Raw genomic sequence first — 288,358 nt, 5'->3', positions numbered from 1 at the left:
AAGTGGAGGTGGAGGAGGAGTATAAATACCTCGGTGTTCACCTGGACAACAGACTAGAGTGGAGATGCAACTGTGAAGCCATCTACAAGAAGGGACAGAGCAGACTGTACTTCTTGAGGAAGCTTAGGTCCTTTGGTGTTTGCAGCAAGATGCTGCAGATCTTCTATAAGTCTGTTGTGGAGAGGGTGATCTCTTCTACCATCATCTGCTGGGGAAGCAACATCAGAACCAGGGACTTAAAAAAGCTCAACAAGATGATAAAAAAGGCTGGTTCTGTTCTGGGGACTCCTCTGGAGATCATTGTGGAAAGACGGATTGTTCATAAAATGAAGAACATTATAGAGAACCCTGAGCATCCTCTTCATGAGACTGTCCTACAACAACAGAGTGTCTTCAGTCAGAGGCTTCTTCAGATCTGCTGTAAGACGGAGGCTACAGGAGATCCTTCCTGCCCACAGCCATCAGCATCTACAACGGCTCTTTGAGGAAACCTTCATAAGATGAGCTACAACAACATTTAATTTCCCTTTGGGATTAATAAAGTATTTTTGAATTGAATTGAAGTTGCAAGAATTTGTTAAACAGAAGATGCAACTGGTTAACTAGAGCAGGCATTAGAGGAGACTGCAGAATGAAAACTACTTTTGGACAAAGTATATTTTTATATAAAGCTGCTTGTACCAGGAAGTCAAGACAAAATGAAATGGGAACTTCTAAGTCAGTCAAATAAATTAAATGCATGATCAAGTAGTTATTCTGAGCTGTGATTACGATTATATTGAATAAGAAGATAAATCCCATGTTTTTGTTCACTTTTAATGGAATGAAACATCTTCTGTTTTGTCCTTTAAAACTACCCATCAGTGGACATGGAAATGCAAAAACACCTATTCAGCACGTCCCCCCCCCACTTTAACACAGGTTGAGTTAACAGACTTTTGTATTTTGAATTAGAGGAGAAACACTTTGGTGCCACACTGACATTGCAGCTGACTGTTGTTGAACTATTTTATAAAAACACATTTCTGTCACAAATGACTAAAGCATCAGAACATGTAAAGATAAAGTAGATGCAGTTTGACATGCATTGGCACCTACACTGCAGGTACCAATGCATGTCAGCTGAGTCCAACCATTAACTGGATTTGTTCTGTACTGGGAAACTGTTTTCAGCTACATTCAGAACATTTAACACTGTGAGGACGTCCTTTATTTGTCCAGCCTGAAACATTTGAGTAAAACATTACAACGTTCATCTCTCTTGAGCTGTTTTAGAACATAAGAGCTTCTCTGGAGTCTGAGTCAGTGTGCCATTAAGCTCTCATCTGTGAGGTTTTGAATAATAATAATAATAATAATAATAATAATAGGGAGCTGTAATGAACTCTATTCAATGTACATTTCAGATTAATGACTGCAAACAGGAAAAGACTATAATGCAAGGTTTGTTTTGCATAGATGCTTTTCATGCAATCATAGATCAAAAAATGAGGTTAATCAGTGGTTATAAGCTCTAACAGATCATCTGAGCTCATTTGTCATTCATATGAAGAGAATAAGGATGCTGCTCTGCTTGTTCACTGGTAGCGGTGGCTGCAGACTCACTCTGAGCGTGTGGTGGAGGCAGCTTCAGCAGCCTTTTGTGTCATCTTTGAACTCAGTCTCTCACTCCTTCGAATATTGGGTCTGGAATGTTGTTGGCCATTTCTGGATTTTGAACCAATTGGGTTCCTGTAACAGACAGCCATAATTAAAAACCCAAGAATAAAAATATATATATACTTATTTTAAAAGGTTTGTCTGTAATTTGGAATTTACTAGGAAAGCATAATTTCAGCTGTTTACTTACTCTTTTGGTTTCTTTAATGGAGGAGCAGCTGAACTACAGGTCATCTCTTTACGTTTTGAAACCCTAAAATATAAAATCCATTTGTACAAGGCATATTTATTACAGATCACAGTTTAAGACTTTACTATGAAATGTAACACACGCCATACCTGCGAGGCTGTGCAGAGTGTCCATCAACAGGCCTTCTCTTTGGCTGGACTGATTTCTCGCCACCCCAGGAGGTGACAATGTTCGACGGGGGATTTTTGGTTTGGCTTTGACCTAAAACAAAGTGATCAGTCCAGATACATTTTCGTTCAGTCTAATACAGAGATGATCATTTATTCCCAAATGGTAGAATTGTAATCTTGTATACAATAACATAGAAGCACTGACCAGATTCCACATCTTTTTCAACTTGATTCCCATAAGATCCTGAATAATCGGCCTGCAGGGACAGCTGCTCTGGTCTTGCAGGAGTGACAAGGTTAGGATCTACTCCCTCAGTGCGTTTTTCTGTTCATGACAGTCAACAAAAAGAATGACTTCTGTGCTGTGGAGTAATTATTTGCAAAAACAAAAAAATCTTCTTTTACTTTGGCGTAAAGGATACTGCTACACCTAGAGAAATAGGAACAAATGATCTCTCTGTGACAATGTTGGTTGGACATGATTCTTTGCCAAGTTGTCTGTTCAGTATGGAAGCAGTTTATGACTGAAGGATCAAAGAGTAAGTGACTGAACAAATGAATCCTCTGAAGATGGTCTCCTACTCTCATGAAGCAGAGTGAAAAAATAAATAAATACAAAGTCCTTCAGGAAAACTATTGTTAAAACCCTTTTTAATTACTGCTTGTAAGAAAACCCAGCTCTGCCTTTTAACAACCCACCCTCCCCCCTCGACTGCTCTAAGGCCACAACTTCACATTCCTAAAGTAGCAGCAAAAGACATCTGAAATGATCAGAAAATCTCGTTTCTTCATATCATTAGGACAAAGTAGGGCAATTTCTGGTGATGGGGAGATCTGCCAGCTTCAGTTACAGCCTATAGTATCTTCTACAGTACGACTGAGTCAGCCTGCTATGAGTTTTAAATGATTATTTGTCTATGAATTTTGAATTATCTTTTCAAATTCCTTTGAATCCATCCTACTATCTTGCAAACGTGTGTTTAACATGTTTAAGACAATGCAGACAGTGTGTTTTTAAAAACCTTCCCACTGCAACTCAGCTGCTGCTTAAAAAAAACTTGTAAACTATTTTAGAGAGGTGGATGAAGTTTGATTGAAACGTTTAGCAAACCCGCAGTCTATCTGGACTCAAACAGGAAGTGACACAATTTTAGAAACAAAGCAACAAGAAAGTGTATCCAGAGTAAACAGTCAAAGATCAACTAAAGCCAGGGTTGGATTCAGCCATTAGGAAGACACTTACCAAACCACTGATCGTCTGTTTCTGCATCTAAAAGCTCCTTGAAGTCAACAACATGGGACGGGGCGTCGAATTCGTAGCGCCCAGAAGGATCCCCAGAGTCAGTGTCGGCCATGATCACGTCTCAGCTTCAGCAGCTTGTCTAAAATATATACATTCAACTCAATACTTAGCTATTAACCGCAGTGGAAAATAAATCAATTTAGAATGGGTTAATAACAACAACAGCTCTATATGTACAGCCCTCCCTCGTTTACTAAAAGAACGTTAGCAAAGAACTTAACAAGTCTCGAATATCCAAAAGTGACAAAATGCCACTCAGATTACCGCCTAATTCTAACTCGATCGTTTAGAAAAGCGTCAAATTCATAAGAATACACTAAAAACGGTTAAAAATGTAACCAGCTTTGATTTCTAATCAGAACAAACCAGAATCAGACCATAAGACTCACCGTGTTGTTCTGCTAGCCAATATCAGAATAAAACATAACCGTTGCTCAGAGCTCTAAGTTAACGTTTAAAAAGACCAGTCCCTTTCGAACCAGCCAATGGCTGTCCGCGCAGTCCTCAACTCAACGCTAATTGGTTTATACAAAAACGTGATACGTAGCGAAGCCTACGCGCAAGACCAAACAAAACGTAGTCAGTTTTTTAATGTAACTATGAACATATCTGTAAATATATCTGAAGAATTTTTTTATTTTGTTAAATTTAAAAATCTAATCTATTTATGCAGCACAAAGAACAACTCTCGTTGGCCAAAGTGCTGCATACAAAACGACAAAATATAATAGTTAAAATCAAAAACATGTCAAGCTTAAGTCAACTCTCATGCTGTATTAAAAGTCAGTGAGTACCCTGTCTGATATGAGGGGGAGCTGGTTCCCCAGTTTAGGAGCTACAGCTGAAAAGGCCAGATCCCCTCTGTGGACCAGCCTGGGCCTCAGGACAACTAGAAGCAAATGATCAAGTCTATGAGATCTAGAGAGGAGGTCAGACAGGCATACAGTCAGCGTCTTATAGGTAATCAATAAAACTTTCAAATAAATTCTAAAACAAACAGGAAGCCAGAGAATGGAAGTGAGATGTATATCCATGCTTTTTGTTGGTGTTAAGAGACAAGCTGCCGCTGGGTGTTATTGTTCTGAACTAACTGCAGTCATGAGAGGCCGATCTTGCTAACACCAACATACAGAGAGTTACAGTAATCCAGTTGGGAGCTAACGAAAGCACATTGTCTGCAGGTACAGATAACTCATAATTTTCATCTTTTTCCTTAGCTCACGTTCATATTTCAACAACTTCCCCCAATCTTTTTGAAATTGTCCTTCTTTCAGTCTAATTTTGTAAGTTCGTTTCTCCATGTCTTGTATTTCTTCTTTCATTTTCCTCCATTTGTCTTATGTTGGTATATGTGCTTTACGCCATTGTCTAGTGATAGCTTTTTTTGGCTGTTGCAAAGAGGATTTTGATGAAACATTGGTCTCCTTTGTAGCCTGGATGCATCACTTGTCCTGTTAATTGGATCATGTATCCCAAGGCCTTACAGAGAACCAAACAGATTCCATTCAGTTCCAGAACGGCCACATATTCCTGCATTCCAGAATATGATCTGAGTTCATGTGATATATGCCCCATTTCCGCTGCCTTGTCTTAGCCAGGGTGGTTTTGTGTGAAAGTCTGTTCCTTTACAAAGATCTGTTCCACCTGTGTTGGGAGCATGCAGCAAGAGAGGCTTCTGATAATATGGTAATTATGTCAAGATTGTTACTTTAATTTTTAATCTACAGCTATAGACAGAGGGGGAGCAGATCTTCACAGAGGAACAGAATTTCATGAAAGACTGGTTCCTACCATTGCCCCTGCATTATTAATGTGTGTTTAAATAAAATGATTATAATTTACAATCCAAACAATAACAAAAAAATCCGACCCAATACATGATTGACTTCTGCGTTCTCCGACTGTGAGTTTGGTAACAATGGACCATTCTGTTTCTTCACAGAAAACATCCAGGAAATGGAAGAAGGAAGAATAAGTCAAGGAAAATGATTCATAGGATGAGGGATGATTTATGGTTGTTATTACAGTACAGTGCACAGGGACGATTTAAGAGTTATAGAAACAGTTTTTTACATAAATTATGGGTAAAGTGACCCACATTGCCAGCAAAAGTGTACATGGCTGAGAAAATGTAGACGTATATTTATTTTTCCTACATCAAAATATTAAAGGTATCTCCCCCTCCCACAAATCTCACCATTTGAGATGTTAGAATACAGTATATACTACATATCAGCAGAATGTGCTTGCCTTGTATCCAAATTTAGGCATAGCTCTAAGACTGCTACTTAACCTCCCTGGGACTGTAGCTTCAGGTGAAAGAAGCTTCTCAGCGCTTAAACAACTTAAAACTTAACTGAGATCCAGGAGAGGGCAGGCTTTGGAGGCTGAAGCACTGTCACAAGATGACGCTGCTGCTCTCATTAGTTTTCACTGAGTTTTTATTGTTCCAGAAAAGAAGAACCTGGTACATAAATTTCACAATCCTTGTATATTTGAACAATAAGGACAGAATACCAACAAGGGAGCGTAGGCTACATGAGCAATAAATCAAAATAGTAAAAAGGGGAAATGTCGTCATATATCCTTACAGAAATTTCTGACACTTGAGTGAAATGAAGTATTGTTTAAAGTCAATGATAAACCTAGTGAATGATGCTAATGGCATTTGCTACAGTGTATATGATATTTCCCTTAGAAGCTTTTGAATCCTTCCCTGAATTGTAATCATGAAAAAGAATAGAAATAAATTTTGAATTAATTACCTTATTTTCAAACTTACTATCAAATAAATTACAATTATCTATTTTTAAATTAAATAGTGCTGGTTTGACAACTGAAACTAGCATAGTGTTGTATATTAACTGCTTTAAAGCCAATGGAATAGCCTTATAGATAGCCAATATTCTTTTTGTGGACAATCTAGATTATATTTCTGTAAAAAGGACATACAATCTAGCAAATTACCATCTGAGTCTAGCAATTCAGATACAAATAGAATACCACACTCAAACCACTTTCTTATAAAATATCAACTTTCTATTAACCGTTATCACTCTATTGTTCCATAAGGTTGACATATGGTGAGAAACATTCTGATTAAATAACATCTTCCAGAAGGAAATAATTTGTTTGTGGAATCTAGTTCATTTCATTGGAATTTTACTAATCTCAAAGTCACATTTAATACAAAACGAATTCCTCCTAGCTCTTTAAATATAGATCTGGGTATATGAAACCACATGGAATTAGATTCTGTTAAGCACGCTTTGAGCCAATTAATCTTAAAAGTTCCTACAAGTGATTCAAAAGCCACTGCTTTAATGCCACCTTTATTAAAATCGCTAACAAGCTGAGATCTTTTAATATAATGGGTTTTATTTTTCCACAGGAATTGGAATATAGAATTGGCTTTCTTGATATTTTGAGGAGGAATGTACAGAGAATGGCATGGGTAAATTAATTTGAAAGACCTTCAGCTTTGGAAAGAATAACTCTATCAAATATAGTTATGTCTCTTGTTAACCAATGGCTAAGAGATCTTTTCATGTCAGAGATACAATCAGAAATATTAGAGTCGTCTCTTCTGATCATGTTCTTGGATATAACTATTTCTTAAAATTTCACTTCTGGGTTTACACTTACTGAAACTATAACAGAATCAGAACATGGGTGAATAGGTCATATTTCACATTTATCAATATTCAGATAGGTCCTGAAGCCTGGGAAAGTAATGAGATAATATAAAGGGCTTTGGCTATCATAGATCTATCCTTAAAAAACAGGGCTGTATCATCTGCAAATTGGCTGATTTTGAACTCTTTATCAAACATGGTTATACCTTGTAAACTGGGGTCATTTAGGATCATTAGGGCCAGTAATTGAGTGGTCAATATGAACAACTTTGGAGAAATTGGGCATCCCTGTCGATACCTCGCCTCACTTCAAACCTGCTGGTTATTCCAAGATTGAGGGAGAAAGAACTACAGGTATTTGTGTGAAACATTTCGATTACATTGCAAAAGTTTTTCCCCAAACCCAAGTGATGTAAGGTTTTAAGCAATGATGTTCCACTGTACCAAAAGCTTTTTAAAAATCTGAAAATAAAATTAAGCTTTCAGTCTTATTTAGCTCACGATAATCAAGCAAGTAAAGAATTAATTGAGTATTATGTATATTTCTGCCTTTTATAAAAGCCGACTGACACTCATCCACTAAAAGACATAAACATTAATTTAACCGGTTTGCATAAACATGAGCCAATAATTTATAATCATTGTTAATCAATTTTGTTTTTCACCTGTAACATGCTCTATACAGGTCCTTCTCAAAATATTAGCATATTGTGATAAAGTTCATTATTTTCCATAATGTCATGATGAAAATTTAACATTCATATATTTTAGATTCATTGCACACTAACTGAAATATTTCAGGTCTTTTATTGTCTTAATATGAATGATTTTGGCATACAGCTCATGAAAACCCAAAATTCCTATCTCACAAAATTAGCATATCATTAAAAGGGTCTCTAAACAAGCTATGAACCTAATCATCTGAATCAACGAGTTAACTCTAAACACCTGCAAAAGATTCCTGAGGCCTTTAAAACTCCCAGCCTGGTTCATCACTCAAAACCCCAATCATGGGTAAGACTGCCGACCTGACTGCTGTCCAGAAGGCCATTATTGACACCCTCGGTAAGACACAGAAATAAATTTCTGAACGCATAGACTGTTCCCAGAGTGCTGTATCAAGGCACCTCAGTGGGAAGTCTGTGGGGAGGAAAAAGTGTGGAAGAAAACGCTGCACAACGAGAAGAGGTGACCGGACCCTGAGGAAGATTGTGGAGAAGGGACGATTCCAGACCTTGGGGGACCTGCGGAAGCAGTGGACTGAGTCTGGAGTAGAAACATCCAGAGCCACCGTGCACAGGCGTGTGCAGGAAATGGGCTACAGGTGCCGCATTCCCCAGGTCAAGCCACTTTTGAACCAGAAACAGCGGCAGAAGCGCCTGACCTGGGCTACAGAGAAGCAGCACTGGACTGTTGCTCAGTGGTCCAAAGTCCTTTTTTCGGATGAAAGCAAATTCTGCATGTCATTCAGAAATCAAGGTACCAGAGTCTGGAGGAAGACTGGGGAGAAGGAAATGCCAAAATGCCAGAAGTCCAGTGTCAAGTACCCACAGTCAGTGATGGTCTGGGGTGCCGTGTCAGCTGCTGGTGTTGGTCCACTGTGTTTTATCAAGGGCAGGGTCAATGCAGCTAGCTATCAGGAGATTTTGGAGCACTTCATGCTTCCATCTGCTGAAAAGCTTTATGGAGATGAAGATTTCATTTTTCAGCACGACCTGGCACCTGCTCACAGTGCCAAAACCACTGGTAAATGGTTTACTGACCATGGTATCACTGTGCTCAATTGGCCTGCCAACTCTCCTGACCTGAACCCCATAGAGAATCTGTGGGATATTGTGAAGAGAACGTTGAGAGACTCAAGATCCAACACTCTGGATGAGCTAAAGGCCGCTATCGAAGCATCCTGGGCCTCCATAAGACCTCAGCAGTGCCACAGGCTGATTGCCTCCATGCCACGCCGCACTGAAGCAGTCATTTCTGCCAAAGGATTCCCGACCAAGTATTGAGTGCATAACTGTACATGATTATTTGAAGGTTGACGTTTTTTGTATTAAAAACACTTTTCTTTTATTGGTCGGATGAAATATGCTAATTTTGTGAGATAAGAATTTTGGGTTTTCATGAGCTGTATGCCAAAATCATCCGTATTAAGACAATAAAAGACATGAAATATTTCAGTTAGTGTGCAATGAATCTAAAATATATGAATGTTAAATTTTCATCATGACATTATGGAAAATAATGAACTTTATCACAATATGCTAATAATTTGAGAAGGACCTGTATATACACCTTCTGTCATAGTTCTGACTGCCGACTTGACCCACATGCAGAGAACACTCAGAAACCAAGAACGTTTTAGTTATTTTATTTAAAGACTGGAACGAGGGTCCGGTGACAAGGAAGCCAGACTGAACTGTGATGGGGAGGAACAAGGCTAAGTAATAGATAATGGAAACAAAACGTAGTTTGCAGATATGCTTACTGATGGGGCGTCGGTATCGGCCAGGGAGAGAACGGGTCGGGACTGAGTGCTGATCCAGAGCGAGGTGCCGACAGGAGCCAGGGAGGAAATCCTTCGAGGAGGGTGGACAAGGTTCACAACTGAAACGGTACTCTGATCCGGTTGGGCTGCCAGCCAAGGTAAGAGGTCCGGTGAGGTTCACGGTCCGTGGGACTTTCCAAAGATTCTTTGAAACCAAGGTAACGATGCATAGAGCAAGACCTGTGTGGAAGGAGTAGAGTTACTAAGGAGCTTAGCTTTGACAAAACACTTGAAAACACAAGATTCGAAGAGAGCTGGGTGTAATACCAAAGGGGTAAAACAGTCAGCTGCTGAAGTGCTGGCAGTCCTCCTTCTTATAGCACCGTGGCTGATGACCAGATAGGCTGCACCTGTCAGCCTCCAGATTCCAGGATTCCTGCGACACCTAGTGAGGAAACTGATTACTGACATGATCAACAGTTCAGACCCTGACACTACCTCCCCCTCAGCGGCCACCACCTGCCGGCCGATGCTGAGCACGGTGGGAGGAAAGGAAGTCCCGGATGAGGGTAGGATCCAATATAAAAGAACCGGGCACCCAAGAGCGCTCCTCCGGACCGTACCCCTCCCAGTCAACGAGGTACTGCCACCCATGGCCCCGTTGACAAGAGGCCAGGATCCAACGGACCGAATACGCGGGGTGGCCTTGGACGTCCCTGGCGGGTGGAGGGGGCTCGGCCGGAGGGCAGAGCGTACTGGCATGGACAGGCTTAATAAGAGAAACATGAAAAACAGGGTGAATACGGAGACTGGATGGAAGGCGGAGACGAACAGTGGAAGGACTGATAACGGACTGGATGACTTAAGGGCCTATAAACCCGAGAGAAAGTTTCTTAGACATGGACCTGAGTGGGACATCACGTGTGAAGAACCAAACCTTCTGACCCAGGCGATAAGCGGGGACCGGCGTCTGTCGCCCGTCGCCGGTCAGCATAGTGCTTATTGACGGAGGCAGATCTCTGGAGTACCCTGGTGGTGGAGGACCACATAGGTTTGCATCTGCGGATGTGGTGCTGGACTGAAGGCACGGTAGCTTTGTCATTGTCGGCTGGAAGCAAGGGCGGCTGGTACCCCAGGGAAGCCTCAAAAGGGGTACAGCCCGTAGCAGCCGAGATGTGAGAGTTGTGGGAATACTCCACCCAGGGTAGGAAGGTGCTCCACTTGGCGGGGTCTGATGACGTGACGCACCTTAAGGCCAACTCCAGTTCCTGGTTCAAATGCTCCACCTGACCATTAGACTGAGGATGATAACCGGAGGTCAGCGATACTTTAGCCCCAAGGGACGCACAGAACTCCTTCTAAAAACACGTGCTTAATCAGCAGTTTTGCCGTCTGAAGAGCAGAAGGCAGTTTCTTTAGTGGGATGAGGTGACAGGCCTTCGAGAAGCGATCAATAACTGTGAGGATGGTGGTCATGCCACCGGAACATGGTAGACCTGTCACAAAGTCTATGGCGATGTGGGACCAGGGTCGTGAAGGTGTACTGAGCGGCTGTAAGAGACCAGCTGGAGGTCGGTTTGAGCTCTTATTCCTGGCGCAGGGCGCACAAGCAGCAATGTAGTCCTTCACGTCTCGATGCAAGGTGGGCCACCAGTACCTCCTGGAGATCGAGGCTATAGTTCGGCTGGCCCCGGGATGGGTAGCAAATCTGGCTGAGTGGTGCTGTCCAATCAGACGAGGTCGTATGGCAGCAGGAACGTAGAGGCGGCCCACTGGTCCATTACCGGGCCCTGGGTCTTTAGGTAGGGCTCGCCGCACGATCTCCTCTATCTCCCAGGTTAATGCACCGACAGTACAGGAGGGAGGTAAAATAGGAACCGTTTCTTTCTCTGAATCGTCATGGCCACACTGACGTGAGATGGTGTCAGGCTTGGTGTTCTTAGTTCCGGGCCTAAAAGAAATGGATAAATTAAAACGAGAGAAAAACAACAACCAACGTGACAGATGTGGATTAAGGCGATTGGCAGACTGAATGTAAGATAGGTTTTTGTGGTCTGTCCATACCAGTACGAGATATTCGGCCCCCTCCAGCCAGTGACGCCATTCCTCCAGCGCCAGCTTGATGGCCAGTAACTCCCTGTTGCCCACGTCATAGTTCTGCCCGGCCAGAGACAGGTGAAAAAGGCACAGGGGTGGAGTCTCCCATCCAGGTCTGAGCACTGGGAGAGTACAGCCCATGCTCCTGTGTCCGAAGCATCCACCTCCAAGATGAACTGCTTGCTGGGGTCCGGGTGGAGGAGCACGGGGGCCTGGGAGAATTGACTCTTGAGTCTGGAGAAGGCTGTGTCGGCTTCAGTGGTCCAGACATACAGCACCTTAGACGAGGTTAGAGGTCTGGCCACCTGGCTGTAGTTCCGTATGAATCGTCTGCAGAAGTTCGAGAATCCAAGAAACCGCTGTAGTTGTTTTCTGTAATCGGGTTGAGGCCAGTCCAGAACAGCTTTATCTTCTCTGGATCAGTGCGAACCTGCCCACCCTCGAGAATAAGGCCCGAGAAGCTGATGTATGACCTGTGGAATTCACACTTCTCAGCCTTCACGAAAAGTTGGTTTTCCAGGAGGCATTGAAGAACCAGGCAGACATGTCGGCGATGATCGGTCAGGTTCCTGGAGTAAACTAAACTGTCATCTAAATAAACAAAAACAAAGGTGTTTCAATAGTCTCTCAAAACGTCATTCACCAGGGCCTGGAAAACCGCTGGAGCATTGCATAAGCAGAAAGGTAACACCAAGTATTCAAAGAGTCCCACAGGCGTCTTGAAGGCGGTCTTCCATTCGTCTCCCTGGCGGATACGTACTAAATGATAGGTGTTTCTGAGATCTAATTTGGTGAAAATGGTGGTGTCCTGTACCAGTTCAAAGGCTGAAGAGAGTAAGCGTAATGGATATTTGTTTTTAACTGTAATGGCATTTAGTCCTCTATAGTCTATACATGGCCGGAGACTACCGTCCTTTTACCCACAAAGAAGAATCCTTCTCCTAGGGGAGAAGACGAGGGGCGGATGATGCCAGCAGCTAAGGAGTCAGCTAAGTATTTCTCCATAACCAGACGTTAAGTCTGAGAGATCTTAAATAAGCGGCTAGTGGGTAATGGAGCCCTGGGCAGAAGCTCGATAGCACAGTCGTAGGGGCGGTGGCTGGGCAATGATAATGCACGGGCCTTACTAAAAACTTGTAGAAGGTCATGGTATTCGGGGGGAACCCTGGCTAAATCTGCTGCTTCGGTCACTTCGGTCTGAGTTCTAGGGGTAACAGCTGACCTTAAACAGGTCGACAGGCAACGGTCGGACCAGGCGTCTACCCTGAGTTCAACCCAGTTTAAGTGGGGGTTGTGGTCCCGTAACCAGGGGAAACCAAGAACCAAATCGCTCTGCGAAACCGGAAAAACATGTAGGGAGATGAGCTCTCTATGGTTCCCTGATAACACTAATTCTAAAGGTCTGGTGCAGTGAGCGATGCTGTGCAATGCCTGTCCGTCCAGAGCCAAGACCATGCGTGGAGTGGGCAGCTGCTCTAACTCTAAGTTAGGCTGGGTCACTAAGGTCTGATCTATCAGGTTCAGCTCACATCCCGAGTCTAACAGAGCCGTTAAAGGCACAGAGTTCTGATTTAATATCATCATGGCAGGTAAAGTAAATCTAGGGGCCTTAAGATTTAAGTCACGGCCGGCCGGTTGCCGCCCTATAACCGGTGGCCTCTCTCTTTTGGCCGAGCAGGACAAACTGACAATAGGTGAGCGGAAGAGCCACAGTAAAAACACTGGTGAGCCTCAAGGCGGCGTTGCCGCTCGTCTGGAGACTGGCGCGCTCTACCCAACTGCATGGGTTCAGGGTCAGGAAAATTAATGGCTGTGGAAGGAGCGGAGGAGCGTGGAGGGGATGATTGTATGGACCTCTGAGCGCCTCATTCTACACGAGTGCGTCTCCTTTCCCTCATCCCGGCGTCCAAACGGACCGCCAGGGCAATATACTTGTTAAGCTCCTCCGGTTCATCAACTAGGGCCAACTCATCTTTTAGAGCCTCATCTAGAGCATGAAAAAAGGCTGTCTTTAGTGCAGTAGTATTCCAGCCTGAAACGGCTGCTGCAGTACGAAAATCTATGGTGAAGTCAGCCAGGGGCCGGTTACGTTGTTTCATGGTCCATAATTAGCGGGCAAAAGCGGTCTGATCCACTGCTACCTCAAAAACTTGCTTAAACTCTGACACAAATTGATCAAACGTGCAGTCAAAACGTGTGGGGTTGGTGAAACGCGACTCCGCCCAGTGCTCTACCAGTCAAAAGCCTTAAAATAAACGAAATCCTAGCATCGTCATGAGGGAAAGCATGAGGGGATCGGTTAAACACCAAAGCACACTGTAAAAGAAAGCCACCACAATTTCCTAGCTCACCAGAAAATGTTTTTGGGTTAGGGGAAGTGACATCATGCTCCTAAGGAAGAGGTTGGGCGGCCGATGTCTCGGCAGCGCCTTCGGTGGCGGTGGAGAATGTGGGGTTCAGAACACGCTGTAACATAGCAGCCATCTGATCTATTTGCTGACTAGCCTGCTGCTGTTGCTCGAGAAGTGACTGGAGGGTCGCAAGACCTGTGTGGAAGGAGTAGAGTTACTAAGGGGCTTAGCTTTGACAAAACACTTGAAAACACAAGATTCGAAGAGAGCTGGGTGTAATACCACAGGGGGCAAAACAGTCAGCCGCTGAAGTGCTGGCAGTCCTCCTTCTTATAGCATCGTGGCTGATGACCAGATAGGCTGCACCTGTCAGCCTCCAGATTCCAAGACTCCTGCGACACCTAGTGAGGAAACTGATTACTGACATGATCAGCAGTTCAGACCCTGACACCTTCATTCTGTTCGTTTCTCGCTGAAATATCATGAATTACTTCACTTTGCTATTATCTTGATTCATGTTAAGTTTATGCCAAGCCTGTCTTGCCTGTTTTTGCAACCACCTGCTGAAGTGAATTTCAGTTATTAAATCTTTTGTTCTACCTCACTACTATGGTTCCTGCTCGTCTGCATTCTGGGGTCCTCCGCTACAGTAAAATTCTAGTTTACCCATCAATACCTGCCGACTTATCCCTTGGCATTATTTCATTGCTTTGTCCAACTCATCCATTCTAAATTCACCCTGGGTAAGGTCCTTCAAATTCTTATCCAATTGTCTAATATAACCTTTAATTTTCTCAAGAAACAAATATCCATTCCCCTCCAAATAGTGTGCCTCAAATAAGTTACTGTAGAACTTAAACATTTCCTCATTCACTTTATCTAGATCATCAGTTAAAACAACACATATAGACAGTTTTGAAATGTTATTTTTGGTTTGTCCCTGTTTTTCTAAATCGAAGAAGTAGGAAGAGTTTTTCTACCCCTCTTCCGTCCACCGAGCTCTACAACGAACAAAGGGACCATTAGCTTTCTCTAAAAACAGTTTGTCCAATTGAGATTTTAAATTGTTGAGTTGTATTGGTTCCTCCATTGCTAAAATCTGTTTACATCATATTTTATTTATAACCTCAATAATATTATGTTGTTCATATCTTTTCTGTTTAGTGGAGGATTTGCTTATTTGAATTGCCACTTGTTTAACTTTGAATTTGAACCATTCCCATTTGCTTAAGCTTGTCATTTTCAGCTGGTCAATTTCTCCAAGGTAGAGTTTTACTGCATTACAAAAAATGTCATTTTGTAAAAGATAATTGTTGAATTTCCAGATTAAGGTTCAAGGCCCCTCCTTGGTTAAGAAAATAGACAAGAATATGGCACAGTGATCAGAGGAGATGCTGAGATATCACACTTCGCAATATCATTAATTACATTATTAGAAATTAACCAGTAGTCTATTCTTGAACATTGACCATTCCTGGAAGAATTAAACCATTTGAGTTACAGTGAGATTTCAGAGTCTCCAATAATCACACAGATTAATTTTGGTGACCAAATTAAGGATATTTGTCATATTGTGTTTAAAGGATTTGACCCACATGCAGAAAGCAATTCAGGAGACGGTATTGTTCGGTAAAGTGTTTATTTACAACTGGGTGAATAATGCAGGGAACTGGAACCAGGATGCAAACTGTAGAAATAAACAAGAAGGTAAGCAGGGATAACTCTGGGGCTGAACTCATGAAAATAATAAATCTGTCTTACAAAGAATGGTGGAGGGATCCGCCAGAGGGGGAGTGGAGAAACCAAATGGTTGTTTGCCGGTGAGACTGAAGTTGGTGGATATGGTAAGCCAGGAGAGTTTGTAATCCACAAGGTGCGATGGAGGGAGGAAGGTGGACAGGGTTCGCAGATGGAGGTCCGAGGTACGCAGGAATCAGGAGGCTGCTGGCCGGCGTGATCCAACGAAGTTATGAGAGACTTGAGTCTTTGTTCATGGAACTGGATTGCTTCCTTCCAGAAGACGGTTTATCCAGGCAGGATTCAATGCATGGCAAAATCAGGTTCAGGAAACCTGCAGGATACAAAGACAAAGTTACTTGGTGTTCAAGGCAAGGTCAAAGGTTACATGGCTGAGTAGTACCACTAAGGGCAACACTCTGGCAGTGAGTTGCTGGCAGCCTCCTCCTTAAATAGTCCTCTGCAGAATAATCAGGGGAATAGCGAACACCTGTCACCTCTCCTCCAGATTCCCTGCCATCTAGGGGCTGAGCACAGTAAAAGCACCAACAGACACACAAAGCACAGATCCTGACTATATTATTGTCAAAGATATGATATGAAGTCGTAGAATGAAAACAGTCTTGAAAACAGTCAGGAACTATGTAAAAATCACCACCCATAATAATCTTGTCAGTTGAATAGCTAAGCTTCCATTGCTCCATTTTTTTTACATAGAAAAGTTAGAAGTTTTCTGTTTTGAGTTCTATTATTATAACCATACAAACATAGCAGAATATAATTTGAACCATTATTTTCCACTACAACCATTATGCACTGACCATCAGAATCATTTTTATAGTCTGTGAAAATACCAGGAAACCTATTAAATAAAATCATTACTCCTGCAGAATGAGATGAACCATGGCTAAATAAAACAATCTCCCCACTGTATTTTCCAGAATTTTGTTATCATCCTCTATTGAATGAGTTTTTTGTAGAAAAACGCATGTAGCCTTTTGCTCCTTACAGAAAAGAAAAATTGCTTTACGTTTTTACGTAGTTTTTTAGCCCCCTAGCATTTAAGGAAATAAAGGATAATATAATATGCTGGGGTTTTTTGTTAGTTTGTTTTTCCATAGATTAAAGGAAATTACAAATACATGCAGGAAGGAGCAGCTGTGTCTGAATAAAAACACGTAGTACAATAACCCCTAACAATCAGGGAACATAAGTTAAGACAGATTTTATACCAAGAGAATTGAAATCAGTCATCCCTTATTATCAATCCGAATCCACTCTTTGGTTGTCAATCAAAGCATAGCCTCTCTTCCCTTTCTTTCTGGCTTCTTGGACCAGCGGCCACAGTTTGACTTGAGCCTCCTGATCTTCTCTGGAGAAGTCTTCTTTGAAACGGATGTTCATCTCCTTGCAAACTCTCGCATCTTTCGATTTCTTCCAAACTTCACCCCGGGTCGTTCTCATGCCGATGATTATGGCTCTCTGGGTCATGTTGGATGCAACGTTCCCCTTCTTTCCCAGCCGATGCACAGTGTCAACAGAATTTTTCAGCCGATCCACAGAAATAGGCACAACTCTGGTGAGTATCCCGATGACCGTCTCTCTTATATTTTCCTCGTTTTTTCTGGAAGACCGGTCAGTCTCAGATTACACTCATTGCGAGCATGAGCCTCAGAAAGGCTGCACAGCAATTTATTTTCTTTTTGCACCTGAACAATCTTCTCCTGGAGCTCAGCTAATCCTTCTTTATTTTTCCTTATCTCTGCAGTATGGGTATCAATGCGCTTATCCAACTTTCGTGTCTGTTCGTCCATTTTGTGAACTTTTTGTCTGTCCGTCTATTTTTTGTTTTGAGAAGTTGACTGCTTTCAGGATAGCAGCAGCGGTGTTCATCCCACGTGTTCTGGCCTAATGTCCCTCAGTTTTTTTTCTTGGGGTTTGGATTTTTTGTGGGTGCGTGAGCCCAGTTAATTTTTATTTCTTTAGAGCACATTTGAGCGGCTTCCAAGTCCTCATTGCCCTTCTCTTCACATGCCTTTTTTAGTGCTTACAAGTTGTAGTCGTGATCCATCATATTCACAGTAAAGTTTTGGGGAAAAAAACAAAGAACGACAAAAGTGGGATAACATTAATTAGCTGGTTTCTTGGTTGCATTATTGGTTTGGTGTGTATATTCTGGGTTATTATTTAAAAAGGCTTGCATTTTCAGAACTAAAAACTACAAAAAAAGAGAAAAATAAAAAAAATCAGGAGCCTTCTAAAGGGTTGCTGCTTATTCCGCCATCTTCGTTGCCCTGTATCCGGCTTGACTATCTTGGAACCAGGGCGAAATGAGATGTTGAAGTTAAATTGGGAGAAAAACAGGGACCAACGGGACTGAGGATTCAGGTGTTTGGCCGATTGACAAGTTCTTATGATTGGTTCAGATGAGATCAGGGTGTTCGGCTCGCTTCAACCAACGACTCCATTCTTCATTACTAAAAATTCAAAATATCCCAAGGGTGTTCTAAAGGCAGTTTTCCATTCGCCTCCCCGACAAATGCGGAGAAAGATAATAGGCATTCCTCAACTCGAGCTTGGTGAAGATGGTGGATCCCTGAACTGGTTCAAAAGTTGAAGTGATGAGAGGTTAAGGATACTTTTTTTAAGATGATCTGGTTTAAGATCTCTGTAGTCAATACTTGGGTGTAATGAGGCATCTATTTTTGAAACGAAGAAAAATTCTACACCAAAAGTGGAGGAGGAGTGGCGTGTAAGCCCAGCAGCCAGCAATTCATTAATATATATATATCCTCCATAGATTATCTTGCATGTCTGGAATGATCATACAGTCTCTGTTGGTAGGTAGAGGTGCTTCTGGTGGATGATCAATGGCGCAGTGATAAGATCGTTGAGGAGGGAGAGATAGGGCCTTACATTTACTGAAGACCTGTTTTAGGTCATGATATTCAGCTGGAACCTCGGAGACATCTGGGAGATCAACCTCCTTTCCATCCTCTGATGAAAGACACGGCGGACTGTGGGCAGGAAGACAAACAGTTAGTTGTCCAGGCATCCACTCTGGAATCAGTCCAGTTTATATGTGGATTACATAGTTTTAACCAGTTGAAATAAAGGACAATGGGGCTGTCAGAGCAGAGAAAACAAAGAAGGAAACCTTCTCACAGTGGTTACCTGAAAGTAACCACTACATAGGAGTGGCTGGGTGAGTGAATTGAGGACGTTGATTTCCATTAAGGGCGATGACATGGATGTGCGTAGGAAGGGCAACTACCTTAATACCGTACTTAGTGGTCAGAGAAGAATCCATTATGTTTTGCTCACAGTCGGATTCAATGAGGCCATTTAAAGAAATAAACTCGTTTATAATGAATGGGGCGGGAAGTGTGAGTCGGGGTGACTTGGTATGGTCTGCCAGCTTCTCCGAACTCACTGAAGAATCCAGCCTTTTGGCCGCACGGGACAAGCTGCTTTAAAATCCAGGTTCACAATAGGCATGCATTAGCTTCGAATCTCCGCTGGTGCGAAACTCGATAAAGAAATCAGCAACTCTGTCATCCTGGTTTTAACTTCCATAACCTTCGGGAAAGTTCAGTATCACTGGGGGAGTAGTCAAAGGTTTCCTTAAATTCCTGAATAAATTCCTGTAATAAGCATTCAAATCTGGGGTAATTTTTGAACCTGTCTTCAGTCCACTTTAATGCCTTTTCACGAAACACTCCAATTATGTAAGAAATATTTGTTTCATCAGTGGGAAAGGAGTGAGGGCAGCAATTAAATACCAGGGGTGCATTGGAGAAGGAAACCCCAGCAGCTACTAACTTCACCAATTAACAGTTCGGGTGTGGATGAACTGACGTCATGGAAGGTGGCTGGAACGGACTGCACCTGTGAGAGACCATTGTGAGAATTAACGAGGGAAGGGGGAGATGAATTTTTTTGAATGGTCAGCAGAGAGGAAGACAATTGTTCCAAAAATTGATTTGTAGTAGTCTGTTGTTGCACCAAGGTTCTCAGAACGGATTCATGAGTGTAAATCTGTCTGGTTTGATTTTCCAGACGTTCCCTGAGATCTCCTGCTGGGTCTGATTGGCCTAAGTAGTATGTCATAATATAAGGTATGCTTCTGACCCACATGCAGGGAATCACAGGGAGACTTAAACAGTTTTAAGAATTTACTGAAACTGAATGATCACGTCCAGGGAAGTTCCAGGGTTCAGGTAAGAGACTCACTGTGAGGAGAGGGGAGATCAGGTGAGTGGAGCAAAGTCTTAAAGGAGAGTAAAGGTAGACTAAAGAATGAGGTTAACTCATTCCTCAACAACACCGTGTCAGCTGTGGACCACTTCAGGTTCCTAGGAACCACCATCTCTGAGGACCTGAGATGGTCCTCACACATAGACACTGTTCGGAAGAAGGCCCAGCAGAGACTGTACTTCCTGAGGCAACTCAAGAAGTTCAACCTTCCACAGGAGTTGTTGGTCATCTTCTACACTGCCATCATTCGGTCTGTCCTGTCTTCATCCATCTCAGTGTGGTTTGGATCATCCACAAAACAGGACAGGTCCAGACTGCAACGACTAATCAGGACTGCAGAGAGAATAATCAGAGCTGACCTTCCCTCCATCCAGGACTTATACAGGTTAAGGGTCAGGAAAATAGCTGCTAAAATCTCTGCAGACCTCACACACCCTGCACACAAACTGTTCAGAGTTTTACCTTCAGGCCGTCGCTACAGAGCACTGTTCACTAAAACCAGCCGCCACAGAGACAGTTTCTTCCCCCAGACTGTTTCTCTGATGAACATTTAATAGAGTACCAAGCAACTGCATACTGAAGTTGCAAATGTACTTTTGTATGTATGTATGTATATTTAAGGACATAAAGATATATGCATAAATATATTTAAAATATATTTAAAAACCCAGAGAGCAAATTCCTTGTTTGTATGTATGAACTTGGCAATAAAGCTGATTCTCATTCTGATTCTAACTGGTGCAGGAACAGCATCCTGTATAGGAGAAAGGTCTTTCAGTTGGTTCTGTGAGCGTTAACAGGCGATCTTACTTTGGAGGGCAGACATAGTTTGTTCTTAAGTGAGCCAGAGGAAACTAGTCCTTTGTTCTGATCAGTGTGAGAGAGGTCATTGAATTCAGAAGGCGTCTTAGAAAACTAACCAGGCAGGAGCATGGAGGTACCTTCGAGGAATAGACAACAACAGGAAGTTAACTAGGAAACTCGTAAACAAGATTCTGAACCAACGTTTGAGCATGGAGGCTAGAGGTACCACAAATGATGAAACTCAGGCGCCATCTGATCAGCAACCAGCTCCTCTTACGCTCCTGAGCTCAGATGGAATACAGCTGTGCTGCATGAGGTACTCAGCCCCACCCTCATGAAAACCTGCAGCTTCAGAAAAACAGAAAAACACAACACGGAACCACAGAGCAGATCTCTGACATTCATAGGTTGTGTAAATAAAATTGTAAATGGGAAGGGATAAATTACAAGTTTAATAGCTAACACAACTTTGTATTGTTGTTGCTTAAGTATTTTTTTTATCATAATAATAAAACAAAGGTTGTTCCTAAAATATTTTAATGAGTGGTTGAGTCTTATTAAAGTAGGAAACATATTTTCTGTTTGGTTCACAGTATTGCAGTATAAAAATTGTGGTAGCCCTACAGAATCTTTGTTATGATGTGATTCATTGAGGCAAGTTAAATATGCTACTTCTTAGTGGAGTATAGTTGATTATCAGGCACTCATTATTAGTTGCTCCACCTCCTTAGTAACAGCTAATTTCCTTTAAAGTGTCTAAATAGTTACGTTTATTGTTTATGTGTTAAATCTCCCAGCTTAAAACGAATGTTTCATTTTCTTTATTAAATGTAAGGGCCTAATCAGTGAAAAGCTATTTTTCTTTATTGTAAAGGGCAAAAATCCAGTTGCATTTTTCTTTAAGATACTGACAAGTTAGATGAAAGGTTCTGGTCTCAGCAATGGGGAAACAATATTATCTATAGTGACGGGTCGAATCGATCTGCAGGTAATTCTATATGTTTTAATCACTGTCAGGCAGAAATATTAACGGATGCTGATGGACATTGAGTAGCATGTAATATTAAAACTGAGGATGTTCCTCTGATATGAATCAGTACTTATGGGTATAACTGTCAGGGACCATGCAGGAGGCACAAGGACAAAGGTATAAAAAATATTCTCTGTTTAATATTTCCCCAAAAATAGCCCATGGAAAATTAAATAGTTCAAGAATCCAGAAAAAGGGCCCAAAGTGAAATGTCAACTAAGACAAACAAAAAATAACTAAAGGCAACAAACAAAGACTCTCTTAATTGGAATTTATACACCAAGGCTAGGCTCTGAAAAAAACAGTAGATATATCTAGGGAACTTATTCAAGCCAACAAATTATAACTACAAGACAACTGTTAAAACTACAAAAAAGAACAAACACAAAATGTTTTAGAGACCTTTGGCAGCTTCAAATTCAGCTACAAATTCAAGGCCCCTGCTTCCACCAGCCTGATGAATTCCTCCACTTCCTGGTGTTGCATTATCAAATGTCCTCTCCTCCAGACAATTCTGGAAAACTGAGCAAAAATTAATAGACAATTAATAATCCACATATATAATGATAACAGTTATTTACCAAATCTGTGCACCCATATTAGCAAACAAACGGTTTTAAAGTAATATTACAAATAAAGTGAAATCATAATCAGATGTGCTGGTGCGAATAAAATTACAGATAAATTAATACTAAGCAGCACGATGGTGCAGTTGCCTTGCAGCAAGAAGGTCCTGGTTTCGACTCCCAGCCAGGGGTCTTTCTGCATGTTTCTGCAGTTTGCATGTTCTCCCCCATCCATACATGGGTTCTCACCGGGTGGTTCAGCATCCTCCTACAGTCCAAAAACATTACTGTTAGGTTAATTGGTCTCTCTAAATTGCCCTTAGGTCTGAATGAGTGTGTGCATGGTTGTTTGTCCTGCATCTCTCTGTGTCGCCCTGCGATGGATTGGCAACCTGTCCATGGTGTACCCTGCCTCTTACCCGTAGACTGCTGGAGACAGGCATCAGCTCCCCCGTGACCCACTATGGAATAAGCAGTATAGAAGATGAATGAATGAATGAATGAATTCATTCATTCATACTAACACTGAAAAATAGCTGGAGGAACCTCCACAATAACAATGAACAAAAAAATAAGAATCTTCTATCTCTTATTACGAACGTCAAGGAATTTGAAATCAAATACTCAACAAATCACACCAGAATCAGAATCAGAAAAGCTTTATTGCCAAGTACGGTTTTGGACATACAAGGAATTTGTTTTGGCATAGTCGGTGCAATATAATACAAATTAAACAGTATAAACATATCTACAATATAATATAAATATATGTGCACAGTTTTAAGTGAGTGAGAGTAAATATAGAGCAGTATAAGATGCAAGAGCAATACAACAGTGCAGGTGATCATTGTGCAAGTAAGCAGGACTCCAAGCTGAGCGTTAATGTAACGCATAGAGTTACAGGTTACAGGTGTCCTGTCAGCAAAAACAGGGGGGGGTGTGGGTGAAAGGGAGAGTGTCAGGGTGGTTTCCGGGCTTTGTTAACCAGGCTGGTGGCAGATGGGAAAAAACTGTTCTTGTGGCGTGAGGTTTTGGTCCGGATGGACCGCAGCCTCCTGCCAGAGGGGAGAGTCTCAAAGAGTCTGTGACCGGGGTGGGAGGGATCAGCCAGAATCTTCCCTGCCCGCTTCAGGGTCCTGGAGGTGTACAGTTCCTGGAGCGACAGTAGACTGCAGCCAATCACCTTCTCAGCAGACCGAATGACACGCTGCAGCCTGCCCTTATCCTTGGCTGTAGCAGCGGCGTACCAGATGGTGATGGAGGAGGTGAGGATGGACTCAATGATGGCTGTGTAGAAGTGCACCATCATAGTCTTTGGCAGGTTGAATTTCTTCAGCTGCCGCAGGAAGAACATCCTCTGCTGGGCTTTCTTGATGAGGGAGCTGATGTTTGGCTCCCACTTGAGATCCTGGGAGATGATGGTTCCCAGGAAGCAGAAAGATTCCACAGTGTCAATTGTGGAGTCACAGAGGGTGATGGGGGCAGGTGGGGCTGGGTTCTGCCTGAAGTCCACAACCATCTCTACTGTCTTTAGAGCGTTGAGCTCAAGGTTGTTCTGGCTGCACCAGTCCAACAGATGGTCCACCTCCCATCTGTACGCAGACTCGTCACCATCAGAGATGAGTCCGATCAGGGTGGTGTCGTCCGCAAACTTCAGAAGCTTGACAGACTGGTGACTGGAGGTGCAGCTGTTGGTGTACAGGGAGAAGAGCAGAGGAGAGAGAACACAGCCTTGGGGGGAACCGGTGCTGATGGTCAGGGAGTCAGAGATGTGCTTCCCCAGCCTCACGCGCTGCTTCCTGTCAGACAGGAAGTCAGTGATCCACCTACAGGTGGAGTCGGGCACACTCAGCTGGGAGAGCTTCTCCTGTAGCAGAACTGGGACGATGGTGTTGAAGGCAGAGCTGAAATCCACAAACAGGATCCTGGCGTAGGTTCCTGTGGAGTCCAGGTGCCGGAAGATGAAGTGAAGGGCTAGGTTGACTGCATCATCTACAGACCTGTTGGCTCTGTAGGCAAACTGCAGGGGGTCCAGGAGGGGGTCGGTGATGTCTTTTAGGTGTGAGAGCACAAGGCGCTCAAAGGACTTCATCACCACAGAGGTCAGGGCGACGGGTCTGAAGTCATTAAGCCCTGTGGTCCTTGGCTTCTTGGGAACAGGGACGATGGTGGAGGACTTGAAGCAGGCTGGCACATGACATGTCTCCAGTGAGGTGTTAAAAATGTCTGTGAAGACTGGAGACAGCTGATCAGCGCAGTGCTTCAGGCTGGCTGGTGAGACAGAATCCGGACCAGCAGCTTTCGTTGACGTCCCTCTCCTGGATGGAAAGAGCCGTCCTCGGTGTGGGTAGGGGGCTGGTGGGGGGGGAACTTCAGGGTGGGGGTTGGAGGTGCCAAGGCCCCTCTTGAGGTTGGGGAGGTGGGGGTGGTGGATTGTGGCTGCAGCTGTTGGGGGGCGTCGTGGGGGATGGTTGCAGGACTGTCTAATGGAAGGTGATTTTAACTTAACTTCAGATGAACGATTAGATAGATGGCCTACTAGACACAATCATAGTCATCCAAATCAGATAATAGTAGAGTTTATGAAACAAAACATGCTCATTGATATCCGGAGAGAACAAAACAAGGATCAAAAACAATTTAGACAAACAAAATCAACAATGGTTTTTTGTTCTCAGAAAGCTGAAATGGACTGGTGTCTCTACTCATCTGCACACACACTTTTGCAGGGCTACAATTGAAAGCAACCTGTGCCTCAGTATGACAGTATGGTATAAGAGCTGCAAGGCACAGGAGACAAATGACTTAGCACGGGTGGTGAGGACAGCATAGGGGATTATGGGATGTCGTCTACAAGTTCTGGACTCGATTTATGCTGCACGAGTCCAGAAAAGGGCCAGACACATTGCTACAGACCACACCCACCCGGGCAATGCACTGTTTGCCCCACTTCTGACAAGAAAACAATTTAGGAATATCACATCAAAAACAAATAGACTCAGAAACAATTTCTTTCCCACAGCAGTGAAGGCAACTGTCCCCCTTCAGGCAGACTCTAAACATCCCTGCTGACAATCAAACAAACCACCAGCCCATCTCAGACTGTTTCAGCACAAGCTGCACTTTATGTAAATACTAAATACGACATGCCACATTCCATGCACTTATGTTCACTTTTTCTATACGTGTTTCATAATTTTGTAAGTGTCTATAACCTACATGTGTATCTTTTGAGCCGGGTCTCTAAATTTCATTATGGTGACATAATGACAATATAGTCTCTGGAATCTTGATTAGATTACTGATTAATATCAATAGCAAAATACGACCGTAGTGCTCAGATTTCCAGTAGCCCTCTAACGTATCACTGTATCATAAATTGAAAGAATAATATATGTAAAGTAAAAAAAAAAAAACTTAAAAATAAGGATACGTTTTGGGAAATGTATGTAAAAAAATCATAGTGAATATAAAAGATAATGACCTGACTACAACTTCAGTGCAAAAATTGGAATTTCTGAAATCTTCTATTAGAAAACATTTAATATTTTTTTGTAAAAGACTAACAAGGGAAAAACAATAAAAAGGAATCTAATCTAATTAAGACTTTTCCATTACTATAATGAAATAAACAGGTGTGGAGAAGACATACAAAACATTATAAAAACACATGCACCACATACTCAGGATCGGTACTGATTTTAAAAGTATCTCCTGAAGTCTGAATGCTTGCGGTTGAAGGAAAACCAATATTGCTCTGACGAGGAACAGGAACAGGAGTTACACAAGGCCTGAGATCAACCCTATGAATCCTCTTAACTGGCCCCTCTTCTGCTGGTACGACACTATAAGTTGTTCTCTGTATGTCGACAATCCTGTGATTAACAGGCCCTGTGGTCTATGTCGAAGGTACACTAACTGACCCACATTTACTGAAGGACAATATACCTTGCAATCCTCAAGTGCAAGTTTGTCTGCTGATTTCTGCTCTGTGTGTTCTATAGCACGAGAATGAGCTTCACAAAGGCGTTCCTGGTGCACATCCAACCAATCACCTTTTGTTTCTCGCAACTTATCTGTACATAGTAAAACATCAATGGGGAGTCTCTGATGTACCCCAAAAATTAGATTATATGGAGAATAACCAGTAGTGGCATGGGTAGTTATGTTGTAAGTATAGACCAGCTCTGGCAGGTGTTCAGGCTAGCGCGCTTCCTCTGTGGTGGCAGAGAGCGCAGGAGGTCATGGAGCATCCTGTTGAATCTTTCACACTGTGCATTCCCCTGGGAATGATGGGGAGAAGTGCGAGATTTCTTTACTCCATTCATCTTACACAGTTCCGAAATTACAGTACCTTACTCTCCATGTTTCTGCCCTGGTCAGAATGCAGCCTCTCTGGCACCACATATTTCACAAACTATTCTCTTAGGAGGATTTTTGCAGTAGTCTCAGCCTTTTAATCACGTGTAGGAAATGCTTGAGTGAATTTGGTAAACACATCTGTTACTATCAGAACATTCTCTCGGCCCCTTCCTGTTGCTGGTAAAGGACTGCACCTAGTGCTAAACTACTGGCATCCGTCTTTAAGACAAAAGGCAAAGAGAAATTAGCATAGCCCAGCAATATAGAACTGGTGAGTCTACCTTTTAGCAATTCAAATGCTTCTTGACACTCCTCTGTCCACAATTGCTCAATCTGCTGTTTCTAGGCAGAGGTACTGGAGTGTTTAAGGCATGCATTTACCACGTCATGTAGTGGGCCTGCTATCTGAGAACATCCTTCAGATGCTGCAGTACCAGCTCAAGTCTTTCCAGATGGCCCTGAAAGGACTGTGAGTACACAAAAATATCATCCAAGTACACCAACATGATTTCCATAATCATGTCACTCATGGTCACTTGCATTAGCCTCTGAAATGTAGTGGGACCGTTGAACACACCAAAGGGTAATTGGGAATAATCATACAACCCAAATGGTGTGGTAAATGCCGTTTTGTGTCTGTGTTTCCCGTCCACAGCAACTTGATGGTAACCACTAGTAAGGTCTACAGTAGAAAAAACTTTGCAACATGCAGGGCATCAAAACTCTCTTCAATGCAAGGGGGCAGTAAAGCATCCCAGCGAGTCTTTGCATTTAACTTTCTGTAATGAACACAGTCGTAGGCTACAATCGGTTTTCCTGACCAAAACCACAGGAGAAGCATAGGCACTTGCGTTTCATGAATAACTTCCTTCTTCAGAAGCTTAGCAATGTGCTCTTCAACTTCACTGTATAGTATAGGAGGCATTCAATGGAATAGTTGGGCTACAGGTGTATCATCAGATAAGTGAATTTCATGCTTAACTTTGTCAGTGTAACCCAAGTCCTCACCCTGGAAAGCAAACACATCACTGTACTTCACCAAAAGTTCAGCCAACTTTGAAGTCTCCTCCTCAGTACCACCTTGTATGTGAAGGTGACTCCTAGTCTGTATTTTTTTGTCTGTCTATCTAACATGGAGACACAATATCAAGCCTCGTTTTAGGACACATCCACACATCTTACTGTGAGAAGTTTACCACCTGGACTGGAAACAAAGCCTTGCTGGATTCCACTAAAGTGGGCAACAGAACCAGACCACTAGGTAAATGTGTCTGCGCTGGCTCCAACGATAAAGATGTGTTGGTGTCCGAGCTTGTCTTAACTCTTTTGGCAAAAACTGTTGCTACTAACCAGGCAGGTACCTAGACTACACCTTTAGTCGAAATTCTGGCTGTGCTTGTTCTGTCTGTTAACTCACATGTCACTGCTCTTTGAAATGCTTCTCTCCAATGTGGATCAAGCTGTCCATTCAATGTGGCATGAATGTTTCAACTCTGCACCTCTAGAATATGATCCCTCTGAAACAGGGTCTTTGACTATCAAAAATCCACAATTAGAAATTATTTAACCCATAGTTTTTACCTCCAACTCTAGATATATGTAGGGAATTGGCAAATAGTTTGCTCCAGTCAGCTTCAGCCAACAGGCAGCAGAAACTACATCTTCTTCCTTACCTAATAAATTTTCTCGGGCATCTATACCGGATGCCTCCTGGACGCCTTCCTCAAGAGGTGTTCCAGGAGGTGTCCCACCGGGAGGAGGCCCAGGGGACGGCCCAGGACACGCTGGAGGGACTATGTCTCTCGGCTGGCCTGGGAACGCCTTGGGCTCCACCCGGAGGAGCTGGAAGAGGTGTCTGGGGAGAGGGATGTCTGGGCGTCTCTGCTGAGTCTGCTGCCCCCGCGACCCGGTCCCGGATAAGCTGAAGACGATGAGTACGAGTACGAGAGACCAGTAAAACATGAAACTAAAGCATAACCACTTCCAAAAACCAAACTTGACAAAACATGAACAAGACAAAAACTAAAACATGCCCGGAAAAATAACAGAAACATGATTCAAAACTTCAGCTGTGAAATAAGCCCAACAAAAACCCAAAAACACTCACATATCAACACGTACATCTAGCAGAGTGGACTGAGGCTTGTCTCTAATCATCTTACACAACAGCCTTCTAAGTGATGGATCTCTTATACCCTCAACAAACTGGACTCTGGTTACAGTTTTGGCATCACCTAAAAGATATGGTTGTTGCTTTAATGCTAACCGCAGGATCTGAGGGAGTGCATGTGAATATTCTTGAAACCCGTCTCCCTCCCTTTAATGGCAACTGTAAATGGCCTGTTAGAGCTGACTAACAGTATGTTTCTCTGCGAATGCCTCTCTTAGCAAAGCAAACACCTCCCTAGACTCTTTTGGTTCTTCGTCCATAAACAACCTGACTTATTGTAGTGCAGGTCTTTTTAGAAGAGACAAAATAAAATCCACATTATCCTCTGGAGTCTAATATCTTGCCCTCATAACACGTTCTACCTTCTCGATGAACTCATCGACCGAGCGACCATCTTTTTCCGGGTCACCACTGAAGGGCAAGATCTGATGCTCTCTCGGCACATATACATATGACTGATTGGTCATGGCATCTATTGTGTCCATAGCTTTGTCACGTTTCTTATTTAATTCACAAAGCTTAGCTTGCAACAGCTCAACTGTATCCATTCCTTTGCTTGACCTAGTCCCATGTTCACTATCTGACATGGTGAGGTGTTTTTGTGTAGACTTGGCTTGAGTGATATAAAACAGTCAACCTTTGAATCTGGAGAATCTGGATGCTCCGATGTTCCTCACAACAGGATGGTCTCCCTCTGTACCAAAGTGTGGTCAGAACTGTAGTCTTAGGGTCCTACACTCACAGCAGCCTCACCAAGCATGCAGCTCCACTGTAGATTCTCTACAGCTCAGATCCACACTTCACCATCACAGTTGTTTATGCTCTTTGATGACTTCTAACTGTGCAACTCCAAATATGAGACCCCACTCCTGGGACCAAAATGTGAACTGGTAAAATTAGGGAAAGACCAGACAAAGAATATACTTTGGGATCTTTATTCCCAGGCTGCTACACAACCATGAAACAACGTTTAATAAAACTTGGAGTGCATACAGTAAGGTTTTAAATCGAAATAAATATTAAGTGGTAGCAACCGCTCAACATTTAGATAAAACAAAATGGGTGACACAAACATTCCAAGCAGGCAAGCCCAAAGTCTATGAACTACACATGTATAAACTTCTCTGCTTAGAAATGCATTAACTAAAGTGCATAAACAAAAGTATAAAATATAAAGAGCATAAAAAAACTGCAGTGGCCCCTGTATGCAAACACATAAGCAAAATTAATAAACCACATAGTTGAGCTTACATGTGATATTCAATGCTCAAGACTAAATATGTTATATATATATATATATATATATATATATATATATATATATATAGGTATATAGATATATATATATATACTATATTAGTTTAATAATTTTGTATCCACACTTCATTCCAGTTTGTGGCAGTAATTCACCTTACCATTGCTTGCCGCCCGTGATTAATCAAGAACAAGTAGAAAAAGAACACGTGTGAATCAGATAGGTCTTTTTAGAGCTTTTCTGCAAACAGGGGAGATAATTCATCTATTTGATTCAGGTGTGTTCTTGTTGCCATACCTCTATCTATAAACAGATTCTGCAATGAAGAGATGGTGGCGAGTGTCCAGATTATACTAAAGTAAGAGTTGGATTACTAAAATATCTTTTACTGAAGAAGAATAAAATGTAGTGTTCCAAAACATTAATCAAGTAAAGAAAAGTATTTGGTGAAAAGGCTCCTCAAGTACTGAATAACTTTTGATCATAACATCTGTTTCATTTGTACAATATAATATTATCAGACAGACAAAATTATAAAGTTAGGTGTAAATTCTGATATTTAAAAAAAACAAAATAAAGAATGAGTTAAAATACATATTGTTTCAAAATGACAAATTCAAGCAAAAGAAAAACACGTCCAAATCTATTTATTCCCAACATAAAGCTTTTGAAATCAATACTTACAGTATTACAAACTACATCCAGTGCCAGTATATACTGTTCACTGTATATTCACTTGACCTAAAAGCACAGCACCCTCAGCCAATAGAGAACAACATTAGAGAAATGAAGGCTGTGTACATACAAGAAGTCTCACTTTAACGTCAACTGTCTCTTCTGCATTTATGGTTTAAACATAATTCATTCAGTGAAGTAACTGGAGGTGAGTAGATTAGCCAGGTACTCGAGTGAGACAAGCATTACTTCAAAATATTATTACTCCATTAGAAGAAAAAAGTATGATGCAGTTATTTAACCTCACGGTGTAAAGCAACCTGTTGTTATTATTGCTTCCAGTTGGTGGCGGTACTACACTAAAACTGTTAAAGGAAAGAAGAAGAAGACACCTCCAGAAGCGTCAACAGTCGGACTCCAACATTACGTCAGGTGATTTATTTGCGGGTTGAAAAACAAATATAACTAAATCATTTTGGACGCGATATCTTGATAACATTAATGCGGAGTTGGCGAAGAATCAGCGTTAAAACGATGCGGCAAACAAATATTCCACACAGTTGTTTTCCAGCGCTAGCTACTTAGCTAAGCTATCCTTCCTGGTGGAGCCTGACAACTAAACTGAATGGAACACATTCTGCTTTCTTTCAGCAGAGGAAACTGACCATTACAGTGAATTCAGAACTTTAGATGCATCTCTGCTTGTTGGAACTTCACAACTGAACTTGGGCCATAAACACCATAAATGTAGCTTCACTTCCTGAAGTGAATGCAAGACTTTAAAGTGACCCGTAAGTACCCTGGGTGTCGTGTTGACACGCAGAATCGCATTTGGGCTTCCGTTATTTCAACATACAATGTGGCTGCAGCAGAGACTGAAGGGGCTCCCAGGCTTGTTGTCAAGCAGTTGGGCACGGAGGGTCCTCATCGGGCTTCTCCTCTTCCTCATCTTCTACTGGTACCTGAGGGCAGAGCGCAGGTGGAGGTTCCTGGGCGGTTCGGCTGTTCCCGGAGGCGCGGCAGGGGAGTGTCTCCAGAGTGAGATCCACAGGTGGAGGTCTATAGTGGAGCGAGGAGAGGGGATCTACAGCACACCAGAGGAGCCGCTAGACACGCCTTTCGTCTCGGGGAATGGCCATATTCTCATCGATATAGACGCGAACAAGTTGTGGGTGTCGTCATCTCTAGAGCCCGGCTCAGCTCCGGTACATCAGGCCGACCACTCACCAAGGGTCAGCGTTCATCTGGTGGGGGAGCGGGCCGAGGCTCGGGCTAACATGCTGTGGTTCCGGAAGGGAGCCGTGCTCTCCGTCCGGTGCGCCTCGCCGGTCGCGGCGCAGTCAACCCGTGACTGCGTCTCCATCCGGGAGGAGTTCATCGCACACCGTAGCCGACCCAACGTGTACATGCAACGGATCCACATCAAGAACCCGTTAGACCGAGCCGCAACCGTGGACATATCATCCAGCAGCCCAGGTTCGAGGAGCAGGTTCTCCTCCAGTGTGGACAAACTTGACGACAGAGAGGTGGAGCTCTCCTCCGGAACGGTGCAAGTGGAGAGCAATCGGGTAGTTCTGGTAGTGGTGGTCACCAGAAAGCTGAAGAGCAGGATCCAGGTCCCTGCTAAATCTGACTACTCGGACAACATTCTGTCTGTTGTGTGGACCTCAGAGCCCATTGAGTCCTCGAAGCTGGAGGCGACCTTTAGCAGTCTCAGAGATGGTGCCAAGAAGGAGATGGAAGAGCTTCTCAGGGCTGATGTGAAGGACCTAGTTCTGGATCACCAGCAGGCCTGGATGAACCTTTTTATCTCAGGTGAGCTTACTGGCTCTGTGTTTTACTGATCTGAGCCAAACATATAACCGACCATGAGACAGATTTATGTAAAAGCCTCAGTTCATTCTTTTATACTTTCCTTCCAAGTTGCCTCATATTAGGAATCTTTCTCAAGGTTTTTTTTTCATCCTTTCTATCAATGTTGGAAGTTTTTTCTCCCGTTTCCAGAACAATGTTTTGTTTGTTCTGACTCTTAGCTCTTTCCTATAAATAATTTGGACTGGTAAAAAAAAGAGAGGGATGAATCAGTGTTGGGTAGACATATTGGAGACAACTTGGTGTAGAACCAGTATAAACTGTAATGTTTATGGTTTTTGTTATCAGTAAAAATGAGTGAAAAGAAAATCATGTGCTGAAGAGACAGGTTGACAGAACGCCACAAAGCTGGCAAACCGTTGCTTCTGTTAATTAAAGAGATAACAACAAGGTCCGTCTGCTTGGAATGAAACATGAAGAGAAGACGAATGGCTTGAGGCTTGCAAAGCAGCTTACCTACATTTCATTTGATCAAGTGAAATCATTATTTAAAACCCCTGCTAACAATCTGTTTATGTGCCCATGAGGCACACATTCAGCATATGTGAATGAGAGACATCTACCATAGTATCAGTCCGTCCTATTTAAACCTCTTCATCGCCATGAACAATTATTGAAATAATTGTCAACTAATTTTAGTCATCGCATAATCATTAAGTGGAGTATACAGGCTCTAAAACATGCCCTTTGCTGACCGAACATCCCACTCAGAGCTGTAATTAGGCCAAAATAGTACATAAAATAAATACATTTTGCATTTAAGATGAAAAACCTTCTTTGTCTCCAAATATGTCCTATCCAGACCTCCTCAAGTGGCATAGATTTATCTTCACCTAGTTCAAATTCTGTAAGAAATCTATTAAGCACCTTTTGCTATGTGATTATTATTTGGAAAAACTAGTCAACAGAATAATCGGTTAGTTGCAGCACTAAATAACAGACCATTTTAAAACTCAGATGGAGTTCATAAGTCATCTGTCCATCACTGATTCAGAAACCCTGACAGATAAATGCAGACCTTCTAGCTGATAGTTGCTCTGTAAAACCAAACAGATGTTAACAACAACATAACACAATGTACAGAGACGTTTCATGTAAGCAGCACAAAGTCTTCATTTCTACAGCTCAAAGACTGTTTTAGGGGAAAGAACTCCTGGTTTCTTGCTTCCTGATTGCTGACGTGATCCAGCTCCAACTGTTATAGCCAACGTTCACATGTACAAATTCACAGTCCTTTACTTGGCTTAACTGGTTTATTACCAGCTTCAAAGTGCTGCTAAGCAGTTTTAATACTTGGGGTTAGTAAAGGAGCTCTGGTGAGGACCACGTCATTTTTTAAACTTCTGATTTGTAAAACATAAACCTGGTGACTGAAACTAACTAATCACTGACTAGATAAAACTCTGTGTTTGTTGAATGAAGGTGTTGAAATGAGAAAGATCACAGACTCCCATACACCATCTGGTCGTACCGTGAACAACACCCTCTACTACATCCTGTCCTCCTCCATGGCCCCTCTGCTCGACCAACGGCTGAGTGGCGAAGACCGGGCACGCCTCGAGTCCAGCCTCAACTATGCTGACCATTGTTTCAGTGGCCATGCCACCATGCATGCTGAGAACCTGTGGCCTGAGAGGGTGAGCAGCACCGCTCAGATCCTTCAGCTGGTCACACTGTGGACTCTGACCCTGCAGAAGAGAGGCTGCAAAGTACTGGTGGCTGCTGGTGCCCACGGGGTCATGCAGGGCATGGTGCTCAGCTTTGGTGGTCTTCAGTTCACAGAGAACCACCTTCAGTTCCAGGCTGATCCAGATGTGCTGCACAACAGCTACGCTCTGCGAGGAATCCACTACAACCAGGACCTGATCAACCTGGCTGTGCTGCTGGATGTGGAGGGGAAGCCCTTCATGCACGTGTTGGTGAAGCAGCAGGAGACGCCAGTGAAGCTGTACGCCTGCGAGGCTGGCTGCCTCAATGAGCCTGTGGAGCTGACATCTGAAGTCAAAGGCCACACGTTCCCTGTCATGGTGACCCAGCCCATCACACCGCTGCTCTACATCTCCACTGACCTGCGTCACTTGCAGGACCTGCGCCACACCTTGCACCTCAAGGCCATTCTGGCCCACGAGGAGCACATGGCAAACAGGTACCCCGGTCTGCCCTTCCTCTTCTGGTTCAGTGTGGCATCACTCATCACCCTCTTCCACCTCTTCCTATTTAAACTCATCTACAACGAGTACTGTGGCCCCGGCGCCAAGCCGCTCTTCAGGAGCAAGGTATAAACAAGGATGATGAAAAGAGCTTCACTCTGATCTGATTTGCTCTGCTCTGTTTGTGTCAAACGTGTCTTCTCTCTGTTTGACCTTTCTGTGGGGCTCTGAGTTTGAAATGTTTTTCTGAGTGAACTCGAGTTCCTGTTTCAAATTGGAGTGGGTCGTCCGTAGCCTTAAACACTCTTTTCCCTCTGTTGAAAGATGATTGTACAGCGTTCACTCTGTTTAAGAACTTCATTAAGGTGGTTTACTGCAGCTGCAACAATGAAACAATCTAAGCTGAAACCTTTTCACAAGATCAGCAACAACTTACTGTTTGGCTTACTTCACGTCCATCGTGGATTGTAAAGAAATGTTGATCGCAGCAGAAGGAAAACTAGTAGAAGTGTCTCTTTTCCTATTTTCATTGTTTTTGCATATCCATTGATCTCTGTTTGTTAAGTCTGTTTAAAGAGGTGTTACATAACCATGGTCATCGTTGGCTGGTGGATTTTCAAAGAAAATAAGAACATCCATAAGTCCTGATCACTTCTCATTTTTGTATACTTTCCCTCCCAGCAGTCAGACCTTCTTGAAATCTTCCAAAGAGCTCCTCATCTATAGTTCTTCAGACATTCTGAAAGTCTTTCAGTTTTTCTGTGGCCTTAACTGCTTTGTTGCTCATTTTCAGACCAGCATCTTAACATTTAAGATGACAGCTTTCTTTTTCTTAGTACAACTAACTCTGACTTATGAATCATTCAGGCAGAAAACCCCCCTGATCTCTACGATATTCATGCATCTCATCACCAAAAGCTGGTCACCAACAAAATGTCATCCTGGTTCAAGAACTGGACTGAAAATGGTGGAAAACACCAGCAAAGTTTAAAAAAATCTTTGGAAGACCTTCAGAAAGACCTTTAGAACTATCTAGACCAGTTTAAAATATTACAAGAACGTTTAACTGCTTGGATGGACTGGATCAGGGCAATCATAGAAAGCTGCAGCCAAGTATTAAATGCTCATTAGGTTTTGTCCACTTATGAATAAATGCTGTAATGTGGTCAGCAGGAGGCGCTATAGGCCAGATTACACATGGTTGTAAGAAATCCATTGGCAGTTGCTAAATGACACAAAACCTAGGTATAGAAAAAAACTGCTGATCTGTCATGTAATCAGGTATGTTACTAACATCAGAACTTAGTGAATCTGGTCCAACTCAGCATCTGCTATACTTTGAATGAAGTTAAAACCAAGTAACATCTTTCTCTGCCAACCAAAACCCTTGTTGGAAACATAACATCTGAAAACTATTATTATTACAGGGAAATATGTTTTAAAGAGGTTTATCGATTCAACATTAGTCAGATATTCTGTGTGTTTTATAGAGGAAAAACTTAATGTAGACATAAATAACACACACACCTTTAATACTTATTCTGATCCATGAGCTAATAGAGCAGAGGTCTCCAACTCTAGTCCTGGAGAGCAACTGTCCTGCAACTTTTAGATGCACCCTGCTCCAACACACCTGAATCAAATGAATGGCTCATTTTGTGGCATGTTGAAGAGGAAACTCAATCGTTTGATTCAGGTGTGTTGGAGCAGGGATGCATCTAAAAGTTGCAGGACAGTTGCTCTCCAGGACTAGAGTTGGAGATCCCAGTATTAGAGGCATCCACTGACTCTCTGAAGGGAAGAGAGAATTGATGTGACAATTTTAAAGCTGAAATACAACTGATCCTTATTGGCTGGATTACTTTGTGGGTTAAAGCTGTGATCAAAAGGAAAGTGATGTAGAACCTATCTGTAACAAGAACGTTGTGCACAGCAGGTTATCTAGAGGAATATTCTTAAAGATGATGTTTAAATGATGAGATGCAGTTGGAAGCATGTTGAGGTTATATGATGGAACCATTTCACAACTTTTGTTTTTCCAACCCAAACTAGAATCCATTTCATTCCTTTAAGAGAGTTTAGAACTGTACAGATACAAGTTGGTGTAGATGTAGGTTGTTGATTACAGCTGCGGTACCAAACAGGCGAGTGGACCAGCCGGACTCCCAGAGACAGTGCAGGCTGTATGCATGGACTGTGCTGTCTGTTTGCCTAGACTCTCTCTGCTCTTTTTCCTGCCTTTTTCATGATCTTTTATATTGAGTCACATGATTAAATTAACAAGACACCAATGGCTTTGGCTCTTTACTGCTTACCTGCCCTCCTCCTCTGCATATCTCTGTCTGTGTCTAATGTAGGGGCAGGATGAAGGGGTTGTTCTGTGGATGGGGAGGGTGCAACCAGTTTCCTCCATGCGTTACCTGTTCTAACCTTCCGCTCTGACTCCACCAGGTCTCCAACAAAAGGGAAGACGATGACCATGACTCCTTGGATGTTGCTTAAACATAGCTTCAGCGCATGTTTGCTGTTGTCATGGACACATGTACATGGGGGGTGAGGTGGATGGGTTGTTTCCTGTTGGTGCTGAATCTCAAATCTCTGTTATGCAACTCAGCTGCTTAGTTTTATAGGAAATAACATCCAGCATGGTGGAATACCCCCCAAAATCTGCTGATATTTCTCTTGGAACCAAACCACAGGGCTGTAATTATCAATATCATTTCTAAAAATGTGAATTTGTTTTACTCTGCATGTAGACCAGATCTACACATACTGGAAAAGTCCTAAAAAAACAAAGTGATATATTCATATATTGTGTGGCCCTGGTGGTGAAATCATGCCCAACGTAAAAAAGAATCACAAGAAACAACACAGTGAGCTCTGAATGGATGGTCACTGTAGCTACAGTACTGTGCAAATGTTTTAGGCAGGTGTGAAAAAATGCTGTAAACAAAGAATGCTTTCAGAAATATAAATGATTGTTAATTTTCATCAATTTACAAAATGCTGAGTGAACCCAAACATACAACCAACGTCATTAAGAACTATGTTCAGCGTAAAGAAGAACAAGACTTACTGGAAGTGATGGTCTGGCCCCACAGAGCCCTGATCTCAACATCATGGAGTGTGTCTAGGATTACATGAAGAGACAGAAGGATGTGAGAAAGCCTACATCCATAGAAGATCTGTGGTTGGTTCTCCAAGATGTTTGGAACAATCTACCTCCCTAGTACCTTCAAAACCTGTGTGCAAATGGACCTAGAAGAACTGATGCTGTTTTGAAGGCAAAGGGTGGATTTTATTTGATTGAATTTCTCTTGTGTTCATTCACTGCATTTTGTTGATTGATGAAAATAAGGGATTAACACTTCCATTTTTGAAAGCATTAATTTACATTTTTCCACACCTGCCTAAACCTTTTGCACAGTACTGTATGTGAGGACGTCCAGAGTCCGAAAAGAAACATGGCATCTAAAAACCACTAATGTGGCACATAACATCAGGCAGGGCTCAGTGATTTCTAGGAATCCCTGGCAGACTGTTAGTGTTTCCGTTCACGATTTTCTCTTCAGTTGATTGGCAGTCATTGTGTTTAGCTTCTTCTACTCAGAAGGCCACTTCAGAGCTGTACCTGCACCTGGTCTGACCTCACCACAGATCCCCAGCCTGTTCCTTAATTTAGAGACCATCAGCTGTTGCTTCTGAAGGGTCTTTAAGCGTCTTTTTATTTGATGCTATTTCCCCCCCATCATTTGACTGATTTCTGCTGTTCACCAACTTCTCATTTTCAGTATTTTTTATCGCATCTAAATAATGACAGCTTTGACAAGTAAAGTTGTGCCTGCTTTTCAAGCTTTAATTCAACTCTGGAGGTTTCTCTGGAAATATCTGTCAGGCTTCCCTGTTAAATTGACCACAGTCTGGGATTTAAACCAAGACATCATGAGATGAGAAACAATTACCCTGATGGAAAGTTTCCATTGAGCGCAGTTAGAATTCAGGGTGTGTAGAGATGAAACACTCACAGATTATCTGAATTAGTTACAGCTTTAATGTTTGTTATAATTCATGTATTAAATATTTGTTGGACATTTTTCTTTCCAGACAGAACATTAAAACGGATCAATCTGTCCACACATGTAATTCCATTTAACTTCACTCTATTTTAGGTGTTTTTTCATGGGTTTGCCTTTGCCAGGTGATTTTTTTGTTTTTGTGGGTTTCTTTTGATCTCTTTAATGTGAACTACTGAGTATGTCTGAATGAAGATAATTTATTGAACATTTCCAATATTCCTGAAGATTTGTACTTGAAGTCTCTGTGCTTAAAAGTTTGATTTGGATTAATTTTGGGGAGAATAAATCAATTCTTAGCAGGACATGCATTTGTTCTGTCACTTTGGTCAATGTTAGTAAAGAATTTATATTAGAGTTTAATCCTCTATCGATCATAATGTGCAGACTAAAGGAAGTGTTCCCATTTCATGCTGCTGGATCATAAACAGGTTTAAGGTGCAAACAGAAGCAACAGAGAGGGCAAAAGTGCATTTCACTTCAAACAGGTTATTTATTCATCAACGGATTAAAAGTTTAAGACCACAGACCAAAAATCTCAAAACCTTAAGTCCCCTAAAACTAATGAAGTACTGAGTAGCCCCTCTATTATTGCTGACCACTTTAAAAAGTTGTTTTGGACATGCATGATGCAAGCACTTCCAGGAAGCTGGCAATAATGTCGCTCCATGTGGTGAATGAGGGATCTCCACAGTGCCTCCAGAGGGATCTCTCTGTCACCTAGAAACGCTGGAAGCCATCAGAACTGTCCAGTCTATTTTTTCCTTATCAAAATATAAAACTTTCTTCCTACTTTTAATGTCCTATCATTGGTGCTGCCTTGTTTAAGTACTTCTCTTGGTCACTGGGTCTTTCCATCAGTAAGGACCTTAATTCGGGGCGAAGATCTGTGTTTTCATGGACACCCTGCCAGATCCTGCGGCACAGTGTAGGTGAGGATGTTTTTGGCTCTACCACTTGACTTTACCTTGTCACCTTCAGGATCTTTTAAGAAATTTCACATGACTGTCTTATGAGCTTCAACTAGTGATGGACCATTGCAAGAGACCTTTTTGTGCGAAGTTTAAATGTAATTTTGAATCCTTTGAAAACTTTGAAGCACCTGAGTGAAGCTGGCCTTCCCACCTTCTTCAAATCAAACAAGATTGGTGTCAAACATTTGTGCAGCAAACACTGCAAAATCGCAGCAAGAAATAAATATGGTGGATACGCAATATTGGTCAGCCAGGAGTCCATGACCTTGTTTAGCTGTTCTGCAGCAAATGCTGTGATGTAACAGTTGGAAAAATGTAACAGATGATGAAAACTGAACGGACTGAAAAATATGACCCAAACAGAATATAAGAGATCTACGCAACAAGTGGAAAGACTGAGTTCAACTTTTCTGCACTTCTACAGACACCAAGTACACAACAAAATCGATTTAAAGGCTAAAGTGGATTTTGCATGATCTGTACCCTTTAAGAGGGCTTCTAAAGTGAACAAATGTTAAGAGTAGTGAGAGTTTTAGTGAGTATCTGAAGCAGAGAAGATGGCAGAAAGTCAAAGATAGAAAGGAGAGAGATTCAAAGTACAATGAATAACAGTGAAGTAATAAAACACTGCCGGCTCCATGGTGCAGGGATCCCCCTCCTTAATAGTCGAGTAAATGAGCACATAAACATCTATAGCAATCATACAATTATTAATATAGAGATAAGATCGACTTTATGATCCCCTAGGGCGAAATTAAATAGTTTCACCATCAGGACAGATTAAAGGTGCACCTCTAGTAAGGTAATATTAGGAAAGATAAATAAATAATAGAAACAATAATCAATAACCATGAATAAAAAGTAACAAAATTACAAAAAATATAGTACAGAATTATTTAAATATTTACAGACCGTAAAATGCTTTTAAAAATAAACTTTTGGAAAAAAAAGAGAAAAATATAAGTGTTAGATACACTTTCTCACTTAATGGATCTCTTTATTTTCATGACTATTTACATTGTAGATTCTTACCAAAGGCAACAAAACGGAATGAACACACATGGAACTAATTAATTAAACAGAAAGTGTGAACATTTTTATATTTTACATTCTCCACCCTTAGCATTCTCTCCATGAGCTTGAGGAGGTCACCTTAAATGGTTTTCCAAAAAGTCTGGAAAGAACTTCCCAGAGGTTCATTGAGAGATGGCCAAAGGTTAAAATTTCAGTCATCACAGCAAAAAGCGGCTACTTTAAGGAATATAAAATATAAAACATATTCAAAGTTCTTTTACAATTTGTTTGCTACACAATTCCATATGCGTTCGTTCACTGTTTTGATACCTTCAGTTAGAATCTATGTATAATGTAAATAGTCATAAACATAAAGAAACCCATACATAATACATAATTACATAAATACACACTCCAGACCAGATAAAGTGCAACGAGAGCTGCTCGGCAATGTGCTTCCAAGTCAGCCTGGTTGTTTGCACTGTGATAGCTTTCAACACTCCTCTCTTCTCCTCCACCAGCTGTGCCAACAGCAGGCTCTGCTCTTCTGTCCAGTTCGGTTTTTCTCTAATTTGTTTAAGTTGTTTTACCAAATCAAACCTCTTTTTGCGAGAAGGCAATCACAGCAAAATGCTGACAGGTGAGTGTCCACATTAATATCAAGTAGGTGAAGTAGGAAAATGACCAACATGGTGAGTAAATATAAAGATGAGCATGTAAATGAGGTTCAAACATGTTGATGCTGTGTGACAATTCATTTAATTTGCTAAATATCATCATCATGACTTTCACATTTCTTAATCCAGTCTAAATTCTATGATTGGTTAATTTCTCTACACTGGTTACTAGGAGCACATTTGTTTTATCTTTTGCAACAACCAATCACAGCGCTTAGAAGACAGCGTAACACCTAGCGATAGGGTCAACCACACCTCTATCACTAAGATAGAAATTTCTGAGTCATTTCAAATAATGACAAGAATGTTGGCCTATTTCGAAGGAAAATATAAAGAAATTCGAGATGGAAGGAACTGCTGATGAACTTGTGTTTTCCAAAGTACATTTCATACAATATACTTTGTAAGGTGAACGTATAGATTAGAAAGTTGTACCCTGAGCTGGAGAAGTGACATAGCAGTGAAAATTCCCAATGTGTCACTGAAGACAAAAAAACTTCACATCCAGGATGCCAAAGTGACAGGGCGGTTATAGGGAGTCACTTTCTCCATTACAGGTTCCATTTAAGAGCAGTTCTCGGCCTAAATGTACAGCTAGCCCAAAGGGCTGATCGTTTCCACTGAAGATGTTTGTTAATTCACACCATTAATATTTACCATCATTGAAATAAAAACAGTGCACCATATTTGAAAGAACAAATCTAGTGACTTTATTACAAGTGTTTTCTGTGTAAGACAAAAAGAACATGTTAAAGGACTAAAATGTACATTATTCTAGAGGAGAACATCGACAACAGCATCTACCAGTCAGTCAGCAGAGCAGTTCTGGCTTGAATTCCACATGACTTTGGTAAAGGTTTGATGACAGAACAAACAGGCTCTCTTTTGAATTTTCTAGTTCTCAGCCATGGTTATGCAGCTCCATCATTATGCTCCCACAGGCACTTATTGCAGTCATGTTTTTGTGCATAGACTTTCATGTGATAGCCTGAAAAATTCCTTTAACTCGGTTTGATTCAGAGCTGCACCAGTGGAGTTTAACAGAACATTCACAGCAAAATGATTTCATTCATCCATCAACGAAAACCAGAGTAGAAGTCAGGAGAGCCGCAAAATATAACTCCAGACAAAATTATAAGGGAATTTTAAACTTCACATTCTTTTTTTTTATCTTACACAAGTAGTTTGGTAGCCCTCATGTCAAGTCATTATAAATCAGTTTATGTCCACATTGTCACTCACAGTGTCATTTTGTGATGTGAATCAGTGTATTTTCAGTTTCTATGATTGCAACATAAAACTGTTTCTAACAGCTTTCAGATGATTCTTCACCTGTTTTTGTGCAAAACAGGCCCAGAATAAATAACTATAACATTTCCAGACTAAACTTCATGGGTCCCTGTCATAAAAGCTCGGTGTATGCCATCAGTATGGTTTTTCTTCCTGGACATACAGTCAGTCTGCTCCTAGGACTGTTAGGTTTAACACAAGGGTCCTGCAAGAGACTTTGTTCCTGAAATACCCAAGGGGCAGTTATGGAGAAGGACAAGATGCACCAGCACAGAGCAATGATCATCAAAACAGCTGCTTGTGTTATCTCTTTACAAGCAACCACACCAGCTCCTGCTGGCTTTGTTGATACTGTTCCTTCTTTTTTTACATAGTTGCCATTCCTGATCAAATCAAACATGTCAAACCACTTCTAACCCTGAACATTCAGACTCTTGCAACAGCATGTTGCTTTTCCTGCAGAAGAAAGGGCTGCAGTAAAACATGTTAAAGGGGACTTATTGTGTGAAATTCAGTTTGACTATTTTATACTTCCTTTTGGGTTTCTAATGCTTCTGTAAACAGTCCAAACGCAAAAAACAAACAAAACAAAAAAAACATTTTTTGGCTATACATTTTTGATTTTTTCTAGAAAACGCACGGTTTCAAAAGCTGTTAGCACCTAGCTTTGTTACCTGAGCCCTGCCCCTGGCTAGCAACTGCAGCAAAGCTCCACCCACTTGATTTTCAGTAGAGGATCACATCTCGTTGGCTGGTTTTACCTTACAGACACTTTACAAAGGCTGCCCTCAAAGGCAGATGTTCTGTTGTTGGCTGCAAAGACCCACATGTGTCCGTTCGCATTCTCCCGCTGTCGTATAACTGAGATTGATGACTTGATTTTATTTTTGAGGGCAACGTTCCAGTCACATTGTGGAAGACAGTACAGGTTTGCACGAATAACTTCACCACAAACTGCTTTGAGAACTCACATCACTACATGTCAGGATTTGCAGAAAGACTTAGACTGAAGAAAAATTCAGTCCATACTGTTTGTGGCAAATCTGCAGATGATGCAGAAATGTAAGTACTTATTGTTGTGTCTTATAAGTTTCAGTTTAGTTTTCACGAGTACTAAATCGTGGTTGGGGACGTGGCCAGATTCAGCTAATTTGCAGTGTAGAGGAGCGTGACACATATAAAACAGTTCGATGAATGGATTAAAACGGCCCTAAATCTAAAAAGCTACTGGCATGGAGAATAAAAAACTACAAGCTGAATGATATATACACAAAATTCAAGACCCCCTGTCCAAAAAAAGACATCATTTAGAAAACATACAAAACTCTTTTGACATGTGCTACACAAATCTATATGTCCAATCTCAGGCAGCAGATGTAGCAGCCTTCCTATCATCTTTAAATGTACCATTGGTAGGAATAGAGCACAATAAGTTACTGAGACAATGATAGTAAAGGAAATAAAGAAGGCTATATCAGATTTGAAATCGAATAAGATGCCAGGTTCTGACAGAGAGGAGACTCCAATATCCTGGAGACAAGCAGTGATCTTATTGATCCCTAACCTGGTAAAGATAGGACTGAGTGTGGCTCATACAGACCCATATGAGTATTAAACATAGACTATAGACTGTTCGCATCTATAATGGCAAAATGCTTGGAAACAAAATCCCAGAAATCCCCTAATTCAATTCAATGTAGTTTTATTTATGTAGAGCCAATTCACAACACATGTCGTCTCAAGGCACTTCACAAAGGGTCTGGAATGGTGTAGGGTTGTTGGGGAGGTTAGATTCAACTACTGAGTGTTAGTTTGGCCATTTTAGAATGGGCTATGTGTAGGAGTACTAAGTAAAATAAACTGAAAGAGTTTGTCCATCTAGAGACCACTGATGGTCATTGTTATACTAAAAACCACAAGGATTGGGATACCTCTCTCTGTCAGACTGATTGTAACCATTGGAAAAGAGAAGGAGTCATACAGGTAGCAGAAATGGAGGGTGTGTTTGGACCTCAACCATAACTGAGCCGGTTTAGGCTCAACCTGACTCCTCCTTACTCCAACCAACAGGGAGGGAGGAAGGCAGAGGTAGAAAATAATTGGAGTGTTGTTTTCTGTTGCATTGTGTGAAAGGTGGGTAACTTTAAAATGGACTAAGTCAATTCAGTCAAATCATATACATTCCAAACCAGCTAACTCGGATCAAACGGAATTCGTAAAAAATAGACAAACACAGGAATGTGAGACAAGCATTACATCTTATTGACAATATAAGGAAAAGTGATAAAGAATCAGTAGTTATAAGCCTAGACGCCGAGAAGGCATTTGATTCAGCCCGGTGGGATTATTTAGATCTGGTCCTTAAATGGTTCGGTTCTGACTCCCAAATTACAGGATGTCTGAAATCTTTATACTGCTCGCCTACAGCCCGAATTAAAGTAAATGGTAATCTATGCAAATCTGTTCCCTGATGCAGGCAGGGATGCCCCCTCAGTCCTGCTCCCTTTGCATTATTTATTGAACCTCTGATTCAGGCGGTTAGGGAGGACAATGATGTAATGGGCATTTTTATTGGAGAGACTCAACACAAAAGGACATTCTTATGACACTCACTTGCCCAGAGACAGGTCTACTGAGAGTCCTGTCCATCCTAGAAAAAGTTGGGTCATATCCTGGCTACAGACTAAACTTATATAAAACACAGACCCTTCCTTACCTTTAACTACAAATATACAGAGATAATTTCCAGAAAATGCCAATTTAAATAGACAGAACAATTAAATATTTAGGTGTTCATATACCTAAAGACTTAACTTCCATTTATGACAACAATTATACTCCAATTACAGCAAACAATTAAAGGAGACCTAAACAGGTGGTCACTATTACCAATGAGCATGTATAATAGAATAAAGGTAGTACAGATGAACATATTGCCTAGGCTGTTCTTTCTCTTTCAGTCACTGCTGGCAGATATACCTCTCAAGTAGTTTAATGAATGGAATAGTCTGTGGAGAGAGTTTATATGGAAAAATATTCAAAGATTTTTCATCACTCCAAAAATCAAAGGGTCCCAGACCAACAGACCTGAGCTTGGTGACCCTGTTGGAGGATGTGTGGCAAAACGTCTGCTGGACATTTTTACATTTTCTGGGATTGTCCTACAATTTCAATGTTTTGGGGAAACTTGAGATCAAAGAAATCAGATCAATTATAGGTTCAGATATGGACTGCTCTTTCAGCTTTTTGTATTTGGGGAATATAAAGAAACAAGACAGATACTTAATAGAAATTCTGTTAACCTGCTGCAAAAAAGCAATAACTAGAAAATTGCTCATTAAGGAGCCTCCATCTATTTCAGAATGGAAAGAGATCATCGGGGAGATTTATAGGATGGGGCTTCTGGTCTTCTCTCTGAGATATGCAAGTGCTAAATTTGAGAGGTCCTAGAAAACTTGGATATCTTATATGGAGCTAAAGTAGTGAAAGTGCTTGTTCTGTCCTGTGCAGATGTCTTAATCTATAACCTGTAGAACTGATATCTTTTTTCCTATGGTTGCCAATAGTCTAGATGAATATGATGTACAAATGAATGTGTCTCTGTGACTCAGCTTTTGATTTACACATTACAACTGATCATATTTGTGAACCTGTATTGACCGTCTGCTATCTTCACTGTTATATTTCTGTTTATTTTTCCCATGTAAAATGATCTATTAACAAAAATAAAGTCAAAAAAAAAAACAGATGTGGAGGCTTTTTCCTGCCGAGCAGTTTATAGGGTGACACCACGTACATGGTCGTAAAAATGTAGCTTTGCGCAGACATGTCCGGTGGATGTCCTCTGTGAGTCAGCGACCACCTTACACGCGACTATGTTTTGCCCTTTATAGGTTTTCAGTGTTGTTTTCACATGTATAAAGAGCTGGGCGTGGCCAGATATAGCTAATTTGCATAAAAGTGAAAGAACCCTAAAACAGCTCATTCTGAAAGGAGCTCAATAAGGGGCAAACTAAAGATCATTATCTCAATAATGATTTTGTGCAAAAAATGTAATTAACATGTTTTGTATAGACCTATTGCAAATGTTAAAACAGAAGTCTAATAGGTCACTTTTAAATAAATGTAAAATGGATCAGGAAAGTTGCTGGGAAGCAAATAAACCAGTTTATTTGCCCTTAGGTATAAGAGTGTGTCATCATAGTTGGTTGTCGTTTGTGGCTCTGTGTTTCCTTATGACAGAAGGTGACCTGTCCAAGGAAAACCCCAGCTCTCTCCCACTGGAGATTGGCACCAGTCATAAAATGGCATCTGCTGACTGGTACATGGTAGCCTGTCTAAAGTAGTACTATAGCAATATTGCAGTCATTTTTTTGCTCAGTTTAATAGGAAAGTAGGTGATGTATGATAGGTTATCAGTCATGTGTGAAAATCTAAGAATGGGTGCAGCATGTGACCCAGGTACTGCTGTAGTGTTGTGTTTTTAGCTTGTACCTTTGCACACAATGTCACGTCTGTTTGGTGAAAACATCAGCCCTGCTGCTGACCTGAAGCAGGAAGTGAACTTACAGCATGGTAACAAACTATGAAAGCCAAGTGTGTTCTCAAAAACTACACAAGACAACATCAGTGTCCAACAGTGAAATACCTTTGTTCTTGAAGTAGTAGAAAAGTCTCCAAGGTGAGATGAAGAAATACTGAGAGTCTTTGAGGTCATGATAAATGTTCACAAATCCTGAGACTGATGTGTCTGGTAACAGGAGACCTGTCTGTTATGGAGGTTTAAGTGTGAGACGAGCTACGACTCTTTAAGCATGCTAATCTGCGCAAAGATTTTCAGGGCTGGGCCCAGTTTGATGTTCATTGTTCCCATGAGATGGTCTTCCTTCAGCAGAAGGAGAGCCTGTCCATCGATCTCCTGAGAGCGGAATTCCTCTGCAATCTCCAAACAACCTATGACCACAGATCGACAACAGTAACCATACAGAACATCTGTGCAGAAAAACCTTCATGGTAATCACAGCAGTCTAGTGTTTTTCATTCATCTCTGTTTGGATGTACAGCTGAAAAAGATGTCATTCTGTTATCCATACTGGAAATATTATACCACTATTATTATTAAAATGACTAATTATAATGCTAGGTGTGTTTATTGTAGATCTTGTCAAATAAAAATTAAACACAGGATCAAATATATACAGTTAGGCTGAAAATTACTCATACCCCCAGCTGGTTTAGGTTTAGGATATCTGGAGCTTTCTTCTTCCAGAAACAGACCTCTTGATTGGAAGGCATAATCTAAATCTAAATCTATCAGGGGTGTGAATAATTTTGTACAAACATTCATATAAAAAGTTTAGGGTGTCTTAATTTGATTACAGGTGGTATGTTCTCTTTATTGACAGCACTCTCTAGGTTAAACAATAGGAAAGGCCTGGAGATCCCACAACCAGCAAGTTATTCAGATTGGTGAATATCTCTCTATTGAAAATATGTGGACTATTGCTAAAAGATGGGTCTGTGTCAGAAAACCAACCACTTTATATGAACTTTATATGAGCTTTCCTCACATTTTAATATAAAAATGTCTGACTTTTCCAAACATCTTTCCAGAGTCGGCATTCCTTTACATTTCTATAAATGGTTCAGCATGACTTTATGGCAGCTATTTCTACTGGGGGCAGGCTGCAGGCTTTAAAGGCTACAGGAATGACACAGGAAAGGAAGAAATAAACACAAGGAGGTATCAATGGACACAGAGAAGGGAAAAAGTGGGAAGTGAAATGAGACACAAGAAAATCGAGATAATGGGATTGGGAGTAAAGCCCAGAAATACAAATATTTTTCCACCATCTTTCTTTCTTCTATTTCCGTACATATCCGGAACTGGAAAATACTGAGATTAACTTCCAGGCTGCGTAAGAACCCCACATTCTGCCAAGAAGAGTGTTCCAAAACCCGGCCAGATCTACGACAGAAAGTTGCTGACAGCTACATAAAGAAGGGTGTTAAAGTAATATTTAACAAACTAGTGGGGGTGTATGGATATATTTAAACCTGTATGTATAATTTGGGCCCTGTGTATATTCAAGAAATTCTTCAATAAATTCAAACTTAGGCAGCAAATTGTTGTTTTTAAAAAAAATCACTGAAGTTAATTGTTGTCCAAAGATTTCCCTCATATTCATTGCTCTTACTAGAGGAAAAACAAGATATTGATCACTTTCATTCCTTGTCATTCGTTCGTCGTCTTCTGCTTCATCCGGAACCAGGTCGCGGGGGCAGCAGACTCAGCAGAGACACCCAGACTTCCATCTCCCCAGACACCTCCTCCAGCTCCTCCGGGAGGAGCCCAGGGCGTTCCCAGGACAGTTGAAAGACAGTCTCTCCAGTGTCCCCTGGGCCTCCTCCCGGTGGGATGTGCCTGGAACACCTCCCGAGGGAGGGGTCCAGGAGGCATCCAATACAGATGCCCGAGCCACCTCAACTGACTGCTCTCGGTGTGAAGGAGCAGCACCTCTACTCCGAGCTCCTCCTGGATGGCCGAGCTCCTCACCCTATCTCTAAGGGAGTGCCCGGCCACCCTACGGAGGAAGCTCATTTCAGCCGCTTGTATCCGGGATCTCGTTCTTTCGATTGTGACCCAAAGTACATGGCGATAGGTGAGGGTAGGAACGTAGACCGACTGATGAATCGTGAGCTTTGCTCAGTACAGCGTCGCCATTACAGCGACGGTTGCACCAATCCGTCTGTGAATCTCCCGCTCCACTCACTTGTGAACAAGACCCCAAGATACTTCACTTGAAGCAGGAACACCCCTCCAACCTGAAGAGGACAAGCCACCCTTTTCAGGTTGGGAACCATGGCCTCGGACTTGGAGGGGACGATCCTTATCACAGCCGCTTCACAAGGGGGCCAGCAGGACCACATAATCTGCAAAAAGAAGAGACAAAATCCTCTGGTCCCCAAACCAGACCCCCTTTGGCTCTTGGCTGCACCTAGTTATCTTGTCCATTAAAGTCATGAACAGAACCGGTGACGCCAAGGGTAGCCCTGCCGGAGTCCAACATGCACCGAGAACAGGTCTGACTTCATGTCGGCAATGCGGACCAAACTCCTGCTCCGCTCGTACAGGGACCGGATGGCTCCTAATAAAGGGCCCCCGATTCCATACTCCAGGATCACCCCCCACAGGGCATCACGAGGGACACGGTAGAATGCTTTCTCCAGGTCCACAAAACACATGTGGACCGGTTGGGCAAACTCCAATGAACCCTTGAGTACCCTGTAGAGGGTATAGAGCTGGTCCAGTGTTCCACGGCGGGGACCAAAACCACACTGCTCCTCCTGAAGCCGAGGTTCGACTATCGGCAGGACTCTCCTCTCCAATACCCTGGGGTAGGCCTTACAAGGGAGGCTGAGGAGTGTGATCCCCCTGTAGTTGGAACACACCCTCCACACTGGTGTCAATCCAGAGGCACCGTCCCCGACTTCCATGCAGTGCTGAAGAGGTGTCAACCATGACAGCCCCACAACATCCAGAGACTTGAGGTACTCAGGGCGGATGTCATCCACCCTCGAAGCCCTGCCACCATGGACCTTTTAAACCACCTCGGTGACTTCAGCCTGGGTGATGAAAGAGTCCAACTCTGAGTCCCCAGTTTCTGTTTCCACCAGGGAAGGCATGACGGCAGGATTGAGGAGATCCTCGAAGTACTCCTTCCACCGCCTGATAAAATTCCCAGTCAAAGTCAGCAGCTCCCCAACCCCACTATAAACAGTGTTGGTGCAGCACTGCTTCCCTTTTCACTTGGACTATATATATACAGGTGTTGGACAATGAAACTGAAACACCTGTCATTTTAGTGTGGGAGGTTTCATGGCTAAATTGGACCAGCCTGGTAGCCAGTCTTCATTGATTGCATCTGTGACCAAGACAGCAAGTCTTTGTGATGTATCAAGAGCCACGGTATCCAGGGTAATGTCAGCATACCACCCAGAAGGACGAACCACATCCAACAGGATTAACTGTGGACGCAAGAGGAAGCTGTCTGAAAGGGATGTTCAGGTGCTAACCCGGATTGTATCCAAAAAACATAAAACCAAGGCTGCCCAAATCACGGCAGAATTAAATGTGCACCTCAACTCTCCTGTTTCCACCAGAACTGTCCATCAGGAGCTCCACAGGGTCAATATACACGGCCGGGCTGCTATAGCCAAACCTTTGGTCACTCATGCCAATGCCAAACGTCGGTTTCAATGGTGCAAGGAGCGCAAATCTTGGGTTGTGGACAATGTGAAACATGTATTGTTCTCTGATGAGTCCACCTTTACTGTTTTCCCCACATCCAGGAGAGTTACGGTGTGGAGAAGCCCCAAAGAAGCGTACCACCCAGACTGTTGCATGCCCAGAGTGAAGCATGGGGGTGGATCAGTGATGGTTTGGGCTGCCATATCATGGCATTCCCTTGGCCCAATACTTGTGCTAGATGGGCGCGTCACTGCCAAGGACTAACCGAACCATTCTTGAGGACCATGTTCATCCAATGGTTCAAACATTGTATCCTGAAGGTGGTGCCGTGTATCAGGATGACAATGCACCAATACACACAGCAAGACTGGTGAAAGATTGGTTTGATGAACATGAAAGTGAAGTTGAACATCTCCCATGGCCTGCACAGTCACCAGATCTAAATATTATTGAGCCACTTTGGGGTGTTTTGGAGGAGCGAGTCAGGAAACGTTTTCCTCCACCAGTATCATGTAGTGACCTGGTCACTATCCTGCAAGAAGAATGGCTTAAAATCCCTCTGACCACTGTGCAGGACTTGTATATGTCATTCCCAAGACGAATTGATGCTGTATTGGCCACAAAAGGAGGTCCTACATCATACTAATAAATGATTGTGGTCTAAAATCAGGTGTTTCAGTTTCATTGTCCAACCTCTGTAGATGTAAGTTCCCACCAAACCCTCACTATACGCTTGGGCCTGCCAGGTCTATCAGGCTTCCTCATCTTCCAGCGGATCCAATTCACCACCAGGTGGTGTTTGGTGGACAGCTCAGCCCCTCTCCTTACCCAAGTGTCCAAGACATGCGGCTGAAGATCCGAAGACACAACTACAAAGTGGATCATCGACCTCCTGCATAGGGTGTCGTGGTGCCAAGTGCACTGATGAACACCCTTATGCTTGAGCAGTGTGTTTATTATGGACAATCTGTGACTGGCACAGAAGTCCAATAATGAAACACCACTTGGGTTCAGATTGGGGAGGCCATTCCTCCCAACCACACCCCTCCAGGTGTCACTGTCGTTTCCCACGTGGGTGTTGAAGTCCCCTAGCAGAATGACTGAGTCCCCGAAAGGGACACTATCCAGCACCCTCGACAGCGATGCCAAGAAGCCCGGGTACTCTGCACCACTGCTTGGCTCGTGGATCAAAAAAGCTTCTATTCACATGTCTGAAATTGAGCAACCAGACTGCTGTACCCACCTGGCAGGGAGGAGATGAAATCATAGACGTCCTGGATGTTCCACTCTCCTGGATCGCTGGGCAGAAAGCTGTGGAGGAGCACTGGGAGATCAGAGGCCTGCACTGGAGGAACCCGTGGGGCAGCAGACAGGGGTGACGGCACTCTTTTATAGCCAGACAGGTCTGAACACTGACTGTACTCCTCCTGTGCAGGGTGGACAGTGTGACCAGCAGAGGGAGTAGTCTGACAGAAGCAAGGAGAGCAGAAGAAAATCACCAGACACGTATCACCTGATCCAACATTTGGCAATGAAAACCAGGGGTCTCTGTCCTCAATTCCCAGCTTGGTGCTCAGCAGTCAGTTTCAGAGAAGACCGGGTTTGTCACAAGAAAGTAAACCTCATATGTGAAGATGAAATATCCTTTAACTCAAATAAAATCAATTACACATTTTGTTTCCACACTGACTGGAAGGGTGCCTAATTGTTCTAAAGCAAAGAGCTTCTTTTCTTCTTGGGTTAAACAATTTCAGACCAAAGATATTACAAATAAATTCTGAATTTTATAAATTATATATTAGTCACCAGAAATTGTCAGAAAACATACTGAAAATTATGATTTGAGAATTTTAATGTGATTTTTGCTTTGGCAGCTGTATTTAAAGGCAATCCATTCTGTTTTCCAGATGAGTCACTTTGATGGTGTTCATACTGGAAAAGTTGGATTCATCATGTATATATATATATATATATATATATATATATATATATATATATATATATATATATGAGTCCCCAGATGCCTCACCTTCTTTTTAGACTCCAAACTAGTGTTTTTGTAGTTCCCATTCAACGTTCGTTTCTTCAGGTTCTCCAGACTGGTTTTGCGGTTTGGGAAGAGACCCATTCTCTTTGTGCATCCCACATTGTAGCTACGGGAATATTCAAGAAGTTTGGCAGTAAAAAACAAAAGAAGTTTGGCAGTAAACACAAAAAAGTACACTGATCATCATTTTTAAGTCTTGTTTCTAAAATATAGTAGAAAACATTTTATTCTGATCATCATCACCATCAGAAACCTTAATTTGTCCCACAGTGGGGAAACAGCAGCAGAGTCAGAGCAGCATCAAACAGAACAAAAGGACAAACCAGAAAATGGTTTAAATAATCATCGTAAATATAAAACAAGGATTAAATACAGGACTACATAAAACATAAACACTATATAAAATAGGAGTTCATTGTAGAAGTAAAAACAGATTCAGAGTTAACTATTGTAGAGCCTGACAGCAGCATGATGGAAAGACCTAAGGAACCTCTGCTTCTAGAGCAATCTGTCACTGAAGCGGCTCTCCAGAGATGACAGGTCGTCCTGCTGGGGCTGTGACTCATAGTCCAGCATGGAGGATATTTTTGCCAGGACCCTTCTGTCACCCACGTTCTGCACTGAGTCCAGAGGACAGCCCAGGACTTTGTCAGCTAACTCCTCTCCCTGTCTGTGATGCTGCTCCAGCAGGCCACACTGTACAGAAAGCCTGATGCCACCAGATTCATAAAAGGTCTTCAGAAGTGCCCCTCTCACTCCAAAGGGCCAGAGTCTCCTCAGAAGGTTCAGTGTGCTCCGAGCCTTCCTGTACGGTGTATCTGTGTGTGAGTCCAGTCCAGTCTGTTGCTCAGGTGAACACCCAGGTCCATTCCCTGAATGTTCACCGGTTTAGGGACAGCAGACTGTCCACCACCATCTCCTTGATTTTTCCTGCATTGACCAGGTGGTTTCACTGACAGCAGTCCACAAAGTTCTGTGTAAGTCCACATCATCCTCATCAGTCAGTGTCGTCAGAGAACTTCTGCAGAACACAGCAGTCAGTGTTGGGTCCGAGGTCTGTTGTGTAGAGGGCGAAGAGGACGGGGCTAGGACAGTCCCCGGCCTGATGTCTATGTTTGTGTGTGTGCTTTTAACTGAAAATGACTTCTTATAGTTGCAACTTAACTAAACTGAAGCTAAAGCCAAGGGAAAGGAATATCTGCTTCTTGAAATAGAAGGTGAGAAAGAAATAGTCACATGATCAACAACCGAATATTACTACTGGCGAAAAAGACAATGAAGACCACAGGAAGTAGTAGGAGGATGATGTTATCACGTGAACAAACTAATTCACGGATGATTTTAATTCCTTATTCCTTATTTAATGAAAACATTGCAATAGTGTTTTTTTTGACATTTGCAGAATATCGACAAAGTTTTGCGCACATTTTTAATGGAAACGTAGCTACTACAACTTTGAAGATTAGTTTAAACGCTCCTGATTCTCTTGATTAAAAATCTGTCTCTTGAACAAGAATGAATTTTCTTCTGATGTTTATTAATACGTGTGTAACCTAAAGGTAAGTCAAGCCTTTACAGTTTGGGCTGCTTTGCTGCTTGAGGATCCAGATAACTTGCCATAATTGATGGAACCATGACATCTAGAAGGAGAATGTCTGATCTGGAGCAGGAAGTCTAATTCTGAATGGTTAAAAAATCAGAATGAATGTTTATGACACAATGTTGACCACTACTCCCCAGAAGTTGAGATTTTTTTTGGACCTTTCTAGATAAACTAAAAAAAACAAATAAATCAGGGCAAAAACCCCAGAAATCCAGTGAAAACAAAGAAATCTAACTTACCGTTTAGCACACACTGTAGAACAGAACCTCTTGGATCTTTTGAAGATGTAGGCAAAGTCCACCTTTCCACACAGCTCACAGGTCAACATGGGCTCCTGCTGGACCTTTGACTCTGAGAGAACACACAATCAGCAAACCAAGTTACTGTCGGGGGTTTCTTTCATTTATTCGCCATAACTGAAAAGGTCCGAATCAAGGAGAAAGGTAAAGAAAATGGGGGCTGTTCACCGTCATGGCCACCGCCATCATCATGGCACCTTTCAACAACTCTACTGCAATTCATTGTTTTCCTAACATTGTGCAGATCAGTTTTTGTTTCTTATGTAGACTTTCTGGTCAACGGACTGAATAGAAATAGAGACCCAGACGCACACTCATACACAACTACACACATCTGTATGGGTTGAGTGCCTTGCCTCGGGGGTGATGTTGATGTATTGTGGTGCAAATGTTGAATATCTAAAAGTGGAAAGAGAGCAAACACAAAAACCTTAAGGATAAGGTGGACTTTTTTAGGCATCTTTGTCTGCTGGATATCTAGACTCAAAGTTGGAGTTGAACTATTTTGTGTGAGCACATTTTGTTTTAGGACTGGAGAATTTATCCCCACTTGTTTTTTGAAATATTGTCATACAGTTTAGAAGGAAAACAAACTAAACCCAGAAAGAGATCTTAAATTTGAGCAAAATATCAATCTTAAGAAGACAAATTAACTTTGCCATTGATTTAAAAATGAAAAGACAAGGACAAACTTTTACCCTTTGAAGATAGGCCATCCATCTTTGAATCTGCTGCACGTCTCCTGAGGCTGTCTATGGAGAAAGACGGACGCTCCACCTGCAGAAAAGAAATCCATTGATTCCACTGATTGATAGGAACAAGTACAGTCAATCTTGTTCCATTTTTAAACTGTATCTCTCTATATTCTTGGCTCAAACTCTTGAGAGTAAAAACACAAATATCTTTGCATACCTGATGAAAATGACTGCATTCTTTCGCTTCAAAACAAGTAAAATGCCCAGAAGCAATAGCAGTAGTGATACCTTGAATTAAAGGCTTCCCACAAATCCTTGCATCTCAGCCTTCAATAGAAGACATACTGCAGGTCATAAACAACTAACCAAAGACCAGCCTGACTTTAGGTGTAAAGCTGCATCGGCTCTATCTTTATTATTTTCTAAATCATGAATCACTGTTACAACTGACTCTCTCACAGATCCGTACATGATCTGGTACTCACAGGGAAAGGTTCGGCACCTTCCTGGATGACGAAGCCTTCAATCAGGTGCGTCAGGATGTGGGACGTGTCTATAGCCTGCTGGGCTGTTTTGCTCTCTCCACTGTGCTGGCTGCTGTTAGTGCTCCCATTCCCAGAGGTCATGACTGGAGCACAAGCCGCCCCGAACCTGTTAGCACGACAGCAAAATATAGCTGCATGGATCTGAAAGCCTGTTCAAATATAGAAACAATACGACGTCAGTATGTCAGGTGGCTGATGAATTAGGCTATGTTCCTGTAGAAATGTTGCCCTTTGGACACACCTGAGCATCCTCAGCCAATTACCAAGTAGGCAGCACAGTGTCGCTGTGAGAAACACAAATCACTACAGCCTCCATTCAATCAGACAGCTACAGGCAGACCTCAGAGGATGGTCAGCAGGGTGGCAGTCTCTGTGCTGAAGGAAGCCTTACATAGGATGTAGCACAGTGAGCACCAAGTCTCACAGCAGGTTGCTCCAACATGATCTACTCTACCAAGAAATCTCTCTTTCAGAGGCTTTGTGTGAAGTAGAGCAGACCTGTAAAAATTCTAAAATATCATGATACCTTATAGAAGTATTTTACAAAATCTTCTCTGGGAAAGGCCTAGTTTAAAACCAGCAACCAACTGGTAAGGGCTGGAGGTGGAGAAAAACATATCCACCACCAGATCTTTGGAGTCACAGAAGGAAACATCTGCTGATGCTTCAACCAGAAGCACTACAGATGACTGAAGGTAGCAAAGGGGGACAGATGTAGCCATGAACTGGTATCTTCGTACACCAAGGTTTTAAAAGGTTTTCGGTTTCAAAACCACTAACACTTTCTGTAATTCCCTTCCTATCATCTGAAGCCATTTTAAGGAAATACTGGAGAAAGGTCCAAAGTAATCTGAGTTTTATCTTCCTTATGAAGCAATGGGTAACACAGCACCGCCCTCCCCCACTTGTTGCTGATCAATAGCAATCAGCTGTCTGAAAGAAGACATTTGCACAGCTCGCTCGCCAACAAAACATATTTTTGGGACACTTTTGGGACTATTTGATCTGTGTAGAACACAGAGAGCCATGGTGTGGAAACTACAGGAGCACCCAGCACTCTTATTTAATTTAAAGTGCAGCTGATAAGCTACAGGTCCTTCTCAAAATATTAGCATATTGTGATAAAGTTCATTATTTTCCATAATGTCATGATGAAAATTTAACATTCAAATATTTTAGATTCATTGCACACTAACTGAAATATTTCAGGTCTTTTATTGTCTTAATACGGATGATTTTGGCATACAGCTCATGAAAACCCAAAATTCCTATCTCACAAAATTAGCATATTTTATCCGACCAATAAAAGAAAAGTGTTTTTAATACAAAAAACATCAACCTTCAAATAATCATATACAGTTATGCACTCAATACTTGGTCGGGAATCCTTTTGCAGAAATGACTGCTTCAATGCGGCGTGGCATGGAGGCAATCAGCCTGTGGCACTGCTGAGGTCTTATGGAGGCCCAGGATGCTTCGATAGCGGCCTTTAGCTCATCCAGAGTGTTGGGTCTTGAGTCTCTCAACGTTCTCTTCACAATATCCCACAGATTCTCTACGGGGTTCAGGTCAGGAGAGTTGGCAGGCCAATTGAGCACAGTGATACCATGGTCAGTAAACCATTTACCAGTGGTTTTGGCACTGTGAGCAGGTGCCAGGTCGTGCTGAAAAATGAAATCTTCATCTCCATAAAGCTTTTCAGCAGATGGAAGCATGAAGTGCTCCAAAATCTCCTGATAGTTAGCTGCATTGACCCTGCCCTTGATAAAACACAGTGGACCAACACCAGCAGCTGACACAGCACCCCAGACCATCACTGACTGTGGGTACTTGACACTGGATTTCTGGCATTTTGGCATTTCCTTCTGCCCAGTCTTCCTCCAGACTCTGGCACCTTGATTTCAGAATGACATGCAGAATTTGCTTTCATCCGAAAAAAGTACTTTGGACCACTGAGCAACAGTCCAGTGCTGCTTCTCTGTAGCCCAGGTCAGGCGCTTCTGCCGCTGTTTCTGGTTCAAAAGTGGCTTGACCTGGGGAATGCGGCACCTGTAGCCCATTTCCTGCACACGCCTGTGCACGGTGGCTCTGGATGTTTCTACTCCAGACTCAGTCCACTGCTTCCGCAGGTCCCCCAAGGTCTGGAATTGGCCCTTCTCCACAATCTTCCTCAGGGTCCGGTCACCTCTTCTCGTTGTGCAGCGTTTTCTGCCACACTTTTTCCTTCCCACAGACTTCCCACTGAGGTGCCTTGATACAGCACTCTGGGAACAGCCTATTCGTTCAGAAATTTCTTTCTGTGTCTTACCCTCTTGCTTGAGGGTGTCAATAGTGGCCTTCTGGACAGCAGTCAGGTCGGCAGTCTTACCCATGATTGGGGTTTTGAGTGATGAACCAGGCTGGGAGTTTTAAAGGCCTCAGGAATCTTTTGCAGGTGTTTAGAGTTAACTCGTTGATTCAGATGATTAGGTTCATAGCTCGTTTAGAGACCCTTTTAATGATATGCTAATTTTGTGAGATAGGAATTTTGGGTTTTCATGAGCTGTATGCTAAAATCATCCGTATTAAGACAATAAAAGACCTGAAATATTTCAGTTAGTGTGCAATGAATCTAAAATATATGAATGTTAAATTTTCCTCATGACATTATGGAAAATAATGAACTTTATCACAATATGCTAATATTTTGAGAAGGACCTGTATGAGCAGCATATCTGCAGCTGACAGTAGGCTCAACCCAAGCAAATAGCTCCGGCAGATTATATCTGCTTGTTATCATTGCTACTCAGTAAAAAGCAGAACAAAAATGATCCTATTTTGCTCAATAAGAACTTTAAAACGATACAAAATCTAGAAAGTACTTCACCTATATTTGTTACCCAATTGTATTATTTTCACAGACGTAGGAATAGTTCACAGTGACAATAGTTCATTTTTAAACCAAATGACACAGATAATGCTCTACAAGTTGAAAGTTTTTGTTTAAATACTGTGATACCTGGTTATTTTTTCTCAAGTTTATCACACCCTGAGAATCTCATTGTAGCCCATGATAAAAGAAAAAACCCCATCATGCATGGTCTATAACTGCTTATCCATCCAGGCTTGCAGTGGGACCTGGGGCCTATCGCTGGCAGTCACTGGGTGAGAGGCTGGTCAAAAAAACATATCTGCAATACTCAACAAGTTGGAACTGAATTTATCAGCCAGCGATTCCCCTGATTTCAGATATTTGAAATGGTCAGAAACATATCTATACAAGTGTGCTAAAAGATTTAAGACTGTTTTAAGGAACAGCACAACGTTACTCTCATATCTGACGGATGACAAGTTTTATTTTGAATAAACATGTTTGAATTGAGCACAGATACAAATTCATAAAAAGGTATTGGGTCATGCCTAATGGCTTGTATTCTGCTTCTAAGAACTGTCTTAGAAATCTCATCCATGGTTCTGTTTGTCCTTTACAAGACAAACAGAACCAGTTCATTTCCAGAAATATATAACCACATCAATACAATGAAATCATACAAATAGATTTAAATTCTGCTACATCCATTCCTTTTGGATGCTGGTTCTAATAGAATCCAGTTTAAAGGCTGTTTGGTACAAATGGATCTGTGTAAAGAACCCCAGCAGCAAGCACCGGGCGACCCTGGAATGGAACAACCTCCAGCAGAACCAGGACCTGGATCACTATGAGTCAAAGTTTGTCTTTGAACTTTAGCAGCTTTTTAAACTCATTTTCATTCAGTCCAGGAAATTATTCAGGCAAAAAAAAAAACCTGATTTCTAAACTCGGGGATTGAAAACTGTAAATTGACACTTTCTAAACTAAATTGACTTTTTCTACAATCTTGCAGTGAAATATGCGAGTTTCAGCTCTTCAGGAGACATAGGTCCAGTCGATACAAAAAAGAAAATAAAAAGTATCATTATTATCATTGTATATATATTATTCTATATATTAATAGGGTAAGTATGAAGCGCAGAACAAGATTAAATGAAGCAAATTTAAAATCCATTTTGGCGCAACATAATACATAAAAACACAGGAACCAGGAATCCAGCAATGATCCAGTTTAGGATGGGAATAAATAAGCAGTAGAATTTCTGGGAATCTTTAACTTTAGTTGAACTCAGCTTGGTTACATCCAGACCTGTTTAAACCTACAGCTTAGTTAGTTAGCTGCTAACTAACAGCAAACAGCTTTCTGATCCTGTTGCTAAGGGACTGGAGCTTGGAGTTGGCTTACTTTAACCGTCCAAAACCAGTTCGGGATCAGTTTCAGGGACCCTACACGACAACAATGGTCCGGGAAGAAAAGGTCTTTGTTCGGCGGCTCCAAGCTGTACAACTGCTCCACTCCCGACGCTGGGAGGAAGACCGGCGGCCAGGCAGCTAGAACCCTCACGGAACCTTACCGCGTAAACCGAGCCGAGCCGAACCCCCGGTTATACCAGGAGCCGCAAAGTTACTAACTGCTTCATAGCTTCTCTGCGATCCCACGCCGCACTTTCACACGGTCTTAACATCCACTTCAACTCAACTCTAACTGATCAAGTAATGATGTGAACACCCATCATTTCCGCCAGAAAACGTCAAAATAAAAGCATGCTTTGTGTTCAGGCGGCGGTGCAGCTGGACCTTCGTCCACCTTTGAAATTATTCTGAAAAGAATTTGCAGCATTAAACTCCACAGACGTGCAGGGAAACGTCTCCAGACGGAAACAAACAGCAAGTTTACGTTGATCGTGTTAAAGCGAGTCACTAACATGTTGTCTGAACATCTGACCACAAACAAATAAGCAGCCTTCCGGGTCAAGGATGGAGTATATGGAAATTGTATCTTTCCTGTAAAACCGTTTTCATAAGCAGAGCAGCAGATAACGATAAACATGCTCAGAATTAGGAATTCGGGAGTTTTGTTCGGAAATGACAAATATCCAAGAGGGATGTGAAATAAATCTATCTAAACAATCATCTAACAATGGTTGAACTTATTTTCTCTAGACATTTCTATTGTTGTGATATGGAATAACAGAACAGCACAGGTTTATTAAAGTGATGATATCTTGTTTTACAAAACCAGTGAAATTTTCCCTTGGTGCTTAATCCTGTCAACAAAATGAATAAATAACTCAAACGTAGGCTAAATCCATTTCAAATAAAAACTTAATAACTCTTTTAAGAGAGCACGTAGACTCCTTATATCATAACTAAACATCAGTTAAGTCATTTTGATTCCACAAATACACCCAAAAGTAAAACCACAACCCACCAAGGACAGATCCACAGGACAAATACCTACACAGGACATGTACAGGAGACATGCTCAAATGGATTTGTGACAAACTCAGACACACCAAACCTGTTACTTGGTATGGCTTCAAGCCAAACCCTGCTGAGCTTGATGTGTCACCATGAACCAGTGCTAAAGGCAAGCAGATAACCGAACCCATACAGAACAGGTCAGATCATAATGCAACCAACTCATCAGTGAGTCAGAATAAAAAGACAGAAAGCATGTTGGCAATCTGAGCGGTCTTCTATATTAGCAATATGGCAGGCCTGGCCAGAAGCTGTAATTTTACTTTAAGAAATCTGTTCCACAAAATGTAAAAGCTTGGCACCAGCTGACAGTTTTGGTGTAGAAAAGAATCCATTCTCAGTTAGGAATTAAATGAGCTTACATTGATTCTAATAAACGTGTGTCCTTTAGCATCTGTGAAGCAATAACCTAAATCACCTTCAGCTTGTTTTGTGGATAATATGACCAGGACTTCATAGCTAAATACTGTGAAACCCAAGTCATCTTGTACATTTTATTGTTAATTTAATTTGATAACAGATCTACATTTAAAGGCAGCTTTTTTCCATGTTTATTGATAGAGGTGCTTTTCCATCAGGGTTACACCACAGTATGCATGAAACCTTCATTGAACTACCTGCTTGTAGGTCTACAGGAGGAAGTCATAACCTCACTGACCCCGTTAAGGTTTTTTTTTTATATACAAGATAGCCTAAATAAAGCCACCAAAGTCCTGTTCAATACGCATGATTCATTTGGGGAAAAATCATTTTTAGTTATCTTGTGAAAGCCTGGAGAGCAATTGCTTAAGAGTTAAACACCAAATACAGAGTTTGATTTCATGGAAGAAGACATCAGACAGTAAATCTTTGTGCTGACATACTGCCTATTTAGAGTGTATTTTACACTTTTTGCTCAGTGTTTTTTTTGTAAATTATTATGTGTGTTTTATGAAGACATGATTCCATTTGATGTTGCTTCAAAGTACGGGTCAGTTTATGTGCTTTAATAATGTCCCATCGTATTTCTTAATACACATTGAATGAATTAGATCATGTGTATCTCCAGATATTTCACTGCATTAAATGATAATAACAGCACTTTTAAATGTAGCAGGTTTTAGATAAGAACAACTGTGTGAAGGTAAAGGATTAAATTAAATTAAAACGTTTGCAGTATGAGATTTCCTGCTACACTACTACTAACACGTATAATAATAATAATAGTAATAGCAGCAACAACAATAATAATAAAAAAATAATAATAAGGACATTTAGTGAAGAAATACAGCCGAAACTATTTAATTTAGGAAACCCCTTCAAATAAAAGAGTAACTTGCAGAGCTGAATGAACGTGTTTCTAGGACTGTGAATAAATTATGTTAACAGGCATCACCTAATGTACCTGATGTTCCACCACCGGTTTTACTCAATAGAAGTACAACGTCAGCAATGTATTTCTGCTCTCCAGCCGGAAGTTAAAAGGCGCTGCTGACCGACAGTGCGCTGCTCTCTGTGTGGAAGCCCACGGATGAGAAACGGATCTGTCGAGGAGAAAAGGTCTCATGTTAACAACTGCGGACCTGATGAAAAAGCAACGTTTCACACCTGGGACTCTGTCCTCTGCATCTCTGAAGAGACGATTGATAAAGAAGAAGAGGAGAGTCGCACCAGGGTTGCAGCGCAGCGCGGACAGCGACTGTGAGCCGTGCAGGTCAGATTCTGCTGCTGGGAGTTCTCAATTTACGGAGTTAAACCATATGTGTTTGTAAAAAAATAGGATCGATCGGTTTAAAAAAGAAGCCTCTTCTGCAACTGTTTTATAGCCATGTGTTACAGGAGCTTCTTCATCCAAAGATGTGTGGAAAGAATCTTTTATCCCAATCATTTCTTTCCATTTTCCTTCCAGTCAGCCAGATCCTCTCCTATTCTTTTAAATGGTCTTAATCAAGAGTTCTCCGGGCTTTCTGAAGGTTATTCAAAGATGCTGAGAGGAATGTTTTTTGTTGGTAAAGTCTCCATTGTTTACCTCTGAATCAACCCAGAAATTATTATGGCAGCCTCTACAAAATAGTAGATTTGTGTCCACTTTTTAGTTTTGTTTAAAGAGCGGAAACCCACCAAAAAACATTTCTGAAGATGAACCAAGGGTCATGGGAATTTATTTCAGTTCAGTCAGTCAGTCATTTTCTACTGCTTATTCCATAGTGGGTCACGGGGGAGCTGGTGCCTATCTCCAGCAGTCTATGGGCGAGAGGCGGGGTACATCCTGGACAGGACGACAGTCCATCGCAGGGCAACACACAAACAACCATGCCCTCACTCATTCATACACCTAAGGGCAATTTAGAGAGACCAATTAACCTAACAGGCATGTCTTTGGACTGTGGGAGGAAGCCGGAGTACCCGGTGAGAACCCACGCATGCACGGGGAGAACATGCAAACTCCATGCAGAAAGACCCCCGGCTGGGAATCAAACCCAGGACCTTCTTGCTGCAAGGCAACAGTGCTACCAACTGCACCACCGTGCAGTTCAATTCAGTTCAGTTCAATTCAGTTCAATTCAATTAAGTTAAATTCAGTTCAATTCAATTCAGTTCAATTCAGTTCAATTCAGTTCAATTCAGTTCAATTCAATTCAGTTAAATTCAATTCAGTTCAATTCAGTTCAGTTCAATTCAATTCAATTCAGTTCAATTCAGTTCAGTTCAGTTCAGTTCAATTCAATTCAGTTCAGTTCAATTCAATTCAGTTCAATTCAATTCAGCTCAGTTCAGTTCAATTCAGTTCAATTCAATTCAGTTCAATTCAGTTCAGTTCAATTCAGTTCAATTCAATTAAGTTCAATTCAGTTCAATTCAATTCAGTTCAGTTCAATTCAATTCAGCTGAATTCAGTTCAATTCAATTCAGCTGAATTCAGTTTAATTCAGTTCAGTTCAATTCAGTTCAATTCAGTTCAATTCAGTTCAATTCAGTTCAATTCAGTTCAGTTCAATTCAGTTCAGTTCAATTCAGTTCAATTCAGTTCAGTTCAATTCAATTCAGTTCAATTCAGTTCAATTCAGTTCAATTCAGTTCAATTCAGTTCAATTCAGTTCAATTCAGTTCAGTTCAATTCAGTTCAGTTCAATTCAGTTCAATTCAGTTCAATTCAATTCAGTTCAATTCAGTTCAATTCAGCTCAGTTCAATTCAATTCAGTTCAGTAAAAAATTTGTTCAATTCGGGTTATTTATAAAGCACCAATTCATAACAAGAAAATAAGACGTTCAACATCCAGTCGGCAGTGTGTCATTCCCCAAAGAATATAAGGACAATCAGCCTTCTTACAAAGAACAAACAGAATAAAACAAACTTCCAACAGAATTAGAAATAACCCCGAAGTGAAAGCATTTGCATAGAAATAAAAATAAAAAAACATTTATGTATATTTTTAGCTTTTATTTGGTAATGTATAATTTATTTGTGTAATACAGAGGCTTGTGAAGTATTCATACCCCTTGAACTTTTCCACATATTGTCACATTACAACCACAATCATAAATATATTTTATTGGAATTTTATTTGAAAGACCAACACAAGTGGAAAGAAAACTAAAAAACTAAAAAGGGGATTGTGCAAAAGTATTCAGCCCCCCTGAGTCAATACTTTGTGGAACCACCTTTTGCTGCAATTACAGCTGCAAGTCTTTCAGGGTATGTCTCTACCAGCTTTGCACATCTTGTGACTGAAAGTTTTGCCAGTTCTTCTTTGCAAAACAGCACAAGCTCAGTCAGATTAGACGGAGAGCGTTTGTGAACAGCAGTTTTCAGATCTTGCCACAGATTCCAGATTGGTTTTAGGTCTGGACTTTGACTGGGCCATTCTAACACACTAATATGTTTTGTTTTAAACCATTCCATTGTAGCCCTGGTTTTATGTTTAGGGTCATTGTCCTGCTGGAAGATGAGCCTCCACCCCAGTCTCAAATCTTTTGCAGACTCCAACAGGTTTTCTTCCAAGATTGCCCTGAATTTGGCTCCATTCATCTTCCCATTAACTCTGATCACCTTCCCTGTCCCTGCTGAAGAGAAGCAGCCCCAGAGTCTGACCAAGGCACCTTCTTCCACAAGTGTGCTGTGTCCACAACATGGCTTCTGGCAAACTGCAAACGGGACTTCTTATGATTTTCTTTTAACAATGGCTTTCTTCTTGCCACTCTTCCATAAAGACCACAATTGTGCAGTGCACAACTAATAGTTGTATAATATATTTCCGAATCCAATTTGCCTGTGCAGCTCGACTTATCAATAATGTTTTTGAACTTTAAAGTGGTCAAGAATAAATTCTAATTCTTAGCAGCTATTTTTCTGTGTTTTAGGTGTTTCATATTCTCTCCATCTGGCAGCAGTCGCTCTGTCCGTCGGATTCTGACAGCCTGCACGCTCTCCTTCCTGGCTCTGCTTGGCTCCGTATCCCTTGATCTCAGCTCCAACTTTGATTTACTGGACGCTACAGAAGCCGCATACACTGAACTAACTTCATGCAGGACAGTAGCTCTTCTGCATCTCATCAGTGAGCTTCAGAAGATGAGGCATTTATTAGCCAAATACACAAGCAATGAGACCCTGGGTTCAGGTTTCCCAGCACTGGATCACCTCTGTGGTAAAATAGTAAACTACAGTAACAATCATAGGCTTCCTTGCAGTGCTGAGTTGTCTGGATATTGCCTGCAGATAAGGAGAAGCATAAGGACATTTCTAAATCCCTCCCTGGATGCCAACAGCACAAGTTCGGTTTTCAGTCTGGTCATAGAGAGACTTTTGACCATCTGGGGCTCAGTAGATGTTGCGTTAGTAAATGCCAAACAAAACTCTAATTGGAGAGATGTTCTGTCTGCCAGACTTCTGGTAACATTTATAGAACTTAACTACCAGCTGAAGTTCTACCACAACACGATGACTCCTGCTGACTTTCAGCGCAGGTGGACTCATACTCTGAGCTACCTGAGCTTATGTAGAGTTATGACAGAGCCACTGAATGACTGCTGGTCAGAGAATATAGACCTCAAGATAAACCTGAGTCTGGAAGCTCAAAATGTGTATATTTTAGACCCAAGGCTATGGCAGATCTCTGGAACAGAAGGCAAGCTCCTTTCAGGGTCACACACAGGAATTCAGGCTCTGATAAAAACCCAGCAGTGCTTCTTTGATCGTGCATCCCTCGCTCTCCGGCTGGCATCTCGATCCATGTCTTCAAGGCTAAGCTTGAAGATCTGCCTGCTTGCCATGGCATGCCTCATCTACCCTGTGGTGATGTTCTCTTTCAAGCAAATGACAGAGTGGATCCAGAATTATGCTCAAAGTTTAAAGGAGAAATCTGATGATCTGAAACGCCAGAGGAAGCTGGCTGAAGATCTTTTGCACCAAATGCTGCCAAAGTCAGTTGCCAGGCAGCTCAGGAGGCAAAAGCAGGTTGAAGCTGAGAGCTATGAAAGGGTAAGTGCAACAGCAAATAGTTAGAATAATGAAAATGTATGAAAATATTAATTGTAGCTACAGTTTAAAAACCTACCTGCTTTTTCGAGAAGGTACAGTTATTAGTTTCCATGCACATATTGACATTGTGAAATACTTTCACAAAGAGAAATGATTGAAGGCAGAAAGATGAGCAAGTAAGAGCTTAAACTCAGTGTGGTCAATGTGGTAACGCTGTATTTCAGATTTACCTAGAAACTACAGTCATGTTTATGGACTGTGGGAAGAAGGCCAGGGTATTGGTAGAGAACCCACACATGGACAAGGAGAACACGCAAACGCCATGCAAAAAGACTGTAGGCTGGGAATCAAACCCAGGACCTTCTTGCTGCAAAGCAACTGTACCACCTTGTAGCCCCACCACCATCTCATTTCCCATGAACAGAAAATTAGGGAGCGTCGATTGCAGTTTTTTGGCCATTCTCACCAATCTTAAAAAGCCTGACCTGTCGATTAAGATTTTGGCACAGTTTTTTTTTATAACTGACCCTGTCAGGTGGAGTGGGTCTCCTCTCTGTCCTGACTGCAAGCTGGGTTTGATGCACGACAAGGCTGCTGTCAGAACCACCACCTGTAAGTGTTGCGGAGGTGGGAGGGGCTCATGGCAGCACTCACTGCTTGCCTTAACTGCAGTACAATAGGTGCTTTAAAATGAAGCCTCCAATAACACAGAAAAAAGTCACTAGATTTGTCGCTAGTCACTTTTTTGAAAAAAGTTGATTAAGAGGTCTGAAAAGTTGCTAAATATAGCAACAAAGTCAGTAAGTTGGCAACAGTGGGGTGACTATTATTAACCATTCACATTCAGATGTAACTTGGTGGGCGGATCTCTCAGTTAGACGTCTCTCAGGCAGAGCAAAAGGTAACAGTGGCTGATTTTCAGACCTTTGGGGAGGTTGTTAAGATCGGTTTTACATGTAAGTATCAGCTGATTGCCACTCACCCAAATTAAGGAAATCGGAGCCAATCGATCGGTACATCCCATTAAAACAAAATGAAGATTAAGAGTTCAAAAACCAAATTATATATTTTTTATCTTTCGGAAACATTTACAAGAGGGCAGCAAGGCCTACAAAACACAGTAATGAACAAACCAAGCAACAAAAAAATACAAATACCTCAAAGGAACAAAACAGATCCCAGGCCAGGCGCACTAACCAAAATGACGAAATGGTTAGAATTTCACAAGAAGTTAGAATAAGGAGAATGCAAATTTAGATGATATTTGAATAGGAACATACTGGAAGAAGGGGTATAGATGTCCAATGTGGGGAGATTCATGTCATCTCAAGGTAATTTACAAGATCAGCGGGTCCATTTCATTTACACAGACATTTTAGAAAATACGACCCTAACACCATCAAACAGCTCACCCTTTAACATGGTCTCAATATTTGGATTTATTTCTGTCAGTTCAGTGTTAGTCTTTCACTTTGGTTAAGGAGATTTTTTGTATCTCAGTTCAGCCCCATTCATATTAAGTAGAGTCCCTTCCCCAGTCTCCCTGCTTTCCTTCAGTATTTAAGCTTAATGGTTGTCATTTTTCTTTGGTGGACCCTTCTATTAGAATGCCTGTTTCCTCGTAGCCCCGTTACACTGCCTCCTTCTCTACCTGTCCTCCATATCTTGTTCTACCTGTGCACTCTGGTAAATTTTCAATTTTTATTAAAAAAATCTTCACTATGCTCATCCCTTGTTCCTGTCTGCACTTTGGTCCTACTCCAAACCCACACTACATGACACCTCAAACCAAACATAAGTATTTTGTCTCCTTTTTATTGTTGTACGTAGTTTGTTTTTCTTTATTCAGCACACTAAACTATTGCACATGGACGTCAGCAGGCCCTCACTTCATCCGTTCAAACTCAGGCATGCACACAATTTCACCACAACTATTTATTTCACTCCTCAGCCTCCCTGGTAAGGCTTATACCAGGGTATTGGAGAGGAAAGTCCGGCCGATAGTCGAACCTCGGCTTCAGGTGGAGCAGTGTGGTTTTCGTCCCGGCCGTGGAACACTGGACCAGCTCTATACCCTCTACAGGGTACTTGTGGACCGGTTTGGCAAACTCCCATGAACCCTCATGTGTTTTGTGGACCTGGAGAAAGCATTCGACTGTGTCCCTCGTGATGCCCTGTGGGGGATTCTCCAGAAGTATGGAGTTGGGGGCCCTTTATTAGGGGCCATCCGGTCTCTGTACAAGCGGAGCTGGAGTTTTGTCCGCATTGCCGGCACTAAGTCGGACTTGTTCCCAGTGCATGTTGGACTCCGGCAGGGCTGCCCTTTGTCACCGGTCCTGTTCATAACTTTTATGGACAGGATTTCTAGACGCAACCAAGGGCCGGAGGGGGTCTGGTTTGGGGACCAGTGGATTTTGTCTCTTCTTTTTGCAGATGACGTGGTCCTGCTGGCCCCCTCTAGCCAAGACCTACAGCATGCGCTGGGGCGGTTCACAGCCGAGTGTGAAGCGGCTGGGATGAAGATCAGCTCCTCCAAGTCCGAGGCCATGGTTCTCGACCGGAAAAGGGTGCCTTGTCCTCTTGAGGTTGGAGGGGAGTTCCTGCCTCAAGTGGAGGAGTTTAAGTATCTCGGGGTCTTGTTCACGAGTGAGGGAAGAATGGAGCGGGAGATCGACAGACGGATCGGTTCGGCTGCCACAGTAATGGGGGCGCTGTGCTCTCGATTTACCGGTCGGTCTACGTTCCTACCCTCACCTATGGCCATGAACTTTGGGTCAAGACCGAAAGAACAAGATCCGGATACAAGCGGCTGAAATGAGCTTCCTCCGTAGGGTGGCCGGGCACTCCCTTAGAGATAGGGTGAGGAGCTCGGCCATCCGGGAGGGGCTCGGAGTAGAGCCGCTGCTCCTCCACATCGAGAGGAGCCAGTTGAGGTGGCTCGGGCATCTATAGCGGATGCCTCCTGGACGCCTTCCTCGGGAGGTGTTCCAGGCACGTCCCACCGGGAGGAGGCCCAGGGGACGACCCAGGACACGCTGGAGGGACTATGTCTTTCGGCTGGTCTGGGAACGCCTTGGGCTCCCCCTGGAGGAGCTGGAGGAGGTGTCTGGAGAGAGGGACGTCTGGGTGTCTCTACTGAGTCTGCTGCCCCCGCGGATAAGCGGAAGACGACGAGTACGAGTATTTATTTCAGTCCAGCACTGATTAACTTCTAGAGATGACCTACTTAACTAATAATAATATACAGCAACCTAAACTGGTGCCTGGAATGTCTGTGCCATCAAAACTCTGGCATAATTGGTGTAATCAATTATTCTCTTCACTACCAGATACTCCCATATTAGCAGGAAAATGATATGAAGCACAGTAGCAAGATCACCTCTGAATGACTCAAAACATAAAAATTAGGTTTTGGAGAAGCCTAGACAAAGTGGGAACTTAAATCCAATTCAACTAGTGTAGGATGTAATGTCGTTCATACTCAAAAACCCTCCAACGTGGCCAAGTTAAAACATTTCAACACAGGAGTTGGTCAACATTCCTCAGTGGTGATGTTTAAGACTTATTGCCTGTTATCGCCTACTCTAGATGTTAGTTGTTGCTGACAAGAGTGGTAGAACTAGTTATTAGATTTAGTGGTCAATTACTTTTTTACATAGGGCCAGGTTGGTTTGGATAGCTTTTTTCTGCTTTTTGTATTAACTTAGACTACCTTTATTTAATATGAAAATTAGTTATATGATCTGAAACATTTAAGTCTGACAAAAAAGCAAAAACAGAAGAAATCTGAAGGAGGGCAACCACTTTTTCACATCGCTCAGGATAACCTAAGCCAGTCTAACTAGGAGTCTTATCAAAAAGAAAAGTTTTAAGCCTAGTCTTTAAAGCAGACAGGGTGTCTGGCACAGGAGAGGAGGATAATGTGTTTTAAGCTTAAAGCAAATGTGAATGTTTGTGATTATTACTTTTTCTGAGCAGAGGTGCTGCTGTGTGACAGGGCAGGAGAGAGAGAATGAGAAGGAGAGAGAAAAGTGTAAGGGCGAGATGTAAGCAGTTTTGTTGTAAGTATAGAAAAGACATCCCATCATCTTCACTATTTAATGTAAAACACCACACCTCATAACTAAAGGATCTGCCTCCCATTCTACTGTTAGAAACTCTAGGAACCACCATTAAACCTGCAGTCTGGAAACAAAGTGCTCTATGCATAACACTTAGATCTCTTATGTGTGATGGAGCTAGATTGTTAAGGGCTTTACATGTGAGAAGAACACTTTTAAATTCTCGATTTAACAGGGAGCCATTGAAGAGAAGCTAAAATATGAGAAATGTGATCTCTCTTTTTTTATTTTTATCAAAACTCTTGCTCTACCATTTTGGATGAGCTAAAGATGTCATGATAGTCTGTTAAAGAATGATCCAAGCGCAGATCTGAACTGGCAACAAAATACTTTAACTAGTCAATTTAATAAGCAGAAAACTTACAGATGGTATGGCATGAGGAGAACAGGACATGGAGCTGGAAAAAGGCAGGCTGATAGAGAGACTGAATACCAGGCAGTAGAAATATAGCTGAATATTCAGCATAACATTTACCCCAAAAAGAAAAAGATAATTTACCCCATCCTGTGTGATAATTTTACCTATTGGAAGCGTATAGTAGAAAGTAAAAAGAATTGGCCCAAGCACTGAACCCTGTGACACTCCACAAGTAACCCTGGAGTATGAAGATTTATCATTTACATAGAAAAACTGGAATCTGTCATACAAATTAGATTTGAACCAACCTGATGTTTAAGAGGACAAGTCCAGAATAACTGTTTTTAAGAGGGAGCATGGTCAATGTAAGGATGGGAATTTTGAATTGTATTCTGGTTTGACAGGAAAACAGTGAAAGAAAAGATAGCTGGGGAGCTGGCCTCTGTCTTAGTTTCATCAGAACTCTCCATGAAGTATTTTAAAAGCTAGTTATTGAATTTGTATGACATCTGAATGATAAAGAATTGCATTTATCCAGCCTGCAAGGAAAAAATACTTTAGATGAAGAACTTTCTGTGCATCACTTATAAACATAATATAATTTTGGTATAACTTAGTAGAATGAAGAAAGAAGTTCCTGAGGCCGGAATGTGTGTTAAAGAATATATCCTAGTGACAAATAACCAGAAGTGTGCTAATAGTAGGAAACAGCAGGACTCTAAATGGAGTCAGAAGGGATTAAGCTTATTATCGGACCTTTATCAGTTTGCTGACAACAAGGAGATTAAAAGCTGTGATTGGAAGGCCTTTTGCATGAAGGGATTTATTTACAACTGTGAAAGCATCAAAACATGGAAGTATTTCTACAAAGGTTTTCTACAAAAGTGATAAAAAAAAGGTTGGAGATTCAAAGTTTTTTATTATCAATATTTCCTTCTGTTGTCCTATACTGGTTAAACGGAACCAGCCACAGACATTGTTAAGAACAGTTTTCAATTTGCTCTCCTCCACTTTTTCTCGGCGTTTTAACAAATCCAACTGTATATGATGAAGCTGCAGGGTTTGTGGTGCTTCTATGAGGAGGTTACATCTGCAAGATCTGCTAACACCCTGACTGAATGTGTGTGTTTGTTGCCTTTGTTGCTATTGTTGGCGTAATTACCTGTAATTGCCCTGTTACATATTCATGTGGAGATAAAACAAGTTGTACAGATGAAATTGTGTCTGGCATATTAAAGAGGTTTGAAGCAGCTGGACCAAAAAGTGCTCTTCTTGTAGGTAGGTGTGTAGTTGGGGTCACGTTTAAAATGATCAGGAAGGTTTATGGTAAAAAAAAAAAAGCATCTCTGTTAAACTCACTTAAAATTAAAAAATACAGCACTGATGTGGAACTGCAGATACAGACAGGAGATCTTCTCTTAGCAGAGACATGTATGGGACTTTGATCCTGATTATCCAGATTTAGCTTGTGGTTCCGTCCACTTGTTCCTTCCAGAAAATGCAATGTTCTGTTGGTAAAGAAAAAACAATAAGCATATTCTAATGAAGATTTTCAGATTTCTTGGGATTGTTTAAATATTTGCACCATTGTTATTTAAATAAAAAGTGACATACCTCAGTTGGAACCATGCTTCATTAAAAGGTAACAACGTACAAATGAATATTACATAATATATGCCTGTTACCTTATTGTGTTTCTCTAAAGCTGAAAACAAAAAAGAAGAAAGAAAAACTAGGATTATAATGTAGGAAACGACTCTTGAGGGTCCAATGATGGAGCAAATGTTTTCTCTCCCTATTTTCTCCAGGTGACCATTTTTTTCTCAGATATTGTGGGCTTCACTGGTATCTCTGCATCCTGCAATCCTCTACAAGTGGTGGAGATGCTCAACAACTTGTACATGTGCTTTGACACTCGCATTGACTCCTATGATGTCTATAAGGTAACATGCCCACACAAACAGAACATGTTGCTGGAGATCTGCAGGTTTCTCTTTAGATGTTCCTTCCAAGCAGCCAGATTCCCTTATCATCTTTAAAATGGCTCTAGACCAGTTCTTTAGGCTGTCTGGAAGTCTTTTAAAGCTTTCTTTGCAGTTTAGCTCATTTTTTGGGTGAAATTCCTGTATGTTCAGTTGATTTATTTATTTTTTTTTCATAGATTTAACTAAAGTAAAATGGGAAAAAAAATGTTTCCCTGTGATGATGGATTTGACTATAACCGATCAACACAACTCTCTCTTAAGTTCAGGAATTGTTTTATGCGTCAATAATTAGCAGGTCAGGGTTAAGTGGCCTAACAAATAAATTAATCTGTTAAGGGTTTTAGAAGCAATTTCTGTCTGTAATTACATACCTGAAATAAATCAAGCATAGCTTCACAGTTATAAGCTCTACATGCTAATGTTTGGTACTTGTATACAGGTAAGGCAGAAAAGAATATTTTTTAACCACTCTGATGTATTTGTGATTAAACAAAAAAGAAAATCAAACACACCACACACAGCTCAACACACAGCTCAACCGGTTCCTCTCAAAAGGATCAGGCAATGAACTAACACTGATTCAATTAACTTCAATTCAAAAATACTTTATTCATCCAAAGGAAAATTAAATGTTGTTGTAGCTCATGAAGGTTTCTTCAAAGAGCCGTTGTAGATGCTGATGGCTGTGGGCAGGAAGGATCTCCTGTAGCAGTCTGTCTAACAGCAGACCTGAAGAAGCCTCTGACTGAAGACACTCTGTTGTTGTAGGACAGTCTCATGAAGACGATGCTCAGAGTTCTCCATAATTTTCCTCATTTTATAAAGAAACTTTTTTAATCATCTTCCAAGATTCTAGAGGAGTCCCCAGAACAAAGCCAGCCTTCTTTGTTAGTTTGTTGAAATTGAAAAAGCAGCAAAGGTCTACAGAGATATTTTAAAAGCTGAATATTGTAGAAAGCTTTGGGTTTTGGAAGGGAGATTCTGACTGTCAAACCTTTGATTGAAGGGGAACAGTGTGACTTTCATCCATTCCGTGGAACAGTGGAATAGATCTTTGCTTTCTCATAACTGCTAAGAGGGGTCAAAGCAATATGTTCTGTTGACCTGCATGTGTTTTGTGGATCTGACTACAAAATGTCCACTGAGGCATTATTTTTGAGGATATGAGTGGGAATGTTTTTAAAGGTTGTCCAATCCTTGCACAACCATAGCAAGAGCTGTGCTTGCCTTCTTGTTCCCGGTGCATGTTGAACTCTGTCAGGGTACCAGATTCTGTTTTTTGGTGTTCATAGGCAGGATCTCAAAGTGACGTCATGAAGGGGAGGTGGTCTGGTTTGGGAACCCAGAGTCTCATCTTTGCTTTTTGTAGGTGATACGGTTTTGTTGGTGTCTTCAGGCCATGACCTTCATCATGCAGTTGAGCAGAGAAATAATGAATGTGAATCAACTGAGATGAGAATCAATTCTACTAAATCTGTAGTCATGCTACTCATTAAACAAATGGTTTCAACAAAAATGTGTATACTAACAGAGAAAAATGCTAGGACACGCTACCCACGAACAGCCAGTGTTATCTACAATAACTTTAGGGAGATTCTTCCTGTAGCCATCTACTAGTCTCTGATATTAGGTAGAGGAAAGTTATCCGAACTTCTGGAAGATGTTGTTTTTTGTTTTTGCATGCACAACCCATTTCTTTTTTAAAGGTACTTTTTTGGCACTAGTGACCTTTATTTTACAGTAATCACACAGCAAAGAGGGTGGAGAGAAAAGGGGAAGACCTCCAGCAAATGGCCTAAGACTGATTCAAATTCAAACTTGAGGACTATAGCCTCGGCACATGGTGCGCTTGCTCTACCAACTGACCCACCATTGCCCCTCCACAACCCATTTCTAGTAATATTGTCATTGTTTTCTTAACTGATTTGACCCACATAGAGATAAGCACTCAGGAGGCAGGAGAAAAGTTAAACAAGTCTTATTATTGTTTAGGAACGGAATGTGGAACTGGAACCAGGACTGGAGGCATAGCACTGTACGGGGAAGAAGGAGGACAGGTAAGTGCTCAGATGTCAAATTGGGATTACTGAAAACTGGATCGAGGTCTTTGCTTACAGTACGATGAAGTGGTAGTTGGAGTGGAAGAATAATGTGGAGTCTGGGAGGACTGACTTGATGCTACTGCGGAACCGGGGAGTTTGTCCAGGGAGACGGTGAGTACTCTGATGAGGTTTCAGGTGAGTATTTGACAGTTGTATTATCCAAATTTTATTCACAGAGACGGAGTTACCTGGTGAGGATTCGGTAAGGTAATTGGAGGAGGGTGAGCAGAGTTCGCTTGCCTGGAGATGTAGGTCTTGAGCTGTCAGCTGGAGCTTGATCCAAAATGGGTTTCTTCTAAGGCTTGAGTACTTAGGCTGAGGCAGGATCTAAACTGAGGACTTTGAGCCAGAACTGAAGGTCACAGGAACTTGAGACCAGGACTTGAGGTTTCCTAGGAAGGAGCACACAAAAGATAAGAGACTATGAACTTTGACTAGGGACTCAGATATCATAGCTTGGCCATTTGGAGTTACCACAAAGGTTAAAACTCACTGTAGCCCTCCCAATCGAAAAGGTATTGCCAGCCCCTACCCCCCCGACGGGAGTCTACGATCCGTTGGACCGTGTAGACAGGATGTCCCTGGAAGCCGGGTGGAGGGGGCTCGGCTGGAGCACACAAAGTGCTGGTGAGGACAGGTTTTAACTGGGAGACATGAAAGGTTGGATTAATGCGGAGGCTGGCAGGGAGACGGAGACGGACTGAGCTGGGACTGACTATGGACTCAATCTCATAAGGACCAATGAATCTGGGTGACAATTTTCTGGACATGGATTTCAGGGGAATGCCTCTGGAGGATAGCCAAACCTTTGCATCTAGCGCTGTATAAAACTGTTTCCATAGCTGTGAAGTGAAGTGGGGACCACAATCTGAGAGAATCTTTTGAGGAATGCCGTGCAGTCGAAAGACATGCTTGACCAGCAGCTGGGCCGTTTGGAGTACAGAAGGGAGTTTCCTGAGAGGAACAAGGTGACAGGATTTGGAGAAATGGTCTACAATGGTTAAGATGGTAGTCATACCTTGAGAACAAGGGAGTCCAGTGACAAAATCCAACGCAATGTGGGACCAGGGTCTCTTTGGGACGCTGAGGGGTTGGAGAAACCCTGCTGGGGGTTGGTTAGTGGATTTATTACGTGCACAAACAGAACAGGCTTTGACATACTCTTTCACACCTTTATGTACAGATGGCCACCAAAACCTCGTCGAGATGAGGGCTATGGTTCGACTAGTGCCTGGATGAGCAGAAAACTTAGATGTATGAAACCAATAGATGAGTTTAGAATGGACTGCAGAAGGGACATAGGTGCAATTAGGTGGACCAGTTCCGGGGTCAGGTGCTGATTGTTGAGCTTGGGTAACAACTTTCTCAATCTCCCAAGTTAGAGAGCCAACAATGCAACTGGGGGGAAGTATAGTGGTTGGTTGTTTACCTGAGTCATCTGGTGAGTACTAGCGAGACAAGGCATGGGGCTTCACATTTTTATCTCCAGGTCTGAATGAAATAGGAGAAGAACATAGACCAGCGAGCTTGACAGGAGTTCAAACGTTTGGCAGATTAGATATAAGCAAGATTCTTTTGGTCAGTCCATACCAGCACCGGGTGAACTGCACCCTCCAGCCAGTGGCGCCACTCCTCCAAAGCCAGCTTATTGGCTAGGAGTTCACGGTCTCCCACATCGGAGAAGAAAGCACATGGGTGAAGTTTGCCCTCCAAATCTGAGTATTGTGATAACACGGCTCCTACGCCCGTGTCTGAGGCGTCCACCTCTAAGGTGAACTGTTTAGCAGAATCTGTGTGAACAAGAATGGGTGCCTGTGAGAAGCTTTCCTTGAGTTGAGAACAGGCTGTGTTGGCTTCTGGAGTCCACTTGAATTGTTTTGTAGAAGTAAGAGCGGTTAGGGGAGCTGCAATCAGGATGAAATTTCTTATGAAACGTCGGTAGAAGTTTGCAAATCCTAAAAAAAGCTGAAGCTGTTTACGAGAGTCTGGAGTGGGCCATTCGAGTACCGCCTTGATCTTTTCTGGATCTGAGCAAACCTGCCCACCCTCTAATATGAAGCCCAGGAAGGTGACTGATGACTTGTGGAACTCACATTTCTCTGCTTTAACAAAAAGTCTGTTCTCGAGGAGACGTTGAAGGACTAGGCGGACGTGACGTTGGTGTTCAGTGATGTTTTTGGAATATATGAAGATATCATCAAGGTATACGAAAACAAAGATGTTTAGAAAGTCTCTTAACACGTCGTTAACCAATGGTTGAAAAACTGCTGGAGCATTGCTGAGACCAAATGGCATAACCAGGTATTCAAAATGGCCAAGGGGGTCTTAAAGGCAGTCTTCCATTCATCCCCTTGATGTATCCGGACCAGGTTGTAGGCATTGTGGAGATCTAGTTTGGTGAATATTGTAGCTTCTTTGACAGGTTCAAATGCAGAAGATAACAGGGGAAGAGGATACTTATTCTTCACAGTGATCTGATTAATTCCTCTCTAGTCTATACAGGGACGAAGTGAACCATCTTTCTTAAACACGAAGAAGAATCCAGCTCCTAACGGAGAGGAAGACTGTCGGATGATTCCAGCAGCTAGTGACTCTGTAATGTATTTCTCCATGACTTGTCTTTCTGGATGTGAGATACTGTATAGACGGCTGGACGGAAGTGGTACCCCAGGAAGAAGGTCTATTGCGCAGCTGTATGGACGATGGGGTGGAAGTGATGAGGCTTTAGATTTGCTGAATACCTGTCTTAGATCCAGATATTCCTGGGGAACCTGTGACAGATCTGATGGCTCAGCCTCCATTGAATCAACCGGGGTGGAAATGGGTGAAGCAACAGACTGTAGACAAAAAGATAAACACTTAGTGGACCAGGATCTGACCTTCTGACCAGTTTAAATGGGGGGTGTGTTTTGTAGCCAAGGGAAACCTAAAACCAGTAAGCTTTGGGAAATGGGGAAAACAAAGAATGTTATTTTTTCACGGTGGTTTCCAGATATAATTAGTTCAACAGGTTGGGTGCGATGGGTGACTCGGTGGAGTGTTTTCCCATTAAGTGTGAGGACTTGATGGGGTGAATCCAGGGGTTCTACGGCAATTTTAGCTTGTTGTACTAGGGACTGATCTATGAGGTTTTGTTCACATCCGGAGTCTATGAGCGCAGATAGATTTAACTGATCTTGGTTGAGTAGCAGAGTAGCCAGCAAGGTCAGTCTAGGGGTCTTTCTATTCATTTTTTGGTCCACCATCTCCCCCTTTAAAGGTGGCAGACCCTCTCTTTTGGTCGGACTGGGCAGGCTATCACAAAATGATCTGGTGATCCACAATATAAGCACTGGTTAGACTGCCTGCGCCACTGTTTTTCTTCAGGTGTTCTGTCATTGTTTTCTTAACTGATTTGACCCACATAGAGATAAGCACTCAGGAGGCCAGAGAAAAGTTAAACAAGTTTTATTATTGTTCAGGAACGGAATGTGGAACTGGAACCGGAACTGGAGGCACAGCTCTATCCGGAGAAGGAGGACAGTTAAGTGCTCAGAAGTCAAATTGGGATTACTGAAAACTGGATCGAGGTCTTTGCTTACAGTACGATGAAGTGGTAGTTGGAGTGGAAGAATAATGTGGAGTCTGGGAGGACTGACTTGATGCTACTGCGGAACCGGGGAGTTTGTCCAGGGAGACGGTGAGTACTCTGATGAGGTTTCAGGTGAGTATTTGACAGTTGTATTATCCAAATTTTATTCACAGAGACGGAGTTACCTGGTGAGGATTCGGTAAGGTAATTGGAGGAGGGTGAGCAGAGTTCGCTTGCCTGGAGATGTAGGTCTTGAGCTGTCAGCTGGAGCTTGATCCAAAATGGGTTTCTTCTAAGGCTTGAGTACTTAGGCTGAGGCAGGATCCAAACTGAGGACTTTGAGCCAGAACTGAAGGTCACAGGAACTTGAGACCAGGACTTGAGATTTCCTAGGAAGGAGCACATAAAAGGTAAGAGACGATGAACTTTGACTAGGGACTCAGATAGTAGGAAAATGACCAACATGGTGAGTAAATATAAAGATGAGCATGTAAATGAGGTTCAAACATGTTGATGCTGTGTGACAATTCATTTAATTTTGCTAAATTTTATCATCATGACTTTCACATTTCTTAATCCAGTCTAAATTCTATTATTGGTTAATTTCTCTACACTGGTTACTAGGAGCACATTTGTTTTTATGTTTTGTCTTTTGCAACAACCAATCACAGCTCTTAGAAGACCGCGTCACACCTAGCGACAGGGTTAACCACACCTCTATCACTAAGATAGAAATTTCTGACATCTCCTCACTCAGAGTTGCTCTCAGCAGCAAACTGAATCACTCTTAAGCAGAGACTCCTTGGCAGGAATTTCTACGCAAAGTTAGGAGCTCTCTGAGAGGACTCTGAGAATCTTTGATATATTGGCCCAGGTCTCTGACTTGGCCCAGGGCCATTTCTTAATTGTCAGCCAGTCCTTGGTGAACGTATTGGGATGTTTTGGGTCACTGTCATGTTGTAGGATAATGTTCTACTTTAGCTTAAATTTTCTAATAAATGGTCTCACAACCATGGCCTGATCCATCCATAATCCACAATGAATTTAACCTACATATCTTCAAAACAGGACAGCTACAAACTGCAACAAACAATTTGGTCTGCAGAGAGAAATATTGGGGCAAACCTTCCCTCCATCCAGGACCTGTACACATCTAGGGTCGGGAAAGGGCCGCTAACAGAGCCCTCACTCCCTGGACACAAACTGGTTATATTTTTGCCTTCAAGTCGGCATTACAGAAAACTATTTGCAAAAACTAGCCGTCACAGGGAACGTTTCTTTCCTCAAGATGTCTCTGATGGACACAATAAACACCTTACAGCCTGAGTAGTCAGCTGCACTGCTGGAAACAAAAATGCATATTTGAACATTAATCTGCTTTTCCTTTTCTTTAAAAAAAATGGCAATACATAATATCCTTATTTTTATTTCCCCTAAAGTTTATATATCTATAGTTAATGTCAGTACGATGTGAGATCTGGAAACCAAAGCCAAATTCCTTGTTTCTTGCACACAAACGTAGCCAATAAAAATTATTCTGATTCTTCTTCTGATTTTGAATTCATGGTGGTTTCCATGCTTCACAGTTAGTATGAGGTGTTTTCCTGGAATGCACTATTTGGTTTATGCCAAATATGTCCTCTGTTCTGGTATCTAAGTAATTTAATTCTAGATCTATCAGTCCAAACAACATCATTTCAGAAGTCCTTGTGTTTGTTGAAATTTCAAAGTTTGATCTGGCCTCAATGTTTTAGAGAACAAAGATTTCCCAACTTCCCATCCTCCATCTAAAGTTAAACTTGTACAGACTCTTTCTGATTGTGCAGACATGTACTTCCACATCAATATTAGCAAGAGCCTGCAGTACTGCAGTAAGTCACATAATGGACATTTTAGGGGTTTTGGAGAATTCTTTTGCATTTTGTGGTCTGCTTTCACAGTAAACCTGGGCATGTTGGCAGGATGGCCAGATTCAAATGTTTTGAGAACTTTATCAATATCCTATTAGACCCATAAGCTGCAATAATCTTCTTCCTGAGGACTTCAGATAGCTCCTTTGATCTCACCATGGTGTCCACTGTCACTTCAACAGTCAGGAGCACACCAAATAAAATGCCTGATATTTAAATTCAATTCAATTCAAAAATACTTTATTAATCCCAAAGGGAAATTTAAAATTTGATTATTAAACAGGACAACCCTTCTTCAAAATGCAGAGGAACAGTGTAATAGTCATGAGCACCTGAAGATTTGTGCAATTATAACCATTTTATGTGGGGAAGGTGGAGGTGTTCTATTTTTTTCCTCACCAGAAATTCCATTTTTGAAAAACAGAATTTTACAGAAAATTAAAAAAGGTCTTTGTTGTAGTTTTAATTGTTTAAAAGTATTACTTGATTGTCCTATACCTGTTAAAATTGAAATATAAGTAGGCATATGTCCAAATGTTTTAAAAAAAAAACACAGGCTTGCAAAAGTTTCCAAATTTTGTTCACATGGATGGGAAGTTGTCTTATTTATGGGTGATGGCAGAATTGAGCAGGAGTTGATAGACAGATCAGCACCTTCTTCTCTGTAATGCTTCCATCTGTCGTGGTGAAGAAAGAGCTCAACCAAAAAACAATTTGAATTTGCTTACCAGCTATGTTGCAACATTCATCTATGGTCAAGAGATAAGGATAATATTTGAAAGATTGAGATCCTGGGCATATGCCACCAGGAGAAGAGAGAAGGGATGTCTGGAGCTTCTTCTGAGAGCTACGCATAACCCCTTGACCCAATCTGCATGGACGGACAGATGGACAGACGGATGGATGTGTGCAGTATTTGCTGATTGGAGATCCAACCAGAGACAGCAAAGCCTGCCTTTTTTTTCCAACATTATTTTTATTGGTTTCCAATAATATACAGGTCCTTCTCAAAATATTAGCATATTGTGATAAAGTTCATTATTTTCCATAATGTCATGATGAAAATTTAACATTCATATATTTTAGATTCATTGCACACTAACTGAAATATTTCAGGTCTTTTATTGTCTTAATACGGATGATTTTGGCATACAGCTCATGAAAACCCAAAATTCCTATCTCACAAAATTAGCATATGATTAAAAGGGTCTCTAAACGAGCTATGAACCTAATCATCTGAATCAACGAGTTAACTCTAAACACCTGCAAAAGATTCCTGAGGACTTTAAAACTCCCAGCCTGATTCATCACTCAAAACCCCAATCATGGGTAAGACTGCCGACCTGACTGCTGTCCAGAAGGCCACTATTGACACCCTCAAGCAAGAGGGTAAGACACAGAAAGACATTTCTGAACGAATAGGCTGTTCCCAGAGTGCTGTATCAAGGCACCTCAGTGGGAAGTCTGTGGGAAGGAAAAAGTGTGGCAGAAAACGCTGCACAACGAGAAGAGGTGACCGGACCCTGAGGAAGATTGTGGAGAAGGGCCGATTCCAGACCTTGGGGGACCTGCGGAAGCAGTGGACTGAGTCTGGAGTAGAAACATCCAGAGCCACCGTGCACAGGCGTGTGCAGGAAATGGGCTACAGGTGCCGCATTCCCCAGGTCAAGCCACTTTTGAACCAGAAACAGCAGCAGAAGCGCCTGACCTGGGCTACAGAGAAGCAGCACTGGACTGTTGCTCAGTGGTCCAAAGTACTTTTTTCGGATGAAAGCAAATTCTGCATGTCATTCAGAAATCAAGGTGCCAGAGTCTGGAGGAAGACTGGGGAGAAGGAAATGCCAAAATGCCAGAAGTCCAGTGTCAAGTACCCACAGTCAGTGATGGTCTGGGGTGCCGTGTCAGCTGCTGGTGTTGGTCCACTGTGTTTTATCAAGGGCAGGGTCAATGCAGCTAGCTATCAGGAGATTTTGGAGCACTTCATGCTTCCATCTGCTGAAAAGCTTTATGGAGATGAAGATTTCATTTTTCAGCACGACCTGGCACCTGCTCACAGTGCCAAAACCACTGGTAAATGGTTTACTGACCATGGTATCACTGTGCTCAATTGGCCTGCCAACTCTCCTGACCTGAACCCCATAGAGAATCTGTGGGATATTGTGAAGAGAACGTTGAGAGACTCAAGACCCAACACTCTGGATGAGCTAAAGGCCGCTATCGAAGCATCCTGGGCCTCCATAAGACCTCAGCAGTGCCACAGGCTGATTGCCTCCATGCCACGCCGCATTGAAGCAGTCATTTCTGCCAAAGGATTTCCGACCAAGTATTGAGTGCATAACTGTACATGATTATTTGAAGGTTGACCTTTTTTGTATTAAAAACACTTTTCTTTTATTGGTCGGATGAAATATGCTAATTTTGTGAGATAGGAATTTTGGGTTTTCATGAGCTGTATGCCAAAATCATCCGTATTAAGACAATAAAAGACCTGAAATATTTCAGTTAGTGTGCAATGAATCTAAAATATATGAATGTTAAATTTTCATCATGACATTATGGAAAATAATGAACTTTATCACAATATGCTAATATTTCAAGAAGGACCTGTACTGGACACAAGCGTGCTCTTACATCAAAGGAAAAGTCCAGGGTAGTTAAATTATTGTTCAGGATTCAACTTGTCTTTCCTTGAAAACCAGCTCGTTATGAGATATTTTAGAGCAGCACTTATTACATACAGAATATGAGAAAAGAAAAATAATGCCCCCAACCCCAAACCCCCCTGAGAAGAAACAACAATTACAACAATAACGGTTTCTCTATTTTCCAGGATTTAGCCCAAATTATTTTAGTATTGTACATGGTTCAGAAAATACAAACTCGAAGGTATAATTCAAAGTAAAGTAGTCAAGTATATAAATCCAGAAGATTATCTCAGGACACTGCAGGGGACTACAATACACCACCAACAACCCTCATATCCATGTTTTCTATATATTCCATAAAAGGACCCCAAATATTTTGAAATAACGAGTTTCCCTTTTATAATGAAAGTAATCTTGTCCATTAGTGATGTTGTGGATATTTCATTAATCCAGTTAATGAATTTTGGTTTACTGGTTTTCTTCCATAAGAGTGCTATGACTCTTTTTGCAAGTAGTAAACATAAATCCATGGCAGTAATAACCTTTCTGGACATATGATGTCTGTCAGAGTATAAACCTAGAATGAATAATTTGGGGTCAAAAACTAGTTTTATACCTAGAATAGTCTCTAGAGCTTGTTTAATCTCCCTCCAGAATGAACCTTCTTACATTTCCAGATAGAATGGAAGAATGTTCCCTTCTCCTCTCCACATCTGATACACAGGTCTCGGATGGCATCATTGTACTTATTAAGCTTTTCTGGCGTCACATATGTTCTCATTAACCAATTATATTGCAGTACTTTGAGGCGTGTATTGATAGTTTGTGTTGGTGCTTCAGCACACGCCCTCTCCCAGTTCTCTGAAGGCAAGTTCTCCTGTATATCCTCCCTCCAAGCATTGAGCTTCCATAAAGAACACTCAGAGGATCCCTCCACTTGCATGCTGTATAATTCGGAGATAATTCCTTTTCTAAAGCAATCATTCTTAATTTCAATTTCCAAGGTGGACAGCAGAGGGATGGATTCACATTGATTTTGAGAGGATCTAATAAAATTTCTCACCTGTAGATATTTAAAATAATGTTTACTTGGGATATCATACGTGGCCTTCAACTCTTCAAATGACATCAAAACCCCATCCTCTGATTCCACAAGATCTCCTATTGTCTGCCTTTTAAAGGTTTCCCAAACATCTGTTGTCATTATTAAAGAAACTTTTTCCAGCTTCGTTTTAATGAATTTAATCAAACGTTCTAATAAGGTGGAGACAATTGGAGATGCCTACATGGTGGTGAGTGGCCTACCTGAGAGAAACGGTGACAGACATGCAGATGAGATAGCCAAGATGGCGCTGGACCTGTTGGCGGCGGTCAGACAGGTGTCCATCCCTCACATGCCCAATGAGAGGCTACAGCTCCGAGCTGGCATTCACACAGGTTAGAGGACCTCCACACAAGACCGGAAGGTGCAGTACATCACACTGGGTGTTTATTTTAATAGTTTTTTGGATTGAGATATTTCCAGTTTGTTTTACTGAACCCCGATTTCATGTTTTTTATCAACTATACATATTTCCATTAGTCTCAGTGCCTTGAATACCATGAAACACCAATGTTTATTTGGCACAATGAAGTGCTGTGATATGTTGCTGACATCGGCTAACCTGTCTTTCTGAGATTCAACTTCTAACATATTTAGATGTGCCTACAGTAAAGAAAACATAACTAGATTAACTCAAAGTGGAGCAACAATAAAAAATACCTTTCTAGCAATTGGAAAAGTAGAGTTGACTTTGAAGCATGTTCATTTTTAATGTTTGCCATTTAAATCTTGTCATTTATTAGAAAGGAATTACATAAAGCCTCTTTAAAGAACATGTCCAATTTAGTTAAACCCAAATTACAATAATAATACAAATGCTTGGCAAATACTGTTTATAGTACAATGGTTATTAAGGATTATCAGGTTTAATATTATGTGTGTGTGTTGTTATTAGATCTGTGTGGAGGTATGTTGTAATACTTAAAAGTAATAATCTACAAATACATATGTATTTGTAATTTTTGGTTTATGCATTGTGAATTCACAATATCAAAGGAAATAAATTATACATTATAAAAAGATACATAATGGGAATGATTTTTTTCATTTGGATTATAATATAGCCTTGAAATTCATAAATGAGCAAGAGAACAATAAACTCAGAAAAAAATGTAGAAATAGAATTATTTTATTATTATTAGTTTTTATGTTTTATAATTTGCTGCTGTCTAAATAAACTGAATTGAATATCAAAACACATAGAAACCAATGTTCAGCTGAAACAACAGCACCACCCAGAGGTAGTGGGTAGTCTGGACAGTGTGACAAACATCTAACTAAGTTAAGTCATTTTCTATACCGCTTCTTCCATAGTGGGTCACGGGGAGCTGGTATCTATCTCCAGCAGTCTACGGGCGGGAGGCTGGGTACACCCTGGACAGGTCACCAGTCCATCGCAGGGCGACTCAGAGACACACAGGACAAGCTACCATGCACTCACTCAGTCCACCTAAGGGCAATTTAGAGAGACCAATTATCCTAACAGTCATGTTAGGATAATTGGTAATTCTGCCAAGAACCCAGGACCTTGTTGCTGCAAGGCAACAGTGCTACCAACTGTGCCACTGTGCAGCCCCAACATCCAACTATTTAATTAAAATTTACAGGGTGTGTGTTCTTATTATCATCATAAAATCAGGTAGAAACATGTCAGATATTTAGGTTTCATTTGTAGTATTCATTGGGATGTGAAGCTCAATATCTGGAAACAGTTTCAGGGAGATGAAGTAATACCACATTACTATTACTATTGCCTTTTTGGGATGCTTTAAACATCATTTCCTTGTTTTGTGAATGATGACATTTAATTACTGAATTTGATTTAATTGAATTTGATTTCTCCTGTGTTTGTGCATTCTGGTTGCATTGCTAACTGATGACCTTACAATTTAAGCTTTCAAACAAAAAGAAGAGCAATTTTTTAAATTTTCCGGCTCCACAGGTCCGTGTGTGGCTGGAATAGTCGGCTACAAAATGCCAAGATACTGTCTGTTTGGAGATACAGTCAACACTGCTTCCAGGATGGAGTCCACCAGCCTGCGTAAGTACTCACTAATAAGAAGACCAGATTTTAAAATATGTCCATGAGTTACTTTTTTAAGTTCTATCATGACAACATGATAAGGCCATGGCTGAGCCAAATTAGCTTAGTCATCTGATTCTACATAACATCTACAAAAGTGAGGGATTATTTTACCCCAACATATATTTTAAATAGTTGACTTTATTTATTTTAGCATTATCAAGTTTCACTTACCCTAATGCAAAAGAAACAGATCAAATCTGACAGTTTGCGATTTGTTTTTTCTAAACTGATATGAAAGGTCGACTAAGTCATGTTTCTCCATAAAATGATTACATCTTTTGACAGTTAATGTCTTAGGTAACTCAAGCTCAGGTCTATAATTCGCAGAGAATTTATACAAATTTTAGTTTAACTGTTCTTTCAGTTACACTGTCATATTCAATAATAATTGCTGGAAAATCCTTATGAAACATTTAGTTGGCTGATGTTGGCTGATCTTGGAATTTGTTTATGACCATGAAATTTTTCTCATAGCAAAGCGGTTGCACTGAATGTAATGAACATGTGTTTTCTTGTTCCAGCTCAGAAAATCCACACCAGTTCAGAAACCTATTTGGCTTTGATGAAGGACAATGCCTATGAGCTGCAGCTACGTGGAGAGATTGAGGTTAAGGTAACAGATCTAAATCAAGCCGTCAGGTCTTTGATTTTCTTTGATACATTTAATTTTAATGTCTTAAAAAAGGTTTTATTTAGTCTGTTTGGAAAAGAATCTGCAGTTATAACAAAAAACTAGCACCTTGAATCGACAACATAAGACAAATTATGCAATTTATATATATTTTTTAACAAAATTCAACCTGACATGAAGAAACGTTTTGTGAAGAACTAAGTCCTCGTTCATGATTCAATACCAGCAGCAGCAGCTCTCAGTGGGTATTCAGCAGTCTCTCACATTGTGGAGGAATTTTCGTTCATTCTTCTTCAGTTCATTGCACACATTTGATGTGGACAGCTCTCTAAATGTTTTAACCACAGCATTGCAGTCAGGTAGAGGTCTGTATTTTAGTGCGATCCAGTACTTTGTTTTTTCAGCCATTCTGTCGTAGATTTGCTGATGTGTTTGGGATCACTGTTCTGTTTCATAAGATGGCCCATCTGTGCTACTCTAGAATCATTTGGTATATAGTTCAGTTAGTGGTGGACTAAATAGCTGCTAGGTGTCCAGGTTCTTTGTCTACAAAACAAGCCCAAATCATTAAACCTCCACCACCATGCTTGACGGTTTGTATGAGGTGCTAGTGATGGGTTTTACTAAACATGACACAGCACATTATAGCCAAACATTTTACGTTGTTCTCATTTGTTTAAAGGACGCTGCTACTAAGGTGTTGTGGCTTGTTTAAATGCAATTTTTCAAACCCAAGTAATACTGCTATATTATTTTTTGAGGGAAGAGGTTACCCTCTTCTTGAGAGAAGAGGTAAGCAACAACCCAGTCAAACTTTTAAATATTCACAGGCCAACTGAGGCCTGTAGCAGCTGACATGGAGCTAATTGGTTTTTGCAGCATCTTTGAGCATTGTATGGTTTGACTTTGAGGTGAATGTAGGACATCCATTCCTATTAAGACTTGCAGTTATTGTAATACTTTACCCCCTATAAAATAATGGATTCCAAGTTGTTTAGAAATTGTCCTATAACCCTTCCTAGATTGATGGGCAGCAACACTGTTGATGTCTTTCTACCTCAACCAACACCTGTATGTTCAAAAGCAGCAAATTCACAGGACCTTTTATTTATGGAGGTGGCCACACTGAATATGAACAGTTAGTCAACTGCATTTGACTAGAAGCATGTAGCTGCTACTTCCCCTCTCAATGTAGATAGAAGCAGTAAGATTTTACTTAGATTTACAAACGTCAGTTGCAAATTGGCTGCAATTTGGCTGCTAAGTCCAGAAACATGACTGTTAGGTTAACTGGTCTCTTGAAATTGCCCTTAGGTGTGAATGAATGAGTGTGTGCATGGTTGTCGGTGCTGTAAGTCTCTGTGTTGCCCTGCAATGAATTGGCAACCTGTCCAAGGTGTACCCTGCCTCTCGCTCGCAGACTGCTGGAGATTTAGCAAACAATGACACGGATCCTCCAATACTTTCATTTTTGGATATGTAAAGCTAATAATGAAATTAAGTCTGTTTTTTGTGGTTTCGTGACAGCTTGTCATGATGCCTATAAATGGGCTTCTCCAAAATCACAATCTAGTAGTTTTACTGTAGATGCTTGATTTCATTAGTGTCTGGAGCAGATTATTAGTCACTTATGAGCACCTATTCCCATCATTCTCCCACCAGGGCAAAGGCAAAATGAATACATATTGGCTTATTGGCCATAAAAACTACAGTGTGCAGAATGACAGTCTGGTTTGCAATTGGAATCCCAGCATGGCCAGAAAGAAGAAGACAGTGGCTGGCAGTCAGGCTTCTGTAGGAAACGTGAGTAATGATGTCTTCACATTATTCAAATTTGCACTTTATGGCATATCTGACAATATGTGCATCTTTTATATACATGTGTCCAATAAATAGTGGATGAAATCTCTAAACTTAAATAAATTTAAATGTATTAAAATCTGATATATTTTAGTTGCAATATCTGTAGTTTGTTTTTACCAATAACACTCACTTGCAGGAAGCTGACAATCTGAACAGCTGTGTCTGAGTGGCTCTATCCTCCACCAGTTAAAGTATAATATAACCTAAATATACATCTTAGTTAATGGGCATGGCATTGCAGAATGAATTATTATTTTCTCTCACTTTTAGCAGCACATACGTTATGTTCATAACTTGTATGTACATCTGTGAAGTCGTCTGTCACAGTGCAGAGCCTCAGCGATACTGCAGCTACACCAGTTTCAGCGCTGAACCAAACACCACAGATGCCTCGAACAGAAAGGCTCAGCCTGAGTGTGGCTGCTCAGATGGAGCCATACGGGGGGAGCTATGGGACCCTAGGCTCCATGATTGGGGGGCTGCAGGGTGGAGACGAAAGTTCAGTAACCAGCGAGCAAGGTGGACTCAAACCTGATCTGCTGCCTGGTTCTAACCAGCAAATGTGACCATTTCATCACTGTTGTATCCATTGAAATATAATTCCAAGAGAAATGACAAATTAGTTAATTAGTTAAATTAACCTTTGGATTATGTATTTCTGAATTGTGTGACATTTAGTTTTCTTTTCATAAGACTGCTTTATGTTTTCAGTTGTTAGTGGTTAGGATCAGATTTCTGTGTTGTAGTATTTTTGTAGCTTTTATACATGTTTTTTGAGGTTGTGGAGAATTGTATTTCATACAGTCCACACTGAGTATTTCAAGTGTTACACAGTTTAGCTAGGAATATTAGTATGAATTAGTAATTTCAGGTCATTTGTGAATGAAAAATTGCATGGGCTAATGTTTGCTGGGTATTTGCATGTGAGATGACCCACCGTTTTAGGTCCAGTATAACTTATTAGCTGCCTCCATGTTGGTATAAATGCATTTTCGTTCTTTGACTTACCTGATTCTGACCGCAGTGTGGTGCTAGGCTGAGTGTCTGAGCTGGAGTCAGAGGCAGTGGAGGAAGGCTGACCCAGCACATCAAACAAGGGGGCGCTCTGTTACTTCTGGACTATGAATCTAGAGGTGTTTAATCATGTTGGTCAAGAATCCTCCTTTGCATGATATCATTTTATTGCCAGTGTTCCACTGAGCCAACTGGTCATTTCTTTTATTAAAGTTAAGCCACACTTTCAATCACCGCTGCATACTCTCCATTGTTGCGCACACACCTCCTGTGGATTCTTCTTTGTTGGTGCTGAGCAGTTTCTACTTTCAGCCAGCGGACTGTGCATCGAAACTAAGAACTAAAATTAAAAAATTTGAGAGTATCTGAGAGAATCAGAATGATTGTACCGGTTATAATCATTTCTTGGGACTCAATGTCCAACCATATTCTTGATCAACAGTTCTCCAGGCCTTCTGAAAATTTCTTTGGACTGTATGCTTTTCAGTTATTCTGAATCCAGTACCAATCCTTTCCAGATAATGATTTGTTTTCTTCTGTTTGCTAGACCACTTAACCCTGATGTGTGAATACTTATAAATGCAAAGTGTGGCAAACAGAAATCTTGGCCCTTGTAATTATTTTTATGTGTCCCCTGACCATCTGCAGCAAAGACGTTTTTAACTTGTTTAGTAGTTCTGTAGCTTTATGAAATTGGATTTTTTAGGTATATATACACCCTCTGGGATTGTTTTTGTCAAACATTTTTTCAGTTTAAATGCAATAAAGATGTAAAGTGTTATGTAATATTTTTTGTTGTGAATTTGTGTAGGACTGTAGACAATTTTGGTCATGTAATGTAATGGAATACTTTCAACCAGAAAACAGGGGCTTGAAGTCTAAAATTGTGGTGAAAACTGCAACATGTTAAAAAAAAAAAACAGAATCCACAAACATCATTAGGAAGATTTAAAAGCAACAAAGACAGACTGAAGGCAGTTATGCACAACCTACAGTTGTATTGAAGAGTTGACCACTTTTCCTGGCAGAATTGATAGAGTTCATTTAAACTGGTCAGTTTCCAAGCACAGACCAGGCTTTTAAGCATAGTCCACAAATATAAAATTGGGTTGAAGTCGCAGCTTTGGGAAGGCCATTGCCATAGTTTAATGTTTGCATACTATTTCCATTCCAGTACCAGTTATCATTTGATTTTAGGCTCCTTGTTTTGTTGAAACATTAACAGAGTCCAGATTAGGACTGTTTGGTCAAAGATGTCACCTGGAATGAAAGCAAATTGATTAGGATGTTCCAGGACCACCCAGAAACCACAAATGCACAATCCTTTTCTAAACTGGTATCACTGACAGCCCACAGCAATGTGAGTTCACCAGAAATATGGACACAGAGAGTCCTGACCAAGAAAAACGCGTCTGTTCCAACAAGCTCGAGTTTGAGTCAGACAGCAGGATTGGATCAAAGAGGTCAGGGTCTGCAATCTGTAAGTCCAATGAGTTTTTGTATTTTTCAATGGGAGTAGAAGAGAGTAGAAGCCTAGGTAGAAGTAAAGAACATCTGATTAGGGATGGTGGTACCAGCTTCCTTGGGGGGAAAAAGTTGTTAAAATCAACTGCCATAACTGACAATGGAGCAATAAACATGAAAAACAAAACCGAGGAAAGACAGAGTTAGAAGGTTATTCCAAAACTATTATGGTTATAACTTTAAAGAACTTTAAGAGAGCTGTGCATATGGTATATGAGGTCAAGTAACTGGAGAAAATGGGGACTGTAAAAGATGATCAATGTGATTGTTGAAGGAGTTCTCTTGAACTTTGACTTTCTGCTTTCTCTTTTTGTTAAAGAAAAGGTTTAATTTGTGTTTTGTTACGCTGAAGCTATTTGTGAGACATAGTAAGGACCAAATGAGACTAAAGTGGTGGTTTTGAATGAAAAGAAAATCAAGAAATGGAGGTTATTTATCGAGAGAGAAAAAGAACAGATAATTATACACAGAAATAGTAAAACTACATGGAGGTTTATGACAGAATCAGCTGCACTATTTGCTGTAATGAAGAGCAAACGGGGTGTTTATACTTTTTAAAAGTTTAGTTATTACTCATCGTGCTGCGTCTCAGCAGCTCCATGTCTGGTTTTATGTATTGGTGAGTGCTCGGTTTCCTGTATGAATGCTAAATGCAAACCACGTGGTGTGAAAGCAGACTGCAGCTTCTTTTGTTCAAATCAATCAAACCGGAGACGGACAGAGAGCTGCTGAATCAGGAAATCACTGGTATATATCATTTCTTTTTAGTTTAAGCAAATCACTTGGATTGGGTTCCGGATACCACAGGGGCAGTAGATATGGTGTGAAAACACGTGCAGTTTGGAAAATGTTTTGAAGTTTGTTAGCGGAGCATCGTTCGTCTTTGACTGTTTGTTAGCATACAGCAGCGAGGCAACGTTAGCATAATGAACCCCATCATCTACTCGGATTTTACTTAGTTTTAACTCAAGTGTTTGCAGGTTTTGGATAATTCACACTTTATTCAAAACATAGAAACTTCTCAGCGCTTGTATGTAGAGCGGGAAACGGTCTAAGTTGACCTGCCGTACGGCGGGTTTTACGGCAGCTAGCCTGCTAAACAACCGAACAAAGAGCGGCATAGCTTAGCCCGATGAAGCTAACGGTCACCGGGTCAGAGCTCAGTCTGCTGCCGGTTTCTGACTCCCTTCATCCCGGGATCCATCAGGCAGAGCTGATAGGAGATGAGTGGGTTAATGTGACGACTGGGACGGGATAATACAGCGAACCAGGTCCAGAATAATACTGTTAGGTAACTTGTTTTAACGGAGCCCGAGCAGTGCCAGATCAGAAGTTCCTCATATCTCCGTAAACAGTACAAACTGCTTTTCTAATTTCATCATTTTGTCAGAGAACAAACAATAGATTCTTATTTAGGTGGATTTTTTTTTGTATTTGAATGTTAGACAAAATGACTCCCAGGATACTTTGACCCAGGATGACTTTGGGTATATTTTACAGTTGGAAGAATCAGTTGGAATGGCTCAGGAAGTTAAAGGTCAGAGGTCTCTTGCCTGACATCAAAATGTCATATTAGACGTTATTTTTACACATGTGGTTGTGAGTCACAGACTGTACAACAGTAAATATGGTGCTTTGTTGACGATGATGTTATTTTCACATCCAAGTTCAGCTTTTGGGAAAAGTGGAAATCTCATTTTCAATCAAAATAATAAAAACAAAAACGTACAAAAGTGGAGGAATAGATTTCTAATGAATGAATAATGAATATACGTTTTGGCGACACCACAGTAAATGTTAGAGATTCTTTTAACTATTATTGGGTGTTTCTGTTTCCCAGTTTAGATCTGCCTGTTCATTACAAAACTTTGGTTGATTTCAGCTTTATCTCAATAAACTCTTGCCTTGCTCCATGTGTCCTTAAAGACACATCCTTTGGTTCAGTTTGGATCATTTACTACAAAAAGTATTTAGGGTCCATTGGAGGAGCAATGATAACATTATGTATTTAAAGTTTTCCTATCCTAATGAAATGAATTGGTAATTCCAAACTACATGTTGTTTTTCTCTAAATGAATAAGAGTTACAGCACAGCATCCAATAACAATGATTCACAGCACTGTGCATATGTGCAATAGATCATTTAGTTTTTTATTAAAGTTTGTCTTGACGCATAAAAACAGTGATGCATTTACACACAATGCTGTGGCTATCAGAGGTCCATGCATCAGTGCTGGGTTGATTACATTTTAATGTGTAATAAACCTCTTTACAACAGTTTTTAATGGTTTCTCAATATTTGTAAGCTGCAGTGCAATTCTTTATGAACCAATGTTTTTCTGTTTCGCTCCAGTCCTCTGCTGCTCGTGTTGTTGTACATTTCCCTGCGCCTCTCTGAACCATCCAAGCCTTTTTCTTGGTCTGAATCCTACTTGATGCTTGCCTGTTTCTAACCACAAACAGCTACTTTCCTACTGTAAAGATGCCCCGTAAGAAGGTGACAGATGTTTCAGGAAATGGTGGGATGAAGAGGAAGAGGGCAACTGGCAAAAGAAAAGACAGAGACTTCAGCAGCGATGATGAGTTTGACTTTGAGCAGGAGAACAACAAGAAACCCGGCAAGCCTGCTGCTAAGTCTGGGCTCCAGCCCGTCACCGTGGCGGACGATGTCAAAGAGAAAATAGTGTGTTTGAGTATAATCTTTTTCCCTAAATCTGGTAGCTGGCTCAAGCAACAGTTTTCATTTTATCTATGTGTTTTATCTCTAAAATGTGGCGTTGGTGCTGTATGTCCAGTATGTTAAGGTTACTAGAAAAATGTTCCCTAATATCAGAGATGAAACGTTTAGATTTTAATAGCCCAGTTGGTGAAAAAACTTCAGCTTCAGCTGATGATGCAGATCAGGAGTTTTATTTTTTGTTTCATTAGGACCCTTTTAACATGACGGGAAATTTATCCAGTGTCTGATTTTAGAAAAAGTTCTGCCTGTCTTTGATCACTTAGAACTTCCTTTAGAAAGATCCACCTTCACTTTTCTTTAAATATGAACCTTTCTGTTATGAAACAACACATGTTTAGTCTGTTGAGCTAGTTTGCCCTTTCATATTTATTTTGTTTGCTTTCTGCAGAAACTGGAGTTGCCAAAGGTCAGAGGTCAGCTGCTTATCTTTGGGGCAACTAACTGGGATTTGATTGGAAGAAAGGAGGTGCCCAAACAGCAAGGTAGAATGTTCGCTTTACAAATAAACTCTAAGATGGTGAGCTGTAGCTTTGCGTTCACTAGTTTATGTTGTGCAGGTGTAAATACATTTTGAATTTCCCAACTTTAAGACTCTGTGTCTTTAGCTCATTTGAATAACTTTCAGATTTTAGGCTTGATTGCTTTTGTAAGAAACACCAATCTTTTTTGTTTTGTTGCTATTTTATGTGGTCAGAGCCCTGTCCCCCAGAGGAACGGGCTTTATGTTAAGAAATAGTTCTTACCTGAAATGTCTTGTTCTCCTCTTGGGTTCTAAACATTAGCGGCATGGTAATCTGTATGTAATGTCTTAGCTGTTGTGTTTTTTATTTATTTTTTTATGCCAAACTATTTTGAGCTGATTTTCCTGAAACATTTCATTTCATTAAACGTGTTCCTAAAGACACCAAGCCTGTTAGAATGAGTGAAAATACCCTTTATAGGACTGCGCTCTGTCTGGTGGGGGACAACTGTGCATTGTGAAACACTTAATAACAGGTTTCAAACATTGTGGTAATGCCTAAAGGACTGTTGGTTTAATGTTTGGACTCTGAGGGTTGTCCTGACCCGTTGCAGAACATTGACGAGGAACAGCACCGTGTAAGACCAGACGGAATCAATAAAAATTGAACGGGTTAGCATTGTCTGTGAAGGAGAGTGAAACGAGTGAAGATGACCACATGCTACGTGTGCATGTGTCTCTTTGTTTGGTGCCTGCAGACAGCATGTGTGTCACAGCCAACAGGATTCTTTTAATTGATTGTGACAGTAATGTACATTCATATGCATGCATGCTGAGTAGTGAAGCCCACCCCAGCAGGCTCTGTGATGCCTCAGGCAAGCTGCATGTTGCATTTCAGCTGGACCTCTCAGCTACTCTGATAAATCTTCTTTGTTGTGACTGGATGGGGGTTGGGGGTGTCGGTAAGGAGCAGCTGCAAACACAAGATCATCTAAGGAAGGGTGGTATGGGTTTGCCTACCAGGGAAGGCTGTGAACATTCTGTCTTCTTCAGTGTTTTTGTCATGTTTTCACAGCCTCTGATTGTCTCAGGATGGAGAACCTAGTTCAACATAAAGAACTTTTTTTTTTTTTTGTCACACAGTTCCTCAAAATACTCCTAGAGAATTTTCAGGTGTTTGGCTTTGTTGCAAGAAATCACAGGGATGAAACTAATTTCTTTTATTTAAACCGCTCAACATTTGTGCTTTTAAAACATTCTTGATGATTGTCTTCAACTTTTTTTCAGATCAAATAGAGGAGAGTGAAAAATATCTCATGTCAGTCAGCTATCAGCGACACGTCTTCGTCTGCAAGCACTTCAGACTCATTTGTAGAACTAGGCTTCTTCTGAAATCAAAATGTGAATTATAGCCTGAATCTGTATTTTTCTTCAGCTGAAAATGCCATTTCATTTAGGTGAGGTGTGTGTTTCAGGACCACAAACCCCAGCTGCTCAGTAAAATAGTTGCATTATACCTTGTTCTTTTTTTGCCACAAAGTAAACCGACTTTTATATGTTTCCACATTTTTGCCAGGAGGTAAGGTATAGATAGTGATGGTATTGTCTGTGTTGACCACTAAACTGCTGGAACCTGCAGAAACCGTTCAAAAGGTGATGTGTCTGTAATTATTGAACTTCACAAATGTGTTTGTTTTTAGCTGCGTTCCGTAACCTGGGCCAGAACCTGTGGGGTCCTCACCGTTACGGCTGCCTGAATGATGTCCAGGTCAGCTGTGTGGTGTCTGGCCCCTGTGCTGCACACAGTCTCATCATGACCACTGAGGGCAAGCTGTGGAGTTGGGGTAAGCTTCCTTATCCTCCTTTATGGAGTTCTTCTTTAAACATCACTTTCTATGGAACCTTGTATTTCCACTGAAGGTGACAAAAGCAGGAGAAGAGGTGGTTAAAATAGACCCAAAACTAGAAATAAGAAATGATACCAAGTGATTTGATAGGTTGAACATTAATGTGTGTCAACAAGACTAGATGTTCTGCTACCAAATGTCTGAAATCTTTCCTGAGCCCAGTGTGCTTCGTTCCTCCTTAGGTCGTAATGACAAAGGTCAACTGGGTCATGGGGACACCAAACGTCTGGAGGCACCAAAGTTGATTGAGGGCCTGGCAGATCAAGTAATCGTTTCTGCAGCGTGTGGACGGAATCATACAATGGCACTCACGGGTAGGCGGGTTCTATTGGGTCCAGCAGTCATTACTTATTGATTGCTGTGCAGACCCTCACCTTTAAATCAAGAGTTCTGCTTTTTCTGGGTTTCTAAAATGTAGCAAATTGTCTTTGTTCATTATTGGTGATTCAGATTGGATTGTTTTAATCTATGTGTAAATAGACAACAACCCATTTTGCTGTTGTTTCCTCAGAGGATGGCACCGTTTATTCCTTTGGTGAAAACAAACTGGGCCAGCTCGGCCAAGGCAGTCAGACCGATGCAGTCCTCAGCCCAGCACCGGTGAGTGTGGCGTTGCTCATTCATCCAGATCCTTTATGCCTTCTGTTTGTTAAACCCAGGATTTGGAACTGTTTTCCAGATTTCCTACAATGGGCAGCCTCTTGTGAAGGTAGCCTGTGGTGCTGAGTTCAGCATGGTGGTGGACTGCAAAGGAAACCTGTATTCATTCGGCTGCCCTGAGTATGGACAGCTAGGTAAAAACCATCACATTTATCAGCCTCTGCATCTGTATGTTTGATCTGCGCCTGCTCCTTTAAGGTGCCAGGGGTGTTACTTTGAACAGTAGGTGTCATGATTTAATCTGATTGGATGAAGAATGACACAAAAAAGTGATAATTCCCCATGGGTGCAGAGAGCTGCGCCCAAAGGAGAATCCAACCAACTAATCAGAAACTTGAGGACAATGTTTGCCCACTTTGCTTTATTTACATGTCGAACGGGGAGAAACATTGGGCGTGTCACGATGTCTCAAATCAATTTGCCTCTGCTTCTTGAGATCTGGGCTCGCACAAGGTGCCTGCAGAACCAATTCACTTCAGTTTTATTTCTATAGCGCCTATTCACAACATATGTCGTCTCAAGGCATTTTACAAAGTCAGTTCAATCGAACCATTCAGATTTCAAGTCAGGTTCATACATTCCAATTAATCCTAACTATCAAACAGTTCAGTCAGATTCAGTTATTTATTCAAATTGGATAAAAAGTTTTTCTATCTAATGAAACCCAGCAGATTGCATCGAGTCAGTGACTTGCAGCATTCACTCCTCCTGGATGAGCATGTAGAGACAGTGGACAGTCACTGGTGTTGACTTTGCAGCAATCCCTCATACTGAGCATGCATGTAGCGACAGTGGAGAGGAAAAACTCCCTTTTAACAGGAAGAAACCTCCAGCAGAACCAGAACCAGGCTCAGTGTGAGCGGCCATCTGCAACGACCGACTGGAGGTTTGAGAGAACAGAGCAGAGACACAAAGAGAACAAAGAAGCACTGATCCAGGAGTACTTTCTATGGGAAGGAAAAGTAAATGTTAATGGATGTAGCTCCTTTAGTCATTTCATCTAGAAAGAAAGAACAGATAAACTCTGAGCCAGTTTTCAAGGTTAGAGTCTGAAAGAGAGAACATAGAGTTAGTTACAGTAGAAGCTCAGTCAGTAGCCATGTCTAGGAGAGAGAAAGGGTTAAACACTAAAAGACAGGGCTATGTGGATCATCTGTAGAGGGTGAGCATTAAGTTGTTGCCAGCAGCAGTTCAGCCAATGTCCCCCTCCAGGAAGATGCTACAGCTAAACACAGAATCAGGCCAGGTGTAGCTTCTAGGAAGAGAAAAGAGAGAGAACATGAAGTTAAAAACTGAAATAACAGCAAATAATGCAGAATTAGAGAGTAGTATGAGAATCTAGCAGAGAGGGTGAAAGTGGTCATTATGTCCTCCAGCAGCCTAAGCCTATAGCAGCATAACTACAGAGATAGCTCAGGATGACCTAAGCCACTCTAACTATAAGCTTTATCAAAAAGGAAAGTTTTAAGCCTAGCCTTAAAAGTAGACAGGGTGTCTGCCTCACGGACTAAAACTGGGAGCTGGTTCCACAGGAGAGGAGCCTGATAACTAAAGGATCTGCCTCCCATTCTACTTCTAGAGACTCTAGGAACCACCAGTAAACCTGCAGTCTGAGAACAAAGTGCTCTGTTAGGAACATATGGACCAATCAGATCTCTGATGTATGATGGAGCTAGATCATTAAGGGCTTTATATGTGAGGAGGAGAATTTTAAATTCTATTCTGGATTTAACAGAGAGCCAATGAAGGGAAGCTAAAATAGGAGAAATATGATCTCTCTTTTTAATTTTCATCAGAACGCTTGCTGCAGCATTTTGAATCAGCTGAAGGTTTTTAACTGCATTTTGTGGACATCCTGATAGTAAAGAATTACAATAGTCCAGCCTTGAAGTAACAAATGCATGGACTAGTTTTTCAGCGTCACTCCTGGACAGGATATTTCTAATTTTGACAATGTTCTGGAGATGAAAGAAGGAAATCCTAGAAACCTGTTTAATATGAGATTTAAATGACATGTCCTAGTCAAAGTTAACACCAAAGTTTTTTACTTTATTATCAGAGGTCAATTTAATGCCATCCAGGTTAAGTGATTGACTAAGCAGTTTCTTTTTAAGATTCTGTCCAAGGATGAGCACCAGGTGTGAAGAGGCAAATCTCTGTTTAGTGTTGATGGTTAGGTCTATAGATGTAAAGGTCTTAAAAGGCATGCAAGTTATTGATAACACTCTCCATAAAGAACAGAATGGAAGGTTTAGGTTGACCCACCAAAATAGCTTATCTGATCCACCTCAGGAGATAGTCATAAATCCATAACCACTATGAACTAAGGTGGCGTTACAATAATGTAGTGATAGAAGCCAGCAGGGCAAAGACACTGGATGATCATTCAGTGTCAATCTAATGTGAGAAGTGTGTTGATCAGCAGAATCTGATATACATAATACCAAGCTGAGCATGAAGCACAACGACTTGTATTCAAAGCACTGAATGCAGGGCGCAGGTGGTGGTGTAGGGGGTTAAACGCGTGACCCATATACAGAGGGTTCAAGCCCGGACCTGGCGACATTTGCTCTCTGTCCGCTCCCATTTCCTGTCTGACTACTGTCAAAAAAATACTGGGAAAAATAAAGCCCACTAGTGGCACAAAAGAAAAACAGGGAAAATGTTCTTCCATATCGTCTGAAAATTACCCAGGTGAATGCTGAGGTCTGGGTCACGTCCCTTTGGTTCCATGGTCCTAGCTGCATGATCTTAAACAACACATGCTTCACGATCTCGCAGGACTGTTAGAGCCTAAAATAACTTCTGTCCTCCTGTTTGACAAACTTTAAAAGGCACACTCCACTCCATCCAGAGATCAGCCAAGACTGTAGCCTGATAGTTACAAGAAATAACCCTTTTGACTTTTTTCTTTCTGTAAGAAAAATGGTCAAGACTCCTCATCTGTGTCCCTGCAGGCCACAACAGTGACGGGAAGTTTATCGCCCGAGCCCAGAGGATTGAGTTCGACTGTGAGCTCATCCCCCGACGTGTTGCCATCTTCATTGAGAAATCCAAGGACGGTCAGATCATGCCTGTGCCCAATGTGGTGGTCAGAGATGTAGCCTGTGGGGCCAACCACACGGTGAGAAGCCCCTCTTCCTCCATCAGCTGTCAGGACGTCTGGTGATGCATCAACATTCTGACACAGTATGTTGCCTGTGTGTGCTCAGCTGGTGTTGGACTCTCAGAAGCGAGTCTTCAGCTGGGGTTTTGGAGGTTACGGCCGTCTTGGTCACACAGAGCAGAAGGACGAGATGGTCCCCCGACTCGTAAAGCTGTTTGATTTCCCAGGACGCGGTGCCGCTCAGATCTATGCTGGTTATCAGTGTTCCTTTGCTATCAATGAGATGGGTAAGATGAGAGCAGAGTTAATTGGAACACGTCATGCAGCCATTGATGACATTTACTGACTGTCTGATGCATGGATCTGTGACCAGGGGGGCTGTTTTTCTGGGGGGTGACAAATACTTCCAGAGAATCAACCATGTATCCCAAAGCTGTGCAGGACCTGTGTGGTTGGAAGATCCGTAGCCTGGCCTGTGGGTGAGTCTTAGTTCTCCTCCAGCAGCTTCAGGAAGCGTTTCCTACTCCTTGTTTTTCTGGATTTAAAGAGCCTGTCGTATTTGCTTTCACAGAAAAAGCAGCATCATCATTGCAGCAGATGAGAGCACAATCAGCTGGGGCCCGTCACCCACATGCGGAGAGCTGGTAATGTTGATCATGTCATCATGTTGCTGTGATTCAGGAGAACAATATTAAATTGATTCATCTTTTCATCTGACTTTCAGGGATATGGAGACAACAAACCCAAATCATCCACAACTGCTCAGGAAGTTAAAACTCTGGATGGCATCTACATCGAGCAGGTACCTAAACCAACCTGAGAGCAGAAAACACACACCAAGCTTTTATTTCATGCTGAGAACCTGGTCCAGCACATACCTCAGCTAGCATATGTGGTGAGACTAAGAAAAGTTTCAATGACTGATTTAATAAGGAGAATGTAGATTTTAGACTAACTTCCAGGTAATTACAGACCTGCTTCTCTGAGAAATCTTAACCTTGATGAGCCTTCAGAAGGATGAAGTTCAAATCCTAAAGGCTTTAAAAAATAGCACTTTGTGTGTTTAGCTTTCACACAACCTACACACACAAAGTGCTTTTATGTACAGGTCCTTCTCAAAATATTAGCATATTGTGATAAAGTTCATTATTTTCCATAATGTCATGATGAAAATTTAACATTCATATATTTTAGATTCATTGCACACTAACTGAAATATTTCAGGTCTTTTATTGTCTTAATACGGATGATTTTGGCATACAGCTCATGAAAACCCAAAATTCATATCTCACAAAATTTGTATATTTCATCCGACCAATAAAAGAAAAGTGTTTTTAATACAAAAAACGTCAACCTTCAAATAATCATGTACAGTTATGCACTCAATACTTGGTCGGGAATCCTTTGGCAGAAATGACTGCTTCAATGCGGCGTGGCATGGAGGCAATCAGCCTGTGGCACTGCTGAGGTCTTATGGAGGCCCAGGATGCTTCGATAGCGGCCTTTAGCTCATCCAGAGTGTTGGGTCTTGAGTCTCTCAACGTTCTCTTCACAATATCCCACAGATTCTCTATGGGGTTCAGGTCAGGAGAGTTGGCAGGCCAATTGAGCACAGTGATACCATGGTCAGTAAACCATTTACCAGTGGTTTTGGCACTGTGAGCAGGTGCCAGATCGTGCTGAAAAATGAAATCTTCATCTCCATAAAGCTTTTCAGCAGATGGAAGCATGAAGTGCTCCAAAATCTCCTGATAGCTAGCTGCATTGACCCTGCCCTTGATAAAACACAGTGGACCAACACCAGCAGCTGACACGGCACCCCAGACCATCACTGACTGTGGGTACTTGTGGGCGTTTTCTGCCACACTTTTTCCTTCCCACAGACTTCCCACTGAGGTGCCTTGATACAGCACTCTGGGAACAGCCTATTCGTTCAGAAATGTCTTTCTGTGTCTTACCCTCTTGCTTGAGGGTGTCAATAGTGGCCTTCTGGACAGCAGTCAGGTCGGCAGTCTTACCCATGATTGGGGTTTTGAGTGATGAACCAGGCTGGGAGTTTTAAAGGCCTCAGGAATCTTTTGAAGGTGTGTAGAGTTAACTCGTTGATTCAGATGATTAGGTTCATAGCTCGTTTAGAGACCCTTTTAATGATATGCTAATTTTGTGAGATAGGAATTTTGGGTTTTCATGAGCTGTATGCCAAAATCATCGTATTAAGACAATAAAAGACCTGAAATATTTCAGTTAGTGTGCAATGAATCTAAAATATATGAATGTTAAATTTTCATCATGACATTATGGAAAATAATGAACTTTATCACAATATGCTAATATTTTGAGAAGGACCTGTATGTAAGCGGGTAAGTTTGCATTAACCACAGGCCGGTACAAATATGGACCTGATGCAAATAAGACCTTTTTTGTACATTTCTAGAATATTTTCAATGACAAATTTATATCTTCTTAAATAGAAAATGTTAGGTTCAACTTAAAGGTTTTTTTTCTTTAATGTTACTGTTATAGTAAAAAGGGCCAAAAACATCCAACAGTATTTTACTTAAAAACAGCCGTGGCCATTCATTAAACTTGGCTAAATACCACACTGGTTTTCAAAGAAAGTTCTCCTTGTTGCAGGATATAGAGTAAAAAATGTTCTTGACCAACAAAATGAAAAACTTTTAAATGTGAACATTTGTACACAACTGGTTTATGGTATTTTGCAGCATACCAAAACTCAGAAATATGCCATAAACTATAGTTTGTAAAGAATAAACGGGCTCTCGGAGCGGCGAGACTCCAGATGTTTGGCACCTTAAGTCACAGATTCCCTGTTTCAGTTTGAGATGTTGGAAATGTGCTGGTTTCCACAGGTGGTGATGGGTTACTCCCACTCACTGGTCATCGCCAGACAAGACACTGAGCAGGAACAGGAGAAGCTGAAGAAGCTGCCCGAGTATAACCCCCGAACAATCTAAGAAGCCCCCATCTACATCCCCCTGTTTCACTGGGCAGAGCCAGCTGGAACTCCTCTGGCCTGGTGACTGGTGGGATGGTAATGTTCAGGAGGGGAGGGGTGCCGTGCAAAACATCTCAACTACCAGCAGACTGGCTTCACACAAATTCGGACACTAAAATGAGACCGTGAGGGTGGAGTTAGACGGACTGTCCGCCTTTAAAGAACCTGCAAAGGTTCCAACACCTCAGTCTTTTTAGTTGTGCTTCCCCAAAAATTCTTGTATCATTTGATTTTCCACTTTGTAACATTCTTCTTCCTCTGTTGTTTTTGATTGAAATTGTTGTCATGTTTCCTGGTGCTAAGTAGCTGTTGGCTGCTGAGAGGTTTCAGAGACCAATGCTCCATACCTGTGCCTTTTTCTACGTCCGTGTTCAGGGTATGGAAGTCTTGATGAGAATCAGTTCTTTTCTTTATTTGAGATCGTATGTCTGCTGTTGCCACTGGTAAAGTAGCAGAGGATTTGGAACATAATGTTCTGAGTTAGTGCACTCCACCTGATGTTACATTCCTTTTATCTTCTTCATTCAGCGTTTGTATCCAGGATACTCACTCCATACGCAGAGCCTGTCACCTTCAAGCTTTCACTTATCTGAACTATTTCAACGCTCAAAGCGGATTCACAAGCAGGCCAGAACTTCCAGAAATGATTCCATCTTATCAGGCAGAGTTCTTTGTACTGCATTCTATTTTTATGATAAAATTTCTTGGTTACATTGTTTTTTTCCAATGCAATGGTGAAATAAAGATCTGTGTAAAATGAACTCGTCTTATTGTTCTTTGTTTAAATGGTTGCCAAGTAATTAACCTGGAAGCAAAACCACTGTTTGTACTTAAATAGGTGCTTCTTTATAAAGTTGGTCTTGACTGTAATTGTGTTTACTATGACACAATCCTTCCTGGTCCTGATCTGATGTAGTATTCTAGTTTTCTAATAAACTTCATCTTTCAATTAAATGACTGAAATAAACTCTTCAGTCCTATTCATCACTGAGATGCACCGACTGGTTGGATGTGAGCTTCTCGGAGGAAGCCAAGTAATCCATAAGAATAATTAAAACAGTTTTAGTAGCAGCAGGGTTCCAGGTTGTAATAAGCATCAAACCAGGCATAGTTGAGGATGGATGTATCGACAGAAAAACACCAGAGATCAGTTTCTGTACTGTAAACAAAATTTATTTAAATCTACAAAATCAGACAATTTAATCTTCATCTTCCTCCTCCTCTTCATCCTGATTGATCTGGAAGTAGCGGAGCTCATAGCTCTCCTTGGTGTTGGCAACGACACGCAGCCAGTCACGCAGATTGTTCTTCTTCAGATACTTCTTGGTCAGGTACTTCAGATATCTGAAAGACAAACATAGAACAGTCTAAAGTAAAAAACATTTAGTCTCCACATCAACATGGACTCTAGAAGAACCTTTATACAAGATGCGGTGGACGCGTGTCTCAGGGTGTCGAGAGGTCCTGCAGCGCGCTGAGATGGGCTTCGAGCACTGACGCGTCACGTCAACCAATCAGAGAAGCTCAGCTTTGTAACATGGTGGCATATTTTATCATGGGACAGAAGGACCATTTTATTTACTAATAAACCATGCCTGAAGGCTGAAAAAGGACACATCAGCTTTCTGAATGAAACGCAGGTAGGGGGCGCTGTATTTAATAACATCCTAAACCAGCTGATCAGAGGCACAAACATTTCCCCAAAACCACCATGAAACAACGTGTTTGACATTTATTAACGGTCCTGCAGGAGGAGGGAGGAGGGAGCAGGCAGAGAGCAGCTGGCCGTAATCAGACCGCCTGCATCGGATCAAGCGGGAGAAAAGCCCCGGTGAGTCCGCGGAGCACGAACATCTAAATTAAAACTAACTTTACTGCAGTTATGTGCTTTAAAGTCTGTGTCCTTATTATTGCCATAGATGAGATTCAAAATTGAAACTTCAGGTGAACTCTGGAGCTTCATCCGTCCAAACAGCAGCGTCTCTCCTCGTTGCTTCTCCTGCCACCCTCCATCTGAGTGGAGCGGAGCCACAGCTTTCACATTTGAGTTGATTCCCAGGTACCGATACTCAATGGTACCAGTTTTCTATACTTTTGTGTGTGTTTAAGTGGTAATAAATGTTCATTTGTTTAATAATAAAATCTTTTGAATTTCTCAATAAAATAAACTTATATTAAAAAACATCCAGCTGTTTCAAACATTTCTTCATCATTAAAACCCTTCACTGACTACACTGTTTAATGCATAAATTATAACCCAGCCACGTCGCTGGCTGCAGACGAATTTATCATCATGAAAAATTCATCATAAACATCACAATAAAGTCAAACATTTGTTCAAGCTTTTTAAGGAGAATTTATAGGCCCTTCCTGGTCCAACCTGGTGTTCAGCATTAAGGAATCAAAATAAGGTCATGAAGTTACCAGGACAGAGAAATAAATGAACAGGTTTCAAAATGCTACTCTGGATTCTAAATAAATTACATGAGCTCATTAAATTTCTAGCAGCTCCCTCTGAAGACTAGGATGTAATGCATTCATCTAAAAGGCAAACTATTAACCATTTCTACTATTATTCTAGGAGGAGACTCAGGTTTTATCCATCAACATCTTGACCATAACTGCAGCAAATTTGGACTGAATCAACTGAGGCATATTTGTTCCACAGAGGTTTTTAGAGGGCAACGTGTCAGGACTCTGATTCTGAATCAAGCTTTCATTCAGTCACACACAGACAGACATGCAGCCTCTTATAACCCTGTTCATAAAGTAGAACATCTAAAGGGTCACTTTCAATAGTTCTCATTCAATAGTGTTAAAGTGCAAGAAATAAAACTAGTCATAATGGGAAAAGTTGTGTTCCATTAACCTCAGAAGTTATCGGAGTTGTAGCGTGTATTGCTAGCATCTCAAACAGCTGTCTTTGAGCTAAAAACATCTCGTCTTATAAACACTGAAAAGTAGTACCTCTACGACAGACTAAATGTTGCATAAATAATAAAGAACTGCTAAAAACAAAAGGCAAGAAAATGTAACTACTATTGATGTGAGTAGCAACCATGTTGAATGCGGAAGTCGGATATAGTTCTGTTGCCCCGACTTGTAATTCGGACTTTGGGGGCGTGTCAGTTGAAAGTTCCCGCTACAAATGAAATGCACCGTTAGTTCCTGTCTCTATGGCTGCAAACCTACCTTCTAATGTTTAAAATCAACGAGTTGACCTTAGGGACTGGTTTACACTGATCCAGTCACAGAATACCACAAATACAGCAGGATGTTCAGTCAGAACATTTCCAGCTAACAGACCAACCACGCCTTCACTGCTGTGCTCCTTCTGTTTGTTAGAAGGATGAGAGAATATTGAAAAAAATACCTGGAAGCTAAGCTGTCAGATCTCCTGCACTTTTAGTCCAGGGAAACATAAATGAGTACATAGCTATGCATTTGAGATCATTGTTATTCACACTGTAAATATTATAAAAGGTCTTCTTCCCCACAGTTTGAAGCTTACTATAGTTTTGTGCTTCTGTTTGTCTGCTGCTGCTGCAACAAATGAAGACCAGACATTTTCAACTCATAATCTTAGATTTTTCCAGACTTTAAATGCCAGAATCCAACTTCCGTCTCATCCCAAAGTCACGACGACTTTTCGGCGATTACTGCTACAGCTGTCAGGTTTTCTACACAGAACTACTGTTCTATGTATGACCCTGGAGGTCAATAGCTTGGTAAATCTGAACACACGTAGCCAAACATTTATCTTTTTCTGTGGAGCTGGAAACACCATCCTTTTTTTTTTTTTAAACAATTTTGAGTCACAGAACCGTGAAATTAGCATAATGCAAACACAGAGTTCTCCTTACCTTTTGGAGAAAGGAACCTCAGAGGAAACTGTAATCTTGCTCTTGCTTCTCTCGATGGACACCACACCCCCGCCCAGGTTGCCAGCTTTCCCGTTCACCTTGATGCGCTCCTGCAGGAACTGCTCCTGGAAATTGAACACAGCCTTTCTTTGATTGAAAAAATAACACTCAACTAAACATATTTCTATTAAAGGACACCAACATGAAGCCAAGTAATGATGTGACAGAACTGGAACCAAAGTTCAACATTATGTTTCTGCCCTAGTAACGTAACCATCTGAGGGAGAAGAACTGGGTAATAATTTTAGGTTGCAGACTGGGGCTTCATGCTGCCATGTTGGGAAATCTGATTCTGTCACACAACAGAAAATGCTGTTCAACACTTCTTTTTTTCTGTTGACATGACAACGAGCTTTTGAGAGATAAATGCATTTTTTTCTCCCCTTGAAATCTGTCTTCTTACACTGAGCCATCACATTATGTAATCAGCACGTTAGCTGATACTTAAGGTAGAAAAAGGTTTGTAATGATTGGTTTATTTTGAACGCATTACTAGTTCAAACATTTACTAATCATGAGAGTCACTGAAAAAAATCAAGTGTTTGTAGTTTATAGCTTTGTGATCATCCCACAACCCCCCTTTACAGATCATTTTGTCCTTCACATCATCAGTCACTGGGGTGAGATCACGGACTGTGTGCTTTCAGAACATGCAGCGGGATCAGAGAACTAAGGGCATTGATAGTGTGAAGCATTCCCCGTATACCTAATATTATTTAAATGAGCTCTGTGTTGTGACGCTCATGTAGGATGTCCAGATTTATTTAGGACTTCAAATTAAAAAGAAAAGTGTTGAATGCCTTCCTTTGTGCGTTAATCTGCAGATCAAAGTATTTCTCAGATAAGCCTGATTCTGGACAGTTGATGAGCACCAGAAAACTGAGATGCTGCGTTGGTCTTTGATTTGTATGGTGGCCTGGCAGTGACTAGTCCTCAAGGTGATCAGATGCACAACAGAACTGGGTCAACTTCGACCCATTAGTTCAGTAAACGCCGAGGCTGGGAGAGGCTTTTTAACATCAATCTGGTCTGAGTGAGACTGGTGTCTGTCAATCAATGTCTGTGTAGAAGTGGAAACTAGAAGCTGACCACTTCTACAACCTGAAATACAACAAGCACATAAAGACTGTAGTAAAGAGCTGCTGAACCCCCTTCAGATCCATGCTTCTCTGTGAGACGAGGAAAGCTGAACTTACAAAGTTAGCAGCGTCCATGATGCCATCTTCAACAGGATGGGTGCAGTCCAGAGTGAACTTCAGCACCTGCTTTTTCTTCTTCCCACCTTTGCCGGTGTTCTGCTTCTTCTGCTGCGATAAGAAAACACACCTCGTTTAACTCGGAACAGTTTTAATGAAGGCTGATTGTTAAAGGTGTAACTGTTTGGTTCAGCTCGGTTTCAGCGAACCGTTTGATCCCGCCAGTCAGAACCACATAAAAGCTTTAGAATCTCTGAAGAACCTCAGCGCTGCCATCAGCCGAGCTAACAACGTGGTATGTTAAAAGCTAACAGGCCGCCGCAGAACCAAACTTAGAATAATCCTCCTCAGAACCGAGCCCTAGCTGTATATTCTGGCTCTAAAACCTTAAAATGCGTTTCTACTTTCACATCATCCGCTTCTATGGATCTCACTCTGAGTATTAAGCAGTAGTTAAGAGTGTAATAGCAGAGCAGTTCACTCACAATAGGCGCCATGGCGGAGAGGCTAGCAGAAAGGAAGAACCAGCTGTGCGCATGCGTGTAAAATCGTGTTATCTGCGATCGATTAAAAAGTTCTCTGGACGAGAGGCGAATATGAAATATTGAATATGGAGGAAACAGTTGAAAATCACAGAGAGAAAACAGTAGTAGTACAAACACTACAACCCTGCAAGTAACAGTGACATTATTTCAATGTATTTTTATTCAAGTAGAAGCAAGAACTGGTCCAAAAGATGTTCTATTCTCTTTCATTACATGTAATACATGTAATACCATCTATATTGCATGTTATAGAAAAAAACTTGGATAGTCCAGACTAAAATACAGTAAAAAAGTAAATAAACTAAACAATTCACATCTTGTGCCCAAAGGTAATACAACTTCATTCATTCATTCATGAATGGATGCATGAAGTTGTATTGATATTGTGCATCAAGATAATACAACTTCATTTACTTAATTTAACAAATTGACAGAAGAGCTCAAGCCAGGTATGTGTATACAGGTACATTTTTAAAAATTACAATGTCTTGAAAAAAATCTGTATTTCTTGTCCCTCATTTCAGAAAGTGAAACACACATAACATCATCACACATAGAGTTAAATACTTCAAGTCTTTTCTTCCTGATTATGGCTTTCTGATAATGAAAACCTAAACTTCTGTGTCTCAGAACATTAGAAAATGGTGTAAAGGTTATAACACATTCACAGAGAGTTGAGTGGAAGGGAAAACACGGTAAGGAAAAGGTGCACCAGCAGCTGGGATAACTGCAGCCTTGTCAAGTAAAATCCATTTAAGATTTTGGGGGAGCTTCACAAGTAGTGGACTGAGGAGTCCGCACTGAGGTCAGCACATCAAGAGCCACTACGCTCAGAAGAATCCTAAACATGGGCTCCAAATGTCACATATCTTGTGTCAAGTCACTCCTGAAGCAGAGACGTCAGAACCATCTTACCTGGGCTGAAAAGAAAAACAACTGAACTGTGGTCCAAAGTCTTCTTTTCAGATGGAAGTAAAGATACCATGTCATTAGGGAATCAATGTCCCAGAGTCTGGAGGAACAGTGGAGAGGCCCACAATCCAGGTTGCTTGAAGTCCAGTGTGACGTTTCCACAATCAGGAATGGTTTGATAATAATAATAATAGTTTAGAATTTATTGATCTCACAATGGAGAAATTATCTTCTGCAATTAACCAATCTCCTATGGATAGGTGGGGTGCCATTGTGAGGCACCAGGGGAGCATTCAGGGGTCTTGCTCAGGGACCCAGAGCACCAGGCTGTGGGATTTGAACCAGGGTACTTGTGGCCTCTCTGGGATACAAAGCCCTGTTCTCTAACCACACGCCCCCATGCCACGTCATCTGCTGGTGGTGGTCCACTGGGTTTTATGAAATCTGCAGTCAACACAGCCATCTACCAGAATATTCTAGAGCACTTCATGCCTTCTTCCGCTGACAAGCTTTATGGTGATGCATTTTCAGGTAGGACTTGGTATCGACCCACTCTGCCAAAGTTACCAAAACCTGGTCCAATAACCGTGGTGTTATTGTGTTTGATTGACAAGCAAACTGGAGAGGATTAGAGAGACCAGACCCAACAATGTAGATTACCTGAAGGCTGCTATCAATCATCGAAATTACAAGAAAGAAAGAGTTGAAATATTTTAGTGTAATAAATCTATAAATTAGCTTCATGTTCTCCAGTGACAAAAAATATTGAACTTTTTTTTTTTTTACATAATTCTCATTTCTGAGCTGTATTTGCATGTATTTCACTTATTGGTACATTTTATTACAATAAATTCATTTCACCTACTGCAATAATATCCAATTCATTCCTGTCATTCTGTCCATCTCACTGTTACTTAACCATCACTAAACTATACTCCATATTTTGAGGAAAAAACCCTGAACCGTTTAGATAGTAACCTTTACTTTATTTCATACACGCAGTGCCAAGTAAATGCAGTCATCAGCAAACAGTTTTCAGTCAGAGTGGAAAACCTGCTAGAAAGATTCTATACAACTAAAATGCAGCATAAAACTGTGTCATCACATCCCTCAAAAAGCTACATTTGCCATTTTAAAAGACAAACCACAAACATGACCTTTAATCAAACATTACTTGTACTGGCCTTCTGAATTCTGTCTTATTGTTGAATCCAGCAGAAATTAGCTGGATTTGTACTTGAAAACAGACCAACTGGTGTGGAGTAACCGTTTATCTGACACCGAGCAGTGGTTATGAAATGATAAAACTTAGTTTGGATTTGAAGGTAAAACACTAAGACTTCTCAAATATAAGTTGAGACAGACCTTAGATAATAAAAACATCAGTTTCAATCAGCGGATAATTAATGACATGTTTGATTTGGATTAAAGCTGGAGATATTTTGAAGCCAGATTCTGATGGAACAGAACGCTACAGCTGCATCCTCTGACTAACACAGGGTGTCCAATTAGATAAGCTCTCATCAGAGAACTTATAAAGCATTTAATGTGATGTAAAATAGCAACAGTGGTGTCTGTTTTAAACAGTCAGGTTAGATTTTAATCATTTTAGAACCTTTAAAAGATCAGATCATTTCTATATTAAAGCCATTGGAATAAAAAGAGGATGTACTTTGTACGTATGCCACAGTAAATTAGCTTCCCATCCACATGGCACAGCATAGTTCACTGCACCTGGTGTAAAATATGTCTGCTGCTATTTAACAGGAACATGTGTAAAAACAACGGGTCACTATCACAGTCACTGTAGTCCTTCTACCATTAGAAAACTTTAGAGTGGCCTTATCCATCTTTTTGTATAGTCTTTGTTTCAGAACTAGAAACTAACGAGGGAAGACTTAGTTATCAGAAGCCTTGATTGGAACAGCCAAGGAAACTAAAGATTTCAGCTGCTTCCCACTTTAACATAACATGAACACACATCTACCTTCAGCATAATACTTTGGTCTGTTTGTGGTTTGCACAGAACTGCACAAACATTTTATATAAGCGTGCAATAGTTTCCAACAGCTGCTTCCTGTTTCCAACAGGAGAATCTAGGCATTGTTAGAAGCGAGACCAGGGCATCCAAGTTTATGCTACAGTGGTTTAAAGTTGACCAAAGATACAGTCCTGGCATACATTATTGGTGTAAAAACCCCAAAACCCTGTTCAAATGTCACATCATCATGCCTCGTGTCTCAGTTGAGTGTTAATGGAGAGGAAACATCTCCATGAATCCAGCTAGGTTGAGGACTGGAAGGACCTGCACACTCAACCACTTTAATAAACTGCACCAACATGCAGCGCCATCATGTGGCTGGTTTGTGGAACAAAGTGAGGCCGATGAGGTGAGGCTGTTGGAAATGACAGGACACCACAGGATGGAGACAAATCTGAAAAACTAAACGGATGAAAAAGGATCGACTTCAAAACCGAACCCTGAGCACTAAAAGAGGTTTCTCAAACCCAGTTCCTAGACCACTTCTGTCAGATTCAGACATGATGTAAAATAACCAGAGTTTTATAAAAAGCCAAATCTCAGGAGGTAAAACCGACATCTTAGCCATGCTGTTGTGCGCAGCTCATTAAGACAGGATGCTCAGTATAAGAGTGTTAAACAGCAGAAAGAATAAGCCTTTAGAACTCGACAAGAAACAAGCTGAAAGTTTATTTATGCTGCAAGCATAAACCTAGAAGATACTTTTACACATTTAAGCCTCTCTGACACATAAATGACTAAAAAATACTAAAGTTCTCAACTTTTACCCCTGGTCCCTTTACAGCAATCTCACTATTCCTGCTTCAGTCTGTTCTTGTGTCTGTTAGAAATGATCATGAGCTAAAAGAAAAGCTGGAGGGATTCACAGAGAGGGTCTTATGATGGAGTTTAACTAGCATGTCTACGGTGGTCCACATTAGTTTATCTTCTCCGTTCACACAGCCAGACTTTCAGAACCATTTTAAGTGGTTTTTATAGGGGTCCAGAATCTCTGTGGTTGGTCATAGTGAACAAATCCTTTCCTGGTTCGTTTATTATTTTTAAAAAGATATTTTCACAGACAGAGAAATATAACAAGAAAACAAAACATGCTCAAAATGAGAGTGGAATTGGTAAAACCTGGCTTTCATAGAAATATTTTAAAATTAAACAATAGTCTTTTCCAACCTTGGAGAGCAACCGAGGTGTTAGTTAGAAATATGGATATTGGTTTAACAGTGAGAAAGTATGAATGAGCTGTAGAAAAAAGCAATACAAGATTTAGTCTCTGTATCAACAGATGCTCCATCCTAAATGTCTCTGATTGGTAAAAATCCTTATTGGGTTCCCTCTATTCAAAAACTCTGAATATTGTTACTTTTCTGTAATACATTAACTCAACTCTGACATATGGTACCGAAGGTACCAGGCAAAGCGCAACAGATGGGTGGGAACTTGTAACCATGGTGAAAACATGCTGACAGAAACAGGTGAGATGGATGGAGGAAGAGTAGAAATGCATGTACATCTGAGGTTCTCTGTTCCTATACTGGATGTTGGAGGTTGGTAGAAAAACAGCAGCCCAGCTGCCTGCTGCCGTCACAGCTGCCTCTGTGGCTGTTGGCGCTTCAGGCTCTCAGCCAGTGGCAGGTTTCACCTCCAGGGGGCGGCAGCTGCTACAGTAGACAACGCATCACCACCAGGTCTGACCCGTTTTGGAGTTTTAAGTCTGTTAGGCTTAGGGCTTAGTGTCCAGGTCCAGGGATTAGTTGACACGGATGCCAGAGATGAAGGGCAGCCCTGTGGGAATCTTCCTCTTGTACTCCACATATTCCTCAGCAAAGAAATGGATGAGGGAGAGTTCTTCCTCCTCTATGCGCTCCCGGAAGAAGCGCCAGCTGGCTATCGTGTAGCCCACAATGCAGACGGGGTTGCACAGCATGACCTGCAGCAGCAGACACTTATCAGCACACAGGACAACATGGCAGAGGGCAGCAAACTAACACAAATACATACTGAGTAATTCACATGAAATACTGAGTTCTCTTTTACATTTAACTCCAATAGAGGCTTTAGACGCCACTGGAAAGGAAAATAAAAAAACAGATCATAGAAGTGACAGTTTCCTAACAAAGTAATGGCCACCTGAGTGTAGACAGAGCTGAAAACAGTTTTCCTCCATCCAGGCTCAAGGAGCCATTTCTGCCCTCAGTCCAGCTAAATTAAACTCATTCAGAGCCACCAATCTAACATGACCTTTTGAAAAATGACCATTTAGATTTTTTTGAATAAATATAAAAGGAACACCAAAGGACCTAAGCTTCCTCAAGAAGTACAGTCTGCTCTGTCCCTTCTTGTAGATGTCTTCACAGTTACAAGAAGGGACAGAGCAGACTGTACTTCTTGAGGAAGCTTAGGTCCTTTGGTGTTTGCAGCAAGATGCAACATTATGGAGAACCCTGAGCATCCTCTTCATCAGACTGTCCTACAACAACAGTGTCTTCAGTCAGAGGCTTCTTCAGATCTGCTGTAAGACAGACAGCTACAGGAGATCCTTCCTGCCCACAGACATCAGCATCTACAACGGCTCTTTGAAGAAACCTTCATAATATGAGCTATAACAACATTTAATTTCCCTTTGGGATTAATAAAGTATGTTTGAATTGAATTGAATCAGTGATTACATTATGGCTACTCAGTTGAATGGAATAATTGACACGTGTTGTCCTCATTTCTTGTCAAGCACCAAAACACAACAAAAGGTCATCTCAGGGTTCATATATGGCAGCTCCAATTTCAATGAAATCCCTTTTAGTCCAATTCATTGCAGCTCTATTCAAGACAAACGGAACGCAGCCCCAAATAATCAGATTCAGAAAATCTGAAAATGCCAATCAGTAAAAAGATCAAGCAGCTGACGATGTTAATACTAGAAGGCTTATGAATAGAGCACAAGCATCAGAACTGGACCCTCAGTGCATGAAGATGGTCTGGTCTGATAATATGGACGGTTGGTTCTCTTACATGGGGAAGAATCAGCACTCGGATGGATTGTGGGGAGAAGGTGAGCCAGCAGCCACAGTGTGACGGTATGTTCTGCTGAGACATCTGTGTCCTGCCATCCATGTGGGTTTTAATATGACATGAAGAACTTAGCTGAACATTACTAACAGAGTACACTGATCTGTGGTGGTACTCAGAGTGATACTCTTTGACACTTCTGAAGTTCACAGATGACACCACTGTCATTGAACTGATCCAGGACAATGGTGAGTCTGTATACAGACAGGAGGTGATCCACTGGTACGGTCAGAACCACCTGGAGCTTAACTGGTTCAAGACTGTGGAGATTACAATGGACTTCTGGAGAACACCCTCCACACTCCCTCACCATCCTCAACAACACTGTGTCTCTGCTGGGCCTTCTTGTGACCAGTGTCTACGTGTGAGGACCAGAACCAGAAGTGATCCACAGTAGACGGTACTTCCTGCAGCAACTCAAGGAGTACAACCTTCCACCGGAGCTGCTGGTCATCTTCTACACTGCTACCCTCCATCCAGGACTTGTACATGTCTAGGGTCAGGAAATAGGCAGCTAACATCTCTGCAGACCCCACACATACCGGACACAGGCTGTTTAGACTTTAACCTTCAGTTGGTGCTACAGAAACCAGCCTCCAGAGAGACAGCTTCCTCCCCCAGACTCTCTCTCTGAGGAACAGGTAACAGTCAGGTACCCATCTACTCTGCTCATAATCAACACTATGCATATCTGCAGTAATTTAACCTTTTCTTCTTTTGTAAGAACATTGTATATTATATACATAAAGACGTTTTCATTTCTCAACAGATTTATATCTTTCTATATAAAATATCTGCACAATGAGAGAAAACTGGAATCAACATCATGTTTGTGTGGAGAGCTGATTCTGATCTTGAGAAAGCTCCCTGAAGGACTGCAAACTGCTTCAAGGATGGTTTCAGTCTATTGTGGGTTCTGTGATCTCAAACCCATTCATGTATCTGACCCCTAACCCCTAACCCCTAACCCTAGCTCCGGGTTAACGACTCAGACTTAATGTCATTTATCCCTGTCGATTGAAACTGTTTAGGGCTCAGCTAAATGGTTCTCAGAAACTGGCTGGAGGGTGAGTCATATCTACACACGTGGACAAAATTGTTGGTACCCCTGAGTTAATGAAAGAAAAACCCACCATGGTCACAGAAATAACTATAACCTGACAAAGGTAATAATGAATACAAATTCTATGAAAATGAACAAATGAATGTCAGACGTTGCTTTTCAAACATCCTTCAACAGAATTATTAAAAAAAATAATAAGTAATGAAACAAGCCTGGACAAAAATGATGGTACCCTTAACTTAATATTTTGTTGCAAAATCTTTTGAGGCAATCGCTGCAATCAGATGATTCTTATAACTCTCAATGAGACTACAGCACCTCTCAGCAGGTATTTTGACCCACTCCTCAGGTTTGAAAGGAGCCTTTTCCAGACGGCATGTTTCAGCTCCTTCCAAAGATGCTCAATAGGATTTAGGTCAGGGGTCATAGAAGGTCACTTCAGAATAGTCCAATGTTTTCCTCTTAGCCATTCTTGGGTGTTTTTAGCTGTGTGTTTTGGGTCATTATCCTGTTGCAAGACCCATGACCTGCGACTGAGACCAAGCTTTCTGACACTGGGCAGCACATTTCTCTCTAGATAGTCTTCAGATTTCATTATACCTTCACAGATTCAAGACACCCTGAGCCAGATGCAGCAGAGCAGCCCCAGAACATAACAGAACCTCCTCCATGTTTCACAGTAGGGACACTGTTCTTTACTTCATATACTTCATTTTTCTGTCTGCGAACATAGAGCTGATGTGCCTTGCCAAAAAGTTCAACTTTTGTCTCATCTGTCCATAGGACATTCTCTCAGAAGCCTTGTGGCTTGTCAACATGTAGTTTGGCAAATTCCAGTCTGTCTTTTTTTATGATTTGTTTTCAACAATGATCTCCTTGATCGTCTCCCATTAAGTCCACTTTGCCTCAAACAACATCGGTTGGTGCGATCTGACACTGATGTTCTTTGAGCTTGAAGTTCACCTTTAGTCTCTTTAGAAGTTTTTCTGGGCTCTTTTGTTACCCTTCGTTTTATCCGTCTCTTTGTTTTGTCATCAATGTTCCTCCTGCAGCCACGTCCAGGGAGGTTGGCTACAGTCCCATGGATCTTACATTTCTGAATAATATGTGCAGCTGTAGTCACAGGAACATGTAGCTGCTTGGAGATGGTCTTATAACCTTTACCTTTAACATACTTGTCTATAATTTTCTTTCTAATCTCCTGAGACTCTTTCCTTCGCTTCCTCTGGTCCATGTTGAGTGTGGTACACACCATGTCACCCAACAGCACAGTGACTACCTGTAGCCCTATATATAGGCCCACTGACTGATTACAAGGATGTAGACACCTGTGATGCTAATTAATGGACACACCTTGATTTAACATGTCCCTTTGGTCACATTATTTTCAGGGGTACCATCCTGTTTCATGAGTTTATTTGTTTAAATAATTCTGTTGAAGCCTGTTTGAAAAGCAATGTCTGACTTTCATTTGTTCATTGTCATATGATTTGTATTCATTATTACCTTTGTCAGATTCAAGTAATTTCTGTGACCATTGTGGGTTTTTCTTTCATTAACTGAGGGGTACCAACAATTTTGTCCAGGCGTGTATGTACAACTTTGCGTTAGAATGTTCTAGAAGTTCTAGCTACCTCCCATAAATCCTGATTATTAAGGGATTAAACTTCCACAGTTATAAGCGTGGATAGCGATGGATTAGAGCTGGTAATTAATCTAAGGGACTGGGTCACCTCCAGCTGAGTGCAGGCTTGTGTGTTGCACTGTAGAGCTGGCATGCCAAAACACTGATGAAGAATCCTTTATTCCTACAGGCATCAATCATCAATACTAGCAGGTAGACATCCTCAGCAGGTCATGGTTCTTCTTCAAACTGAGGACCTAATTAAATAGCTGATCATAAAATGAATTTTAAGTTAATCCAAAACGGCAACAGAAAGTATCTCACCTGAGTTCCTATGCTCCAGTAGAACCAGCCCACATAAGACGGGTGTCTGAAGTAGGCGTAGACCCCACTGGTGACCAGTACGTGGCTCTGGGCTTTCTCATTCTGGACGATGTGGTTGAAGTTAGAACCGGCCGTCAACATGGCCGCTTTCCGCAGCCCCTCCCCGCACAGCACCATGACCAGTCCAACCACACTGAGCCAGTTTAGATGCTTCAGCTCTGAGAAGAAGACATGAAAGTCAGATCCAGACATGAGCAGCATTATATTGTTTAGGTAAAAACTTAGGAAGCTTGTTAAATAAGGCAAAACTTCAACAGTTGATTAGATTTAGTGACTCAAGAAGGCCACCTAGACGGAGCGACATCATCCCTAAAAGGACCTCCAGTGACAGACTTCAACCAATAAGTTAAGGCTTAAATGAATGTAATGCATAGTAACTCCTTATTAGAATTCTCTTCAAGTATCAGATCGTTTGTTTCTTGTCATTAACCATCAAAAAAGTTCAGCTTAATTCAAAAAGCAGAACTTCATTCAGCAAACATGATCATTCTCTGGATTAGAGTTGTTGAGCTGAACTATCAGGCCCTCAAACTGAGATCATAATCACACAACCTACCAATCTAGCCATTCTTCCTGGCACTTGGAACAAAGTATGACCCCTGATTAAATAATCCAGCTACATACTAGTAATGGTACTGAAAGCATCTGTACAGGTCTGATTCATCTCATTCTGTTAATAAAACCTAATATATGACCCAACATGGGTTACCCCGCTGTATGCTCACAGAGCAAAAACCTGCAGGCAGCTGCACCTGGAACAGTGAGCTTCTCCATAGTGAACTCCAGCCATGAAGACACAGCAGCCAGCGTGTACTCCAGACTGTGGTTGAGCAGGAACGAGTCCAGCGACAGGCTGCGAGGGTTAATGAAAGCGGTCACCAGGTACTCCGAGTAATGGAAGAATGACAGGGAGCACATGTACCTGCAGGAAGACACATTTTAACACACATTATACCAAACATCTTTAAAGCACTGATAGCTGTTTTCCGTAGGTTTGCTGAATGCAAGTAAGTGGAATAAATCCTGAGATGGGAGGATTTGATTGTGATGTTAGAAAATTTCAAACTGTATGACATGAGGTGACTGTGGCTCAGTAGGAAGAGTAGTTGTCTTGTGGGTTCGATTCCAGCTTCCTCCTGCCATAGGTTGATGTGCCTCTGGGCAAGGCACTTCACCTCAAGTTGCCTACCGATCTGCATATCGGTGTATGAATGTGTGAGTGTTAGTGAATGTGGCTCTAGTGTAAAGCGCTTTGAGCGGTCTGTATGACTGGAAAAGTTCAGTCCATTTACCATAAGGAAACAATGTGATTACCACACTAAGACTTTAAGACTTCTTATTGAGAAAAAACAAACAGGAGTTCATATTTAATACATACCAGCCAAAATGAGTCCAAGTGGTGTCAGAGAAGCTTATTATTAATCCACAGCCAAAAGTAACTCCCAGGAAGCAGGCTCTTACAGCAACCTGCAACAGGCCAGGACATTAGCATTATTATACTGTTCTGTCCTCAAGGAGAAGATACAGAGGTTGGACAATGAAACTGAAACACCTGTCATTTTAGTGTGGGAGGTTTCATGGCTAAATTGGACCAGCCTGGTAGCCAGTCTTCATTGATTGCACATTGCACCAGTAAGAGCAGAGTGTAAAGGTTCAATTAGCAGGGTAAGAGCACAGTTTGGCTCAAAATATTGAAATGCACACAACATTATGGGTGACATACCAGAGTTCAAAAGAGGACAAATTGTTGGTGCACGTCTTGCTGGCGCATCTGTGACCAAGACAGCAAGTCTTTGTGATGTATCAAGAGCCACGGTATCCAGGGTAATGTCAGCATACCACCAAGAAGGACGAACCACATCCAACAGGATTAACTGTGGATGCAAGAGGAAGCTGTCTGAAAGGGATGTTCGGGTGCTAACCCGGATTGTATCCAAAAAATATAAAACCACGGCTGCCCAAATCACGACAGAATTAAATGTGCACCTCAACTCTCCTGTTTCCACCAGAACTGTCCGTCGGGAGCTCCACAGGGTCAGGCTACTATAGCCAAACCTTTGGTCACTCATGAAAATGCCAAACGTCGGTTTCAATGGTGCAAGGAGCGCAAATCTTGGGCTGTGGACAATGTGAAACATGTATTGTTCTCTGATGAGTCCACCTTTACTGTTTTCCCCACATCCAGGAGAGTTACGGTGTGGAGAAGCCCCAAAGAAGCGTACCACCCAGACTGTTGCATGCCCAGAGTGAAGCATGGGGGTGGATCAGTGATGGTTTGGGCTGCCATATCATGGCATTCCCTTGGCCCAATACTTGTGCTAGATAGGCGCGTCACTGCCAAGGACTACCGAACCATTCTTGAGGACCATGTGCATCCAGTGGTTCAAACATTGTATCCTGAAGGCGGTGCCGTGTATCAGGATGACAATGCACCAATACACACAGCAAGACTGGTGAAAGATTGGTTTGATGAACATGAAAGTGAAGTTGAACATCTCTCATGGCCTGCACAGTCACCAGATCTAAATATTATTGAGCCACTTTGGGGTGTTTTGGAGGAGCGAGTCAGGAAACGTTTTCCTCCACCAGTATCATGTAGTGACCTGGCCACTATCCTGCAAGAAGAATGGCTTAAAATCCCTCTGACCACTGTGCAGGACTTGTATATGTCATTCCCAAGACGAATTGATGCTGTATTGGCCGCAAAAGGAGGCCTTACACCATACTAATAAATGATTGTGGTCTAAAACCAGGTGTTTCAGTTTCATTGTCCAACCTCTGTAGATGCTTCATAAATATACCAGCAGTTAAACTATAACACACTGTTACAAAAGACAAATATAATGACCTGAAGTCATGACACAAAAATCTGTGTAAATGCAGAAAACATGAAACGATCACGTTTCGACATTAGAGTCATTGAGACAAAGAATGTATGGAGCTCGTGAGTTCCTACTGATGACACCTTTACTGATAACTGAGTCATTTAGAAAATTCTGCTCATAGTCTCCAGTAAATGTCATCTGTGAGCAGGAGGTCACTGAGGCAGAGATGTTTAGATCTACTGAGTTCCACTAAAAATGATACAGCTAAGCAACATCTGGGCTACATTGCTACTTCATCAATTCATTCAATTACAGATTTAGAGTCTGGAAACAAAAACATGAATTCATCTAAATCATTTAATAAACAAGTAAAATAAGCTGTAATATACATTTTTCATGAAAATTAAAGTACATTCATTTATAAGTCAAACTGGAGCCTATTAATAACATTTATCCCCAGAGCCCCATATGTATAAAACGTCTGGGTGAAACATGAGGGATAAAGTGGTGAAAGAAGCAAGAAAACCAGAGTACCCACTCCTGCTAAACATCAGCACCAGTTACTGGGATTGGTCCCAAGCAGCTCCGGAGCATTTCAGACTTTGGAGCAGTGAAAACAGGTGATGGTTTATTTAGTCCAGAATGATGGGATCAGCAGGGTGAGAAGGTTGGTCCCCGGGCACCTTTCATCCAAACCTAGGGGTAAGTGCCTGAGTTTGGAACAGCTGTTCAACAAAGTTAAAAATGCAGGGTCTAAAACGTCTTTTTTTCTTTGCTGAAGTACTGATGTGTATAACATAAAGAAAATGAGCGAATTCATCAGAAATGGCACATCTGCGCTTCCGTACGGCTGAATTTGATAAAGTAGAACATGTTCCTCATGTTGCAGGAGGTTTCTATGCTTCGCTCTGTAACACCAGCTGTCTCCTCTCTTCTTCTAATAGGATTAACTAGACTGATCTGAAGCTGCTGTTTGTTAATCCTGCATTCAGGCTCAATGGAGCTTTCTACTCATCCCAGCAGCAGGCCGAGGAAGAGGGAAACCCATACATGGAAAGCGTCATATTTACGGGATGGAGAACATCGTCTGTGCTTACCTTGTACACGGGTCCTCTGAATATGACAAGCAAAAGGCCGTTAATAGCTGCAATGTGGACACAAATTGCAATTTTCCCGGGAGTCTCCGTCAGATAATCAAAGACCCAGTCCAGATGTCCGAACCAGGTTCTGATGAGCGGGATAAGGACGACGCTGAGGCCTAAAATAAAGCTTTGTATACTCACTCTGCCTTCTAGCACCAACTTACTGCCTGCCATGATGGAAGTACCGGGATGTGCCACACCAAGTCTCGCGAGGTCTCATCGTTGTTAACGTATGCTGCATTCAATGACCCTCAGAAAAATCCTGTAAATTGGCTAAATCCAAATTCGGAGTTCGTTAACTCCGAGTTTAGGAAGACTTCAAATTTTCCGCTCCAGAAAGAGAGCCAAGTCTAGTTGTGAGTATATCACCATGTAACACCTTAACACCAGACTATAAGGAAAGGTTTTCTTGAAGAAACGCAGGATTTATACCGGTCCCCACCAGCCCAAAGCAGCTGACGTTCTGTCTGATTCAAGAAGACCTCTGGTCTTGATTGGACTGAACCAGGTGTCAGGTGTTTGATGTAAAAGTCATTAATTTGAAGTTATAAAATACGTTATCAATGCAGAGGGGTCACATGTTGGTCTCCCTGTTGTCCAGACTAATGACACTGACCATTCAAGATGGTCATCTATATGACTTTAAACTGTATTACCATGTTTTTATTGCACTTATTGTCCTCTTTTTTTCCAAAATCATACTCTTTGTTTTTTAATACAGTTAAGGTAATGCTCCATATGTAACTACTTTGCTGGTAAATGAGGAATATGTTGATATTTAAATTATTTAGTTTCATGTGCAGATATAATATTTAAAAAACCCAGCTGCCCCATCGCTGTGCTTTGTTAAGGACAGGAATGTACCTGCTGGCTGTAGGAACACAATTTCTTGCATTTCTGAATCAATTCATTTGTTGCCACCCCTGGTGAATTGTGTAAAAAGCCTTATGATAAATGAATCTTCTATTGCATTCGTGTAAAACTGAGGACCGTCGGCCAAATTTGGCCCAAAAGGCAACTTCATATCACTACTAGAGATGGCCCACTGCTAGACAGTACATGCACCACTAATACTACAAACTGCATTTGAATGCAGCATATTTGAATTTATACAAAAGTATTTGGAAACAATAAACACTTCTTAGAATAATAGGGTTCTAAGTTTTCTCAATTTTAGAGAATAATACCATTACAACTTTTAAAACCTTGAGCAACAGCGCAAACAAAGGTTCCTTAGGTCAGGATGTGAAAATACAAGATATCTAAATCCATGTTCAGTGCAGGTGGAGACACAAAAGAAACGGGTGGAAAATCCACTAGTTTTATCATGTCAAACATTTCTTACTCCATATTTTATTTAAACATTTTATGACTTTAATTTAATACAAATCAGAAATGAATTATATATATATACAGGCTTAAAATCTGAAACTTCTCTTTGTTCGGCGCTCATCAGTTTACTTTAATTCCACATAAATCAGTAAAAACATGAGTAGGCTCAGTAGTTTTATTTGTTCACTAATTAAAGCTTGTGTTTTAAATCATAATTTAATTAATAAAGCAGACTTAAAAACTAGGTGAGATAAATTATACTGGGTCTGAACTGATGTTATGTAATGTTTCTATGGGGTTCCCTGATCCAAACCAAGTGTCGGCTGATTGGTGGAGTAACTTGATTTCATCCAAAGCAAACTGCCTGTCCGTTGCACACAGATCCTGCTGCTTTGTGAGGAAAAACACAACATAAAGAGAAGAAAAGTACAGCTCTGTGGTCAACAAGTCAGCTTTAGATTTCCAGGAGAATTATGTGAATCCTCATTTAGGAAACACTGGCTCAGCATTGTCCACTGAAGTTCACAGATTGTTTTGTCTTTTTCATTGAGCAGAAAACATGAAAACTTTCATTTTCCTCAGGGGAAAACTTGTCCAGGCTGCTGTTGAAGAGCATAATAAAATAATTCAGGTTCATCTGAAACAAAAGTCCATTTAGAGACTAACTTCTTTGGCCGCTGGAGACAAAACTGGAAATGTTGCTTTGAGTCTTCAAAGGAGGCGAGAAAGGAGCTGAAAAACAAAACAAAATCTTAAACAAGGTGGAAAGCTTTCACCCATCAGACCCACACAGATGTCTTCTACATTCACCCATTACAGGTCCTTCTCAAAATATTAGTATATTGTGATAAAGTTCATTATTTTCCATAATGTAATGATGAAAATTTAACATTCATATATTTTAGATTCATTGCACACTAACTGAAATATTTCAGGTCTTTTATTGTCTTAATACGGATGATTTTGGCATACAGCTCATGAAAACCCAAAATTCCTATCTCACAAAATTAGCATATTTCATCCGACCAATAAAAGAAAAGTGTTTTTAATACAAAAAACGTCAACCTTCAAATAATCATGTACAGTTATGCACTCAATACTTGGTTGGGAATCCTTTTGCAGAAATGACTGCTTCAATGCGGCGTGGCATGGAGGCAATCAGCCTGTGGCACTGCTGAGGTCTTATGGAGGCCCAGGATGCTTCGATAGCGGCCTTTAGCTCATCCAGAGTGTTGGGTCTTGAGTCTCTCAACGTTCTCTTCACAATATCCCACAGATTCTCTATGGGGTTCAGGTCAGGAGAGTTGGCAGGCCAATTGAGCACAGTGATACCATGGTCAGTAAACCATTTACCAGTGGTTTTGGCACTGTGAGCAGGTGCCAGGTCGTGCTGAAAAATGAAATCTTCATCTCCATAAAGCTTTTCAGCAGATGGAAGCATGAAGTGCTCCAAAATCTCCTGATAGCTAGCTGCATTGACCCTGCCCTTGATAAAACACAGTGGACCAACACCAGCAGCTGACACGGCACCCCAGACCATCACTGACTGTGGGTACTTGACACTGGACTTCTGGCATTTTGGCATTTCCTTCTCCCCAGTCTTCCTCCAGACTCTGGCACCTTGATTTCCAAATGACATGCAGAATTTGCTTTCATCCGAAAAAAGTACTTTGGACCACTGAGCAACAGTCCAGTGCTGCTTCTCTGTAGCCCAGGTCAGGCGCTTCTGCCGCTGTTTCTGGTTCAAAAGTGGCTTGACCTGGGGAATGCGGCACCTGTAGCCCATTTCCTGCACACGCCTGTGCACGGTGGCTCTGGATGTTTCTACTCCAGACTCAGTCCACTGCTTCCGCAGGTCCACCAAGGTCTGGAATCGGCCCTTCTCCACAATCTTCCTCAGGGTCCGGTCACCTCTTCTCGTTGTGCAGCGTTTTCTGCCACACTTTTTCCTTCCCACAGACTTCCCACTGAGGTGCCTTGATACAGCACTCAGGGAACAGCCTATTCGTTCAGAAATGTCTTTCTGTGTCTTACCCTCTTGCTTGAGGGTGTCAATAGTGGCCTTCTGGACAGCAGTCAGGTCGGCAGTCTTACCCATGATTGGGGTTTTGAGTGATGAACCAGGCTGGGAGTTTTAAAGGCCTCAGGAATCTTTTGAAGGTGTTTAGAGTTAACTCGTTGATTCAGATGATTAGGTTCATAGCTTGTTTAGAGACCCTTTTAATGATATGCTAATTTTGTGAGATAGGAATTTTGGGTTTTCATGAGCTGTATGCCAAAATCATCCGTATTAAGACAATAAAAGACCTGAAATATTTCAGTTAGTGTGCAATGAATCTAAAATATATGAATGTTAAATTTTCATCATGACATTATGGAAAATAATGAACTTTATCACAATATGCTAATTTTTTGAGAAGGACCTGTAGATGAGACCCATGCTGGAACTCTGATGGCATGCAGCTGCAACAGACATGGGTGGTGCTAAACTGTAAATTAGCTTTAGTCAGACACAAATGACAACAGAACATAGAACATCACTTAGAACCCTGATGGATCCTGACCTGCTCCCTGTTGCTCTTCACTCAGAGTAGGAGAATTAGCAGTCGATATGGGTTGACCTATCAGAGCATCCAACATCTCTCTGTACTGCTTCTTATGGTGAGGACGAACAAACCCACCAAACCCTTTAAAAACACAACACTGGTTCAAAGATCAAGCCTTCAGAAGACAGGAGATCTGAGGTGGTAACTGGGAAAACATACTGATGAGGAGGTTGATGTTCTCATCTCTCTCTGTGAATAAGCTCACCACCGTGGTCACCAAGTTGTCATAGTGGTCCGTTTTCTTGTAGCTGCGGATGGCCTGAAAGAGCTGAGCTGATTTTTCAGCTCCGAGGGCTTTCTTCACATCGGCCAGGAAGGCAGTGTGGACCTCATTCTTCTTATCAGAACCTGGTCAGGAGAATTCGAAGTGAGTTTGTACATCCACTTTCTGCAGCTCAAGAACACTTGTTTTTCAACATAAAAATATTAAAAACCCACATAGATCTGTGATCTATTTAAACGGAGGTCAGCTGCTTATTCAGAAGAAACCCTGGCAGACAGTTAAATTGACCCAACACACAATCAGCCGTCCCAGCAAAAAATGACATAAGACCTACAGGGGCAGACAGAGAACCTCCTCCACTCTGCCCTTCACTTCACAGCACACCACCCAACAACTCTTCTGGCCCAGATCTGAGACCAGACACTGATTTACCATCTTAAAATACAGGATTTACTAATCAGTTAAAGTTTTAGATTCCCTACAGTGATGTTCAACGCCACACGAAGAAACTCACGAAACAACAGACACTTTTTGTGGACAGAAAGTAGCCTGATACTTCATGCAGTAGTCTGAAAGCTGAATTGTTTTCCATGTCACATTAATGCTGTCTGGAGCACGGGTGTCTCCTACCAGCTGGAGCTGCTTTTAATCCCTGCTGGCTCAGGTGACGTCCTCCCCTGTTGAGCTGCTGGGTGTCGAGCTGACTGCCTGTAGACACGGAGCTCTGAGCGCCAACCATCTGTCGCTCTACAGCTGTAAGAAAAACAACCTTTTTACCAACTGTTTTTTGTTTTTTAAAGAAATCGCTGCAAATGTGCACTTTTTACTTATATTTTGAAAATAAAAATATCTGTTACAATTTCAATAATCAGGGGCAGAGAGAAAGAATCTGGTCCCAGTTAAGAAGAAAACTGTAAAAAGGACTGAAGTTACATGGAGCTTTCAAACCACGCCGAGTACAAAAAGAACTTTTCCACCAGAGTATTCATCCAGCCAAGCACATATTCATTTGCTGATACTTGGGGTTAAGTGCCTTGCCCAAGGGCGTACTGATAGGTGGCAGAGGAGGAAGCTGGAATCCCTCAGTTATCATCAGACTTCTTTACATGACAAAAATGGTCGGCCTGTATTTTCCATGCTAATGTAACATTTAACCAACTGAACAGGATCTCATGGCAACAGATGCTTACATCACATCACAACATGAAAGAGCGGAAAGAAGAAATCAGCCACATGTCACAACTGATTTGACAATATTTACCAGTATTATCATCATCAGAAGATTTTCTAAACTCATGGAGCCCTACTGTACAGACAGGATTTGGACTTTAAACCAGGAGAGGGTCCTATGACCTCCAAACAGAAAAAGGCTAAACTGTCTCATTTCTTCAACTGTAATCATCCGCAGGATTTAACAAAGACTCTAAAGACAGTCTAATTTGAGCTTAGCTGTATAGTCGCATTATTAGTCTGAGTAAAAAGCATTCAGCATCAACAGGTTATCACGTATGAATGATTCAGATGAAACTTTTTTAACAGTCAAGAGGAGTCAATGGAGATATTCCCACCAGAATTTCTCCTGAAACTGCATCATTTTCCAAACAGCCTCGACATCCTAACAAAGCAGAATGATTTGAACTCTTGGAAGCAACAGAATGTCAGACCTATGTGCCATTTTTAATCTTCTCTGGCTGGTTGTGCTGGCCTCAGTTAACAATGTAATGGAAGCTGAACCATTTGCAAGGTGGAAAAAATATTTCAGATTTTCAGTTTTAACACAGAACAGCCAAAAAAAAGCTTTGATTTTTCTGTCCTGCAAACCTTAAGTCAACCATGTTCTCTGTTAAATGTTATGTAGAGTTGGAGTGTTTGGGCTCTAAGGGTTAAAAATGTAATGCTAATAATAAGTCCCTATCTGAGCTTGTTTTAGAGCTCAGTTCTGTCAGTAATATAAAGCGAAGTGCTGCGCTGGTTTCTGGATCAGGGTTTCCTACCACTCTGTAGAATCACAGCTTTCTTCTCATCCTTAGAAAGCGAGTGCTCCGGTTTGTATCCACAGCCCTGCCCGGTCAGCTTCTGACATTTGTCATCAAATGTTGTTTTGTGATGCGGACGAACAAACTGGTAGAACCCTATGACAAGGAAACAGGGTTAGATATCATGTTTGTAGTGCTGGAAAACTGAAACAAAAAGGAATTGTGACAGAAAATGACACATTCCTGGAGTCATGTTTAAAGCAGACATGGTTTTAACCTGCATACATGAGGCACATGTCAGAGTCAGCACAACACACCTCGGAGCAGGCTGTGTGTGTTGGGGTCTTCTGCTAAAACAGCCGTCTCAGTCAGCAGGACACTCAGGTCATCTGTCTTCTTGTAGCTCTGCAGAGCCTCAACAATGTGGTCAAAGCTCACCTTGCTCAGAGACTTCTTCATGTCTGCCAGGAACTGTTTCACCTTGCTGGCCTTACACTCCTCTGACACATCCTGAGAGACGCTCACTTTCTTTAAGAACAAGTCAGAAAAATAAACGGATCACATCCTGATACAAACACACATTTGTGTATTTTACAGGAGCAGTAAGGATTGAATTCTCCCTTCGAACTTTGAGCTTTAAAAACACTGAGACAGGCAGGGCTGATGGTGGAAGAAGATCCTGAGCCTGGGAGGTGGACATGAGGTGGGGGCTGCCATGTATGTGACGCACTTTTAGCACATAACATATTAGATGAAAATACGCCTTTTAACCAATGGGTGGTTTAGTCATGTGGGATCCTGGGCCCAGCTGTATAAAAAGTGTGAGTATAAACCTCATAATCCATTTATGTGGTATGAGGTGTCTGAGAGTATGCTCCCCTGAGAGAAATGTTTGTAAAATAGCCTCAAAAATGATAGATTCAGGTAAATATAAATGGATGACCATCAAACCCAATATAGCGTATACAATAGATTTTTTTGGGCAGAGCCCCAGGCTTCAGGGACCCCTGAGCTCTTTGGGATGTAGTTAAAATGTAATGCGTACCTGCTCCTGAATCAGCTTTATTTTACGCTTCCCACCCCGCAGTTCGTCTTCTATCCTCTTATTGTACTGAAGGGTTAGGGTTGACAAGTGATTTGCCTTCAAAAGCAAAAAGGGCAAAAACCATTTAAAATGACAAAAATCTGACTCCATCTTGCTTTATGACATAACAGGTTAGTGAGGAAGCTCGCTACCTTCTCCTCTCCAACAGCATCACTGTTGTCTTCCCAGTGTTGGTCACCTCGCTCCAGAGCATCCAGCAAGTTGGCTGGTTTCCTCTGACTCTTCTGCACTTCACACTCATAGTCGATGCAGATCTTTGCCATTCCCGTAGCTCTGCAGTGGTCATCTGACCAACACACAAGACAAAGTAGTCATTTTTTAAATGCTAAGTGCCAAATTTGTCCCACAGACTTACCTTCTCTGTAGATCCTGTCAAGTTAATGATATACTGCTAAATGCACACTTTGAAAACACATCAGATCTCAGTTGGAAAAACATGCTGGATATTCATCCTGACATGGAATGGGTTATGTGTTAGGAGCAAAGGAACGCCATGATGAAAATGACCAACTTAATCTGAACTGCTGTGGCAGGTTAGCCCAATTTGCTTAAATGCAGCAAATAGTCCTTAGTACGGTCCTCAGTAGTTTGTATGCCTGCATGACGATGTCAGGACATGCTCCTTATGAGATGAAGGATGCTGTCCTGGGGTACCTCCTCCCAGATCCTGACTGGGGCATCACTGAGCTTCTGGCCAGTCTGAGGTGCAACCTGATGGTGTCAGATGGACTTCAACATGATGTCCCAGAAATGTTCTATTGGGTTTACCATGGATATGCCTTCCCAGACCAACACTGACCCACCACCAACTGATCATGCTGAACAATGTTGCAGGCAGCATAACGTTCACTATAGCTTCTCTAGACCCTTTCACCTCTGGTGCCAGGTTTGGTGCCAGTTTCAAACCTGCCAATTTTGGTGTCCTCTGGCAAACGCCAGTCAAGCTCCATGGTGCTGGGCGGTGAGCAGAGGGCCTCCTAGAGGACGTCAGGCCCTCAGGCCACCCTCATAAAGTCTGATTCTAATGGTTGGGTTAAAGACATTCATGCCAGTCACCAGACAGTACTCATCCCGTTCCTCCTTGCACTCCTAGCTGAAGGGTTAGGGACCTCAGATGGTCGTGTTCAGCTCTCCTAGAGTAAGGAAACGGCACGTATTGATGTGCCATCCTGGTGGGGTTGGACTCCCTGTGTAACCTCTGTAGGGTCCAGGTATCACCTCATGCTACTAGTAGTGATGCTGACCCTGGTCAAATGCTAAACTACTGAAGAACAGTCAAGGAAAAATGTCTGTGACCTTTAAAAGCATTCCTGTTTTTTGGGGTCGTCTCATTGTTGCCCCTTTAGTGCAGCTGTTGTCACTTTCATTAACACTAAAACAGCTGACTAACAACCACATCTATTACTGAACTGACCTGATATTATTATCTGATTTAAAAGGGTTCCTTTATTTCTTAACTTTAATACATTAAAGGATAAAGTACAGAACACAAATATTAGAGTATAAAACAATCATACAACACTAACGCATCACAAAGTACAACTGAATGACAGAAACATAAGTGAAAGCAAAGTATTTATAACTTCAATGTTTACACATTTAGTTATGTTGCAGCAACAAATATTAATGTATTATATGAGACTGATACCTACATAGAGTGGTGCATAACTGTGAATACATGGTTTTCCCTTTTCTTTTTTAATAAAGATTTGAAAATGAGAGCATCTCTTTGTATACAGACCTCTTACTCTAATACCTCGAAACAAAGTCCAGTGGAATCAATCTATTCAGAAGTCACCTATTTAGTAATTAGAGTGCAACTGTGTGTAATTTAATCTCGGTGTAAAGCCAGATGTTCTGTTTCTGGACTCAGAGGTTTGTTAAAGAACATTAGAGAACAAACAGCATCACGAAGACCAAGAAACACAGCAGACAAATCAGGGAGAAAGTAGTGGAGAAATAGGCTCCGGTTCTAAAACAATATTCCAAGTTTGAACATCTCAGAGCTGTTTACTCATCTTCAAAATGGAAAGAGACTGGCACAACTGAAAACTCACCAAGACATGGCTGCCCACTGACAGTCAGGGCAAGGAGGGAATTAATCAGAGAAGCAGCCAATAAGTCATTGGTTACTCTGGAGAAGCTGCTGAAATTCAGAGCTCAGATGGCGTATCTGCTCACAGGAAAACTAGAAGTAATGCTGTCTACAAACCTGGCACGAAGAAAACCATGTTTGCAACACTGCAAACATTAGGAAGAAGGTGCTTTGGTCAGATCAGACCAACACTGAACTATCTGGCCTAAATTCAAAATTCTGTGTGTGAAAAGTAACACTCCACGTAACCCTGAACACCTTGATGAGAACTGAACAGCAGCCCTCAACAATAGAATGGTTTAGATTAAAGCATGTGCATGCGTTAGAGTGGGCTAGTCAAAGTCCACATCTAAATCCAACTGAGAGTCTCATGCAAGACTTCGGTACTGATCTTATGAAGACCTCCATCATATCTAACTCAGCTTGAGCTATTTGGCAAAGAAGAAGAACCAAAAATGCCTGTTAGTAGAAGCAAAAAGCTGCAAGAGACACGAAGCAAAAGAATGCAGCAGTATCTGCAGAGAACTCAGAGGACTTAATAGAAATGCACACAAAATTCTTCAAGTTTTTACTCGTGAATACTTGAAAACTCTAAATCCTTCTGTTTCACACACGTATGCACTATGTGTTTGTCTATCGCACATAATCCCAATAAAATACAAGGATGTTTGTAGCCAAAATGTGACAAATAGTGAAAATAGGTGCTGCAGCTTTTAATACTGATTAGTTAGAAGTTATTGATTCTATGCAACTTGTTAGGATGCACTGTTTCTGACTTCTGTAGGTTTATCATTACAACTATAAACTTTCTGACGGACACTCTCCTGTCTGGGATTTTAGAGATGAAGGAAGTATGAAATGGTGGAATGAAGGAATGATGGCTGGATGTGTAAAATAAAAGACAGACAGCCAGATGAATGGAATAATCCATGGAAGGATGGCAGATGGATGGTTAGATTAAGGAATTTATGGATATATAGCTGGAGTCATGTAGATGGCTGGAAATAATAACGGCTGGACAGATGGCTGGACTGAATAAAAATGTACTGATAGATCAGAGGTTGTATAGACTATTGACTGGTTCTGAAATACAGAGGCAAGAGACATTTACTGTATTTGTACCAAATATGGGTACTGACTATTGTGGAAACGCTGATTCCACACAGGAGAGACAACATTGAACAATCAGAAACAGAACTTAAATTCTACAGTTTTTTAAAGGCTGTTCACCTGTTTCCAGTTGGATTAATAGTAACAATCCACATTCAAACCTTTTAAATGCGATACTAACCAAGTTTTCTTCTCTTGAGGCTGGGAAGGTGTGCATCCAGGGCCTTTGCCTTCTGGGTGTGGTAGCTTTCAGAGGAAGAGCAGGAGGAGAAGCTGGAAGTGTTTGATGAGCATTTTGCTGGGAGGTTTTCTGCTGCAGGCGTCTTCAAAACGACAGGCCTCTGGAGAGTTCAAAAACAACCACACCAAAGCTTTTTGTCACAACAAAGGACGACACAGTATGAAATCTTTCAATTCATTCCATTTATAAATGTAGCACCAACACTTTAATAGAAAAAAGGGTCAACTTCATATGCAGTTCCATAGAAATCAAAAAGAAACATACTATTTTCTGTGCAACCCGAAAGAACTGAGACACATCCCGCACGACATTTCCAAATCCCTCATAACGGCGCACATACGGCTTGACCCATGAAGGAAGCTGTGCCCTGGCATCAAAGTTTTTAAACCTGTAGGAAGAAAAAGAAATAAGTTCAAATTTCTCCCACACACAATGATATTCAGAGTTAGGTGTAGTGGTTATCGTTACTTCGGAAAGATATCTCGTGTGAGATTGTACCGCCACAGCAGAAGAAGACACGTAAGATGTCTAGCAATTTCCAAGGTGGCTACAGGGACCAGTGCAGGCGTGGACGGGAAGCAAGTTATTTCATGCATCTCCAGGATGTGTGTATGCTCTTTGCTGCATTTACAGATGATTTTTACATTTTCTACAAGAATATTTGTTCAGATTTATCGGAAGTTCCCTTGTAATCTTAATGGAAATTGATGTATTAAAATTGATATCCAATTCATTTCATAACTTTATTCATAAATACAAGAAAGAACTCAGGTATGTTCTATTATAGGACCTAAAGTGACAGAGCATTAAAGATATAAGAGTGGAATAAGAACATTTTAACAACAAAGCCTTGAAGAGGTTGTTGGTAGACCACTCAGTGACTCTGATGATTCTCATGTTGAAACTTGCTATGAACTGCTGACAGCTGATTATAGAATAACAGCAGAAACACTTTCTGTCAACCAACTCAATGTATCATTCAACAGTGATTTCAACTTGGTTCTAAATCCCTATTTTTATTTAACACCCAATAATACCTAGGGTACTTCCAACCATTATGAACTATCAGGGAACCAGAAATAATGCTACTAATGGTTGGGGGCCCTACGTCTGACCTTTGATCACACAGAAAGATGGCTCCATAGTCGTCCTTGTGGCGAATCACTCTACCGATGGCCTGGTTCACTGCTCTGAAGGCCTGCTGTTTGTACCACTCCTGACCTGACAAGTACTGACAGGAAGACACATATATTGTGAAAATGATGTCAGCGCAGAACATTAATAAACGGTCTTTACTGGAACTTGGTTACCAGATTTCCCTTACCCTCACTCCTGGAGTTTTCTTACGACTCATTTCGTCCAAAAACTGCATCTTAAGGATTACTCTTGGGTCAAACTTGGGAGGAAAAGGCAGCCCGGTGATGATGACCCCCCGACCAAAGGTGTCTGCAAAATCCAAACCTTCACTAGCCTAGGTGGAGATCAACAGGAACAGAACTGCTGTGAGAGGGATTTCTACATAAACCTTGTTAAATATACACCTTGATAATGACAAAGGAGCTTGTCATAAATAACTGAAAACATTACGATTTTCATTCCCCATAGAAACCAGAACAGATCGTTCCGAGGGGAGAATGTTTTGAGTTCACAGGAAGGCTGAATGGCTGAAGGCTTAAAGACCGTGAAGAAACCTTGTAAGCATTAGTTTATGGTCCCTGTTCACTAAATTAAAATGTCTTAAACCTCTGATCACTGGGTAAGCACTTCTGTGACGTAGCTAAACAATGTGTCCCCTAATTGGACAGTGCCATTTATGACTGAGGTCTAACCCCCTCCAATCAGGGAGAGAATTGACACTTTTTATTCTAGATTTACACAAAAGTCGCAGATGTTTGATGCCTGTCTTTTACATGCTGCTTGCTGCTCTGTTTCTGTGAAAAGATGCTCAGATATTTAGCTTTTAGCCTCTATGGACTAAAATCAATACACATCTACAAGCTTAACATGCAGAGAAGTGATGCTTTCAGCTTCTTCCATTCAGCAAAGTTTAAAACACAACCAGCCTGTCTGGAAGAACCAGAGGTGGCTGAGAACGGATCTATCAGGGACACTAATGTCTTCATTCTAAGGGCTTTTTACATTAAGATTATACTCAACACAGCATCAGAGGCTACTATACTGAGACAATAGTCAGATATTACTACTTTGATTCATCTAAAGCTTTAGAGTGGGACCATGCTCTGGAGTTCTCACATTGGCAGCTTACCTTCCCACGACAAACAGCAAAGAAGCTCCCTCCTTGAGATGCCGGATCATTAACTTTGTTGTAGTACCCATCGATAACCTTTAAACACACAGAATCAGGCTAATGTCAGGCTAAAGAAATACTGTCAAAATACTAAAACCCCAGAGATCCTGAATATGGGGGATCAGGACTGCTACAGAACAAGAAATCAACAAAACAAAAAGGAATCAGAAAATAAGGTGGACTTTGACAAAACGTTAACTGGAAAAAGACTAAATTAATCAAAATAATGTGTCAAATATATTTTTCTGTTGAAGGTTATTTCAAAATAAAGGTTATTTATTATGTAAGATGGTAAATATTTATTTTTGGATTTATTCATTTGTGTGGCTTCCTGTTGTTCCAAACTACAACCATTTAATGGAAACCAAGTTCACCTCATTAAAGGTTCCCTTCCCTTTAGGTTCAACAAACATGGGCTTCCTGTTCTCGATGCGATCCGCGTGTCCGTTAGCCTGGAGAGAAAAACCAAACACAGAACGAAATGGCTTTCAAGCAAACACCGAGTTTCAGAGAAGCACCATGGCTCCCCTCATCAATTAACACACGTCACTTGGCACCTTTACACACTCGGGATGGGTTGTGCTGAAGTGGGCAGAGGCTGAACAGATTACTGAACTTCAGCTTGGGGATCAGTCCCGATGCTTCTGAATAGAACAGATTTGAAAAGGAGCACCAGGCCTTCACCTTTGAGCTCTGCCTGCTGACCAGATGCTACTGATGTGGGTGGTTATGTAGAACATAATAGAGCCATATGCTTTGACACACATCCAATATCCCCGGTGTGTGTTGCTTTTTACTATCAGAAATAATAGAATAAAGAAAAACTAATCCCTTCAGAAAAGTCTAACATTAAAACTAAAGCTGTTAAAAAGCAAGGAAAAAAAGTTACAAATTATTGGGGTGACTTTTGACTTACTCTCCAAAACTCCAGAGTTTTTTCCATCAAAGGGAAGGAAGGAAAAAACACTAACAGGCCATGAGGAACCACACGACTAAGGTTAGCTAAAGAGAATACAAAGAGAACACATTTTGTTAACATCAAAACCGGAAGAGCTTCACACTGAAACAATACGTTCACAGAAAATCTTCATTTATTATTATTATTTACTATTTCCAAAACATTTAAGCCCGTGATTGGTTAATATCAACTATCACTACATAGGATGGATACGGTATGAAAATATTTCTGGAGTAATAAAACATAAAAAGGCAAAATGAAGATTATAAGATGACATTCTGCTCTTCTGAATGTTTCTTTAGAGTTTCCAGACAACTTCAATTCAATTCAAAAATACTTTATTAATCCCAAAGGGAAATTAAATGTTGTTGTAGCTCATCTTATGAAGGTTTCCTCAAAGAGCCGTTGTAGATGCTGATGTCTGTGGGCAGGAAGGATCTCCTGTAGCCTCCGTCTTACAGCAGATCTGAAGAAGCTTCTGACTGAAGACACTCTGTTGCTGTAGGACAGTCTGATGAAGAGGATGTTCAGGGTTCTCCATAATGTTCTTCATTTTATGAAGAATCTGTCTTTCCACAATGATCTCCAGAGGTTCCAGAGGAGTCCCCAGAACAGAACCAGCCTTCTTTATCATCTTGTTGAGCTTTTTTAAGTCCCTGGCTCTGATGTTGCTTCCCCAGCAGATGATGGTAGAAGAGATCACACTCTCCACAACAGACTTATAGAAGATCTGCAGCATCTTGCAGCAAACACCAAAGGACCTAAGCTTCCTCAAGAAGTACAGTCTGCTCTGTCCCTTCTTGTAGATGGCTTCACAGTTGCATCTCCACTCTAGTCTGTTGACCAGGTGAACACCGAGGTATTTATACTCCTCCACCACCTCCACTTCTTCTCCCATGATAGAAATAGTTTTTGACTTATTCCTGTTTCTCTTAAAATCTACAATCATCTCCTTTGTTTTAGTCACGTTCAAAATGAGATGATTGTTTCCACACCATGCCACAAAGCGGTCCACCACCTTCCTGTACTCAGCTTCTTGTCCATCTCTGATCCACCCCACGACTGCAGAATCATCTGAGTATTTCTGCAGATGACAGGAGTCTGTCTGGTCCTGGAGGTCTGAGGTGTACAGAGTAAAAAGGAATGGTGAGAGTACAGTCCCCTGTGGTGCTCCTGTGCTGCTGACTACCTGGTTAGACTCACAACCCTTCAGTCTCACAAACTGTGATGTGTTTGTCAGGTAGTCTTTGATCCAGGAGATTGTTGAGGCCTCCACCTGAGTCTTCTAGAGTTTCTGACAAAGCAAATCAGGTTGGATTGTATTAAATGTTCTGGAGAAATCAAAGAACATGATCCTCACAGTGCTACTGGCTTTGTCCAGATGACAGTGGGTTTGTTGAATCAGGTGTATGATGGCATCTTCAACTCCAAAGCGATAAGCAAACTGAAGGAGGTCCTGATGGTTTATTGTTTGCTTACTCAGGTGGGCCAACAGGAGTCTCTCTAGGACCTTCATGATGTGAGGACAACAGGTCTATAGTCATTGAGGACTGATGGGTGAGTTTTCTTTGGTACCGGAACAAGACAGGAGGTCTTCCACAACACCGGAACCTTCTTCTGGGCCAGGCTAAGATTGCAGAGGTGCTGCAGGATCCCACAGAGCTGCTCTGCACAGGCCTTCAGGACTCTAGGGCTGACATGATCTGGACCTGCAGCCTTATTCCTATTCAGTCTCTCCAGTTGTCTCTTCACCTGACTTCTGTTTGGCTGTGAGCAGGAGAGGAGGATGCGAAGCTTGTTTCTGAACTGAACCTATTGAAGAATAGGTTCAGTTCATTGGCTCTGTCCAGACGTCCATCGGTCTGATCATCCTTCTGCTTGAAGCCTGTGATCTTCTTCATCCCTGTCCACACATCTCTGATATTGTTTTGCTGGAGCTTGGTCTCCAGCTTCTTCTTGTACACCTCCTTGCTGTCTCTTATCTTGACTTTAAGTTGCTTCTGTATAATCTTCAATAATTCTCTGTCTCCCTCTCTGAAGGCTCTTTTTTTCTTGTTAAGCAGGTCCTTCAGGTCACTGGTGATCCAAGGTTTGTTATTGGGGAAGCATCTCATGGTTCTGGTGGGGATGATGTTATCCACACAGAAGTTTATATAGTCGGTTACACACTCAGTCATGGCATTGATGTCCTCTCCATGTGGCTGGCACAGTGCGTCCCAGTCTGTAGCCTCAAAGCAACCTTGCAGAGCTTCTTCAGCTTCCTGTGACCATTTTCTCACAGTCCTCTTTATTACAGGTTGCCTCTGAACAAGGGGCTTATATTTCGAGCAGAGAAAAACAAGATTGTGATCTGATTTGCCTAGAGGAGGTCTTGCTGTAGAGATGTATGAGTCCTTGACATTTGCATAAAACAAATCCAATATTTTGTTTTCTCTGGTAGAGCAGCTGACAAACTGTTGAAATGTTGGAAGTGTAGCAGAGAGTGAAGCGTGGTTAAAATCACCAGAAATCGTTGGGGTTTTGTGTCTGTAGCTTAGCAACAACTGAGCTGATGGCATCACATGCAGTGTTGGCAACAGCGGAAGGTGGAACACCTTTTATGTTTTTAAAGCAAGCTTATAGTTATAACTTTAATTAAAACTTTATTAATAATATAGAATGTCTAAAGATACTAAATAAATCAAATTGAGGGTCCATCTACTAACAGCAGCAGCCTTTGTGATAGTTAGAAACCAACTAAAACATGTAGGAAGTTGTGACTTACCCACAGTGTTTCCTAAAGAAGCCATGTTATCAGGATCAAACCTATCAAAGAAATACATATATTAACAAGCTGCTGCAAAGGCACCGTCTCAGTTGTCAAATAGTGCACATAGATGGAAATGAATGAGGTAATATACCAAAATATTTGTATTTTCTAACTCTTTGCATCAAAGAAGATTTTCCCTCATCTGTATTTCTGTGAATACATATACAGTAGAGACCAAAACTTTGGACACACCTTCTAATTAATAATTAATATATTATTAGCACCTGAAAATGTGGATTAAAGCTGTTTTGTACCAGTGACTCAGCCTCACAAGTTAGAATTCAGTGGAATGATGAGACTTCTTAGCACAAGATGCTTTCCCTACATAGAGGACTTAATGATATAATTACCTCTTTAGAAAGATTGGTTTAGAACCAGCTCTTACCAGTAAAACCCAAAGGATTATTAATGTTATCTGTATCATTGTAATATTGACCAGAGATTTTTAGATTTCTCAGAAGGATTCATAGATTTTTAGATTTCTTAGCATTTGATTTGTTTTTCTGTGTTCTTTGTGATTGTATTGTAATTGTATGTACAGTTCTTTGAGTGTCTCGTTACTGAAAATCGCTAAATAAATAAACTTACCTTACCATACCTAATTCAAAGAGTTTTCTTTATTTTCATGACTATGAATATTGTAGCTTCACACTGAAGGCATCAAAACTATGAATTAACACATGTGGAATTATATACTGAACAAAAAAGTGTGAAACAACTGAAAATATGTCTTATATTCTAGGTTCTTCAAAGTAACCACCTTTTGCTTTGATTACTGCTCCACACACTCTTGGTATTCTGGTGATGAGCTTCAAGAGGTAGTCACCTGAAATGGTTTTCCAACAGTCTTGAAGGAGTTCCCAGAGATGCTTAGCACTTGTTGGCCCTTTTGCCTTCACTCTGCAGTCCAGCTCACCCCAAACCATCTGGATTGGGTTCAGGTCCGGTGAATGTGGAGGCCAGGTCATCTGGCGCAGCACCCCATCACTCTCCTTCTTGGTCAAATAGCCCTTACACAGCCTGGAGGTGTGTTTGGGGTCATTGTCCTGTTGAAAAATAAATGATGGTCCAACTAAACGCAAACCGGATAGAATAGCATGCCGCTGCAAGATGCTGTGGTAGCCATGCTGGTTCAGTATGCCTTCAATTTTGAATAAATTCCCAACAGTGTCACCAGCAAAGCACCCCCACACCATCACACCTCCTCCTCCATGCTTCACGGTGGGAACCAGGCATGTAGAGTCCATCCGTTCACCTCTTCTGCGCCACACAAAGACATGGTGGTTGGAATCAAAGATCTCAAACTTGGACTCATCAGACCAAAGGACAGATTTCCACTGGTCTAATGTCCATTCCTTGTGTTCTTTAGCCCAAACAAGTCTCTTCTGTTTGTTGCCTGTCCTCAGCAGTGGTTTCCTAGCAGCTATTTTACCATGAAGGCCTGATTCACACAGTCTCCTCTTAACAGTTGTTCTAGAGATGTGTCTGCTGCTAGAACTCTGTGTGGTATTGACCTGTTCTCTAATCTGAGCTGCTGTTAACCTGCGATTTCTGAGGCTGGTGACTTGGATGAACTTGTCGTCCGCAGCAGAGGTGACTCTTGGTCTTCCTTTCCAGGAGCGGTCCTCATGTGAACCAGTTTCTTTGTAGCGCTTGATGGTTTTTGTGACTGCACTTGGTGACACTTTCAAAGTTTTCCCAATTGTTTGGACTGACTGACCTTCATTTCTTAAAGTAATGATGGCCACTCGTTTTTCTTAACTTAGAATTTGTATTATGGCAAGAAAAAAGCAGCTAACAGTCTATTCAGTAGGACTATTAGCTGTGTACTGTATCCACCTCCTGCACAACACAACTGATGGTCCCAACCCCATTTATAAGGCTTGAAATCCCACTTTTTAAACCTGACAGGGCACACCTGTGAAGTGAAAACCATTTCAGGTGACTACCTCTTGAAGCTCATCAACCGAATACCAAGAGTGTGTGGAGCAGTAATCAAAGCAAAAGGTGGCTACTTTGAAGAACCTAGAATATAAGACATATTTTCAGTTATTTCACACTTTTTTGTTCAGTATATAATTCCACATGTGTTAATTCATAGTTTTGATGCCTTCAATGTGAATCTACAATATTCATAATCATGAAAATAAAGACAACTCTTTGAATGAGAAGGTGTGTCCAAACTTTTGGTCTGTACTGTAATTGTATAATTCCTTCATTTTTCTGTTTTGCATTATCTTGGCCCAGTCTTTAGGCAGTCTAACAGCTATGTATAATATAAACACATCTCCTCATTGGAGTATTTAAATGTAAATGAATTTAAAGGAAGAGAGATAGAAAAGGTTGGCAAAACATTTTAACACCTATGAGAACAGCCGAGTGGAAGACTTCCACGTTTCCAGTAAGTAACATTTACCTCCGATCAAACGCTGAACTCAGCAGAACTCCATCTGGGCCACGATCAATAACGCTCACAAAGATCTGGTCCCGATCAATCACATGACCATTTTCAAGAAGCACTGGAAATTTTCTGAAGCAAATAAAATAACTAAATCATACTGAGACAAAGGTTCTAATTACTGGAAATAAAATACAATGTAAAGCCAACATACTTTTAAAGTGCAACAGGTTAAAATGAAAACAACTGAAATGTAATGAACACAATTCTTAAAAGATTTACATAAATCTGGTGATTTTTTAAAATCAGTTCAGAAAATAGAAAGTCCATGATTTAGTTCATTTCTCCAATGCATAGTCCAAATATCAACTAAACTAAAAAGGGAAGGACTAATACTATTACTGTTTAATTGTGTTTTTTTCATCATGGTACATTGTTCAGAAAATCTCTGAACTTTTTCCACATTTATAAAAATAAACTAATTCATTCAAAAATATCAGAACCTTTAAAAATTTAAAGCATGCTTGGTTGAATGATTTTTTTTTCTGTCAGTCAGTCGTTTTCTATACCGGGAAGCTGGTGCCTATCTCCAGCAGTCTATGGGCTGTGTACACCCAGGACAGGTCACCAGTCCATCGCATGGCAACACACAAACAACCATGCACACACCAAAGGGCAATAAAGAGAGACAAATTAAACTAACATGCATGTCTTTGGACTGTGGGAGGAAGCCGGAGTACCCAGAGAGAACCCACGCATGCACGAGGAGAACATGCAAACTCCATGCATAAAGACCACCCGGGAGTCAAACCCAGGACCTTCTTGTTGCAAGGCAACAGTGCTACCAACTGCTCCACCGTGAAGGCCATTTGCAGCCCATGATATCTTTCTGGTGATATAAAAATGAACTAAGCATTTTCAGCTCTAATTGTGTTTTTTATCAAGTGTATATTTAAAACATTTTTTGTTTAGTTTGCGTTAAATTCTGAACAGTCGTGTGGCTGACAGGAATCTTACATCCTCATCTCAGAGGTGAAGGAGGTCAGGGGAGAGAGGGTACCGCTGGTCAGAATAATGCAGCGAACCCTTTGATTCACCAGATCCTGCATGCTGAAGCCAGGTGAGAAGCACCAGTAACTCAGAATGTTGCCTAAAACACAAACAGAAGCAGACAACACAATTAATTTGATGAATTTCAGTTTACTCATAGTACAGACAGTTCAGTTCCAGAGAAGATTAGCAATCACAAATACATTAAGATTTAAGTCTTGAGTGACTTCTCTTGCTTTTCTATTTTTCCACCAAGCAGCCAGAATTTCTTGTAATCTTTTAAAGTTCTAGTTTGAAGGGCTTCAAAGTTGTTCTTTGGACTTTAGCTGCTTTCTTGTTCTTTTTCAGTGTTGTGCCTAATTATTTGATTAATTAATTAATTAATATGACAGTCAGAGAACTGTCATTGATGCCACAGAAAACAAATGCTGGATCCAGATCGTGATCTGGTGGTGATCCACATCACCACCAAAATTGAATGGAATCTTCCTTGGGCTCAGACACACCTCTGGCATAAAATTCCTATGAATTCTATAACTTTTTCTGTAAAGTTGCTAACACACAAGCACGCGCACACACACATGTAGCTAAAGTCTGGTCAGGGTGAAGGCACGTCGAAGTAGCTCTGTTTTCATTCTGATGTCTTGTGTTTAAAACTCGAATTTCTCCTTTTGTGGATGAGGTTTGCTTTTTTGTTGAATGATTGTTCCCTCTAGTGTTGGGAGTCGCTGATTATCAAACGCAAATCCTGAATGAGTTGAAAAGAAGGTGCAGTGGATGCAGAGCAGGGTCAAAAATAAGAGAGAGGAAGACGAAGTTCAAACCATCTCTTCCATCGATTATAATAGGCAATTGAGATCATTGAGAAAAAAACTGGATGAACTACAAAGCCCTAACAAGGACCCAGCCAAAGGGAATACAATATGATGTGTTTCACTGAGACATGGCTGCAGAATAATATCCCTAACTCCACCATCTCTTTGCCCAGTTTTCTGACCATATGAGCAGAGCACATAGATTTAAAGAAATGCAACAAAAGCAAAAGATGTGGATTAGAAGTGAACAGCAGATTGTGTAATCCAGGATATGTTACTGTGAAGTGTCGTCTCTGCAGTCCAGATATTGAACTGTTAGCAGTAGGTTTTCGTCCATATTTACCCAGGGAGTTCACCAGTGTTATTCTTGTGACGGCTTACATTACACCATCACCTGTTGGCTTCACTGCATGTGATGTCATCAGCTTAGTTGCTGTTAAGCTACAGATACAACACCCCAATGTGTTTGTGGCAATATCTGTTGATTTTAAGCATGCTTCACTCTCTGCTACACTTCCAACATTTCAACAGTTTGTCAGCTGCTCTACCAGAGAAAACAAAACGTTGGATTTGTTTTATGCAAATGTCAAGGACTCACATCTCTGAAGCAATACCTCCTCTTGGCAAATCAGATAATCTTGTTTTTCTCTGCTTGGAATATAAACCCCTTGTTCAGAGGCAACATGTAATAAAGAGAACTGTTAGAAGATGGTCACAGAAAGCTGAAGAAGCCCTGCGAGATTACATTGAAGCTACAGACAGGGCAGACAGGGATGCACTGTGCCAGAGACAGAGAGGACATCATTGCTATGACTGAATGTGTAACCGCCTATATAAACTTCTGTGTGGATAACACCATCCCCACCAAAACAATGAGATGCTTCCCCAATAACAAACCCTGAATCACCAGTGACCAGAAGGACCAGCTACACAAGAAAGAGCCTTCAGAAACTTATTGAGGAGTATACAGAAGAAATTTAAAGATAAATGACAAGGAGGTGTACAAAAAGAAACTGGAGAGCAAGCTACAGTATAACAATATGAGAGATCTGTGGTCAGGGATGAAGATCACAGGCTTCAAGCAGAAGGGGGGGAAGTATAAATACCTCGGTGTTCACCTAGACAACAGACTGGACTGGAGATGCAATTGTGAAGCGGTCTACAAGACGAGACAGAGCAGACTGTACCTCTTGAGGAAGCTTAGGACATTTAGTGTTTGCAGGAAGATGCTGCATTTCTTCTATAAGTCTGTTGTGGAGAGTGTGATCTCTTCTACCATCATCTGCTGGGGAAGCAGCATCAGAACCAGGGACTGAAAAAAGCTCAACAAGCTGATAAAAAAGGCTGGTTCTGTTCTGGGGACTCCTCTGGAGATCATTGTGCAAAGAAGGATTCTTCATAAAATGAAGAACATTATGGAGAACCCTGAGCATCCTCTTCATCAGACTGTCCTACAACAACAGAGTGTCTTCAGTCAAAGGCTTCTTCAGATCTGCTGTAAGACGGAGCGCTACAGGAGATCCTTCCTGCCCACAGCCATCAGCATCTACAACGGCTCTTTGAAAAAACCTTCATAATATGAGCTACAACAACATTTAATTTCCCTTTGGGATTAATAAAGTATTTTTGAATTGAATTGAATTCTTAAGGAGCCGTTAGCTGAAAATTTGGCATCGAATTTATAGTCGTTCAACTAAGGAATGATATAGGTCTCAGGTCCTGTGTGAGGTTTTAGTGGAATTTTCACATATTGTTTATCTACTGAGGTAGACTTTTTTAGGTCCTACACTTCAATTGTTCTCCAGTTGTTTATTTTACTGACAATTATATGAAGAAGCACTGCATCCAAAGCCATTTTCTGGCCAATAACCATACCAGAAATGAGTAAAAAAGCTGCGAGAATTCAAGAAATGCTTTTTCTTTCCTTTTTTTTTTAAAAACACTTTTACAGATTACAAGAAAGGCTGGCTCCAGAGAATCTCTATAAAAAAGGTAAAAACCAAGCAGAGGGTCATCACTCTTGCACAGTAGCAAAGAATTCATGGATGTTTTCTAGAGGATGATTTTTGTTAGTTACAGAAATCTTAATTTTTAAGCACATTTTTACCTGTTGACTGTAAAACAAAGACATTACATAGCTTTTGAAGTCACTAACACACCGTGAAAACTATTGTTTTTTCCATCCCTTTCAAAAATAATATCCCTCAATTTTTTTTCACAGACCTAAAAATGTTGATAGTCTTATTAGCAGTGATTGGTACCTTGTTTCTTTGATGAAGATGCAGACCACAAATCAGAGGTCTGTTTTTTTTTCTGGTAGCTGTTTTCGCGATGGATGTGAACCTGAACCAACAGACGATCAAACCTTATCTTGTGAGAAGGCTTAGCAATCAGTTGATTAAAATAAACCATCAGGAAGTTTTTCTGTCAGTTTCTACACTGATAGGATAAACATTTTAAAATGTATGATGAACAGTCAGTAGGAAGCACAATAACAGCACATGGGCAGGAAAATACATTTTTGTTAGCAATGAACAGACCTTAAAATGGGCTGTGTTGAACTCCTTCTGCTTTTGTTTATCCTGATCTGATGGTTCCCCACAGAATACCAGCTAAAAGATCAGAACACAAAGAAAAGTCACTGTTGCACTGCAATAAACACAAGAGTAACCACACAAAGAACAAATCAGCAATGGGAGCTTTACATAGCTGTAAATAAAAGTATGTGTGGACAAATGTAACCCAAAACATCACAGGTCCTCCAATTGGTTAATCAGAGTAAATTAAAACATTTAGACAAAGCAGAAGAGAGACAAAATCATACCAATCATCATTTATTGTTACAAGAAGTTCCAAAATATCACTAATGTAAGAAGGAAGAAGCACAGATCTTTAAAAGCAGCACTCATTTAAATGTTATTATACGCAGCCAGGCCAAATTATCCCATTGGATAATTACTGCATGGGCGATTATGTTTCAGCTGGCAACAAGTTATTTAACCCAAACTGGTGCAATGAGTTGCTTCTCATTTCTTAAACAACCATCATCATGGAAAAGATGTCAGTCTGTTTCAGAAGGGTCAAATCATTGCCATGCATTGATCAGAGAAAACATCTAAGGAGATTGCAGAAACTATCATATTGGGTTAAGAAGTGTCCAACGCATTATTAAAAACTGGAAGGATAGTGGGGACCCATCGTCTTCGAGGAAGAAATGTGGCCGGAAAAAAATCCTGAATGATCATGATCGGTGATCACTTAAAACCTTTGGTAGAATCAAATCGAAGTAAAACAACAGTAGCACTCTGGGCTATGTTTAATAGTGAAAGTAAGAGCATTTCCACACGCACAATGCAAAGGGAACTCAAGGGATTGGTACTGAACAGCTGTGTAGCCTTAAGAAAACCACTAATCCGTGAGGCTAACCAGAAAAAAAAGCTTCAATTTGCCAGGGAGCATAAAGATTGGATTCTGGAGCTATGGAAGAAGGTCATGTGGTCTGATGAGTCCAGATTTACCCTGTTCCAGAGTGATGGGTGCATCAGGGTAAGAAGAGAGGCAGGTGAAGTGATGCACCCATCATGCCTAGTGCCTGCTGTTCAAGCCTGTGGGGGCAGTGCTATGATCTGGGGTTGCTGCAGGTGGTCATGTCTGGGTTCAGCAACAGTATATGTTCAAAGAATGAGGTCAGCTGACTACCTGAATATACTGAATGACCAGGTTATTCCATCAATGAATCTTTTCTTCCCTGATGGTACGGGCATATTCCAAGATGACAATGCCAGGATTCATCAGGCTCCAATTATGAAAGAGAGGTTCAGGGAGCATGAGACATCATTCTAACACATGGATTGGCCACCACAGAGTCCAGACCTTAACCCCACTGAGGATCTTTGGGATGTGCTTGAGAAGGCTTTGCGCAGTGGTTAGACTCTAGCATCATCAATGCAAGATCTTGGTGAAAAATTAATGCAATACTGGGTGGAAATAAATCTTGTGACATTGCAGAAGCTTTTCGAAACAATACCACAGCGAATGTTTGCCGTAATCAAAGATAGAAGACGGTCCAATTAAGATTGTGTGGCCTTTTTCTTTTTGGTGGCGACTTTTTTTTTTGGCCAGTCAGTGTATGATCAAGGACTTTGAATCAGTGAAATAGTGTGAGTGGACTTCCTATGTTCTATGAAGAACAGAATTCTCTTAAAAGTCTGATTTTACTGACATCCTGTGAAACGAGCTTGTAGTTTTCATAGGATAAAGGTTTTGCATTCCATTAATCCAGCTGGATTAAATGTCAAAGCACCATTTAGCTCCTAAAGATGGCCATCTTTCAACGATCCAACTAAAAGCAAGCCATGTAACTGTTAATAAACACCAACCCAAAAGTGTAGTGTAAAAAACTAGAAAAACATTGTGGAATGCTTGTTGAGAACATTATGACAATCTCATCCAATTCCTGAAACATGTTGGAATATATTATGGTTTAGGCCTGCTCTGAAACATCATTCAGAGCCTGTAAATTCTATGAGAAACCTTCCCAGTACCTGGGGAGGAAGAGGGATGAACAGCAAGCAGACCTGGACACCATTTCTCAGCAGGGCTAATGGGAGAATCCTGACCATTATCTAACAGGACATGCTGTTGGACATGTTGAAGGACAATATGTCAGCTTTCTGAATTATATGCAAGTATGAGGTGCTGTATTTAATAACATCCTAAATCAGCTGATCAGAAATAAAATCAGCTGGTCAGACGCAGATACATTTCCCCCAAAACACACAATAGCAGCACAGCATACCAACAGGTAGAGGCGGAGCTTCAGCCATCGGTGGGTCAGTAGAAATACAACAGGTTCAATGCTGAATAGAGCGAAACCGAGTGGAGTGGAGCCAGTGGAAAAGGGGCAATGGTTTTACTCCAGACTGATGGACAAGGATTAACAACTGCCAGAAAGTTAAACTTTAGATATTGATGAACACCTTATAGTAAAAGCAAAGTTTAGAGGATTTGGTGGGTGTTTGTAGAACATTCATAAAAATAGATCATTCTCCAAGTGGAATATAGCTCTTATTAATAAACATGTGCTTTTCCATGTCAAAACACTTAAATTAGGTAAATTCACTTTTTTTTTGTGTCTGGACATCTGAAGACTAACCAGAGGCGTTTTCCTACCACTTCATCATGTTCCCCACCTGTATAATATCCACCAGCTTCTGCAGTCCAGCCGTACTGAGGAATATTCCTGGCACTGGTGAAAAATATCATGTAAACCATTTGTTAGAAAAAACAGTAACTGCAGATGTATAACATTGTTGCAACACAATTATCGTTAAAGCTTGTAAATGTAAATTAGTCGAAAACAGGTGATACAACACAATAGTATGAAGAAATCTTCATACTGACGTCCAGTCAAGCATCCGATGATCTGTTCCAAAGCGTCATGGATGTCTGCTTTGGTGTTGTAAGTCAGATGGGCTCTCTCCAGCAGCTCATAGATGAAGCTGACACAGACAGGAGGGTGACATGTCAATTAGCTTTCTGTCATCAGACTAACACGGATATTCAGAATTTTACTTTAATTAACAGTTTCAGTGTCAGCTTTCAGTTAACACTGATTATCTTTATACATGCTATATGAGTATAGGGACAACATGAACAGTCATGTTCTAATACAGTCCACAGAGAACCAAACAGAAGAGATTATTCGAAGTGAACAACAGATAGTTCAGGTTACCAACTAATCCAAACACAGTGACAACAGTGACATAATTTAGTCATTTATACATATAGCACTGTGTAAATGTCTTGACTTATTCCTCAACATCTTTACATTTTGCTTCTGGATTTTCTGGTTCTTTGTTCAAGTGGTCTGGACCAATAGTTCTCCAGGTGTTCTATGGAAGGTTTTCTTAGGATTTATTCACTCCCTTCAGTTCGGTACCTATTTACAGAAATATACCAAACTCCCAAAATAATAGTTTGATAAATAGAGAATATAATTTTAGCTCCAAAAAGGTGATTCCCAAAAGGCTTGCTGAAAATATAGCATACAGTATATAACTAGCAGAAACATGCTGGATCTTTCACATCCTGTTTCAGGTTTTTGCAGCATTTTCTAGGCCTGACAGTTTTTCTTAAGTCCATCACTTGTCTACATTTATAATTTTTAAGTACATCCTGTGCGATATAATACCCTTGTCAGGTACAAGGATAGAACTAAGAATGATTGACAAAGAAATCAAAGGTCAAAGGAAACCTTTGGAAGACCTACAGAAATCCCTGAAAACTACCAAAAGCAAGACCAGTTTAAAGCCAACAAGAAAACCTGTTTCTTTAAAACAAAATATGAAGAGATGAGAACCGAACCAATACTTTTGTGAACCTCAGATCCTTACACAGAATAAGAAGATGCTGTAACAGATTATTGTAGTGGGGAAGATGCACAAACTCTTAGAGTCACCTACATTCCTGGTTTTGTGATGCCTTTGTCACTTGGAACTTCATATGAATCAATGGCAGCTTCCAAATCCAGCAGTATTTCTGTTCAAGCAGACAAAACATCTCATATGATATTAAAATATAATTATAGACACTGCTAAAAAATGTTGCTCATAACCATACTTACGTTTGATTTTAGCAATTGTGTTTATATTTATTTTTGAACCTGAAAAAAGATGGAAATAAAACAAATGACTTTTTCTGTGCATGTGAGATGTTAGCCCTTTAATTCCTCATAAATTCTTAACCCAGATCAGTACAGTACCGATTCAAGTGTTAAAAGGAAATGAAGATGTAAGACTGCTTTAACGTAAACACAAGTAAAATTTCATGTTTAAACACGTTTTACTGAGGAAGTAACCAGCTTACTGCAGGAATAACCCTCTATCTATGTGTCACTGATTGAGTTAGCTATCTAGGAGATCTGACCTGAGCTGAGGGACTCTACATTGAGGTCCTCAGTTAAAGAGTCTCCTTGACTGACTTCCTTAGCCTGTTCCACCAGAAGCCGGTCCACAGCAGTAATGGCAGAAGCAACGTCATATGGAGTCAGGTCAAAGGATGTTGACTCTTCACATGTCTTCTCCTGCAGAAAGATGGAAATGTTGCATCATTTGATGGAGCAGCCTACTAACACACTTATTCATCTTGTTTGGTCCAGATGGTGAAGCCTTTCCTTTCTCATCTTTCTTTCATTTTCATGTTGTCTGCAGGCAGTACTGTGCACGACTTCTAAAGATGTAAATCAACAGCTGGGACAGGCAGTCAAATTTTAAAATCAATAACAATCACAATTTCTTGATGTGTATAACTCCACTTATAAACTCTGGATTAGAGTTGTCAAAATAATCAATGATTCTACATAACTTACACTAACAATATGAATTATTTAAAGACACAATTTTGGCACACAACCTTGCATAGCAGCCTTCAGCTCTTCCCTAATCTTTTCAGTTAGGTGGACTGCCGCAACATTTAGGTAAGTCCAAACAAGTGTGTAAAAAGACCCGTAACTAGATGGCACTGGTTCAATAAACTTGTCAAGCTGGTAACAAGTTAAACAGGCAAACCAGACAACTCTAAAGAGTGCAAACATACAGCTAAACGTCATCTGACTGGCATTATAGACCAAAAACATTAGTAATATTGCTCTAGAAAAGAGTTTCTCCCTTGTTTTCACATCCTTGTCATCTTTTCATCCTTGGCACATGGGGCCAGAGGGGGCATTGTTGAAATAAAAATTTACTTTATTAGTTGCATTTAAATGCAAACAGGAATTTTAATCGAAGTTGTATTAAAAAATGATGTTGCAGCTGAGTGATCCTGAGAAAAGAATCAAGAGTCCACCATGTTCGAAACTGAGACAAAGCTGAGACTTGTGGAAAATCTGGTTTCAAGACCAGTCTGGAGTAGTACAACACTAGATATTTATTTAGCCCCGTTGTAGTGCTATGTCGGTTGGAGTTGTTTCCCTACGGATTCAACACCCAGCAGGTACGAATCGGTGCAGGAAAATGTGCCAGAAAGCTTCATCATGATTCATATTTTATGTTTGTACGCTGTGAGTACATGAAACCAATGTCGAACTCCTTGTTTGTGCACACAATCTTGGCCAAAGAAGCTGATTGTGATCAAAATTTAACTTGTAAATGGATGCTGAGCTGCCAACATGTAATGTGTTTGCACTTAAGACAATGAAAATGTTGTCACACTGTACATCAGAACAGAACATCTATGCAGTTTGACATCATGACCAGCAGTTCCATCTGCATATTAATATAGGTTCTGTAGCCTGACCTTATTCTGTCCTGCCTACTCTAAAATCGGGTTTTATTTACACTGATTGTTTTGTATAGAATCAGAAGCAATATCCAGAACAGCTCTGAAGAAATAATAACTGAAATGTTAGAACAACCAGCAGCCACACTGCAGAGATCAAACCATTTGACATCTATCAGTTACTGGTTTGGCCCCCCAAGATCATCCATGAAGACATTAAACTACACTGTAACGTCTCTATGTGAATCAAACATTAGTGGGGGTGCATAATGGTGCAGCTGTTAGAGCTGTTGCCTTGCACCAAGAAGGTCTGAGGTTCCAATCCCAGTCAGGCACCATGTGTGGCTTCTCTCTGGGTACTGCAGCCTTCAGCCATAGTCCAAAGACATACATGTTAGGGTAATAGGTCATTCTAAAAATTGAGTTCAGGTGTGTGTGCGTGTGTGTATGGGGTTGTCTGTCCTATTGTCTCTGTATTGCCTTGTGATAGTCTTGCCAGCTATCCAGGTTGTACATTCGCTCTCACATTGATGTTTGGAGCTGACCCTCCGGCCCCACCCCTCTCCTGCCCCCCCTGGAGGTGTGATACACTTTGTTCATTTCAGTTCTGCACAATAATTGCACAGTCCTGTTCCCATTCACCTTAGCTTCTGCTGTTTTACATCATTACAGATTCTTCTTAAATTGTTGAGTTTTTATTTGGTAGAGCTGTCAAAATAAGGTGAGATCTTTCCATGTAATCCCTGCAACATTCATTAACTGCTCACAGTTAAATCCATAACAATTACAATAAATACCCTTTTGTGTAATCCATGCAACAATTATTAAAATACACAGTTGAATAAAACAAGCATGTTCTCATATTCTGGGACTGAGAGACTGGAGTGGCCTGTATGGAGTCACATATTAACCGTCTTATCTTTTGCAGACGTATAAACAGTGTAACCAAGGAAACGATGTATAATGATTTTCCATTTTCTACAAGTATTAAAAAAATGAGTAAATTTTTGATTATCAAGTTAAAAGACGTATGATTGAAATATGATTTAGAACTGATAATTAAAATAAAAAACATTAAGGTTTAAAATTCTCAATCAGCTATATATGAAAGGGATATAATGTTGATCAGTTGTGATGTATGAATAAAAAAATGAAGTGATGGTTTTATAACTGTGTTTTAAAGTATATGCAGAAAGCTGAGAATGGAATATGTAATACTGTGTAAAGTTCAAGACTGAGCAGAATAGGGAGAGGACTGTAGGATGACTGAGAGTGACAAGAGCCGGCTGCGGGCTGACAGCGAACCTTTTGAATGCCAACAAGCAACGCAAGGAATGGAGGATGAGACTACAGCCAGCTGCATGGCTATTACTGGTATCTTCAAGGCCGAAAAACAGAACCAGAAAGTCGCGATGACCATGACTAAGTATTGAGCAATAACGTATTGGGCAATAGCAGGTTGCGCAATAACGGAGAAGCCCAACAAAGGGCTGACCAGTGAGAGCATCTGCACCATAAAAGCAATGCCAAAAAAGGGAACTGCGGTTGTTTCCTCGCAGAAGACCAGTGAATAAGATCAGACGGAGAAAGACGCTAAGATGAAGCAGAGGACCAGAGACACAGCCCAGCTGATCAACTGTATTAAAAAGAGGATCAACACGTGGGCCCAGAAAGGACTGTGCCTCGAAATTAAGAATCTGATTTCATCTAAAGCCTTTTTATCCAGACAACAGAAGTGAACTTGATCGGTGAACAGCTGATTGCTCTAAGTTTCAGGCTTCTAGAAGTCCTGAATCAACTTCATTTATGTCTCCAGGTTTCCTTCAACTCTTCAGCCTCTGGAAACTACTGTCTTCAGAGACATATGACAACAAAGTTCTTGTTTGACCAACGAAACCTGGAGCATCAGTACCTGCCCACTTAGAGTAAGAAAACTGAAGATTAAGTCATCTTTCCTTCAAGAAACCACTCGTTGTTACCAGAAGAATCTTCTCCATCAGGTGGATGGATGAGCCTCCATCTTCAAAGCCTCTCCAAACTCACCAGTTTCAGCATCAGGGAAAGACAGGTTGAGTTGATTGATTCATTTCTATTATTGAAATTATTTTGTGTTGCCGAATTTAAGCTGTTACTGACTCCTGCAAAAGCGTTACTAATTAAAGAAAGCATATAAAATTCTAGTTAAATCGTGGACATTCAATTATTTGAGTCACCGTATTTTTTGGTTTTTCATTGGTGGTAAAAAGTCTTGCTGCCTGGTTCTAAGATATTTTAGGAGGTTTTTATAGGTTGCCTTAGTCAAGTTTGTTAAAACAGCGCCTTGGGGCTCATGCTGAGCTACTAAAATTAACCTAACCCATATACCAAGAGCCAGTTGTAAAATTAGGGAATGAGCAGCCGTGAACAAAAGTGACTGTTGAAGGTGTGGATGACTGCGAGAGACTACTCAGTCGTCCAGACCTCCAGTTGAAGAAGGGCGAGACTTTTGGATGAAGGCTGTCAGAGGCTAGGCGAGTCATTTCCCGACATCAGCTTAAACAGAACTTTCAGTAAACCTGCTTAGTAAGATCTTTCAGGTTTAGGGAAGCCTGGACCCGTTGGATAGAGAGCTGGACTGAGCAATCCCCTTAGACATAGGGAAGTAGGAGGGAGGGGTTAGCTCCTCGGACAGTGAAAGATCTTATAGCTGCTGAACTGTTAGATTGCTGCTAAAACTGTTTTATAGTGTTCTATTATTTCTAAATTGTCAAATTGTTGATAAATTGTGTAGCTTAAACAAATCTCATTGTATTGTACACTTGCACAATGCAATGATAATAAAGTTCTATTTATGACACAAAAGCACCTTTACGGTCATGAGGCCGTGTTTCAATAATGATGAAAGGTACATGGTTCTTTTCAACTGACAGGCAGACATGCTAGTCATTCAAACAAGCCAAATAACATCCATCTTGTTCACCATGGAATAGATCTTACCACATTGTGAGCTTCATCAAAAATGACCACAGCTCCATTCAGCTCAATATTGTGCGCTCTGCGACTCTGTGGAACAAAGAAAGACAACAGTCCCTCATTTGCAGCCACATAACTCTGACCTGGAAATCATTAGAACATTAAAGGGGTTAAACTCAAGGGATGAACCAGTGTTGTGCTGATACCACCAACAGACTTAAAAAAAAAAGGTTTTTAGCTCTGATAAGGGGATTCCCAAAGACCTGTTCTTAATTTATTTTTTGTTTCTTGTTAGTTCCTATTGGAATGTTCTTTTGTCGTGCATTGACCCACAATGTGTGTTTAACACAATGCCCTCTCTGATCGTCTTGCCTCACCAATTTACGAAACACTTAAGGAAAGATAAATGCAGGACAACCTTGAGAAGGAGTACACCTGTTGGTAAACTCCTGAAAAAAGGACCAAAGACTCCATGAAAGCGTCTGACTCCCTTTATGCCAAAACAAAGAGCTTCATAGGAAGACAGTGCTATGGACATACGAGCATTTTCATTCTTTTAAAAAAGGGTGCCACGGATATTTTTTGGAAATTTAAAGTGTTTGGTCGGAGTAAAGGAAAATTAAAATCAACATAGACAACAGATGAACCATCCATGCATGATTTAGCTCACTTTTGGATCCAGCAGGTAGTTGTACGGCATGAAAATGACATCAGCTTGCTGCTTTAGAGAGCGGGTGAGGTAGTATGGACAGACCCTGCAGAGACACAGTTCATTCAGGTAATGTGTGGATGGTTTCACCAGTTTTCAAGCAAAACAAATAAGTAAACACAAAGTTAGAAGTTTTACTTTTGTCTGTTGCCAAACTTGACCAAATCTTCCACATCAACGATAGAATTAACCAAGTCTCTGTCGGTGCTCTTTTCTAAAGGAGGACAATGAAAAAGAGGAATTAAAATTTAACAACCTGGTAATCTTGCTTTACAAATTTACTATAAAGGCTAAATTTATAACAACAAATAAAATGAAGATTATCCAACGTTCAGAACAGAACACGGCATGTAATGTAAATGTATTCCTGATATTTCTGCTGTTAGGTCACTTCTCTGATACAAACTTATCAGGTTTTACACCATTACCTTCAACATTGTTGTAGTACAGACACGAGCGGGTGGACACTTTCTGTCTGCACATATGCACCTGAAAAACAGGTAATTCCACAGTGAATTATCCTCTGACATGTACAAACTGGTTTAGTACAAAGATGAACTTTCAGCACCACAGAACCGGTGATGTCACCCATCTCAGACTACAGTTCAGTTCTAAATGGCTGGACAATATGAGTAACTATGTCAGTCTATTCTGAACACAAATGGCCTGAATACTGCCTAAAAGTTCCTAAATACCAGGAATAAAAAAGCTATTTGGATGAGCTAAACAGTCTTTAAAAGTCTAAAAAGAAGGTCTAATCCATATTTTTGACCGTGCTTCACTTCGTTCAGCCTTGTTGTATGTCCTATACAGGGTTCAGACACATTATTCCAAGTAAAAATCCAAGACTTTTCAAGACTTAACTTTCCAGCCATCTCACTCTTTTACATTCATTTTCTTCGAATTTAGAATCTTTTTCCGCAGTAGCAGCAGCTAAACTTTAAATTTAGTGCCAGCAATAAACATGAATGAATGAATGAATGAAAGTTAGGAAGGAAGGAAAAAAACACGAAATAGTTAAAAATACAAATATCTTCCTATATTTCCTATATCTGTTATGATTTGGGGTTGTTTGGTTTTTGGTTTCTGGTTTTTCCTCATGTTTGTCACAGTTCAAGTTTTGAACCATGTTTCTGTTTATTTTCCTGGTCATGCTTTAGTTTTGTCGTCTTGTTCATGTTTTGTCAAGTTTGGTTTTTGGATCTGGTTATGCTTTTGCTTCATGTTTTTTCTAGTTTCTGTTAGTTTGTGTTCAAGAGTCTCTGTTTTGCTCCAGCCACGTTTTGTTCTGTTAATTCGGATCACCTGCACCTATTAATCTGTCTTCTTGTTTCACCTGGTCACAATCCATAAATACACACCTGTTCTGTCAATTATCACGGAAACATTTCTCAAACCAAGTCTTGCTTTTTTGATCATGCCTGTCTTGCCTGCCCGTTTGTTTTGTTCCTGCCTCCTGCTGTGAGTGAGTTTTTGTTATTAAACCTTTTTTTTCACTTACCATCACACTGCCTGCTCATCTGCATTCTGGGGTCCTATATCAAGTAAACCTTAACAATATCTTTCCCATGCCTTTCCATACCCAGAAAATACTGAAAATAAAATTCCATAGTTTTTGGACTGTGTGGGATCCCTGGGTGTGGTACGCTACACTGTTTGGAGCAACATGCAGGCAATGTCCTTCCAGGTCATCTAGAGAGGCTCATAGGCAGTAGAGAGCAAATCTGGGGTAAATTATATTTCCTAACATACTCTGGTTCTGGATTTGGATTGTCACCTTTCCCTAATAGTTGCAGTTGCAACCCTTGATCTGAAGTGTTTGTAGGGCCTGATAGTCCAACCACTTCACTCTTCATCTACATCACCAAAATACCTGGGACACTCCTAAGGGCAAGGCTAAGGGATTGGCCCAAAGGTCAAACAGGATTCACCCAGATTCTCTACAGTTCATTTTGGATTTACCTCAACGCCTTTTCCCTGAGGTGGTGGATGGACACAGGATGTAGGGAGTTCCATTTTCACATGCAGTTGGAAAGCATATCTGAAGCTACAAGATGTTTTGGCTCATGAATGATGTAGGGCATTTTAAACCACCAAGCAAGCTGCACGCTTGCTATGATTTGTTTGTCAGCTTATTAGTTGGTTTGGTAGCAGAATTATTCAACCTACTGGAGGCCAGAGGTTTCTAGATGAGGGTCAGCATTAAGGGCCAATTCACTGGATCACTTGACAAAACATGTCCAACTTACCTTGATATGGTTGCTCTCCTGACGCATTACTTCTTGGTTGATACACAGCTGCTCTCTTGACCCCAGCACACACACCTTTGGCCTGATCAAACAGGCACACAGAAAAATCGGGGTTATGATGCTGATGTTCAACAAGCTTAACCTGAAATACTGAACTGAAAAAGAGAAAGGTCTTGAACTTTAACCTGGTATCTGCAGTACTGTAAAGCCAAAGTAGCCAACCTAACAGGCTAAAGTTCTGCTGCTGAAGCTCAGCAAGAAAATTATTTGGTAAAAATAATGAGCTCAAACTGACATGTGTCTTCAATAAGAAAATGGGTCATCAAAGGTCTGAGTAACAGGCTCCTTCCTGTAAAATGTTATAACCATTCTTCCAAATATGATCAATTTTCATCATTAGAACAACAAAGCATCTCTGATTGAATCCTTTGTTCTCCAGCCATTCTGCTGAAGATCTGCTGCTGTGTTTGGGATCATTTTCCTGTTGATGATCACCTTTGGATATTGTTTCACCTTTTGCACAGATGACCTCCCCTATTTAACTCTACAGTACTTTGGTATACACCGGAGTTCATGCTGATATGCTGAGTTTTGCCTTCTTCAGATATTATCCAATCACTTCTACCATGGTCTCATTTGTCCAAAGGACCCAAGTGTCTCTCCCCTTTATTTTTAGGAGGAAAAGCCTCTCCTGGCCATCTTAACAAACAAGGCATACATTCCTTCTAACTTTCCTGTCATGAACTTCAGGACTTGACATGTTAACTGGGCCGTGCAGGGTTTTCTGCAATTCCCCAGAGGATTGACAGTCTGACCCTGGCTAAATCTTGCTGGCCAGTAGCTGAAAACGGTCTTGAAGGTTTTCTACATATGAATGATCTTTCTATCTGTAGAATGATGGACATCAAATAATTCATCATTCCATAGTCAGAAATGTTCTTAGAATCTTCCCCAGACTGATGGGTAGCAACAAATGTTTTTCTAAGATCTTTGCGTATTTCTTTCCTACTTGGCATTCTGTTAGGCATCAAGCTAACAAAATGACTAAACTTGCTCAAATGGCCAATAATTCATTTGACCAGACTGTAAGATCCTTCTCAATTTGTATAAAAGGCCGCAAGGGTGGACGTTTTTAATCAAACTGCTTCAACATGTTGCCACTGTTTATTTCATGAAACACTGAGGTTATATTTAAAGCACTATAAATATAACCTCAATATAACCTCAATATAAATAAGCACTGTAATATTTTTTATAAGTACATGTGTTTTTTTAGCACGAGTAAATTTATACCAGTCAGCATCCCTGGACTAAATAACTGGAAGGAAAAACTAACAGATCCTTCAATAAAACAAATGTTTAACTATCTGAAATCGGTAAAATATTGAAAAATAACTTTGAACTTTGACAATATTAGCCTTGATGCAAAACCAAACAAAAACATAGAAAACAGCTCATAAATAGGACCGTTTACCTGTATGAAGTGTTCTTTAACTCATTTATAACCTGTGCTAGCTGAGAATGTGTCCTGGATGCGTATATAATCTTGGGAATATCCGTGTAGTAGGCTGGAGGACAAAGAACAGAAGAACCACAGTTAAGTGATGAAGTTGCATCAAAGTAGTTGCTGTTGCTGGGGTTTAAAAACAACCAGTCAGGAAGGAGCAACGACAGAAATAATGAGACAGAATCGATGGGGTAAGGCCCAGACAGTAGAATCTCTAAAAAAAAAAAAAAACAAACGTTCACCATCAAGATGCAGTCCTTCTCTGCAGTGGAGCAGAGTGTAAAGAGCGTGTTCGGGGGCTCCCCTTGGCCAAGATGATTTCATCCTAGCATAGCTTTTAATGAGTTACTGTAGGTTTCCAGCTTTTTAACAGGTACTCTGTTCTTTCCAACACGACAGCAGTAAACATCAGAATGTCATTGTGTGCAATACCACAATCACAAAGGTCAGCTTGGATGCAATATACAGGTGCTGGTAATAAAATTTGAATATCATGAAAAATTGTATTTATTTCAGTAATTCCATTTAAAACATGAAACTTGTATATTATATCCATTCATTACACACAGACTGATATATTTCAAATATTGATTCTTTTAATTTTGATGATTATAACTGACAACTAATGAAAACCCCAAATAAAGTATCTCAGAAAATTAGATTACTTAAGACCAATACAAAAAATAATTTTTAGAGATGCTGGCCAACTGAACAGTATACACATGAAAAGTATGAGCATCTACAGCACTCAATACTTAGTTGGGGCTCCTTTTGCCTGGATTACTGCAGCAATGTGGCATGGCATGGAGTAGATAATTCTGTGGTACTACTCAGGTTTTATGAGAATCCAGGTTGCTCTGATAGTGGTCTTCAGCTCCTCTGAATTGTTGGGTCTGGCATATTGCATCTTCCTCTTCACAATACCTCATAGATTTTCTATGGGGTTAACGTCAGGCGAATTCTCTGGCCAATTAACAACACGGATATCTTGGTCTCTAAACCTGGTACTGGTAGCTTTGGCACTGTGTGCAGGTGCCAAGTCCTGTTGGAAAATGAAACCTGTATCTCCATAATGTTGGTCAGCAGCAGGAAGCATGAAGTACTCTAAAACTTCCTGGTAGACGGGTGCCCTCAGAAAACACAGTGCACCAACACCAGCAGATGACATAGCACCCCAAACCATCATTGACTGTGAAAACCTTTGTTGTGTAGCCTACAGAACTAGACAGAGACCATTTAAAGGCTTTTACAAGTGTTTGGAGTTAATTAGCTGATTATAGTGTAGCATCAGATGTCTTCAATGTTGAACCTTTTCACAATATTCAAATTTTCTGAGAAACTGAATTTGGGGTTTCATTAGTTGTCAGTTATAATCATTGAAATTAAAAGAAATAAATATTAGAAATATATCCCGGTGTCCTCTGGCTGCCTCCCATAGTACAAAAACATGCCTGTTAGGTTAATTGGTCTCTCTAAATGGCTATTAGGTGTATGAGTGAGTGTATGCAGGGTTGTTTGTGTGTTGCCCTGCGATGGACTGGCGACCTGTCCAGGTGTACCCTGCCTCTCGCCAGTAGACTGCTGGAGACAGGCACCAGCTTCCCTGTGACCCACTATGGAATAAGCGGTAGAAAATGACTGACTGATATCCGTCTGTGTGTAATGAATGAATATAATATAATAGTTTCACTTTTTGAATGGAATTACTGAAATAAATCAACTTTTTCATTTTGGACCGGGTTGCAGGGGCAGCAGACTCAGTAGAGACACCCAGACATCCCTCTCCCCAGACACCTTCTCCAGCTCCTCCGGGGGGAGCCCGTGGCTGAGCTCCTCACTCCATTTCTAAGGAAAATACTTGAACTCCTCCATTTGAGACAGGAACTACCCTCCAACCTGAAGAGGACAAGCCACCCTTTTCCGGTCGAGAACCATGGCCTGGGACTTGGAGGGGCTGATTTTCATCCCAGCCGCTTCACATTCGGCTGCGAACCGCCCAATGCCTGCTGTAGGTGTTGGCTAGAGGGGGCCAGAAGAACAACATCATCTACAAAAGGAAGAGACGAAATCCACTAGTCCCCAAAACAGACTCCCTCCGGCCCTTTGCTGCACCTAGAAATCCTGTCCATTAAAGTCATGAAAAGAACCGGTGACAAAGGGCCGCCCTGCCGGAGTCCAACATGCACCGGGAACAGGTCCGACTTAGTGCCGGCAATGCGGACCAAACTCCTGCTCAGCTTGTACAGAGACCGGATGGCCTGGAGCACCCCCCAAGGTGCACCATGAGGGACACAGTGGAATGCCTCTCAAGGTCCGCAAAACACATGTGGACAGGTTGGGCAAACTCTCGAGTACCCTGCAAAGGGTGTAGAGCTGTCCCAGTGTTCCAAGGCCGTGATGAAAACCACACTGCTCCTCCTGAAGCCAAGGATCGACTATCGGCCGGACTCTCCTCTCCAATACCCTGGCGTAAGCCTTACCAGGGAGGCTGAGGAGTGTTATCGCCCTGTAGTTGGAACACACCCTCTGGTCACCATTCTTATAAAGGGGGACCACCAATCCAGTCTGCCAGTCCAGAGACACTGTCCCCAACCGCTACGCAATGTTGAAGAGGCGTGTCAACCATGACAGCCCCACAACATCCAGAGACTTGAGGTACTCAGGGCTGATCTCATCCACCCCCAAAGCCCTGAGTACCATGGACCTTTTTAACCACCTTGGTGACTTCAGCCTGGGTTATGAAAGAGTCCAATCCCGAGTCCCCAACCTCTGTTTCCACCAGGGAATGCGTAATGGCAGGATTGAGGAGATCTTCCAAGTACTCCTTCCACCGCCCGATAATGTCCCCAGTCAAGGTCAGCAGCTCCCCACCTCCACTGTAAACAGTGTTGGCGAAGCACTGCTTCCCCCTCCTGAGGCGCCAGACGGTTTGCCAGAATCGCTTCGAGGTCAACCGGTAGTCCTTCTCCATGGCCTCACCGAACTCCTCCCAGGCCCCAGTTTTTGCCTCTGCCACCACCCGGGCCGCGGCACGCTTGGCCTCACGGTACCCGTCAGCCACCTCAGGAGTCCCACAAGCCAACCACAGTCGATAGGACTCCTTCTTCAGCTTGACAGCATCCCTTACTGCCGGTGTCCACCACCGAGTTCAGGGATTGCCGCCGCGACAGGCACCGCAGACATTACGGCCGCAGCTACGGGCGGCAGCATCGACAATAGATGCGGAGAACATGGTCCACTCGGACTCTATGTCTCCAACATCCGGAGATGAATGTTGAATACATCCTTGGCCAAGGGTTCCGCCAGACGTTCCCAGCCAACCCTTACTATGCGCTTGGGCCTGCCAAGTCTGTCCGGCTTTCTCCTCCTCCAGCGGATCCAACTCACCACCAGGTGGTGATCAGTGGACAGCTCAGCCCCTCTCTTTACCAGAGTGTCCAAAACATGCGGTCGAAGGTTATTGACCTCCTGCCTAAGGTGTGCTGGTGCCAAGTGCACTGATGGACACCCTTATGTTTGAAAATGGTGTTCATTATGGACAATCCATGACTAGCACAGAAGTCCAATAACAAAACACTACTCGGATTCAGATCGGGGAGGCCATTCCTCCCGATCACGCGTCTCCAGCTGTCAATGTCGTTTCCCGAAAACGGCAAAAACAAAACAAAACTGTTTATGTAATAGTAATATTCATAACACACAGTATAGTTCTGTCCTCAAGAAGCTAAAAGCAGCACACAGCAGTACTATAAGCAGAAGGCACAATGCTACTGCTTAAGAATAATGGACAGGACGTCACACACAATAAATTCATGTCTAAAATTAGTCAGTCAGTCAGTCATTTTCTACCACTTATTCCATAGTGGGTCGCGGGGGAGCTGGTGCCTATCTCCAGCAGTCTATGGGCGAGAGGCGGGGTACACCCTGGACAGGTCGCCAGTCCATCGCAGGGCAACACACAAACAACCATGCACACACTCATTCACACACCTAAGGGCAATTTAGAGTGAACAATTAACCTAACTGGCATGTCTTTGGACTGTGGGAGGAAGCCGGAGTACCCGGTGAGAACCCACGCATGCACGGGGAGAACATGCAAACTCCATGCAGAAAGACCCCCGGCCCGGAGTCGAACCCAGGACCTTCTTGCTGCAAGGCAACAGTGCTACCAACTGCGCCACCGTGCAGCCCCGTCTAAAATTAGGTTTAGTGTCATTTTAGCGTTATTTGCAGCTTACTGCTTTGTCCATCATTTACATACGCAGAAAGAACTGACCCCGTATTATTATTCAGATTTAGAAGTCTCCCAGCAAACGATTACTGGTGATACTGGTGGAGGTTGCTGAGGCACTCTTCCTTGAAGTGCTTCATGCAGATGAAGAGGAATTTCACCACTGATGTGAGAAAATTTTAATGAAAAATAAAACCAGGCACTCTGATGTTGTGATTATGAATCTGAGAATATTATTTAATATTAATATTTTATCAAATAATATTTCGGTCTGTTAAGGGTTGTCCTGTGAATACCAGCCCAGTAAGGCGATGGTATTAGAACAAAATAGAAAGGTGAGAGACAAGCTCTGACATTATTGAACAACAAAAACTCTGCACACACATGGAATGAATTCACACAATTTCCTAAAATACAAGAATTTATTAACAAAAATAAGTCAACTCCAAATCAAACATATTTCAATCAATAAACTCTTTACTATGCTAAAACCAGCGCCATAGAAAGAGAGAGTTACGACACTCCCATTGACTTCTATAGAAAGAATGGAATGCGGACGTCACTGGGGTCATGGAGCTGCTAATATTTCCAAACACCAGCAGCTCCAGCAATAGATGTAGTTCATTCTCAGTGTTTCGGAAGGATTTTTTACGGGAAGTTGATGAAAATACAAAATTATTTTGCTATTGTGAAGCTTCAGATGAGTGTTCTGTATCGCAGTTTAGCAATAATATTTCATATCGCCAGCTTTAGTTAATTAAGCATGTTAACTCGCTTGTATTTTAACTGCAGCTAGCTCATTGCAAGCATGGCGGGTTTAGATGGTGAAGATGAATCATTTTTTATTGTTCTTTTCCAGGTAAACCACACGAGAATGGCTCAAATGAACTGCTGAACCATGTTGCATACAAAACACCACAAAGGTAACAATATCTAATTTTTCTGTCCTTAAAAATAATAAGAGCTGAATCAAGATGTTTGAACAAAATGATTTTAAGACCTTCACAAAGCTGGTATTTACAGCAGGACTGTTAACATTTGTTTTATGTTGTTAGTTTTGCATTTGCTAGTCATGGTTGAAGTTGAAGTAGATATTAGAATCTATCTCAAGACCAGAACAAAAAATTAAGAATTATTACAGGAACATATCAGTATCAATACACAGTAGAACAATTACAAAAAATACTTTTAAACAATCAAAGGTAACACTGCTGTCCCCCGACCAACTGCACATTACCGTAACCACGGTGATGCAGGGCCGTTGTCCTTCCTTCAGACTCGGCTTGTAGAGACCGTGTCTCTGCAGGGAACTCTGGAGCACAGTTTGCTACTGCAGGCCTCAGAGAGAAAGTAAAGCGATGCTTATACCTTAATTTCCCTTTTATGAATAAATATCGGATTCTTTCAACAGTAATTCATCAGTACTTAACTTGTGCATATGATCGCGTGATCTTATGACACCCTTGGATCCAGTTTTTAGAGTTTATGTCTGTTTGCCAGCAAAGAGACATTAGCGCGCTGTTCCCCCCTATCCGTTCCCTCTGGAGGCCGTGTGGAAGACGCAGGATGTAGCAAGAGCTGTGCTTTTATTTGGACAGTGACGTCACAAGAAGTCCGCAGTTATCCCGTTTCCTGACTGTGCCGGAAGAAGGTTAATGCACTTTATTTTGAAAGTTCCAGAAAAGTTTGTACCGGAGTTTTAAAGTTGAATCCATGGCTGTGGTCCCAACACTGAAGAGGTTCTGATGCTGGTGAACGATGTGATTAATTGTGGGTTTATAAACCCAACAATCGAACATTTACCCGCCTGCAGCTACGGCATACTTGAGCTTGGACTACAAAATTGCAGCGAGAAATAAAAATGGCAGGTACACGAAATTGGTCAGCTGGAAGTCCATGACCTTGTTTAGCTGTTCCGTAGCAAATACTGTGATGTTGTAGTTGAAATAACATGAGAATAGAGAAAACTAAACAGATAGAAAAATATGAACCTAGCAGAATATGAAGATATTTACGCAGCACCTGGAGAGACTAAATTCAACTTTCCTGCACTCCAACAACACTTCAACAAAATGTATATTAAGGGCTGAAAAAGTGGATCTTGCATGACATGTTCCCTTTAAAGCAAATTGGCTCCAAGCAGCATGTCAATTAGGGAGTTGTCTGCAGGCTGGCTAACCAAGCAGGTAGCCTGACTAATTAACCAGCTAATATTAGTTTGTTAAATCTGCTTTACACTATGATAGAATAAACAGCCAAAAAATAGAACTTTAAAAATACTTAATTTAGCAGCTACTTATTCTGTGTTTTTGCTAAGGACATTTTATCAAGAATAATAAATACATGCTTTAAATACCATTATAACAATCAGTATGTTACATTACTCTAGCAGCAGTAAGAATATTGCAGCATTACAGTTTTAAATAAAACAGCTAGATTGTTGTTTTGTACTGTCCACCAGGCCCTTACTCTCAATTTTTAGATCAGTTTTCAGACCTTTTATCTGATTTAGTGTTAAATACAGATAAGGTTATTATAGTGGGGGATTTTAATATGCATGTTGACACTGAAAGTGTTAGCTTAAATATAGCCTTTAAATGCTATCTTAGACTCAATTGGTTTTGCTCAAAACATTAACAAACCTACCCACCTTTGTCTTCATTCTCTGGACCTTGTGCTGACATATGGCATTGAGTGTAAAGACACAACAATATTTTCTCATAACCCTGTCTTGTCTGACCATTTTTTAATAACCTTTGAGTTTAATTTAACCGAGTACTCCACACCTGAAAGAAAATTTTATTATGGTAGATCATTATCAGACGATGCTGTAACAACCTTTAAATAATCTGTTCCACTTTTAATTTCCTCATTATCACAGAAAAACACAGTAGAGGGCAATAATTCTGTTTCTGCCCCTTCACAAATTAATTATCTTGTTCATAGTGTTACTTCATCATTGTGTGGTGCATTAGACAATGCAGCCCCCTTAAAAAAGAAGGTAATTATTCATAGAAGGCTAGCTCCTTGGTTTAATTCAGAGCTGCGTACTTTAAAGCACAATGTTAGAAAATTGGAGAGAAAATGGCGCTCTACACACCTAGAGGATTCCTACTTAATCTGGAAAAATAGCCTACTGTTGTATAAAAATACACTTTTCCAAGCCAGAACAGCTCATTTCTCATCATTAATAGAAGAGGACAAGAATAATCCTAGGTTTCTCTTTAGTACAGTTGCAAAACTTACACAGAGTCATAGCTCTGTTGAGTCATCCATTCCCTTAGCTCTCAGTAGTCATGACTTTATGGGATTCTTCCAAACTAAAATTGATTCTATTAAAAAGAAAATCTTTGACATACTCCTGAAGATGATTACTACATCCTCAGCAAGTGAGACAACATTGGAAGTAACTGTAGAACCTGATCTGTGTTTGGACTGTTCTGATCCTGTGGAACTTCCTGAGTTATCAGAAATATTAGCTTCATCTAAACCTTCAACTTGTATGTTAGACCCAATCCCAACCAAATTATTTAAGGAAGTGTTCCCTCTGATTACCGGCCCCATTTTAGATATGATTAATATATCCTTAGTAAATGGATATGTATCACAAGCTTTTAAGGTAGCTGTAATTAAACCTTTGCTTAAGAAAGCTTCGCTTGATCGAGATGACTTAATAAATTACAGACCTATATCCAATCTTCCATTCTTATCTAAAATTCTTGAGAAAATAGTTGCTAATCAAATGTCTGAGCATTTACACAGCAATGACCTGTTTGAAGAGTTTCAGTCAGGTTTCAGAGCTCATCATGGCACTGAAACAGCTCTGCTGAAAGTCACTAATGATATTCTTATGGCCTCAGATAATGGACTTGTGTCTGTACTGGTTCTGTTAGATCTCAGTGCTGCATTTGATACAGTCGATCACAGAATTCTCTTAGAAAGGCTGGAATATGCTGTAGGGATCAGGGGAACAGCGCTAGGCTGGTTTAAATCTTATTTGTCTGACAGATTCCAGTTTGTTCATGTAAATGATAAATTATCTTTAAACTACAGGGTTAATTGTGGAGTACCACAGGGTTCAGTACTTGGGCCAATTCTCTTTACTATATATATGCTTCCAATAGGTCAAATTATCAGGCAGCATAGAATAAATTTTCACTGTTACGCTGATGATACTCAGCTTTACTTATCCATAGATCCTGATGATCCCAACCAGTTAGATAGACTACAAGCATGTCTTGAAGACATAAAAAGTTGGATGACTTTATATTTTCTGCTTCTAAATTCAGACAAGACAGAAGTTTGGACCGGAGTCTTTAAAAAAGAAACTGCTTAGTCAATCGTTTAACCTGGATGGCATTAAATTGACCTCCAGTAATAAAGTAAAAAACTTTGGTTTTATTTTTGATCAAGACATGTCATTTAAATCCCATATTAAACAGGTTTCTAGGATTTCCTTCTTTCACCTCCGGAACATTGCCAAAATTAGAAATATCCTGTCCAGGAGTGATGCTGAAAAACTAGTCCATGCATTTGTTACTTCAAGGCTGGACTATTGTAATTCTTTACTATCAGGATGTCCACAAAATGCAGTTAAAAGCCTTCAGCTGATTCAAAATGCTGCAGCAAGAGTTCTGATGAAAATTAAAAAGAGAGATCACATTTCCCCTACTTTAGCTTCCCTTCAGTGGCTCCCTGTTAAATCCAGAATAGAATTTAAAATTCTCCTCCTCACATATAAAGCCCTTAATGATCTAGCTCCATCATACATCAGAGATCTGATTGGTCCATATGTTCCTAACAGGGCACTTCGTTCTCAGACTGCAGGTTTACTGGTGGTTCCTAGAGTCTCTAGAAGTAGAATGGGAGGCAGATCCTTTAGTTATCAGGCTCCTCTCCTGTGGAACCAGCTCCTAGTTTTAGTCCGTGAGGCAGACACCCTGTCTACTTTTAAGGCTAGGCTTAAAACGTTCCTTTTTGATAAAGCTTATAGTTAGAGTGGCTTAGTTTATCCTGAGCTATCTTCCTTATTTTTTACCTCCGTCTTCTTCCCTCCCTGTTGGTTGGAGTAAGGGGGAGTCAGGTTTAGCCTAAACCGGCTCAGTTATGCTTGAGGTGCAAACACACCCTCCATTTCTGCTACCTGTATGACCCCCTCTCTTTTCCAATGGTTATGGTCAATCTGACAGAGAGATGTATCCCAATCGTTGTGGTTTTTAGTATAACAATGACCATCAGTGGGCTCTAGATGGACAAACTGTCTACTTTTAAGGCCAGGCTTAAAACTTTCCTTTTTTATAAAGCTTATAGTGGCTTAGGTTATCCTGAGCTATCTCTGTAGTTATGCTGCTGTAGGCTTAGGCTGCTGGAGGACATAATGACCACTTTCACCCTCTTCGCTACATTTTCACACTACTCTCCAATTTTGCATTATTTGCTGTTATTTCAGCTTTTAACTTTATGTTCTCTCTCTTTTCTCTTCCTAGAAGCTACATCCGGCCTGACTGTGTCTACCTGTGGCACCTTTCTGGAGAGGGGCATCGTACAAGCGTCTGCTGGCAACAACCTTATGCTCACCTTCTACAGATGATCCACTTGGCCCTATCTTTCAGTGTTTAACCCTTTCTCTCTCCTAGACACAGCTACTGGCTGAGCTTTTACTATGACTAACTGAATGTGCTCTATCTCATACTCTAAAGGAGCTACATCCATTAACATTTACTTTTCCTTCCCATAGAAAGTACTCCTGGATCAGTACTTCTTTGTTCTCTTTGTGTCTCTGCTCTGTTCTCTCAAACCTCCAGTCGGTCGTTGCAGATGGCCGCTCCCACTGAGCCTGGTTCTGGTTCTGCTGGAGGTTTCTTCCTGTTAAAAGGGAGTTTTTCCTCTCCACTGTCGCTACATGCATGCTCAGTATGAGGGATTGCTGCAAAGTCAACACCAGTGACTGTCCACTGTCTCTACATGCTCATCCAGGAGGAGTGAATGCTGCAAGTCACTGACTGGATGCAATCTGCTGGGTTTCCTTAGATAGAAAAACTTTTTATCCAATTTGAATAAATAACTGAATCTGACTGAACTGTTCAATGGTTACGATTAACTGGAATGTATGAACCTGACTTTTGTGAAGAACCTTGAGACGACATGTGTTGTGAATTGGTGCTATATAAATAAACTGAATTGAATTGAACTGAATTGATTATATTATACATGTTAGTTTTAAATTAGCATGAAACCTTGATTGGTTTAACTCAAGATGATCATACTTTAAGAAGCTCCTACTGGCCAGTGCCTATTCATCCAGGAACATTATTATGAAATATCTTGGGAACGTTCCGTTTTTTGTCACCCACATCAGAAAGTGAAACTCATTTATTATACAGATTCATCACACACAGAGAAATAATTGAAGCCTTTGTTTCTTGGAATTTTAGTGATTATAGCCTACTGATAATGAAAACCAAACATTCATTGTCCCAGAAAATTAAATATTAGAAACTCATTGTGTTTTGCCCTAATCAGCTAATTAACTGAAAACACCTCAAAGGTTTGCTGAGCCTCTAAATGGTTCCTCAGTCTGGGTCAGTAGGAGACACAATCATGGGGAGACTGCTGACTGAACAGATGTGCAGAAAACAGTCACTGACACCCACAACAGGGAGGTTAAGCCACTCCTGAATCAAAGACAACCCCAGAATCTTACCTGGGTAAGAAAAAAAAAAAAAGTGGACTGTTGCTCAGTGGTCCAAAGTCCTCTTATCTTGTCTTTTTTGTGTGTTACAGTGGACTTTATTTATTTATTTTTTTTCCAAAGTAGGCAGACAGGAAATGGGCTGAAGAGAGAGAGGGAAGATATGCAGCAGAGGTCTTCAGGGTCGGGACTCAAACCCATGTTGGCTATGTTGAGGACTGAAGCCTTCGTATATGGGTCATGCACTCTATTGCCCCCAAAGTCTTCTTTTCAAGTCTTCTGTCTGGAGAACGAGAAGGCAGGCCCGGAATCCATGTTGCTTGTAGTCCAGATTGAGGTTTCCACAGTAATTGATGATTTAGTGTGCCATGTCATCTGCTGGTGTTGGTCCACTGAGTTTTCTGAGGTTTGCAGTCAGTGCAGCAATCTACCAGTACGTTCTAGCGCACTTCATGCTTCCTTCTGCTGATACAATTTATGGAGATGCTGATTTCCTCTTCCAGTAGGACTTGGTACCGGCCCACTCTGCCAAAGGCACCAAAAACTGGTTTAATGACCATGGAGTTACAGTTCTTGATTAGCCAGCAAACTGGCCTGACTGGAACCCCATAGAGAAACTATGTATTGTCAAGAGGAAGATGAGAGACACCAGACCCAACGATGTAGACGACAAGAAATAAAGGCTCGAAATATTTCACTCTGTACAAAGAATCTATATATGATTTTAATTTTTTTGGAATAAGGGACAAAAACAAACTTTTCATGAAGTTCTAAGTTTTTAAAGACACTAAGAAAACAAACCAACATACCTGGCTTGTCCCCGTCAGTAGCGGCGGTCCCCCAGGAAGCCAGCGGTGTGTTTGGGAACATCTCCTGCCCTTTCAGCTTGTCTGCTATCTTGCTAGCAGAGATGGAGTCCCTGAAGTGCTCCCTCCATGCCAGAGATGCACATAGCAGACATAGAGTTTTACCCGTTCCTGTAGGACTCTCCAGAACCCCATTTTCTTTCTGGAAACAACAAGAAACCAGACATACAAGTTTTATATTTTACAGTTAAAATTTTCTTTATTCCATTTTAACTCTAATAAAACAACAACAAAAGTACTTCAGGTAATGTGACAATCTAGAGACCAGCTCTGGGTTATTCTGCTCTTCTTACTTCAAAAGAATAAGTTGTAAACACCATACTTTTTAAAACACCACAGAGGATTTTACAATATTATGGGATAAAGCTGTCACTTTGGTAAGTTAGAACGCTGGCAGCTCAGTTCCTAATAAAGCTAGCTGAGTTAGCTAACTCAACTGGCTATATAACATAAGGGATCAGAGTCTTCAGCAATCACGTGTTCTGATTCAATTCATTGAGTCATCATCCTAAAATCTGTTCTTGACTAAGATCTATTTACTTCTGTCTAAAAGAGAATTAATTGTGGTTCAGTATGTTTGTTTAAACTAAAATCAATCTTTAGGAAATTCCAGAACTGCAACAGATCTAGCAGGGCTGCTTCAAGTGGGTCAGGTTCTAATAGGACTGTATTAGATTTTTTTTCCCCACCAGGAAAAGATGAGAAACACTTTTTTTTTCTTTTTTAAATCAAACATAACATAAACTGATTAAACAGGTATGGTTCTTATGAATCAGCTGGAGCCACAATTTAACATAACTTAGCAAAGATGTATCATTCTCAACTGAAGGATGAGCTCTTTCTATGGCCACACCACCAGAAAAGACAATTAAGTATTTTACAAATGACTAAGTAACTAAATCAATTGTTTAACTAAAAAAATATCATATCATGATTATTAGGTTGGGACGAGATTTTAATTCTTCTTGTAATGATGCAATGTACAGTTTCCCCCAGTAAGAAATACGATCTTAGAAGGTTTGAGTGTACTGTTGGTGTGGAAGATGTACGGAGGCAAAAAGAAATCCTAAAAATAGATTTAACTTGGTAAAAAAAATTGGTTCATCTAGATAAGGAACTAACTTGTGGTTTGTTCCTGATCAAAATGATGAAAGCAACCCCAACCCTAAGAAGTTGGGCTTGTGTAAAACAGAAATAAAAACAGAATACATTGATTTGCTAATCCTGTTCAACCTATACAGTATGTAGTTAAATCCACTACAAAAACAAGATATTTAATGTTCCAACTGGTAAACTTCATTGTCGTTTTGAAAATATTCAATCATTATGAATTTGATGCTTGCAACACATTCCAATAAAGCTGGGACAGGGTCTTGTTTATCATGTTTCACATCCCCTTTCCTTTTAACAACAATAAGGAAACTTTGGACACCATTTGTTGAAGCTTTGTAGGTGGAGTTCTTTCCCATTCTTGTTTGATACAGGGTCTCCTGTGTCGTATTTTATGCTTCATAACACTCCACACATTTTCAACAGGAGACAGGTCTGGACTGCAGGCAGGCCAGTCTAGTACCAGAACTCTTTTACTATAAAGTCACACTGTTATAACACATGCAGAATGTGGCTTGGCATTGCCTTGCTAAAATAAGCAGGACAACCCTGAAAAAGACAATGCTGGATAGCAGCAGATGTTGCTCCAAAACCTGGATGTACCGTTCAGCATTAATGGTGAAATCACAGATGTGCCTGTTACCCATGCCATCGGCACTAACACAACCCATACCAACACAGATGCTGTCTTTTCCACTTTGCATCAATCCATTTAAGATGAACTGAGGTCCAAAGAGGCCCGCGGCGGTTCTGGGTGTTGTTGATAAATGGCTCTGCTTTGCATTGTAGAGTTTTAACTTGCACTTGTAGATGTAGTGATGGACCGTTTTAACAGCCAATGGTTTTCTGTAGTGTTCCTGGGCCCACATGGTAATATCCATTACAGAATGATGTTAGTTTTTCATGCAGTGCCTCCTGAGGGGTCAAAGGTCATGGACATTCAATGTTGGTTTTCAGCCTTGCCGCTGAAATGCAGAGATTTCTCCAGATCCTCTGAATCTTGTGATGATATTATGGACCAAAGATGATGAAATCCCTAAATTCTTTTCATGACACTCACTTGTTTCCAGTTCATCACCTGTGGAATTTTCCAAACAGGGATTTTTGGAGCATTCCTCAACTTTTCCAGTCTTTTGTTGACCCTGTCCCAGCTTTGTTGGAACGTGTTGCAAGAATCAAATTCAAAATGAGTGAATATTTGCAAAATAACAATAAAGTTTATCAGTTTGCGCAATAAAAATCTCATCTTTGTAGTGAATTTAATTGCATATACAGGTCCTTCTAAAACAATTAGCATATTGTGATAAAGTTCATTATTTTCCATAATGTAATGATGAAAATTTAACATTCAAATATTTTAGATTCATTGCACACTAACTGAAATATTTCAGGTCTTTTATTGTCTTAATACGGATGATTGTGGCATACAGCTCATGAAAACCCAAAATTCCTATCTCACAAAATTAGCATATTTCATCCGACCAATAAAAGAAAAGTGTTTTTAATACAAACAACGTCAACCTTCAAATAATCATGTACAGTTATGCACTCAATACTTGGTCGGGAATCCTTTTACAGAAATGACTGCTTCAATGCGGCGTGGCATGGAGGCAATCAGCCTGTGGCACTGCTGAGGTCTTATGGAGGCCCAGGATGCTTCGATAGCGGCCTTTAGCTCATCCAGAGTGTTGGGTCTTGAGTCTCTCAACGTTCTCTTCACAATATCCCACAGATTCTCTATGGGGTTCAGGTCAGGAGAGTTGGCAGGCCAATTGAGCACAGTGATACCATGGTCAGTAAACCATTTACCAGTGGTTTTGGCACTGTGAGCAGGTGCCAGGTCGTGCTGAAAAATGAAACCTTCATCTCCATAAAGCTTTTCAGCAGATGGAAGCATGAAGTGCTCCAAAATCTCCTGATAGCTAGCTGCATTGACCCTGCCCTTGATAAAACACAGTGGACCAACACCAGCAGCTGACACGGCACCCCAGACCATCACTGACTGTGGGTACTTGACACTGGACTTCTGGCATTTTGGCATTTCCTTCTCCCCAGTCTTCCTCCAGACTCTGGCACCTTGATTTCTGAATGACATGCAGAATTTGCTTTCATCCGAAAAAAGTACTTTGGACCACTGAGCAACAGTCCAGTGCTGCTTCTCTGTAGCCCAGGTCAGACGCTTCTGCCGCTGTTTCTGGTTCAAAAGTGGCTTGACCTGGGGAATGCGGCACCTGTAGCCCATTTCCTGCACACGCCTGTGCACGGTGGCTCTGGATGTTTCTACTCCAGACTCAGTCCACTGCTTCCGCAGGTCCCCCAAGGTCTGGAATCGGCCCTTCTCCACAATCCTCCTCAGGGTCCGGTCACCTCTTCTCGTTGTGCAGCGTTTTCTGCCACACTTTTTCCTTCCCACAGACTTCCCACTGAGGTGCCTTGATACAGCACTCTGGGAACAGCCTATTCGTTCAGAAATTTCTTTCTGTGTCTTACCCTCTTGCTTGAGGGTGTCAATAGTGGCCTTCTGGACAACAGTCAGGTCGGCAGTCTTACCCATGATTGGGGTTTTGAGTGATGAACCAGGCTGGGAGTTTTAAAGGCCTCAGGAATCTTTTGCAGGTGTTTAGAGTTAACTCGTTGATTCAGATGATTAGGTTCATAGCTCGTTTAGAGACCCTTTTAATGATATGCTAATTTTGTGAGATAGGAATTTTGGGTTTTCATGAGCTGTATGCCAAAATCATCCGTATTAAGACAATAAAAGACCTGAAATATTTCAGTTAGTGTGCAATGAATCTAAAATATATGAATGTTAAATTTTCATCATTACATTATGGAAAATAATGAACTTTATCACAATATGCTAATATTTTGAGAAGGACTTGTAAGTTGAACAGGATTTGCAAATCAATGTATTCTGTTATTAGTTACGTTTTACACAACGTCCCACCTTCACTGGAACTGGGAAAGTATTTTACCTCCTTTGTTGGACCATAAACTCATTTATCTTGAAAAACACAAAGCCAGTTATTGTGATGACTTTAAAGCCACAGCATACTGGAACCTTACTGGAACCATAGCAGCTCACTTTTACTCAATGATAGTGGAAAAAAACATTTAAATAATAATTTTAAAAAATGATAGGAAAATTGTGTGTTTTCAGGAACTACTTTGTCAAAATTGGGAATTTTAAGATATAAAAATATGGAAACATATTAAGGAAAGCTGGATCAGATGATGCAAAAGAACAAAGGAAACAAGAATCAGAGACACTTTAAGATATCATCATTCTAAATAATATTTTACCAGACAATGTTTCTGCTCATGACCAAAATAATTACCATAATATTTGCATTTCCGAGGCCAAAGGAGATTATATACGATCAAAGCAAAAATGCCTAAATAAGAAAGAGATAAGCTCTATTTTTATTTATTGAAAACAAAATAAACAAAAACACACCAAGTAAGTTATTATATTAGAAAAGTAAAACTCAGCAACAATATCAGTTAGAATCTCACTTGCATTTCTACCTTTTGTGGACAGTTTTTGTTTTTGGAAATTCTCATGTTCTACTGAAATAGTTACAAATTACATTAAATATAAAAGAAAATTTCTGAAGATAGTAAAAAAACAATTGTGACACTTTAATTACAATTAAAAATTCTATGAACTTAAAGCTAAATAAATCAGCAGGTAGAGAGGGGCTAACTTCAGCAGCTATCACCTTTCTTCCATCAAGTTTAACTTGAAAGCCAAAACTGAAACTCGTCCCCCAACAATGACACGAGGTGTTCTAACAGACCACAGAAAACAAACTCCAATAACAACCTCTTTCTTGTGTCCAATAACTTTACTACAAAATCATTCTGAAATTATTGCTGGCCGTATTGCAAAAAATACTCATGAGGAAGTTCCTGATAAACTCAGTCTGGTTTTATACCTGGTAATATCAGACTATCAGTGTTTGATTTGATTTGATAGATTACTCTGATTTATTAGAAGGTGACATCTTTATATTTAAAGCTGTAGAAGCTTTTGCAGAAACATTTAAAAAAGCTTCTAGCTATAAAAACTCTGCAACTATCAGATAATTGTTCTATTTAAAAAGAGGTATTGTCGAAGCTGCACAGATGTTCAGATTTGTCTTTGCTATCATTTAATATTAACATAGCAAACATGACTCCTGCAATATCTCAGCTAGCTGACCATATCACCATATCATCAGCTGCTTCTCTGGTGGTTCTGGTTTAAATTTGAACATAAATTAATAGGAATTACTTTCCATTAAAGCATCCCTGTAAGGTACATTACTCAGCAGCCCTATAAAAATAGAGTTAGGATATGTTGGAATGACTATTTGTTAAGATGAAAATATCAGATCATCAGAGACTTATAATCTGCTCCTGAAAACAGTTGATCAAAGATTGGACTTGTTGATATCTCTGTTCTTAAAAGATCTCTTTGAACCTACAGCTGAAGGTTAATCCAGACTGGTGTGTCCCTCTCTGGCATTAGATGTTTCCAAACAAATGTGCACAAATATTGATAAAATTATTAGAGAAATTAACACCATCTTAATAGATGAAAATATTTTGACGAATAAGACTGATAAAGGTGGAATTCACGTACTTCATTCCTCCACTCTCAACACCACTTTTCTAGCTGGAATACTATTCTATTCCCTTATATCTATAATTTAATAAAGTTGACAGTTTGCCCTTTCTACTAAGATGCAACTACAATATTTCAAAGGTCCCTGTGAACTACTATGAGTTACTCTGCTGGTCCCATTTATTTAAACATTTTTAACCCTAAAAATACAAAATCTGGAATAATTACATTAAATATAAACATAAAAGTGATTTGAAAAAGGAATAGTCCTTGTGTCTGCTGTTGAAATCAAACAGCATTTTTGTCACATAGTCAATTTCCTGTTCTGCTGAGAGAATATTGTAATGGAAAATTATTTTAAAGTGCTCTGATATTCCCTTCACCTCTCTCCTCTGACCTCTGTGTTTTATTAGTGTTCTGTTATTTAGAGCAGATGGACTCTAAATTCAAATGCTGGAGAGTTTTATGGTTAACACTTCCTGAAGTGTATATTTCAAGGGAAGGTAGATGGGTGCCCTCATAAATAACTTTGTTAACTCTGACCCGGGGAGGGTCTAGGGGCCATATTTCTAAAACTCTTTGAAGTTGAGATAACACCCTCATTTTTGGTATAAATACTGTTTGTGATTTCTGTTCGTGGCTCTGTTTCACTGACTAACCTCAGTGTCAGGGTCTTCAAACGCTGAATGCCTTTGAATAAAACTTATAAGACAAAGTCCGGATTTTCTCTTGTTATGAGTCAACTTCTACCCACTTTGATAAGAAAATTCCACAACAATTTTAGCGTCACGAACAGGATCTAACGTGCCAGAGGAGACCGCAGGATGGGACACGGACGCCTGGCCAGCCTGAGAGTTGTTCTCAGTCCACCTCCATATTACGGTAGGGGAGTCCTCCTGTCCGCCTGCGGCTTCTGGCTGATTAGATCCGAACAATTTGTCTTCAAATATATCTGGGTGAGAAGTTGCTCTGTATGATATAATGTATATTATTATTTTTATTACACATTAACCATCATCTCCTAACTAATTAATTAGGTTCCAGAGTTGCGAGAGGGAGGACATCAGCTGAGGGCCCAGTTACCCTGCAAAAGAAATGGCAGGGAGGTTCTTATTGGTAACAATAAGATAAAGCAAAACACAGGGTTTTGCGGGTGGTTTTTAGCAATTTTCTACACCTCATAAAGGAGAAAAGCCAGTGGGCAGACGTGCCGCTGAACAGGTAAAAAAAAATGGTTCCGGAACCTTGAGGCATCAGGGGTGTCTCCTTCTTCATACTCTGATTTATAAAATAATGAAAGGAAAAAGTGGGGATGATTGTGTTAAATGTGCTTTAATTTGGAAGATAAGTTTGGTTTTTCACAGCGTGGAAGTTTGAGTGTAAATAAGTTAAATAGTTTAAAAAGTTTCAAGTAAAACAGTTGATGGAAAAATAAAAAAAAAAAAACATAAGAAGAATATTAAAAAGCACAGAGTGCATCAATTAAGGGGTTAAAGAGTTAAAACTTTCCTGAAGGAAGTTTTGTTTGTCTTAAATATTGCGATCAGTCAGAAAAGAAGGTAAAAGTGAAAAGGGACATTAGAGATGCGAAAAGAAAGTTGTTTTAGAAAGGAGTATAGTTCATGTTGTGGAAGGAAGTGACAGGCAGGGGGACAACTGACTGACTGACTGATAATATATATTTGTACAAAATCTGAACCTATACTAAACTTTTCTTCTGCCTCTCTCACACACAAATACACACATATATGGGATTTGAGTTCAACATCTGCGTTTTTGAGTCTGGACCTTAGAAACCTGCCCTTCTCCATGGCTACTCCACCAGAGACGCTTCTCCAGCACGGCCTGAAAGAGAGAGATCTGCCTTCCTGCATGTTGAAAATCGCAGTGTGACTTTCTACAAGAAAAAAAAACAAAGCTCAGAAGAAGTCTGGACCCACTGAGATGGACAACGATCCATGCTGTTTGCAAGAGCCAGAAGAGCGATACACTGGATTTATATTGAAAGCATCTTATGCGGGCAGAAGAGAAACCGGAGCAAAGTTTCTTCTTTCTCCCTCCTGGAGAAGTTAAAGTGGACAAAGAATGATTGAATGTCTCACCAACAGACCTGAAGGGCCTGGTTGTTTTTTGGACTGATAGAGGACTGTGTGCCATGACAGTCTGACTGGAGCGATTTAGAAACTGATGGGGGTAACGTACAAACACACACACATTTGCATAAATCTTTTCCTATTTTCTGCAATGAAGAACGCTTATTAACCGCTGCTCATGTGACGCTTGCTTGACGTTGACAGATATAGCGGGTTAAAATATTATTTTAGGGTTAGAAAAGTATCTTTAAAAGGGTGATAACTTAACTCATTTGATACTTTCCGGTTAATTCTTTTAGAGAAGCAAGTTCTCTTTCGTCGTGGAATATTCAGGGTCAATTATTCTAGTTATTAAAAGTTATGAAAATGCAGAGGAAGTTACAACATCTCCAAAACTCAGCAGTAACTAAGTGTTTCTATGTTATTCTCAGGACAGATCTCATGAAGGAGTATTTTTAAAACCCAGCGAATGCGTAAAACCTGATGGGTTTCTCCTTCAGGTATAATTTTCTGTTGTCAGATTTTGTATCCCATAAATCTAATGGGTAGAGACCTCATTAAAACAGGCTTAGTTCTACTGCAGATGGTCTTCATACAGTTTCTGACACAGTACTTCCAGTTTGGTGCAGTTTTTGTCCGCAAGTGTTAACTGACGCTTATGGAAAGTACAAATTCATTGTTTTTCACAGCAGCTGCTGGGAAGAGATTATATTAGTGTTTTTTTCTTCCCTCTTCTGATTCATGCAGCGTGTTGATTTACACTGTACCTTATATCAGGTCCTGACAAAAACTATGAAAGGTTTGGTTCTGCAGGTTCTTTTTTCTCCCTTTGGAGAAGGAAAGAGAAACCTAATCAGTTCTGTGCTGCATAGAAATATTAAAACACTAGTTGTTTTCTAAGATATCACCAGCTAAAAACTTTTAAAACTTTTGAGAGTAATTGGTTTTGTTAAACACATTTTCCTTGGTAAAACAAACCTTTAAAATGAGTATGAAAAATTGGATTATTTAGAAAGAATCTGATTGGACAGTGGTACCACACAAAAATTAAACTAATCTCATGCTTCCTAAAAGACTTTGCGTGAAAAGGCCTTCAGAACCGTGGAGTTATTTTCCACCACAGTATCAAGTTTTAAAGGATGCTTTTTCTTTATTTTAAAACAGATCTGGTTTTTGTTTTTAGCTTTTTAGCATAATGTTTGTCTGAAGCTTCTTATGAACTGGGTTAGAAGCAAATATGATCTGAGGTAAATTAGGAGCTGTGAACTAATAATTTTAAATCTGATTATTGTCTAAGCAGAAATAATATATTTAGCCAATCCTTCAATCTCTGCAGAAAGTTAACACCATTGTTCAATGCAGTAGTACTCAACTTGTGGTTCCTGGACTCCTGAAGGCCGTAAGCCATAGATTTTGGGTCCATAAAATTATAATACTTAATTAAAGGTAGGCTGATTACTTATTAAAATAGATCTAAGTCAATGATGAGTTCCAGTCATTTTGGTGACTTTGAAATGCAATAATACTCCAAAATTTCTTCTCTGGGGAACACAGATTGGGGTTGAAGAGTTTAGTTTTGGAACCAAGGTTAGGATTTTTATAACAGAATCAAGACAAGTAAAATCCTTCATTTTAGGAAAAGAAAAGAAATAAATGCTCTCTTAACAGTAAGAGGAAGGTCGGCTCAAACTCAAGTCTCCTTGTTTGATTTCTTAGGGTTTAAAAATTAAAATAATACATAGGAGTACAAAGGTACACAAGGTGATTTCAGATTACTAAGAGATAAAATATTGAAACATTTATCAGCATTTGGATTATTAAAGAGGGGTTCTAGTAATAAGTTTTCCCCAACTCTCAAAATTTAAATAGCCCAAATTAAAGAAAATTATGTTTGTTCTTTTTTGAAACACTATGTGGGAAAAAGTCCAGTTTGGAGACAAGCTTATTATCTTAATTTCTGATTAAGTCAAACACTGTAGTTTTGTTTAGTTTGGGTATACCATAAAAATGTCAACGCTGACTTTTCTAATTTCCCCTCGGGGATCAATAAAGTTTCTTCGAATTTGAATTGAATTGAATTAAAATACTTCTTTGCATTTAACTTGAAATTCTGCAATACAGCTGTGATCAAATTGAGTCAAACAAAAAGAGAACTATAACAATAACTCTCAGGATTGTAGTTATTATTACAGAGTTCCAGTACAAAGAATTAGCAAAAGGTTTCAGCATCAGTAAATTTGGATTAATTTAAGAGAAAACTGTTGCTGTGCTTCTAAATACTTTGAGATTTTTTGGACTATGTGCACTCATTTTTTTAAAAAGGATCCTGAAGATTGTCATAACAACATTGATCAATTATAGTATTAAAAGATATGGCTGAGAAAACATATTCTGAAAAGAGATTGTTAAAAATGTCTTTGAATTCTTGAAGCTTCAAATTTGGCCATTTGTCTGTCTCTGATGTTTTGTCTTTGTTTTGTTGGAATGAATGTTTGTTTATATGTTGCATTAAACAATAATCCATGTTTAGAATAATGTTTCTAAATCCCAGATTGATTAAACTTTGAGTTTTCAGGAGAGTTAAGAAGCAGCTTGTTTCTGAGGTAGGTGCATGTTAATAGCTAAGCAGTTTAAGTTACACTAATGTGGGATGGGATGAAGAAACTGTGGGTCCGCCCATAGGCTGTCAATCAGAGGTTAGTTCTGCCTGACTCCGCCCACCTACCAGGTTGGTTCATGCCTTTGTTGTCATGGTAACGCTCAGCACCTCCCTTCCTGAGTTTTAACATTGTTTAAGAGACAATAGAATCAAAATGCTTGTAATGATTGTTGCCTTAAAAACATGTTTTTTTTGTATAATGATTAAGGATGTAGGATGACTTTTAGATTTATGTGTTTTATTACTAAAAGGTTAATGAAATAGTTTAAACTAGTTTGAAGAATTAGTTTTGCATGCAGAATCATTGGTGATTTATTAGATTGAACGTTTCCCTGGTGCCATTAAGCTAGCTGACAGTTCAAGATATGCAAAAGTAAGGAATATATTTTTGATAAAGAATCAGTCATGACTTTATACTTGGTGGGAATTATTTATTAGATTCAATTTGTAGGGTTTATTCATCCAAATTACATTGGATGTCCATTAATCTAATACTCATCTTTGTACAAGACAAATCAGGATGATATGTTTAATTTCTAAGTGAAACATTGACAAACTGAATAACTAAAGTTTGTGTTTAGTTGTTGATGGAACTGAATTGCAGTTAAAAAACATCTGGATTTTCTCTATGTTGCTTTCGTTAAATTCATAGTGACACATAGTTATGTCAGAATTCATTTCTTTGGTTCTAGGTTATGTGATCTTGGTTACTAAACATTTTTGTTCAGACTTTTGCTGGATTGTCGCAGGGGTTGGACCCTGCGCCAGAAGAGGGGAATGTCAGAATAAAGTAACATGGGGTTCCAAAAGTTTTAGCACTCATGGGAAAAAGGGTAGCTCAGATCTCCAGTGAGGACTTAGTGGCAATGCGAGAGAAACGTTGTACTTTGTTATATAAATGGTGCATAGCTCCCTAAGACCACATTCTGAAAACCTCTCTGAAATTATGGTGTTGATTTTTTGTGACATTTTACATCTCCACAGATTAGACCATTTTTGAAATTCTTTGTGGGTTTTCTGAAACTATGAAATGTTGACCTGTAATCAGACCTTCCTCAAACATCATGTCACATTTTTGATATTCAGAATATTTAGCTGATGGTCACTGCTAGTATATCAGGTGAAGTCAGAAGATCAATTCTTTGAATTTTGTTGGATGTTTTGATGAAGTTCATGTAGTTAAGCACTTAGGTTTGAGAATGGGACTTTGAATTGAAAATTAGCCAAGCGTTGTGAAGGCTCTACCTATTGTTCTCACTTATGTGAGATTGAGACAAAGGACAGAGGCAAATCTCAGTCCTTTTGAAGTGCTGTGTGGCAGGTCTCCTAATTTGGACATGGGGATATTGCCAAGAAAATTTTCTTCCACATCTTAGTGTGAAGATAGGATGTTGTTTTACTGTCAAAACCTGTCCACTGTGTTTTCTCAAGTTTCACAGACGGTGAAGGCTGCATTACCAGAAACAGCCACTTCCACCCTCCAGTCCTTTATTCCTGGGGACTGGATTCTGGTCAGAGAATCTAGGAGAAAACACAGGAAGTCCAGGCGCTGGAATGGCCCATATCAGATCCTACTAGACACCCAGGAAAGCTGCAGGAAAGCTGCAGGAAAGCTCCAGCTCCTTCAGCTTCATCTGGCTTCCAGGACACAAGTCATCTTCCAACTGGATCATCCACGGCCTGAAAGGTGTGAGGACAGCGGACCACCACAAGATAAAGAACTGTAAGCTGATCACTGGCGAGTGATTGAAGAGGTGGTTGAAGAACACTGTTCTTACAAGGGCACAATAATCCCTTGGGCAGTGCAACGTTATTTCAGAATCTACTTAAGGCCATCGCATTGCCTGAAAGTTAGAAATCATAAGGTCATTTGCCTCACTGCACACACACCACAGTGAGAGATTCTTTCCTCCCACTTTAACAGCGAGACTGACTCTGAGGAGGAAATCTCGGATACTTTTATCTAACTTTTATGTTTATTGCTTGATATTTATCGTTATGGTATTATTACAAATTTGAATGTGTTCATTTCCACCGTTGTTCAGTTGGACTATGGAAGCCTAACTTCCAGCAGGTTAGAGTTCCTGTTTCTAAATATGTTTCTAGAGGAGCTTCCTACGACCGCCCACCTGTACCAGACTGGTAACAGGGCAGCTTGAAGCCACTCAGGAGAGTCAGCAGAATTTTTTGTTTTTTAAGTTGTGTTTATAATTTGTTTTCTTTAAAAAAAACTGTTTGCTTTCAGTACCAGAAGAAAGGACATTCCACTTCAAGGTCACGATGCAGTTAAATGGAAGATAGTCTGTTCTGATGCTAATAACTGGTATTGCAAATATTTTTTATAACTCTTGTGTTCATTTTGGGAAAGGTACAGCAAAGACAATGTGTGGTTAATCTGACTAATAATATTCATCAGCGGATTTGAAGAGAGATTCATCACTTTTCTGACTACTATGATCATGCTGATAATGTCTGGTGGCAACTGATGCATCAAACCGTGAGGAAGATAAGAAATGATTGTTGTTATGTTTGTTGTTTGATTTCACGTGCTATTAATGATCAACCATTTTTGGTACCAGTTCCTATTGATACTACTTATGCTCTAGCTACTTTCTTTCCAGATAACAGGTTGGTGGAGGTCATTTTTCCTTGGGTGATGGTTTTGTAGAATTTTCTTTTAGTTATGTGATTATCTTGTAATCAGAAGAAAGGAGTGTAATGGAAAATTATTTTAAAGTGCTCTGATATTCCCTTCACCTCTCTCCTCTGACCTCTGTGTTTTATTAGTGTTCTGTTTTTATTAGCAGATGGACTCTAAATTCAAATGCTGGAGAGTTTTATGGTTAACCCTTCCTGAAGTGTATATTTCAAGGGAAGGTAGATGGGTGCCCTCATAAATAACTTTGTTAACTCTGACCCGGGGAGGGTCTAGGGGCCATATTTCTAAAACTCTTTGAAGTTGAGATAACACCCTCATTTTTGGTATAAATACTGTTTGTGATTTCTGTTCGTGGCTCTGTTTCACTGACTAACCTCAGTGTCAGGGTCTTCAAACGCTGAATGCCTTTGAATAAAACTTATAAGACAAAGTCCGGATTTTCTCTTGTTATGAGTCAACTTCTACCCACTTTGATAAGAAAATTCCACAACAATTTCCTGTTGTGTACTCCTGTTTCTGTCCCTCATGTACAAAAACAAGTTGTTCTGCCAACATCTTTTGACCCGAGTACCACTGGGATCTCCTTTTATCAGCAAGAAAGCAACCAACAGAAGCATAAGAAATATTCTCCTGAGAGACTGTGTCTTTTCCATCTTGCATCTTTTTCTGGTTAAATGTTTTTAAAAATATGAACTGGATATTTACATGGTTGCTTCCTAAAAACACTTACTAAACAACAAGATGAAAGAAACTCATTTTAAACTCATTCATAGTTGTTACCCAGTAAAATATGTTTAAATTAAAAGGTATCATTGGGAACTAGTCCACTTGTGAACCTTTTGCAAAAATATTGAGACCTTATTCCATTTATTTTGGGATTTTCTGGACTGACTGGAATATTTTCTTATGAAAAAAAAGATATATTCGGTCTGGCATGGGGACAAAAGTGACAAAAAAATGTTTGTTACTAATTCGTTTATAATCTATGGTAAATATTATGTGCATTCCTCTAAATGTTTGCAACATATGTCCTGTCATCATTGAGTTACCATTTAATAACATTGTTTTTGTTCTGTTGTTTTTTTTGCATATGTTCTATGGTTCTGTTTTGTAAAATTCTTGTTTCAAATAAAGTTTTAGTCCTTAGAAAAAAAGGTTACCTATTCCTGTTGCTATTAAACTATTTAGATCTGGAGTTCACTGCTTTGCTCTTGCTGTTAAAACCATCTGTTTAATACTCAGTAAAGTTCCGCCTCCCGGCTAGCTAAGTATCAAACCATGGAAACAGCTTGATGTTACGGCAGCTGTACGGTGTATAGAAAGCCTTCGTGTTTTCATGGGGACTTACCTTCTGCAGACATTCAATCACTTTGCTCATGTAGTCTTTCTGACATTCGTACGGATTGAAGGGGAAATTAACGTTCACTCCTTTCAGGTTCAGTGAAGTCATGTCTGTCTCAAACTGACAGCAGTTTACTCTATTATGGTAAAGCCGTTGGTTAACTGTAGCTATGCTCAAGACAAAGAAGACTATTTATGGGAACGTCTGTCTGAATAAAACTTAATTTCTAATGAAAACTTCATCAGCTTCGCTGTTCTTTGTCTTCTTCTAACGTTTAGGAATGCTTGGCAAACAAAGTTATGAACATGCCGCCAATTTACGACTTTTTCTTCATCATTTTCTTCTTCTTTTGTTTTTATATTGGCGGATGACAAACCAACTTAAGGTGCATTTACCGCCACCTACCGGACTGGAGTGCGGATGTCATTGACAGTCAGGGAACTTGATGAGTTTGAGTGTGCATACCCATACACACGCACATTTGTATGCGTATGAATATGTAAGTACATATACATATATATTCATACTTTAAATACGACTAAATAACCAAATTTTTTTTAAAATTAATTAATTGTTTTCTAACAGATTTTGATTCCTCGCCTAACATATTAATTAAAGAAAGTGCTTTTCCCTCTCTGTTTAAAACCGAATTTAAATGCTGACGTTCTTCTGAATATTTGCTACATTCTAATAAGATATGCTCCACTGTTTCCATCTGATTACAATAAATACAAGTCCCTGTTTCATGTTTCCCTATCTGAAAAAGAGAACTATTAAGACCTGTTTGACCAATTCTAAGACGTGATATAATCACTTCTTCTTTTCGACTTCCATCCCTAATTCTATTACCCCCCACATTCTTTTGAATATTTTATAAATGCCTGCCATTATCATGATATCATTGATTCTTCATTTCCTTTGATTCCTACATGAGCAGGTATCCTGACAAATCTAACAGAATAGTTTCTATTATGTAACTGGACCAAAAGGTGATATATATTAAACAATAAATCTAATCTACAAGATTTACCAGACTCTATACTTAAAATTGCAGCTTAACTATCTGATGCAACTATAGATCTATTTACCTCCTTAACATTATCAGAAAGCAACCATTTCAAAGCTAATATAATAGCAATTAATTCAACTAAATAAACTGCTAAATGGTCTGTTGTTCTTCTTTTAATCATGACTTTATAATGCAGGATATACACAGCTGCTCCTGTTTTACCACTATTAGGATCTTTTGACCCATCTGTATATATCAGAAGGTCTTCTTTAAATTTTTCCAAATAATCTTTAACTTTTACCCATTCTGGGGTCTTTTCCTTTCTAAGTATTTTTCCTATTTGCAGGTCAACTACTGGTATGATAAATAACCATGGTAAAATCAGTGATTCTGGAACAGTGAAACTATATTGAAACTGTGTCAGACCTAAATTTTGAGCTTTTATATTCCCAATCCATCCAAAAGCTATTGTAGTTACATTTATGATGTTCCCAACAGTCTTACAGTACAGCCTTTGTTGGATGACCATATTTATGTCCCTGAAGGTTTATCCAGTATATATATATATATATATATATATATATATATATACAGTACAGACCAAACGTCTGGACACACCTTCTCATTCAAAGAGTTGACTTTATTTTCATGACTATGAATATTGTAGCTTCACACTGAAGGCATCAAAACTATGAAATAACACATGTGGAATTATATACTGAACAAAAAAGTGTGAAACAACTGAAAATATGTCTTATATTCTAGGTTCTTCAAAGTAGCCACCTTTTGCTTTGATTACTGCTCCGCACACTCTTGGCATTCTGTTGATGATCTTCAACAGAATGCCTTCAAACAAGATGGCGCCGCAGATGGTCGCCTCGGCGTGTTGGTGCGCATTGTTTTGTTTTGTTTTTTGCTTTAAAACGGTCTTCTGTGATGGTACCCGGAGCTCTCTCACCAGAGAAGAACTCATGAACATCAGGGCTACTACACCAGAGGAGTTATTTCCCACTTTTCTGCCTACTGCTCTGGAATTTTTGGACATTCTGGTCAAAGGTGCGCTCACCTTTGTTCACGCGGTGAAACGCCGGAAGAGAGGGAAACGGACTGGGGTGCTGGTACGTCTTCGCCAGCGTGGACTACGAACACCGTTACCTGGAATATTTCTCTCTAACGTGCGCTCACTTCCCAACAAAATGGAGGAACTACAACTGTTGTTGGGGAAAAACAGGGACTTTTATTCATCGGCAGTTTTGTGCTTCACGGAGACGTGGCTGTGTGGATTAATACCGGACTCTGCGCTGCAGCTGGCAGGATTCCAGCTCTACAGAGCGGACAGAGACACGGAACTCTCCGGCAAAGCGAAAGGTGGAGGAATCTGTTTTTACCTCAACAGTGGTTGGTGCAACGACGTGACAGTGATTCAGCAGCACTGTTCTCCAGACCTGGAAGCCTTCATCTTAAACTGTAAGCCTTTCTATTCCCCCCGTGAGTTCGCTTCGTTCATCCTGGTCGGTGTTTACATCCCGCCGCAAGCTAACGTGCAGGTCGCACAGCGCATGCTCGCCGACCAGATACTGAGTGTGGAGCGGACCAACCCGGACTCCTTAGTTATCGTCGTTGGCGACTTTAACAAAGGTAATCTCACCCACGAACTCCCCAAATACAGACAGTTTATAAAATGTCCGACCAGAGAGGACAACATTCTGGATCACTGTTACACCACCATCAGAGACGCTTATCACGCCGTCCCACGTGCTGCACTGGGCCAATCCGACCACATCATGGTCCACCTGATTCCTGCATACAGGCAGAAACTAAAGCTCTGCAAACCTGTTGTGAGGACGACAAGGAAGTGGAGCAGTGAGGCTGTGGAGAATCTCCAGGCGTGTTTAGGCTGTACAGACTGGGATGTGTTCAGGACTACTACCAACAGTCTGGACGAGTACACAGAGGCTGTGACTTCCTACATCAGCTTCTGTGAGGACAGCTGTGTACCATCATGCACCAGGGTGAGTTACAACAACGACAAACCCTGGTTCACAGCTAAACTCAGAAGGTTAAGACTGGATAAGGAAGAGGCCTTCAGGAGTGGGGACAAAGACATATACAGAGAGGCCAAGTACAAGTTTGGCAAGGCAGTGAAAGAGGCCAAACGACTGTACTCTGAGAAGCTCCAAAACCAGTTCTCAGCCAACGACTCTGCGTCTGTCTGGAAAGGGCTCAAGCAAATCACCAACTACAAGCCGAAAGCCCCCCACTCCATCAACGACCGACGCCTCGCCAACGACCTGAACGAGTTCTACTGCCGCTTTGAAAGACAAAGGGACAGTCCTGCAACCATCTCCCACGACGCCCCCCAACAGCTGCAGCCACAATCCACCACCCCCATCTCTCCAACCTCAAGAGGGGCCTTGGCACCTCCAACCCCCACCCTGAAGTTCCCCCCCACCAGCCCCCTACCCACGCAGAGGACGGCTCTTTCCATCCAGGAGAGGGACGTCAACAAACTCTTCAGGAGACAGAACCCCCGGAAAGCTGCTGGTCCGGATTCTGTCTCACCAGCCAGCCTGAAGCACTGCGCTGATCAGCTGTCTCCAGTCTTCACAGACATTTTTAACACCTCACTGGAGACATGTCATGTGCCAGCCTGCTTCAAGTCCTCCACCATCGTCCCTGTTCCCAAGAAGCCAAGGACCACAGGGCTTAATGACTTCAGACCCGTCGCCCTGACCTCTGTGGTGATGAAGTCCTTTGAGCGCCTTGTGCTCTCACACCTAAAAGACATCACCGACCCCCTCCTTGACCCCCTGCAGTTTGCCTACAGAGCCAACAGGTCTGTAGATGATGCAGTCAACCTAGCCCTTCACTTTATCTTCCGGCACCTGGACTCCACAGGAACCTACGCCAGGATCCTGTTTGTGGATTTCAGCTCTGCCTTCAACACCATCGTCCCAGTTCTGCTACAGGAGAAGCTCTCCCAGCTGAGTGTGCCCGACTCCACCTGCAGGTGGATCACTGACTTCCTGTCTGACAGGAAGCAGCGCGTGAGGCTGGGGAAGCACGTCTCTGACTCCCTGACCATCAGCACCGGTTCCCCCCAAGGCTGTGTTCTCTCTCCTCTGCTCTTCTCCCTGTACACCAACAGCTGCACCTCCAGTCACCAGTCTGTCAAGCTTCTGAAGTTTGCGGACGACACCACCCTGATCGGACTCATCTCTGATGGTGATGAGTCTGCGTACAGATGGGAGGTGGACCATCTGTTGGACTGGTGCAGCCAGAACAACCTTGAGCTCAACGCTCTAAAGACAGTGGAGATGGTTGTGAACTTCAGGCAGAACCCAGCCCCACCTGCCCCCATCACCCTCTGTGACTCCACAATTGACACTGTGTAATCTTTCCGCTTCCTGGGAACCATCATCTCCCAGGATCTCAAGTGGGAGCCAAACATCAGCTCCCTCATCAAGAAAGCCCAGCAGAGGATGTTCTTCCTGCGGCAGCTGAAGAAATTCAACCTGCCAAAGACTATGATGGTGCACTTCTACACAGCCATCATTGAGTCCATCCTCACCTCCTCCATCACCATCTGGTACGCCGCTGCTACAGCCAAGGATAAGGGCAGGCTGCAGCGTGTCATTCGGTCTGCTGAGAAGGTGATTGGCTGCAGTCTACTGTCGCTCCAGGAACTGTACACCTCCAGGACCCTGAAGCGGGCAGGGAAGATTCTGGCTGATCCCTCCCACCCCGGTCACAGACTCTTTGAGACTCTCCCCTCTGGCAGGAGGCTGCGGTCCATCCGGACCAAAACCTCACGCCACAAGAACAGTTTTTTCCCATCTGCCACCAGCCTGGTTAACAAAGTCCGGAAACCACCCTGACACTCTCCCTTTCCCCCACACCCCCCTTTTTTTGCTGACAGGACACTTGTAACTTGTAACTCTATGTGTTACATTAACGCTCAGCTTGGACTCCTGCTTTACTTGCACTGCTTTACTTGCACAATGATCACCTGCACTGTTGTATTGCTCTTGCATCTTATACTGCTTTATATTTACTCTCACTCACTTAAAACTGTGCACATATATTTATATTATATTGTAGATATGTTTATACTGTTTAATTTGTATTGTATTGCACCGACTACGCCAAAACAAATTCCTTGTATGTCCAAAAACGTACTTGGCAATAAAGCTTTTCTGATTCTGATTCTGATTCTGATTCTGAAGAGGTAGTCACCTGAAATGGTTTTCACTTCACAGGTGTGCCCTGTCAGGTTTAAAAAGTGGGATTTCAATCCTTATAAATGGGGTTGGGACCATCAGTTGTGTTGTGCAGGAGGTGGATACAGAATAGACTGTTAGAATTTGTATCATGGCAAGAAAAAAGCAGCTAAGTAAAGAAAAACGAGTGGCCATCATTACTTTAAGAAATGAAGGTCAATCAGTCCGAACAGTTGGGAAAACTTTGAAAGTGTCACCAAGTGCAGTCGCAAAAACCATCAAGCGCTACAAAGTAACTGGCTCATATGAGGACCGCCCCAGGAAAGGAAGACCAAGAGTCACCTCTGCTGCGGACGACAAGTTCATCCAAGTCACCAGCCTCAGAAATCGCAGGTTAACAGCAGCTCAGATTAGAGAACAGGTCAATGCAACACAGAGTTCTAGCAGCAGACACATTTCTAGAACAACTGTTAAGAGGAGACTGTGTGAATCAGGCCTTCATGGTAAAATAGCTGCTAGGAAACCACTGCTGAGGACAGGCAACAAGCAGAAGAGACTTGTTTGGGCTAAAGAACACAAGGAATGGACATTAGACCAGTGGATATCTGTGCTTTGGTCTGATGAGTCCAAGTTTGAGATCTTTGGTTCCAACCACCGTGTCTTTGTGCGGTGCAGAAGAGGTGAACGGATGGACTCTACATGCCTGGTTCCCACCGTAAAGCATGGAGGAGGAGGTGTGATGGTGTGGGGTTGCTTTGCTGGTGACACTGTTGGGGATTTCTTCCAAATTTAAGGCATACTGAACCAGCATGGCTACCACAGCATCTTGCAGCAGCATGCTATTCCATCCGGTTTGCGTTTAGTTGGACCATCATTTCTTTTTCAACAGGACAATGACCCCAAACACACCTCCAGGCTGTGTAAGGACTATTTGACCAAGAAGGAGAGTGATGGGATGCTGCGCCAGATGACCTGGCCTCCACAGTCACCGGACCTGAACCCAATCCAGATGGTTTGGGGTGAGCTGGACCGCAGAGTGAAGGCAAAAGGGCCAACAAGTGGTAAGCATCTCTGGGAACTCCTTCAAGACTGTTGGAAAACCATTTCAGGTGACTACCTCTTGAAGCTCATCACCAGAATGCCAAGAGTGTGTGGAGAGAGAATTTAAGTACACCCTTTCGTCAAACTTTTCGACATGTGGGCGGGACGTCCGGTGAGGGCGGGACTTCCGGTTGGCGCCATGTGGGGGCCATGTGGGCGGGAGGTCACGTGGTCAAGCAGGGGGGGGGTGTCCAAGGGGCGTAACCGTGGATGCTGATTGCTTGTCGTCATTAGGGGCGATACCTTAAATGAGTCAATTAAAACACACAGGGGTGTGTTTAAGGGTGTTATTAATAATCTGTATGTTTTGTCAGGCGTTAATACATCTAAAAACAAACAAAAAAAGACATGCATCCTTTTATATTTTAAAGGTATAATCAACTTAATGTTGACCTATCACATGAAATCCTAATAAATGAACTATGTAACCTGACAGAACTGTAAGTTCATTTTGCTTTTACAGCAGGACCTATTTTGTTGAATATATGAGCCAGTCTAAATCAGTTCAAAATAGAAAAGACCTAAAAAAAGTAAATAAAAGATTGTGCTTCACTACATCGATGGAACGAGAAAAACCTTCAGCTTCTGCGTCAACAGACAGGAAAGCAGGTGAAAGAGGTAAGATAAATATGAGATTAACAGAAAAAAAAAAAAACTTTACAATCCCTCAGTATACTGTTTCCAAGTTATAAATTGACTCTAGCAATGATGTTTTGAATCATGAGAGACTCCATTTTAGGAAAAAGGAATGATAATTTTAGTTACCTGTAGCTTTTCTAAAACATTTACTTTTCATCTTAGAGTAAAAGGTTATTCAGGGAGGTTACAGTTATTCTATATCCAACTGTTGCGGGCGATGTCAGGAAGGGCAGTTAGGTCTGTTTCTTAGATAACCATATCACCTTTGAACTCAAGAAGGGTTTTGGTCTTAAAACATAGTCTTTGCAGTTGAGATAACACTGTCATTTGGGTTGCTCATCCCTCTGAACCTCTGTGTTATTGAAGAAAGCTACAAAAACCATTATTAGAAGTTTTGATGGTTAGAAAAATTCCACAACAGATAACACTGTCATGTTCTGGTATAAATACTGTGTAAATGTTGTCCGGGGGCTCTGCTTCATTGGCTAACCTCAGTGTCAGGGTCTTCAAATGCTGAATGTCTTTGAAACACAACACTTGTTACATTGAAAAATACCAGTACTGACAAGAAAAAATGTTGGTAAATATTTCAGGAAACCTGGAAATTGTGGCATCTACTTCTGATAATTCACAAAAGTACAATGACATCTTTAAAAGTAAGTAAGTAAGTATTCATCTTTAAGAAATCATTAAATGCATGTGAATGTTATCTAATATTGTTTATATATATTGTTTATATATATATATATATTTGTTTCTTTGTCATAGAACCCACCGCTGATGACCTTGATGATTTCATCTTGACACAATCAGAATATGGTAAGTAAATGTTAAATGCAATAAAATATATATATATATATATATATATATATTATAGTTAACCCTTGACAATGTTTCAATTTATAGATTTGATGAGAGAGGTAAACCCGAATGATCAAGTTGGAGGATTCAGCCGCTGGAATCGACAGTCAAAATTGAGAAGGCGAATTATTTCCAAACAAGAAAAACCCCCAACAACATCTGAACTTTCTTCTAACACAGAAATTAAAACTGATTCTTTGAATACTCCTCCGTCAATTATCATCATTTCCCCTGAAGACACAACGGATAAGTTACCGGCACCTCCAGAAAGTAAGTCCTAAGAACTATCTATTTTTCTTTGAGAGTGAATGTATTTTATTTATGTGTTATTAGAGACTTGTTTTAAACCTCAGATAAAACTGTTTACAGATTCGACTGAGAGCCCTGTGGAAGACACAGCTGTCGAGCAGCACCAGCAGCAGCAGCAGGGTAGAAAAAAAAATAAAAATTAAATAAAAACAATATATATATATATATGTATTTTAAGCATAGTTCAATAAAATGTCATATAAACCTGTTTACAGATACATCCAAAGATGCCACATTGAATCCGTCCACCAGAAGGTCGCTTTTCAAAGATCAAGACAGCTTTCAGCAGAGAGGCACCGTTTCAGTTCAACGAGAAGTGAAATCTGGTGGTTTTACTGCAAAGAATCGGAGTAAGATAAAAAAAAAATTGTTTTTTTGGGTTTTTTTTTTTCCCCCTTAAAAAAAAAACTTGTGTATTTTAAAAACTATTATCGTTTATTTATGAACGCTGTGCTGCGCAGCGTAAGATAACTTTTATTGTCTTCTGTTTTTACAGAATATTTAACCCCGGCCAAAAGACAGCGACTCTCTGCGCTACAAAGCAGAGCAACGCTAGTGAGAGGTTTAATGAACGGTACGTTTTAATTCATTCATACTGAATTAATTTGAATTCCCCTTTTTTTTTTTTTTTTTCAGCTTTAATGTGATTATTTCTATATATATATATATATATATATATATATATTTTTATTTATTTATTTTTTTGTTCATTCTCCTTACAGAGGTAACGTTGATGGTAGGACAGATTGGTCACAGAAACGGACAGCGCAGGAAGACAGTCTCTACAGCCTCACGGGATCTTCGTAATAAGGCCTCATCTTTAACGCTTCTGGCAGCATGTCAGATTCTGTTAAAGAAGCATTTTGGTGACATCAAGGTGATTTTAAACTGAACTGATCACTGTTTTGTTTTGTTTTTTTCTGTAAGTTAGTTTTTTAATTTTTTTTTCTTATGTTCATAGAAATGGATAACCGAATCAGACTTGCCCTGGATGAAATAAGAAATTTAGTTAATGAACTTAACGAAATTCCCGTTAATGCAGAAGTAGCAGATAACATCGTTTTAAATGCATCTCCTGCTAACAGTGAAAATGTAATAAATGAAGATCAGCACGGTGACGTTTTAAACGTAACCAATCAGGCTCTTGAAGATTTAAATAGAGTATCGTCTCCACACAGCATTCAGCAAAATGAACGCGTCAATGCAGCGAGAGGGTCAATTTTGACAGCATCAAAGGGCTGGTCGAGGGCTACTTACAGAGGTCAAGTGAGGGTGTCATTGAAATCCCTCAACACACGATCAGGAGGGATAAAAAGAGATTCCGTTTGACAAACGCGACATTTCTTAAAAAGTTTCGACTGGTGTATGATAAGAGACGTCTTTTTTCTGACGGGACAACTCTGCCTTTCGGTTATTAGAGTTGAAGAAGAAATAAAATAAAAAGTCACATGGATTTACAGGAGATTGATTTTGATCCTAGATTTAGAGCACCTTTCTCATGTATGATAGTTGGACCCAGCGGCTGCGGGAAAACTTTCTTTGTAAAAAGTATTTTACAAAACTGTAATCATGTCATGGATATTGTTCCAGAAAATATTGTATGGATTTACACATCTTTTCAACCCATCTATGCTGAATTGCAGAAGATGAATAAAAATATTACCTTTGTGGAAAGATTGCCTCATTCTTTTGAAGATGAAAACCTGTTTCCTCCTGATCAGAATCATCTGATTATTCTAGACGATGTTATTGCTCAAGCCTCAGATAATGAAAACGTGATGAAGGTCTTTACCCAGTTTCGTCACCATCGTAATATGAGTGTTATGATGTTGACTCAGAATGTATTTCATCAGGGAAAGTTCAGTCGCACTATTAGTTTGAACTGTAATTATATGGTGTTGTTTAAGAACCCGAGAGATAAGCTGCAGCTGAATATACTGGCCCGCCAAATGTTTCCATCTCAAAAGGGTCTCTTCTTGGAGAGTTTTGAAGACGCAACGAGAGAAGCTCATGGATATTTAATCATCGATTTTACGCCTACCTGCCCAGAACATTTCAGACTGAGAACGGGGATACTTCCTCAGCAGTGGCCTGCTGTGTACGTTCCCAGAACAAAGTAAGTCATCATGTCAGCGCGTATAAAAAGGAATGTACCATTATTCAGAGCTTTGTACCAGGCCTGTCCACAGAAACGTAAAGATATTCTCGCACACTGCTCTCCCGACTTTATTCAGGCTCTGTGCGAGATTGCACTGAATATCCTAAAAGGTAACATTAAACTATCACCCTCTCAACACTGACAATTGAAGAAACAAAGAAATATCATCAGATTGTTGGGTGATAAAAGAACCGGGATAAAAACTAAACAGCTGGCTCTCAAAAAGCAACAAGGTGGTTTTATTCTCCCCATCTTAACGGCTCTTGCACCCTTGATCGGTGATCTAGTGGGTGGAATCATCAGGAGATAATGTCTCTCAGAACATCGCAGAAGATGTTTCTCATTTCACCTCATCAATTCAAGCGTCTGACCCAGTCAGACACGTCCATCAGACAGACGGCGGAGGAGAATTTGGATGCTGAAATGAGAGCGATATTAAACGAGCCGGGTTTGACTTCTTATGAAAAAATCAAGAGATACGATGCTCTTCTCCAGAGGTATCTGACTTTACTTAAGCAAGGTGTCAAAGAAGAAAAACAGCGGGTCAGTTTAACGCTGCAGCGTGACACAGAGGTTCCTGAACATGAGCGGTCCCAAGAAAAACAAGGCCCAGGGCAGGACGAGGCCCCTAAGGATCAGGTTCTTACGGAAGTACTGAAAAGCCTTCCTAAACACAACCGTAAAAACGCCGAGTACATTTTGAAGAAATTATCCGAAAGAAGTGAGAGTTGGACTTCGCGAGGTGAATTTGTATTAAAGGAAATGTTATAAAAGGGTCCCACATGATTGATTTGTTGAAAAATCTCATGCTTCCGTTTAAAAAATCTGGAGCATCACAAACCCGAGGATGGTCTGACTTTCTACACACCATGTCAGAGATAAACATCCCTATATCTTCAGTCATTAACCCTTATGCTCGTGAAGAATATAGACGTTTCAAAACAGAGGGTACATCGATTGAAAATGGGGGTACACCCCCCAGCGTTAAGCAGAGAAGAAAAAGAAGAAGAAGGCAGATAACTCATTCTCCCTACTGGTCGAGATCTGAGCTGGAAGATCCAAAAAATGCTGATGGGAGATCAAAAAGGTCTCTTGGTAAGACGACACTACCACCCCGATGGATTACATTTTCACCATAAACTGTTATAAGAAAATGAAACATGTAGCCTATTTCTTTTATTCAATAAAATATTTATTGATTATATTTTTCAAGTCTAACTTCGTTCTCTACTTCACACACTAACATATGATATCATTACACAAATATTAAATCATAAGAAAAAAAAAAAACAAACAATGAAAAAGAAAAAGAAATAAGACAATTTAAATTCCATAACAATCCATAAATATCTCCAAAGAGCATGTTCCGTGAGTATAAAATGTACAACTTTGATTAACGACACATTTCTGATATTTTTTCACAAAGTTAGATACCATTCAATCATTCTTAATCACATCTCCGGTGTATTTCGACAACACTTGCTGCATTGATAATCCGCACGCTCTATGACATAGATAAAAAATGCAATGGTGACCGCACACAGTGGACAGAGTGTTTTGAAGCTGATTATTATGATACAATATTTTTGAGGATCTGTCTTCTAAAAATGTTACGATGCTTGACGGGTAGAACTCGAAATCCGGAGAGAATCCATGAGTCAAAAAAGCTGGATAGACCATTCTCATCCAAAGTCAGAGCTAGCCAGTGTTCTCCAGGCATGTGTGAAGGATGTGTGTTCACAATAAAGTAGGCCGGCCCTGGGAATTTGTCAGCTAGCAGCGGGAGCTGGTCGCACGGCCATACACCACAAAACAAATCTCCCAGCAGATGATGCAGCAGGTTCTCAATTTCATGATTATTCATGTCTGATTAGATTAATAATAATCCACCAGCACACGCCTCTTTGAATCAATCTCTAAAATAGAGTCATAACAAGCGTAGATGATCAGCGTGGTGGTATGAGGCAACGGGTTTCTGAAGCGCATTTCCAATCTTAAATTCCCCCTGGAAACTGGAGATAGAGCATCTGTGTCCTCGCCCGGGTTAAGATTAAATGTGAATAGAGAGTATCCTTGATTAAATTCCTGACGTGTTATACTCAGCGGAAGATCTTTTAGATGTCGTCCTGTAGCCGTAAACAAGTTGTAATACTCTCTCACTGAATGACCTTGGTTAAAATTGGGCTGGGAGGCTTTAGCAGGAATTTGTCTGCCATCCTTACACAAAGCTAAATATTCCATATCAAAATGATTAAAGTCAAACGGATTGAGATTGCGTGTTCCTGTAAAAGCATCATGATCCAGTAACGCAATCACCACATACTTGGGAAAGACGCCTAAGAAAAGATTCTCTTGGTTGCATACCCTTGAATTTTCAGGGATGGAATATGTTTTTACATTCACACGTGAAAGTGGATACAGAGCATTTGCTTTCATTAAAGCTGAAGCGTGCCCCAGTCGTACAGCTGGAGAGACGGTAACTTTTTTGATGAAAAGAGATGGTCCTAATATCCTGAGTTTGTAAGTGGAGTCTCTTGCTGCCATGAGACAAAAGGCATCGTTGGCTCTTGTAAGTTTAATTTTGAGGTCAACAGAGTTTAAAAGAAGTCTCTCACAGAAAAATATGTCTGCATGCAGGGGGCCTAGGAGATGTACCTCCCTGGAATTTGCCGTAAAGCCTGCTCTGCTGTTAAGACCTTGGTTAGGGCCGTTAGTTGTAACAATAGAGTTCAGAGCACCTGCAGTGTCTTTGAAAAAAAAGACCAGAGCTAAACTGGGTTTTTAAAGAATCCTCAGAAAAGTTTAACAATGTCTCAATCATGGCTCTATATGGATGTGTAGCGATGGATTGTGAAATCATTCGATCTCCGAGAGTGACGTCACACTGACTGAAGATGGTGTTTAACGGGTAGTTGATGAGCCCTACAGGTGCATCATCTGGCAGGTTTGTTCCATCCTCGTTAGTAATTTTCACTCTGAGATGCAACAGCGTATCGTTGAGATCCAGATACTTTTCACCGTCTCCCAGAATGAAAAACTCGATCGGCCCTCCATCGGTGATTGCTGATAAAGGCTGGATCTCGATTTAAATTTTATCTTCGATCGATAGCTGCGTCATCGGGGCAGAAAATAAGTCCAACTCTGCCAGCGTGCACTCTGATGATTTGTTATGTAAAAGAGCCATTATTTAAATATATCAAAACTTGCGGAAGACTTCCTTCCTCTTCGTTTGTCAGCTCCAACTGATCTCCTTTTTCGCGTTTGTCGTTGTTTTTTAACCGTCCTTAAAAGATCACCAGGGGATCCAATTCTGCATCCGTACATGACCGGGGCCCCATAAAACCCTGGCAGATTACCGCCTGATTGACTTACATAGTAATTTACAAAGCGATTTGGATCACGTCTCAGACTTAGCTGTGCCATGTTCTCTCTTGCCTGCTTGGTGCAGTGTTGAAGGACCCGGGTAATATGAATGATAACCAATCAGTCTTAGAGGTTATATACATATCTCTGGAGTTTATACAAATAAAATTGATCTCAGGCTACGTTGTGATATCACCGGTCTGAAGTGTAGTCTTATGACGGTCTTTCCATAGACGAAATTTACAGGAACGTTTTGGTCCGATTTAATTTCTATATTGATATTTTCAATATGTCTTCTGGAGACTGGAAGGTAGTGGGCGGGGTTAAACGTCTGAGTAATCATATCACTGAATTTGCCTTGTACTTTGACGGTCTGCAGTAAAGGTGCAAAAGTGTCGCCTACTATTTGAGGACTGACCACGTCGCTGTAACAGTATAGGTGATAGAAACCAGCCTTTATATCTGCCGGAAAAGGAGCCAGTTTTGGTTCAGAAACATGAATCCATTCCCCTGGTTTCACGCCCATCATATAAGCTAGAGTGCTGAAGAAGCGTATTTCATACGGACTGTTTGCTTGAAATGCAAATCTCTTTTGAACTTTGCTGAATTTAATGCGTAAACCCGATTTCAATTTTTTGAAAAACATTTCCATCTCTGTCTCGAGTTGAATAATGCTGTTATAGTAGCCACTTCTGATCCTTTGCGTATTGATCTCCACATCACCAACCTTCCTCCATTCAAAGTAGGCATCATAATCCGGTAAATTATGCCATGTATGAGGGTATGAAATCTCTGCTAATGCAACCATCCATTGGCCTTCTAAATCAATAGGTTGAGCTAAATTTACACGGAAACTTGAACTGGTATTATTTTTAAACACTCCCATGCTAGCGTTAGAGGGAAGGGTAACGTAAAAGCCATCATCCTCTACCTGACGGTTCATGATGCTGTGTCAACTGTGAGGTTTAGTGCAAACCTTTTTTATACGTTTCGAAGTTCATCAAACTTGATCCAACTGTTGAATTTCTCAGGCCAGTTTTTCCAGCTTACAAAAACCTGTTTGACTCCCTTGACCATACATGGTTTTAATATTTTTTCCACTTGATACATCTTGTCGTTAAATATTTTTACATTTTGAAGTTCCTCAGCGTAAAAGGAACCCTCGATAGGTTCTCCATCCAAATCTTTGAGTTTGTATACAGGAGGTGATCGGGGGATCCGCTCATACACTGTAAACACTTCATCCGTAAAACTCTGTTCGTATTTTTTGTCAAACAATCCACGGACCTTGGATATTCTGACAAGATCCCCTTGTTTAAACGTTGTCACTGAGTCCTTGCAATATCTGTTGGACTTGACATCATACAGATTCTGAAACACTTGAAAGGCATTTTCTGGGGTCACTTCCATAGGGCTCATTTTAATGCTGGAGCGGTAGGAATGGTTGTAGCTTCTAGCTAGGTTTTGCAGTACATCGACGTACCGCTGGGTATTGCTAGCTGTAAAATATCTCCACATCCTTGTTTTTAATGTGCGGTTAAATCTCTCGACCACTGAAGCTTTTGCTTCACTCGCTGTGGCAAAATGTTCAATACCGTGTTTCTCCATTAAAACCTTAAATATCTTGTTAAAAAATTCTTTACCGGCATCAGTCTGAAGTTTTTTGGGGATCTGACTTTCTGTAAAAACTGATTCAAATGCCTTTACCACCTCAGCGGCTGTTTTCCTCTTCAAAACTCGTACATACGCCCTTTTTGAAAAGATGTAAATGAGAGAGAGAAGTGGATCTCTGCTCGGTGGTTGTAGAGATCCCTGTATGGTGTCGGTCCACTGATTCTCATGATACGATTCTCAGTGTCTGTGAGCTTGCAGTTATCCCCCCGTATATATATCATAGGAAGGGGCGTGTCCTCAGAAGAGGGTTCGTTCTAAACGTAAAACAGGAAACGTCAGCGTTTTTTTCACTGACATGACATCAATCCAACTTCGTGACTTATGGAAACGGTCGGAAAGACGATGTCCAATTTCACTCATCTTCTCTGCCCAAGCTTCAAACGGCAGAGCCAGCATTGTCTTGAATACGCCGCAGTCCTGATTGAAAGCCTCCAACACAAACAGATCTGAGGGACTCGTCCGGTTGTTCCTGCGTCTGCTTGCCCGAAAAGACCAGCGGCCATTTGCTGTGGTTTTTGACCCCCACACTGCGCTAAAGAGAGGTTCTCTCTCAGCTATTTCAACATCGGATGGTATATGAAACATTCGTGCCCGTTTTACAGGTCGAGGAGACAGTTCATTTTCTTCTTCTTCTTCCTCCCTCTCCTGCTTTGAGACTGTTTCAGGGGTATCATTAAGGTGCGGGATTGCAAGCCTTAACACAGCCCAGTCGCTGTGGGTGAGAGTACACAGAGCCAGTGATCCATTAAATACCTCATCTTGATCCAATTGATAGAGGCAAAGCTCTCCTATTTCATACATGAAAATATAACCCCAGCTACCAACCAGGCCATATGGCTCCAAAGACCATTCTTCTTGCAGTGTCGAACGGGGGTCTTTGTACCCTGCAGATGTAGTATGTTGATTTCTTAGGAGCATTCAATTCACGGGATGAATGCTGGTAGACGGTCACTGGGATTTCGCACAGAACTGACATACCTCTTGGCTGACCCGAGGTCTGATTTTCAACCATGGTTGTTGAAGTTGATGTTGGATCCTCATCATCGGTAGAGTATGTCACGATGGGAATTCCGATAGGTATCTCAGATGAGGAAGTAGATGATGCAGTTGCTTGTTCATCATAATCTTGGCAGATCAACAGTTTGTGTGGATTTCCATACACTTCCACGCAACGTTCTTTTTTGTACATGCCGAGTTGTGCATAAAACATTGCCACACAAGGTTTTTGTGCATATGCTTTCTACATAAGGCCCCTGATCTTTGATCTTGTTCTGTCACCATAATTAATTCATAAACAATTTTTAGATTCTATTAACTCCTAATTTTCAACCTATTCCCATCAGCACAGTAGTCCCTCATTGTGATGTGGGCATTACAATCACCACACCATAACACCCTTTCATCTAAATGGCTGCCTTGACTGTGGACTTCAGAAAACACAGTGGACCAACACCAGCAGATGACATGGCACCTCAAATCATTACTGACTGTGGAAACTTCATGCTAGGCTTACAGCAACTTGGACTCTGGGCTTCTCCACTCTTCCTCCAGACTTTAGGGCCTTGATTTCAAAATGGCAAGAGGACTTTAGACTAGTGAACAACAGTCCAGTTATTTTTCTTCTCTACCCAGGTAAGATGCTTCTGAGGTTGTCAATGATTCAGGAGTGGCTAGACACAAGGAATTTGACATTTGTAGCTCATGTCCAGTATTTGCCTGTGCGTACTGGCTCTTGATGCACTGACTCCAGTCTCAGGCCACTCCTTGTGAAGCGCCCCCAAATTCTTGAATGGATTTTGTTTAAAAATTCTCTCAAGGCTGTGGTTATTGCTGCTGGTACACCATTTCCTACCACACTTTTTCTTTCCACTCAACTTTCTGTCATCTTAATGTTAACGGCTCTGACCCACATGCAGATAAACTCAAGAGACTTGAAAAAAGTTCTTAAGATTGCCCTTTTGTATCGGAACAGGACGCCCGGATCAGGACTTGAAAAGCGGCAGGGATCAGCTGCATAAGAAGAGAGAGTGGTGAGTATGGTTTCTTTCATAAATGATGGTGACTTCTGGTGAAAGGAATGGTTTGCTCACAGGTCGAGGAGGTAGAAGCAGCCAGAGGAGGGGATGGTAAGAAGCCTGGGGAAGTTGGATCTCTCCGGGTGAAGGTTCCGAATGGATGAGGTAAGTTTCAGTCACGTTCTCCTTTCCAACCTTCAACTAGGAACGGTTAATGAAGCTGTGTGCGGTGGTCTGCTCGACTCACGGTGGAGAATGGGCAGGTTCGTTTTGCAGGTGTTAGATGATCCGGAGCTTGAGAAGGCAGCCAGCCAATATTGGTCCGAGGAGCTTGTATGGACGGTAATGGAGACTGGATCGGAGCTGATCTCCTTGTCAGAACCAGGAGGCAAGGTCGCAGGAAACCTACGAGGACCACACAAGAAGTGAGTACAAAGAACTTCAGCGTAAGAGAGACAAAACGCAGAGTAAATCTCAGGGGCAGACTAGTTACCACTGTGTGCTAACACTCAGGCAAAGAAGTGTAGGCTGCGTCTTCCTTATGAAGCTCCGGAGAAGATTGCAGATGATAAACACCTGTGCCCATCTCACCAAGGTCCTTGGGTCCACCTAGTGACTGAATGGGTTAATAGCAGGTAGAAGGGAGAGTAGTCTCCAGAACCCCGACACATTCTATGAAAATTGGATTGGTTGCCCATCACAGGGCAACACAGAGACACACAGGACACACTCATACCTAAGGACAGTATAGAATAACCAATTACCCAGTCATGATTTTGGGAAAAGGATAAATCGCCCGGTGAGAACCCACACAAACAGGGAGAACATACAAACTAACTGTGCAGCCCCTTTTCATACAGGGTTTGTAAATAACTGGTTTCAACTGTGTACACAGATGTTATTTCATTACACAGATCCCTTTGAGTGGTTGCGGTTGACATGAAACTGTACAGAACTGAATTTAATTCATTACTTCATTTAAAGATGTTTATACGATAATGCACTATTTTTATATAATCTATTTGATATAGTCATACCGACCAATCAGAGCACTTTATGCCAGAGCCACATTTACCCAATTGCACTCACACAACCAGTCAAATCACCGACAAGCAGACCGATAGGCAACTTGATGTTAAGTGCCTTGCCCAGACTCACATTGATAGGTGGCAGGAAGAACGCTGGAATCAAACCCACAACTTTCAGATTGCAAGAAGACTACTGCGCCCACTGAGACAGCTGTTTAAATTCAAACCATAATTGCACATGACATATGTAAGTTCTAACAAATATCATAAAAAATGAGATAATTTTTGTTGCTTTTTTTCCAAGACCTGTGTTTTTTGGGAACAAGGTCTGTGTTTAAATGGGTATATGAATGACTTGGTGACCACCTTTTCAATCAAGGAAAGTTTCAGTGGTCATTTATTTTCTTATACAATACGTGTATTTACATTGAAATAGCAGTACATTAACAAAAGCAAATATAACAATTATTTCTTGTAACTTGTTCTGATTTTCCTTTCCAAAGCAGGGAAATCCTGTTTGTCACCAGTGCTTTTCTCTGTTCTCTATTTAGTGAGAGGAAGTTCTCTCATTGGTTTTCATAGTATGTTGAAATCGTGCGCTTTAAGTGAAGCAACATACTGTTTGTGTTTAAATCCTTCAAATTAAGAACTCCAAAGAACAAAAGTTCAAGTCACAACAGAAGTGTTGCAAAGGACCTAGCAGCTGTACACGTAGAAGCTTCTAATACCTAATGGCATAGCAAAGACTGGAAATCTGGAAGCAGATCTAAAATGTTAAACACAGCAAAACTAAAATACTGGGAAATCCAACTCTGGAGCCTGTATGAGACAAAAAGGGAAGAAAGAATAAACTATGAGCCAAGATAATTGAACAGCACTAGACACAGAAAGATAAAACACAAATACTTTTAATATCCTAGAGAGAGATAATGTACCAGTATTGATTTACGGTTTCAGTGCTCCATACGGGACAGTTATCAGTCTGCTTGTTTCATTCTTCTACATAACTTCAACAGAGTAATGACTTTATCTGTCTTTCAACAGTCGGTTCAGGCCGTGAGATGTCGTACAAACACATCCATGCATTTCATGAAACCATACAGACAAATGATGAGCAGCAGTGTGTTTCCCACTAGCACGTGTACCAGCGTGGTGGTCCAAAAAGCAAACAGGTACATAGTTCTGTTGCAATATAGCAGCACAGCTACAACTTTATGTAGTTGTTGGGTGTTTTTCAGGTCTCTGTTTGTCCTTCTGCTCATGTTTTTGAGGGCCCCAGTTTGAATCATCCCCCAGAAGATCTGGCTGTGGTTGGAGCTCTGAAGGCTCTGGTTCTCTGAGATCAGGCTGTCGGGTGAAGTAACGGCATAGATCTTCCTGGTGGAGCTGTTTGAGCCTGTGGTGTTCTTGTTATACTTGGGTGGATATATGGAATAAATGTGGTAACTGCCTAGGGGTAGACAAACATGTAATGGATTTAATGTCCATCTAAAAAAAGAACCTCTTTTTGACAGCAAATAACTGCTTAACAAACTAAATAAAATAACAGAATTGTATTCATGAGATCACAGCTGGGACTAACCGAATAGAAGACAGACGAAAAACAAGAAGAGCAGGATGATGATACAGATAATCCAGATGTTGTGATTCTGTGCTGCTGGAGAGAGGAACTTCAGCAGCGTGAACATGACCATCATCAGCAGGGCCAAGATCCCAAATACTATCATATAAACTGGGATAACTGGTCCTACTGGACACTCATGTATGTAAACTGCACCTGTTTATAAAAAGCCATGTTAGGTTTCATCATAAACTATAACCAGCAGTTACTTATAGTATTTAAGGCTGTGACACTGTGTATAGGATGTAAAGAATATTTCATTATAGTTTTTAGCTGGCAAAATCATACTGCTATAAAGCAGCTAATGATAAAGAACAAAGGTTAAACGTTTGATCAAGAAATCTTATAAAGAATGCAAAAATGTCTGGAACCTCGGAAGGATTTTATGGAAAAACTGTCAACAAATGAAAGGTTTTACAAACTTCCCACACACATCATGTTCACGATTCATAAACACATACTGAACGTTAAAGTCAATTCAGTGAAGCAAAAGCTTCAAACAGTTGTAGTCTGTTAACTAATGTACTTGCAGCATGTCATTCTGTCACCATCTGGTGATTTCTGAACACTAAGTTTCTCCTCTTACTTTTATCTGTAGCATCTGAATAACTAGAGGACATTTTGGAGGCATTTATGATTCGTGTTTGAGCTCAAGACAGATGTTGGAAATGATGTCATAAGGAGTAATTCCCCCAAAGTGAATTTAACGCAAAGTAAGTTTAAAATAAATTTACAGTTAAATCTCTTTCTAGACTATTCAATTCAATTCAATTCAGTTTTATTTATATAGCACCAATTCACAACACATGTCGTCTCAAGGTTCTTCACAACAGTCAGGTTCATACATTCCAATTAATCGTAACCATTGAACAGTTCAGTCAGATTCAGTTATTTATTCAAATTGGATAAAAAGTTTTTCTATCTAAGGAAACCCAGCAGATTGCATCCAGTCAGTGACTTGCAGCATTCACTCCTCCTGGATGAGCATGTAGAGACAGTGGACAGTCACTGGTGTTGACTTTGCAGCAATCCCTCATACTATGAGGGATGACTATTGTCATTTATGCAGCAAAAACACATTACATTCACTCAAGTCCAAAAAATCATTCAAATCAGTGTCAAAATGTGTGTGATGACATATTTCTGTGGTGTAAGGGGGGATCGAAAGAGTTCAGCCTTCTTGTCCTAAAAATTGACATTTCTACTCTTCTTAAACCAGGAGGTATGAGCTGTTGCTACATATACCTGTAAATGTTTCTCATTTGACAGAACTTTTGTAATGCCTTGTGTTCCACGCCTTATGTTTGACAGCAACGTTGATAATCCGTAAGAAGAAAAATTCTTCTTTTTCATGTACACAGACGTAATTTATTTGTTGTCATTGAGCAAAATTATGAAAATAGTGAAAACTGTCATATTTATGTCTTTCATTGTTACAATAAAAACTCAGAAATCTCGATAATGTCCACTTAAGCATACCTGTATATGATGTCATTTCCTGTTGTCATATCCAATTTCACTTGAAATTAGAAACTTAGATACAAAAACGTGGCTGGTGTATAGGTGTAACACCAGGGGTATGATTTTCTTGAAGAATAACAAATTGTGTGCACATATTGCTTGCTTTAGTCAAACAAAACATGCCTCTCAGCATTAACTGTTGATTTATTAAAAAAAATAAAGCATTCAGAGCAGCACAAACAGTAACTATTAAGAAGTAGCAGCCGTTTAAAATAAAAACAAAGCCGTCTTGTGTCTGTAAAATTTACAAAACAAATAGTGTCTCACTTACCCAGAGCAATCTGACCCACTGGAAAGGCTGCTATAAGGAGGAAGGCACATCCTAAACACAAGGTTGGAATTCCTTGTCAGTACATCATGTTGCTCCGTTTCTTTGCTTGATTGTTTCAGCGCTTACCTGCCACAAACATTCCTGCACTGAGAACGCCACACAGACAGTTCCCCTGAAATGTGCCTGCCATTGTGTCGCAATTTTCAGTGCTGTTTAAATCCGGGAAAACGCTTACTATAAGGATGGCAGGCAGCTTAATGTCTGTGAATAAGTGAAGTTGTCTTTACTGACATGTCTCAACTCCTTCTCAGAGATGTGCTAAAAGAATCTATTTCAACACTCAAGAAGAGAACATGTAAGAAAGGATATTCTTCTGTTGCATCAGAATCAGTGTTAGACAGATTACAACCACGGGTTGATAATGGTACCACTACTAGGTGAACCCTAAAGATTACTCCAAAGCACTGACAACAGGTAGTAACACTGATATGCAGTACTATTTAAAAAAGTTACAATAGCTTTTCTTTCAGTCTATAGATGATCTGCATTACAGATACAGGTCTGTATGATGCTGCTTGTTGGTTGGTCAGACTGACCTTACAGGAAAATAAGGATTAAAACAACATACTAAAGTTTGATCTAACTTGGCCTACCATATGAGTCACCACATGACTGAACACTATGTTGCTGCTTTGATACCCAAAGGCACATTTAAGTGCAAGGGAGGTACCCTGCTGCACAATCTGTGTTTACACTGAGTACAACATGTCAGAGTGTAGGCTATATCTGTGAAATTCCTCAAATTTACATTGACCTTAACACAGATAGAATTAATAAGCAAATTATAATTTTGTTTGATCAGATGTTATTGTTTTATTTGGAACGATCAGTTTTAAATAACCTGAGAAGTTTTTTTCATATGGTTTAAATTTTCTTTTTTGTTTTTGGTTCATTGCAGGATTCACAGTTTAAGTTTTCATTCCTTTTTTAGATGTATCTGTTGTTTATGGACAGGAGTCATTTTAAGGCATAGTCATGGTGAGATCAGACCATTTGTATCCCAGAGAGGCCACAAGTACCCTGGTTCGAATCCCACAGCCTTCCGCTCTGGGTCCCTGAACAAGACCCCTGAATGCTCCCCTGGCGCCTCACAATTTCTCCATTGTGAGATCAATAAAGTCTAAATTATCAATATACCTTAAAGTAAACATATTTAGGCTTGAATAAACATTTTTGATGTGGCTTTCTGTATTCTCCATTATACATAAATGTACTTTATTTACCACTGATAAAAATACAGGCAGTCACATATTCTAAAAGCATTCATTCAAATGTATTAGGGCTCGTTATAGTCTTCCATAGTGCCTAAAACAGACCGCTTATTTTAGGCAGAGGGCGCTTTGGAGTCGCTCTGATGTCCAACTTATTTTATATCTGTTAATTTTAATAAACTGAAAACTGGGACCATCTCAACTCATGAGCTCAGTAAAAAAAAGGTTATTCGTTATTTTCCAGTTCAAGGACTCGCTGAATCAGCTGGATCCAGACATCTCTGATTGGTTGTTATTTTCTCTTCCTGTTGTGTCACGTGACAAACAGAAGCCGCAGAGCTGACAGGCGGACAGTCTAAGACCTGCTGCTGGATCTACAGGTAAAATCTGTCCTTTAACCTCTGTCTTTTGGTGCTGCTGGAGCGAACTGATAAACTGAATGGATAGCATAGCTTTTTATTTAGTTTTAACGGCAGAATAATCAGCGCCTTGAGTGCCTTGTTGCAGAAAAGCGCTATATAAATAAACTTGACTTGATTTAATCACTAATCAGGTATCGGATTAGGCTTGAAAGTTCAAAAAATCAGTTTCAAATCTAAATGTTATATTCAAAATGAAATAAGAAAATAAATAAAGAATCTAATAATGCTCTCTCTGAGCACCTCACTTTTTAGGGCGTTGTAATAAATAAATTAAAACAAATTTGCTGAACATAATTGACTTTATTGTCCAAAAAAACAAAATGAACATACAGATGCAGGCAGGACCTGTGTTCAGCAAAATCTGTACTAACATGTCAGCAGTTTTTAGGTTACAAAGCTTTCATCCAAATTGTTCTTGTGCGTCTGTGTGTGTGTGTGTGTGTGTGTGTGTGTGTGTGTGTGTGTAAACATGATCATACATAATTTATAGGGTTTAATATAGAGTTGGCTACAACAGCTTCAGCTTGTCTCTGAAAACGTTCACAAGGTTCCTCCAGAAATGCATTTGTAAGGTCAGACACTGATGTTGGATATGATGGTCTAGTCCCTGCTGGAATTCAAGCCATAGCTGTTTTATTGGGTTGAGGGTAGTTCTTCCACACCAAACTGTCCCCCATACTCCCACAAAGTAGAGAAAGTAACATTGTCCAAATTGCTTTTGTACGCTGAGCCCAAATCTATCTTTAATAATGTTGTCTGTCTGTCTGTCTGTCTGTCTGTCTGTGTCTGTCTGTCTGTGTCTGTCTGTCTGTCTGTCACATTCTGTTTAGCCATCAATTTTTGCATTGAATTGTTTCATTGCATACACCTGGATTTAAACAAAATCCATAGATTTTCAGAAGGGTTGTAGTACAGACATTCCAGGTGGTTAATGCTTATTTTCTATCCCTGTGTTTTTGGAACACCTTATTTTGTCCAGGTTTTATCCATCTAACTCAAATTGTTTAAGACGTTTAGAAACAATCTAAAAACCATCAAGGCTCAAGCATATCAATAACTAAAAGATGTTGGAACACCAGTGTCACTGTCAAGAGTGAAGAAGTATTAAATCTCCATGGACTGAGAGATGGCAAAGCAACAGTCAAGCTTGGTGGAGGTAGCATCATCCTGAGGGACTGTTTTGTTGCTAGTGGTGTTTTTGCATTGAACAATGTGGATGGATTGATAAAGAAGGAACACAACATCCAAATCAACAAGTAGATTATTGAAACTTGGTTATTTTTGGGTGATTCAGCAGCACAGTAAGCCCAAAAATACATGCAAACAGTTAAAGTAAGCTAACATTAAGAACTGCCTACATTGTTATAGTCCTGCTTTTGGCTTTGTCACCTCTGAACTATGAATCATGGCTATTTATCCTTAAACATTTGAGAAAATGTAACAACACAGTTGCAAGAGGAATAGCTAGTGTTGCAGCTAGCAGCTAACTGGAATTGACCTTATTCAGCCAAAACTAGCTAGTCTGTTGGTTGAATTTTACACAAATCAAACTAATTGTACACTCATTTTCAGTCCTATTTATTACCTGGACATGTTCAGATGAATGTTTTGTTGGCTGAGCTAATTCAGTCTGACAGTCATTCAGACAGAAAAAGGATCCCATACGTAACGGTCTATTCTGTCCTTGGTCAGAGACAGGTGGCTTAAAACAACATGGAAAAAATAAAATCTTAGAAAGCAGAAGTGTATTAAATTTGATAAAAAGAATATTCATTTCTTTATTTGTGTCAAACTCTCTCAAAAAAGTCTGATGTTCTTGTAATAATTATAAGTCAGCCTTCTCACACCTAAGTTCTTAATAATGTAATGAAAGCATGGAACGAAGCATAAAAGACAATTGCAGCTGCCTTAAGGTCATAATATGTTTTTTTCTGATTGTCAATCACTCTTGTCATGCTGTTTGAAAGGAAGCATGTCTGTTGTGAAGCTGGAAGAGTCCCGTCAGCACATCCGGGCGCAGCTGGACAGTGTTGTGGAATTCTGGCTAAAATACTCCCACGACACAGTGCACGGGTACTGTAATTACACATCTGTGTTGCTGGTAGTAATGGTGCATCTAGTCTGTGTATGTGACAAACGTCTTTTTGTCCTGTTTCAGTGGCTTCTTCACTTGCATTGGGAAGGATGGTAATGTTTATGATGAGCTGAAGTATGTGTGGCTGCAGGGAAGACAGGTCTGTCATTGCAATGACTGTATAAAAATGTTATCCTCTCTGTGTGAAATCTCTTCCACACTGAGCATTTGAGATTTTTTTCAGGTATGGATGTATTGCCGTCTCTATCGAAGCATGGATCGTTTCCGCAGGCCTGAAATCCTGGAAGCAGCAAAGGCTGGTGAGTTTAAGGCAGCTATGCGTCTACCACCATGTTTGGGTTTCTGCAGAACCCATCCAAGTCTGGACAGGTTGTCTGTGTCTGGTCATTTTCACAAATGATGACAAACCTTTTATGCATTCTGAATCAATGTGGCAAAATACTTTAATATTTAAGACTCATTACATATTTTCAATTGCAATATGCTCCAACAGTGTGTTCTGATAATAGAACACAAAGAAAGAATAAAACACAGACTAGGTGGTACAGGACAGGAGACCCATACAGACCTCTGGATTTATGAATGCTCCTTCTGCCGTTTTGTGGTAAGGTTATTGCAGTATAGCTTCTGTTACTCACATTAGTGCAGGGGCTTTTGTTTTTTCCTGGACTGCTTTTTGATAACCTCCTGCAGACAGAGACAAGTAGGGTTTTACAGTCAGATTGTAAACAATTATCTGTCATGTGCCTCAGCCAATTATTGACTAGAACTGGACTTTTTCCTTGCCCAAGCTGTCATTTCAACAATGGATAAGCATATGTTCTCCTCTCTCAGAACATATTATATGCAGGAAATATCATAGTGGAACAAAACTGCACGATTCTGTTATGAAGTATATTAGGCTTTTCATTTTAGTTTTAAATTCCGTTTATTTGTTTAGCACCAATTCACATTGAATGGCGACTGAAAACACTTTACAAGATTTGGTTAGAATCATTCCAGTCTATTCCATTACAATCAAAATATATAGGAAGATTCGCATTCAGTTCATCGCAGTCCAATTTAGTCCAAGACTAAACAGTCAGATGATCATTTAATGAAAGTTAGTAAACGTTAATATATAAGGAAGCATCAAGTCATTGACTTTGCAGTAATTCCTGGTGTTAGACAAGCATGTGGTGGCAGTGGAGACTAAGCAAGCCCTTTTATGAGACCATCTGCAGCAGAACCAGAAGCCATATGAGCAGCTACTTATCTGTACCTTCTTTATGATGCAGTATGTGAACATTCTGTTTTAATTAGCGAGTGTATACACAGATTGTGATTAAGTAGTTTCACCCCAGAGGACCCAAAATAAATAGAAAGTGTGAACATAAAAAAAACAGAATAAGTTGCTTACTGATGTGAGTTTTTTTGGCATTTGTTAAACTAAATGTTTTTTTTTATTTTAAATGGATCTACAGAACTGTTTAAAGGTAATTTCCATTTCCCTTTCAGTCCATTACTTCTTTGAAAGTTGTTGTATCCAGGAGTTCTCCATAGTTTCACAAGGTATTTCAAAGTTTTACTGGGCTGCTCAATAATTTTCAGCCCACTGTTTGAGTATATTTTGAAGAATGTTTATTCATTTGGTGAGCCTCTGACCTTTGAGTCATTCATTCATAAAAAGAAAGGAAAGGGTTCTTAAACAAAAGAGACGAAACAGAGCTGTCTTCATGCATAACAGACAGTGAAGCAAAACAAACAAAAATAAATGGGATTTTTAGACACTTTAGCAGCAGTCTGTCAGAAAGTCACAATTTGTTCCCATTTCTTTTTCTAAATCTGAAAAATACAGTTTGACAGAAAGAAAATAGGATTTTGGCTCCTAAAATGTATTCCTAATTATCATTCTGAAGATATTAAAAAAGAAAAATACAGGAAACACTTACAGCTCTAAAGGGAGGAAAATGGTTTATCCATATTCCATAAAATTGATTCCAGCGTTTGAATGCCAGAAATATGAATGGTTGGTAAAACTCTCACTAAGTCAGATGACTCCAAAAACTTGAGCCACAGCATGATGACGAGGTATTGACTAATTAATGACCTGTACTCTGGGTTTTTATTTTAACATGCTGGATTTTAAATGTTGTTGAGTTGCAGCTGTAGATTCTTTACCCTTCATCTCTGAACTTTTACACATTCACAGTCAGATTTCTGCCACAGATGGTAATAGTTTGTTTGAAGACTTTGGCGATTAATAATATGTTTGCTCTGTTGTTGGTGCTGTGCTGATCATCACTGAGAAACAGTCAAGTTGCATGTTGTTGCAGTTGGACAGAAGCTCTGATTCTTACTGCGATGTTAATTCTGAGGCTTTAAAAGCACTTTCAGTAGTAACTTTGCTACCGGCAGAACATTAGGATAGGGTACGTAATGGTGAAACACACTGTACATCTGTCAACAGTCAAGAAGTAAGGAAATATTCAGCAAGATATTCCTTAACAGACATCGATTAAATGAAATACTGACAGATCAACACCTTAATTGCAATTTGCTATTTCCAATGCCAAAAAGCGGATGGTGTTCCAAGCTGAACATTAAAGTGGAATGAAGTATTTTACAAATGGTTTAAGCTTTTGTTTGATCAAAAATGTTATGTTGCCAGCCAGTCAAATTCTTATCAGCAAGGGTCTAATTTATTTCAATAAGAGATCACCAAATGATTTATACCATATATGACAACAGTGTGACTCTATGATGACCCTACTACTTACCAGCCAAGTAGGGAGTTTGAATTTAGTGCCTTTATTTTACATTTTACTGAAATTGCTTAGTTTTGTTAACAGTTGTATACAATGCATTTCTAGAGCATTATGGCTGTATCCATAATAGTTCATTAGATTGTATTAAACCAACTGGATTTAATGTTATAACAGCAACATTTGCTAACTAAAGTTATCTCAGGGGACTGTGCACATAAGGTTAAAAGGTTCAAATAAAATCCAGTTACTTACAGTCCAGAACAGTCCTACTAATTGTTATTTGCTTCAGTTTATCACACTTGAACACATTACTGTTATCACCCTATTCAGTTCAGTACAGCCTTCAATTCAATTCTCTTTAACACTCTGTTTAATTTATTTAATACTGTCACATACAATTATATTCTATTTCAGTGTTGTTCAGTTCAATCCTGTTCAAATCCATACCTTAATTAATTTTCTATACCTACTTAATCCTTGTAGGGATGGTGTCTAAATCCAGTGGTCATTGGGCAAACGTTGAGGTAGATCCTGGACAGGTCACTTGTCCATCAGAGGGCAACACAGAGACAGACAACCATGTTCACACACTCAGACCTAAGGGGAATCTAGAGTTGGCCATTATTTAAACATGTATATTTTTGGAGTGTGGGAGGAACCCAGAGAACCCAGAGAGAACCCACACATGCACAAAAAAATAGGCAAACTCTATGAAGAAAAGCCAGGATTCGGTCTGTATTGGCTATTTTATTCTAAAACCTTTCTTTCCCAAACTAACCTGCCCATCTATTTTAACATCTGTTTTAATGCCACATTGATCTGTTTGCTTCTTAGGGGGAGCATTCCTCAGAAAGTTTGCTCGTGTGTCCGTCAGTGGAAATCAGTGGAAATGTGCCTTCTGTTTAACAAGAGATGGTAAAGCCGTCAAAGTTCAGAGGACTATATTCAGTGAGTGTTTCTACATAATGGCCATGGATGAACTGAGCAGAGTTACTGGTGACAAGGAAATGCAGGTATGAATAAATCTCTGTCCATCTGGATTAATAATGACAGATGTTTTTAAATTCATTTATATCTCAGCTTTCTCTGTTTGAGGTTAAACGCAGTAACCAACTGTATGCCTGACAATTTTAAGTCAATATCCAATCTCTTGGATAAGAACAGAAAGAATTTCTGAAGAACAAGAAATGAAAGGTTGTTTCCTCATCAATATTTTATCAACAAAACTAGCTGTGAGTGTAGTTTATATGTATGATTCAAAGGGAGGCAGGTGTGGTGCTTCGGGGAATTCAATTCAATTCAGTTTATTTATATAGTGACAACACATGTCGTCTCAAGGCACTTTACAAAGCCAATTCAAAGAGGAATACGATAGTTATGTGATATTTTAACTCTCCCTACCTAAAAGAGACCTTGTATGAAAGCATTACATTTTAATGTACTAGTTTCAGTTTCTGGTGTCTTACTAATTTCCCTCATATGGCCCTTACAGGCCTATTTCCAAACATAGATAAACTTCTTGGTTGAATGAAAATAGTTTTAAATGTAAATCTGCCAGGGGTATAAATGATTTAGGGATTAACTGCAGATCCACCAGTGTTATAGATGTACACATCAGTGAATTCGATTTAGTATCTGAGTAAACAATTTTTTTAGTGTCACATTCCTGAACATTATCACACAGTCTTTCTAACAGTCCTCTGCTGTGGTGTGTTTTAGATGGAAGCTGAACAGATGATGGAGCAGCTGGTCTACTGTGTTCGAGAGGACTCGTCAGGCCTGGGACGGCCCCAACTTCTAGGAGATGTTCCCACTAACAGCATGGCAGTTCCTATGATGCTGCTGTGTCTGGTCCAACAGGTGTCTGAAGGCCGACTGGAGATGGGGAGGAAGTACGCAGAACTGGGAAGCTGGTGTGTGAGTCAGATTCAACAACACATCCAGGTGTGTGCCCAACATTGTTTAGATGATAAAAATGTCTAAACCATGTCTAAATGGTCAATAGACATCTAGGCTAAGTCTGGTATATATATGTTTCTGGTATATATACATATATATATATTTACACTGCAGTCATGACTGAGTGTACGACCAACTATATAAATCTCTGTGTGGATAACACCATCCCAACCAAAACGGTTAGATACTTTTTCAATAACAAACCCTGGATCACCAGTGACCTGAAGGCACTGCTAAACAAGAAAAAAGAGCCTTCAGGGAATTATTGCAGAGTTTACAGAAGCAAACATAAAGTCAAGACAGGAGACAGCAAGGAGGTGTACAAGAAGCTGGAGAGCAGCTCCAGCAAAACAATATCAGAGATGTGTGGTCAGGGATGAAGAACATCACAGGCTTCAAGCAGAAGGATGATCAGACCGATGGATATCTGGACAGAGCCAATGAACTAAACACATTCTTTAATAGGTTCAGTTCAGAAACAAGCTCAGCATCCTCCTCTCCTGCTCACAGCCAAACAGACATTCCACCCTCCTTTGACCCACAGCTTTTCTGTCAAACCTCAAATGTTTTATCTTCCACCTCAGCCCTGGAACCGTCTGCTTCTACAGGTTTGACTTTCACCAAATTAGATTCAGGCGAAAAGGCAGCTGGAGAGACTCAACAGAATAAGGCTGCAGGTCCAGATCATGTCAGCTTTAGAGTCCTAAAGGCCTGTGCAGAGCACCTCTGTGGGTCTCTGCGGCACCTCTTCAACCTTAGTCTGGCCCAGAAAACGTTCCAGAGTTGTTGGAGACCTCCTGCCTTGTTCTATTACCAAATAAAACTCATCCATCAGTCCTCAATGACTATAGACCTCTTGTCCTGATGTCCCACATAATGAAGGTTCTAGAGCAGGGATGTCAAAGTCAAATACACCGAGGGCCAAAAAATCAAATTTGCTACAAGCCAAGGGCCAGACTGGTTCAATGTTTATTAAAACATATTGAAATGATTGCACATAGCCTATTGAACCAAGACCTAACACAGAGTACATTATTTAATAATTAAATGAATAAAGCAATATTTTGTTATGGCTCTGTCAGTAACCTCAAGGGGAAACATTTTCAACAAGCAAACAGCAAAAAATGTAATTGGTTTGAAAAACAAAGTATGTTTCTTAATATCAAGTTGAATACATAAATAAAAGTGTGTGCATTATAAACTTTATATTGCATTATATTCTTTCATTACAGCCAAACTTTCTACACAGAAGACACACAGGTTTGCCTTTTGCCTCCGTGAACATGTACTCTGCCTCCCACCTGGCTTGAAACCCCCTGTTCTCAGCGTCCACCTTACGTTTAGCCATGTTTGAGGAGGGGGGTACCTGAAAGTTGATCTCTGCTGTGATTGCTGATGAACAATGAAGCCGCTTGTGTGCGCTACAGTGACTTCGCGGACTACCATTGCATTGTGGGGAATGTAGTGTTGGTGCGTGCAAAACGCCAGTGGGAGGCTGTGGCCTGCCGGCCGGTTCTAATAGTAATTAAATATCATCCAGGGGGCCATAGATAATTGATTCGCGGGCCGACTCCGGCTTGTGGGCCTTGACTTTGACATATGTGTTCTAGAGAGATTCCTGTTGGCCCAAGTGAGTAAGCAAACAAGCAACTATCAGGATCCTCTGCGGTTGTGAAGTTGGAGCTAAAGATCCCAACTTACACCTTCTTCAACAAACTCACTGTCATCTGGACAAACCAGGTAACATCGTGAGGATAATGTTATTTGGTTTCTCCAGTGCATTCAACAGAATTCAGCCTGATTTGTTTTTAATGAGGTGGAGGCCTCAACAATCTCCTGGATCAAAGACTATCTGACAAAGAGACCACAGTTTGTGAGACTGAAGTGTTGTGTGTCTGTAATGGAATAGTGAGCGTGATACTCCTATGCTGCTAACTACCTGGTCACTCTGTACGCCTCAGACGTCCTGGACCAGACAGACTCCTGTCATCTGCAGAAATACTAAGATGATTCTGCAGTCGTGGGGTGGATCAGAGATGGAGAAGAAGCTGAGTACAGGAAGGTGGTGGACCGCTTTGTGGCAACGTGTGGAAATGATCATCTCATCCAGAATGTCAATAAAACAAAGGAGATGACTGTAGATTTCAGAAGAAACAGGAATAGGTCAAACAGTATTTCTATCATGGGAGTATGGGTGGAGGTGGGGGAGGAGTATAAATACCTCGGTGTTCACCTCGAGAACAGACTGGGGTGGAGATGCAACAGTGAAGCCATCCAAAAGAAGGGACAGAGCAGACTGTACTTCTTGAGGAAGTAAGTCTTTGCAGCAAGATGCTTAATGTCTTCTAAAGGGCCATTGTCAATAGAATAATCTCTTCTGCTGTCATCTGTTGGGGTAGCAGTACCAGAGCAAGTGATTTAAAAAAGCTCAACAAGCTAATAAAGTACGCTGGGTCTGTTCTGGGGACTCCTGTGGAACCTCTGGAGATCATTGTGCAATATTAAAATGTAGAACTTATGGTCAAGCCTCCTCTTCATCCGACTCTCATACAATAGAGTGTCTTCATTGAGATTTGGTGTAAGACAGACCTCTCCTTAATGGCCACAGCCATAAGCATCTACAGCAACTCTTTGAAGAAACTTTGAAAATATGAGTTGAATAGTATGATTTAATTTTCCTTTGGGATTAATAAAGTATTTTTCATTGAATTGAATGTGGGCTCACCACCTGCAGACAGGAATGTTGAGTTAGGTTGCTATGCCAGGCAGGCAAGAGGCAAGAGCTATGCTGCTTTAATTCCTGGTGGCATAATCTGGTTTTAGGGACATACAATATCAACTCACTGGTGAATAAGGAGCTGGAGTTGTGTGAGGTTGAGTGGTACAAGCTAGACATAGCTGGACTCACCTCTACACACAGCTTGGGCTCTGAAAACCAACTACTGGAAAGGGGCTGGACTCGCTCCTACTCTGAAGGAATATTGCCCTGGGAGAGAGCCATTGGGAGGTGGTTGGGATACTTACAAGTCCTCGGCTGAGATTCTCAATTTTGGAGTTTTCTCCTGTGAGTGAAAGCGTCGCCTCTATGCAACTTCAGGATGCAAGAGGGAAGGTTTTGACTGTTATACACTGAACAGCAGTGGCATTCTTTTAGTCTCTGGATGGAGTCTTGGAAGGGATGCCATCTGTGGATTCAGTGGCGCTCATGGGATACTACAACATCGGTCTGGGCAATGACGGTAAGAGTAGCCTCCCTGATCTGAACCCGAGCGGACCCTCGGGTGAAGAAAGAGGGAGTGCTGTCAACTGATCACCACCTGATAGTGAGTTGGATCCAGTAGTGGGAGGCTGCTGCATAGATCAGGCAAAAACAAACGGGTGGTGAGGGTGAACTAGGAATGCTAGGTGGAGGAACCAATCCAAATGATCTTCAATTCACACCTCTGGGAGAATTTCTTTCATGTCCGGTTAGGCACATGAAATCCAAATAGACCATATTCTGGACCTCTATTACAGATTTCAGATTTCATCTGTGGCCTGAAAGAGCTGTGGCCTAAAAGTTATTAGTGGCTGTTGTGGTGGGAACCAGTGGTGGTGGAAGCTGGGTGGGCTGAAGAAGGAGAAGACTGTGTCCCCTGAGGTATTTTGTGGGAGGTGCTGGGTGAGTGTGGTCTATCTGGGTGACTTTTAAGGGCTATCCAATTCTTGTATGACCAGAGCAAGATCTGTGTCTGCATTCTCGGCTCAAAGTCGAGCCTGTTCCCAGTGCGTGTTGGACTCCTCCAGGGATCTCAAGACATGATCACGGAGAGGAGGGTGTCTGTTTTGGGAACCTCAGGTTTCCGGAACCCTCTTTGCTGTTTGATGTGTAATTTATGTTATTGTAATAATAATAATTTTGGATCAGGGGCTGCACGGTGGTGCACTTGGTAGCAAAGTTGCCTTGCAGCAAGAAGGTCTTTGGTTCAACTCCCGGTCGGGGGTCTTTCTGCATGGAGTTTGCATGTTCTCCCTGTGCATGCGTGGGTTCTCTCCAGGTACTCTGGCTTCCTCCCACAGTCCAAAGACATGCCTGTTAGGTTAATTGGTTTCTCTAAATTGCCCTTAGGTGTATGAATGAGTGTGTGCTTGTGTTGTTTGTGTGTTTCCCCGCGATAGACTGGCGATCTGTCTAGGGTGAACCCCACCTCTTGCCCGTAGACTGCTGGAGATATGCACCAGCTTCCCCGTGACCCACTATGGAATAAGCGGTAGAAAATGACTGACTGACTAATTTTGGATCATTATTATTAATAATAATAACAACAACTCACATGAGATGCACTGAACAGTCTGGCTATAGCTGGCTATAATTCAGAGGTTTCTTGTTCGAAGCAGCTTGCAGAGAAGTCCTCCGATCCAAAGTTCAGCAGAGTAAAAGTAAAGTACCCTTTTAAATGCTTAAGAGAGATACTCCATTGACTCCTGCATTCTTGATATATTACATTGCAACACAGAATCAGTTATCTGTTGTGCTTAAATTCCCTTTGAGACAGTTCCAGTAAAAGATGTTGTATCATAGATTTGATATCTTGTGAGTTATGTGCAGTCCTCTCTGTGATTGTCAGAGTTCTTAGATTGGATAGATTCATTTGGTTCATCTCATTTATACAGTGCCAAGTAGAAGCAAAGTCATCTCCAAGGACAAAACTTCATAATTTTTAGGGCTGAATTTCTCTCAAGGTGCTGGTAAACCAGGAGTTTCTTTTTATGTTTCTGAACAAAGGTCTTAAACCACTTGTCTTTTTTTAAAGAATTTGCTTGATTTTTTATTTATAGATAATTGGCACATAGAGAACAAACAAATACGATGAGAAAGATATGAAATCTATAATATCATATCATATATAATATCTTATAATATCACTTTTACCCTGCTGAGCAATGGCATGACACAGGATGTCTTTATGATGAGATCTGAAAATGGTTCCGTAGAAGGACTTGCCTGAAAGTGGGGGAAAGCAACTACAGTCAAAGGGAACTTGGAAAGCCTTCAGAAAGCTTTGTAGTTTGTTGGTGCACTGGCCGCTTGGAAAAGAATTTAGGGATCACATAAGACCGTTGCACATAATAGTGTTATTTTTTTATGTCTGATCAGAAACTTGAAGCTGCAGTTTGATATCATTTCTAGATTAGAATATGGTTAAAACCGTTAGGCCATTAATTGTGTGTGTAAATCTTCTCCTCTTTTATCTGGCACAGAGAGATGGCACAGCAATCTTAGAAAATGTGTCAGCATCCGGAGCAGAGCTGCCTGGTTGTCTGGGCCGGCTGCAGAACCCAGGTAACACTCTGTGTCAGTGAATGTGGAAGCACAAGCTTTCCGGTTCCTAGCTGCTTGTTCAACATTTTCCACTGGTGTTTGCTGTCCCCTGCTGATTCAGGACATGCCCTGGAAGCAGGCTGGTTCCTGCTGCAGTATGCAGCAGAAAATGATAACAAGAAGATCCAGAGAACTGCCATTGAAAAGTTTGTGGAGCTTCCTTATGAGACGGGCTGGGATACAGACCATGGTGGCCTGTTCTACTTTCTGGACGTGGATGGTCACTGCCCCACTCAGGTCTGTATACACAAGCTGCTACGCTTCGCTTTGCATTTCATATAATGATTAATGTTCCTAAAAGGCACCGGATTGGACTTTTTGTTTGTGTGAGCAGCTGGAGTGGAGCATGAAGTTGTGGTGGCCTCACAGCGAGGCTCTTGTTGCCTTTCTCTTGGCCTATAGTCAGACCAAGAAGCCTGAACTGCTGGAGAAATTCTTCAAGGTCTATGAGTACACCTTTAGCCATGTGAGTTGACTTTGCAGACTAAGAAGCCACAGTAGAAATCCTTTTTCTTTTCTTTTTTTTTTATTATTTCTAATTCTAAGCCATCAGATCTAAAGAACCCTTTAATTGTCTTTAAAAGCACATAGTATTTTGACAAAGGTGCATTATACTTTGAGATAAACACGGCCCACAAAACCTTTTCAACTTTAAAGAAACTCTAGATTAGATTTTATTTCGATGTTTTTTTATTTATTATATTTTTTTATGTGCAATTCTTGTTGCTCTCATAATAACATGATGACAAGATTATGACTGTTAGCAGAGGCTAAAATTGTAACCTTGACTGAGTTAACGAAACAAGACGAAACAACTGGTGAATCTAACCCAACAAAAACTTACAAAAACCAACAAATACATTAAAACACAAAATGAAACAGTTTATTATAAAGTCTTCTCAGTACTAATATACACTTCTATGAATTTATTGAGGTAGGACTGTCTAAAATCAGCAGCTTAACCCCAGTGTTCTTTTGCAGGTTGATTATTGTAAAACATTTCCATCAGCTGTAGATTTGGACTGCATTAGTCTTGTGATATTTAGAGCAGTAAGTTAGAGGTTGTAGAAACTGAAAAAGACTCCCTCATTAGATTTACTTTTCTTTTGTTAGTTTGAAACCATGTGGGATAAAACATGTAAGGAGAAGTTTGGAAACACTCTGGGATATGGAAAACATTTCTCTGAGGGAATTGACTAAAGATGGAATAAACTCAATTTCTCATTGTTTGAGACTTTGTTTGCCCTTTATTGTTAGAGGAAGTTTTACTGGTCATATTTTATAATTTGGCACATTGTTCAGAAAAAAGAACCGTTTGACCAATTCTTAATAGGAGCTCATGATTCTAAGCTAGATGCCTATCCTAAATTCTTGCACAAAAGCTGAGTATTTTTTTTAATAACAGAAAAACAAATCCACACTGAAAGATATGTATTTAGATGTCGACAAACATGAAACCTGCCAGCTTGGCAATACAACTGAGAGACAACAACACCACCATGAGGTTCAACTGGAAAATAACAAATGTAACGGTAGGCATCAGATAAACGGTTGTTTTTGCTGACCTGAGGAAATAATTCTGATTGATAAACAAGACATTTAGATATATGATTATCAACTCTTCACTACAGATAAGTTTAAATATTGTTCCTACTTTTATTGTGATAGTCTGAAGTAAAATTTCTTTCTTAGTTTTTCGATTCGGTTTAGTTTATTTATTGTTGCTTCAAGACACCTAAAAACCAAAAATATACTGTCAATTCAATCTAATCATATTTCTTTCCAATTCAATCCTGGCTATAGAAAATGTCCTGATGATTCTTGCAATTATACAAAACGTGCCGTATTTATCTTTATACCACAGTCTTAAGTAAAACTATAGACTTCATCCTATGTTAGCTTGAATGATTATATTCCACAAAAATTTTATGATGAGCTGCATCCAGAAAAATGTAACCTGCTCTTCACATCTTGAGGCTTATACTGATGATACTACATATTGGTATAACTGTTACTGATGCTTAATTTTACCCAAACGTCTGTAGAAAAAGCAACAATGAGCACTATAATCATTAGTGGATTTGGATTTTCTTAGACAAAACATCTCAGCAACGTTCTTAACTGCTTAGACTTAAAACATTACTTTGAGTCTCTATGCTAAGCTGACTGAGCACCGTTTTTATTCATGACCACGTATGTGGGGTCATCTAACGAAAAAAAAAAAAAACAAATCCTTTAAATTCCACATTTGTGGAAACCTCTATGGCTTATCTTCAAAACATGAATCAGTTGGATTTTTTACATGCACCCTGTGAACCTTTTTTGAAACTTTGATTTTGTAAATCAAACATAGAAAGCCAATGTGGTGAATTTCCATCCACAGTCAGCATCGTGTAATGGGTGTTTGTGTCTGTGTGCAGTTTCCTGACCCTCAGAATGGTGAATGGTTTGGCTATCTGACACAGGAAGGGAAGGTAGCTTTGGATTTCAAAGGAGGACCTTTTAAAGGTAACCATGTGTATACTGTTTATAGTGCTGTTTCAGAAAAGAGCATATGATATATTTTGTCTGCCAAAGACTGTACTTTGCCCATTATTATTGATTGAAGAGAAACCTTGAACTTCGTTCTTTGCCCTCTCCTCTTTGCTCCTGCTCTTCTTCCATGAATACCCATTTTTAACTCATCTGGGATTTGGGACTGAAGTTCAGATATTATTTGAGCTTTTAAGATGTTAATCAGCTGCTCCCACAAACACTTTGTTGCTATGGTTATGTCCTAACAGCTGTCCAAGATTAAGAAAGAGACTACAAGGTTCCTTATAGCTGCACAGCAGCCGAACTCAGAAGAAATATTTATCCAAATAAAGCAATGCTTTAACCAGAGGTGTTTTTTTTTTAAATGGAATGAATGTAACAGCTAATCCAAAACGCAGCTTCACAGCAAATCTGAAATCGTAAATTTAACACCCTCAGAGTTAAAATGAACACTTTCCCAGGGTTTATATGGGAACCACTGGCAAAGTGTTAAATTAACACTTTTTATTTAGTTACAATTATTAACACTAGGCAGTGTTGCTTAACAAACTCTTACAGTGTTAAATATTAACACTACAGGATGACTTAAAATGATTAACACTGTGACAGTGTTGTCTAATAAACTCTTACAGTGTTAAATATTAACCCTAACCCCTAACACCTGATACACGACCGAGGACGTTTAGAAAAAACAGTTAAAATTAATTGGCTACTTAACCTAAATTGTTCATAACTATATTTTAGAGAGGAATTTACTTTAACATTAACCCACAATGTCTTAACATGACATGAAATAAACGCTAACGTTTGGGCAGGTCTGCTTAAAGTTAGCAAAACATGGCGACGAAAACTTGTTATAAATGCCAATACATTTTAATCTGTCCCCAAATTTAGAAACGAGTCAGCGTAAACACATCTTAATAAAAGTAGCAATGGCACGATGACTAATTTGTGAAATTTTACTCACCAGTCTCTCCTTCTCATGCGCCATGTGAGTGTGAGAAAATGGCTGCTGTCCAAGTACCTGGATGTTCAAAGTGTCACTCATTAGTGTTAAATACCGTCAACTCCGTGATTTGACACCAACACTCTTATGTTTCATTAGTGGAGAGTTGATACTACCAAAATCAACACTAATACATCAACACTTCACTCTGAAAAAGCCTAACACCAGCATTTTAACACTGATGAATTTGCTGTGTACCCTGAGTGGTAGAAAATCAATTTTTCTTTCCAAACTTTTATTCTTAATAACTTTCTACCCAAACAGCTTTATGTTGCACCAAGTTTCTACACTATTTTATGGTCAGTAGGAAATGCACATTCGTATAAACATTTTTGTTAAAAGCTGGTTAATTCATAATTGTGACTTCAGAATCAAACACCATTTATAAAGTCTCATTTTGTTATTAAAATGTCAAAGGCATAAATGTGTGTGATTTCAGGGGTCCCACACCTTTTAAATATGAGAGTACAGTTACAACACTCAGACCTTTGAACAGCAGCCTGTGCCCACTTTCCATATGGCTTTACTAACTGGCCTGGTGATTTCATTATTGTGTGGACAAGAACTCACATTGAATAATAAACTGCACCATTAAAATCCAGTCAGTTCTTCCGAAATAACAGCTCCCTTGAAAGTAGAAATTAGTGGTGCCTGAAGGGTGATGATATAAGGAACTTCTATTTATTTGACTGAACAACAAAGGAGGCTACACCGTGGTGCAGTTGTTCAAATTCCAACCGAGACTTTGTGTGTAAAGTTTGCTTCTTCTGCATCTGCATGCATGGCTTCTCTATCTGCTCCCACAGCATCCTTAATTGTCCTTAGGTGCAGCAGGTTCCATGCACGGTTGTGTGCCACAGTGTAGCCCTGCTAAACTAAACTGGTTAATAAATATTTTTTAATAAAACCAGTTAAAACCATTTGTATAACTTATAATATCACTATAATCTGTGTGTCCTCTTTTCTTCAGGCTTCTTCCACGTGCCTCGCTGCCTGTACATGTGTGAGTGCATCTTGGATAATCTGCTGGCAAAAAAAGACTGAAGATTTGGACCTCAATGTTCTGACAAAGGGAACCTATATGCCTTGTTGTTTGGTGTGCTGATTTAAGCCACAAAAAAAATCTGAAATTCGTCAAAAATTGCTTTACAGCCTGTGATCGTCATCTCTTTGGATTATCTGCAGAAAAAAATAAATGTCTTTCTATGATGTTAATTTAGGATAAGATTATTTCAGTACATTGTTGCTCTGCTAATGTCCAACACAGCCGAGATAGACAGGTGCACATAACACGTTTGGATTTTTCATCACTGCAGCTACTATCTGTATGTTTTTTTTAAAACTGTATCTGAATGAAAAGATAACCACTCTGGAAGAACCGAGGTGAGGGCCTGCATCATCAAACACAAACATTGACACACGAAACTGACCTTGTTTGTTAAAATGTGCCTTTTTTGTGAAAAGATTTCACCCTTTCAACCTTCATTTTCATCCTGCATTTTTATGGAAATTTTGGCTTTCACGTCTTTTGCAATATAAAAAATAAAAATAAAATATATCTGACATTTCAATGTTGTCCCTCCACTCACTTATTTTAAATCACCAAATATGTTTGTCTTCAAGTGGAAACGGATGAGATGTAAATGAAATAAATAGATGACCTGCATAATGAGCAGTGTTAACTCGGACTTGAATTCATCAAGCAGCGCGTCAACACTACCCCGGTGAATCACCTCAGTGGCTTAAAGCATTGGCTTGGCCTCTATGAAAGTCAAAGACTGTTGGTGAGTTCGAGAACTGCGTTGCATGGAGCATTGGAGGCGAAATTGATGGCGTTTGGCTACGACATGATGGAGCCTGTATGTTTGGAATGAGTCAGCTGGTTGGCCTCAGCTCACCTGCAGCCGGGGGTGACGTTGAACAGGATTGACGTCAGTGAGGATCTTCTCGTTGCTGGATTTGAAAGCATTCATCAGAACTAGGTACTACTAGTATTATGATGGCCATCTAAATCTTAATGTGTGCGCACATAATAGCGTTAACCCAATGCATTGGTTGCTGAAGTGGATGAACAATTGACTTTTGATCTATTGACTATCGGACTTTAAAAAATGGTGGATTGCACAGAAAATGTGGATATACCAGCTGGTATTAGTGCACCAGCTACTGCTGGCAGCTTGGACTCTGTGGCCAGCTGTAGTGACACACAAAGGAGCAAGCGGGTGGTTAAACTTTCTGCTAAAGCAACTGCTGATAGAATAGATAGATTGCAAATTGGTGGGAAGGCTAAGCTAAATAAAGCTAGCAATTTAAAGAAAAAGATACAAGGATTAATGCAAAATGGTTTGCTTTCAGCAGTACAGAAATCTCTTGATGGGTACATTGATTTGTGTGAAGAAATAAGATGTATACATGATTCACTAATGATTTTATTGCCAGTTGAGGATAAAGAAAAACATGAAACATGGTTTAAAGCAAACCTTATGTTTACTGATGAATTCATTAAAAATGTGAAAGAGTGGGTTAAATCCAAAGAAGATGATGTGTCTAAAAATGAAGGTATTTTGAATATTGATTATGATATTAATCATGATGGGGTGGATAATGATGACACTGACCCTAATGATAGTGTTTCCAATGTGGGGAAACATGGCAACAAAAGTGTTACCAGCAATAAATCAAGTACCACTTCCTCTGCACAAATTAAAGCAGCAGCAGCAGAAAGGGCTGCACTTTTTGCAAGAATGGCTGTTTTAAAGGAATGTCATGCATTGGAGGAACAGGAACAACTAATAAAAAGGAGGAAGGAACAGCTTGACCTGGAAACTGAGTTAGCTGCGTCTACTGCCAAGTTGGCAGTTCTGCAGGTTTCTGATGAACAGTGTCGTTCTCTCGCACTTACTGGTGGAATGAACTCTTATTTTGAATAGGAAAAAAGGAAACGGACATCACTTACAACTCTTAACGCCATGGCAAAGGAATATAAGCCTGCAGCATGTAAAATAACGCAGCAGAAGAATGTAGCACCAACAAAAAGCAAATTGCAAACAATGGATGTGCGACCAAAGCAGCCTGAAATGAAAACTTCAGCAATAAAGCAGCACTTGGAGGGACATGATCAAATGCACCTGGAAGCACCAGATATTTTGCTGCATGTTGCAACAACTGCTTGGAACATCAAAATGGAAAGAAGATAAGTCATGAACTCGATCAAGTTCTTCCTGGGGATGTTGTCACCATTATGCACAAGCAAAATGAAATAACAGCTGCCCTTGAGCACCAACAGCGCTTATTGTCTTTGCCATCGTGAGACATACCTGCGTTTGAAGGAGATCCATTTCAATATAAAGCTTTTATTAAAGCATTTGAACAAGGAGTCGAAGGCAAAGCAAGCAAAGCTGACTGCTTGTATTATTTGGAACAGTTCACAAGAGGACAGCCTAAGAAGCTGGTTCGCAGCTGCCAGCATATGGATCCTGAACGTGGATACATTGTGGCAAATGGTCTTCTTCAAGAACATTTTGGGAACAAGTTCAAGATAGCATCTGCTTACATAAATAAAGCTTTAGCCTGGCCATCAATAAAATCTGAGGATGTTAAAGCTCTACAAGCTTATGCTTTATTCTTACGTGGATGTTGTAATGTCATGGAAGAACTTCAACATATGCAGGAGTTGGATATGCCAAGCAACATGAAAATTGTGATTTCCAAGCTACCATACAAACTCAGGGAGCGATGGAGAGCTGTTGCTCATGACATTTTGGAGACATATAATCAACGAGCTAATTTTATCGATGTGGTTGTGTTTCTGGAGAAACGTGTACGGATCCTGTCTGATCCGATCTTTGGACACCTTGATGTATACGGACCACAACATTCAGCTGGTTTGAGATCTTCCAGTAACTTCAAGGAACAGTTAAAGATCAGATTTAAGAGGAGTAGTTTTGCTACTACAGTAACATCAGTTGATTTCTCTGAAAATAAAGCTACAGCAAGTGGTTCAAAGACACAAAGGTTGTACTGTCATTGTTATTCAGGTAGACACCTTTTGGAAACATGCCAACAGTTTAAAAACAAGAAACACAGAGAGAAAATTCGTTTTTTGAAGGAGAAAGAAATTGTTTTGGATGCTTATGTACTGGTCATATAAGCCGAGATTGTAATAATTGTTTAATCTGTGAAGTCTGTGATCAACAACATCCCACTGTTCTGAATATTCGAAAGGCAAATTCTGATCCCAAAAAAAATGAGGAGCAGACTGGAGTTAAACCATCAACTCTTCCCCAGACATGTGGACCTACAGGAGCCGGAAAAGGTCGCTGTATTCTTTCCATCATTCCAGTACAGGTTAAGTCCACTAAAGGAGTTGAGGTCATACAGACATATGCATTTTTAGATCCGGGAAGCACTGCTACATTTTGTTCAGAAGATCTCATGCAAAGATTGATTATCGCAGGAAAAAGGACTAACTTCCTTTTAAAAACAATGGGGCAGGAAAAGGTTGTAACAGCTTTTTCCTTGTCGGGCATTGAAGTTTCAGGTTTGGATGGAAACAATTTTTATCCTCTGCCAGAAGTTCTAACACAGAAGCGAATGGCAGTCACTGCAGTCAAAGGTTCGTATACCCACTATAAAAGCCCGTGTTGACTTGTTGATGGGAACCAACACTCCCAAGATATTGGGACCTTGGGAAGTGGTCAACAGTTGTGGAGATGGCCCTTATGCTATAAGAACAGTTTTGGGCTGGGTGATTAATGGCCCTTTGAATAGAGATGGTAATGGTAGCAGTATTGACGTGGAGCCCCGTTCTGCTTTGGTGAATAAAATCTCTGTGTCTAACCTGGAGTCCCTGCTAAACAACCAGTATGACCACGATTTCAATGAAAGGACTTCAGAAAAAAGGGAAATGTCAAGAGAAGACATTAGATTTATGAAAATCATGGAATCCTCTGCAACTCTACAGGAAAAGAGGTATTGTTTGAAGTTGCCCTTTAAAAGACCAGATGTCATCCTGCCAAACAGTACTCCGTAGCCAAGCAGAGGATACTTGGATTAAGGAGGAGGTTTGTAAGAGACTCGCAATTTCATAAGGAATATTCAAGCTGTCTCCAGGATGTTCTTGATAAAGGTTATGCTGAACAGGTGCCTGACCAGCAGTTAAGGGTACAAGCGGGAAAGTATGGTGTATTCCTCACCATGCTATTTATCACCCTAAAATGGGTTCTTTATGAGTGGTATTCGATTGTGGAGCCACATATCAAGGAACATCATTAAATCATGAATTATTGCAAGGCCCCAACCTCACTAGTTCCTTACTAGGAGTACTGATTCGCTTTAGGCAGGAGCCTGTAGCATTTATGGGTGACATTCAGGCTATGTTCCATCAGGTGAAAGTTGCAGAACAGGATAGAGACTTTCTACGCTTTCTCTGGTGGCCAAGAGGAGACATCAGCAGAGAGCTTAAAGTCTACAGAATGACTGTGCACTTGTTTGGAGCAGTTTCATCTCCCAGTTGCTCTAGCTATGCGTCAAAGAAAACTGCGGATGATAAGAGACGACTTTTCTGATGATGACTGCTTGATGAGCTTGGATTCAGAGGAGTCGACCATAAAAATGGCGAAGGAACTCAACATTCTCTGTGAAAGAGGTGGATTCCATTTGGAAAAATGGATAAGTAACAGTCGAGCAGTATTGCAGTGAGTCGCTGAAGATCAGTGGGCAAAGGATATGAAAGAGCTAAACTTAGATCGAGATGATCTTCCCGTTAAAAGAGCTTTAGGCCTACTGTGATGTGTCCAGTCTTACTCCTTTAAATTCAAGATGGAGATGAAACGGCAGTGTCTAACCAAACGTGGCAGGCTGTCCACCACCAGTTCAGTGTATGATCCTTTGGGGTTTCTGGGACCAGCCACCCTGCCTGCAAAAATGATGCAGCAAGACCTCTGTTGGAGGAGTTGTGGATGGGATGATGTCATGCCACTGGATATCTTGAAACGGTGGGAAAAGTAGTTGGAAGAAGTCAAGTTGCTCGCGTCTTTCCAGGTGGCTAGATGTATGAAGCCTAAGGATTTTGGGGACCTCATGCATAGCCAATTACATAATTTCACTGATGCTAGTAAAGATGGCTATGGGACTGTAACATACATCAGGTTGAAAGACGACACAGATCATATTCATGTTGCTTTCTTATTGGGCAAGGCCAGAGTTACACCTATAAAAGCTGTGACGATCCCACGATTGGAACGTACAGCTGCAGTTTTGGCTGCGAGAGTGGATGTGATGCTAAATGCAGCTGGATCAATCTGTGTTTTGGACAGACAGTACATCAGTTCTGAAATACATCAATAATGGCGATAAACGTTTCCACACGTTTGTTGCCAATAGAATCTCTACCATAAGAGAGATTTCAAGTCCCTCCCAATGGAGGCATGTTGGTTCCAATGACAACCCAGCTGATGCTGCATCAAGGGGAATGAGAGTGCCCAATTTTATTATAAATCATAGTTGGATTGAGGGTCCCAGTTTTCTTTGGAAATCTGAGGAATACTGGTCAGAAAATTCTGTTGTTGATAAGGTGGACAACGATGATCCAGAGCTAAAAAAGGATGTTTTGGTAAATTCCACTGCTACTGTTCCAGCAAACACTATTGATCTGCTCATGAATTATTTTTCAGAATGGCGGAAACTCAAGGTCTCTGTTGCCTGGTTTCTCAGGCTGAAAACATATTTGCTGCAGCTCAGTTGTCAACAAAATGGTGGGAGGGACCCTGATCTAAATGATAGGCAAATGGTAGGACAAAAAGCCTCAGCAACATCAAAAAGTAGCTCTCTAACACCTAAAGAGCTTAAGGAAGCTGAGTTGGCCATCATACGTTATTGTCAGCAGCAAAGGTTCGAAGATGAAATTTTCTCCTTGCTATCAAAGAGTGGAACAGTAAGCAGACAAATTTCCATCTACAAACTGGATCCTATTTTGGATAATGGGCTGCCAATGGAGGAAAAACAGACTCTTATCCTCTCAAAGGAGCAGTATACAGTGCCAAACAGGCTTCAAACATAAAGATATAAAATTCAAATTTTTTGTGAAGAATCAACAAATAGGACACAATCGTGAAGTGAAATGAAATGTATTGGATGTGTCAAACCTTTTTAACAAATAACAAAATGAAAAGTGGGGCGTGCAATATTATTCGGCCCCTTTACTTTCAGTGCAGCAAACTCACTCCAGAAGTTCAGTGAGGATCTCTGAATGATCCAATGTTGTCCCAAATGACTGATGATGATAAATAGAATCCACCTGTGTGTAATAGAGTCTCCGTATAAATGCACCTGCTCTGTGATAGTCTCAGGGTTCTGTTCAAAGCCCACCCAGAGAGCATCATGAAGACCAAGGAACACACCAGGCAGGTCAGAGATACTGTTGTGGAGAAGTTTAAAGCCAAATTTGGGTACAAAAAGATTCCCCAAGCTTTAAACATCCCAAGGAGCACTGTGCAAGCAATCATATTGAAATGGAAGGAGTATCAGACCACTGCAAATCTACCAAGACCCGGCTGTCCCTCTAAACTTTCATCTCGAACAAGGAGAAGACTGATCAGAGATGCAGCCAAGAGGCCCATGATCACTCTGGATGAACTGCAGAGATCTACAGCTGAGGTGGGAGAGTCTGTCCATAGAACAACAATCAGTCGTACACTGCACAAATCTGGCCTTTATGGAAGAGTGGCAAGAAGAAAGCCATTTCTCAAAGATATCCATAAAAGGTCTCGTTTAAAGTTTGCCACAAGCCACCTGGGAGACACACCAAACATGAGGAAGAAGGTGCTCTGGTCAGATGAAACCAAAATCAAACTGTTTGGCCACAATGCAAAACGATATGTTTGGTGTAAAAGCAACACAGCTCATCACCCTGAACACACCATCCCCACTGTCAAACATGGTGGTGGCAGCATCATGGTTTGGGCCTGCTTTTCATCAGCAGGGACAGGGAAGATGGTCAAAATTGATGGGAAGATGGATGGGGCCAAATACAGGACCATTCTGGAAGAAAACCTGTTGGAGTCTGCAAGAGACCTGAGACTGGGACGGAGATTTATCTTCCAACAAGACAATGATCCAAAACATAAAGCCAAATCTACAATGGAATGGTTCACAAATAAACGTATCCAGGTGTTGGAATGGCCAAGTCAAAGTCCAGACCTGAATCCAATCGAGAATCTGTGGAAAGAGCTGAAGACTGCTGTTCACGAACGCTCTCCATCCAACCTCACTGAGCTCCAGCTGTTTTGCAAGGAAGAATGGGCAAGAATTTCAGTCTCTCGATGTGCAAAACTGATAGAGACATACCCCAAGCGACTTGCAGCTGTAATTGCAGCAAAGGGTGGCGCTACAAAATATTAACGCAAGGGGGCCGAATAATATTGCACGCCCCACTTTTCAGTTTTTTATTTCTTAAACAAGTTTGACACATCCAATAAATTTCATTCCACTTCATGATTGTGTTCCAGTTGTTGTTGATTCTTCACAAAAAATCTGAATTTTATATCTTTATGTTTGAAGCCTGAAATGTGGCAAGAGGTTTAAAAGTTCAAGGGGGCCGAGTACTTTCGCAAGGCACTGTATCTCCAGCCTTATTCTTAAATATATCAATGAGTTATTGGGACAGAGTGGACGAAACCATACTCTGTCAACTCTTCGGAGGAAGTATTGGATTACCAATGCAAATGCTGCTGTAACGAAAATCATATCTGATAGCAGTATTTGCAGACGCTTTAATGGGAGATTGTTGAAACAAAAGATGGCGGATCTTCCAAAAGAAAGAATTGTTCCAGATGTGCCTCCATGTTTGAATGTTGCAGTGGATTATTTTGGACCTTTGGAAATCAAGCAAGGCAGAAAAATATGCAAACGTTACGGAGTGATATTTACCTGCATGGCGAGTAGAGCGATACATTTGGAGGTAGCAAACTCGCTTGAGACAGATGCCTGCATCAATGCAATACGTTGGTTCATCAGCAGGAGGGGTCAAGGTGTCCATATCAGGTCAGACAATGGAACCAATTTTGATGGAGCCAAAAGAGGGTTGAGAAAAGCTCTTGTTGCATTGGATCATAAGCGAATTCAAGACACTGATTTCAACTGGAGTTGAATGGAGTTTCAATCCACCAGCAGGATCTCACTATGGTGGAGTGTGGGAAAGTATGATACGCCTGATAAGGCGTATCCTCAACTCAGTTTTATGCAGGCAGACATTGAATGACGATGGACTTCACACTGTTATGTGTGAAGTAGAAGCCATTTTGAATGATCGTTCAATTACAAAGCTGTCTGATGAGCCAAATGACTTGGAGCCTCTAACGCCAAATCATCTTCTTCTGTTAAAGGGAAAACCTGCTTTACCACTTGGGCTTTTTGAACCCTCCGATATGTACAGTACAGACCAAAGGTTTGGACACACCTTCTCATTCAAAGAGTTTTCTTTATTTTCATGACTATGAATATTATAGCTTCACACTGAAGGCATCAAAACTATGAATTAACACATGTGGAATTATATACTGAACAAAAAAGTGTGAAACAACTGAAAATATGTCTTATATTCTAGGTTCCACAAAGTAGCCACCTTTTGCTTTGATTACTGCTCCACACACTCTTGGTATTCTGTTGATGACCTTCAAGAGGTAGTCACCTGAAATGGTTTTCCAACAGTCTTGAAGGAGTTCCCAGAGATGCTTAGCACTTGTTGGCCCTTTTGCCTTCACTCTACGGTCTGCTCACCCCAAACCATCTCGATTGGGTTTAGGTCCGGTGACTGTGGAGGCCAGGTCATCTGGCGCAGCATCCCATCACTCTCCTTCTTGGTCAAATAGCCCTTACACAGCCTGGAGGTGTGTTTGGGGTCATTGTCCTGTTGAAAAATAAATGATGATCCAACTAAACGCAAACCGGATGCAATAGCATGCCGCTGCAAGATGCTGTGGTAGCCATGCTGGTTCAGTATGCCTTCAATTTTGAATAAATCCCCAACAGTCTCTCCAGCAAAGCAACCCCACACCATCACACCTCCTCCTCCATGCTTCACGGTGGGAACCAGGCATGTAGAGTCCATCCGTTCACCTCTTCTGCGCCACACAAAGACACGGCGGTTGGAACCAAAGATCTCAAACTTGGACTCATCAGACCAAAGCACAGATTTCCACTGGTCTAATGTCCATTCTTTGTGTTCTTTAGCCCAAACAAGTCTCTTCTGCTTGTTGCCTGTCCTCAGCAGTGGTTTCCTAGCAGCTATTTTACCATGAAGGCCTGATGCACACAGTCTCCTCTTAACAGTTGTTCTAGAGATGTGTCTGCTGCTAGAACTCTGTGTTGCATTGACCTGTTCTCTAATCTGAGCTGCTGTTAACCTGCGATTTCTGAGGCTGGTGACTCGGATGAACTTGTCGTCCGCAGCAGAGGTGACTCTTGGTCTTTCTTTCCTGGGGCGGTACTCATATGAGCCAGTTACTTTGTAGCGCTTGATGGTTTTTGCAACTGCACTTGGTGACACTTTCAAACAACTGAAAATATGTCTTATATTCTAGGTTCTTCAAAGTAGCCACCTTTTGCTTTGATTACTGCTCCGCACACTCTTGGCATTCTGTTGATGAGCTTCAAGAGGTAGTCACCTGAAATGGTTTTCACTTCACAGGTGTGCCCTGTCAGGTTTAAAAAGTGGGATTTCAATCCTTATAAATGGGGTTGGGACCATCAGTTGTGTTGTGCAGGAGGTGGATACAGAATAGACAGTTAGAATTTGTATCATGGCAAGAAAATAGCAGCTAAGTAAAGAAAAACGAGTGGCCATCATTACTTTAAGAAATTAAGATCAATCAGTCTGAACAGTTGGGAAAACTTTGAAAGTGTCACCAAGTGCAGTCGCAAAAACCATCAAGCGCTACAAAGAAACTGGCTCACATGAGGACCACCCCAGGAAAGGAAGACCAAGAGTCACTTCTGCTGTGGACGATAAGTTTATCCGAGTCACCAGCCTCAGAAATCGCAGGTTAACAGCAGCTCAGATTAGAGAACAGGTCAATGCCACACAGAGTTCTAGCAGCAGACACATTTCTAGAACAACTGTTAAGAGGAGACTGTGTGAATCAGGCCTTCATGGTAAAATAGCTGCTAGGAAACCACTGCTGAGGACAGGCAACAAGCAGAAGAGACTTGTTTGGGCTAAAGAACACAAGGAATGGACATTAGACCAGTGGAAATCTGTGCTTTGGTCTGATGAGTCCAGGTTTGAGATCTTTGATTCCAACCACCATGTCTTTGTGCGGCGCAGAAGAGGTGAACGGATGGACTCTACATGCCTGGTTCCCACCGTAAAGCATGGAGGAGGAGGTGTGATGGTGTGGGGTTGCTTTGCTGGTGACACTGTTGGGGATTTATTCAAAATTGAAGGCATGCTGAACCAGCATGGCTACCACAGCATCTTGCAGCAGCATGCTATTCCATCCGGTTTGCGTTTAGTTGGACCATCATTTATTGTTCAACAGGACAATGACCCCAAACACACCTCCAGGCTGTGTAAGGGCTATTTGACCAAGAAGGAGAGTGATGTGGTGCTGCGCCAGATGACCTGGCCTCCACAGTCACCGGACCTGAACCCAATCGAGATGGTTTGGGGTGAGCAGACCGTAGAGTGAAGGCAAAAGGGCCAACAAGTGCTAAGCATCTCTGGGAACTCCTTCAAGACTGTTGGAAAACCATTTCAGGTGACTACCTCTTGAAGCTCATCACCAGAATACCAAGAGTGTGTGGAGCAGTAATCAAAGCAAAAGGTGGCTACTTTGAAGAACCTAGAATATAAGACATATTTTCAGTTGTTTCACACTTTTTTGTTCAGTATATAATTCCACATGTGTTAATTCATAGTTTTGATGCCTTCAGTGTGATGCTACAATATTCATATTCATGAAAATAAAGAAAACTCTTTGAATGAGAAGGTGTGTCCAAACTTTTGGTCTGTACTGTATATGTGATGAATTTGGTGCCCTGTGGAAATTCAGAGGTATGTCACTGGACAGGATCAGTGCATCCTGCTCAAGGCTCTTAGAGAAATATAAGATTGGCCTCACAGAGTCACTTAAAGATCAAGTTCAGCACTTAAAGACAATTTATAGTGCTACTTTTGAAGATGGCCTTGGACCTCTGGACCCACTCTATGCAATCTACAAAATGGGACTACAAAGCATTTATGGAGACCTGTGTGTCCTTCTACGTATTTTCCTATCCCTGCCTGTGACTGTGGCTGGAGGTGAGCGGGCTTTCAGTAAGATGAAGATAATAAAAAACTACCTGCGCTCTTGCATGTCCCAGGAAAGGCTCAATGGTTTGGCAATGCTGTCTATAGAGCATCAACTTACCAAGAAATTAGACTTTAAAGAGATCATAAATGACTTTGCCACAAGAAAAATTCGCTGCTTGGCATTTGGAGACCAAGTCTAACCACGTTCATGAAGAGAAGTCATTTAAGACTAGTTTGAAGGGAAATAAAAGTTAATGTAAACCGCAGACTATTGAATGAAATACAAGGCATAAGAGAATGCAATATACAGTAAGTTAACTTTTTTTGGTGGGGGGGGGGCAAAAGACAGTTGTGTCCCACGACCTGGCAAAGCTGTCAGCTGGCCTGCTTATAAGATTTATTTTTTATTAAAAAAATTTTTAATTACCTGTTTGATTTTCTGTATCATTGTAATGCTTTTCCTTATACAGCGCCTTGTTGCCGAAAAGTTGACTTGACTTGACCATTAGAATATAAAGGAGTCATGAGCTGAAGAGGCCAACGTGCCATTGCATTAGTGAGACACAGTGAGACATGCTAATAAGCCATACATCATCATGTACCAGCAGGTCAGTACGATCTCTGAATAAAATGCTCCTTCCAGTTTCTTCCGGCATTCAGTTGTGCCAAAGCTGCCATCATTTCACAGTTACGCGCAACTTTATGCAACTGTTTATGGACATGTGATTGTCTACAACTTGTCCACTGTAGGAATCATCAAACGTGACTTGCTAGGAATTAATTTGTTGATCCGACAGTTTTTTTCAGTGAGAACAAAAGTGCCCCTTAGATGATTCGCATGCATTTTGCTCCTCAGCGCACAGACCGATGCGGAATTACACACATAGGTGACAAAAACAGAGATATTGCATGGGGCTAAATGTGATTCAGTTTGATCGCTCAGGTTTAAACCATAAAAGCTCAAACTCATGAAAAACATCAGGTTTGATGCTCCATGAATTAAATAAAGCTGGATGAAGTCATATTTCAGTGGATTTTGGTGATTGTTAGTTTTCTGTAGTTTATTGTTGTCGACTGCAAAAGTTTGAGTGGCTTCCGCACATTTTCAATGTTTGTGTAGATTTACGCACACTTTTACGCAACGCTCATTTTTGTACATGCAGAGTTGTGCATAAAACATTGCGCCACAGGATTTTTGCTCGTAAGTAGTGATTAGTAGGGGAGAGTGGGAACAGTTGCAACATTGTTGATTTAATCAAAAAGCATTCAGCTGATGAGAATTCTCCAGAACATTCTCAGTTAGCCCCTCCTTCTTTCTGGAAGACAGTAGCTACACCATGACGGGGTGTGATCTCACCCACACTGCATGTATGAAGAGCTTAACAGCTATCATGAGGGACGCAACTGTCCCTCATGACCACAATGGTGAAGATGTGACAAATAAATAAAAGCCAACTTAATACAGGAAAAGGACAACAGACAAGGGTGTTATTAAATCTGTGATCAGTATTAAATTTGTTTTAGTCACCACCACCAACTCTGGTCTCCAGGTCTGCATTTTTTGGATCTTTTTTGCCATCTCTGATTTATCCCTATGGCATGGTGTTGCTGTGTAAAATTTCTAATGGATTCTCATAATTTTCTAGAATAACTATCAGTTTTTTTTTATGTGATGGTATGTAATGATAATGTAATATGATTATTTATGAAACAGACATTTATTGTCCCCGCACAGTGATCCGTGTCCACAGTGACTACCTGGCATCAGGAGGGAAAGGCGTTCACCATGACTTGAAAGAACTGTTTACCGCTGTGAATTCCATCCCCATATCAAGCACCGAATGTAAACGGGGCGATTCCAGATGAATCTGATTTGCACCCCAAACAGTCCCCCTTTGACCAAGTTCAGTTTGAGATCATGGGCGACTAAGGACACAGGAATACTTCTGAGATGAGGAGCAAGATGCGGAGCAGGGAGAAGGATGAGGTGTGGGATATACTAAACAACTAGTAAGGTAAAACGTTATCATGCACTTAATAAATTTATAAAATTACACATAAAGCCTTTAAAAATAATGTATAAATATTAGTTAATTAGTTTGGTATTTCGACATTTTTGCACCTAAGCATTGTGTTGTATGTGCTTCCAGTATCATAGTTGACCTCAGTGAACTCTGGTCTCACACACTATTTGCGTTCTGGCATCATTTGATTTACTTGGCCAATAAAATCAACTCATTTACACGCATGTCTTCCCCAATCCAACCTGTGGAGAGTTGTGGGCACAGAGAAAAGAACACCGTGGACAACCGTGAGTGTCTCCTTAATGAAACTATCAAACAACAGTATTTTCTGTCAGAGGCTTCTTCAGATCTGCTGTAGTACCGACCACCTACAGGAGATCCTTCCTGCTCACAGCCATCAACATTTTCACCTCTTTGAAGAAGCCTTTATAATATAAGTAAAGACAACATTTAATTACCATTTTGAATAAATATTTTACTTATTTATTTAATTGAATCAAAGTGAATATCTGTTGACATGAAATTCACACCAGATGTTGGCAACAATGCCCTGTGATTGACTGGTGACCTGTCCAGGGTGTACCCAGCCTCCCGCCCAGAGACTGCTGGAGATAGGTACCAGCTTCCCCGCGACCCACTATGGAATAAGCGGTAGAGAACATGACTAACTCACTGTTGGCAACAACGGGTCTGCGAGGTGGAGCAGTTGGTGGCACTGTTGCCTTGCAACAACATGCTCCTGGATTTGAATCTCTGCCTGGGGTCTTTTTGCATGGTGTTTGCATGTTCTCCCTGTGTATAAGTGGGTTGTCTCCAGGTACTCTGGCTTCCTCTCACTGTCCAAAAACATGACAGTTTAGGTTAATCGGTGAACCTTGCCTGCGTTTCTAACATTGTTTCTCTTTCATGACCCAAACTGTTACCTAAGTTTATGTTCCTTTTCCTCCAGGATTCTTCTGGTGTCTGTGGCCGGATTCATCTTTTCCAGTGCACTGTGTTTGCTCTGTGGATTCTCCTGAAATTCCTCCATGTGTCATCTGCTGTTGGTCTCCCTTCCGCTCCTGGAACCTGCTTCTTGGAAACAGAGATTCTCTCTTTTGTAGACATTGTGATTGTTGTTTGAACGGATGTTGAAATAAAATGTGAGTGGATGGAAACTGAAGTAAAATTCCGTGCTTGTGCACACAAACTTAGCCAATAAAGTTGATTTTGATTCTGAGCCTGCAAGAATAACCTGGTTATGGATGGATGAATTAGAATGTGTGTAATTGACTTTGTATGTGTCTTTGCAATTGGATTTAAATTAGATATATTTCTGAATCTGAACTGTATCTTTGTGTTTTGTAAAGTTCCTTTAGGTGACATTTGTTGTGAACCAGTGATATATAAATAAACTGATTTGAAATAGAACTGGACTCTTTGATATGACAATAACCAAGAACCTGCCTGTAGGTCCACCAAGTAGGGTCTGATAATTAAAAAATGAAAACTGTAGACTAAGTCAAAGCCCACATCTTGTACATGCAAGAAACCCCTTCAAAATCACACAGCTGAAAAGCGAGAAGTGTGACAAACCTTCAGATCAATGTTGGAGACTGGTAGAGGGTCACACTTGTTCTTAAGGGGACAGATGTCCTCTCTTCTTCATCGGGTAGAATACACATTTTAAATCATTTGTTAATTAGATGATAATATGTGAACTTTTAAAAATATTCAAAAGAAGTTTAATGGAATTTATTTTAATGAAATTTTATTTATGAACTATTTTGTGGTTCTACAAAAAAGGTAAAAGTATGGGAACCCTCAACCATACATGAAAAAAACGTTATTAGAGATGAATTGGTAACTTTGCATGGTTGGAAATGAAAAAGATAACATAAAATATGTTTTTTTTATTTCCAGTGAGCTAAAGTAAACTCTTTCCTGGTAAGTTAAGCTTTGAAAACATAATGACTTTTGCTGATGTGCGTTAATTTTTTTAATCCTTCATGATCTGTCACCTTCTATGGAGAGGTATTTCGGACGAAGGCGATGGTGTGTTTATTTTTAAAACCCCAGCCGGAAGGGGGCAGCAATAGGCCATCGAAACTTCTGCTCCGTCAGAGCAGTAGAAGAAAAAGTGGAACCTCAACACTTCAGTGTTCTTTGAGGGAAAGCTATCGTATTTAAATCAGATGTGAGTGGTAATGAGTTGATGAACGGATATCTTGGAAACGTTAAGGATGAATAACGTCATTAGGTGTCTTGGCCGGTGTAATATCTGTGATCCGCACTAAGCGGACAGCAGGAATTAGCCTGTTCCCTGTGGCTTCCTCCTTCCATTCCCTCCATTGTAAACCAGGTTTTATCCGTTTAGCAGAAACGACATGGACAGGTATGTTGGAGACAACTCTTCTACTGTTCAGTGAAAATAAAGACAAAAAAAAAAAAACTCCAGCTCATTATAAATGATTAAAGATAACATTTATCTACTGCTTTACATAATTGAAGTTACACCTAGATAAGTTTAAACCAAAGTAAGGTTTAATTCTTTAGTAAATTGCTAAAATATAATGGGGACAAAAATGAAGTCTTGAGACATTTGAAATTATTTGCTCTGGGTGGTGGCATTTCCACATTAAATGAATAATTGGCAGTCATTTGTGTGACGTTTTGATAATTGTTTCTGACAGTGACATGTCATTGCAGAGCACATAAAATAAGGTTGTTTCTAAAGACGTGGCCATCATTAAACCAACATATGACCGACATGTTTACAAGAACCAACCGAAACAAGAGCAACTAAACCTGAAATTTACCTCATTAATTCCAGATTTTACCTCCTATTTAAATGTGTTTGCTGTAAAAGGAACCTGTGGTCTCATCTACAACTTGCAGAAAAGCTAATTAGTTATTTCCAAATGTTGAACAATTCATTGAAGGCCTGTGGGCTTTTTTAAAGCTTAAAATCTGCTGCTTTGGCAGCAGATTGTCTGCAAAACTATATCAGAAGATTCATTTTACAAGACCTATCTGCTGATCTTTTAATTAGTGAACCATTAATAACTCCTAAACAACACACTGTATCTCTCAGTGGAATGTTTTTAAGAGATATATTGTGTATGTGTGATATTTCTATTGTTTTTCTCATATTCCCATGTTTTTTGTTGTTTTTCTCGAGTAGAAGCAGTGTCCTCTACCAGGCAATGCCGGCTGTTGGAGCCGATGGAAAAAATATAATGAAGCTAATTCCTGTCCTGAGAAACAATGGGCAGCCTTTCCCGACCCAAGCAGCTGTCCAAAGGAGCACTGGACATTCCTCCTCGACTCAGACACCTGTCCAAATAATCAATGCGCAGTTTTTCCCGACCCAGATGCCTGTCCAGAGAGCCAATGGACAGGCTTTCCCAAGTCCGACACCTGTTCAGATAATCAATAGACAGTCGTTCCCAATCCAGATGCCTGTTCAAAGGACCAATGAACAGTCTTACCCAACTCTGAAACCTGTTCAGATAATCAACTCACCGTCTTCCCTGACACAGATGCCTGCTGTAAAGACCAGCAGACAGTCTTTCCTGACTCAGGCATCTGTCCTAAGGACCAATGGACAGTCCTACCTGACTACGACTCCTCAGAAAGTCATCACTGTGTTTAATCCCTTGCTCCAGAGTGCCCCTCCACAGTTTATCAGCAGGCTGGCTAATGGAGGCGCCTCAAAAAAACAAAGTCCTCAGCAGCAGACTGTAACTTCATTGGCCAAAATTCCCCAGACTGGATCACCTTCAGTTGGAAGTTCCATTGAGCTTCCAGTGACAGTGAAGTCTCCCACCCTCCCCAAGTCAAACGTCCTAAATGTCCCCACTAGAGCACAGGTCAAGAGAATTTCCGTTTCCAAAGACCAGCCAGTTGTGAAAGAGCCAAACTTTTCTCCCTCAGCATGCTTCTCTGCCAGATGTAGCTCACCCACTGTGATTTATGTGTCACCTGTCACCACGGTGAACCAGAAAGTCACCCAAACTATTGGCTCTGCAGCTGAAAGACTTAGAGAACTGGCATTAAAAGTAAATACTTGTGACTCGCTTAGTAAGGCTGATGAATCCCAAGCGATTACCTGTGATTCGCCTCTAATAAAAGGAACAACCCCAAAGTTAAAACTGATTCCAAAGGTTTCACAAAGACCCAACAGTCCAACACGGTGGGTGATAGAAGAGATGGACAGCTGCACAGCCCAAAGTACCACCATAAAACATCTTTCATCTGAATCTGCCTCCTCAGGATGTCTTCAATCTTTCTCCGTGAAGGAAGACGTTCCCAATAAAACCCTGCCAGAAAATCCTTGGGTAATATATGATGGAAGAATGTTTTATGTAACCAAAAAGGGCAGCTCACCTTCTGAATCCCCTGCAGCTACACAGCTCATTTCCTCATCCCCACAACAGCCAGCCAAATCACCTTTTACTCAAACAAATGAAGTGATTGATCTTTGTGGTGATGGCAGCTCTCCATCCTCTAACATGCCTCCTATTTATTGTGGAGATGAAGACAATGTAATCTTTGTGTCTTATGTTCCACCCAAGTCAAAGTCTGGCCCGGCACAGAAACACAAGTTGGGCTCTGTCAGCTCCAATATCAGAACAGATGTTTCTGCTCAAAGAGATGGAGGGCAGGTCCAGAGCACACCCATCATTCATGATACACCTGGTTATGGTCCAGCAGAGGTGGACAGAACTGAGAGTTTAAACATAAATGGTCTGAAGAGAATCCCTGACCAGCAGGTAGACCCCCTGGAGATGGATGCAGAGACGGGAAGCTCAGCAAATCCCAACAAGGAAGAATGTGCTTCAAAGGTACAGGTGAGGTCACTTCCTTAACGGAGCACTGAGTTTTTGAGGGATCAATTATTTTGTTTGTAGATGATATTCCAGTGCATCCATTTGGGATGCAGGTAGTATCTGTACATATTGGCCTGATGGTGTTCTGTCCGCTTGTTGTCTTCTGTTTAGAGTAGAGCTTTAGATCTTAACCTGTAAAACAGTGGAACTTCTTCAGATGGAAGCATGAAGTGCTCCAAAATCTCCTGATAGCTAGCTGCATTGACCCTGCCCTTGATAAAACACAGTGGACCAACACCAGCAGCTGACACGGCACCCCAGACCATCACTGACTGTGGGTACTTGACACTGGACTTCTGGCATTTTGGCATTTCCTTCTCCCCAGTTTTCCTCCAGACTCTAGTACCTTGATTTCAGAATGACATGCAGAATTTGCTTTCATCCGAAAAAAGTACTTTGGACCACTGAGCAACAGTCCAGTGCTGCTTCTCTGTAGCCCAGGTCAGGCGCTTCTGCCGCTGTTTCTGGTTCAAAAGTGGCTTGACCTGGGGAATGCGGCACCTGTAGCCCATTTCCTGCACACGCCTGTGCACGGTGGCTCTGGATGTTTCTACTCCAGACTCAGTCCACTGCTTCCGCAGGTCCCCCAAGGTCTGGAATCGGCCCTTCTCCACAATCTTCCTCAGGGTCCGGTCACCTCTTCTTGTTGTGCAGCGTTTTCTGCCACACTTTTTCCTTCCCACAGACTTCCCACTGAGGTGCCTTGATACAGCACTCTGGGAACAACCTATTTGTTCAGAAATTTCTTTCTGTGTCTTACCCTCTTGCTTGAGGGTGTCAATAGTGGCCTTCTGGACAGCAGTCAGGTCGGCAGTCTTACCCATGATTGGGGTTTTGAGTGATGAACCAGGCTGGGAGTTTTAAAGGCCCCAGGAATCTTTTGCAGGTGTTTAGAGTTAACTCGTTGATTCAGATGATTAGGTTCATAGCTCGTTTAGAGACCCTTTTAATGATATGCTAATTTTGTGAGATAGGAATTTTGGGTTTTCATGAGCTGTATGCCAAAATCATCCGTATTAAGACAATAAAAGACCTGAAATATTTCAGTTAGTGTGCAATGAATCTAAAATATATGAATGTTAAATTTTCATCATGACATTATGGAAAATAATGAACTTTATCACAATATGCTAATATTTTGAGAAGGACCTGTATGTCATGTATTCGCAGAAAGGTCAGGAAAAGTCCATCAAACCTATCATTGGCCAGCAGGGTTTGAATGAATGCCGCTTGGAATGTTTTAACCTGCCTGAAATTGCTCCCAATCAGTCCTTTGTGCTTGTAGTGTTGCACACATTTTAAACTGCGATGACGATTGTGATTGGATATACCTTGTAGCTCAAGAACATGGAAGTTAGATCACATCTCTCTTCCAAAGATCTGTGCCTTTCTGGCAAGAAGCAGCCTTTAAAAAACTCAACCAAACACGGATGTTTTTGTAGAATGAAACTGCAGAAAAATGACACCCAGGGTGATAAATGATCAGGTATTCGTCATGAAGTTTAAAGTGGTACCTTGTGTGACTGGTAGCTTTTCAGAAGCTACCAGTCACACGTCATCAGGCCCAGTCAGCTCTACTGTAACAGGTTTAAACCTTTGATTTGTAATTGTGATGCTCAATTATCTTAAACTAAATAAAACTTACTAAGTGTTTGTGTGCCACAACACAAACTATATTTTCTGTATCCTGGTTTTGCTGCATCTCCATTATTATTAATTTGGAGACGGTTTAAATCTCATTTTTTGACAAATTCTCATCAACAAACTATAGTAAAAAAATGTTCACTTAGTTTAATATTGTTTTTACTTCTGCTACACCGGAGTGCTTTTGGTTCAAAGAACAAGTTTTAAATAGAGTCTAATAGAGCAGAAATCTATCTGATTTGTCCCGTTTGTGTTGTAGGAACACAGATTTCTATAGATCTTTATTCAGTTTTAATTTGCTTTTCATAAAGTCTGCATAATATGAGGAGAACATGTAATTGTGATCCTATTGATACATTTTGCAATCACTATATTAAATATAATAGACATACATTTTCATCAGTCTTTTCTGTCAGTCATTTCATAACAATGTTTGAGTCTCTTTCTGGGAGCTTTTCCATTTCAGGCAAAACAAATATACATAAAGTGTTTGGACTGAGGGCAGGTAAAGTCTATCCAACCTAAAAATATTGTTGGCATACAGAATGTACATGCATAAATACGTTTCAATATATTTTCCTACCAAATTATGCATCCGAGAAATCCTTTAATCAGAATGAGATCAGAATCAGAAAAGCTTTATTGCCAAGTACGTTTTTGGACATACAAGGAATTTGTTTAGGCGTAGTCGGTGCAATATAATACAAATTAAACAGTATAAACATATCTACAATATAATATAAATATATGTGCACAGTTTTAAGTGAGTGTTTCTCACTTTAAGATTGCATCATTGCACACATTCACATTGTGATGATGACTGTAATTCAATACATTGTCCAGCTGTAGTGTGATGTTCCTCCTACCTACATGGGTTCTCTTCAGGTACTTCAGTTCTTCTCCTACAGTCCAAAATCATGCGTCTGAGATCCACTGGAAACTCCAAACTAGCCTTAAACGAGACTTTGTATGTGAATGGTTGCATGTCTCTCTGTGTTGCTCTGTGATGGACTGGTGACCAGTCTGTCTACAACCCTGCAGATGGTTGTATACTCTTTATTAGGTACACCTAATCAGAGGCTTGTTGATATAAATGGTGAATCAGCCAATCACATGGAAGTAACTCAATGCATTTAGGTATCTAGACATAAAGATGACTGGCTGAAGTTCAGAGTGAGCATCAGAATGGAGACCAGAGATGAACATGACGTTGTTGCTGGAAGGACTGCTCTGAGTTAGAAACTGCAATTCTGTGATTTTCACAGTAATCGTTCCTCAGGTTCACAGAGAATGGTCTGAAAAAGAGAACCTATCCAGTAAGCATCAGTTTGGTTGATGGTCAGAGAAGAAGGAGCTGACTGGTTCGAGACAACAGCAGCTCAAATACCCACTCATTACAAGTTAATGGGCGGCTTGTCTGAGAATGTTGCCTTTGTTCCTCGGTTTGTAGTCCATTTCTAGTGGCGTTTCCACCAGTTAGTGGCCCTTTTATCAGAATCAGAAACAGCTTTAGTGCCAAGTTCGTACATACAAACAAGGAATTTGACTCTGGTACACTCTGAACTCTGGTTTTTTTTTATTTAATACGTTATAAGATATGTTTATGCATAACACTGACTGCAGAAATGTGCCGATGAGGCTTTCTGCTGATTGGCACCAGTTACGGGTTTTCTTTGAGATCGAATCTGATGATTTTGACTTTGGCTGATTAGTTTTCTTGCAGACAACCCATTTGTGTAAACTTTGTTTTATTTTATCTGTTGAATGGTATATGAACATTAACAGTAAAATCAAATTGGTCAGTAGGTTTCTTGACTGAGGTTGTGGATTAAATCCAAAAGAAAACTAACGTGTTACAAGAATTTCCTCATGTATGCATAAAAGCAAATCTCCCTAAGCTTTGTTTGGTATTTACTGAACTCAAATCAAAGGGCATCACAGAACATGTTTGATGTGTTTATGGGCCCAAAGATGTGGAAAATGCTAGTTTTTATCCATTTAATTTTAAATATCAGATTTTTCTCGAATTGACCTACTGATCAGCTGTAAACATGAATGAGGCAAAATTAGCTAATTCACTAAAAATGTTTTTAGTGTCAGCATACCAGTGGTACTGAGCTGGACTCTGAGAGAGCTGCTTTGGTTGATACTACTTTGGTTACATGTTTCTAGAGCTGCAGCAACTTGAGAATCAGTTTGTTGGTTTTGAAGGACTCTAGGTTTGTTCTGTAGCTAGTTTGGCTTTCAGACACCACCTGGCTGCTTTGTAAAGCCAGATTACTTCAAAGGTCATAAGTCCATGGTTTTGTGCTTTAAAGTCCTTGTCCTCGTTATTGCCCCCCCCATCCCCCAAAAAGTTCTGGCTGGGCTGTGGTCCAGATATTTATACCAACGGATCATTTTATACATGAAAAAAAACTACACTGATGGCAGGAGGTAGAGCTTCAGCCATCATAACTCCAGCTTTCAGTGCGTCCATTGAAAAAACAACAGGGTACCATGGCTGAGTAGAGTGAAACCGAGTGGAGCGGAGACATACACCTAAAAAGAGACAGTGGAAAAGGGGCATAAGATGCCCTGAGCAGCCATATCAAAATGGATTAGGAACATTGGGTCCAGGTGTTTCTGTAAAAACCTGATTACAAACCACTCCCTTCACACCTAAAAGACAGGTCATTAATTAGGGCCTCAGCAAGAACAGTCACAAGTCCTAACTTGTCCTTCCCAGAGCCATTTTTTCCATGTTTCTTATATTCTAGGTGTGACTTCCGACATTTCTCCTTTGAAACGTTTACACCTTGGCAGGTTATATTGCTTTAGACGCCTGTTGTTTGTGCTTCATGTTGTCAGTAGAGTCAGATTTGGTGGTGAATAATATGGTGCAGAACAGTAAAAGAAAAACATCTTAGCCACTGCATCGTGTGAAGGTAAACTAAAACTTATGTGGTAATTTAAGTAAGGAACATTTCTCACCTGGTTAAAAAACATTCTGCTGAGATACTTTGCATCCTACCACCCAACTGTCATTTTAAAAGTAGCCACCAGCTTTCATGAACGTTTTCATGGTAAGACCATCCCGCCCTCTTCCTGTCGACAAGAAGGCCCTGAACAGACTGAGGCATCAACCTTCTATTGTTTGTTGCATATCTTCTATAAGTCTGTTGTGGAGAGTCTGATCTCTTCTGCCATCATCTGCTGGGGAAGCAGCATCAGAACCAGGGACTTAAAAAAGCTCAACAAGCTGATAAAAAAGGCTGGTTCTGTTCTGGGGACTCCACTGGAACCTCTGGAGATCATTGTGGAAAGAAGGATTCTTCATAAAATGAAGAACATTATAGAGAACCCTGAGCATCCTCTTCATGAGACTGTCGTACATTTATAACAGAACCATTTCTAATGACTCTGAAGGAAGTTAGTGAGTTACATTTTATTTGCCTTTGACCATAAAGTTTTTTTGTATTTGAATCCCAAAATCGACGTTCTTCCAAGAATTTCCAGCTCACATGGTCCCTGGACAGGATGCTCTTTATCCATCCTCTGGTTAGAAGTGAAAGATGACCCACTAAATATTAGTGAGACCTAATATTGTAGCTGATCAGTATATTTAACATTTAAGATTGGAATTTTGACCTGATCTAGACCATAATGCAACATGTACTGTTTTCCTCTATTCAACCCTACAGGTTCTACCTTTACGTCAGTTTATTTGTCTGATTTTCATTTCTCAACTAAATAATGAATCTTCTCAGGGACATTTCTACTAAAATGACCAAAACAAAAAGGCTGAAATGTATTTAGTTACATTTTGGACATGTTAGTTGTTCACCTCTGATGCTTCAGTCTGCTTGTGTTTCTTGTGTTTAAGTATTTTGTTTTTTCTATCTTCCAGAACTCTGAACAGCCTGTTCCTGATGGGACATCTTTATCCACATGTGAACCCTGTCAAAAGTCCGACCACCAGCTCAGGAATATATTTGGGATCACGGCTGATTTGAAAATTTGCCTTCAAAAGATTGATGAAACGCCACATTGGTGTTTCTCTGCTAACTTTCCACAAACTAAGTCCCGAGGTCCAGTAGATAGTGAGAAGTCAACAAATGTTTTAAAAGTCAAAGAGGTTTCTCTGCAGGACTTTTCCAGTCCAGATAAACTGGATGTTAATGTCCTAACTGAACCATCTTACAGCATAGCTCTTAGAAGTCCAGATATCAAGCTGAACACAAAACCTCAGTGTATGTCGAAGGAGAACTGCTGTTCTGGCTTGGAAATGTCCTTTTTACCTGAAGGCGAGTCTGTGATTGGCTACGTCGAACCCATAGATGAGGATTTCCCAGATGAAAATGACATTTCCCAGTTACGAGACACACCTGTCCAACTTGAGACACAGACGTGTTTAGATGTTAACACAAACACGAGGAGAGTGGGACGGACAAGGAAACGCACCATGTGCCCGTGCTGTGTCCCAACTATTCTGCATCCTGTTATTAAATCCGCCACCAAGCTGGAAGAGGCGGAGAGGTGGATGTCAACAACACAGCGTTCAAGAAAAAGAAGAGGACGAACAAAGGCTTCAAGGAAAGATGGAAGAACATCTAGAAGGATCAGCTTTCCGAACTGTAAAGTACACCAGCCTCCTGCTAGCAGCGGTTCATCGACAGCATCCACACACAACGGGAGGTTAAAAAGGCACGAGCAGATCAGGAGGCACAATGAACATCTGGCAATGAAGCAACACAAATGACCATTACTAAGCTCTGGGACAGAAAAATGGATCAGATTTCCAACCTACACAGGAGCTTCACATTTGACCTAACTGAAGGAATAGTCAAGGTCATGTGATGTCTTCAGTCTGTTTTTAAAACACGCTTTAAAGTTAGAATATGAAAAATGCAACATGTTTTTACGTATTTGGTTGTATTAGTACAGAGATACTTGTATTAAAGGTTTCTATTGCATTTACAACAAATGTGTTACTGAAGGTCTAGAGTTTGAGTTTTTCATTGCTTTTGTATTGGTTCTAATATTGATTGGAGATTATTGAGCAGTGACTCAACACTCACTAACCTCAGAATTATAATGTGACACACAGCAGTGGCGACGGGGCAGCGAAATCAACCAAGTCAGAGCTAAAACCCTCCTTTTCAAGGTTTTACCTGTTGGGCCTAGTCCTATGAATTACTCTTTCATCCAAAGTGCTTTCTACTGTGGTTTTGTGTTTCAAAAATGTTTATACTGTATCTTATTTGTCACAGAAAAATAAGAAATCTATGACAGTCTACCTATGTTGTGATATCAGACTATCCATCTTGTCTGTTTTGAGTAAATGACTGTTCTGATATGTTTGCTAGTTTAAATATGAATGTTCCTACATGGCTGTACATTGGAATGGATCTGTCTAGTTATTATTTGCATAACAGTTTTCATCTTTCTACCAGCTCGTTTCTAACAACTATTAAAGTCTAAATGTTGTCATTGTTTTTACAGTTATACAGTATTGCTAAAAAGATAATGTACCCCTGTCACTCCTAGGTTTTAATGTTTAAATAATTCGTTTTTTACAAGGTTCTAAAAATATTTAAATTTACATGCAAATGTAAAGAGGTGCAAGTTAATTCCATTAGGCAAAGATTAAATGTTCTTATTGGTCTTCTGTTGTATTCTAATTTCCTGAGAAAAAGATGTAGCCTGAATGCTACCTACCTAATGTACAGTCATATATTATTGAAAAGTTAATTTCTTTCATTTAAATTAATTCACAAAGATAACCATTACATAGATTAGAAACACAGCCTGTTAACAAGCCTAGATTAAAATATTAGACCAAAAAAGAACTTTAATTCATAAATGTTGGGTTGAAAAGTATGTTTAAAATCTGCTCGAATGTTGTTTTCCAAAAGTACTTTTAATCGGACAGACGAGCCTTATCGGAACATATTCTAATTTATTGAACATGACTCCATGTTTGTAGTCCGCATCTTGCGGACTGTCGAGCCAGTAAGAGAGCCGTGTTAGGCGGCGCTTTTATTCTGAAAACCGCATACCGGAAATCTTGATGCATCATGGCAAATCGAAAATGCTCTACTGTTGAGGTGTGACCGTCTACCCTCGTCAAGGTAGGTGATAAGCTCCTAGTGATGTCAGAAGTGTTTCTTTACTAATATTTAGTTTTATAGCAGTTGATGCAGTGCCGGTGAGGAGGCTCAGTGTGACGTTTGGTTCCGAAGATGACTTCGCTTTTTTCTGTCCACTAACTTTCTGATGTATTAAATGGACCTAACATACAGTCGTTTTGAAACTCGATTATAACCTCCGGTATCAAAAACGGGTCAGATTTTTGTCCTGAGTGGGAGCATCAGTGTGTGATTAGCAGCTTCACTCGGTGCGTTCACTCCGACTCCTCCCGATTAGAAATACCACAAAGCTTATTTCTCTTCCGATTTTTAAATATTTAAATCCGTCACTGTTATATTATTTTAATGTTTCTCTTTGTTATGTAATGAATTTGACATCAAAAAGATACGACATCACAGAGGGATCCGAAGCTTTAAGTCCGATTACTACAGGAAGTCACTAATTGTCACATCCGCCGTATTAAACCTGCTTCAGGGACGATGTTGCCAGATATTGCGAAATAAAGCAACCAGCTCTATGAAAACAAGCCCAACGGACAACCACCACACTATGTGAAACAGAGGGCAATTATAAACATTATAAATGTATACAATTATTATGGCATTACTAACCAGAGACATTTTGAATAACTGAAATTATTTGAATAACTCGTACTTTTAAAGTCTGATATAAAGAAAAGTACATTTTGCAAACATAACAGCAAAATGACAGTAAAGATATTTAATAAAAAACTTTCTTTAAACTGTTTAAAAGAAAAGACACACATGAGCCAATTCAAACAGGCTCAGTGTAAAACCATCATCGTTCGTGGTCAGAAATCACATCTATAAGTTAAGGCATGTGTGTGTTTGGGGTCTGTGGTCAACTTGGGTGATAACCGAGAAACGGGCTTGGAAAGGACAAACTACATTCCACTCGTGTTTTGCTTTATTGTTGATAATCAGGGGGTTTCACTTGGGAAGAAAGTCAATCTCAAATAAGCAACTTCACAATCAAATACAAGCCCAAAAAACCGCAACTCACGAGATTTGCGAGCGACTTTAGAAAAAAATAAGCCCAAAGTCACTTATAATAAGCGGACTTGTCGTCTCAAGGCACTTTACAAAGTCAATTTAATCGAACCATTCAGATTTCAAGTCAGGTTCATACATTCCAATTAATCCTAACTTTCAAACAGTCAGATTCAGTTATTTATTCAAATTGGATAAAAAGTTTTTCTATCTAAGGAAACCCAGCAGATTGCATCCAGTCAGTGACTTGCAGCATTCCCTCCTCCTGGATGAGCATGTAGAGACAGTGGACAGTCACTGGTGTTGACTTTGCAGCAATCCCTCATACTGAGGATGCCTGTAGCGACAGTGGAGAGGAAAAACTCCCTTTTAACAGGAAGAAACCTCCAGCAGAACCAGAACCAGGCTCAGTGTGAGCGGCCATCTGCCACGACCGACTGGAGGTTTGAGAGAACAGAGCAGAGACACAAAGAGAACAAAGAAGCACTGATCCAGGAGTACTTTCTATGGGAAGGAAAAGTAAATGTTAATGGATGTAGCTCCTTTAGAGTATGAGATAGAGCACATTCAGTTAGTCATAGTAAAAGCTCAGTCAGTAGCTGTGTCTAGGAGAAAAATGGGGTTAAACACTGAAAGACAGGGCCAAGTGGATCATCTGTAGTTGTTGGCAGCAGAAGCTTGGACGATGCCCCCCTCCAGAAAGGTGTCACAGGTAGATACAGAGCCAGGCCCGGTGTAGCTTCTAGGAAGAGAAAATAGAGAGAACATAAAGTTAAAAGCTGAAATAACAGCAAATAATGCAAATTTGGAGAGTAGTATGAGAATGTAGTGAAGTGGGTGAAAGTGGTCATTATGTCCTCCAGGTCAATTTAATGCCATCCAGGTTAAACGATTGACTAAGCAGTTTCTTTTTTAAAGACTCTGGTCCAAAGACGACAACTTCTGTCATGTCTGAATTTAGAAGCAGAAAATTTAAAGTCATGCAACTTTTTATGTCTTCAAGACATGCTTGTAGTCTATCTAACTGGTTGGGCTCATCAGGATTTATGGATAAGTAAAGCTGAGTATCATCAGCGTAACAGTGAAAATTTATCCCATGCTGCCTGATAATTTGACCTATTGGAAGCATATATATAGTAAAGAGAATTGGCCCAAGTACTGAACCCTGTGGTACTCCACAATTAACCCTGGAGTTTAAAGATGATTTATCATTTACATGAACAAACTGGAATCTGTCAGACAGATAAGATTTAAACCAGCCTAGCGCTGTTCCCCTGATCCCTACAGCATATTCCAGCCTTTTTAAGAGAATATTATGATCGACTGTATCAAAAGCAGCACTGAGATCTAACAGAACCAGTACAGACACAAGTCCATTATCTGAGGCCATAAGAATATCATTAGTGACTTTCAGCAGAGCTGTTTCAGTGCTATGATGAGCTCTGAAACCTGACTGAAACTCTTCAAACAGGTCATTGCTGTATAAATGTTCACACATTTGATTAGCAACAATTTTCTCAAGAATTTTAGATAAGAATGGAAGATTGGATATAGGTCTGTAATTTATTAAATCATCTTGATCAAGCGAAGGTTTTTTAAGTAGAGGTTTAATTACAGCTACCATAAAAGCTTATGGTACATATCCATTTACTAAGGATAGATTAATCATATCTGAAATGGGGCTGGTAACCAGAGGGAACACTGGTTGGGATTGGGTCTAACATACAAGTTGAATGGACCTAGGGTTACTCATATTTTCTCTCCAATTTTCTAACAGTGTGCTTTAAAGTACGCAGCCCTGAATGAAGCCAGGGAGCCAGCCTCCTATAAATAATGAGCTTTGTTTTTAGGGTGCTATCAATTTTAGTTTGGAAGAATCCCATAAAGTCATGACTACTGAGAGCTAAGGGAATGGATGGCTCAACAGAGCTATGACTCTGTGTAAGTTTAGCAACTGTACTAAAGAGAAACCTAGGATTATTCTTGTTCTCTTCTATTAATGATGAGAAATAAGCTGTTCTAGCTTGGTGAAGTGTCTTTTTATACAACAGTAGGCTATTTTTCCAGATTAAGTAGGAATCCTCTAGGTGTGTAGAGCGCCATTTTCTCTCCAATTTTCTAAAATTGTGCTTTAAAGTACGTAGCTCTGAATTAAACCAAGGAGCTAGCCTCCTATAAATAATTACCTTCTTTTTCAAGGGGGCTGCATTGTCTAATGCATCACACAATGATGAAGAAACACTATGAACAAGAGAATCAATTTGTGACGGGGCAGAAACAGAATTATTGCCCTCCACTGTGTTTTTCTGTGATAATGAGGAAATTAAAAGTGGAACAGATTCTTTAAAGGTTGTTACAGCATTGTCTGATAATGATCTACCATAATGACATTTTCTTTCAGGTGTGGAGTACTCGGTTAAATTAAACTCAACGGTTATTAAGAAATGGTCAGACAGGACAGGGTTTTGAGAAAATATTGTTATGTCTTTACACTCAATGCCATATGTCAGCACAAGGTCCAGAGAATGAAGACAAAGGTGGGTAGGTTTGTTAATGTTTTGAGCAAAGCCAATTGAGTCCAAGATAGCATTAAAGGCTATATTTAGGCTATCACTTTCAGTGTCAACATGAATGTTAAAATCCCCCACTATAATAACTTTATCTGTATTTAACACTAAATCAGATAAAAGGTCTGAAAACTGATCTAAAAATTGAGAGTAAGGGCCTGGTGGATGGTACAAAACAACAAACAGAAGAGGTTTTAGTGTTTTGCAATTTGGATGAGGAAACCTAAGGAATAAATATTCAAAAGAGTTGTAGCTATTAATTGGTATGGGACTAATCAATAAATTGGACTGAAAGATGGTTGCTAAAATAGATGCAGCAAACAGAATTTTGTGACCGATTTCCGATTTTAGCCAATTCCCATTTCTTTTTAAAAACTATGATAAATAAGATGATAAAAGAACACCATTTACAACATTTCTTTCTAGGCTTCAGTCAGTCTTTTATATTAGGAGCTGAAGTGACGTCATACAGTGTTGGAGCGCTATCCCTGTAGAACAGACCTATACTGACAGTTTTAAACAAGTAAAATGATTTTAGTTTTGACAGTTTAACAGCTTGCCTTAATGATTTGTACGGTTAGCTTGTGTATTCTAGGGGATGTAGATCCTTATCCTAGCCCTGAAAGTTCCATTAAGCTACCAACATTTACACATCCAACATGTTCTGTGACAGAGGTTCAGCGCTCAGTAGAATGAAGTAGAGAAACTTTTCTACACTCTGCTTAGCTGTCCTGTTATTTGCTGAAAGTCTTCCTCTCTAACACCTCGATGAAACAGATATATTTTAAATGTCTTACGTCTCCAAGCTTCTTCTGAACACCTCACTGATACAGAAAATTTGGAACTTCTTTCTTCAGTAAGTGTCCACACTAAAAAGTGGTGTTTTCAGTGCCACCTGTTATTGCTTACATGTGGGGATTTGAAAAACCTTAGAACAAACGTACATTTTGTTTTTGCTGAGTTAATATAAGGCTGTAATCTCGCTGACTGAGTCAGATTTTAATTGATAAGTGGATTTATTATAATTTTCTCTATTTCTTTGTAGACACGGGTGAATCTAAACAGTATGGAAGTCTGTAGTGAATGGGAAATCTATATCCCCGTGGAGGCCGAAGTGAAAAACATCTCCCTGAAGAGCTTACCAGACTCAGTCCTCAGAAGAATAGATCTGCCTGTCTCTGATAGCGACTCCTCCAGGAAGTCCACTGACTCTACAGATGTAATATGGATTTCTCCAGCAGTGATTGGAAGAAAAGGACATGGATCTGCCTCATGGAAAGAAAGGCATTTGGCTCAAAACACACTCGAATTCCAAGGCACAGAGTTTCAGGCCGGTCCTTTGAAAATGTCTTTTGTCTCCTCCAACCGAGCAGCCAGAGACGTGCTCAAGAACATCTCCGCTGGAAAATGTTCTTCCAAAAAAGAGCCTTTACATCAGGACTCAGCACTGCCGGCAAATCAGAATGCCGTTGTCGTCTGCAATGGGCAGATTTACCTGTGCATCAGGAAGGCCAGGAGAAAGCAACAAAAGACACGGAAACTACAGCTGTCCTCCAAGGCTGCCATTCCTTCAACTGCAGGGCTGCGAACTACAAGCTCAACAAAGGTAATTTGATTAGCAAAACAAGAAGTAACATCTATGAAACCTGAATGGGTCACTCCTTACCTGTGGAACCTCTATCAGCCCACGGTCATACCAGTAGACCTGCGAGACCATACCCCTGTAGAGATGCTGAATCTGACTAGAGGCTGATGTTAGAAACTAATGTCATTTATTGGCAGGATTCCTGAACAGCATTGTGTGTCTGCAGCAGGTGCAAAGTTGATTCAATCCAGTCATACAGACTGATTCCAAGTCATGTACATACATTCCAGTTGATCCTAGTTCTCAACGAATTCCGTCAAATTCAGTTTATTATTCAAATTGGCTAAAAAGAAAATATAGCAGATTACATCGATTCTTTGACTTGCAGCAGTCACTCCCCATGGATAAGCATTTAGCCACAGAGGAGAGGAAAAACTCCCTTTTAACAGGAAGAAACCTCCAGCAGAACCAGAACCAGGCTCAGTGTGAGCGACCATCTGCCACGACCGACTGGAGGTTTGAGAGAACAGAGCAGAGACACAAAGAGAACAAAGAAGCACTGATCCAGGAGTACTTTCTATGGGAAGGAAAAGTAAATGTTAATGGATGTAGCTCCTTTAGTGGCTTCATCTATGAGAGAAAGTCAGCTAACCAGATGAACTGTGAGCCAATTTTTAAGTTGTGAATATAAAAAGAGCACATACAGTTAGTCACAGTAAAACAGGGTTAAACACAGGAGGACAAGGCCAAGTGTATCGTCTATAGAAGGAGAACATTAAGTTGTTTGCATCCACAGCTCAGCTGATGTCCTTCTCCAGGAAGGTGCCACAGCTAAACACAGAGCCAGACCAGGTGTAGCTTCTAGGAAGAGAAAAGAGAGAACATAAAGTTAAAAGCTGAAATAACAGCAAATAATGCAAAATTGGAGAGTAGTGTGAGAATGTAGCGAAGAGGGTGAAAGTGGTCATTATGTCCTCCAGCAGCCTAAGCCTATAGCAGCATAACTACAGAGATAGTTCAGGATAACCTAAGCCACTCTAACTATAAGCTTTATCAAAAAGGAAAGTTTTAAGCCTAGCCTTAAAAGTAGACAGGGTGTCTGCCTCACGGACTAAAACTGGGAGCTGGTTCCACAGGAGAGGAGCCTGATAACTAAAGGATCTGCCTCCCATTCTACTTCTAGAGACTCTAGGAACCACCAGTAAACCTGCAGTCTGAGAACAAAGTGCTCTGTTAGGAACATATGGACCAATCAGATCTCTGATGTATGATGGAGCTAGATCATTAAGGGCTTTATATGTGAGGAGGAGAATTTTAAATTTTAGAGAGACAGAAAGAAGGAGAGATATTCTCCAAACATTGAATAACAGTGAAGTAATAAAACACTGCCGGCTCCATGGTGCAGGGATCCCCCTCCTTAATAGTCGAGTAAATGAGCACATAAACATCTATAGCAATCATACAATTATTAATATAGAGATAAGATCAACTTTATGATCCCCTAGGACGAAATTAAATAGTTTCAGCATCAGGACAGATTAAAGGTGCACCTCTAGTAAGGTAATATTAGGAAAGATAAATAAATAATAGAAACAATAATGAATAAAAAGTGAACCAAATTATTACATACAATATAGTACAGAAGTATTAAAATATTTACAGACTGTAAAATGGTGATGATGATGTCAGCAGCCTTGGCCTAAATGGTCATCTACAACGTTCCCTGTCTGTGGAGAAGCTTTCTGGTGTTCTGCTATCTCCTCTGTAGCTTCTGATCGCCGCCGGAACCAGAGCTGCTTCCAGACTGGTGGTGAAAGCAGAAGGAACAACTCATTGATCTTCTGGGAAAGTCCGTTTGTTCACATTGTGATCCCAGGACCAAATCTACCTTTTAACATTCCTCTCTTCTCCTCCACCAGCAGGCTCTGCTCTTCTGTTCACTTCGCTTTTCTCCACCTTTTCTTTTCCGTTTTGTTTTGGTCATTTTACCAAATTAAACCTCAGTATACAAGAAGGCAATCACTGTAAAATGCTGAATCTTAATATTTATATGAAATTAATTATTATGAAATAGATGAAGCATGAAAACGACCAACATGGCGAGTAAACATAATAATAAGCAAATCAAAATAATGAGCATGTAAATAAGCTACATTTTGATGCTGTGTGACCATTCATTTAATCTTGCTAAGTTTTATCATCATAATTTACACATTTCTGAATCCAGTCTAAATTCTATCATCGGTTAAATTCTCTCCACAGATTACTAGGAGCACATTTGTTGTTTTTTTCTTGCTTCTTTTAACAACCAATCACAGCTCTTAGAAGACAGCATCACACCTAGCAACGGGGTCAGCCACACCTCCTCACTAAGATAAGAATTTCTGTCGTCTCCTCGCTCAGAGTCGCTCTCTGCAGCGAATGGAATCACTCTGAAGCTGAGACTCTGCCAAGAATCTTTTGGACTAAGTTTGGAGCTCTCTGAGAGGACTCTGAGCATCTTTGAGAGTACGAGCCCAGATCTTACATATCCTGTTTTTACAGCTGTTTAGAGTTGTGAAGCAGTTGACTTCAGTTCTTAAAGTCAAGACTTTAAGAACTCTTTATTTTTTCAGGTGGTTTAAATCACATGATATCCTCAACTGTCTTTAAATAGTCTCTTTTTGAAAGTAAAAAGTCTCACACAACTGTCTGCTGCAGGTATTTTAGGCATAGTTTGTAAGGAGCTAAGTTTTACCATCTCCTTGTAATCTGTGTCGATCTGTTGCATGTTCCTAAAACATGTCCGTAAAAATAATGGATGAAGTTACTATGCCACTATCTGGCAAGTTGCATTTGTGTGGCGATACTTTCCACTTAATATTTCTGTAAGGATTGAAAGGCTAATGTAAAAAATTGCTTCTTGTAGCAGCTCATTTTCTATGTTCACTCTTTATTTCTGTTAAATTGGTTTCTGCTAATGCATTCAGTGCCAAATGGAAAAAAATGTCATTTCCATCATCTGACTGGGAGCAAATGAGGCTGATGTAGGTCACCTCACAAATGTGAAGCGTGTTGTTGTGATCATTATAGTTTTCAGTTTAGACCTTCCTCTTTAGAGCTGCAGTGCATTCATCATGATCTGAAGCCAACGTTGGGAGGATATGGAGATGAAGGGACCACAGTATTTTCATATATTGAGATGGATCCAAACATCTAGCATGCAGGCCTGCACCATGCCAGATCTACTCTTATGTACTGATGGATTGTTTTTCCATCCCATAGAAATAATATGGAGTTTGTGCATTTTTGAGAATATAAATGTGTCATGAAGTATAAAAATGTGACCCGTGCATATGTCACTTCTATAATGTACATTGAAGAGAATGAGCAATGGATAAAATGAGGAGTTTACTAAAAACAATGTAAGGTTGATGTGGTGCTGTTTTGTCTGTTTCAGGAGCTCATCAGTGGCAGACAGAAGATAAAAGCTGATACAGGTAAAGTAAAGGGCTGTGAGAAGGCTGCTGAGCTGAAAAGAAAGGATGGTTCTGCAGACAAGGCTGAGTATTCAGGACCTTGTCCCTCTGACGGTGGACACAGAGCGGACGGTAACACTCGGTATTTTAAAGCTCCCAGGAAAGAGTTGGCCTCAGAGGAAACAGCTCTGCAGCCTTTGTATGTTCGGCCTCAGGAGAAGCAGGAGCACCCAACAAACAGGGTGGTTGTAGAATATGACATGAACAACTTAGGCGAGGAAGAGGGGTCTGTCTGGGCCAATGACATAGATCGCAATCAGATGGACAGTCAGGATGATGAGAATGCTGGCAACAATGGGTGGATGATGATGATGAAGTCTCTGGGTGCAGCTGGTGCCTCGACATCGAAACACATGGACATTGACTTTAATGAGCTGGAAAAACAGGAGAAGATCGCTCAGCTAAAGGCCAAATTCATGCAGAAAGAAGCTGCTCTCAACGACTTGATGTCATGATGGGGACTACTCTGATGATTCTGCTGTTTCTCCAAATCCGTCTCATCTCCTTAGAAGCTTCTTAGATTTGTTTTAGACCGAACTGATGGAAGTTACCGTTTAGCTGTTAAATAATGACTTATGAGTTGTTCTTTGTAAACTCTTTGATCCGGGTTTGTTCTAAGGGTATCCTGCTCATTTATGGACTCGTTTGTTTTTACATACCATACTTATGTCTTCGTAGTAACTTTCCAAAGACAAATCCTTTGCCTTATACTGTAATGGCTAAACTTTATGTTCAGATTAATCGGTTTATTATTTGAGGAATCTTTAAAATGAACAAAAATAAACAATACTGAACTGATGTCTTAATATTTACATTTTTTTTCAGTCAAAATTCCAATAACTGCAATATACTTTTTATATATAAAATGTCTAAACTCTGGACAGACGGTTATTCATCAGCAACCTGCTGCTCTGTCCAAGATTTCCATTGATACAACATTTCAGATTCATGTACAACTCCAACCCTAATGAAGTTGGGACTTTGTGTAACACGTAAATAAAAATAGAATACAGTGATTTTGCTAATCCAGTTAACACAGAACACCCAGAAACGCTGCCAGCTTCTCTGGACCCCAGTTCATCTGAGATGGACCAATTGGAAACGGGTTCTTCGGCCCGATGAGTCCAAATTTTTAATTTCTTTGGAAATCATCGACATCGTGTCCTCCGGGCCAAACAGGAAAAGAACTATCTTGATTGTTATCAGTGGAAAGTGGAAAAGACAGCATCTGTGTTGGTATGGGTTGTGTTAGTGCCGATGGCATGGGTAACAGGCACATCTGTGATTTCACCATTAATGCTGAACGGTACATCCAGGTTTTGGAGCAACATCTGCTGCTATCCAGCATTGTCTTTTTCAGGGTTGTCCTGCTTATTTTAGCAAGGCAATGCCAAGCCACATTCTGCATGTGTTATAACAGTGTGACTTTATAGTAAAAGAGTTCTGGTACTAGACTGGCCTGCCTGCAGTCCAGACCTGAAAATGTGGCTCATTATGAAGCACTAAATACAACGGAAACCCTGGACTGTTGAGCAACTGAAGTTGTTCATCGTGCAAGAATGGGAAAGATTTCCACCTACAAAGCTTCAACAATTAGTTCCTAAGTTCCTGACCAGTTATTGAGTTGTTAAAAGGAAAGATGATGTATCACAGTGGTAAACATGACCCTGTCCCAGCTTTGTTGGAACATTTTGCAAGTATCAAATTCATAATGAAGGAATATTTGCAAAAAAACCAAGAGTTCATTGAACATTAAATATCTTTTCTTTTTAGTGCATTGTGCAACTGCATATAGGTTGAACAGGATTTGCAAATCGCTATTCTGTTTTTAGTTATGTTTTACACAACGTCCCACTTTCATTAAGGTTGGTGTTGTAAATCTTTTTTGTGGTATGGAAGCCCCGAAGTGAAGAGATGTGTTGATTTTATTGCTGTGTGACAAGTTGCTGATGAGCATAATCACCTTCTTTTAGTTCTTTAAAACAACTTCTTTAGTTTCAGAAACAATAGAGATGGGGAAAACACTGGTAATAACTGCAAAATGGACATGAAACAATAAGCAAGGGTTATATGGATATGGACTTGGTTGGGCTGTGGAGAACTGGTTCCAGTTAATTGAGGTTCATTAATGGAATTATTTAGTCTTTTCTGTTAAGTAAAAGGGTTCTTTGTTGGCCTGCTTTTGTTTGGTGTTCGTGGAGAAGGGGAACAGAACCTCAAACCGTAACAGTTGTACTACAGTTTGATTCACGTGAGCCACTGTTAACAACTTGTGATGTGATTGGACATCACTCGGTGAATATTTTCCTGTTCTGGCGAGCAGAGCAGAAGAAGAGGTTGGTTACAGAATCTGCAGCTTCCCACACAGAGCTCCATCTGTGTTAGAAATAGACATGGTTATCTTTCAAAAACAAAAATGATAAAACTTTAAAGTCACCTTTTAAAGTGATGTCACTGATGGCTGCTTTAAACAAGTTCTAACTTGTGTAATAAAATTCTTAAAATCTCTGCAATTTGGGCAGCTATTGCTCCAAATATAATCAAATACCAACCTGAAGGCTTACAAAACGTTCAAATATAAATGGATTAAGTCAGAGTGGATTCCTCCACCTATTTCATGTCTATAAGCTGCAAAGTTTGGGGCAAAGTGGTCTGAATCCCAAACACAGAGGTTAGAATTATGTTAATCAAGTAAAGAAAGAAAAACCTTAACAGTGTAGTTTAGATAGAATGAGTTGGACAATTTAGTAATTTTCTTTACTTCTAAATCACCATTTTTAAGGTGTTTGTTACAAGCAGTCACCATTATTGCCTTTAAAAACATTTTAGAATGCAGTTCTTCTTATGGGGACGCACTTTGCTGTTTCACATATTTCAGCCACCAGGGGGAGTCCTCTCTTATGATTTCCTCTGGTATTTTGGTATGTCTAAAAATGAATCACTTGCAAATGATCAGCACTTCGCGTCCTGTGTGAGACTGAAGAAGAAAACCCAGCGAAGTTTTCAGCTAACGGTCCTGCTGGACCTGACATTGTGTTTTCTCTCTGTCAAACGGTTTTATCTTTGGATTTCCCATAGATTTCGCTGCAGCTGACAGAACAAACTGAGTCTCTGTGACAAAAGATCCTATTTAGAATCGGTTCTTGACTAATTGTCATACAATTCAAAAATCAGACTTGGGTCACAAAAAAAAAAAAACTTCTCAAAATAATAAGGTATTTCACTCATTACATGAAAATGAGTGAAAAAGCAGCCAAAGTCCAAAAGAAATACAGACCCATTCAATAAATTAGAATATTCTTGAAAAGTTCATTTATTTCAATAACTTGGCTCATTAAGTGAAACATCATATACATTCACTGCACACTAACTAATATTTTCAAGCCTTTATTTCCACTGAAATATGAGGATTTTCTGCTTCCAGCTGATAAAAACACGACACTTAAGATTAGAATATTACACCAGACCAATAGAACAAACTTTTTTATTACAGAAATGTGGGCTTTTTGAAAGGTATGTTTTATACCAGCTTTAAGACTTTTTTCAAAAAAATACTATGTGACAAACAAGCTTCACTGGAACACGTTCTAATTGATTGAATATGACTAGTTAAGACCTGGATCAGGACTTTTGCACAGTGCTTTGTTTTTGTTAGACTTTTAAAATGACTGCTTGTAGATGTAATCACTAAACTACCCATATAAGTGTGCAGGCCATCTTTGCAAATATATGCTTCTGCTGTTCTCACACTATGAGGATTTTCCTCAGAGCTTTGTAATCAAAAGCCTTTACTTGAACTTTAACTGATACATAAGAAAGCTGATTTTATTATGCTTTAAAAGAAGGCATATATGTGTGTTATACAACAAATACAACAACTCTTCTTTAAAATTTTCCTAAAATCTAACAGGAAATGTAAGGTATCCATCCATGAACACCACAGTTAGTCTTTCTGAAAATGGATGAAACTGCCTGAGTCCTTTATTTTCTCATTCTGATACTGAAATAAAGGAATCTTGTTTGTGCCTTGTTACGTGACAGTGATACGGCACAGTAAATAACCTGATAGTCGTTTGGGACGAGATCCGAGCATGAAACTACGTCAGAAGCGTAGGAGGGAGAAAGCCTTGCTGCTGCTAACCTCCCCTCTGGTTTCCTCAGTATAAATCTGCAGGTCTGCTGAGGTCCGTCCACCCAGACAGGATGCACCCTTCATGCTGCCACACTGCCCCAACACTCACAGTCAAGGTAAGCTTCCTTCTCTCCGCTGCTGTTAAACTCCAAAGCAGAACGAGGCTAACCAGTCAGGTTCTCTACTCGAGATGTCCACTTCTGTTTGCTGCAAGGAGATCAATGTTTCAATCAGTCATATGGTGGAAACCTTTAAAACTGCTCCGATGGGAGAAGCTTTGGATCCACTGAGACATTATAACTGTTTGGCTGCAGCTGCTGTTAGGAAATTGCATTACCCTTACTTGCATAAAAATTCATAGAAAGTATTACAACTTTAAATGATGGATGAGTCACAGTTTAGGCAGACTACACAAAGCAGGAAAACAGGATAGATTTTTTTAGGAGCTTCAGTTTAAGGTTGTTTGATCAAATGAAATAAATAAAAAATGACCACATCCCAGTGTTGTTAGAAACAACTGTTTTGACCCAGGCTTTATCTGTCTGATTTGGAAACTGGAGAAATGTTCTATCTATGTGAAAAAGTTGGGCTGAAAATGAAGATGCTGCTTTTTTCAGATATATTTATACCAATTATAAAATAAAAATAACATCTGATTCTCATCTCCCTGATTACATATCAAATGATTACTGTAAGATAAGAAAGAATGTAAAAATCTTGTTTTTCATCCTGATTCCTCTATAGAGGATCTTATTCTGTTATCAGGTTGAAAGTTCCTTTAAATGGGACATCCATAACTCTGTAGAACAGAACAGAGTTCTTTTTTTAATGTCACACATCTATGCATTTTGATGAGGAGGATGAATTAAGCTGATTTACAGACCCACTCCACCTTCCTCCCACAGGTCAGGGCAGTGGCAGAAATAAGAGAATGGATGGAGAAGTTTTTTGACTAATTTAAAAGATAACTGGGACATTACCCTCAGATGCCTTCTCCTGCTTTAAAATACTAAAAGATTTAGGTTTGCAACACACTGAAGCCCAAACATAAAACATACTAAATGATTTCCTTGTGGAGCTCCATAATGCCGGCGTCCATTATGTAGGCTGGTCCCAGTTAATCAGTGTAAAATGCATTGTTACGTGATTTTGTACAACCTAAATGATTTCTCTGTTTTTAGGTGTTGTGTGTTCGGATCTGCGTGTTCTACTGCAGCATGTGTCTGGCAGGATGGCCACTGTTCTTGGAGGCCGCCCAACTCCGCTGTGGTTCCGAGCTCCTCAGTGACCTCTTATTTGTCTGCGGAGATCGTGGACTCTACCTAGGTGAGTCTTCCTGTTTCTCTCTTTTGTGTATTTTCTGCAGTTCTGTAAGTCACAGTCAGCATGCAAATTCGTGGTTTGGGATGTAAGCTGCTGAAAACAAAATACATGCCATTTCAGCAATAATTGGTTGAATCAATGCAAAATGCACGGAAATGTATTACTTTATCTGTCTGTTTTTCTTTGTTTAACAAAACAGATTTAATCTAAAGAAAGATTAGTTTCATGAAATGTGTTATCTCATTTTCAAAAGGGCTTCATAGAAACAACATAATAAAAGAAAGCAAATATATGGAAGATTACAAAGCACATGCATAAAAACAACTGGATCAAATACATATAAATGCTGTTTTTAAAAACACTGTCAGGTAAAAACAAATCAAGTAACATCATTTCATTTCATTTAATAGTAATTTAACAGGGGAAGGTTATTTTGTCACAAGAGGATTTAAATTCCAATTTCTATAAAAAAATGGGACAAAGAACTTTCATAATATGTAGACTAAATTCGATTTAATTTAAACTGAATAATGTCACGAGCAAATAGTAATGAACACATTATGGAGAAATAATAATATTAGTTTATAATATTATTTATAGTTAAGTTTATGAGTTTTTTTGACTAAACCTGGTCTACACTCTGTTACAAATGCATTCAATTCTGTACAGGTAATTTTATTTTTATAGCTCCAATTTACAATGAATATTATTTTAAGACACTTTACAAGACAAACAGGTTCAGTTCATGTCCAGAAATATTTATCAGATCTACCCAATACAGTCCAGCCACAGATGAATTTAAAATCATACAATACATTCAGATTCAGTCTCGGTTATAATACAAGGCAACTCAAATTCTCGATTTAATTGGTAGAAGGTTTTTTTATTCAAAGGACGCTCAGCTGATTCCATTGAGTAAATGATTTTGCAGACATCCCTTCTGAGGAAGCATGTGGCGACAGTGGGAAACATCAGACTGGCCTTAGTTTTTCCCCTGCTTACATCTGTTGGCATGATAAAATCATATAGAAACAGTCCGTCTTGCTACGTCTATCCTTAACAGGTCACATCTCGCAACTGCACAATTTCGATATTTGAGACATTTTTTGTCATATTATTTGTTAGTCTGCCCAGCTGGGGAGCACAGGGTCAGACTCTGTTTTAACTGACTACTGCATCTGGTATTTTCTGCAGAGAAGTGAGCAAAGAGAGGATGGTGACTGTTGCCAGGCAAAACACACATGAAATATGACTAAACAAGGCAAATAAATGGTGTTTCTGTGAGTAAAAAGGAGTTTTCTGTCTGGAAAAAAAGAGAAATGCATCCTCAAAAACTACGAGTAAATATTTAGTTGCTATAGAGAAATTGGAACTTAGGTAACAACATTTCAGCAGTTTAAGATCCTTTGGTAGGTTTTGTGTTAAAACAACAGAGATGCAGATATTCAAATCCTGTTAAAAACAATGCTAAGAAGGTTATTGTACACTCAGACCAATACATACCTATTCCACTGTTATTGCTATGGTCACTGTATCCACATGAAAACACTGATATAAGTGTGAGGAAGTTATCAGCTGAATAACATTAACGCTTCCTTTTTAGTTATGGAGCCAACGCATGACAGTGCAGCATCCACTTTCTATTAGAAACAAAAAAAAAGAAAACCAATACTCCACCGTGGAGAGAGGGAATCATTTGGTTTCTGCATTGATGTGTCAGATTGTCAGGCATTGTTTAAAGCTCTATCATCTCTACCACAGTGCACACACAATTACCCAGAAGCCCTTTCACCTGATTACCTTTCGCCCTGCTCTGACCAAGGCCACTTTCTGCATCTGCTATCAGACTGATGGCAATCCACCAGCACAGCGGTGGACTCTCCAGAACACTGTGCCTCAGTGTGCGATAGCCTTATTGTTAAAACAGTTGTTATCTGAGAGCAGCCCTAGCTTTCTAACTAAAAACAAAGAAAAGGTGCAAAAGAGGAGGAGAAGGAGGAAGAGCTGCAGCACAGAGCTTCTTCCAAAGTCGGCAATGGTGTACCACACTCCTTTAAAAGTCATCCAGGAACACAGGTCTTTGTATTCAACAACAGGGATTTCCACACTGTACTTTGTTGCATTATATCATGCTGCTCAGTATCTCCTCAGTGTACAGTGTTCAATCTGCATGCTTCCATAGCAAGGGCAGTGCCCAGTTCTCCAAAGATTCTCCCGAAATTCAGTATGAAATAAGCTTTTTTGGGTTTTTTGAAATGAACTCTGAGGCAAGAATTGTTCTTGTGATTCACAACTGTCTGTCACTGAGTTTTGCATAAAACGTTTGCTTTTATTGATTGAAGTTACCTTTTGTAACTCTGCTTGAGTAGGTGGTTTTCGTTCTAACCTCCGTTGTGCACCTTTCCCCCTTTCCAAGATACATTTTAGGTATTTTTTCCCTTGTAAATACTACAGCAAATAGATTCAGCAGACAAATACCTTATGGGTCCCAGTAAATATTCAAGCATCAGGCAGTAGCAACCAGTTGAAACTGTTGGCTGGCAAATCAGTCAGTGAGCATAAGATTAAATAGCCACTATAATACAAACTGATCATCTAAACCAATGGTGAAAACCTTATGATACAACTGAATCTGTGCAGAAAAAGTAAAAGCAAAAAGAGTAAGAATAAATAATCAAAAAATGTAGTTTTTATTATACATCATCTTCGACAAATTTTAACATCCCATAGAAGAAAATGTATCCATGCTCTTTTTTTTCAAACAATTTAAGTTTTTCTATATTTTAAACCCTAAAAAAAAGAAATAAAATTGTGGTTATTTAAAAAAGACAACAGAAGTCCATAGTAGATGTTTATCAAAAATTCGAAGTTGTCTTTTTTCGAAAGGTCATGTTACATTTGTGGCTCTGAATGAGTTTTATTTAACTGGGCAGAAATGGCTCCTTGGATTGTAAAGGTCAAAGAGCTCTGGCCTAAACTAATCTGTAGTCTGGCTGGTTAATTGCTCACATCTGGTATTTTACTATGAGTACCGTCTGAAAAACAAGATATTTTAATCCAGTCCACTCTCATATTGGATACCTAATGGAAACATTCTAATATTAACTGTTAATTAATTAATTATTAACTTGTAAAGAGTACATCTTAATCATGATGTGACATCTTTTCCTACAAATCTCTGATTTTACTCAGATGTTTTGTCCATTTGCTAAAGAGGTTCTAAAAAAAGCTGAAGCCTAAGTCCTTTTTTTTTCATAATGTGATAGCTTTGCAATTTGTAGGCCTTGTTGGAGATGAGAGGGTTCACCTGCATCAGCATTTTGTTTCTACATGTGCTTTCATGTGGTACGTTTGTCCCTGCAGGTAAAGGGTCCTGGTCTGGTTATGGTCCTCGGCCCAGAGGGAAGGGAATTGTAGATCAGTGTTGCAAATCCTCTGGCTGTGAACTTTACCATCTGGAGATGTATTGTGCCAAACCAAAGGCCAAACAGTTCCCTACAACTCCCCCAACCACATCTTCAAACAACGCAACACACACCACCACTGCAGTCCTAGACATGGTATGACTGACGCATTCAACTTTTTTTAATTACTTTTAATATTTTTGTTCTTTATTTTAATGTCTTCCAACCACCTTCTGACACTCATTTGTCTTGTAGTTCGAAGCTGTGTTTCAGAGGAGACTCTTGGAGAACATGGGAGCTCCCAACAGCCCAAAGAGAAGAGCCTACAGAAATAAAAATCTTTCATCACTTCTGCAGAAAAGCAAAATGTTCTCATCACGCAGGAGGGTAAACACACAGAACTCAACCAGCTGGCCTCCTTCAGAATCAGGAAGTCCCGATTGAAGAGATGCATAAAGTTGACTTTTACCAGATTCTACATCATTAGGACGCTTTAAATAAAAGAAAAAAATTATGTCAACTTTAAGAAATTCACTTGTAAGGAGAACAGCAGTCCAATAAGAACCCTGAAGCAGTTTCGAATCGACCGATCTAGAGGGCTGCAAAGAACTTGGCAACTTTACCATCAGCAACTAGCAGACCACTGATCTGCTTCCAGATCAGCAATCATGGAGCTCTCACTTCCTCTTTGACTTTCTTCATCATTACAGCTCTAGATGTCCATCGACACGATAATGAATGTTTGCTTCAGTGTTTTCTGGTTTCATCTTTATATCGCCGTACAGTATTTCCAGGTTTAAAGACCATGTAGTGGTGCTGATTTGGAGCTTTATGTGTGTGATGTCTGAAGCTCTGGAGATCCACACTCCTTCTAGCTCTGCTTTGGTTTCCACCTGTGCTGCATTATTTTACCAGCTCATGTGTACCTGCTGTTTGCACATGTTGAGTTACAGGTGAACACCTGTCTAAGCCACTGTAGTTCATATTTTTGGTTAGTTTTTTACATGTTAGTGGGCTACATAACAGTGTGGGTCTTTATATGTGATTTAGCACTTTTTGTGGTTGAATGGAAATGTACTCCTATGCAAAGAAAATGTTTTGTACTGACTGTTTTTTTTAGCTTTATTACATTTTCAGCATAAACATGATTTTTTTATTAAAGTGTTACATTGACCTATTTATTTCACAATAACTAGAATAAATATTACAGTTTTAATAAAAGTTGTATTTCTAAGAATGGTGTATCATTTGCCTCTTGATTTTTAAAGTGACCTGGGATTTCATGCATGAATAATACATTCAACACAACTTGACATGACATTTAACAGAATCATAAAAAGAAGGTTTATTGTGTGTTGGCATTACAACAGTAATCTGTATTAAAGAGCTCTGGAGGTCATTATAAGTGTCTGTGTGGCGCAGCCTGATAAACTGATGAGTTTAACCAGCACTATTCAGAGATTAGTGAGCAAATGTGGTCCTTTTTTATCCTCCACAGAAAGTATGAAAAGCTTTGGTTTAACCTTTTACAAAAAGATTTTTTTAACTTTAGTAAACTGAATAAAAAAAAAAGCATTTATAGAAATTTAGCTGTTTGTGGTTAGTTGAGATAATCCAACCTTGACCATTGTTTACTGTGTTTTAAATAAAGTAAAAACACAAATATAAATTGTAGCGCCTAAATCTAGATTTTGACATAAGGCCCATGATAACATGGGGGAATGATGACTATATAAGCAGTCTCAGTTTCTAGTTTTAACTTTCTAACTCGTGTCAGCCTTAAGATGGCCTCCAACAAAGACAATAAAATTAATTCTTTTGTTAGCCTCAAAGCTGTTGACGTTTAGTGGAAAACCTGAGAAGTCATATTTCTCAGGCGTGACAAACAGTTTGTTCTCTAGTAGCCATTGGAGGACTTGCCAGGCGTGACTGTCATGCTCCTAAGATAAGCATTACTCAGATCCAACTTGGAGAACACAGTAGCCCCATGTAGTAGTTTGATTGCAGTGGACATGAGTGGTAACAGATATTTATTTTTAACCGTGATATCATTTAACACTCTATAAAGTCCCAACTTGTAAAAAGCTCTGTCTTTTGGCAAACTGGGCAGCCAGATATTCTGTGACCGGGCTTACCAAAGTAGAAGCACTGATCCAGGAGTACTTTCTATGGGAAGGAAAAGTAAATGTTAATGGATGTAGCTCCTTTAGTTGTTTCATCTAGAAAGAAAGAACAGATAAACTCTGAGCCAGTTTTCAAGATTAGAGTCTGAAAGAGAGCACATAGAGTTAGTTACAGTAGAAGCCGTTTTAATATTTTGACATGAACCTTTTTCCTGTCTTTTCATTTTTTGAACATTTTAAACACTTTTTTTTCAGATTTTAAACGTTTAGGCAGTTTGCAGGGAACAACAGGTGTGCAACTTGAGGAATCTGTACAGATTACATAGTAATCTTAATATCATCAAGCATTACAATTTTTTGCCATTTGTTAATAAATATGGTCACCTTTCTAAAATAATGATCCAAGTCATTTTTTGTCAAAAATGATTTTTTTCCCTAAATCATCTCCTCGCTATACTAGCAAAATTGTCTAAATACTCAGCTTATGCGGTCATGCAGGTACATGCCTGTTGTGTAATGGCCTATGTCAAGAATGTGACTTAGACTGTTTTACAGGCTTTTAAAAATGGCGACCGCTTCAAGAAAAACCTACCAGCCACTAAAGCTATTTCCATAATTCAGGGCTCATCCCCTATTGGTAAGTGATAAGGATTACCACAATATATGCTAGGCATTAAATATTGCATAGATATTTAGTATTTTAATTCTGTGTTTCAGTCAGCATTTTTGTCCACAAAGTAGCTAGATTCATGAAGCCAGTATTAAGCAAAGAGTGGAAGAGCTCCAGAACCTTTGGGTGTAACAAGTGACTGTTTTCTGTCAACTCTTTTCTTTCTTTTTAAAGATTACTTCAACTCTTTTTCTTTAGAAAGATATGTAGCTTATAAATAGGACCATAAAAATGGCTATGTGAACACTCATCTGTTGTTATTACCTTTTTGGGTGAAATTATTAATAAATATTATATTAAATATTATATGTATTCTGTGAAGTTTTTTTTGTTTCCTGAAAAACTTGAAAAAACATAGGCTATTATTTTAGGAAGGTGACAATATGTAAATTTACTATCATTAGTAACACTAGTAGTATAAAAAAATCTGCCTTACTTGTCTATATTTAACACACACCTCCACATTTAGGAAACAAAGAGGTATAGCCGTTGTTGTTACAGCATTGCATACACTGTTGACAGCGTGGATATGTGTGTGATGATTTCCCTAAAACCCAAAGCTTTTACTGATTTAGAGGTGAGAAGCTTGATAACAATAAGCTTGCTCCAAATTGTTGGCAGAAAACAGTACTTCATTTGTCAGCTGGTACATTACTATAGAGGCAGATGGTGAGTGGCCTAATGTGAACTTGAACTTCCAGCTGGAATCTACTGTATTTCCATCCAGCAGAAGTAAGCCTCAGACAAGCTAGGCTGATGCAGAGCAGATACAGAACAGGACATTATTTAGACTTCAGGAGACACATCTTGGGTTGGGAGGCAGTGGTGACACAGAATAATCTTTACTTGGCAACCATTAAAGGCCATAAAGGATGAGTTTAAATCCATGCACTTTGAAACAAAAACCGAAGACATGCTAAGAGTGAGTATCGCTGGTGTTCCTCACCTAAGGTTTTGTGTGGGTGTATGCTGGATAACTATTTTCCATTTGTCTGTGCTTTAGACTCTTTGGATTTTACACAAGATGTTCGGCAGAATATTTAGTTTCACCAGAAGTAAAGGCTACGCTTTAGCTAACCTAATAACACCTTAAACACAATACTGTGTGCTTTAAGATATTAGAGAAGCGCACCTGAAAGAGAAAGCTTTAATTCAAAGCAGCAGTACTTTGGTAGCGCTTAATGACAGCCTCTTGTCCAATGACCACTGTCATTTTTAGAGCCTAATAACATACTGCTCAGTTTGACTCGAGATTCAGTAGAGGGAAAGCCAACTTATCATAAAGGCTGCTGTAAAAAAGTGTTTGCTCCCCTTTCTTCCACATACAGCACGCAGTTCTGAAATGATGATTTCATTTATCAAAAGCTTTCCAAACCTACCAGACCATTTGTGAAAAAGTAATTGTACCCCTAGAGGAAAAAATGGATGTGGTTAAAGAGATGAATTGCAAAGCTGAGTAAAAATTTTAAAAGCCAAGCAAAGATTGATTTCTACCCTAACCCTCATATGGAGGCAGTCTGACAATGTTAGGTAGAATAAAAAAATCTCAAAATGCAGCACATATTGCCCTGAAATAATCAAGCTCTGAAGAGAAACATAATTACAGACATTTCTAAAGCATCAAACCACAGTTCCACAAATTGAGCAGATATGAAACAGTGGGGACCCTTCCCAGGAGTGGCTGGCTTACCAAACTACTCCAATGCATCAAGGACTCTGCCAGTAAGAACCTTAAACATCTACAGCACTCCAGGCCTCACTTAAAGTCAGTGTTTATGATTCAATAAATAAGAAAAAGACTGGGCTAAGCACTGAGGTAAATAGTAATGCCAAACACAAGGAGGGTTCGCATGACACTACAATAAACCCAAAGTCCTACCTACTGAGACAGTTTATGCTAATAAAATGACTGGATGCACAAGCCTTTATAGAAAGAAATATATATAATTTTCTTAATTTTACATCTTTTAGAGGTCTAATGCATTAGGGTAATGGAGAGTAAGGAATATCAGCAGAATACATCAGAAATGCATTTCCAAAGCTAAGGTGATGGGTTGGCGATTTCGCAATATTTAGTTGAAAACATTTGACATACTTTTTATAAATAATATCAAACTCATTCCAACGATCTAATTTTACCTCTTGTACTTATAATAGTACTGTATTCATTGTTGCAAGCATGAACTTCAAGTATGACTATATCACAAGCATGCAAATATACTAAACAGACAAAATAAATACATTTACAAACATACATTTCATGTACATATACTTGTGGGGCATTGAAATATCAGCATTTTTGTTAAAATTTCATCACACATGTCGATGGATAGACAGCATATTGCTAGGCCTAAAAATCACAATAATTAATCCTGTTTAACCTATATGTAATTTAATTCAATACAAAGACAATATATTTAATGTTCAAACGGATGCATTATTTTTCAGACAGAAGCTCACAAAAAGCAAGATTACTATGCCTACAATTTGTTAAAGCCCAGATAATGATGTCATGACTTTGTAACTTCAACTTTGATTTAAATGGAGGCACACCTGTGAATATATTTTAAGGCAACATCTTTAAGACTATGCCTACTTGTATGACATCACGGAAAATCAAAAGAATCAGCCAATATATCAGGAAGAGAATTGTGGACCTCCATGTCTGGTTCATCCTTGGGTGCAATTTTCAGATGGGGGGCAACAAACAGAGAAATATCTCAAGAGCAGTTTTTGGAGGATGCACATGGCTGCTTGGTGGTTCCCCTGGGGCTCTCTTCTGCTTCTCTGGGGGATTGTGGTGGTCCTGACAGTGGTCTTCCCTGGGTTCTTGTGCTCTATTGGGCCTTTGGATGTTTGCGCCTTAGATCTTTTCCGTGTCTGTCTCGAGTCCAGGGGGGGCAGGTCTCACTCGCTATTGTATATTTTTACAGAGAAGCTAGCTCACACTTACACCCACAGATGTTTAGGTTCAGGTGTTAACAGATACACAGATGTTATTTATAACATCCTTTTATAAATATCAAGCAGATAACTAAAAGGTTAGCTGTAAAGCTCCACTTGTGAAAGTAAATCTGTTGGGCTTCTTCATGGCAATCAGACAACAATTCAGAATGCTACTCTGCCGGACAGGAAAAGGAAAAAAAAAAAAAAAAAAGAAAAACCCAATTTACATCTCCTTCAGTGATCCTTAATGCAGGCAGGGGGTCAGAGGGGAGTGGGGAGAGGGTTGTAGAGTTGTTGGTGGGGGAGATGGAGGGGTGGGGGTTGAACGTAGCTCCACTGTGTGGGAGTGAGGTTTAGATGGCTAGCTTTCAAACATACAGAAGAAATTGTTGAAGTTGTCAGCCAGTCAGGGGGTCATCATAGCATGGGGGGTCACGCTCGGAGGTTTGGAGGCAAGACCGGAATGCAGAACATGGCGAGGAAGCCGCATGGTGAGTATATTAAGTTTAATGTTGAACACAGACTTACAGGCAGGCAGGCAGAGTACAAAATAGAGACAGGTAATCCAAAGGCACATGTCCAGGAGGCAAACAGAAAACAAACCACAAGGAGGAACTCGGGAAGATAACAAGGGTAGTTAACATGAGAAACCAGCGAGGAACAATGAAGACCAGGAAGCTAATATACTGAGGGACGTGAAGTATAAACCAATGAAACAGGGAGACAGGTAATCAGGGAAAACATGAGGGGAATGTGTCTAATAAAACTAATGAGCAGACGAAAGGCAGGGACATGAGGAACTGAAAACCAAAAACAAGGCAACCCCACTAGGGCGAAAACAAGAGTTTACACTGGACAAAAGTCCAAGATGTAGGCGACGCAGAAGCAGGCGGTCTGGAAGACGGCAACGCAGGACCTGACGGTCTGGAGGCCAGTGACGCAGGAGCTGGTGATCTGGGAACTTGCAACCAGGTGGGAACCCTGGAAACTTGGAACCAGGTGGGAAGCTTGGGAAGTTGGCGCCCAGCTGGAGCCTTGGAGAGCAGTGCAGAAACCGATGGAGCACTGGAGATCTTGCACCAACCCTCAGTAGCAGGAGCAGAGGCGTCACCGAGACCCTCAGAGGCAGGAGCAGAGGGGTTTGGCTGACCTCCTGCGAAGACAAACGCTGGAGCACCAGCAGATCCCTCAGATCGCTTGGGGAGGTGATGGAGGGGATGGCTGAGGTGATGGCTGATCTTCAGGGGATGATTGACCCACAGAGACAGAAGCACTGAATATCGCTGAGATGATACCCCAGGGAAACCTAAGGTGGTGTGCGGGAAAAAGAGGCTGAGCAGTTGCAACTGGTGGCTGATCCGGAAAGGCTGAAGCTGGCACTGAGGTGTCTGGTTGAGCCCCAGCGGAGACATTGGCAAACCCCTCAGAGAGGTCTGAGACCGGAGCTGAGGCAGCTGTTGGACCTCCAGTGGAGACTGGAGCTGGGCCAGGAGCAGGTGCTGAGGTGTGTGGTTGATCTTCAGTGGATGCAGAGGCTACTGATTCCCATACTATTTCGGGGAACTGAAGCTTGAAGCACTGCAGTATCCTGGAAACATGCTTCAAGATAAGCAGCCTGAGCAGCAGCCAAACCAGACTGGACACATGAAGGAACGGCAGATTTACTTTTGGGATGGGAAACAGTTTGTACAGACTCTCCAGGCTGTACAGGAGGAGCAAAGCATGCCTTATACTTCCACGGGGAACCACTAGAGGGCATTGGGTGTTCACTGGGGCAAGGCTGGAAACCAGGAGGCGAAGTCGGGGACGCCAGGCAAGGGGAATGAGTGTTGGCTAGACCCTCCGGGAAGAATATGGAGGTGCCTGTTCAAGTCTCCACAACAGGAGGAACAGTGTCCCGATGGAGACTGCATCTTCAGCAGGAGGAAGAGCAAACAAGAAGCTCGGAGTCAGACGGCGGACAGGGACCTTGTGTTGGAGGTGTAGAGCTGTCCTGAACCGGACAGAGGAAGTGTGTGGCGCCCAACACAGGCTCCGATTATGAGGAGGGAGCTGTATGCCAGACTGTGAACTTATGCTGGGAGGACGGAGAGAGAGTGAAGCGTCACGGGCCGGTACCGGGTCGAGCCCCAGAACAGCGATCGCTGCTCTTCCACTTCCGCTGCATTCCGTAGATACTCCCAAAGCGTGATCATTTCCTCACCCGCTGCTTGGTCCTTGCTTTGGCTGGTTCCTACTGTCACACTCGGAGGATTGGAGGCAAGACTGGAATGCAGAAAAGGTTGAGGAGGCCGCATGGTGAGTAGAATAAGTTTAATGTTGAACACAGACTTACAGGCAGGCAGGCAGAGTAGAAAATACAGGCAGATAATCCAAAGGCACATGTTCCGGAGGAAAACAGAAAACAAACCACAAAGAGGAACTCAGGGAGATAACAAGGGTAGTTAACGTGAGGAACCAGCGAGGAACAATAAAGACCAGGAAGCTATTATACTGAGGGATGTGGAGTATGAACCAAGGAAATAGGGAGACAGGTATTCAGGGAACACATGACACGGGTGGGGAACAGACTGTGGGGAGACTCAGGGGAATGTGTCTAATAAAACGAATGAGCAGAGGAAAGGCAGGGACATGAGGAACTGAACAAAAACTAGACTAAATAACAAAACCAAGGGAAAACAGATCTACAGGAAAATGTAAACAAACACATGAACACAAGACTCCAGGAAGAATTGCTCAGAGGAGTGAACCAACAAAAAACCCAAAATGGCAGATCCTGACATGGGCGGATAGACTCCAGTAGCTAATGATGTTATTTAAGGTCCTCCAAACTGTCCGCTGGGTCATTTGCTGAGAAGCTACTTTTTAGCTTCTCGCCGTAGCTTCTCCTAGCTACCCTGTTTGTTGTATGAATGAACTTGGCCATAAAACTGATTCTGATTCTGATCTACTTGGTCAATTTGCTTCTTGCCTGCATATGGGGCTCGATCCAAGCTCCTGAAAGCCTCTTCCCTGGTCCAGCTCCTTCAGATTTGGAATGAATCATAGTTTGTTGCTGTTACTAATACATTTCAAATCAGTTTATTTTTTACTGCCAATTAACAACAAATGCCTCAAGGCCAATCCAATTACATACATTGATCTCCCTTATCAAACAATCCAGTCAAATTCAGTTTATTATATAAATTGGTAAAAAAACGTTTTCTATCTAAGGAAACCCAGTGCATCGAGTCACTTAGTTGCAGCATTCACTCCCCTGGATGACCATGTAGTGACAGTAGGCAATCACTTGCATCATGCCACTGGCTTTGCAGTAATCCCTCATACCGATCATGCATGTAGCTACAGTGGAAAGGAAAGTTCTTCAGGAAGAAGCCTCTGGCAGATCCAGGCTCAGAGTGAGAGGCCATCGGCTACAACCGACTGAGGGTTTAAGAAAACATTCTTTTTTCTAGTCTGTAAGATGGAAGAGAGCAGATACAATTAGCTGCAGCAAGAGCTCAACCAGTGGCTGTGCCTAAGAGCGAGACAGAGTTAAACACTGAAATACAGGGATAGGTGTATCTATAGAAGAACATGAAGTTATTGGCAGCAGTAGCTAACACTTTACACTTTCTATGAGACCATTGTTAACTTTGGTGCATGTTCCTATGTGCAGGGCTTGGCTTGAATGGTCGGTTGACTGTGACTCGTCAGTCCACCCTAGCTCTCCCGAGAATGAAGAAAACTTTTATTTAGATGAGTTAGTTGTGCAACAGCATCAAAGATTATATGTTCCTGTGCATTTCAAGTACCAGGACAGCACATTTTTGAAAGTGATCCCAGCAGACTCACAATGACAGATATTGCAGATCTCCTCTGTTTTGTCATGAATAACATGGCAAGATAAAGCCATTGCATTTAGCAAGCCATCTCCTCTGGTTACCCTGTCTGGTATTTGTTATTAGATTTGTCCTCTAATTTTGCTCTTCTATCTCTCCTCTACCTGTCTATGACCAGCAAAACCTTCTGAACGTTCAGCCAATTAAACTACAATGTTTTTATCTAAGAAGGCAGTAGGGGGAGTCTTTCTCTACCGGGCTCATCTTTTCATCCCCTAAGGTACCTGTTCACATCTAGATGTTGCTGGATCCAGCCTGTTGGCCCTGCCGTTTCCCGGGATGTGGTGGAGGTACATTCCTCTCTCTGGCACTTGTCACAGATCCACTATGGCGGCATGAACAGGGAAAACCATCACCTGGTGTAACCTGCTCCTGTTTTTAGCATGGTCAAGCTGGCCCTGTTGAGCACTGGATAACAAGTTATTATATTTAATGATATCTTCACCTCATCAGAGCAGTTCTCATATTTCTCTCTACATCTTCCTCCTGGCTACTCATTTTTAAGCTCACGGACGTCTGGCAAGGTGGTGAGACCATTTCAGTGTTTAAATCTTATCTTTGCTGTTGGAATATATGTTATATACCAGCTTTGAAGTGAAACTTCTGGAATATGACTCCACTCTCTTAGGCCTCTGCCATGTGGTGTACCATACACTAAAATGTGTGAAGGTATGAGCAGTACCCAGACATTGTATGAACATAATTTATTAAACGAAGATGAGAAAACTTACATGGAGCACAAGGAATCGGGACAAGAAATAGGGTGGAGCCACAGGCACTACAGCAGGAGATAAGAACATGAAAACAGGCAGAGTAACAGGAGAATCTGTCGGGGAGCAAATTCAACAGGTGAGTTTAAATACTGAGGGATGAATGGAGAAATGACGTAGGGCCATGTCACAATACCTACACTACACTTTACACCCCTCTTTGAAATGTGTACTTGGGGTGACGGAGTTGAAAACAGGAGGAGTCACAGGAATTATTAGAAAAATAGGGTTTTTATTTTAACCCAAAAACTGAAATTACCAAATGCTGAGCTCATAAAAGAGGTCAAAGAAACAAAGTTGAAGTCAGGGAAAAATGTGAACAAACTAGCTGCACAAACAAAACATAACTGACCTAACAAAGGAATGACACACAAGGGTATATATTCTGGCTGATCAGACCATTAACACACAATAGGGTAACTGAAGAGAATACAATCACTAAATACACCAAACACCACAGTACAGCTAAGTTTGTTAATAAACTAAACACCAAAAAATAGAAAGCACAGGTCTTAAACTGGGCTGCACGGTGGTGCAGTTGGTAGCACTGTTGCCTTGCAGCAAGAAGGTCCTGGGTTCAATTCCCAGCCTGGGGTCTTTCTCCATGGAGTTTGCATGTTCTCCCCGTGCATGCGTGGGTTCTCACCGGGTACTCCGGCTTCCTCCCACAGTCCAAAGACATGCCAGTTAGGTTAATTGGTCACTCTAAATTGCCCTTAGGTTTATGAATGAGTGTGTGCATGGTTGTATGTGTGTTGCCCTGTGATGGACTGGCAACCTGTCCAGAGTGTACCCTGCCTCTCGCCCATAGACTGCTGGAGATAGGCACCAGCTTCCCCGTGACCCACTATGGAATAAGCGGTAGAAAATGACTGATGACTGACTGAGGTCTTAAACTTTAAATACAAATATTCACTTAAATGGAAAAGCTTGTTTAACTAAAAAACTCCAAGTCCCCCCCTGTCCAGCAGCACATCCAGCAGGAACTGGTGGTGCAGTCCAATCAGTCCATTGTGTTTAAGTGTGCTCAGCCCTGGTCAGCATCTTTAGTCAGGCAACTCCCAGGGATCACAGCAGGTAAGTACCGGTAAAAGAAACAAGAATTAATCAGAAGCACAAACAAAGATGAACCGTGGGTTGAGAAAAATACAGTAAACTAAATGTGCGTGCTAACAAATGTATTTAAACTAACCAATAAACATTTTATTGCAAACAAAAGTAGTGTTGTGTTTGAATGAATAATAGTGCATAAGGGAGTTGCTGACTTTAATGAAGTGTGGCCATGGGTTTGGCCATCACATGCACGTAGGGGTTGAGTGGGCTGTCATGCCACGTAGCTGAGCACAGGTTGGTGCTGTGTGTGTGTGTGTGTGTGTGGTTTTACTCTTACCTCCTCCTGCAGGGTGCGACAGGCAGGGGCAGCCACACAGCTGAAGAACATCAGGGCTAATCAAGAGGAGCTTCTTAAGCAGTGGTAACCCTGATGGAGGCATCAGATTTTTAACTTACCTGAATGGTAATCATCCCAGCAGAACATGCTCTGTCTTTTGTTTTTCCCTGACCCTGTTTCTTATCCACATTTTGCTGCGTGGAAGAACTCCGAAGACCAAGACCTGATTCTCTCTGTGCGATGTTCCAAGCCCAAATTCACAATTGGCTGAAGGTACTTCACTGTGCTTCCCCAACCAAGAGTCTCGTTCAGCTTCCTGGAATCTGCAAACCCAAAGAAGGTTCTAACCGTTCTCCAGATCGCCTTGTCATAACATGGTTTGCGGGTGGACCAAAGTGCAGACAAGAGAAGAGGTTCTGCAGGCACATGGAAAAAACTCAGCACGAATACATGGGTTGAGAACGGGGTATGACAAACACAAGGAACCAGCAACAAACAATGACACAAAACCAACTAATATACTGAGGGATAACAAAGGGCAGGTAATCAGAGAAAACAGGGAACACGTGTGACAAGGAAGCAGGGAAGCAGAAGGAACAAGTGAAACAAATACAAAGACTGAGGATAGGCAAAGTAACTAATAAACAATAAACAGAAACACAGACCTAAGCAAACCTATAGACAAAGATAAATAATCGGTCCCCCACGTCATAGTTGCATTCAGATGCCAATAGGCGTAGGGAGAAAAAGACATAAGGATGTAACTTCTGGTCTGATTCTGAGCATTGGGAGAGGACAGCACCAATACCTGAATCAGATTCATCAACCTCAAGGACAAACTGCTTCCAGGGCTCCAGCTCAACTAGAACAGTAGCTTCAGAAAAGCGTTTCTTAAGTTAATTAAATGCAAAATCAGCCTCAGGAGACCAGGAGAAGGTTCATTTTGTGGAGATGAGTGAGGTAAGTAGGGCAGTGGTTTAATCGTTATTTTGTATGAATCTTCTGTGAAAATTGGCAAAACCCAGAAACTGTTTTAGGTTCTCAGGGATGACTGCTCTTATCTTTTCCGGATCTGCATGAACCGGTCTGCCCTCGAAGATGTAGCCCAAAAAAGTAACAGAGGGGAGGTAGAACTCACATTTTTCAGCCTTAACGTAAGGTTGATTCTCCAGAAGGTGCTGAAAATGAGAACATCGTCGAGATAGACAAATACAAAGATGTTTAAGAACTCACGGAGGAAATCCTTGACAAGCGCCTAGAAGACGGCTGTATCCAAAATGCCCAAGTGGTATTTGAAAAGCCGTCTTCTATCCATCCCCCTGAGGGATAAGGACAAGATAGTAGGCGAAGATCAAGTTTTCAAAAAACAGCGTTAGCCTCAACTCTCCTGTTTCCACCAGAACTGTCCATCAGGAGCTCCACAGGGTCAATATACACGGCCGGGCTGCTATAGCCAAACCTTTGGTCACTCATGCCAATGTCAAACGTCGGTTTCAATGGTGCAAGGAGCGCAAATCTTGGGCTGTGGACAATGTGAAACATGTATTGTTCTCTGATGAGTTCACCTTTACTGTTTTCCCCACATCCAGGAGAGTTACGGTGTGGAGAAGCCCCAAAGAAGCGTACCACCCAGACTGTTGCATGCCCAGAGTGAAGCATGGGGGTGGATCAGTGATGGTTTGGGCTGCCATATCATGGCATTCCCTTGGCCCAATACTTGTGCCAGATGGGCGCGTCACTGCCAAGGACTACCGAACCATTCTTGAGGACCATGTGCATCCAATGGTTCAAACACTGTATCCTGAAGGCGGTGCCGTGTATCAGGATGACAATGCACCAATATACACAGCAAGACTGGTGAAAGATTGGTTTGATGAACATGAAAGTGAAGTTGAACATCTCCCATGGCCTGCACAGTCACCAGATCTAAATATTATTGAGCCACTTTGGGGTGTTTTGGAGGAGCGAGTCAGGAAACATTTTCCTCCACCAGTATCACGTAGTGACCTGGCCACTATCCTGCAAGAAGAATGGCTTAAAATCCCTCTGACCACTGTGCAGGACTTGTATATGTCATTCCCAAGATGAATTGATGCTGTATTGGCCGCAAAAGGAGGCCCTACACCATACTAATAAATTATTGTGGTCTAAAACCAGGTGTTTCAGTTTCATTGTCCAACCCCTGTATATGTTGAGCTACTGTATAATCTTTAGAGGTGCACTTAATGTGGGACTCAGTGCTGTTCTCCGATGATAGTCGATTCACCCTGAGCAGAAATGATGGCTGCCAACAAAGTTGGGGACATCAGGGACATCAGCGCTATGCATAAGTTACTGTTGTCACCAGATGAGACTTTGGTGGTGATGGCATTACAGTGTGGGCAGGTGTGTCTACTCAATACAGAACTGCTCTACAGGAATGGTATGGTGACAAGCCCATACTACCTGAATAACATCATTAAACCAGTCTTTGTATTCCAGCTTGAACAACACAGGCCTAATTTCATCTTCATGGACGACAATGCTCCAGCTTATCAAGGTCGCATCATTAGGGAATGGCTGCTGGAAACTGGTGTACCTGGAATGCAGTGACCTGGACTTTCTCCAGACCTGAAACCCGTAGAATGCCAATGGAATCAGCTTAATCGCTGTTTAGAGGCTTCTGACTCTGTACCCCAGAACCTCACTGACCTGAGGGTCATTCTTCAAGAACATCATTGTCACGCTTTAATTGATGCTCAAGGGCGTTCTTGAGACATTTGACCTATTTTGTTGTGGTGTACCCACGTACCTCTGATGTTGGCTGTTGTTTTAATGAATAGTTTGGCATGAAGGCATGACAAAATAACTTTTTAATGCTTCTACTTAAATGCCTTACTTTCATGATATAACATTACTGTAGTGTGACATATTTATATAAATATATACACAGTACTGTGCAAAAGTTTTAGGCAGGTTTGAAAAAATGCTGTAAACAAAGAATGCTTTTAAAAATGGAAGTGTTAATGAATCAATTTTCATCAATCAACAAAATGCAGTGAATGAACAAAAGAGAAATCAAATAAAATCCACCCTTTGCCTTCAAAACAGCATCAGTTCTTCTAGGTCCATTTGCACACAGGTTTTGAAGGTACTAGGGAGGTAGGTTGTTCCAAACATCTTGGAGAACCAACCACAGATCTTCTATGGATGTAGGCTTTCTCACATCCTTCTGTCTCTTCATGTAATCCTAGACACTCCATGATGTTGAGATCAGGGCTCTGTGGGGCCAGACCATCACTTCCAGTAAGTCTTGTTCTTCTTTACATTGAAGATAGTTCTTAATGACTTTGGTTGTATGTTTGGATACAGTACTGTATATATACAGTATATATATATATATATATATATATATATAATGTATATATATATATATATATATATACATTAGTGTTTGTAACATTTTACATCCGGAAAACCCATTCTTTGCAGCACATTTATGCAATACATGTCAACATTTACACTGCATTAATCTCTTTAGAAGTATATCTAGAGATTTGGTGCAATTCAAGATCTAAAGATCTTAAGTTCAACAGTGTCCTCATACTGCACTGACACAATGTTGATATTTACTGTTTCTCAGTATTTTTTGTTGCAGTTTAGGTTGACGCACAGGGTGTCAGCAGGGCCACCTGTCCATATCTGTTTCAGTCCAGAGGCAGAGTCCTGTATCTCTCTGTCAAGGCTGCTGAATGAACTGAATGCTCTCACTCTACTGCTACCATATCAGCAGGGTCACATCTGCAGCAGAGCAGCTGCAAACCTTACATGCCAAACAAAAACGCAGAATTCTGCACAGATCAACACAAAAATTCATCTGGAAGCAGCTCCTTAGCTGCAGTACAGAAAACAAGCGGATAGAAAATCCAAGGCACTCTGTGCCCATAAGTATCATAACAAACATCTTTTTGGAATATAAATATGCAGGGAACCATTATGAAAATTCAGTTCAGATTTAGTTAATATGGATTTAACAGTCATGATATAAATAAAGCAGACCCTCTGTCAGTTTTACTGTGATCTAACATTTACTAGGTTCTTATATTATTTAAATCTAATAAAACCATTTAGCACACCAAATATCACAATTTCAGACTATGGGGACTTGATAAAGTGCTACACAAGTGCAGGCCATTTACCATTATTATTATTATACAAAGCTGAAGCCAAAAGGAAAACTGGTGGAAAATGAAGTACACCCCAAAATGTCCAGAAATGTACCAAATATATAAATTCTAGATGCCCTTTTTTACCTGGACAGTATATAAAAACAGTGTAGAAAATAATGCAATAACGGAATTGTACACAGTGGCTCTGAAAAGTTTACACTCACCTTCAAAAATGCTAGGTTTTTGTTATGTAAAAGAAGGGGACCATGATAAATCGTTTGCAAACTTTTTCCAAGTATAATGTAACAATTATGCTATAAGATTCTACTTAAAAGCATGTTATTGTTTTACAATAACAAACAGAAAATAAACAAATAACATGGTTGCTAACAATTTCAAACTCAGTTTTCAGTATTTTGTCAAATATTAGTTGTGGACTTTGGCAAGGCCATTGCCAAACGTAAATTTTCCTTTCATGAAGTAATTGGTTTTTAATTTGAATGTATGTTTGGACTTCTAGTTTTGTTGAAAACTATATTTGTTTTTCATCCTCAGCTCTCTAACAAACACAAAGGTTTTGGGTCCAAACTAACCGGTATTAGAATCACTCATAACTGAAGAATTGTAACTGGAGCCAGATGCTGCTGTCACCATATTTCACTGTAATTCCTTTTGTGATGGGCAGTCTTGATTTTGTCTAAACATACCTTTCGACAAGTTTTTGGGAGATTTCAGCCAGGCCTGGGTCTTTTCTGTGGAAAAGAAACATCTGTCTTGCGATATTTTTCTTTAGTCAGAGACATAAGCCATTGTTGACTTACTGTTGTGCAACAGAAGACATGTTATGGCTATGAATAACTATAAATAATTACATAAGGCAATTATTAACATTATTTGTAATATTAATCAAAATTACACAGTCGGGGCACCACCTGGTTATCAGAAATTAATGGCCAAAAGGCTCTCAGGCTCTGTCAGTTATTGTTTTATGAATACCTGGTGAGGTGTGGTATTATAGGCCAATGGATGAAGGACTGAATTTGCGCACTGATGTTTTAAAAGAGCATGCATGATACACATATACAGAATAAGCACAAAGAACTTCTCTCCAAAATACAAGAATTTATTGACAAAATATTTGCACTTAGTCAAGAAACTCTTTAACTAGGCTAGTAACATTCAACTAAACTATTAAGTAAAAATGAAAAGAATAACAAAAACTAATAAACACTGATAAATTAGTTGTAAGACCTAACAAAGAAACAACAAATATGCTGTATAGTGACTGATTGAATGGAGTGATGGACTACCAAGATGGCGGTGAAAAACAGATATCGGCAAAAATCAGTGTGATGATGTCACATCTGGGTTTAGCAGCTCAGCTAACAACAGCTGCAACTGCTGCAGCACTATTTAGCAACCCCTCTAAGTCCCACATATACCCCTGAGTTCCACTAATACAAATACTTATGTATGTATGCATGAGTGTGTATGTAAAATGTGTGTATGTAAAACAGAAAACCAACAAAACATAATTTTTTTTATGCCAAGTTGTTGGTGAAATAAGAAAATAAGAAATAAGGAAATACTGTTGAAAAAAGCTGTGGGTGTCAGAAAACATAAAAAAATGACAAACTTGGCATCTTAAATGAAATTTAATATAATGGGTTTAGAAAATTAACTTGGAAGACTCACCTCTACTTCCGTCTTCGTCTAACTACTCCACCACATTCTCCACTCCAACCAATTAGCTTCTGGTCCGCATTCCTCTTCAGCCAATCATCACTCAAGGTTTCGCTTTAAAATACGCTCATATGCAGAATCTCCTGCTCTTCAGCTGAGCTTCTACCCTCCTCCACCCCATCTCCACCATCAGGCTTCAAGCTCCTTCTGACTCCCTTATCTCTTCAGGCATCCACTTCGCCACCAGTATCAGGATCTCGGGGGGAAGACTCCTCTAATTCTAACCCTAAGATGTTCAATCAAGCTCATGTCATTATCAGCATCCATGTCTTCCACCATTTAAAAGCATGTTTCAGTATATTTTAGTTCCAGAACCGAAGTGATTTTAAATCCCACTTTCCTGAAACTACCACTAGTAGTAGTACATGGTTTGATGACGCATTTGTCGGAACAGCAGACCATGCAAGTATATTGCTATAAACAGAAAATTGATTATTTTGTCAACAAAACAAGCCTTTCTAGTGGCAATAAATAATGTGGGTTTGTGAACCTTCTATGCAACCTATAAAAGAATTGAGTGAGAACCCTTCCTTACCCAAAGACCCTTTAATCAGGAAAAAAAAGGTGTGAATGTAAAAGTCAAATGTCAGGAGGAGGTATTTCTTTACAAAACAAGGTCTTGGATTTAGGACAAGGAACAACACACGGTTCTCTCCAGAATGTTCTCTGAAATAATAACACAGAAATAAGCTAAAGCAGCGACCCATTTTTTTCAGTGTCTGAGCCAAATGAATGTGATTATATTTGGCTGCAGCTGCCATGCAATTGCATCCTACTGTTTTCAGCACATACGTAACATACTGTAGTTGTGTTGAGAAAACCAACTGCCGATGTACTTAAAGAATTTGAGTGGAATGACAAACCTAAGAATATTGTTTTGACAACTATGTAAGCACTGGATTATTATTAATATTATTAGTATTGGAAAGTGCTGCATTCACTGGCCATATGTTTTACACAGCAACTGTATGGCTCCATTATATAAAGTAGTCTGGTAACAGTTATTTGTAGAAAAGGAAGTACTGGCGTACAATCATGTGCATCTGATTAACAATGCAGGTCAGTTCCAGAGCAGGAAAGATACCAGCTGAATTACATGCAGATTCCTTTAAATCCCTGAGTAATATACCGGTCTGTTAGATCTCCAAGATTCTGTTCTCAGACAACATTTCTCCTCACTTCTCCGCCCACACTGGCCACATCATCTTTTTATCATTGCTTTATTAACTCACTATAACTACTTTCTTTATCATCAACCTATTTTAAAAAGTTAAACCTTTTCTTCTGTGTCACTGGGACATGGTGTTCTTAATTTTGGAATCATTGGAAGCCAAAAACTGATTAGCGGGAGTGTCAGTTATTAACTCTTGTAACCTGCAACTCTATGCGTTACATTAACGCTCAGCTTGGACTCCTGCTTTACTTGCACTGCCATACTTGCACAATGATCACCTGCACTGTTGTACTGCTCTCGCACC

General features: G+C 40.6%; 13 protein-coding genes and 2 long non-coding RNA genes across 26 annotated transcripts in view; 9 read left to right on the top strand and 6 right to left on the bottom strand.

Moving 5' to 3' along the window:
• The window catches only part of tpx2 (TPX2 microtubule nucleation factor), a 10,854-nt gene extending 7,023 nt beyond the window's left edge, over nucleotides 1-3,831 (bottom strand). For both annotated transcript variants that reach the window (XM_047361886.1, XM_047361892.1), the window contains exons 1-6: nucleotides 3,712-3,831; nucleotides 3,263-3,401; nucleotides 2,225-2,344; nucleotides 1,999-2,110; nucleotides 1,850-1,912; nucleotides 1,606-1,731 (exon numbers count right to left, since the gene is read on the bottom strand). In XM_047361886.1, the coding sequence (XP_047217842.1) occupies nucleotides 1,606-1,731; nucleotides 1,850-1,912; nucleotides 1,999-2,110; nucleotides 2,225-2,344; nucleotides 3,263-3,374 (533 nt within the window). In that variant the 5' untranslated portion in view covers nucleotides 3,375-3,401; nucleotides 3,712-3,831. The remainder of the gene's footprint in view (nucleotides 1-1,605; nucleotides 1,732-1,849; nucleotides 1,913-1,998; nucleotides 2,111-2,224; nucleotides 2,345-3,262; nucleotides 3,402-3,711) is intronic.
• A 27,267-nt stretch (nucleotides 3,832-31,098) lies between these two features.
• kiaa2013 (KIAA2013 ortholog) lies at nucleotides 31,099-37,797 on the top strand. The gene is made up of 3 exons (XM_047372571.1): nucleotides 31,099-32,561; nucleotides 34,041-34,894; nucleotides 37,220-37,797. The coding sequence occupies exons 1-3, from the start codon at nucleotides 31,604-31,606 to the stop codon at nucleotides 37,268-37,270; spliced, it is 1,863 nt and encodes a 620-aa protein (XP_047228527.1). The 5' UTR covers nucleotides 31,099-31,603; the 3' UTR covers nucleotides 37,271-37,797.
• Nucleotides 37,798-45,349: 7,552 nt separating this feature from the next.
• phc2a (polyhomeotic homolog 2a (Drosophila)) lies at nucleotides 45,350-61,178 on the bottom strand. 5 transcript variants are annotated; one of them, XM_047356336.1, is made up of 8 exons: nucleotides 60,493-61,178; nucleotides 56,478-56,622; nucleotides 56,177-56,385; nucleotides 55,695-55,773; nucleotides 54,937-55,048; nucleotides 53,077-53,200; nucleotides 52,291-52,513; nucleotides 45,350-47,749 (listed from the first exon to the last, which is right to left on the bottom strand). In XM_047356336.1, exons 3-8 carry the CDS (start codon nucleotides 56,315-56,317, stop codon nucleotides 47,595-47,597), a joined length of 834 nt encoding a protein of 277 aa, XP_047212292.1. In that variant the 5' UTR covers nucleotides 56,318-56,385; nucleotides 56,478-56,622; nucleotides 60,493-61,178; the 3' UTR covers nucleotides 45,350-47,594. The 5 variants fall into 5 exon arrangements, with proteins under 5 accessions (XP_047212292.1, XP_047214543.1, XP_047213078.1 ...); XM_047358587.1 differs by having other exon boundaries at nucleotides 60,662-61,178; XM_047357122.1 differs by lacking the exon at nucleotides 56,478-56,622.
• Nucleotides 61,179-63,044: 1,866 nt separating this feature from the next.
• Nucleotides 63,045-91,185, top strand: LOC124873420. The gene is made up of 8 exons (XM_047374060.1): nucleotides 63,045-63,261; nucleotides 65,911-67,027; nucleotides 73,315-73,449; nucleotides 84,982-85,156; nucleotides 86,764-86,862; nucleotides 87,429-87,520; nucleotides 89,201-89,341; nucleotides 89,716-91,185. The coding sequence occupies exons 1-8, from the start codon at nucleotides 63,113-63,115 to the stop codon at nucleotides 89,965-89,967; spliced, it is 2,160 nt and encodes a 719-aa protein (XP_047230016.1). The 5' UTR covers nucleotides 63,045-63,112; the 3' UTR covers nucleotides 89,968-91,185.
• A 1,349-nt stretch (nucleotides 91,186-92,534) lies between these two features.
• Nucleotides 92,535-104,589, top strand: rcc2 (regulator of chromosome condensation 2). 4 transcript variants are annotated; one of them, XM_047378725.1, is made up of 13 exons: nucleotides 92,535-92,686; nucleotides 94,403-94,622; nucleotides 95,068-95,161; nucleotides 96,840-96,983; nucleotides 97,229-97,360; nucleotides 97,558-97,646; nucleotides 97,726-97,840; nucleotides 100,664-100,830; nucleotides 100,919-101,099; nucleotides 101,186-101,291; nucleotides 101,384-101,456; nucleotides 101,537-101,614; nucleotides 103,683-104,589. In XM_047378725.1, the coding sequence occupies exons 2-13, from the start codon at nucleotides 94,422-94,424 to the stop codon at nucleotides 103,785-103,787; spliced, it is 1,485 nt and encodes a 494-aa protein (XP_047234681.1). In that variant the 5' UTR covers nucleotides 92,535-92,686; nucleotides 94,403-94,421; the 3' UTR covers nucleotides 103,788-104,589. The 4 variants fall into 4 exon arrangements, with proteins under 4 accessions (XP_047234681.1, XP_047234707.1, XP_047234689.1 ...); XM_047378751.1 differs by lacking the exon at nucleotides 92,535-92,686 and adding an exon at nucleotides 93,021-93,210; XM_047378733.1 differs by lacking the exon at nucleotides 92,535-92,686 and adding an exon at nucleotides 93,021-93,230.
• A 390-nt stretch (nucleotides 104,590-104,979) lies between these two features.
• Nucleotides 104,980-109,478, bottom strand: LOC124867017 (60S ribosomal protein L22-like). The gene is made up of 4 exons (XM_047363230.1): nucleotides 109,433-109,478; nucleotides 108,948-109,058; nucleotides 107,692-107,816; nucleotides 104,980-105,172 (listed from the first exon to the last, which is right to left on the bottom strand). The coding sequence occupies exons 1-4, from the start codon at nucleotides 109,442-109,444 to the stop codon at nucleotides 105,028-105,030; spliced, it is 393 nt and encodes a 130-aa protein (XP_047219186.1). The 5' UTR covers nucleotides 109,445-109,478; the 3' UTR covers nucleotides 104,980-105,027.
• LOC124867086 lies at nucleotides 105,179-106,848 on the top strand. The gene is made up of 2 exons (XR_007037982.1): nucleotides 105,179-105,659; nucleotides 105,748-106,848. It is a non-coding gene; the product is annotated as an uncharacterized LOC124867086 (long non-coding RNA).
• A 3,612-nt stretch (nucleotides 109,479-113,090) lies between the features above and the next one.
• On the bottom strand, nucleotides 113,091-123,041 carry icmt (isoprenylcysteine carboxyl methyltransferase). The gene is made up of 5 exons (XM_047365594.1): nucleotides 122,499-123,041; nucleotides 119,955-120,043; nucleotides 119,329-119,498; nucleotides 118,517-118,734; nucleotides 113,091-114,369 (listed from the first exon to the last, which is right to left on the bottom strand). The coding sequence occupies exons 1-5, from the start codon at nucleotides 122,715-122,717 to the stop codon at nucleotides 114,190-114,192; spliced, it is 876 nt and encodes a 291-aa protein (XP_047221550.1). The 5' UTR covers nucleotides 122,718-123,041; the 3' UTR covers nucleotides 113,091-114,189.
• An 819-nt stretch (nucleotides 123,042-123,860) lies between these two features.
• On the bottom strand, nucleotides 123,861-185,886 carry rtel1 (regulator of telomere elongation helicase 1). 3 transcript variants are annotated; one of them, XM_047365563.1, is made up of 33 exons: nucleotides 185,530-185,885; nucleotides 170,995-171,193; nucleotides 159,231-159,324; nucleotides 157,757-157,838; nucleotides 155,936-155,996; nucleotides 155,646-155,721; nucleotides 155,469-155,553; nucleotides 154,823-154,888; nucleotides 150,497-150,653; nucleotides 150,195-150,233; nucleotides 150,034-150,109; nucleotides 148,973-149,070; nucleotides 148,762-148,817; nucleotides 146,110-146,181; nucleotides 145,831-145,912; nucleotides 142,722-142,854; nucleotides 141,723-141,836; nucleotides 139,262-139,302; nucleotides 136,456-136,541; nucleotides 135,914-135,991; nucleotides 135,498-135,575; nucleotides 134,556-134,702; nucleotides 134,347-134,462; nucleotides 133,496-133,619; nucleotides 133,172-133,331; nucleotides 129,917-130,071; nucleotides 129,726-129,821; nucleotides 128,998-129,208; nucleotides 128,699-128,836; nucleotides 127,335-127,457; nucleotides 126,641-126,829; nucleotides 126,440-126,562; nucleotides 123,861-124,607 (listed from the first exon to the last, which is right to left on the bottom strand). In XM_047365563.1, the coding sequence occupies exons 1-33, from the start codon at nucleotides 185,629-185,631 to the stop codon at nucleotides 124,537-124,539; spliced, it is 3,528 nt and encodes a 1,175-aa protein (XP_047221519.1). In that variant the 5' UTR covers nucleotides 185,632-185,885; the 3' UTR covers nucleotides 123,861-124,536. The 3 variants fall into 3 exon arrangements, with proteins under 3 accessions (XP_047221519.1, XP_047221528.1, XP_047221537.1); XM_047365572.1 differs by lacking the exon at nucleotides 127,335-127,457 and having other exon boundaries at nucleotides 185,530-185,886; XM_047365581.1 differs by lacking the exons at nucleotides 159,231-159,324; nucleotides 185,530-185,885 and having other exon boundaries at nucleotides 170,995-171,117.
• Nucleotides 185,887-204,792: 18,906 nt separating this feature from the next.
• Nucleotides 204,793-207,614, bottom strand: LOC124874518. Its single transcript, XM_047375909.1, has 4 exons — nucleotides 207,440-207,614; nucleotides 207,314-207,364; nucleotides 205,483-205,677; nucleotides 204,793-205,350 (listed from the first exon to the last, which is right to left on the bottom strand). Exons 1-4 carry the CDS (start codon nucleotides 207,501-207,503, stop codon nucleotides 204,950-204,952), a joined length of 711 nt encoding a protein of 236 aa, XP_047231865.1. The 5' UTR covers nucleotides 207,504-207,614; the 3' UTR covers nucleotides 204,793-204,949.
• A 1,216-nt stretch (nucleotides 207,615-208,830) lies between these two features.
• Nucleotides 208,831-226,281, top strand: LOC124870103 (renin binding protein). Of its 2 annotated transcripts, none has more exons than XM_047368642.1 (11): nucleotides 208,831-208,964; nucleotides 210,974-211,079; nucleotides 211,165-211,240; nucleotides 211,325-211,400; nucleotides 214,683-214,861; nucleotides 215,568-215,792; nucleotides 221,049-221,130; nucleotides 221,231-221,406; nucleotides 221,504-221,635; nucleotides 223,590-223,677; nucleotides 225,681-226,281. In XM_047368642.1, the coding sequence occupies exons 2-11, from the start codon at nucleotides 210,979-210,981 to the stop codon at nucleotides 225,752-225,754; spliced, it is 1,209 nt and encodes a 402-aa protein (XP_047224598.1). In that variant the 5' UTR covers nucleotides 208,831-208,964; nucleotides 210,974-210,978; the 3' UTR covers nucleotides 225,755-226,281. The 2 variants fall into 2 exon arrangements, with proteins under 2 accessions (XP_047224598.1, XP_047224656.1); XM_047368700.1 differs by having other exon boundaries at nucleotides 208,934-208,964; nucleotides 210,978-211,079.
• Nucleotides 226,282-226,421: 140 nt separating this feature from the next.
• On the top strand, nucleotides 226,422-240,433 carry LOC124873765. The gene is made up of 3 exons (XR_007039621.1): nucleotides 226,422-226,692; nucleotides 238,735-239,014; nucleotides 239,973-240,433. It is a non-coding gene; the product is annotated as an uncharacterized LOC124873765 (long non-coding RNA).
• Nucleotides 240,434-241,105: 672 nt separating this feature from the next.
• On the top strand, nucleotides 241,106-251,185 carry lrif1 (ligand dependent nuclear receptor interacting factor 1). Its single transcript, XM_047385654.1, has 3 exons — nucleotides 241,106-241,397; nucleotides 242,187-243,855; nucleotides 249,428-251,185. The coding sequence occupies exons 1-3, from the start codon at nucleotides 241,390-241,392 to the stop codon at nucleotides 250,277-250,279; spliced, it is 2,529 nt and encodes an 842-aa protein (XP_047241610.1). The 5' UTR covers nucleotides 241,106-241,389; the 3' UTR covers nucleotides 250,280-251,185.
• Nucleotides 251,186-251,551: 366 nt separating this feature from the next.
• si:dkeyp-110g5.4 (uncharacterized protein LOC561637 homolog) lies at nucleotides 251,552-261,148 on the top strand. The gene is made up of 3 exons (XM_047379576.1): nucleotides 251,552-251,651; nucleotides 256,293-256,853; nucleotides 260,272-261,148. The coding sequence occupies exons 2-3, from the start codon at nucleotides 256,314-256,316 to the stop codon at nucleotides 260,803-260,805; spliced, it is 1,074 nt and encodes a 357-aa protein (XP_047235532.1). The 5' UTR covers nucleotides 251,552-251,651; nucleotides 256,293-256,313; the 3' UTR covers nucleotides 260,806-261,148.
• Nucleotides 261,149-261,280: 132 nt separating this feature from the next.
• Nucleotides 261,281-270,425, top strand: igf3 (insulin-like growth factor 3). The gene is made up of 4 exons (XM_047379589.1): nucleotides 261,281-264,598; nucleotides 265,664-265,808; nucleotides 269,169-269,365; nucleotides 269,465-270,425. Exons 1-4 carry the CDS (start codon nucleotides 264,554-264,556, stop codon nucleotides 269,651-269,653), a joined length of 576 nt encoding a protein of 191 aa, XP_047235545.1. The 5' UTR covers nucleotides 261,281-264,553; the 3' UTR covers nucleotides 269,654-270,425.
• The last annotated feature ends 17,933 nt before the right edge of the window (nucleotides 270,426-288,358 follow it).

The sequence above is a fragment of the Girardinichthys multiradiatus genome, chromosome 1 (genome assembly GCF_021462225.1).
Source record: "Girardinichthys multiradiatus isolate DD_20200921_A chromosome 1, DD_fGirMul_XY1, whole genome shotgun sequence".
Classification (NCBI taxonomy): Eukaryota; Metazoa; Chordata; class Actinopteri; order Cyprinodontiformes; family Goodeidae; genus Girardinichthys; species Girardinichthys multiradiatus.
The sequence above is the reverse complement of the archived record's forward strand: the minus strand, read 5'-3'. Positions and strand labels throughout refer to the sequence as shown.

Coding starts and splice junctions, on each gene's coding strand:
- kiaa2013 (XM_047372571.1), top strand. CDS start 31,604: ATGTGGCTGCAGCAGAGACTGAAGGGGCTCCCAGGCTTGTTGTCAAGC. Junction 32,562..34,040: donor GATGAACCTTTTTATCTCAG/GTGAGCTTACTG, acceptor TGTTGAATGAAG/GTGTTGAAATGAGAAAGATC. Junction 34,895..37,219: donor AGCCGCTCTTCAGGAGCAAG/GTATAAACAAGG, acceptor TGACTCCACCAG/GTCTCCAACAAAAGGGAAGA.
- phc2a (XM_047356336.1), bottom strand. CDS start 56,317: ATGACCTCTGGGAATGGGAGCACTAACAGCAGCCAGCACAGTGGAGAG. Junction 55,774..56,176: donor AAGGTGCCGAACCTTTCCCT/GTGAGTACCAGA, acceptor TCTTTTCTGCAG/GTGGAGCGTCCGTCTTTCTC. Junction 55,049..55,694: donor GGATGGCCTATCTTCAAAGG/GTAAAAGTTTGT, acceptor GTGTTCTCTCAG/AGTCAAAGGTCCAGCAGGAG.
- LOC124873420 (XM_047374060.1), top strand. CDS start 63,113: ATGTTAACAACTGCGGACCTGATGAAAAAGCAACGTTTCACACCTGGG. Junction 85,157..86,763: donor CCGAGCTGGCATTCACACAG/GTTAGAGGACCT, acceptor CCGGCTCCACAG/GTCCGTGTGTGGCTGGAATA. Junction 86,863..87,428: donor GATGGAGTCCACCAGCCTGC/GTAAGTACTCAC, acceptor TTCTTGTTCCAG/CTCAGAAAATCCACACCAGT.
- rcc2 (XM_047378725.1), top strand. CDS start 94,422: ATGCCCCGTAAGAAGGTGACAGATGTTTCAGGAAATGGTGGGATGAAG. Junction 95,162..96,839: donor GGAGGTGCCCAAACAGCAAG/GTAGAATGTTCG, acceptor GTTTGTTTTTAG/CTGCGTTCCGTAACCTGGGC. Junction 101,100..101,185: donor CTTTGCTATCAATGAGATGG/GTAAGATGAGAG, acceptor ATCTGTGACCAG/GGGGGCTGTTTTTCTGGGGG.
- LOC124867017 (XM_047363230.1), bottom strand. Junction 107,817..108,947: donor TCATGGACGCTGCTAACTTT/GTAAGTTCAGCT, acceptor TTCAATTTCCAG/GAGCAGTTCCTGCAGGAGCG. Junction 105,173..107,691: donor GAGGTTCCTTTCTCCAAAAG/GTAAGGAGAACT, acceptor TTTGTCTTTCAG/ATATCTGAAGTACCTGACCA.
- icmt (XM_047365594.1), bottom strand. CDS start 122,717: ATGGCAGGCAGTAAGTTGGTGCTAGAAGGCAGAGTGAGTATACAAAGC. Junction 120,044..122,498: donor TCAGAGGACCCGTGTACAAG/GTAAGCACAGAC, acceptor GGCCTGTTGCAG/GTTGCTGTAAGAGCCTGCTT. Junction 114,370..118,516: donor ACTGGAGCATAGGAACTCAG/GTGAGATACTTT, acceptor CTGCTGCTGCAG/GTCATGCTGTGCAACCCCGT.
- rtel1 (XM_047365563.1), bottom strand. CDS start 185,631: ATGACTTCACTGAACCTGAAAGGAGTGAACGTTAATTTCCCCTTCAAT. Junction 171,194..185,529: donor TGATTGAATGTCTGCAGAAG/GTAAGTCCCCAT, acceptor TGTTGTTTCCAG/AAAGAAAATGGGGTTCTGGA. Junction 134,463..134,555: donor AGAAAACTCCAGGAGTGAGG/GTAAGGGAAATC, acceptor TCTTCCTGTCAG/TACTTGTCAGGTCAGGAGTG.
- LOC124874518 (XM_047375909.1), bottom strand. CDS start 207,503: ATGGCAGGCACATTTCAGGGGAACTGTCTGTGTGGCGTTCTCAGTGCA. Junction 207,365..207,439: donor TGCAGGAATGTTTGTGGCAG/GTAAGCGCTGAA, acceptor CCTTGTGTTTAG/GATGTGCCTTCCTCCTTATA. Junction 205,678..207,313: donor AGTGGGTCAGATTGCTCTGG/GTAAGTGAGACA, acceptor TTTTATAAACAG/GTGCAGTTTACATACATGAG.
- LOC124870103 (XM_047368642.1), top strand. CDS start 210,979: ATGTCTGTTGTGAAGCTGGAAGAGTCCCGTCAGCACATCCGGGCGCAG. Junction 211,080..211,164: donor TCCCACGACACAGTGCACGG/GTACTGTAATTA, acceptor GTCCTGTTTCAG/TGGCTTCTTCACTTGCATTG. Junction 214,862..215,567: donor CTGGTGACAAGGAAATGCAG/GTATGAATAAAT, acceptor GGTGTGTTTTAG/ATGGAAGCTGAACAGATGAT.
- lrif1 (XM_047385654.1), top strand. Junction 243,856..249,427: donor AATGTGCTTCAAAGGTACAG/GTGAGGTCACTT, acceptor TCTATCTTCCAG/AACTCTGAACAGCCTGTTCC.
- si:dkeyp-110g5.4 (XM_047379576.1), top strand. CDS start 256,314: ATGGAAGTCTGTAGTGAATGGGAAATCTATATCCCCGTGGAGGCCGAA. Junction 256,854..260,271: donor GAACTACAAGCTCAACAAAG/GTAATTTGATTA, acceptor TGTCTGTTTCAG/GAGCTCATCAGTGGCAGACA.
- igf3 (XM_047379589.1), top strand. CDS start 264,554: ATGCACCCTTCATGCTGCCACACTGCCCCAACACTCACAGTCAAG. Junction 264,599..265,663: donor CCCCAACACTCACAGTCAAG/GTAAGCTTCCTT, acceptor CTCTGTTTTTAG/GTGTTGTGTGTTCGGATCTG. Junction 265,809..269,168: donor AGATCGTGGACTCTACCTAG/GTGAGTCTTCCT, acceptor TTGTCCCTGCAG/GTAAAGGGTCCTGGTCTGGT.